The 288358-nt window shown below is 46.5% G+C and overlaps 3 protein-coding genes and 1 long non-coding RNA gene across 9 annotated transcripts in view; 2 read left to right on the plus strand and 2 right to left on the minus strand.

The window, feature by feature from the left end:
• The first annotated feature begins 14921 nt into the window (after positions 1–14921).
• Positions 14922–147796, plus strand: CKLF (chemokine like factor). Of its 3 annotated transcripts, XM_029608189.1 has the most exons (5): positions 14922–15121; positions 40739–40897; positions 41583–41678; positions 72354–72443; positions 146349–147796. In XM_029608189.1, exons 1-5 carry the CDS (start codon positions 15062–15064, stop codon positions 146460–146462), a joined length of 519 nt encoding a protein of 172 aa, XP_029464049.1. In that variant the 5' UTR covers positions 14922–15061; the 3' UTR covers positions 146463–147796. The 3 variants fall into 3 exon arrangements, 2 of the variants coding, with proteins under 2 accessions (XP_029464049.1, XP_029464050.1); XM_029608190.1 differs by lacking the exon at positions 72354–72443 and having other exon boundaries at positions 14924–15121; XR_003857670.1 differs by lacking the exons at positions 72354–72443; positions 146349–147796 and adding an exon at positions 97272–98052 and having other exon boundaries at positions 14925–15121.
• A 26928-nt stretch (positions 147797–174724) lies between these two features.
• Positions 174725–189802, minus strand: LOC115095031. Its single transcript, XR_003857673.1, has 2 exons — positions 189483–189802; positions 174725–175092 (listed from the first exon to the last, which is right to left on the minus strand). It is a non-coding gene; the product is annotated as an uncharacterized LOC115095031 (long non-coding RNA).
• The window catches only part of CMTM3 (CKLF like MARVEL transmembrane domain containing 3), a 113826-nt gene continuing 11194 nt past the window's right edge, over positions 185727–288358 (plus strand). The window contains exons 1-5 of one of the 3 annotated variants that reach the window (XM_029608192.1): positions 185728–186002; positions 218049–218204; positions 228731–228826; positions 230000–230120; positions 251281–251514. In XM_029608192.1, coding sequence (XP_029464052.1) covers positions 185886–186002; positions 218049–218204; positions 228731–228826; positions 230000–230120; positions 251281–251312 — 522 coding nt within the window. In that variant the 5' untranslated portion in view covers positions 185728–185885 and the 3' untranslated portion in view covers positions 251313–251514. Of the gene's footprint in view, positions 186003–218048; positions 218205–228730; positions 228827–229999; positions 230121–245687; positions 245861–251280; positions 251515–288358 lie in introns of those variants that run through there. The other 2 variants (XM_029608193.1, XR_003857672.1) reach the window with 2 other exon arrangements.
• The window catches only part of CMTM4 (CKLF like MARVEL transmembrane domain containing 4), a 137480-nt gene continuing 118167 nt past the window's right edge, over positions 269046–288358 (minus strand). The window contains exons 3-5 of one of the 2 annotated variants that reach the window (XR_003857671.1): positions 272259–272357; positions 270917–271300; positions 269046–269297 (exon numbers count right to left, since the gene is read on the minus strand). Coding sequence is in view for 1 of the 2 variants with exons in the window: in XM_029608191.1 (XP_029464051.1) it covers positions 271133–271300; positions 272259–272357 (267 nt within the window). In the remaining variant the exon portion in view is untranslated. Of the gene's footprint in view, positions 271301–272258; positions 272358–288358 lie in introns of both variants that reach the window. The other variant, XM_029608191.1, reaches the window with a different exon arrangement.

The following is a 288358-nucleotide window of genomic DNA, read 5'->3' on the forward strand; positions in this document are numbered from 1 at the left end:
ACGTCTTACTTTCGGGGGATGTCTTACATTAGCCGACCCCCCTAAAATTCCCACTACGTCTTACTATCAGGGGTGTCTTACTATCGGGGAAACACGGTACTTCACTTTCAATACATAGCCAGCATGGCTCTCTGCTTCAACGACAGGGGAGAATGAAGAAAGGTTGATCTATATTCAGGCAACAATCAACAAGGACTGAATTACACAGTCTGAATAAACAGATAAGCATGGGTGTAGCTTGCTTATTGCGGTGGTTAATACCCCTAACTAAATTAAGCTATTTCACTTAGATGCAGTTCCAACACTGCTCTCTACATTAATGGTGGGGGTGGAAGGAAAATAGAATAAAAAAAAAGGTTACTAAGAGCCAAGAGAAACAGATAAGTATGTGAGAGAAAAAAAAGTGCGAAAGCTTATTGGGCAGACTGGATTGGCCGTTTGGTCTTCTTCTGCCGTCATTTCTATGTTTCCTTCTGCTCCCGAGCTCGCCCGATTGTTCCTAACACAGTGTTCCGCCTTCACAGTTTGCCACAGGAGATTGTTTCCGATCGAGGCCCACAGTTCGCCGCTCGCTACTGGAGAGCGCTATGCAAGAAATTTGGGATCAACCTCAATCTGACTTCGGCCTACCACCCTCAGACCAATGGACAGGCCGAACGGACTAACCATTCCCTGAAAACATTCTTATGAGCAATGAGCATACTTCAATGATCAACAAAACAATTGGGCAGATTTACTCTTGTGGGCTGAATTCTCCCACAATAGCCATGTGGCAGCAGCTACCGGAACCTCTCCGTTTGCCGAGGTCTTCGGACGACAGCCCCGTCTGCCACTACCAGTTCCACTCCAGGTTCCTTCTCCTGCAGCTCAAGCCACGGCTCAGGAGATCTAACGCGTCTCGGATCAGGTGACCCAACGAATCTTACAGGCAGCCGAGCAGGCCAAGAAGACCACCGACGCCCACGTTCCTCCCAGGCCAAAAGGTATGACTTAGCACTCGCCAATTTCGTCTCCGACTCCCGTCACAGCGGTTTGCGCCCGGTACGTGGGTCCCTTTCCAATCCTGCGCCACGTTGGGGCCGTTACCTACCAGTTGCGATTACCTGCCAGTATGGGAATACATTACACGTTCTGCGTGTCACTACTGAAACCGCTCATCCTCTCCTGGCCATCCCGTCGGCCACCACTGCCTGCACAAGTGGCTACAGAACCCGATACGATATTACAAGTGAGGAAGTCTTGGACGTTCGTCGCCACTGGGGCAAATGGGAGTACCTCCTCGCATAGGAGGGATTTGGACCCAAGGAGAATTCGTGGGAGCTGTCACAGCACATCCTGAATAAGGACCTCCTCCAGGCATTCCACCGGTCTCACCCTGAAAAACCCCAACCGATGAGGGGGAGGCCTAGAGGGAGGGTACTGTTGCGCGTCCCGGCTGCACTAGACCCACGCCCGGGTTTGCTCACCTGCGGGACCCAGTCCTTCCTCTCTTGCTGCCGCAGCAAGTCGTCTGCATCCCCAGCATCCAGCTTCAGCTTCTCCAGCTCCCTCGTGCTCCTCTGCCTCCCTGGCCTCGCAGCGCAGCACATGCTGGGGCTCGGCATCCTCCGCCACATTGGCTTTGCCCCTAGGGGTGCGCGCGCGCACATTCCGTGCATCCCTTTAAAGGGACCTTAGCGAGAACCAGCTCTGTGGCGCGCCCTGATGACATCACATAGACTCACTATAAAATCGAGGGCCTTTTTCCCCAGACCCTCGCCTTGGCAAACGGGTCGTCACCTTGTGTGAGCTAGTTGCCGTCCTTGTTCCTGTGCTTGTTCTAGTGTTCCTGCATCTGTTCCTGTGTTTCTGTACTTGTTCCAGTGTTCCTGAGTTTGCCCCTGTGTTTCTGTGGTCCTTCCTGTGTTCCAGCGCCTGTTCCTGTGTTCCTGAGTTTCGTTCTACATTCCGCAACCCAGGTTGTACCCTTCTCGGACTGATACCCGGTACTGACCTTGGCTTGCCTCTGACTTTGCTTGGACTGATACCTGGAACTGACCTTTGCTTGCCTCTTACCACGCTTGGACCGATACCTGGAACTGACCTCTGCTTGCCTCTGACCACACTTGGACTGATACCTGGAACTGACCTCCGCTTGTCTCTGACCACGCTTGGACTGATACCTGGAACTGACCCTTGCTTTGGTTGACCATCCTCGGACGGATATCCTGGCTTTGACCCTTGTGCTCCATTCAGACACTCTCTTTGCTTCTCCTGTGACCACCAGGTCTACCTGCCTTGACGCTGTCAGTGGCCTTCCTCGAGCTAGACCACTAGGCGCTGCCTACCCTGCCAGAAGGACCTTCTGTTCCTGCTTCATACCCATGGTCTCCGGTACTCTCTGTTCTGGTCTAGCTCGTCTATTCACCGTCAGCCGCGCACCTCTACTCTTTGTGGGCACACCTCTCCACCATCTCTCCGGGAGACCCCCAGAGACCCACCTAAGCCCAGGCAGTCCGGGAATCCAAGGCCTCAACCTGCGGAGCTCCCAGGCCGTTATTGGTGAAGCTCCAGCTTGCCTCTGTCTCCTTGTGTGCTCCGCCTCCTGGCAGCAGGCACCCTCTGGGTCCCCTCAGAGGGCCGTACCAATCCTGCGCCAGGCCAAGGGTCCACCTCCAGCGCAACAAGTTCCTCAAGGATCAGCCCTGTCAGCAACTTTATTTAACATTTATCTCCTTCCCATTTGCACTCTATTATCACATTTAAACACAAAATTCTTTATATATGCCAATGATATTCAATTTTACATTCCTGTTGAAAAATCCTTTGAAAGAACAACAGCAACCCTAACTAAATACATGAAAGCTATTAAAAAAAGAGCTCTCTCTATTGAAACTGACTCTCCGCACTAACAAAACTGAAATAATTTGGCTAAGAAAAGAAAATACATCTCCAAAACCATCCATACTAAATATAGAAATAGCCAATATATCAACTGCGGATGACGTACCTGATCTCAGAATCCTACCTGATGAAAACCTCAACATGAAAAAACATATTTTGAAAATTATCAAATCTTGATACACCAAACTCAGAATGCTTCACTGTCTAAAACCTTTACTAACCTTCCAGGACTTCCGCACAGTGTTACAAACTCTAATTTTTTCAAATCTAGACTACTACAATTCATTATTTTTAGGTCTTAATGCAAACTTAATTAAACCTCTTCAACTTCTCCAAAATGCTTCAGCCAGAATCCTGACCAGAACTAGAAAATTTGATCATATCACTCCCACCCTGATAGATCTTCATTGGCTTCCAGTAACCTTCCAGATCCAATATAAAGTTTTATCAGTTATCTTCAATATCATCAATAATATTGACTCATCTCCTTCCGGAATTTCAGTACAACCCTACAATCCAACAAGAGACCTAAGATCCCAAGACAAAAGCATTCTTTCAATACCTTCCAACAATATTGCTCATCTTACCCAAATTAGAGATCGTTTGTTTTCTATTGCTGGTCCCAAACTTTGGAACTCCCTACCTAGTCCTCTAAGTCTAACAACTGAAAAAAAGAAATTCAAACAATGTCTAAAAACATGGCTATTCAAAAAAGCCTATGAACTCACCTGAATCTATTCATTTATACTTAGTATAAAGACTGATCTCACATTTAATTTTCTTTGCTTTGTCTACTTTTAAATCTTTTTATTTTATTTTATTTATTTAAAATTATTTATATACTAACAATAAAATATTGATCAAAACGGTGTACAATGTTCATAAGCAAACAAAAATGAAAAAATAGAAAAAATACAATCATGAATTATAATAAAGATTAAAAGTTATAAAACAAAATTTTAAAATAATAACTAACTTTATATTTTAATAATTCCTTGGAACTATCTTCTTTATTTTTATTAGGTTTTTCAAATGTATACAGGGTTAAGATATGGAAATGCAGAATACTAGAAATCAAGTTTCCAAAGAAATTATAATACATCCTTAAATTATCTTCACCATTCATAATGCAAAGTAAATAGAGACATATATTACATTATACTGGAGCAGTTCATTAGGAAATAATAAAACCAAGAACATGGCTGTCTACTCTTCATCTTATTTCCAAATATATCCCAACTTCTATAAGGGCCTTTAAGAGTGAGAATCCAGGAAACCCCTTAATTGTTCCGGTTGATTAAAAATGTATCGAGAATTTTGGTATATGATTAAACAGCAGCAAGGGTATCTTAATATAAACCTTGCTCCTCTCTCCAGAACTTCTGATCTCATAGCAATAAATTTTTTTCGACGTAATTGTGTCGAGCGGGCTCTATCTAGAAAAATTCTAATACTTTGTCCATAGAACATTTGATTTTGGTTTCTAAAATACAACCTCAAAATAGAATCTCTTTCCATCAGAAAAACAAATTGAACAATCAGAGTAGCTCTAGATGTAATATTTATTTCAAAAGATTTTTCAAGTATATCAGTTAAATTTAAATCAGGGTTTATTTCAGGTTCTTCCTTCGAGCTATGTACTGTTTCTCCACTTTGATTTTGAGGAAGATAATATATCCTAGATATAGCTGGGATGGAAGAATCTGAATATTTCAGAACATTCTTAACTTCGAAACAAATCATTTGGGGATATTAAATTTATCTTTGGAAAATTAAGCAGCCTAAGGTTCTGATTTCTAACCTGATTTTCAAAACTTTCTATTCTATCTGCACACATTTTTTCTGATCTTATCAGATTAGATTGGACCTCCTCATTATGTTCTAACTTCTCTTCTACTGTCTTAAGATTTATTTCCAATTTCTCCACCTTTTGTCCCACAACATGATTTAATTGCAAAACCTCCTGTATTTTATTGGACAAAGCATTAATTGACCTTTGCATCTGAATGATCATTTTCCCAATTTCTTCTAATGAAAATTTCTTTGAAGTTATTACCTGTATTACATCCTCTCCCACTCCCATAGTAGCCTCCACATCTCGTACAGAATTACCCTCTTTCTCTGGTTCCCTGGAACCCTTTGACATAGGGTTCACTGGAGATACAGATAAACTACTCTGGGAACCAGAATTGGGCAGTATTAAAGATTGTTCCATTACTAAATCAACATTTCTGCCAGGCGGTGGTTCAGGTCTCTCTGGGGGGCCCGGGGCTTAGTGATGTTTCAAGTGGCCTGGAGCTCAGTTCCTGCTCCAAACTGATACCCCCAGGGGCCATCCCCGAAGTAGTTGATGAAGATCTTCTAAAGCTTTCCTCTATCCGCGATTGATGTAGTCCTGAAATTGGTGTTGAGGCAAGGTCCTTAACTCGGGCCTTCCTTTTGGTATGTGGCATTATAGAAAACCACTATCACCAAGAGGAAAGATTCAGTAGCCGACAGACAAAAAGTCGTTACTTAAATGTATGTCTCTAAGGCTGCTGCAAATTGGAAAACAATAAAGGAGCACTTGAATCAAATTACCTCGAGTTTCTTCTCCGATCTTCTCCGGACTAAGCCAGACAAAGCCCCGCGCGCCGAAGCTAAGGCATCGCGCCACAAACGCAGCTCTTTTAGGTGAAGCAAAACTCCTCCCACTAACCAGTGGGGCCAATGAAGAAACAGGAAATGTAATTAGGCTCACGAGGCGTAGCAGGGAATTGTAGCAGTGGCCAGAACTATCTTCTATTGTTGCAGTAATTAATAATTTTCTTAATCTGTTTTCTTATTCATAATTTTATATTAATGCAGTTTGAAATGTATTATCTTTCAGCATTGTAATTCAATGCTATATTTGTAAACCGTTGTGATCTACTTTTGGAATGATGGTATATAAAAGGCATAAATAAATAAATTTACTTATGCATTACAGTATATGGCTGTTGGCAACTGCATTCTTGGGAGTTGTGGAAGAACAATCTGTCTATGCAATCTGAAAATACTGTTACGTGCCCCACCCGTGGTCGTCCTGTGCACAGGACCGCTCACCTTAGGGGTCACACAGCGGGTCACGGTCCTGTTTCCCTCGCGGCCCTTGCTAGTCCAGCTAGGCCCCGGTGTCCCGCGGCGGCGGTCGCCGGGCCTTTGGTCACACGCCAGGCCTCACTCCGGGCCTCATCGTCTCAGCAGCTAGCCATGCCCCTACGCGCACGGACCAGCCACACTGATGTAGGTTCCAGGGCGGGGCCTAGTTCCACGGCGCACCCTGATTGAACTCATGTTAAAAGGAAGTTCCTGGCCTCACTTCCTTGCCTTGGCAATTGGGTCAGTTTGTTCCTGAGATTGCCCTTGCTTGCGTTCCTGCCTGCTTGTTCCTAGTCTCGTTCCAGGATCCTTCTGTTCCAGTTCCGTTCCTGCTTATACCTGCTTCCTTGCCCTGCTTGATCCAGTGTCGTTGTTCGTCTCCCTGGTCTTACCCCAGACTGACTTACCGGTAAAGACCTCAGCTTGTTCCTGCCCTGCCTGCCTGCCTGCCACAGACCTCAGCTTGTTCTTGACCTGCCTGCCGCCTGCCAAAGACCTCAGCTTGTTCCTGACCTGCCTGCCTACCTGCCCAAGACCTCAGCCTGCTCTTCGACCTTGCCCGACCTCTGGATTTTGACCCTTGATTCGTTGACTACTCCTCGGACTGATTCCTGGACTTTGACCTTGCTCGCCTGACCTTGCTTGATTCTGGCTCTGACCCTAGCCTTGTCCTCACCATCTCTATATTGGTTCGCTCTCCTCCAACCTGTTTCCAGCCTCGAACCCGATAGCGCTCCTCTAGTGTCTGTGGGCACACCAGACTTATACTCTCCCAGGAGACCCTGCGAGGCCCACCTAAGTCCAAGCAGCCCGGGTCCCTACGGGCTCCTCCCAGGGGGACCGCGGGCTTCCAGTGGTGAAGCTCTACACTGCCTCTGTCTCCTTCCGTGCTCCGCCCCCTGTGGACAGTCCCTGTACTGTCACAGGACAGGGGTCCACCCCCGAGCGCAACAAATACTTTTACAATTCAGTTAACATTACATTTACATTTATTAAATTTGAGAATCACCTAACTCAAAACAGGCCTAGGCGATGAACATAATAAGACATACATAATAATTAAACGCAACAAAACAAAAATCAAATATAAAAGCAAACTAAAACCACAAAAATAAAAACAATATGAATACAAAAGTAAAACAAATCATGATAAAACTGAAATAAAATGCAGTAATAAAATAACATAGAAACATAGATATGACGGCAAAAGAAGACCAAACAGTCCATCCAGTCTGCCCAGCAAGCTTTCACTTTTTTTTTTCTCTCCATACTTATCTGTTACTCTTGTCCCTTGTAAGTGACTTTTTTGTTCTATTTCCCTTCCACCCCCGCCATCGATCTATTTCCCTTCCACCCCCGCTATCGATCTATTTCCCTTCCACCCCTGCCATTGATGTAGTTAGCAGTGCTGGAGCTGCATCTAAGTGAAGTATCTAGCTAATTGTTTAGGGGTAGTAACCACCGTCATAGCAAGCTACTCCCACGCATGTTTATCCAGCCTGTGCAACTCGGTCCTTGTTGGTTGTTGTCTGAATATAAATCATCTTTTCATCATCCCCCCTGCCATTGAAGCAGAGATCTTTTCATCATTCCCCCTGCCGTTGAAGCAGAGAACTATGCTGGATATCATTGAAAGTGAAGTATCAGACTTATTTGGTTTAGGGTAGTAACCGCCGTATCAAGAAAGCTACTCCCCTGCTTTTTTGTGGATGCAAATCCTTTTTTTTCACATTTCCTCTTGCTGTTGAAGCATAGAGCAATGTTGGAGTCGCATTAACCATGTGTATGTTTATTGAATAAGGATATTAATCTCCAGGTAGTAGCCGTCATTCCCGCAAGCCGCCCCCATGCCTCTTCATTCACATTCTCTAGGCTTTATGGATCCACAGTGTTTATCCCATGCCTCTTTGAAATCCTTCACAGTTTTGGTCTTCACCACTTCCTCCGGAAGAGCGTTCCAGGCATCCACCACCCTCTCCGTGAAGAAATACTTCCTGACATTGGTTCTGAGTCTTCCTCCCTGGAGTTTTAAATCGTGACCTTGCTAGCGGTGGTTCTGCTGATTTTTTTGCAACAGAAAAGGTTTGTCGTTGTCTTTGGATCATTAAAACCTTTCAAGTATCTGAAAGTCTGTATCATATCACCTCTGCTCCTCCTTTCCTCCAGGGTGTACATATTTAGATTCTTCAATCTCCCCTCATAAGTCATTTGATGAAGACCCATAGAAACATAGAAACATAGAAATGACGGCAGAAGAAGACCAAACGGCCCATCCAGTCTGCCCAGCAAGCTTCACACATTTTTTTTTCTCATACTTATCTGTTTCTCTTAGCTCTTTGGTTCTATTTCCCTTCCACCCCCACCATTAATGTAGAGAGCAGTGATGGAGCTGCAACCAAGTGAAATATCAAGCTTGATTAGTTACGGGTAGTAGGGGAAGTAACCGCCGCAATTAGCAAGCTACACCCATGCTTATTTGTTTTACCCAGACTGTGTTATTCAGCCCTTATTGGTTGTTTTTCTTCTCCCCTGCTGTTGAAGCAGGGAGCTATGCTGGATATGCGTGTAGTATCAGTTTTTCTTCTCCCCTGCTGTTGAAGCAGAGAGCTATGCTGGATATGCGTGAAGTATCAGTTTTTCTTCTCCCCTGCCGTTGAAGCAGGATATGCATTGAAAGTGAAGTATCAGGCTTATTTGGTTTGGGGTAGTAACCGCCGTAACAAGCCAGCTACTCCCCGCTTTGTGAGTGCGAATCCTTTTTTCTTCTCCCCTGCCGTTGAAGCAGAGAGCTATGCTGGATATGCGTGAAGTATCAGTTTTTCTTCTCCCCTGCCGTTGAAGCAGAGAGCTATGCTGGATATGCGTGAAGTATCAGTTTTTCTTCTCCCCTGCCGTTGAAGCAGAGAGCTATGCTGGATATGCATTGAAAGTGAAGTATCAGGCTTATTTGGTTTGGGGTAGTAACCGCCGTAACAAGCCAGCTACTCCCCACTTTGTGAGTGCGAATCCTTTTTTCCACATTTCCTCTTGCTGTTGTAGCTTAGAGCGATGTTGGAGTCACAGTAACCATGTGTATGTTTATTGAATAAGGGTATTATCTCCAGGCAGTAGCCGTCATTCTGGCGAGCCACCCACTCTTTATTGACAGCCTCTTGATTTTATGGATCCACAGTGTTTATCCCATGCCCCTTTGAAGTCCTTCACAGTTCTGGTCTTCACCACTTCCTTCGGAAGGGCATTCCAGGCATCCACCACCCTCTCCGTGAAGAAATACTTCCTGACATTGGTTCTGAATCTTCCTCCCTGGAGGTTCAAATCGTGACCCCTGGTTCTGCTGATTTTTTTCCTATGGAAAAGGTTTGTCGTTGTCTTTGGATCATTAAAACCTTTCAAGTATCTGAAAGTCTGTATCATATCACCTCTGCTCCTCCTTTCCTCCAGGGTGTACATATTTAGATTCTTCCATCTCTCCTCATAAGTCATTCGATGAAGACCTTCCACCTTTTTGGTCACCCTTCTCTGGACCGCCTCCATCTTGTCTCTGTCTCTTCGGAGATACGGTCTCCAGAACTGAACACAATACTCCAGGTGAGGTCTCACCAAGGACCTGTACAAGGGGATAATCACTTCCCTTTTCTTACTCGATATTCCTCTCTCTATGCAGCCCAGCATTCTTCTGGCTTTAGCTATCGCCTTGTCACATTGTTTCGCCGACTTCAGATCATTAGACACCATCACCCCAAGGTCTCTCTCCTGCTCCGTGCACATCAGCCTTTCTCCCCCCATCGAATACAGTTCATTCGGATTTCCACTCCCCATATGCATGACTTTGCACTTCTTGGCATTGAATGTCAGCTGCCATATCTTCGACCACTCTTCCATCTTCCTTAAATCCCGTCTCATTCTCTCCACTCCTTCCGGCGTGTCCACTCTGTTGCAGATCTTAGTGTCATCCGCAAAAAGACATACCTTACCTTCTATCCCTTCCGCAATGTCGCTCACAAAGATATTGAAAAGGACCGGTCCCAACACCGATCCCTGCGGTACACCGCTTAAAACCGCTCTCTCTTCAGAGAGAGTTCCATTTACCATCACACATTGTCTTCTGTCCGTCAACCAGTTTGCAATCCAGGCCACCACCTCGGCACTCACTCCTAAGCTTCTCATTTTATTCACCAGTCTCCTGTGCGGGACAGTGTCAAAAGCTTTGCTGAAATCCAAGTAGATGACATCAAGTGCTCTTTCTCGATCCAATTCCTTGGTTACCCAGTCAAAAAAGTCAATCAGATTTGTCTGACAGGATCTTCCAATGGTGAATCCATGCTGCCTCTGGTCCAGCAAGTCTCCCGACTGTAGATAGTTCACTATTCTCTCTTTCAACAGTGACTCCATTACTTTTCCCACCACCGAAATGAGGCTAACTGGTCTGTAGTTACCAGCCTCTTCTCTGTTCCCACTCTTGTGAAGCGGGACCACCACCGCTCTCCTCCAATCATTCGGCACCACTCCCGTTTCTAGGGATCTATTGAACAGGTCACACAGTGGACCCGCCAGCACATCTCTGAGCTCCCTCAGTATTCTGGGATGAACTTCATCAGGCCCCATGGCTTTGTCCACTTTCAGTTTCACCAGCTCTTCCCATACATTTTCTACTGTAAATGGAGTTACATCTACTCCATTCCCCTCCAGTTTCTTGTTAACTAGTGACGGTCCTTCTCCAGGGTCCTCTTTAGTGAACACAGAACTGAAGTATTCATTTAATATTTCTGCCATTTCTTCGTCTCTCTCCACACATTGATCCTTTCCACCTTTTAATTTCACTATACCACTTTGAACTTTTCTCTTTTCACTGATGTATCTGAAAAATGTTTTGTTACCACTCTTTACCTCTTTGGCAATCCTCTCTTCCGCTTGACTTTTTGCCATCTTGATTAATTTCTTCGTCTCCCTCAGTTCTACCAGATATTCTTCTTTGTGTTCCTCCTTTTGGGATCTTTTATATTTCTTGAACGCTGTTCTTTTAGCCTTTATTTTGTCAGCCACCTCCTTTGAGAACCAGATAGGTTTCATTTTTCTTTTGCTTTTCTTTACTTTTCTAACATATAGATTAGTTGCCTTGGTAATTGCTCCTTTTAGGTTGGTCCACTGTTGATCCACATCTCTCTCGTTTTCCCAGCCTTTTAGTTCTTCCTCCAGGTACTTCCCCATTTCATCAAAGTCTGTGTTTTTGAACATCAAAACTTGGGTTTTTGTGCTTCTTTTCCGTGTCCTTTTTGTGATATTAAACCATACCGTTTGATGATCACTGGTGCTGAGGTGGGCACCCACCTGGACGTCTGAGACATTATCTCCATTAGTGAGCACTAAGTCGAGTATAGCTCCTTCTCTCGTGGGTTCCATTACCATTTGTTTGAACAAAGCTACTTGCAGGGCATCTACTATTTCTCTACTATTATTAGATTCTGCAGATGGGATTCTCCAGTCTACATCTGGCATATTAAAGTCTCCAACGATCACCACTTCTCCTTTCTTTGCTATCCTGTGGATGTCTTCAACCAGATCTCTGTCCAGCTCTTCCTTTTGGTTTGGAGGCCTGTAAACCACTCCAATAAAAATGGATGCCCCATCTTTTTTTAAGTCGGCCCATAGTGCTTCTTCTTTGCCCCATGTTCCTTGCAGCTCAGATGCTTGGATATTGTTTCTGACATATAGAGCCACTCCTCCCCCTTTCCTATCCTCTCTGTCCTTCCTTAACAAGTTATAGCCTGGTATTGCCGTATCCCAGACCCTCCACTTTTTGGTCGCCCTTCTCTGTACCGCCTCCATCCTGTCTTTGTCCCTTCGGAGATACGGTCTCCAGAACTGAACACAGTACTCCAGATGAGGCCTCACCAAGGACCTGTACAAGGGGATAATCACATGCCTTTTCGTACTCGATATTCCTCTCTCTATGCAGCCCAGCATTCTTCTGGCTTTAGGTATCTCCTTGTCACATTGTTTCGTCAACTTCAGATCATTAGACACTATCACCCCCAGGTCTCTCTCCTGCTCCGTGCACATCAGCCCTTCTCCCCCCATCGAATACAGTTCTTTCGGATTTCCACACCCCATATGCATGACTGCACTTCTCGGCGTTGACTTTCAACTGCCATATTTTCGACCACTCTTCCAGTTTCCTTAAATCCCATCTCATTCTCTCCACTCCTTCCGCCATGTCCACTCTGTTGCAGATCTTAGTGTCATCCGCAAAAAGACAAGCCTTACCTTCTATCCCATCCGCAATGTCGCTCACAAAGATATTGAACAGGACCGGTCCCAACACCGATCCCTGCGGTTCTCCGCTCAACACAGCTCTCTCTTCAGAGTAAGTTCCATTCACCACTACACATTGTCTTCTGTCCGTCAACCAGTTTGTAATCCAGGCCACTACCTCGGAACTCACTCCTAAGTATCATTTTATTCACCAGTCTCCTGTGCAGGACCGTGTCAAAAGCTTTGCTGAAGTCCAAGTAGATGACATCAAGCGCTCTTCCTCAATCCAATTCCTTGGTTACCCAGTCAAAAAAGTCAATCAGATTTGTCTGACAGGATCTTCCCCTGGTGAATCCATGCTGCCTCTGGTCCAGCAATTCTCTCGACTGTAGGTAGTTCACTATTCTTTCTTTCAACAGCGACTCCATTATTTTTCCCACTACCGAGGTGAGGCTAACTGGTCTGTAGTTACCAGCCTCTTCTCTGTTCCCACTCTTGTGAAGCGGGACCACCACCGCTCTTCTCCAATCACTCGGCAAAATAAAGTTAAGAATTGTTTTGTTCATTAGTGATATGTTTCATTTTCAGTATTAACCTATTGTATTACCAGTGTTTCACTTACATTAGTGCATGGAAACTCTTTGTTTAAAGGAAGCAACAAGAGGAAGAAGCATATTCAAACTGCTGTTGTTTCAATGGATTTTTACTGGTGGGAGTCATAATTTCCAAAGTGCCCGCTTTCTTAGCGCACGTATGGTGCCCACAAGAGAGGCGCCATGCAATATGCAAATTATGGGGTCGCGCTAGCAAGGAGGCGCTAGGGTCACTTGTGTGACCCCGCGGCGGCTGCTGGTTATGAAGGCCAACACCGGTAAACTCGAGTTTATCGGCATCTGTTTTCATTACTGGCAGACGGCCGGTTATGAAAACTGATGTTGAGTTTACCGGCATCGGTCTTCATAACTCAGCGGTCTGCCAAGGTATTTTTTGTTTTTTTTTATTTATTGAAGTACCGAAAAGCAGTTTTTTTGCTTTTCTGTACTTCTTCTATGTGCGCTCAGCTATTAACACCTGCTCCAGGCAGGTGTTAATATCTGAGCGATAAATGTGTGTCTAAGACACACATTTATTTTTTTGAATGCAGAGTGAATTTGCATGCGATGAGCGCTAACTCATTCACTCCGCGTCAGACGTGTGTTAAATAGGCGCTAATCCCCCATTGCATTAGGGGGTGGATTAGCGCCTATTTAACCCGCGTCCGACAGCGGGTTAAATAGGTGCTGCTTTGCCCCAAAGGAAGCAAAGCAGATGCTCCAAGAGTTGGTCGAGTTCCCACACGAGTTATTCACATTTGCTAAGTGAGCAATTTTATTACTGCATGTCCCTATTTGAACTTAGAATTTGGAACACTTACCAAACAATCGGGCCGATACAGTAAAGTCTGCGGGAGAGCGGGCGGCGCGCGCACCGGCCATTCGCCGGTGCGCGCGATTCAGTATTTAAATTAGGTCCGGCGGTAGATCTGGGTAAAAGGAGGCACTAGGGACACTAGCGCGTTCCTAGCGCCTCCTTTTTGACAGGAGCGGCGGCTGTCGGCGGGTTTGACAGCCGACCCTCAATTTTGCCGGCATCGGTTCTCGAGCCCGCTGACAGCCACGGGCTTGGAAACCGGACGCCGGCTAAATTGAGCATCCGGTTTTCGGCCCGAATTCAAAATTTATTTATTTATTTATTTATTTAACTTTTTTTTACTCTTTGGGTCCTCCGACTTAATATCGCTATGATATTAAGTCGGAGGGTGCACAGAAAAGCAGTTTTTACTGCTTTTCTGTGCACTTTCCCGGTGCCGGAAGAAATTAGCATTGACCTTTGGGTCGGCGCTAATTTCTGAAAGTAAAATGTACGGCTTGGCTGCACATTTTACTTTCTGTATCCCGCGTGCATACCTAATAGGGCCATCAACATGCATTTGCATGTTGAGGGCGCTATTAGGTGCCGCAGGTTGGATGCGCGTTTTCCTCCCCTTACTGAATAAGGGGTAAGGGAAAACGCGCGTCCAATAGCAGGCTAACAGAGAGCTCCGTCGGAGCGCACTGTACTGTATTGGCCTGCATGTAATTGCAGAAATGGTCAACTGCTCAGGCATTTGTTGTACTCTACTTGGGAACACAACAGCTTTTGGTTTGCATTCTCCGTGCCATCACAATTTAATGCACACATACAGACAGGTTAGGTGAAAAAAACAAGGGCATCAGATCAATCTGGGCAGTTCTAGAACTATGAGAAACTATATACAGTTGTGCTCCGACAAGAAGCTTTCAGCAGCCACGTAAATTGTTCGGACTTAGGGGAGAGAGATTACTACGGTACGACTTGCCAAGCGGGCATCCCGTCCAAGCTTGCGCGAAAGCACATGCAAGTCTGAAACGAAGGATCCCATCCCCGGGCTCGCGTCAAAATCTTACAGCAGTCGTGACGTCCACGTGACGCGTGAATCTAGGAGGCAGGTTTAAAAGCGGTCTACCTATTGGCTGTGGAGCGGCCGTGAGGAAGCTGTTCCACCTTCTCGCTTTGATTGCTTCCAAGCTAGAGGCGGGGGGGGGCAAGCATTCCTCCAAATAGGTTGTAGGGGCGCGTAGGGGTAGGTCGGGGGGAGGGGTCTTTCTGTCTATTGGCAGCGGAGCGCGAGCGGTCCTTAGCTCGGCGCGTGTAGGGTGGCGGGAAACGCTGCTCCCTCTACGTTAGTAACGGTTGCGGCCGGCGGGCTGGCGCCGCCAGACTAGAGACGTTTAAATGCATTTGCAAAATGCCAATAAACCGACATTTTTTGAAGAGTGGACAGGGAATTGCCAAAATACTAAGACTGGTAGGTGGCCGCGGCAGGCATGATTGCTTTTGCCGTTTTTAGTACCTTGTAATATATCCCCTGAAAATTTATGGCGAAAAAAGAACCGAAGTGAAATTTATATTTCTGTTAACGCTGCTAGATGCAGGTTAGAGAAATGCTTAATAGCAGCAAGGCTTCTTCTGGCGGTATGAACTGAGCTGTCTGTCTTCCATACTTGGAGCTGCAGGCTAATCGTTGAACTGTACTAGAATCTAGTAATAAAGGAATAAAAATATTAGTTAAGGAAACTAGGGCATGTGCCTGTGGTATCTTTTTATTGGATAGAAGATTGGATTTATCCTAAGGTGGTGTCCGAAAGAATATCATTTTCCTAAACCTATATCCTAAATGTGTTAATAAGAACTATATATATATATATATATATATATATAATGATAAAATCATTTTTATCAGGACTGCAGAAACATTATAAAGAAGAAGAATAATTAGGCATGAGCAACAAAGACAACAATACAGAGAAAGGATCTAGTAACAATAACACTGGGCAACAAATTTTCACAAAAGTCATGTTATGGAAATGAAATTAGTCAATTCTTATACATTTCCATGTGCTAAACATGAATGTGATTGTGAAAATGCAAAATTGGCACTAGTTTTTTTGTAATATGCAATAATATAATTACATCTTGAATTGTATGCCAATATTAGGAGACCTACGGTTAATACCGTTTGAAAAATGAAGTCATAGACTACGTCTTAGATTTCTTTGCTTGTCTCTTGTACACCTGTTCGGGAGCATCTCTGCGGAGTGTCCAGCAGTAGTCAGCCAGCATGAATATTTCAAATGCTCACCCTTTCTGACTGGGCTTCATATAGTACACTGCTGACGTCAGCTTACTCAGCAGCAGCATGGCAGTAGAACTGCATTGCATCAGAAAATGATGTAATAAACTCTGGATGATGTGTGCATGATGGTATTATGCAATATGATGCAATATTACATCATTCTAGGCTTATTTACAGTCCTACTGGATAAATTTACATGACTAAACATAGAAAGTGAACTATATTAAATATCTTCAAAACAAGAGCCAATAAAAACTTTTCATGGTCATATTTGTGTTCAGCACATCAAGATACTACAGAGTTGGACCTTTTTAGGTCAGTAACACTTTCATTGTTGCCCAGTGAATCAGAGCTCTAGCCAGGCAATTGGGTGCATATGGCCAAATGAAAAACTGCCCTCGCCCATTATACAATACATTACACCACAAGTTGGGAGACTCTTATGCAATGGTATTAGGAAAACCTTAGCACCTTGCTGCCCCCTTCTCCCCCCCCCCCCCCCCCCCCCCACTTTTATTTATTTATTTATTTATGGTTTTTATATACCGATCTTCTTACATTATATGTAAATCAAATCGGTTTACAGAGAACAGTTGAATCCTTCCTACACACAATTTAAAATTGCATTTATAATGGTTTAATGGAACAAAGTCAGCATGGCTTTACCCAGGGCAAGTCTTGCCTCACAAATCTGCTTCACTTTTTTGAAGGAGTTAATAAACACGTGGATAAAGGTGAACTGGTAGATGTAGCTACTTGGATTTTCAGAAGGCGTTTGACAAAGTTCCTCATGAGAGGCTTCTAGGAAAAGTAAAAAGTCATGGGATAGGTGGCGATGTCCTTTCGTAGATTGAAAACTGGCTAAAAGACAGGAAACAGAGAGTAGGATTAAATTGACAATTTTCTCAGTGGAAAAGCAAGTTTGCTTACTGTAAACAGTGTTTTCCGTAGATAGGGAATTTAGCCATGCATAATGGGTGGCGGCGTCCACGACTTCACGGGGCGGAGCTTACTCTCTAAGCTCGAAGAGCTTTGAACTGCACCTGTGCACGAGTTCCCGCGCTCCTCGAGCTTGCCTCAGTTTGTGTCTAAGCTAATATTGACGTGAGTGTAGTAAAGATGACGGCTGTCCAGGGAGGTGGGAGGGAATGCATGGCTAAATTCCCTGCTATCTACGGAAAACACCGTTTACGGTAAGCAAACTTGCTTTTTTCCGTCGATAAGCAGGGCATTTAGCCATGCATAATGGGAGTCCCAAGCTGAAAGTTGCAAAAAGAGTAAAAGACATATGGTAACGAATAAACAATTTGTTTAATACGTACAATGCTTCAAAATTTTGCAACTTAAGGTGGACAGCCAGAATTTATTGAGAAACAGAGTGTAAAATGGCAGAACCCAATGGAGAATCAGCTGCCGACTGCTGGTCTAAACAATAGTGAGAGGTAAAAGTATGTATGGAAGACCAGGTTGCTGCTTTACAGATGTCCTGGATTGGAACTCCTTGAATATGTGCAAGGGAGGTTGCAGTTGCTCTGATTTGATGTGCCGTAATCGATCCCGTTAGAGGAATCGAGGATCTGGAATAACAGTATTGTATACAAGACGTCAACCAATTGGAAAGAGTTCGCTTTGAAACTGGTTGTCCTGGGTTGTTTGGGTTGAAAGAGACAAACAATTGTGAAGATTGTCGTATTGAGTGAGTAATGTCTTTGTAATAAGCCAGGGCTCTTTTACAATCGAGGGTATGAAGTACCCGTTGTTGATCTGTGTTGTGAGGTTCCGGATAAAAGACTGGTAAGGAGATGGTCTCATTCAGGTGGAAGGCTGAAACCACTTTTGGTAGGAAGGAAGGATGAGTCCGTAAGACTACCTTGTCTCGATGAAATTGAAGATATGGGAAATTAACAACGAGCGCCTGGAGTTCACTTACTCGTCTCGTAGAAGTTACTGCCACTAGGAAAAGAACTTTCCATGTGAGGAATTTGAGATGAGACGTCGACATTGGTTCAAATGGTGCCTTCATTAGTGCCTCTAGAACAATATTGATGTCCCAAGGTACTATTGGTTTTTTAATAGGCGGGTGAAGGTGAATTAACCCTTTCATAAATCTGGAAATCAAAGGATGAGAGGAGATAGAGCCATCTTGTTCCCAATGGTGATAAGCTGCGATGGCACTAAGGTGAACTCTTATGGATGTGACTGCTAGTCCTGAGAGGGTGAATGCATGCAAGTAATCAAGTAATGATGACGGTGAACAAGAGAAGGGGTCGACCTGCTGTAGGGCACACCATGCTGAGTATCTTCTCCATTTAAAGGCGTAACTGCGTCTTGTTGAAGGTTTTCGTGCTGCTATTAAAATGTCTGTAATTGCTGAAGAGAGATGTAAGGAGCTTAGTAAGCGCCATTCAATTTCCATGCCGTCAAATGAAGGGAGGCTTGCATTGGATGTATTAAGTTCCCTCCTTCCTGTGAAAGAAGGAGTGGGTCCCTTGGAAGTGGTATCGGTGGAACTACCGATAGACGAAGAAGATAGGTATACCATGGCTGTCTTGGCCATGCTGGTGCTATGAGGATTAAGTCCGCCTTGTCCGTTATACATTTCTGGATTGTGCGGGAGATTAGTGGAATTGGGGGGGAAAGCATACAGGAGGCCCTTGTTCCACTGGAGCAGAAAGGCATCCTGCGAAATCCTGTATGGGCTGGGAAGTAGAGAACAAAATTGTTGAACTTTCCGATTCTCTTCTGTTGCAAAGAGGTCTAGGTCTGGTGTTCCCCAAGTTGCAAAGATTTCGTCTGCATTTGTTTGATTGAGTGACCATTCGTGCGGGTGAAATACCCTGCTCAATTTGTCTGCTCTGGTATTGGCTAGTCCTGGCAAGTAGGACGCTTGTAGGAAGATGCTGTTGCGTTCTGCCCATTCCCGAATTTGTACTGCTTCCTTGCATAGAGTCAAGGATCCGGATCCCCCTTGTTTGTTTATATAAAACATCGCTACTTGGTTGTCTGTATGGATCATTAATGATTTCCCCCGTATCCAAGATTGGAATGCTAGGAGTGAATTCTTTATCGCTCGTAGTTCCAGCAAGTTTATTTGAAAGGTTTTCTCGGTCGTCGACCAGAAGCCCTGTGTCTCTAGATGGAGGAGATGTGCTCCCCATCTAGTGGTAGATGCATCCGTCGTTAGAACTAGTTGGTGAGGAGTGATTTGGAAAGGGTTTCCTTCGTTCAGGACTGAAGGTTGGAGCCACCATTTGACATCTGTTTTCATGGATTTCATGACTTGTACTTTGTGAGACAATGGTTGAGTGAGTTGGTTCCATTGGGACTTTAAACCCCATTGGAGACGCCTGATATGGAGTCTGGCATTGCGAACTACGTGTATTGCCGCTGCCATATGACCTAGTAACACCATAATTTGGCGAGCTGGAACGGATCGTTGATGCAGGAGAGACTGAGCTAGAGATCTCAGTGTTTCTATCCTGTCGAAAGGTAGAAAGGCTCTTGCCAGCGGAGTCTTTATGATGGCTCCTATGAATTGAATGTTCTGTGTTGGATGAAGCTGAGATTTCCCGTAATTGACTATCCAACCTAGGTGATGCAGACACCGGAGTGTACGTTCTGTGTGTTTGCAGCAAGTAGGCATCGTGGGATACAATTAACCAATCGTCTAAATAAGGAAATATATTTATGCCCTGTTTTCGTAAGTGTGCCAGAACAACAGCAAGACATTTCGTGAAGACTCTTGGAGCTGATGAGAGGCCGAAGGGGAGTACCCGGTACTGGTAATGCTGGTTTGCTACTTGAAAACAGAGGTATTGCCAACAGTGTTCGTGGATTGGAATGTGAGTGTACGCATCCTTTAGGTCTAGAGAACACATCCAATCGTTTGTTTGGAGAAAGGGTAGGACTGTTTTGAGGGAAACCATTTTGAACTTTTCCGTGTGTAGAAATTTGTTGAGAGCACGAAGATCTAAGATTGGACGAAGGCCCCCTGATTTCTTTGGAATGAGGAAGTATTGGGAATAAAATCCGTTGCCCTGTTGATTTAAAGGTAATAGCCTGATAGCTTTTTGTTGAAGGAGGAGTGAGATTTCCTTGAACAGTGACGGTAGTTGAATTGAAGGAACGGAGTGGTGAATAAGATGGGGTAACGTTGGCTTGTTGTTGAAATCGGTATCCGTGTTGTACAATACTCAGTACCCATTGGTCTGTGGTGATTTGTGACCATTGGTGGTGAAATAAGGATAACCTGCCTCCTATATATGCTGCTGTTGTGGCAGGGAACTTTAAAAAGACTGTTTGGTTGTTTGAGTAGTTTGAGATTTTTGTGGTCTTTGCGCCCTCTGGCGTGGCCTCTGACCTTGTGATTGGGGTTGAGATCGCTGCTGTTGGAAGGGCTGCGATCTATAGTGAGGTTGATACGGTTGGTAGTATCGATATGGTCTACGGTAGTAGTAACCTCTCTTATATTGCGGATAATAACGTCTGGAAGGAGGTTGTATGTCTGAAGGAGACGTCAGAGATTGAACAGCAATATTCTGGTCCTTTATTAAAGAAACAGTCTCCTGAAGTTTTTCTCCGAAGAGATTATCAGGTCTACATGGTAAGTTAGCTAGACGATCATGCACATCCTCGCGTATACTGCTTGCTCGAAGCCAAGCCAGACGTCTAGCCGAAATTGCTGTAGCAGAAGCCCGTGCTGAGGTATCAAATGCTTCATATGAAGTACGCAGTAAGTGGCGAAGGCCCTCTTGTATATCGTTGAAAGTTTGAGAGAAGGAAGAGTCCCCTTGTGAGTTGTGAATCAAGGGTTGGAGTTTTTGTGTGCATTGAAGCAGATATTGGACAATATAAAATTGGTGGTGATTGAAACGTGAATTAAGCATAGAATTTTGGTATAGTTTTTTTGCGAAGTCATCCAATAGTTTGTTATCTTTTCCAGGAGGTGTATTTGAAAAGAGCCTGTTTTTCTTAGCCTTCTTCACTGCTGATTCTACCACTATTGAGTTATGTGGGAGTTGCACATTTGAATAGTGTGAGGTCTTTTGTATTCGATATTTCAAGTCCAACTTCTTGGATACTGGAGTGAGAAGTAGTGGAGTCTCCCAAGACCTTGTCATTAAACCTTCTAAAACCTGATGTGGAGGCAAAGCTGTGGGTTCCGAAGGTACGTCTAGAATTTGTAATAGACCCATGACTTCTGATCGTGGGTCTGGGAGTTTTTTAATTTCAATATTCAATGCCAATCCTAATTTTTCTAGAAATTTTGCATAAGTTAAATCCTCAGGAGGAGATGTTGGCTGAGGCGGGTCTGAAGGAATTCCTGTTGAGCTGGCTGGAGATGATGGTGGAGACATTAGTGGCGAATCTCCATGTGTGGAAAAAGCAGGCGAAGCAGAGTGCGTTGGAGATTGTGTTGGAGGAGAAACATGTTGGGATGTAGGATCATCCGGATTTTCTGGTACGATCTGGGAGTCCTGTGGTAAGCCCTTGAAAAAGGTGTGAAGTAACGAAGTTATTTTTAACATTGTGTCTTCAGCCGTAAGGTGAGACTGGTGTTGAGATGGCCCCGCGGATTTTTTGAGACGCTTGACTGGTGGTCTAGCTGGTGGAGATGTTGGCCTCTTCTTAGGATGAGGAGGATTGGTGACCATCTCTGGAGATGTATCCCAACCCGAAGGAGGGTCATCAATTATTATGTCTGATAATACAGATGAAGGAGAATGGTGGACTCCATGTCTGGTGGTGGAGTGATGTGCGGAAGATGGCCGCTGTGGTAAGATATGTTTAGTTTTGGAGATCGATTTCTTTGGAAGTTGTTGAGGGTTTGACTTTTGAAGTTTGTTTTAAATGAGTCGAATTAGTCGTAGATTTTGAAGATGCGTCGTGTCGCGTCGTGGATAGCGTCGAAGCGTCGTAGGTCTCTTCTCTGCGTCATGCTTTGAAGCTTTACGGTGCGACGCAGATGGTGTCGACGCATGCGTCAATGCGGCGTCCGCAATCGAATCGACGCGCTTGGAAGTCGACGCTGGGTGCGACACACGGCCTTGTGCACTCGAATGTGAGCTTCGTGGAGTTCCAGATTGGGTTTTTTCCTTACCCTGATTGGAATTTGTTGATCTCCCTTCCATTGGGGAGGAGGCTTCTGATTGTCTAAGCCTCTCCATTTTCTCTTTTCTTTGTCTCCTAGCTCGCGGGGACATTTTTCCACAGTCCCTGCAAGCTGTCTGATCGTGGTCGGGACTGAGGCATAAGTAGCAATAGTTATGGTCATCGGTGATCGACATAATTTTTCCACAGGAGCAATATTTGAATCCTGGGCTTTTCGGCATTTCTTCTTTTCTCTCCGTTTGAAGTTGCGTGAATGGTTTTGTTTTTGGTTTTTTTTTTTTGGTTTTTTTATGAGGCGATTGAGAGTAAACTGCCACACATCCGTGTAGTAGTGCGGAAAAACAAAACTGAGGCAAGCTCGAGGAGCGCGGGAACTCGTGCACAGGCGCAGTTCAAAGCTCTTCGAGCTTAGAGAGTAAGCTCCGCCCCGTGACGTCGTGGACGACGCCACCCATTATGCATGGCTAAATACCCTGCTTATCGACGGAAAAGAGAATGGACAGTGGAGTGCCTCAGGGATCTGTATTGGGACCCTTACTTTTCAATATATTTATAAATGATCTGGAAAGAAATACGACGAGTGAGATTATCAAATTTGCAGATGACACAAAATTGTTCAGAGTAGTTAAATCACAAGCAGATTGTGATAAATTGCAGGAAGACGTTGTGAGACTGGAAAATTGGGCATCCAAATGGCAGATGAAATTTAATGTGGATAAGTGCAAGGTGATGCATATAGAGGTCTAGAACGGGTAGATGTGAATCGGTTATTTACTCTTTCGGATAGTAGAAAGACTAGGGGGCACTCCATGAAGTTAGCATGGGGCACATGTAAAACTAATCGGAGAAAGTTTTTTTTACTCAACGCACAATTAAACTCTGGAATTTGTTGCCAGAGGATGTGGTTAGTGCAGTTAGTATAGCTGTGTTTAAAAAAGGATTGGATAAGTTCTTGGAGGAGAAGTCCATTACCTGCTATTAAGTTCACTTAGAGAATAGCCACTGCCATTAGCAATGGTAACATGGAATAGACTTAGTTTTTGGGTACTTGCCAGGTTCTTATGGCCTGGATTGGCCACTTTTGGAAACAGAATGCTGGGCTTGATGGACCCTTGGTCTTACCCAGTATGGCATTTTCTTATGTTCTTAAGGATATTCAATGTACAGTCTTCTGAGGTAAAATATCACTTACAATGTATATATTAAATTTAGATGTACTGCTATGGTGCCAACCAGAATATCCTGAAAAAAAGCAAAACAGACATTTAAAACTCATATGGTATTAGGGCTTCTGTAAGGTGGCATGGGCTTGGCCCCCAGAAAGCCACAAGAAAACAGATTTACAACACAATACACTTTCTATTTCAAAACAGCACTAACTGTCAGTACTGAAACAGCAATAACTCTACCTATGAAAAAGCAGTACTGCAAATATTCAAATAGGCCCTAAAATGCCAATATACAGAACAAAAACAAGCTGATATAGATCCCTATACAGAAACTACACACTAGTGCAGCGGTTCTCAACCTGTGGGTCGCGACCCCGACAGGGGTCGAACGACCAAAACGCAGGGGTCGCCTAAAGTAGGTCCCCAACCACCGGTCCGCGGACCAGTACCCGGGCCATTGGGGTTTTTTGCCGGGCGCTGCTGCGGGGAGGCGGGGCGAAGCTGGTGACCTGCCTCCTTCAACCCCAAAAGGGAAGACAAATGTTGCCGGAGCTGCACGGGGAGGAAGGAGGAGGCGCGTCAGCCGCGTGGGTAGAAGAGGCGCTTCAGCCGCGTGCAGAAGAGGAGCAGCGGTGCCGGGAAGACTAGGGCCACTGCAGAGCCCATCCTGTGGCAACCCGTAAAGAAGAGGCCCAGAGGTGAGAGAGAGGTGTGTGCGAGTATGAGATGAGTTGAGAGACTGTGTGTGTTTGCAGAGACAGCATGTGAGAGCCTCTGTGTGTGTGAAAGAGACAGCATGTAAGAGTGAGAGCCTGTGCTTGAGCAAGGCAGCATGTGGGGGTGTGAGAGAGCCTGTGTGTGAGACTCAGACAGCCTGTGCCAGTGAGAACCTGTGTATGTGTGTGTGAGAGAGAAAAGCATGTGAGAATGAGAACCTGACTGTGTGTTTGAGGGAAGAAGACAGGTGGAGAGAAAAGAAATAGAAAAAAAGGCAATATAAAAGGAAATGGAAAAAATTAGAAAGGGAAGCAGATGTAAAAAAAAAATAAATTACTTTTTACTGATTGGCACATGTAATCTTTGGGAATGTGCAAGAGTAGCACTTTCTCTATGGCGGATCTCACAATGTACGAGATCAACATGGAGGAAGTGGAAACCCACGGGGCCTGCACAGAGGAGGCAGCAGAATGGGCTTCAGTGCCAATAGCAGCAATCAGTGCCTCCCCAATAGCCACGTGGCAGCAGTGGCAGTAATTAAATTAATTGTTTGACTCAGCTGGAGGTGACAAAGTATGAAGTGGGATGTGAAATCAGCTTGATCTGGTGGAGAATTAGGATTGCTATTACACATGAACTGTATTTGGCAAACATAAAGGGAGCCAGGATAATCAATTGATGCCTGCAGCTGAGGACTGATTCATTATGACTCATGTAGAAATTAGTGCATTTTCCAGATTAGTCTGCATAACACAATTCTCAACATTCAGCATTATTTCTACTGCATAGAGTTTTATCTGAGAGGCTCTGAGGTTGTGAGGGAGCCAGTAAGAGTGAGAGCATGAGTGTGTATGAGAAAATCCAGGGGAGTAAGAGTGTGTGTGTGTGAGTGGGGGGGGGGGGGGGGGGGGGGGAGAGAGTGTCTTACACCCTGAGAGTGTATCAGTGTCTGTGAGAGTGAGAGGTTATGGTGGGTATAAGAGCATGAATGTGTAAGTATGTGACAGTGTATGTGTGAGAGAGAATGGACATGTGAGTGTATGTGTGAGAGAGAGAGAGAGAGGATAACCTCCTAATCCTCGACAATATCAGGGTGACTGGAAATCAAGAGCTCCCATGTATGGACAGCAGGGGCTTTTTAAAATCCTTATTAGTTTTAATTATTGTGTGTTATTTGATATATGTGCTGTTTTGAAATATTATTGGTGTTTGGGAAATTATAAAAATGTATATGATTTTAATTAATAGAAATTCTATTTATCAGTAATTTTAAAATATTCTTTTATTAGTATGGTTTTACTATTATAACTGATGCTTTATGTTTCTTAATTTTATTGTTTTATGAGGAATGGTGGTTCTGTTTATAAATGTCATAATAAATAAGTATGCACTAAAATCCAACCCCATCCATAACCCCGCCCCCATATGACCAAAGCCCCACCCTCACCCCGCCCTCACGGGGAGAGGGCGGGGCAAGGGGTCACCGCAACATGAGGAACTGTATTTCGGGGTCACGGCATTAGAAAGGTTGAGAACCACTGCACTAGTGGAATATCTCATCTCAGTCACTCATGCAGAATACATAGAGATCCTCAAATTAAGAAAAAAAAAAGAGAACATAAAATAGAAACAAGTAGACAAACTGAACTGGAAAATGCACCAAACCAAATTCTGTATTTTTATAAGTGAAAAATACAGTGAAAAAATAGAACATTACTAGTCCTCACAAAACAATAAAATCAAGAAATATAAATATCAATAACAGTAAAATCAAAGAAAATTCAAAACAGCTAATGAATAGAATAACATCCATTAATTAAAATCTCATATAAACATTTTCCAAACACCAATAATATACTTCAAATAATACCCAATAATTAAAACTAATTTTTAAAAAATCCCTCACTTTCTATACTTGGGAATTTTTGATTTCTAGATATCCTGAAATTCTCATGTCTTAGCAGGCGCGGGGGCGTTTGAACACAAACATTCTCCTCTCTCACATACACACACGTGCTCACAAGCTCTCTCATACACTCACAAACGCTCAAACACATGCTTTCATACATACTTGCTGTCACACACACACATATATGCGCATGCTCTTATCACTCGCTCTCACACACACACACACACACACACACAAAATCATGCTTTCTCTCACTTTTCTCCCTATTGAAGCAGAAATAGTAGTCTCCTTCAGCTTCCACAACTAATGGGATGACGTTTTCTTTGTGCCACGGGGGCTGACCCAATTTTGGCCTAGTGGTCCCTCCTGCAGAGCATGCTGCATCACTCTTCCTCTTCCTAAGGCCCTGCTGGTGATTCTGGCAGGGCTGTGCCATTTACTAAGACCCTGCCCACCACGCTGCTGATTCTGACAGAGCCGCTGCATTCCTCCTGTTCAGACTCTGCCCGCTATGCTGCAGTTTGGCAACGCCACGCTGCTTCCTTACGGCAGAGGAAGGCAGTATCACCAGTGGTACTATGGCACCCTTGGGTTAGCGATATGTATGGACGAGGCAGTATTGGCCATAGGTATGCTATGGCTCTAACAATAATAAATGCTGTGGTCACCACAAGATTTGAGAGTGGAGGAGTAGCCTTGTGGTTAGAGTGGCAGGTTGGGAATCGGACGTCAAGGTTCAAAGCCCCATATTACTCTTTGTGACCTTGAGCAAATCACATTGCTCTATTTGCCTCAGGTACAAATTTAGGTTATAAGCCATCTGTGATTGTATTGTATTCAGTTTTTGCATGTATAAAATGCATTTATTAATTTAAGAACATAAGTGCTTTTCTGGGTCAGCCCAATGGTCCATTGATTCCAGCATCCTGCCTCCCAACAGTGACCAGTCTGGATCACTTGGAAGTGCTCAGTAGATCCTGAATGTGATCTGCTTTGAAGTGCCTGAAAAACAGAATATAAATCAAATAAATATAGTAATATAATAATGATGGCAGATAACGACCAGATGGTCCAGCCAATCTACTCAGCAAGTTACTTTTGGTAGTATTGCATGTTTCAAAGCGGATATATGTTTATAAATTTACTTTGACAATTATCCCACCAAATTTATTTGCACACAATTATACCTGCTATTATGTGTGTGGGAAATTTTAAGAACATAAGAAATTGCCATATTGGGTCAGACCAAGGGTCCATCAAGCCCAGCATCCTGTTTCCCACAGTGGCCAATCCAGGCTACAAGTACCTGGCAAGTACCCAAAAACTAAGTATTTATTTTATATCTATGCTTTTTGAAAATAGAAAAGAATATGTGAAATTGCAAACTCTGCCTCTGGGAATGCCTCCTCTCAGTCTGGGTAAACTTACGCATGAACAGGACATACACATTTAAGTTTACTCATGGGCCGTTTTCAAAAGGCTATTTTTGCAAGTAAAACGTTGTTTTACCTACAGAGATGCTTTTGCAAATTGCCTTGAGAATGGATTGATTTTGAATACATTCCCCCCATAAAGTGTATGTAAATGAAACTGCATACCAAGAATGTGTTTGACATCTGTATTTTTATAAGTGAAAAATACATTTTAATGTGACCTATTTCAATTTTGCTTTACAGTCTAGCAAAATCAAAAAGACTTGAAAGTGACAAATATGCGTTTTATTAATTTAAGAACATAAGAAGTGCATTGCTGGGTGAGACTAATGGTCCATTGAGTACACAGCATCCTACCTCTGACAGTAGCCAGTCTGGATCACTTGAAAGTACTCAGTACAACCTAATGGGGAGATCCATTCTATATTGATCATTCCCAGAAGTGGTGATCCTGACCACTCCCTGGCTAGTAGCCCTGTTCTCATGAAACTTATCCAAAACTTTTTTTTAAATCCAGCTATATTACTAGTCTTGACCTCATCTTCTAGCAACAAATGTTGCTTCTTAACCAGCATTATTTTCACATTAATTGGCAGTATCATGTAGCATCCAGTTAGATCTAGTACATACATGTGCACATGAGCATAACATGGATTGGGTGATAAAGGATACAGTGAACATTCAGTGTGTGCATAACTGAGCCATGCAATAGTGTTCTAAGTGGCCATATGCTTTTCAAGTAACCTGGTGCTGAATTTAGTGAGTAGGCATCAACAATATGCAGCATGGTTTGTGTTTTTGCCACACCAACTTGGTTTGTTGTGAAGATCACAATGATAGAAGTTGGCTGCACACAGACCCTGTCCTAAGAACATAAATACCATACTGGGTCAGTCTAAAGGTCCATCAAGCCCAGCATCCTGAGGGCCAATCCAAGTCACAAGTAGCTAGCAGGATTCAAAAAAAATAGGTCAGATCCTTCATACTCATAACTAGGGATAAGCAGTGGTTTTTCCAAGTCTATATGTGTAAACTCTTTTAAACCCAGCTACGCTAACTTTTCACCTCATCCTCTAGCAGCAAATTCCACAATTTGTGTGTTGAGTTCCTTTCTGGAGCCTAATCAGTAAAACTTTGATGGCGTGTCATTTTGAAATTGGGTGGGAAGACTGTGGGATCTGTGACCAGGAATTTGTTTGGTAATATTGTGCTCTATCTCAAGATGGTTTTCACCATACAGTCCTCATGGTATTTTAGATCACATTAAGTGTCATGATGGTAGACAGACAACAGCTAAATTTAAAAGATCATTATACAGTGGCTGTCTTGGATCAGCATTCACGTCACACCAGCAATCAGTACCTGGTCTAAATCAGGGAAACAAACAATCCTCCTGCTGCACCTATTTCTGTTTTCTGCAAACTTCAGGAATCCTGGTGCCATTGTCACCCATCAAGCAGATGACATGCAATTCTGTGGCTTTCATTGAACATCTGTGCATTACATTGACAAGTGTAACAAAAAGAATTGGTATTCTATGTGGTAAGAAATATATGCAAATTGAAGTAGAACCACACAATACCCGAGTGCCAAAAACACATTTTTTTTTAAAATATATTAAGTGAAAACCCTCATAGATGAGCAGGGCATGAAGCTAAAAAAAAAGCTTTTTATGAACTGTTCACTTATATAGATGCAATTTTTTATTTATTGCCAAGTGTAACAGAAATGCCCGCTCAATGTATATAATCACAGGGAAAAACACTTTCTAGTACAATTGAAGCCACTTGATTTCTGTTATGAAAGTTACTTCATTTTGATAACCCCATGCAACAAATTGACATGACACTTATCTTTGAGAAACCGCAAGAGCCTCAAAAAAATCAGCTCTGCTTCCGCCCGACACAGCACCGTGTTTCGTGGCCTTCGTCAGGGGCTATTCTTTTTAAAGCTGAAAGAACATAAACCGTGTTAGTAAGTCATATTAAACCTTACTTCTATTCAAAAAAAGGAAATACATATGTGTCTGTAAATATGAGGTTTCTTTCTCTAGCTGATAGAATCTGGCTACAGCGTCTCAGCGAGGGATTCGCCATATTGAAACTACCGGTTTTATAGTGCACTGCCGGCTTGTGTATTAGCCAATCAGGGAAGTGAAAAAAACCGGAAAGGGTATTTTAAATTAATGACTTCCACTCGATACTGTCATTCATGCCTTGTGGAGATTCCGTGGCTAGTTCAAAAATCCATTTCTGTTCTTTATAGTTCAGAAGACTAGGGGGATCTCCCCCACAAGTATTTAAAGGGGCCATGTCCAGTATAGTCCAGCACAATTATATAAAATCATGATTAGCTGACAGGCAATGTTTAATGATAGGTGCTTCCAAGTTTTTTGTGTGCAAGCGGCTCCGATGTTCTCTTAGACGTGCTCTTATTGATCTGAAGGTATGTCCCACATATAGAAGTGGGCAATTACATTGAGTGACATAAACTACATTCTCGGAGTTGCAATTCGAATCAAACTTCTTTTCATAAATCCTTCCAGTGATAGGATGTTGCCAACGTGTCCCTGGTAGAGTACTGGAGCACGTGTCACATTGTCCGCATGCTTTATGATTGAAATTTCCTGTGTGGCTGGTAATGGGGGTAGTTGCTGCCCTGACAATTTGATGTTTTATATTTGGTCCTCTTTGAAAAGAAATTAAAGGAGGTTCAGAAAAAATAGAATGAAGTTGCATTATGTGCCAATGTTGGCAAATGATGCGAATTATCTCCATTGATCGGTCTGTTTGTTGTAAGACATAAACATCTTGTGAAGTTGCCTTCTTGGTTTGATACTCTAATAGTGATTCTCTAGGAGAATAAAGTGCCCGTTTTATATGCATTACGTACAACCAATAGGGGATAACCTTGATCAAAGAATCTTTTCGCCAATATTTGTGCTTGTTGTTTGTGTTACGAGCGCGTCCTCCACGCTGCTGACGAACCGAGGGCTTGGAGGCCTTTCGGATTCTGTTGCGAGCGCGAGGAGCGCAGTCGCCTCTAGAGCAGGTGTAGTGAGCCCTTGGGCCACAGCGAGCCCCAAGCCACACCGTGGGAGGTGAGCCGGTGCAAGCATGGAGAGCTAGGCGAGGCATAGCTGAAGCAAGGACTAGAGAGCAAGATCTGATCCTCAACCGGACCTGCACGCCCAAGACAACCAACAACTCAATGTTGATTGATGAACGGTCCTCTGACTGTTCCAAGCCCTTTCGGACCTGCCGCTGGGTAACTGCATTGGACGGCAGGCCGGACCGAGGACGAGGGCAGACAGAGTCCTTGGAATACAGAAGACATCGCAGACGAGGTCTGAAGTGAAGACATCACAGACGAGGGCTGGGAAGGAGGACATTGGCACTGTGTCTCAGGGCGCCCTACTCAGCCCACCTACACGGGCAAACCCAATGAGCTGGTCACGGACCACCCTGTCCCACTGCGCGCCCTACACATCCCGAGGAGGCTGGTCACAGACCATGCTGAGAACGGGACAAGCGCAGGGAAGAAGTGGGTTACTGCATTCCTGGCAGTCTGAAGCGGGTTACTGCACTCCTGGCAGTCTGAAGCGGGTTATTGCACTTCTGGCAGTCTGAAGCAAGTAGAAACATCAGGAACAAGCATCTAGGAACATCTGGAACCAACATCAAAGAAACAGGCAGAGACTCAGGACAGGGAGCCATCAAGACACGAGAAGACCACGGAGGACCTGGATCGATAAAGAAGCACAGACGACTGTGAGACTCAATCCGAAGGCAAACAGGAACTGAAGTGAAGGTCCTTTTATACTGCTGTATGCAGGCAACTCCCTGGGAGGAGTTCACATGGACTGCCCCTCACTGGCCCTATAACTGAGGAGGAGTGCTGCGGGCCGGTCCCTAGGGAGAGGGCGTGGGCCGAACCAGGAAGGCCAAGCAAGCCTCAGGCAGGCCCTGGAGCAAATCCTGGATAGTACGCAGGCGAGGACCTGGCTTTGGAACAGCCTCCAGAGGAAAAGGTGAGATGCCTCCTGTGGCACAGCCACAGGAGGGATCGTAACAGTTTGAGTCTCCTAAAGATATGCGTCGAATGCAAAAATATTGACTAGCTGGAAGTCCATTCTTAAAGGCGAAAAGATTAATTTAAGAATGGCGAAAATATTCTTTGATTGAGGTTATCCCCTATCAGTTGTATGTAATGCATATAAACGGGCACTTTATTCTCCTAGAGAATCACTATTAGAGTATCAAACCAAGAAGGCAACTTCACAAGATGTTTATGTCTTACAACAGATAATCAAATCAAAAAAATGGGAAGCTATTATTTCATCAAACACATTTGCTCTGTAGTACGATTTAAAAATTTTTTTTATTGTGTTTTATTATTTATTATTTTTATGTTTATATTTTATTTTTTAATTTTTGATTTTGTTTCGTATTTAACTATGACTTAAAAGTTAAATAGAGACGTCTCAATATGCATTGCTTGACATAAAGACATCTAAAGATGGAGAAAGAACTGCATCAGCAAGCCAGACGGCGTCTCTCAGAAAATCACAAAGAGCGCCCGGACTTCTCAATCATCTGCAGTCACTTTTATATGTTAATAACCGGCCTTGCTAGCTTCAAAAGATGCAGCAACTTCATTTACAAGAGGCGGCGTAACAAACTTGAAACACGGCTCTACTGCGGCCGAAGTTTCGCTGACGGGCAGCTTCTTCAGGAGCCTAAGATCATATTTTCATACAATTCCGTCTTGTCAGAAGCACAATGCAGATGGTCCCGAAAATGAAAAGTGACTGAAGATGCATATGTAGAGGCTTGAATAGCACTAATATCTGCATTGTGCTTCTGACAAGACGGAATTGTATGAAAATATGATCTTAGGCTCCTGAAGAAGCTGCCCGTCAGCGAAACTTCGGCCGCAGTAGAGCCGTGTTTCAAGTTTGTTACTCTGCCTCTTGTAAATGAAGTTGCTGCATCTTTTGAAGCTAGCAAGGCCGGTTATTAACATATAAAAGTGACTGCAGATGATTGAGAAGTCCGGGCGCTCTTTGTGATTTTCTGAGAGACGCCGTCTGGCTTGCTGATGCAGTTCCTTCTCCATCTTTAGATGTCTTTATGTCAAGCAATGCATATTGAGACGTCTCTATTTAACTTTTAAGTCATAGTTAAATACGAAACAAAATCAAAAATTAAAAATTAAAAAATAAAATATAAACATAAAAATAATAAATAATAAAACACAAAAAATTTGTTTAAATCGGACTACAGAGCAAATGTGTTTGATGAAATAATAGCTTCCCATTTTTTTGATTTGATTATCAGTTGTTTTGGGTTTGCTCAGCTCTTTTGGTGTTGTATGTCTTACAACAAACAGACTGATCATTGGAGATAATTCGCATCATTTGCCATCATTGGCACATAATGCAGCTTCATTCTATTTTTTCTGAACCTCCTTTAATTTCTTTTCAAAGAGGACCAAATAATTTGTTTTTTTATGTCAGGGCAGCAACTACCCCCATTACCAGCCATACAGGAAATTTCAATCATAAAGCATGCGGACAATGTGACATGTGCTCCAGTACTCTACCAGGGACACGTTGGCAACATCCTATCACTGGAAGGATTTATGAAAAGTTTGATTCGAATTGCGACTCCGAGAATGTAGTTTGCCACTCAATGTAATTGCCCACTTCTGTATGTGGGACGTACCTTCAGACCAATAAGAACACGTCTAAGAGAACATCGGAGCCACTTGCACACAAAAAACTTAGAAGCACCTATCGTTACTCATTGCCTGTCAGCTAGTCATGATTTTATACAATTGTGCTGGACTATATTGGACATGGTCCCTTTAAATAAAATAGATAAATACTCGTGGGGGAGATCCCCGTAGTCTTCTGAACTATAAAGAACAGAAATGGATTTTTGAACTAGCCACGGAATCTCCACAAGGCATGAATGACAGTATCGAATGGATGTCATTGATTTAAAATACTCTTTTCCCGTCGATAGCAGGAATGAATTAGCCATGCTGTCCTGGGATCTGTCAATCAGGTCCGGGAGGCGGAGCTTGACAAAGCAGAGGTTAGCTTTTTTGTCCCTCTGCGGCTGCGCGTGGGTTCCCTTGCAGGAAGTGCAGATTCTCCTCAGTCTGTTCATTCCGCGCGCGGGATCACACGCGGAGCTATTCTTCTCCTCATGTCGAAATCGGGCTTCAAACGCTGCTGCTGTGGAAAGGTGATGTCTGTCACGGACAACCATGACCGATGTTACCGCTGCCTCGGCAGCAGCCATGACGTTCCCAATTGTGAATTTTGTGCAAAAATGTCTCCAAGGGCCAAAAGACAAAGGGCCTATTGGCTCCAAGAGCTCTTGAGCACCTCGGAACCCTCAGATGTCCATTCTTCACCGGGACCGGTGAAGAAACTGAAATATTCGACCCCACGATCAGCAGTGTCGGATCCGGCTCATCAGGTACAAGGGAAACAGGGCACTGTAATTCCCGAACTTCGATCCCCTTCTAGTCGAGACCCATTGCCAAATAAAGACAAAATGGCGCCGGAGGTCTTAGGACGTGACACGGCGCAGACGAAAATATCTAGATCACATAGACCAGGGAAACCACGGCGCCATGAGCCGCCGACATCTTCTAAGGCGCAAAAGTCTTCCCGCCGTATGGGGGAAAAAGACCATACGGCGCCGAGGGGATCGGAGCCGAAAAGCTCACCTACGGCGCACAGAGATACTCGACAACCATCGGCGCGGGATAGGATCCGAAAGCCATCGGCGCCGAGTACGGCGCGGGATCCACCGACGCAGAGTAAGGCGTGGGAGCCAACGGCGCCGAGTACAGCGCGGCAGCCATCGGCGCCGAGTAAAGTGCCGCAACCATCGGCGCCTCCTGCGGCACCGGGACCGGCTTTGGCGCGGGAGCCATCGTCAAAGAAACAGTCAAAACCTTCGGCGCCGAAGAGGACGCCAAAACACCAAAGTTCCAAAGAAAACCAAAAACCAACAGAAATACCGACCGAACTGGAAGCAATTGAACGGTCCACGGTGCGTTCAAACACAAGGTCATCTGAGACGTCTAACAGACATACCTCAAAATCAAAATTAACACGCCCGGAAGGGGCTTTCATCTGTGAACACACGGGAAGAAGACCAGAGTTATACACTTTGTCAAGCAAAGGACAACTCAGTGAACAATCTCGCAAACGAAAGCGAAGTTCCTCGTCAAGAGACTCCAGAGATAGACAATCATCTTGTTCTCATCAGGAGTTGCGGGAGTCACATCAGTCAAGAACAAAACACCAGGTACATGGGCAAAAATCTCATCATAGACACCATGACGGGACAAAACGTAGCCCAGACACCTCCGGATCGTCCTGGAGATCCCAATCACGGGATACACAATCTCCAATTTACGTGACATCTTCTCAGGCATCTTCCCCGTCAAAAACTTCGAACATAGGAAAACATTTGGCCAAACCAGCTAAGAGACGACAAAAGCCAGATATGCCACAAGCTTCTAAAGATGCCTTTTGGCAATTATCGCAAACTTTGGCTGGTTTTTATAGCACGCTGGAATCATCCTTTGCGTTAGGGAAAGCGCCCTCCGATACTGAAACAGAGCCAACGTCTCCTCCTCCGAAAACCGGAACAGGAGACGCACCAGCCTCGCCTGAGGGGATAACTCCACAACCCTCCCCGACACGCTCCACCTTGCCGGAACCATATGACTCCATTTCTGATTCACCCAACTCGTCAACAGGATTTCCCTCCGACGTACCAGAAGGACAACAAGAACCTTATTCGCCACCGGAGGACTTGTCTTACCCTCGCTTTTTAGAGAAAATGGGTAATATACTCCAATTACAATTCCAAAAGGAACCTGACCCCAGGGCGGAAACCCTTGGGTTATTAAAAATATTTGATGTTCCGGGGGGACCCACCATGCTTCCTCCCCATGATCTCCTACATCGGCTTTTACTTAAGTCATGGGAGACTCCACAGTCGATACAACCAGTGTCACAGAAATCTGACATCAAGTTCCGCATCAAAAAGGAAACCCCTTATGCGCTTCCACAATTGCAGCACGAGTCAGTAATAGTGGAATCCGCAATGCAAAGATTCAAAAAATCAAAACTTCATGCCACCTACCCCCCCCAATAAGGATCATAAATACCTAGATGAGATGGGTAGAAAAATTTATCAGAACGCCATGCTGACTACACGTATTATGCACCACCAATTTTATATGGTGCAATACATGTACGAGTGTATACAGGCTACAAAGGGCTTACTAGCCACAACGCGAGAACAAATGCCTCAGACACTACATGATATGGAGGAATGCTCTAGGCACCTCCTCCGCTCAGTATACGAGGGCATGGAAACTTCATCAAGAGCTTCAGCGACTGCAATAGCAGCGCGTAGGACGGCGTGGCTTCGCTCAAGCTCTATAAGAGAAGACGTCCATGAGAGCCAATCTTCCTTGCACCGGAGAGCACCTATTCGGTACTAAACTACAGGAAACGGTGGGAAAACTGAAGGAAGAGGCTTTGGCAGTGCAGTCGTTGCAGTTCCATCCGACGTACCAAGCCTCAAGGCGCTTCTACCAGTATCCTCGCAGATCCTCATATGGACGAAGATCATATAGGTCATACCAGGGATATCGCCCTCAGACCTATCCTAATTATCAAAGACAACAGACAAACATCAACAGCCTCAACTGCCACGTAGAGGCAAACCACGGGCACAACGCCAACAGAGCCAACAACAGCCTGCGGCCGCCAAGCCGGCACAATCTTTTTGAACCTAATGCCACTACCACAACCATCACCACCGCCAGGGAGGATCTAGTCTTGTCTCCACATGTGGGACCACATAACATCGGATCAATGGGTTCTGGACATTGTAAGCCAGGGGTATCATTTACACTTCCAAACAAAACCAACCCTACCCCAATTCGCATCTACAGGAAATACGAGGACTCACCCACAGCTCCAACAGGAGATAACCAATCTTTGCCAATCAAGCGCCATTGCGCTCCTCTCCAGAATCCACCACAATCAGGGATTCTATTCACCCTATTTCCTGATTCCCAAGAGGTCGGGGGGCCTGCGACCCATCTTGGATCTCAGAGAGCTCAACAAATTTCTCGTAAAGGAGAAATTCAAGATGGTATCGTTGAAGTCAATCCTTCCACTATTACAACCCAACGATTGGATGTGTTCCATCGACCTGAAAGATGCTTATACTCATATTCCAATTCACCCTTCTTCTTGGCGATACCTATGTTTTTGTTACAAACACAGACATTACCAATACAAGGTACCCCCCTTTGGGTTGTCAGCGGCACCCAGAGTGTTCACCAAATGCATGGTAGTGGTGGTGGCACATCTCCGGAAACAAGGGATGACAATATTCCCATATTTGGACGATTGGTTAGTAGTGGCTCCGAGCAAGGAACTACTACAATCCCATCTGCAACAGATCCTTCAATGCCTGCAGCAATTAGGACTGGTAGTCAACTTTCAGAAATCTCAACTCCAACCGACACAGCAACTCCAATTTATAGGAGCATACCTGGACACTATACAGGCCAGGGCATATCTGCCGCAAGACAGACAACTTAAGTTACGACAACTCTTACAGAGTTTACAGACAAAACAAGTAACAGCGGCACACCAGGTGCTAGTAGTCCTCGGCCACATGGCAGCCGCCAATTTCTTAGTCCCCAATACCAAATTACACATAAGAAGGTTACAGTGGGGACTCAAACGACAGTGGAAACAACACTCGCAACCTCTCTCGCAACCAATCAACCTTACCAAGGATATGAAAAGAGACATCTCTTGGTGGCTCCTGCCGTCAACACTAGTGAAAGGAGCTCTATTTCAACCACCCATTCACAACGCAGTCCTAACGACAGATGCTTCCCGAAAGGGATGGGGAGCACATCTGGAGGTCTACGAAATGCAGGGCCTGTGGACGTTACCAGAACAAACTCTACAGATCAACCTGCTAGAACTTCGAGCCGTTCGCCTAGCTTTGCAAGCATTCCAGACATTCTTGCGTGGTCGCAGAATCATGGTGTATACGGACAAGTGGCGATGTTCTACATCAACAAGCAGGGGGGCTCGGGATCCTGGACACTGTGCAAGGAAACATTACAAATTTTCCATCTAGCACATCAGCAGAGCATGCATCTACAAGCGACTTATCTATCCGGCATAGTAAATACAAGAGCGGACAGATTAAGTCGAATTTTTCATCCCCCACGAGTGGACCCTCAACGCAGAAGTGGCGGTACAAATATTCAACAAATGGGGAACTCCAACAATCGACCTTTTTGCTACGGAACACAACACACAACTTCCCAAGTTTTGTTCAATACATCCAAGCTCACTCAGAACAGCGCAAGATGCCTTTCTGATTCCGTGGTCACGAGGCCTTCTTTATGCCTTCCCAGCCATTCCCCTCATCACCAGAACTATTCAAAAATGCATAGCCGACAGGGCACAAATGATACTCATCGCCCCGGCCTGGCCGCGTCAACCATGGTACAGTTACCTCCTTCGCCTCTCCAGGGAAGAACCGATCCGGCTCCCGTCCCGTTCGGATCTTCTATTTCAGGATCAGGGGACCCTACTTCATCCGCTACACTCTTCCCTCCACTTGACAGCCTGGAGACTGACAGGTGGTTACTAACACAACAAAAAGTATCCCATAAAACACAACTTATACTTCTAGAATCCAGAAAACCCTCCACTAGATTGAACTACAGTTATAAGTGGAGAAGATATACCACCTGGTGTACGCTAAACCACATCTCTCCGGTGGATTGTACACCTCATCAATTGCTGGACTATCTACATACCCTTTATGAAGCTGGTTTAGCGACAGCATCTATTTGCGTCCATTTGAGCGCTATTGCGGCCTACCATAGACCTTATAATAATGTCACAATAGCAGCTCATCCTCTCCTCACTCGCTTCTTGAAGGGAATGTTACACATTAGACCACCTTCTAAGAAACCAGCGATTCCGTGGAACATCAATATAGTCTTGGAACAATTGATGCATTCCCCGTTCAAACCCATGGAATCAGCACATATTAAATACCTAACCTGGAAGGTGGTATTTCTGGTCGCAATCACTTCAACGAGACGTGTTAGTGAACTTCAGGCATTAGTACACTATGAACCGTACCTACAATTCTTCCATCAAAAGGTAGTCCTGAGAACACATCCCTCCTTTCTACCTAAGGTCATCTCCCAGTTTCATATTAATCAAACTATAGACCTATCAACTTTTTTCCCAAAGCCACATGCCAATGACCGCGAGGCATTACTACATACCCTGGATTGCAAAAGAGCGCTAGCGTATTACAGAAATAGAACGTCGGACTCTTCACGACCGTCCCAACTGTTTCTGTCCTTTGACCCCCAACAGACCAGGTCTACCGGTCACAAAATGGACTATAGCAAGCTGGATAGTACAATGCATCCAGTTCTGCTATACAAAACAGAACATACCACTACTTCAAAGGCCCAAAGCACATCAGACACGTGCCCTCTCCACCTCCTGGGCACACCTCAAACATGTTCAGCCCATAGACATATGCAAAGCGGCAACATGGACTTCCCTACATACGTTTACAGCACATTACTGCTTGGATCAGCAAGTCTCAACGGACACGCAGCTAGATCAAACAATCCTACAGTCCGCAACAGCTGACACCAAGTGATTGCCACTACTTAATACACGTTAACAGAACAAATAGATTAAACGTGATGGGAGCTTGTGACTCCCAGGACAGCATGGCTAATTCATTCCTGCTATCGACGGGAAAAAACAAGTTTGCTTACCGTAAACGTTGTTTCTGTAGATAGCAGATTGAATTAGCCATGCTGACCCGCCCTCCTCCCTGGCAATCATCAATATCACTCAACCATTAATGCTTAATCACAGACTGAGGAGAATCTGCACTTCCTGCGCGGGAACCCACGCGCAGCCGCAGAGGGACAAAAAAGCTAACCTCTGCTTTGTCAAGCTCCGCCTCCCGGACCTGATTGACAGATCCCAGGACAGCATGGCTAATTCATTCTGCTATCTACGGAAACAACGTTTACGGTAAGCAAACTTGTTTTTCCGGTTTTTTCACTTCCCTGATTGGCTAATACACAAGCCGGCAGTGCACTATAAAACCGGTAGTTTCAATATGGCGAATCCCTCGCTGAGACGCCGTAGCCACATTCTATCAGCTAGAGGAAAAAACCTCATATTTACAGACACGTTTGTATTTCCTTTTTTTGAATAGAAGTAAGGTTTAATATGACTTACTAAACACAGTTTATGTTCTTTTTCAGCTTTAAGAAGAATAGCCCCTGACGAAGGCCACGAAACACGGTGCTGTGTCGGGCAGAAGCAGAGCTGATTTTTTGAGGCTCTTGCGGTTTCTCAAAGATAAGTGTCATGTCAATTTGTTGCTTGGGGTTATCAAAATGAAGTAACTTTCATAACAGAAATCAAGTGGTTCAATTGTACTAGAAAGTGTTTTTCCCTGTGATTATATACATTGAGCGGGCATTTCTGTTACACTTGGCAACAACTAAAAAATTGCATCTATATAAGTGAACAGTTCATAAAAAGCTTTTTTTTAGCTTCATGCCCTAGTCATCTATGAGGATTTTCACTTAAAAAATTTTTTTTTTTTTTAAATTATTTTTGGCACTCGGGTGTTGTGTGGTTCTACTTCAGTTTACATTGACAAGTGGCATTGCTTGGAGTAAAACATGAGGTAGATTTTCAAAGGAGTATGCGCGTATCCCCCGAAAACCTACCCCAAACCCCCCTGCGCGCGCCGAGCCTATTTTGCATAGCCCCGGGACGCACAAAAAGGGGCGGTCGGGGGCGTGGCCAGGGGGCACGGCTAGGGGTTGGGGGCGTGTCCGGGGGCGTGTGGGCGGTCCGGGGGCATGGCCGAGTGCCCCGACACAGCGGCCAGTGTCGGGGCCTGCTGCGCCGGCGCGCGTAAGTTGTTACTACCCGGAGGCAGTAGTAACTTCTCCCATAAAGGTGGGGGGGGGGGTTTAGATAAGGCCGGGGGGGTAGTTTAGGTAAGGGGGGGGTAGAAAAAAAGTTCCCTCAGAGGCCGCTCCGATTTCGGAGCGGCCTCTGAGGGAACGGGCAGCTCACGCAAGTTGCACAAATATGCACCCCCTTGCGTGCGCCGACCCCGGATTTTATAAGATACGCGCGGCTACGCGTGTATCTTATAAAATCCAGCGTACTTTTGTTCACGTGTGCGTATGTTTTTAAAATCTACCTCAATTTGTTCAGCTTCTTTCAATTTTGTGTATATATGAATTGAGACTGTGATTATAACTCATGTGGTTCACTGTTTAATATTCAATTTTTTTATTCCAGGTGTGTTCTTTGCTAGCATTTTGCTGTTTTCTTTTTGCATCTCGCAGTGGAATGTATATAGGTGTTGCGGGCTTGGAATTTCTCTTCACGTTGTGCTTTATTCTGCTGTATGTAACCAACCTGGACAAAAAGATAACATTTTTCTTTTGGACTTTAATTGTAAGTAGTGATGTCTTATAACTTTGGTTTTCAGTTTTTTTTTTCCTCTGGACTCTGTGGAGGGAAAAACTCTCTTGATCACCTCTCCCCAGCTCATTGCTCATTCACCATCCCCCATTACTAGCCCCCACTTTCTCATTCACGCCTTTCTACCCTAGCCACCATTACTGCCTACTGCTGATTGGCTCTGTATGGCTCTATGTGACTTTGAGTCATGCAGTACCTGTACTCCTACGCTTCTCAGCAGTCATTGTGAGAACAGCATGGAACCAAGAGTACCACAAAGGTCATGGAGTCTAGTTTGAAAACCGTTGGCTTAGAGCACCCATAAATCCTGTTTTAAACTCTTTCTTGGGTTGGCTGCAGTTTTATGTGCCTTGGAAAATCCATAATGAGAAATTCTTGCATTTTTTGTTTCCATCTCATATTGTACTAGAAACTAAATAAAAAGATTAAACAAAAATTATTCTTCATGCATAATAGGCTTTTTTTCCATAACACTTTTTCACAAGAGGAAGAAATTGGAAAGCATTGTAGCCCTGAGCAATGTAGTATTTTTTGTAATTCTAATAGTAGTAGACATGCATAGCGAGGAGTTCTACAAGCAACAGCAACAAAAATTACCTGAGGTGATCCAAGACTGGCAATTTACTCTAAATTGAATTTTTTATCTGTTGCGTTTTAGGATCTTCTCAATGCGTTATTAGCAGCAATGTCTTTTTTTATTGTGTCTCTTCTTGCAATAATAAATATGATGAATCAGGCAACTATCATTGGAGGGGTAAGTAGAAATCATTGCTAGCCATCAGTTTATGTATTGACAACTAACTCATTTTACTGCTTAACTGGAACCCCAATGCATGCCAACCATGTGGGAGACACGTTAGAACACACCTGATAAAAATCTGCTGCCAGGTCTACTTTGTAAGGTGTGGGTTTTTTTGTTTTATTAAACATTTTTTAAAAAGGGAAAGGAAGTTTCTTAGTATATTTGCCAACCTAACACCATTTCTGCTAGAGATTGTAAACCAGGCCTGGTTTACTAATTTCCCATCCAGATGCATCCTGGTTCCTGTAGATCTCATTTTCCAGAGAAAATAGGACTCAAGGAACCAGAGTACTTTGGAACATGAGTCAAAAAAACAGGATTGAACTATAATTTCTCGTGAATGAGTTAGGGTGCAAGTGTGCATTAAAGATATGAAGGAGCCTTTTTCAAGAAATGACGAGTGATATTGTCTTGAGAAGAAAAGGCAAAATGGACCCAAAACACCCAAATATAAATTAGTATTTTTAATAATGGAGAGGGCACCAGAAAGCTTGAATGAGTAAATGAAATTAACTGATTCTCAGGTCTTATTGACCCTTAAACCAGCGAGAAGCAGACTGCACCCTAAGAAAATGATGCCCTCATATAAATATGCCCATTTTAACCAGTGAGGTCACTATTAAGTGTGTGAATTATTTCACACAAAACACAAATGCCCAGTGTACTAATGGGGGAGGAGGGGTTAGGCAGGGTCTTAATGTGATTGAGGATGCAGAAGTGATTGTGGTCCACATTGGGTCTTGTTAGGCATGTGGCTAATGCAGAAAAATTACACTTCTCTGAGGGGTAGTTAACTTTTTTAATTAACCTCATTTTTATATTAATGAGCTACTGTCATGTGAAGCAGCTTATTAAATGTTTTTATTGTATTAGTCCATATTGACACGACATGAACATAAATGTGGCTAATGCACTTGAGTACACTGAACCCTAAATTCTCATAAATGGTATATAAATTTCAAATCAAAATGTAAACTGGAAAGAGCTAATATAATTTTGTGACTTTAGTTTCACAAAACCTTGAAAATTATCCATTGTATATTGTGCAGTGTTTCAGAAGTGGAAATAGTAATATGCATATTAAGAACTGCAGATAAGTGCCGGAGTACCTAAAGAAGAGGTGAACAGCCCATTTATGGAAGGAACTAATAAAAATGAAAGAGAAAGCAGTGGGGCTGATCAAGATAAGTGCAAGGAATGTAAAGAGGTGCTGGTAACATTTTCCCGTTGATAGCCATGCTGTCATGGGATCTGTCAATCAGGTCCAGGAGGTGGAGCTTCATTAAGCAGAGGTTTGGCTTTTTAGTCTCTGCAGCTGTGCGTGTGTTCCCCTGCAGGAAAGTAACAGATTCTCCTCAGTTTGTTCTTTCCGCGCGCGGAGCTACTTTTCTCCTCAGATGTCCAAATCGGGATTCAAAAGGTGTTGCTGTGGCAAGGTAATGTCAGTCACGGATGGCCATGATCGATGTTACCGTTGCCTCGGTGCACACCACAACGCAGGGGAATGCGAATTTTGTGCTCACATGTGCCCTCGGGCCTACCGCATGAAAGAGCTTCTCAGCCTCTCTTTCCCTCCAGGCCTGGAGGGAAAGAGGTAACGAAACAAACGAGGCCCTTGGATCAGGGATCTGATCCAATCAATCGGGACCGATCGACCTTAACAAAACAGCCGGCGCCGCCTGACCGTACGATGCCGTCTCGGGAAAGAACCGGAAATTCCGGCGCGGAGCCCGAAAACACCGGCGCCGAAGACGGCGCAGGGCACGGCACTAAAGACAGTGGCGCACACGACAGCGCCGGGAAAGTCGGCGGCAAGACCATCAAAAACCCGAAATGGATCAAAGAGTCCATCACGGGACAGGCAAACAAGAACACACAAAAGCCGAAGCGACCTAAAGCGGAGACACCAATCTCATTTATCCCATTCCACCTCTTGTGAATCTACGCCACGACGTTCCGAGGCTTCATCAAGGGGCTCTAGACCCAAGCATAGGAGAAGGTCTCCAGCAAGGGATAAAACTCAGGTGCCACCAGTGATTATACATCGGCACAAACATCATTCGCACCATAAATCATTTGCACATAAGGCATCTGAATGGGAAGTCAGCCCTTCTACCTCCTTTTCTTCTAGGAGTGAGCATCATGGGGCTCATTCTCATAAGTCGCCCATATATCTCACATCGTCCCATGCATCCATCTCTTCAAATAGTTCTTCTAAAGGAGTGGGTGATAAGGTTCACAAACCAGAACATGTTCCACCTCCATTGGCTCTGCCAATACCGGCTGAACCGTCACCACAACATACTGGTAAAACCGTCATGCCTCCAAAAACAAAGGAGGCTTTTTGGCAATTATCACAATCTCTAGGAGGTTTCTATGAGACTCTAGAAGCCTCTTTCAAAATGTCAAATCAACCATTGAAGGACTCTGAAGAACCAAGAGTTCATCTTTCACTGGAACCATCGGTAGACCCTCCAGTACCACGGACTCCAGACCCCGGTCTCCATCTCCACTTACAAAACAGGACACACAGGGGGATTCTACATCTCCTTCATCCTCGACGGGGTTTCCTTCAGATCCACAAGAACCATATTCTCTGCCAGAAGATCTCTCATATCCACGGTTTTTGGAGAAGCTGGGTACCGTCCTACATTTAGATGTACAAAAGGAATCTGATCCAAGATCAGAGACCTTGGATCTTCTAAACATTTTTGATGTTCCAGGAGAACCCACTTCATTACCACCCCAAGACTTGTTACACAGTGTTCTACAAAAATCCTGGGAAACCCCTCAATCTCTGACGGCGGTCTCACGGAAAACTGACATCAAATTTCAGATGAGGAAAGACCCACCATATGCGCTACCACAACTACCTCATGCGTCCATAATAGTAGAATCGGCGATGCAACGATTCAAAAAATCACTCCACATATCCACCGACCAAAGACAATAGGTATTTGGACGAGTTTGGCAGGAAAGTGTACCAAAATGCGATGCTAAACACTAGAATTATGCATCACCAATTTTATATGGTACAATATTTATATGATTGTATCCAAGCCACGAAGGGTATGCTCTCCTCCACGGCAGATCAAACACCGCAAACGCTCCATGAAATGGAAGACTGCTCCCGGCACCTCCTCCGTTCAGTATATGAAGGACTGGAAACATCATCGAGAGCGTCAGCAACAGCCATAGCAGCCTGTAGAATGGCATTGTTGCGCTCCAGTTCCATAAGAGAAGATTTGCACGAACAACTAGCAAATCTGCCATGTACGGGAGATAACCTATTTGGTAACCAGTTTCAGGAGACGGTAGGGAAGCTAAAAGATGAAGCTATAGCAGTACAATCTTTGCAATCACAACCTGCTTACTCTACCTCACGACGCTATTTTCCTTATCGTCGATCCTCCTATAATCGCAGACCTTATAGGTCTTATCAGTCTTTCCGTCAACAGACATACCCACCTTATCAATGACCACAACAACAACATACCCCTCTTCAACGTAGGGGCAAATCCCAAAATCAAAGACAATCAAATCAACAACCGGCAACTACGGTTAAAACAACTCCGTCTTTTTAAACATACAGCCACCACCACAAAAGTTAACACCTCCGGGAAGAATCCATTCTTGCCTAGCAGTGTGGGAGCAGATTACTTCAGATCAATGGGTTCTGGAGATAGTAAGTCAAGGTTATCAACTTCAATTTACAACGAAACCAACATTACCCTACCTTCCCACACTAAAAATTCAGAAATCTCAGTCACAACTAGCGGAGGAGATTGCAAGCCTACACAGCAGGCCATCAAACGGCTATCCCTGAAACAACAAAACTTGGGATTTTACTCCCCATACCTCCTGATACCCAAGAAATCAGGTGGCCTCCGACCTATCCTGGATCTTCCAGAACTCAACAAATTCCTGACCAAAGAGAAATTCAAAATGGTATCCTTAAAGTCAATTCTTCCTCTAATTCAACCCAACAACTGGATGTGCTCCATCGACCTGAAGGATGCATATACTCACATTCCAATCCATCCATCCTCTTGGCGTTACCTATGTTTTCGGTACAAGCATCAGCACTACCAGTACAAAGTGCTGCACCCAGGGTGTTCACCAAATGCATGGTAGTGGTGGTGGCTCATCTCAGACAACAGGGTATGACAGTCTTTCCTTATCTGGACGACTGGCTCATAATAGCATTGACTCGGGATATATTGATCAATCATCTCCAAAGAGTAATACAATGTCTACAAGCATTAGGACTAGTGATCAATTTTCAGAAATCACATCTGCAACCAACACAGAAGCTACAGTTTATAGGAGCATGTCTGGATACCACTCGGAGTAGAGCATACCTCCCAGCGGAACGAATAACACAGCTACGTCAGCTTCTTTATCTCTTGAACAACACTCAAAGACCATCAGCGAGACAAGTTATAGTAATCTTAGGTCACATGGCAGCCAATTTTACAGTTCCCAATACCAGACTACACATGAGACGTCTACAGTGGGGACTAAAGCGACAATGGAAACAACACACAACCATTAACACAAAAAGTATCGCTAACAGCCGAGATGAAAAAAGACATAACATGGGGCTCTTAACTTCCACCCTTTCCAAGGGAGCACTTCCTCACAACGCAGTCCTAACTACAGACTCATCTCGCAAGGGCTGGGGAGCGCATCTCGAGATCTACGAAACGCAAGGCTTATGGACAATCGCAGAGCAGACCCTGCAGATAAATTTGCTGGAACTCAGTGCGATTCGGAAAGCTTTACAAGTTTTTCAAGACTACCTCAAAGGTCGCAGAGTCATGATCTACACGGATAATCAAGTAGCAATGTTTTACATCAACAAACAAGGAGGGTCCAGTTCATGGTCCCTCTGCAAAGAGACATTGCTCATCTTCCACCATGCGCATCAACATTGCATACATCTACAAGCGACCTACCTTTCGGGACTGGCGAACACAAGAGCGGACAGGTTAAGCCGAATTTTTCATCCCCACGAATGGGCACTCACTGCAGAAATAGCCCAAAACATCTTCATGCAATGGGGAACACCTTCGATAGATCTCTTTGCAACGGAGATCAATGCTCAAGTTCCAAACCTTTGCTCGATACGTCCCAGTCCACTCAGGATAGCTCAGGACGCCTTCCTCATCTCTTAGACGACAGGCCTCTTATATACCTTTCCTCCCATTCCACTTTATAACAAGGACGATTCAAAAGTGCACAGCAGACAAAGCTCAAATGATACTCATAGCTCCAGCCTGGCCCAGACAACTATGGTACAGTTTCCTTCTCAGATTTATCTCTTGAAAAACCAATATGGCTACCGAACCATCCAGATCTGCTACTACAGGATTAAGGGATGCTTCTACATCCGTTATACGCATCTCTCCATTTGACATCTTGGAGGTTGAACGGCTCCTTTTAACAGAACAAGGAGTTTCCGCTTCCACACAATTCATTTTGTTCGAATCCAGGAAACTCTCTCAACAAGAAGAAATTACAACTATAAATGGAAACTATACTCTACTTGATGCACATCCAATGGCGTATCACCAATAGACTGTCCACCGGAAAAACTAATGGATTATCTTCATACACTGTACACAAATGGACTAGCCACGTCTTCCATTAGGGTTCATCTCAGTGCCATAGGGGCATGTCATAGACTGATTTAATAATATCCCTATATCTAATCACCCGTTATCTCGTTTCATCAAGGGACTAACTCATCTTCGTCGTCCTCCGTCAAAACCTCCAGTTCCATGGAATATCAATATAGTTCTGGAACAACTCATGCTTTCCCCTTTCGAACCCATGGACTCAGCACATATGAAGTACCTTACTTGGAAAGTAGTACTTCTAGTAGCAGTAACATCAGCTAGACGAGTCAGTAAATTACAAGCCTTGGTCCATTATGCTCCATACTTGCAGTTTTATCACCAAAACGTAGTTCTCAGAACTCACCCATCTTTCTTACCAAAGGGGGTTTCACAGTTCCATCTCAATCAAAATATAGAACTACCAATCTTTTTCCCTAAACCTCACTCCAATGATAGGGAAAAGTTACTCCATATGCTAGACTGTAAAAGAGCACTAGCTTACTACAAAGAAAGAACAAAATCAGACTCACGGACTTCTCAACTCTTTGTTTCTTTCGATCCGAAAGCACCTGGACTTCCAGTATCCAAACGTACCATCTCTAGCTGGATAGTACAATGCATACAGTTTTGCTATGACAAGCAGAAATTACATCTATCTTCTATTCCCAAAGCTCACCAAGTCAGAGCAATGGCGACGTCATGGGCACACCTTCGAAATGTACAACCCATAGACATTTGCAAGGCAGCTACATGGTCATCACTCTACACCTTCACATCACACTACTGCCTTGATCAACAAGCAACCGAGGATGCAAAGATAGGACAAGCAATCCTGCACTCTCTATCCTCCTGTCCACGGTGATTACCACACTACTGTACATCACGTTTAACCATACATACCATAAATAACGTGATCGGGAGCTTGGGACTCTGTAAGGAATCAGGTAGGCGAGAATAAGGTAAAAGTAAAATAATATGTTTATTGGTATACAATCTTAAGTCCAAGTATTAAAAGTATCTAAGCATATACAGTTCTAAGCATATACAGTTCTAAGCTTAAGCATATACATCTGTATCCGTGCACAATATTTCGGCCAATACTCACTACACCCTTTTCATCATCAGCCTGGCAAGGAGAGAGCACATCACAGGCGAAAAAAAAAGGGGTCTTCACTTTGTACGTCTACAAAGGACAAAAACATCACTTTCCTCTTCTGCAAAGGAATTCTCTTTCTCTCTCAGTTTGTCGTCCAAAGTTACCTTTCTTTTATAGTCTACTGTATGCCAGGTGCAAGCTTATGTGCGTGCGAAGTAATCTTATCTTTATGCCAGGTGCAAGCTTATTTAGAGCCTACTGTATGCCAGGTGCCGAAGGGTTCATGTGAAGTGCAAACTTATTTATAGCCTACTGTATGCCAGGTGCCGAAGGGTTCATGCGAAGTGCAAACTTATTTATAGCCTACTGTATGGCAGGTGCAAACTTATTTATGCCAGGACAGGATTGCTCACTATCTGTTCTTGCAGTTCAAGGATAGGTCATCTCCATTCCAGGCCGAATGTCAGTGCTGCAGCTGATTCTGCAATATCCCTTACAGACTCCCATGACAGCATAGCTAATTCAGCCCTGCTATCAACGGGAAAAAGCAAGTTTGCTTACCGTAAACGGTGTTTCCATAGATAGCAGGATGAATTAGCCATGCTGACCCACCCTCCTCCCTGGCAGTCACTGTCTTTTCGACTACACTACAACTTAATCACAGACTGAGGAGAATCTGTTACTTTCCTGCGCAGGAACACATGCGCAGCCGCAGAGACTAAAAAGCCAAACCTCTGCTTAATGAAGCTCCACCTCCTGGACCTGATTGATAGATCCCATGACAGCATGGCTAATTCATCCTGCTATCTATGGAAACACCATTTATGGTAAGCAAACTTGCTTTAACAACCGTTTGATCACTTACTAGAACTAGAAATGGTTCCAAAGAATTTGAGATGGAACTGATGTATTCACTTCTCATAAAAGAGGAAGCACAGAAGGGGCTGGTAACTAAAAAAAAAAAAAAAAAAAAAGCCAATATACGGGCCGATACCCGATGTCAGCGGGTTTGACAGCTGACGCTTAATTTTTCCTGTTGATAGCAGGGCTGAATTAGCCATGCTGTCATGGGAACTGTCCATCAGGGCCCAGGAGGCGGAGCTTCTTAGTAGAATACAGAGCTTTGCTCTGTGCGGCTGCGCGTGCCTTCCCACGCAGAAAAACAGTTTCTCCTCAGTCTGTTTTTCTGCGCGTGGGAGCGCACGTGGGGCTTCGTATCTCCTCAGCTATTTTAAAAGCGGAAGAAAAAATGTCCAAAAAATCTGAACCAAGGCCCTCGGGGTTCAAACCCTGCACTTGCGGCAAGATCATGTCCAATCATCAGGAGGCCTCTTGTAAGTACTGCGTCAGGATGTCGCCGCGAGCCCGCCGTCAGAGGGCCCAGAAAATCCAAGCCCTCCGGGTGGAGCAATCGGGTTCGCATGCCCCACCATCTGAGGCTCACTCGTCGCCGGGTCCGGAGCAACAAAAGACCCAGACAGTGAGACGGGTGGCGTTTGTAGGCCCCTCCACCTCCAGGACTGGGGGATCCACTGGAGGGCACCGCGCCTGGAGTCGAAGCCAGGAAGGGAACGACTCAAAACGGCAGCATCGGCAAAAAGAGACCAAGGCGCACGGCGCGGGTGATTCGCACCAGCCGGTGTCGAGTGGCTCCGCAGGTGTGTTGTCTGCATCGATGCCAACGAGGCACAAGCCGAAGGCGCCGAGTCCTAACTCCTCGGTGACGCCGGGATCGGCGCAGTCCACGATGCATGCGTCTAAGACCTACACATCGACTGGGAAGGCGCCGACAACGGCACAAGGAGCGTCTATCTCGACGCATGTAGAGTTGATAGCGACGCAAGGAGCGTCGACGAGAACCCATGATGCCGCAAAACCAGCGCAGGCTGCGTCGGGAACGATGCAGGGACAGTCTAAGTCGACGCATACAATGCACATGTCGACGCATGGTCAACCAAAATCAACCGTTGCAGGAAAACTGACGCAGGGGAAATCAAAACCGACACATACTGCGTCGAAGCCAACGCTCGGATCAACAAATCCAACGCATATCGATACAACATCGACGCAGGTGTCGACTCATCCTAGCAGTGACACCCAATCAGAGCATAGAAGACGGAAAGAGAAGCGTAGAGCGAAGGCGGCAAAAAGCCATCCGCAGTCGTCCCCATCCCTGGTGGGGAGATCTGCCGACACCTCGCACCATACGGACATACAACTCCATAGCCCTCACGTCTCCGAATGATCCATATCCCCAAGGAGTATGGGGTATACTAGGTCGACAACACATTCTGAGGAGTATGTAAGGATTACATCGTCTTCCTCCTCCTCTCCACATCAGACATCTCCCCCTCATTCACCTGGCTCTAACCAGGGGACTGATGAAACAGATCCACGAGAACTAGCTCGGAAGAGAAGGAGATCAATATTAGATGTGGAACGCACTTCTCCACTTCCTAGTGAGACGCGGAAACAGAGGATGCCTCCGCGGACACAGAAGCCATTTTCACAACTCTCATCTGCTCTAGCAGGATTTTTTGACACGTTATAATCCACGTTTCAACTCCCTCCAACTCCTATGGGCAGCACACTGCCTTCGCCTCAGACATGCTCATTACCGGAACGGCCGAGAGACCCTTCCCCCGCAGGGCCCGAGAGACCTCTCCCCACCAGGTCCATCTCAGCCTGTGATCCTACCCCCGAGAAAGGACAAGACCCAGACAGTAGTAGATTTGGATTCACCTCCTTCATCTCCCTCATCTACTGGGTATCCTTCTGACCCGCTAGAGGACACACTGGAACCCTACTCGCCCCCAGAAGATCTCTTACCCAAAATTCTTGGATAAGATGGGGGCTATTCTTAACCTAGAAGTTCAAAAGCTACCGGATCCTCGGGCGGAAACGCTTCGTCTCCTTAAAATATTTGATGTACCAGCGGAACCCACCTCCCTTCCGTCCCACAAGGTGTTAGATTCTGTCCTAGAAAATATGTGGGAGTCTCCCTACACTACCTCACCGGTGTCCAGAAAAATGGATCTTAAATTTAGAATGCAAAAATCTCAGTTCTATTCCACGCCGCAACTCCCACACTCTTCACTAGTTGTGGAGTCGGCGATGCAGAGAGCCAAAAGATCTAAATTACACGGATCGGCACCTCCAGGGAAGGAGCAACGATTCCTAGATGACTTTGGGAAAAGAGTATATCAGTCGCCCATGCTATCTTCCCGGATTAGTCAGCACCAGTTCTACCTGGTCCAAAACTTAGATGAAAGTCTACAAACCCTAAAAACCGTGCTGCCCACTCCTGACTCGTCATCGCCGTCAATAACTCAACTGATTCAGGACCTGGAAGATGGCATCCGACACCTCCTTCGGACGATGTACGAAGCGTTTGAATTGTCGGCTCGCACGTCGGCCTCTGCCATTGCCGCACGCAGAATGGCCTGGCTCCGATCCAGTGGCATTCGGGAAGAGGTGCAAGTGCGACTGGCGAATATACCATGCAATGGGGACAATCTCTTCGGCGACAAATTCCAAGAGACGGTTGCCAACTTGAAGGACCAGGCGGTTGCGGTTCACTCGCTGACCCAAAACCCTTCCTTCGGCACGCAACGACGGTACTACACGCCCACCCGTAGGCAATCATATACCCGTCGGCCTTTCAGACACTATCAACAATTTTGCCCTGCTCCTTACAACCCACCGCAGAGGGCAACACCTCAACCTCTTCAACCTAGAAGAGGTAGATCACGGCCACAGTGACCAACAGCACAGCAACCTCAAGCTGCAGCTAAATCGACACCCTCTTTTTAGTGCAGCTGCCATCATCACTGCCACTGTACCCACCAGGCAGGATTTCCTTATGCCTACCATACTGGGAAGCCATCACCACAGAACTATGAGTTCTAGAAATAGTAAGACAGGGATATCAACTCCGTTTCAACACCAAAACCACTCTGCCACATCTACTGCCCCACCAAATTCTAGGGCAGCAGACTCAATTGCAACAGGAAATCTCATCCCTCTTCCAACAGCGAGCGGTCCGTCGGATTCCATCATGTGCTCGCAACAAGGGGTTTTACTTGCCGTATTTACTAATACCCAAGAAAACCGGAGGACAGAGACTTATCTTAGATCTACAGGAGTTGAACAAACACCTAGTCAAAGAGAAATTCAAAATGGTGTCCCTAAAAACTATCTTACCACTTCTTCAACCCAAGGACTGGATGTGCTCAATAGATTTGAAAGATGCCTACACCCACATTCCTATACACTACTCCTCATGGCAGTACCTATCCTTCCATTTTCAGAAATAGCATTATCAATACCAGGTACTACCCTTTGGCCTTTCGGCAGCCCCAGGGTCTTCACCAAATGCATGGCAGTGGTGGTGGCACATCCCTGTCAACGGAGCATCAAAATCTTTCCATATCTGGACGACTGGCTCATAGTAGCGTCCGAACCACAGATTCTCACCGACTGCATCCACCAGACCTTTCAATGTTTGAACAGTTTGGGGATCATAGTCAATTACCAGAAATCCATTCTCAATCCGATGCAATCCCTTCAATTCATTGGAGCGCGTCTCGATACCATCCGCGCCAGGGCTTTCCTACCAAAGGAAAGGAGACTGGAGATGCACCGTCTCTTTCGAGCCACCCGGGTACTCAAGAAGCCTTTGGCACGACAGGTCCTCACCGTCCTTGGACACATGGTGGCAGCCATTTATACCATTCCCAATACAAGACTACAGATGCGTCTACAATGGGGACTCAAACGACAATGGAAGCAGCACTCGCAGCCATTAACAACGAGAGTGAATTTGACTCCGGCAATGCTACAGGATATACAGTGGTGGCTCCAGGGCAAGAATCTAAGAAAAGGGGCGCTGTTCTACACACCCCAACACAATGCAGTGCTGACTACAGATGCCTCCTGCAAGGGCCGGAGGACCCATCTGGACCACCTACAAACCCAGGGGCTTTGGTCCACCCAGGAACAATTCCTGCAGAGCAACCTATTGGAACTCAGAGCGGTAAAGAAAGCCCTCCAAACGTTCCCTCCGCACTTAAAAGGAAGAAGGGTTAGGGGGCGCGCTGACGTCACCGGCGGGAATGGTCGCATAACCAGAGAGCTCCCGGCTACTATTTTTTGCATTCGGCCAAACCCTAACTTTCCGAGACTGCAAACTCATTTCACATACCGCCCTAGACAGCCCGTGGCTTCAGGATGGCGCAAGGAAAGTCGGGCTGCGATTTGACGCGCTATACATATACGAAATCGGGGCAGGAAATCAGGACGCTCGAGACGGACCCGACTGCAGGCCCCAGCACCGAGGAGGCAATAGAACACCCAGCCCTGGAAGCGATTTCAGAATTGCCGTCGCGTGCTGAAATGAGGTTCATTGGCTTACGGGCGGACATGAAGCAGCACAAAGCAGACCTTCTGCACTCGATGACAGAGCTCCGTGAAGATTTAGCTGCCCTCGGTTATCGGGTGGATGAAATGGAGACTCGAGTGGAGAGCTAAGACGACACACTCCACAAAATGGCCGCCGCGCTCCAAAACAGCTTGAAGGAACAGGTACAGCTAGCCAACAAGGTAGAAGACCTGGAAAACAGGTCCCGCCGAAATAATTTGAGAATTAGAGGCGTACCTGAAACGGACTGTTATGCGGACTGCGAGGCGGTAGTGCAAAAAGTTTTCCAGTCCTTAATGCGGGAGGCAGTGGCCGAGGGGGAACAGGCTGCAGGCGGAGGACCCGGTTTCCGTATCGAGCGGGCCCATCGGACACTGGGGCCCAAGACGTCGGAAAAACCACGAGATATATTAGTGTGCCTTCAGACGTATAAAGAAAAAGAGCTGCTGTATGCGCAGTCCCGAAAACAACGAGACTAGGACTGGGAGGGTCATAAAATCTATATTTTTAATGATTTAGCGGCCTCCACCATGCGCAAATGTTTTGAATTTCGCTCCGTCACGAGCACGGTGCGGGACAGGAACATTCGATATAAGTGGACATTCCCTTTTGGCCTCCAATTTGAGGTAAATGGGAGCTCTTTTCGAGTCCGCACTCTTGAAGAAGCAACAGAGGTGTTTACTAAGATACAGTTCCCTTTGCCAGCAACTGCATCGACCACTGATTCCCACTGCATAATGTTCCGAAAACGCCACGCTGGCAAAGGGTTGGTCATAAGCGATGCCTGGAACGACAGCGACGTACACCACCTGGAGTGCAAACAGCATCCACTTCTGGAGCCCCGGGATGACGAGACTTGTGAATATCCTTTTCCTTCACTTAGAAGGGGTTTCTGTCCGCTTGTTGTATAGTTTGCAATAAGAGTGTTGATTTCTTTTGTTATATTATCTGGGTTTTGGCCGTGCTAAGGCGGTGAATTTCTATTTCAAGAGCCGGGGGGGCGACCTATCTCGTTGGTTACTAAGACCCCCGGTCAAGGAGTTATCCCAATGGGAGATATACAGGGAGTTGGAGAGGGGGAGGAGGGGGGTTTTTATCCATGTGCTCAGGGGAAATTGAATGGTTTATTCAGTACATTGGGGGATCCAGGAATGGAGATCAGGATAAGGTACAGCAGTGTGGTTCCCTTAGACACAATTGGCTTACCATATGGCTTTGAAGATATGGTCCCTGAATGTAAAGGGACTTAATACGCCCATAAAACGACAACACCTACTTAGAGATTTGAGACGCCAACATGTAGATATTGCACTAATACAGGAGACACACACTAGGAAACATCATGAATACTTATTGCACTTCGGAGGCTACCCTCATGGTTATTTTGCCGCTAGTTCCCCTACCTCTAAATATGCAGGGGTGGGTATACTTGTGGCCCAATCTGTAATTTTTGAATACAAATCACATGTTGCAGATCCCGGGGGACGTTACTTATTATTAAAAATTCAGCTGGATGGTCGCCTGTATACTATTGTTAGTATCTACGCCCCAATGCGGACCAGCACCTCTTTTTTCAGAAATTGGAGGGCATGTTATCCTCCTTTGCTGAGGGAATGCTCATCTGGGGAGGGGATCATAATGTGGTGCGGAACCCCAGAGTGGACTCCTCCAACCCCAGAAAGGCAGGGAGCTGGAAGGCTACATCCTCTTTAACGACTTTGATGCACGAGTGGAGCCTTATCGATATTTGGCGACAGAGGAATCCGACGTCTAGAACATATACATTTTATTCTAACCCCCATGATACATACTCTCGACTTGACTTTTTACTAGTGGAAAAAGGGGTACAGAATCAGGTGCTGACTACCGGTATCGGTGACATAACGTGGTCGGACCACGCCCCAGTGTGGATTACTGTCGTTTTGACTGACCCCGACCCGGGATGCCAGTTTTGGCGCCTCCGGGAAGAGCTACTACGGGATCCCACCTACAGTGACCTTTTGACGGCCCACCTGCGGGACTATCTGACGCTGAATAAGGGGACGGTGCAGGACGCGGGGATCTATTGGGAGGGATCCAAAGCGGTCATGCGAGGGCATCTGATAGCGCTCACCTCCGCCTTGAGGAGACAGAGAGATGCGAAGCGGAACGCCCTCTTGAGTGATATCGCTTCGCTGACCCGGGAGCATTCGCGCCACCCTGCAAGGGCCACACTCGCGCGCCTCCGGCTTAAACGCACTGAATTGCATTTGCTGGATGCTGAACATATAGCCCATGCCATGCTTAGGGCCCAACAACGCTATTATGAAGGCAATAATAAAGCGGGGCGGTTCCTAGCGCGGATGCTTAAGCAGCGTATTTATTCGGCCACTATAGCTAAGATACGGGACAAACAGGGCACTATCTTGACGGCGACTAGGGATATACGTAATTGCTTTACACAGTATTATGCCCAGCTATATGCGGCAGACCTTTCTATTACTGCAGCCCAGGTGGATCGATATCTTGAGTCGATGCCCTTAGCATCTCTGACTAAGTCCCAGCAAAGCTATTTAGATACTCCCATTCAAGCTATTGAGGTGCAGGAGGCCATACGGGACCTTAAGGCCGGCAAATCGCCGGGCCTGGACGGATTTTCGGGGGACTATTACAAAAAATTCAGCAATCATTTAGTGGGACCCTTGACCGATTTTTTTCAATGGCCTGCGGGAGGGAGCCCCATTGCCCCTACATTCCAATGTGGCGGGCATCACTGTCCTGCCAAAGCCAGGAAGGGACCCTACGCAGTGTGGGTCGTATCGCCCTATTTCGCTGATTAACGTTGATTTAAAAATACTGGCCAAAGTGTTGGCAGCCCGGCTTAACGTCGTCCTCCCTTTATTAGTTCATAATGATCAGGTTGGATTCATACCTCACTGGATGGCTGCTGACAATGTTCGCAAGGTGACAGACGCGATCTGGTGGGCCACTACTGCTAAGATACCTATGGTACTGATGGCCATTGACGCCGAAAAGGCCTTTGACTTAGTTCACTGGGACTTTTTGTTCGCCACCCTGGAAAAAATGTCCTTTGGCCCTGGATTTTTGCGCTGGATTCAATGTTTATATCAGGACCCAGGGGCTAGAATCAAGGTTAATGGGCAGTATGGGGATCTTTTCCCGGTTAAATGAGGGACTCGACAAGGATGTCCCCTGTCCCCTTTATTGTTTGCGTTATTTTTGGAACCCTTAGCGACTAAGGTGCGTGGCTCAGCCTCTATCTCCAGAGTGCCCATGGAGCCCCACCCCATGAAAATCTCGCTCTTTGCCGATGACATCTTGCTCACGCTCACACGCCCCTTGACTTCTTATTGAAGGAGTTGCGGAGGAATTGCGGGAGTTTAGTGAGGTGTCCGGCTTTAAGGTCAACATGGACAAAACGGAGATTTTAAATATTACTGCCCCGCCCGAGGTTATGGGAGAATTGGTGCAACATTATCCCTTTAAAGTCTCACATAAAGTGTTAAAATATTTAGGAGTCCATATAGGAGCGAATATCACTGAGTTATTTCGACTCAATTATCTTCCACTGCTGAACAAAATTAGACAAGATCTTCATCTCTGGGACAGGGGGTCATACTCATGGCTGGGGAGGGTGGCTATTATAAAAATGAATGTTATTCTTCGTTTTCTGTACTTTTTTCATACCATCCCGGTTTTCATTTCCTCTGCAATCCTTCGCTCCTGGCAGAAGATTCTCTTTGACTTTATTTGGCGTAAGCGCCCACCCAGGGTGTCCCGATGCCTATTGTTTCAACCCCGCGACCGAGGAGGACTAGGGGTTCCCAATCTCGTCTGGCTTTATGCTGCGGCCCAATTGAAGGCCATTACGGACGCCCATGGACGTCGATCTCCAAAGCAATGGGCCATTTTTGAAGAACAGGTCCTTGGGGGCATACCACTGACTGTGCTCCGTGTCGGCACTCTATCAGGAAAACTGCTACAAAATGATAACTCGCTGGTACCTAACGCCTCATCTCTTGCAGCGTCGATACCCACATCTGGATGCACAATGCTGGCGGGGCTGCGGACAACTGGGGACTTTTTTCCATGTCTGGTGGCGGTGTCCGAAAGTACAGGACACTTGGATTGCGGTGGCAAACTGGGTGGAGGGTCTACTGGGCGTTTCTGGAGTATATGAGGCTAGTTTTATGCTCCTACATCACCCACCCTTAACTCTCAGACAAAACCAAATACTTTTTTGCCATCAAGTCTTTATTGCAACTAGACTGACAATTGCCAGTGCATGGAAACAAGTAGGAGTACCCTCGTTGAAGGTAGTCCAGCATAAAGTCCATCTCTCATGTAAGTTGGCGGCGGTCACGGCGGAACTTCACGCGGCCGTCTCTAAATTCCAAGTGATTTGGTCGCCTTATCTGCAGTGGGAGAAACAACAACTAATGTCAAAGACTGGATAGCTCTCTAAGATTTGCAAGCTCTGTCTATGTGGTACCACTTAACTATTGTTCTCTATAAAGTATTTACCCACCTTTGACTATAGCGATGTTCCTGGACCTGAGAATCTGTAGTACTGAGCACATGGATGCAGGGAGGGAGGGGGGGGGGGGGCGCACAACACAGACTTTGTGTTTTACGAGTTGTATTGCTGTGATCTGTTGTGCTGTTTATTTTGTTGCATTTATAAAAACTAATAAAACTATTAGTAAAAAAAAAAAAAAAAAAGGAAGAAGGGTCATAGTCTACACCGACAATCAAGTGGCAATGTTCTACATCAGGCAAGGAGTGTCAGGTTCCTTGTCCCTGTGCAGGGAAACCTGCAAATACTAGATCATGCGGCACATCGCTTCATACACCTGCAGGCGACGTACCTGCCGGGAGCCATCAACACTCAGGCTGCCCGCTCAGTAGGATATTTTACCCTCATGAATGGACACTCAACCAAAAAGTAGTGGATACTTTGTTCAAAGTGTGGGGACAGCCGACCATAGACCTCTTCGCGACAGAACTCAAAGCGAGACTCCCTCATTTTTGCTCAGTTTGGCCCAGCCAAGACCGAACAACACAGGATGCGTTCCTCCTACCATGAACGGAACCTCTCATGTATGCATTCCTTCCAATACCCCTCATAACAAGGACACTACAGAAATGCATAAGAATCGCAGCTCAATTAATCTTGATAGCACCAGCGTGGCCACGCCAACCATGGTACACTCATCTACTGCATCTGTCAGTAGCAGACCCAATATTGCTACCAGACCGCGAAGATCTCTTGACGCAAGATGAGGGAACCCTGTTACATCCCATGCACAGCTCCCTACACTTGAAAGCGTGGAGACTGAGCGGATTCTCTTGACTGAACAAGTAATATCATTGTCCGCTCAGGCTGTTCTCCTGGCCTCATGAAAACCCTCTACCCGTCGGAACTATAGCTTCAAATGGAAGAGATACATGGCCTGGTGCTCCTCTGAAGGACTACATCCCTTGGAATGCTCATCTGAAAAGTTACTGGATTATCTTTACTCCTTATATCTTACGGGCTTCACAACCATGTCGATTCGAGTACATCTCAGTGCAATAGCAGCTTACCACCGCCCGTATTGAGGACAACTCATCTCCGTCCATCCTTTCATTTCACGATTTCTGAAAGGTCTCACTCACTTACGACCTCCAATCTCAAAGCCTCCGGTGCCATGGAATCTCAATTTAGTACTGGAACAATTGATGGTGGCACCCTTTGAACCAATGGATGAGGCCCACATCAAATATCTCACATGGAAAGTAGTATTCCTCGTCGCACTTAACTCAGCGCGCAGAGGCAGTGAGCTCCAAGCTTTGGTGCACTACAGTCCATACCTGCAATTCTTCTATGATAAGGTAGTGCTGCGAACGCACCCTTCTTTCCTACCAAAAGTTGTCATCCAATTCCACTTGAGCCAGTCCATCAAGTTACCAATGTTTTTTCCCAAACCACATCAGAACGATAGGGACCACTTACTGCATTCATTGGACTGCAAGAGAGTGTTGGCGTATTATAAGTGACATACACATTCGGAGACACGAGTGTCCCAATTATTTGTTTCTTTCAACCCGAACACTCCTGGGCTTCCGGTGGCAAAAAGGACCATATCCAGCTGGATCGCCCAATGCATTCAATTTTGCTACACAAAGCGGAACCTATCATTAGCTTCTCGCCCTAATGCACACCTAGTGCACTGTTAACCCGCGTTTGGACGCATGTTTTCAACGCACTAGCGTTACCCTTTATTCAGTAAGGGGTAATAGCGCGTCGAAAATGTGCGTCCAACCCTCCCCCCTCCCAAAACTAATAGTGCCCGCAACATGTAAATGCATGTTGATGGGCCTATTAGTTATTCCCACGCGATTCATTAAGTAAAATTTGCAGCCAAGCCGCACATTTTACTTTCAGAAATTAGCGCCTACCCAAAGGTAGGCGTTAATTTTTGCTGGCACCGGGAAAGTGTACAGAAAAGCTGTAAAAACTGGTTTTCTGTACACCCTGAGACTTAATATCATGGCGATATTAAGTCGGAGGTCCCAAAGTTTAAAAAAAAAATAAATTAAAAAAACAATTTTAAAACCGGATGCTCAATTTTGCCGGCGTCCAGTTTCCAAACCCGTGGCTGTCAGCGGATTTGAGAACAGACGCCGGCAAAATTGAGCATCAGCTGTCAAAAAAGAGGCGCTAGGGATGTGCTAGTGTCCCTAGCGCCTCTTTTTACCGTGGTCCCTCGTTTAAATACTGAATCGCGCGCACAGGAGAGTGGCCTGTGCGCTCGCCCGCTCTCCCGCGATTTTTACTGAATGGGCCTGCAAGTAAGGACAGTGTCCACCTCACTAGCCCACCTCTCGCAAGTACCACCCATAGACATCTGTAAGGCAGCAACGTAGTCTTCATTACATACGTTTACGTCTCATTACTGTCTGGACCAACAGACATCCGAAGATGCTAAGGTGGGAAGAGTCGTATTACAAACGATATCCATCTGAGTTACACCTGACTATCCACACCTTTGATCACGCAAAAAAAAAATGGAAAAACCAAACAAGCTGAAAACTATTGAAGCGTGATCGGGAGCTTAGGACTCCCATGACAGCATGGCTAATTCAGCCCTGCTTTCAACGGGGGAAAAAGCAAGTTTGCTTACCATAAACGGTGTTTTCATAGATAGCAGGATGAATTAGCCATTCTGACCCACCCACCTCCCTGGATAGTCCACAAGTTATTCGAGGACTGCTACATCACAGACTGAGGAGAGACTGTTTTTCTGCACGGGAAGGCACGCGCAGCCGCACAGAGCAAAGCTCTGTATTCTACTAAGAAGCTCCGCCTCCTGGGCCCTGATGGACAGTTCCCATGACAGCATGGCTAATTCATCCTGCTATCTACGGAAACACCGTTTATGGTAAGCAAACTTTTTAAATTTATTTTATTTATTATTTTTATATACAGACATTCGATCTGAGATATCACATCTGTTTATATTCAGGTACTGTAGGTATTTCTCTGTCCCCAAAGGGCTTACAATCTAAGTTTTGTACCTTGCTTTTACCGGCGTCTGTCGAACCCGCTGACAGCCACGGGTTTGGAAAACGGACACCGGCAAAATTGAGCATCCGTTTTCCAACCTGCGGGCCATGGGCAGATTTTTTTTTTGGGGGGGGGGGGGGGGCCTCCAACTTAATATCGCTATGATATTAAGTTGGAGGATGTACAGAAAAGCAGTTTTTTTTCTGCTTTTCTGTACACTTTCCCGGTGCCGACCGAAATTAATTTCTGAGAGTAAAATGTGCAGCCAAGCTGCACATTTTACTTTCTGGATCGCGCGGGACTATCTAATAGGCTCATAAACATGCATTAGTTTCGGGGGGGGGGGGGGGGGTTGGCTGCACATTTTCCACGCGCTATTACCCCTTACTGTATAAGGGGTAAAAATAGCGCGTTGAAAACGCGCGGCCAAACGGGGCTAACTGCGCTCGGTCGAGCACATCATACTGCATCGGCCTGATAATAAGGTACATTCAGTAGAGCATAGAGATTTATTTATTTATTTTTAATTTTTATATACCGACATTCTTACATCCGATGTAAATCATACCGGTTTACATTAAACAGAATAGCAGGAAATACATTTCCATAGTCTAATACAATGAACATTTCTAATTAAAATTGTTAACAAGCGAAAAGAAAAGGTAAAGAATTGGAATAAAGGTTATTATGACAGGTGTGCATGCATTTTTTGTTCACAAATATTACTCTTTATGCAGCAAGGAGTTTTGCGCGCGAAATATGTGTATGTAAAACTGTGTTCTGTTTAGTGCCTTCATGTGGAAATCCCATGCGAATGAAGGCATTAGCTATTACCCCCTATTGCAGAGAGGTTTGTTTAGAAATTTTACTTCTGGTCAGAGATGGAGTAAAGTTTTCAGCTCTAGTGTCATTCTATAGCCAGAAGTTGGACTTATGTCACCAAGACCTGTAATCAAGATTTTTGCGCAGAAAACATGCTTTGTGCATGCACAACAGCATATGTTCTGCGCATAAATATACTATATGTGCATTAAAAAATGCTTTCCGTGCTGAAAGCATTTTTGGGTGCATAAATTGTTTTGTATGCATAAGTCTTTTATGTGCACAAAACATGGTTGAGAAATTCCTCTGCTCCCTCAGGTTTAAAATGTGCATTCAGCCTGTGCTGAGCACACATTTTAACCCAGGTTTGTGTGCATATGTTCCAGTTAGCATGCTTTTTTTTAACTCCTGATGCATTAGCATATCATTAGTTTACTGCAGCGGGAGTTTTAAAAATGTTTTAATTGTGCACTAAATTGTTAAACCACATGTTATTGCATTAGCCCCATAGATTGGTTAGCCTGTTCTTGGTGGAAAGTTAATGGAATATTTGGTAAAGAAAAGGTTGTCGAATATGCTGGGTCCAGAATATTACCAGATCTGAGATAAATCTCATGGATTGTTTTAGGGGGTGATCTGGTAATTGGGGGAAAGCACTAGTTGTGGTCGATTTTTAATTTCAGTAAGTCATTTGACATTGTTCCATATAAGGAGACTCATAAAAAAGTTGGTAAATTGGGTTAGAAACTAGCTGAGGAATAGGCAACAACCAGAGGTGATAGAGTTCAAGCTGAGCAGAAGAGGATGACTGTCCCAGATTATGCAGTGTTCTCATAAGCAGGAAAGGTGAGTGGTGTTGCATTGACTAGGGAAATGGGCTGACTAGAAGGATCTTGCGGTCTTTATCTGCCATTCTATGTTTATCATAATTTTACATGTATTTGCTTCAAGCTACTCCCTGGTAATTCTTTTGAACTCCTGAGAAAAGCCATGTTTGGGACAGCGTTGCAAATTATGGTACATATTGGTTATGAAATGATAAAATACATCACAAATCCATTGAAATATTCCTAATATAATTTTGTGACTAGGAGACTAGGTGAATTGAAACTATTTCCTTGCTAGCATGTATTTACAGAATAGTATTTTAAAAGTACAGTAATACTTTAAATGTATGGGGGGGGGAAGAGGGTCTTACTACTTTCTGTATGGAATTAGAATTTTGCACATGGATGTATTTTGGAGGATTTTAAAAGGGTTTTAGGCATCATATTTCTTATCTTGGTTTCCAGCTCAATCTGAATTGGCACCTAACCATTTTATTTTTTGTCCACTCTTAACCTATTTTAATATAGCCCAGCCAATCAGGACAGTCCTCAGTGACATGAACCCTAGTTCTTTCAGGAAGCCAGCACGAAAGCACAGCCACCAGGTGTGCATTTTGCACGATGGCTAGAACTGTCCCCGTCCCCCCCCTTCCCCCCAAGAAGACAGACCTGAGGAACAGGAGCGTGTGCTTCTGAGCCATCTGGCCAGACTTGCCTTTCTATAACATATTTAACCTACAGATAGTAATTACAAACCAATCACCAACATGTATGCTTATAACATGGCTTGTTGTGCATAAGGAACAAATGCATGCTAAGTGATTGTTTGTATTTCTTTTTGATCTTTAATAAAAAGTTTAAATAAATGTATGCTTGCTTATACCATAAAAGATATATTTCTTAGCGCCCAGTCAGATGAATCCAGAACAAGTGGGTTATGCACCTCTACCAGCAGATGGAGACGAAGCAAGTTGACATCACAGTACATATACCCCTGCAGTGACACCAGCCTGCCAATATTCTCTTTCTCCAGCAGATTGTGGAAGTACATTTCCCCTCTGGGGATTGCTTCATTTTAAAGGAGAATTCAGGAAATCTGCCCCACTCTCCTGTGGTGATACCACTTGGTCCCTCCCACAGTTGAGAATTCCCAAGGTGATTTCCATGGTCCCTCAGACAAGTTCCTTGGTCCATTGGCTGATTTCAGTCAGTGTGGACTGTGTGCAGCTGAAAGGCAGTGGGTGCAGGAAGTTGAGTGCGGCAGTGACAGCACTTGCCCTCTCCCCCACAGCCGAAGACCGTCTTTGTACTCAGCCAGGTAGGGCTGAGTTCTGGTAAGTTTAAAAAAAAACATTGTAAACTTAGAGACTTTGAAGAAGGCTTTTTGTTGTGTAGGGCTTCCTCCTCCTCTGGTCTCTGCTCGGCGTGCCGATCCAACGTTTGTCCTGCTCCGTGGGAGGTTGAAGGATGTGGGCAGCCTGATGGGTTGAGCAGCCTCCTTAGATTAGGCTCCGCTCCGAAGCTTTTCGTTGCATGCCACTTGGTAGGCAGGGACAGCTTTTTGCGTGCTTACTAAGGCTGCCCTTTACAGGCTTTTCGGTCCGGCATGTGCGTTTAGCTGTATGTCCAGGTTGTGCGCCCTGTTTTTAGGCGCACAGTCGCGCCTTGTAGTCTGTATGCCCATGTTAAGCGTTGTTTCCCTTGGCACACAATTGGTACTGTGTGTAACTTTTTTATGTGCTTAATTTTTTTGGCCGCCTAGGTAGGCACCTAGGTCTGCATACCTAAGTGTTTTGGGCACCTAGTTGAGCGTGTAAAGTCAAAAACAAAAAAAAAAACAGATGCACGCCTCCGGCCGCTGCTCAGCGTATTGTTGGCCATGTTGATGCCTGGGACTAAGAAGATTAAACGTCTTTCTCTTTGCAGATTTATGCTGGCGCTGTTTGGAGGCTCAAGGAGAATTATCTTCCTCTGATTTCACTAAGCCTGGTTCTTCCCAGCCGAATGTGGCTTTGGGTAAAGATGACTCAGGTGGGGCGCCTGATTTTGGACCTCCCCCTTACTGCTTCCTCAGCAGGGGACGGTGGCTCAGTAAGTACTCCTCAGGCTCCTCCTGGTCTAAATACATCTACTCCTTCATGGGTAGAATCTTCCAGTGGTTGCAATTTTTTTTACTTTAGGCGCAGTCCTTGGCCCTATACAGTGCTCCTTGGGTAGAGGCACAGGTACGAGCCTTGCCTGGACTCTTGTTGATCGGAGTACTCCTAGAGCGGCAGCAGAACCTCTGGATATAGATCCGGATGGCATGAATGATGACATCGATCCTGCTTCTCTTGTGGATGGTGAAGTTCCCCCTGGATGAGTGCCATCTAGAACTGCCAGCTCTGATTTCCCAGACCTTGAAAATACTTGAAGTTCCTGGGGCTGATTCAGTGCCTGAGCCAAAGAGACATTCCATTTTGGTTTCTTTCCATAAAGCCTCATTGTATTTTCCCCCATCATGGAGGCCATTCAAGAATTGATTGATCTTGAATGAGGCGCCCCAGAGTCTAATTTCAAAGGGGATCGAATTTTTGGAAGGCCTCTACCTTCTGGATCCAGAGGTAAAAGAGTGCTTACATTTTTGCAAGGTAGACACTCTTGTGTGTGCAGTCCACAAGTGAACCATTATTCCTGTGGAAGGCGGAGCAGCCTTGAAGCATGCATGTTAAAAGATTGAAACTATTCTTATGCAAGCATTTGAAGCTGTAGCAATGACCGTGCAGATCGCTTCTTGGTGTTGCTTGGTGGCTCGTTCCCAGGAGGTCGATGACTCTGGTAAATTCCAGGGCAGTTATGGAACCAGCTGCTGCCTTCTTGGCAGATGCAGGCTGTGATTTGGTCTGCACTTCAACCAGAGGGTTGGCTTCGTTAGTAGCAGCCAGGAGTCCATTATGGTTGAGAAATTGGTCGGCTGATGCGACGTCCAGAGCTAATCTCGCCAAATTGCCTTTTCCCTGTACGTACCAGGATCAGTCCAGGACACCTGGGTTGTGACTCCGCACCAGTAGATGGAGACAGACTAAAACTTGTGGGCGGAGCCATATATGCCCCTGTGCCAGTCACAGCCCCTCAGTCTTACTCTGTCTCCAGTAGATGGTGCAGGTCCAGTCACAGCCCTGCCTGACCTGATTCTGGTATTCCGTCGGGGTCGGTTCTTTGTCTTGGTTTTAGGCCAGTTTGGGCTATAGTTGTTTTTATTTGGGAATTGTTGAATTTTGACTTTTTGCATTTTAAATTGTCACTGACGTCCCGTCCGCCCTGCCTCCCAGGGGGGTTGTGAGGTCCTGAGGGGACTACCCCCCCTGGTTGAGGCCGCTGCTAGGGTCGAGGACCCGGCTTTACCAGTAGCAGCGTCAGGGGTGACACCGGGGAGCCCGGTTCACTCACCCCTGCTGGATTAGGGCTCCAGGACTGTGGTCAGTGACAGGGTTTTGTAAAAAAAAAAAAAAGAAAATGAAGGAAATCAGTTGTTGCTTGTTTTCCGGCTCTTCGTTCCTTCGCGTCGCCGCTCCGGGGGGGGCGCCGCTGGCAGGGGGGAGGTCGGTTCGTTATTTGTGAATCGCGTTGCTCGCTGTTTCCCCGCGGTTGCGTCGGCATGTCTCGTGGCTCGTCCTGTCGGGCCTGCGGCTCGGGTCGTTGGCTCCCCGGGGCTTCTCAGGTCCTGTAGGGACCATCCCCGCTGGTGGAGCACTGGCTGGGCTAGGGGTCGAGCCCGGCTCACTCACCCCGGCCGAAACGCTGGACCGCTGCGAGGGACAGTTCCCGGTAATTTAATTTAAAAAAAAAAAAAAAAAAAAGGGGAAGATAGCCGGAGCGGTTTTCGTTTCGGCGCAAGCGCCAGGGTTTCTTTTTCCTCTCGCGCGGTTGATTCGGCGTTTTTTGTTTCTCTCTCCCCCCCCTCCTCCCCTTCTCCCGCCGCATAGGTCGGCCTGATCGACTTGCGGCTCCAGCGCCGCGCGCCTCCCTCGCCCTCAGCTGTCCTCGGGCTGCGACACGGGAGGGGGGGGGGGCACGGGATCGGCGACCTGGCTTCGGGGGGGGGGTGCTGGTTCAGCGGCAGCCTCTCGCTGTTGTGAGGGGACCGTCCGCCGGTCTTTCCCAAGCCGTTGCCGTCTGCTGCGGGACAAGAAAGTAAAAAAAAAATAAATAAATAAATAATTTCTGCGCCGCCCGCTCGCGCGCCATTCGCGGGAAAGTCGGCCATTTTGGTGCCGGCGCCAAGCGCGACACCGAGCGCAGCAGGCTCCGGGGATTCCCCTCATTCTCCCCCCCCCCCCCCCCCAACGTCCGGCCCCGCCGTCGGTTCGCCGTCGGGGGGCAGGGGGGGGGCGGCTGGGGGAGAAACGACGAAACCTGAAGGATCTGTGCCCGGGGTTTTTTCTTTTGGCCAGGCATGGGGCCTGCAAGGCCCGCACAGCCCACAGGCGCCCGGATGGCTAGGCGGGGGGGCCTGCGAGGCCGATCCCGCTGCTCTAGACACGTCCTCGGCCGCGGACCGCAGTGGGGCGATTCCTAGCCAAACGTCCGTTCCGGGCCGTACCCGCCTAGAGTGGGCACGGACCCTGCCTCTGAGTCTTCGGATCCGGACATTTCCAAGGGGCCCCCCCCCCTCCTCCGAGGGGGGCTGAGGGAGAGGTCTACGTCTGAATCGTCAGGTCCGGAGATTTCCAAGGCGCCCTTCCCGCCTCCGAGGGGGGCTGTGGGACATGGCGTGCCACTGCAGGGGGCGGCGAGGCAGTAACAGGCTTCGGAAGGGGATGGCTCGAGATTGAAGGAGCTGGCCCCTGATTCCCGCCAGCCTGGAGGAGTTGGGAATCGCCCCGCCGCCTGAGGGCTCTCGGCTGGGCTCCATTCCTCTTCGCCTCTCTGTGACAGCTCTGCTCTATTAAGTGTGGGATTCTCCGGCTTTGAGCCTGAAGGTCGCGAAGACTATGGGTACGCTCTCTCACTTGCTGGAGGACGACTGATTTCCCTGGGGGACAACAGGGTTTTCAGGCTGCCCGAGGGCAGATCCAGGACGCGGTCTTCGTTTTTCGGCCAAGTCCCGCTGTTGTGGTTCCAGGAAGTCGCGCCCTCATAGGTCGTCCGGTCAGTCGTATTGGGTCTTCCTCCTGCGGGCAGCAGTCTTTTCGGGGGAAGCGAGGGAGCCCCGGCGTCGCCGGGACCAAAGCTTCGCCATGAAAGGTGGTCGGCCCCTCTCTCGCCGCAGCCCCAGCGCGCCGTCCCCACAGCCAGGGCGCGGTTGCTGTCAGTTTTCAGAGATGGGCCGGCGTACCGTCAGACCAGTGGGTCCTCCACTGGTCTGACCGGGACGGTCAACCTCGGCGGGGACCGTTTCTCCGTTTCCGTCATCGTCCCAAAGACAGCCGGCACGTCCAGATCTCTTCTGGATCTCAAAGGGGTAAACCGATGCCTTCGCGTTCCTCACTGGAGGCGGTTCGGTCGGTCATTGCCGTGGTCCGGCCCGGCGGTTTTCTGGCCTCCCTAGAGGTCTCGGATGAGTATCTTCACATAGGCATTCCGCCGTCGTTCCAGCGCTTCCTCAGGTTCGGCGTTCTAGGACGGCATTCCCAGTTTCGTGCGCTCCCGGTTGGTCTTGCGACGGGCCCCGTACATTCACGAAGGTGATGGTCGTGGGGGCGGCATCCTTACCTGGACGATTGGTTGATTTGGGCGACTTCCGAGGATCAGTGTCGGTTGACTGTGGCCAGGGTCCTACAACTGTTGGCAGTCCCTAGGAGGGGTGGTCACCTTCAACAAGAGTCATCGGACACCCACGCTGACCTTGGAATATCTGGGAGCCGTTTTCGCCACGAAGCAGGGCACGGTTCCTGTCACACGAACGGAGATGCTAACGGCGAGCTCAACTAAGGCGCTTATTGTCTCTCCGCTGGCTGCGGGTCTGCGACTACCTTAAGGTCCTGGGTTCTATGGCTTCAACACTAGCGCTGGTTCCCCGGGAGTTCGCGCATCTGCGACCCGTACAGTCGTCCTTCCTATCCCGCTGGATGCCGGTGTCGGAGGAGTTCCACTTCCTGCTTCCACTAGCAGGACACGCAAGCCCCAGCATGCGCTGGTAGCCGGATTCCAGTTGCCTGTTCTTCGGATGTGTCTCTTCTGGTGACCAACTTGGACGGTGGTAACCGCGGCTGCCAGTCTCTCCGGTTGGGGAGCGGTCTGTCTAGGAAGCTCAGTCCAAGGCCTCTGCTCGGGGTCGCCAGCCCAGTGGTCTATCCACAGACTAGAGACCGGAGCGGTCCGTCTGGCTCTGCAAGCCTTCCTACCGTTAGTGCGGGGTAAGGCGGTCCGAGTGTTGTCAGGCAACGTGACCACCGTGGCCTACATCAACTGCCGGGGCGGGACAAGGAACCCACAGGTGGCGGAGGAGGCTCAGCGCTTGCTGACCTGGTCAGAGCTACTTCTCTCCAACGTTACAGCCTCTCGATTTGCACGAGTCGACACCGCTCAGGCGGTTTTTTTTCTCAGCAGTCATCGCCTGGGTCCCGGAGAGTGGGAGCTGGTGGACGAAGTGTTTACATGGATCTGATGTCCACGGGGCACAACGCGAAGGCTCCGCGTTTTCAGTCGCCGTCCAGAACGGGAGGCAGAAGGCGTCGCTGCGTTGGTACTCCCCTGGCCGACGGCTGTTCTGCTGTCCGTCTTTTTTCCCGTGGCCGATGTTCGGCGAGATTCTGCGGCGCATGGAGTTGCACCCGGCCAACATGATCCGGCCGCATCGACCGTGGTGCGCAGACCTCGTCCAGATCGCGGTAATGATACCCTGTCGGCTCCAGGGAAGGGCGGGTCTGCTCCATCAGGGCCCCGTCTGTTTGGCGGATGCGGTTCACTTCCGCCTCGCGGCATGGTTTTTTGCAATGAGGCAGCTGCAGGGAAAAGGTTACTCAGATGCCATGGTAACCACGTTGCTACGATCCAGGCGGCAGTCGACGGTCCCTGGCTTCTGTCCGTGTCTGGGTGTTTTTTTGAGGAATGGTGCGTCCCGCGTGGGGTGTTCCCCACGGCGGCTTCCGTCTTCGACATTCTGGCGTTCCTACAGGCAGGTCTGGCCAAGGGTCTGGCGTGCAGTTCTATGGCTCCAAGTAGTGGCGCTTGGTTGTTTGTGAGGTGCGGTCCAAGTTGTGGCGCTTGGTTGTTTGTGAGGTGCGGTCCGTGGATCACCCCTGGCTCTTCACCCGGATATATCCTGTTTCCTTCGGGGAGCTAAGCACCTTCGTCCTCCAGTGCGTCTATCCTGTCCGGTTTGGAACCTCAATTGGGGCTCTCCGCTTTAGGCGCGGCGCTGTTTTGAGCCCTTGAAACGCGCAGCGACTAAGATCTCGCGTTCAGGACGGTGTTCTTGGTGGCGATTGCCTCGGCATGGCGGGTTTTCGGAGTTACGGGCCTTGTCCCGTAGGGCTCCCTTTTTTGCATATTTCCGATTCCGGAATTTTTCCTTGCGGACGGTTCCTTCTTTTCGGCCGAACGTGGTGTCGTTTTTCCATGTAATTCAGTTGGTAGAGCTGCCCGCTTTCGCGGTCAGGGAGTCCTCTGCTTCTACGGCGAGGGGTTTCCGGAAGCTTGCCGTGCGGAGTTCCCTCCTTCGTTTTCTGGAGGTCTCTAATCCGTTTCCGGTCACACATCATCTGTTTGTTTGGTTCTCTGGTCCCGAGAACGGGGCCGCAGTGTCCTGCACGACGATCGCCCGTTGGCTCAAGGAGGCCATTGGTCCGGCGTGCTTGGTGCGGGGGAAAACCACTTCTCGTAGGTCTTCGGGCTCACTCCACTCGATCTCAAGCTGAGTCTTGGGCGGAAGCTAGTCCGGTGTCGCCTGAAGGGATTGGCAGGGCGGCTCCCTAGAAGTCGTGGCATACCTTCTCGGGCTGCCTGGCGGTCGTTGCATGCCTTCTCAGGCCTTACCAGTTGGATGGCCGAGCTACCGATTCCGGGGGATTTGCGGATTGGGTACTCCGAGCGGGACTCTCTGCTTCCCACCCTCGGTGAGTTTGCTCTGGTACATCCCAGGTGTCCTGGACTGATCCTGGTACGTACAGGGAAAGGAAAATTAGTTTCTTACCTGATAATTTTCGTTCCTGTAGTACCAAGGATCAGTCCAGGATCCCGCCCGCAGTGCTACGCTAAAGTAACGGGGAGTCCGCTCATCGTTGTTTTCCGTAGGCTGACCTCTTGTTTCTTCGCTCTCCCGGTTGGGGAGTCTGGTCCCTGTGGGGGCGTTGGAATTCTTGCCGTTTGCATAACAAGTTTGTAGGGTTAGCTATGGTTGCCTTTTGGTATTTTCTACTTTGACATTACGTATGACTGAGGGGCTGTGACTGGCACAGGGGCATATATGGCTCCGCCCACAAGTTTTAGTCTGTCTCCATCTACTGGTGCGGAGTCACAACCCAGGTGTCCTGGACTGATCCTTGGTACTACAGGAACGAAAATTATCAGGTAAGAAACTCATTTTCCTTTCATGGCTTGCTTGTTTTGCAGTGAGTTGGAGAAACTGGCCAGTACGTGGGGCGAATCTCTGGTTCCTCATTTACCAGAAGATAAGCAGGCGCAGCTCTCCCTTATCAGGAGAGGTTGTGCTAAAGGATCTAAGGCCTTGTCTTGTCAGGAGCCATTCTCCAGGTTACTCCAGGGGCAGTACAGCTGTGTACTGTCCCTTCCTTTTTTGCCGAAGGTGGTTTCTGAGTTTCACTTGATTTGGTCCATTTCCCTGCTGTCTCTGGACAGAGAGAGAGATGTAGAGAAGTATCATCTGTTGCGACCCTTGCATGTCAAGAGACATCTTGTCAGGACTCTGGAAATTACGGAGTCTTGCGGAAGTCGGATTGCCTATTTTGTCCTTCACAGCTGTACTAGATAGGGAGAGCCAGCCTCACGAGCTATGATAGCTCACCGACTTAGTCACGCTGCATTCGTAGATGCTGGGAAACCATTACCTGGTCAGGTTAGGGTTAATTCCGCTAGGACTCTGGCAGTGTCATAGGCGGAAGTTAGATTGTTGTCTCCCATCGACATTTGCCGAGCTGTGACTACCTCCTTACACACATTTTCCAAGTATTATCATCTGGATGTTCAGGCCTGGGAGGATACAGCCTTTGCATGCAGTTTTGACTGGACCACGGGCAGCCTCCTGCCCTATTCAGGAGTAGCTTGGGTACATCCCACTTTTTCTGGATGCATCTGACTGGATGCTAAGAAACGAGAAATTACTACTTACCTGATGATTTCCTTTTCTTTAGGAGAGTCGGATGAATCCAGTTTCCCTCCCTTGGCTGCCAAATGATTGCATAATGATACTCCTATGTGCCTACGTGTTTCGGGGATTCCTGGTAAGTATTCTTCCAGTCCCTGGACTAGTGTTATTACCTTCTTGTCTGAGCTCAGTGTTGCCTGTTGGCTGAGTATGGAAATTCTTATCTATTTATTTATTTATTTAATAACTTTTATATACCGACGAACGTTGGGAACATCTCGTCGGTTTACATAGAACAGAACTTAGCAACAGGCTTTACAATTATTGCATAATTAAATAAGGAACATTCAGAACATACAAATAACAGATTAGCTTATATAAGTAAAATTATCAAAAATTATCTGTTTTTAATCAAGTTTTTTGCTAGTTTGTCCACCGTTTCTTTTGAAGAGAATACTGGCGGGCTGGTGTCGCTGCAGAGGGGTATATGTATTGTTATGTCAGCTTGCTTCAACTCCATCTGCTGGTAAAGGTGCATAACTCACTTGTTCTGGATGCATCTGATTATCCTAAAGAAAAGGAAATTAGCAGGTAAGTAGTAATTTCTCATTACATAGCATTTACTATATATATATATATATATATATATATATATAATATTTTTTTTTGCATAAATGTTTTTTATTAACAGTTTGTCAGAATATAATCTCACTGACTCAATGACCATAGTGAAACATAAAGCATGTACAAGTACCACTACTGTTTAAACATAATGGAACGTCCCATGTAACTGAAGAGAGTATTTCACATACTTAATATACATAACATAACATTGTGGAATACTTACATGTGCACTGTTAATTATTAGTTTTGGTGGAAAGGTAGCTTGCACTGAATCGCTGTGTAGGCCACAGAACCACCCCCTTCCTCATCCCTCCCGATTGTGAGGCACTTATCACTTTGACAATGTAATAGTGAGCTGGCCCAGCGCCAGGTAAAAAATTACCTAAAAGGGCATGTAACAAATATATAAGAACATGCCATACTGGGTCAGACCAAGGGTCCATCAAGCCCAGCATCCTGTTTCCAACAGTGGCCAATCCAGGCCATAAGAACCTGGCAAGTACCCAAAAACTAAGTCTATTCCATGCTACTGTTGCTAGTAATAGCAGTGGCTATTCTCTAAGTCAGCTTAATTAATAGCAGGTAATGGACTTCTCCAAGAACTTATCCAATCCTTTTTTAAACACAGCTATACTAACTGCACCAACCACATCTTCTGGCAACAAATTCCAGAGTTTAATTGTGCATTGAGTGAAAAAGAACTTTCTCTGATTAGTTTTAAATGTGCCCCCTAGTCTTTCTATTATCCAAAAGAGTAAATAACTGATTCACATTAACCCATTCTAGACCTCTCATGATTTTAAACACCTTTGTCATATCCCCCCTCAGCCGTCTCTTCTCCAAGCTGAAAAGTCCTAATCTCTTTAGTCTTTCCTCATAGGGGAGCTGTTCCATTCCCTTTATCATTTTGGTCACCCTTCTCCGTACCTTCTCCATCGCAACTATATCTTTTTTTTGAGATGCGGCGACCAGAATTGTACACAGTATTCAAGGTGCGGTCTCACCATGGAGCGATTGTTGTGGCCAGCCGCAACTGGGACCAGGTGTCATGGCCGCCGGCCGCGGTGGTCCGCAACTGGGGCCGAAAGCTTACCCAAGGCATCGGGCCGCCTCTGGGGATCCTTCAGAGGCAGGCAGGCCTCATTAGCAGCGTCTTTGCGGCTGCAGCCGCTGAGGGGCCCGGCTGCATGACTCCCTTCTCGGCCAGTTTGACTCCTCCGCCTCTGGCTCTGCTTAGAGCCGTGCGTGCGACTGAAGATCTGATTTAAAGGGGCCACGACAGGAAGTTGTCGTGGCTCCCCCCAAAGACTCCTCCCATAAGTTTTAGTATATAAAGTAAGATCTGCTCCTCAGAAGCAGATTTGTGAGGCAAGACTTGCCTTGGGTAAAGCCAATGCTGACTTTGTTCCATTAAACCATGTCTTTGTATATGTTCTGTGATTTTGATATTTAGAACATTTTCCACTATTTTTCCTGGCACTGAAGTCAGGCTAACTGGTCGGTAGTTTCCCGGATCGCCCCTGGAGCGCTTTTTAAATATTGGGGTTACGTTAGCCACCCTCCAGTCTTTAGGTACAATGGATGATTTTAATGATAGGTTACAAATTTTTACTAATAGGTCTGAAATTTCATTTTTTAGTTCCTTCAGAACCCTGGGGTATATACCATCCGGTCCAGGTGATTTACTACTCTTCAGTTTGTCAATCAGGCCTACCACATCTTCTAAGTTCACTGTGATTATCCCAGGACAAGCAGGATGCTAGTCCTCACATATGGGTGACATCGGTAATGGAGCCCTATGACGGAAAACTTTCTGTCAAAGTTTCTAAAAGCTTTGATTGACACTGGCACACTGAGTGCACTGAGCATGCTCAGCATGCTATGATCCCTGCGTCCACAGGGGTCTCCCTTCAGTCTTCTTTTTTCCGCTCTGCTGTAAGCATAGCAGTTGGAGCTCTGTGAGAAATTCTAACACTTTTTTCCTCATAAAAGATTTAAATTTTTACTTCACAAACACCTTTCCCTGCACGGGTCTCCCTCCGCGTTGGTTTAATTCGACGTTCGGTGAGTACTATGCCATATTTTTTTCGGTCGGTTCCTGTCACCTTTCTGGCTGCCAACAGACTGCGGCCTTCCCTCTCCCTATTTTTCAGTTAGTCACACATAGCCTGCAGTGTCCCTCTGTGACACTCTGCTTGGCTATTAGCGCTAGTGGGACAGGGACTTCCACGGTTACCAGGGCCCCTGTAGATTCAGGTCCTTTACTTTCCTCAGTACCTTCGCACAGTAATACCCCATCGCTACCGTCGGTACCCCCTTCAGGCCATCCTGCGGTTTTCAGATGCCACAGGTACCCCTCCCCCTGTGATACCCTGATGCCATCCTCCCTACATCATTCTATCAGTGCCATCTATGTTTATACATGGCACTGATTTATTTCGGTGCTAGCGTTGCCAGAATGGATGCCATCGACGAACACTTATCTCGTCGCTTCCATCCATAATCGGGTCAATGCCACCGCTACCCGGGGCACTTCCATCGCTGTTGGGGGTCAATTCTATCGATGCCATCCTTCTATTATGGATGTCAGATTTTCCATCGATGCCAGGCTGTTTTCCAGGCATGGCATCGGTGCCAGACTGTTTTCCATCGATGCCAGGCTGGGCATCGATGCCAATTCCCTGCATGGCAGCCATGTAAACATTGATTCCATTGGTGCTCATGTCCGTGGCATGGTTGCCATGGGAGTCATTGTTGCCCGAGTCAATCCAATCAATGCCGTCGATGCCCGTGGCCATACCACAGAGTTTGTCGGTGCCCGCCTCCATACATCAATGATCTCGACACCCACGTCGTTCCCATCGGTATCTTCTATGTTTTATGGATGTGGTCATTGACTCCGTCAATGCCCATATCATTTTTCCGAAACCAGCGATGTTTTCGATTACCGTCAATGTCGACATAACACCGCCACACAATGCCCTCCCCTGAACACAGTGCTCCATGCTTTGGGTCCTTATTAAGCCCCATATCAGGAGCAGAGCAGGCATGCTGACAGCCATCATCGATCGCCATCCAGGACAGCGAGGGCTTACATCTCGCCGCTGGGGAATGACCAGGTCGAGCACCGTGGCATTCATCGTCACCAACACGGTGACAGTCTGCCACGACGCCATTCAACGCATTGCGGCTATTCTTCTCGATGCTGGACGATGTTCGGGCCGAGCAACATCACCACTGCCAACGGCACATCGGATCGAGGTTTGCAGAATTCTGCACTGGCGTCAAGAGACATCGAGCCGCTGCGACAATGGTTGAGTTGATGAGTTCGTCAATTGGCTCCCTGTTCCCAGGCGTACCCCACCAACATCGGTGCAGGGTTCTGGCCCTCCGCTCATTACGGTCTAAGCGCCAGCTACGCCCAGCCTTGTCTCCTTTATACCTGCGCCACCATACCAGGTATCAAAGTTGAGACGGACGTTAACGTCCACAGGCTACTCCGAGAGGACTCCGGAAATCCACAGAGCCAGCAATCTTCACCGGCTCATCCTTCGGCGGTTCACATCGGATGGTAAGTACCCGCTTCTGCGGCATTCCCATTGAAATGTGTTCTCTAATTCTAGCCACATGCTTAGAAAAGTTCTAAGTCATGTACTTTCCAAGAACTGTATTAGTGTCACATATCGCTATGCCAGCTATGTCAGCCACAATACCAGGAGACCCTCTCTTTCTTTTCTTTGGGTTTGCTTCAGGGCTTCCTCCCTTTTTCAGCAATGTGGCTCTGCACTGATTAATGCTCTAGCTTTTGGTTCCTGTTTCAGTACCAAAGTTCCAGGTGCATTTACTGTTCTGCTAAACACGAGATCCAGCACATGCTGCCTCAACTACAAGTCCACCTCGAAGCCTGATATGGGTCTCGATGTCTCCTTGTACAGCACTTAGAAATGCGGGTAAGACTTTACCGCTCTCACTCCCGTGGGAGGATACCTGATATCCACATTACATCAACCCCTCCAGTTGGACAACTCCCGGATATCAGAGCAGTCTCCCGGTACACGCTTCAAAGCGCAGAGGGGGGAAGAGGGGGGTTGGGGAGTTTTAATTACATTATTCTTTCTTTCAACAGAAAGTAGTTACTCTCTGCCCATCCTGGACCTCAGAAATACCAACTTTCTTCAGAAGGCACAGGTAAAATGGTATCTCTCGTTACCATGTTTCCAAAACACAGTAAGTACATTATCTCTATTCTTCCTATGTGCCTCATGGTGAGTCAACGATCTTAGAATTCCAAGCTCTGCCGGTGGCACCAGCTTTCGCAACCGAGGTATTTCTTTGACTCAATATCGGTGAATGCTGTTTCTCTACGGAGTCCAACATCATTCACGCTTTCCTTGCATGGACAGCTGTATAACCTAGTCTATTTCCTGCTCATGCTCGCATTTACTTCAAGTTGAAAGTTTGACCACAAATCTTCTCAACCCAATATGCGTCTATTCCGCTCCAAGCAGTTACGCATAAACTTCCTGGATCTTGTACCATGAGTTATACCCTTATGCCTTCTAATACTGCCTCTGCAACAATTCTTTATGCATGCATACAGACAGACAGCATAGGGACAATGTGCTTTCCAACATACAAGCATACACAACATCCTAGCTGCTCTGCAATGAAGCTGCACAGCTTTATCCTTAGCCCTTGCTCACTTATGCATCCTCGGGCACTGTTCTCAGACGCTTACTGAACGCACTAGCAGACCTTCTCCAGATAGGTCCATCCTCTCAAATGTCTTGGACATGTGTAGCAAGAGAAATCTTCTAGAGCGGAGGTCAACCGAACTTGCCCTCTGCTTCCGAATCAAACCAGACGGTGCACAGATTCTACTACCTACACATGGTTTCACTGCATTCACATTTACGCCTTTCTTCCATCAAGGGCCTCCTAAATGTGCCTCTTCCGCTACCTCTCATAACCAACACTCTTATCATGCTGAGCCGGGACGGAGTTCACTGTTCCTCAGGCCCTCGTCCTTCCCGAGACCAGTATGCTTCCCATACTTCATAGCCAAACCTCTCGTGAACCTACAACAGGACAGAGGAACAATAGTCCTCTTAGCCCTATATGGGCTTCGACAAGTATGGTTTCCCATATTCCTCGACCTTTCGATCAGAGACCAATTTGCCTGGGCACAGCGCCCACTCTCGTAACTCGGAATCAGGACAAGTTGCATCATCCCAGCCTTACAACTCTTGCCCTGACAGCTTGAATGTTGAAATTCTGCAACCACTTAATCTTTCAACACAAGTCTCTAAAGTTCTCGTAGCTTCATGAAAGCCTTCCACACGTAAACCTTACTACTTTTAGTGGACTAGATTTACCAAGTGGTGCACACAAACAGGTTTTCACCTTTTTTCTTGCCCCACTCCTTCTGTACTAGATTACTTATATCACCTTTCGGATTCTGTTCTCCAGACATCCTCTGTAAGAGTACACCTAAATGCCTTAGCGGCATATCACAAGGAAATAGGGGATACGCCAATAACAGCGTGACCTCTAGTATGTCGGTTTATGAGAGGCTTACTTCACCTTAAGCCCCCCATTCGACCACTGCTCATTAAATGGGATCTAGTGTGATACATTCCTGCGACAAGAAATTTCTTTCCTAACAAGTATTTCTAGTAGCCATCCCATCGGCTACGAGGGTCAGTGAGTTGCAACCTCTCGTCACATACTCACCCTACATAAGATTCCTGCATGACACAGTAGTCCTTTGCACTCACCCCAAATTCCTACCAAAAGTAGTAACAGATTTTCACTTAATCAGTCAATAGTCTTGCCTGCTTTCTTTTCAAGGCCTCTCTCTCTAGCCAGGGAGAGAGAGTCTTATACACCTTAGACTGACAACGTGCACTAGCTTTTTCCCTGAACCGCACGGCAGTCCATAGGACATCCAACCAACTCTTTGTTTCTTTTCACATAAAATGAACCAAGAGTCGCGGTAGTAAGGCGGACTCTCCGACTGACTAACAGTCTGTATCGAATTCTGTTATGAAAAAGCAAACGTTCCTCTCCAAGGGCGAATAACAGCACACGTAGTAACGGCGATGTCTACATCAGTAGTACACTATCGTTCAGTGCCCATTATTACCATATATAAAGCTGCAACATGGAGTTCCCTTCACACCTTTGCAGTTCTTTATTGCTAGGGCAAAGAAAAACGATAAGATTCGGCCTTTAGACAATCTGTCTTACAGAACTTGTTTCCAATATATTCCCAACTCCTTCTACATCCAACTTGCTGTGATCTTCGGCTGCCTCATTTTCACCAACAATTCTTCACTGTTGCTTCACTACAAAATGACTCAGCCTCTAGCTTGCTAATCACCCATATGTGAGGACTAGCATCCTGCTTGTCCTGGGATAAAGCAAAATTGCTTACCTTGTATAATAGGTGTTATCCCAGGACAGCAGGATGTAGTCCTCACAGAACCCACCCGCCACCCCGCGGAGTTGGGTCCGATACGTTTTATTATTTTCTTTTATATTTTCGCTTACGCATAATGCTACAAATGAGACTGAAGAGAGACCCCTGTGGACGCAGGGATCATAGCATGCTGAGTATGCTCAGTGTGCCAGTGTCAGTCAAAGCTTTTAGAAACTTTGACAGAAAGTTTTCAGTCATAGGGCTCCATTACTGATGTCACCCATATGTGAGGACTACATCCTGCTGTCCTGGGATAACACCTATTACAAGGTAAGCAATTTTGCTTTTGGTTCAGTCCATCTGAATCATTACCCATGAAAACCTTCTTCTCTGATATGGGTATCTCCCCAACATCCTCTTCAGTAAACGTAACTTCTCAATCCACTTACATACTCCACATAGGTCATTGAGATCTGCTAACAAAGGTTTACTGCATGTCCCTTCAATTAATACGGCACATCTGGCCCTAGTTCGAGAGAGTTATTTCTATTGCAGGACCGAGTCTCTGGAACACTATGCCTGTAGTGCTAAGACTAGAAACAGAAATAAAATTTTTTTAAAAAGACCTGAAGACTTGGCTCTTTGAGCTAGCCTATTCGGACTACCTTAAGAAAGATCATTAACATCAAGAGTCCAGAAAATATATCCCCTTTTTTCTTGTGATGTCTATTCCCTCTTAAGCTATGCTATCATGTTTTTAGACTAATAATGTACAATTGTATACCTCATGATGTATTTCCCTATTTTATATCTTTGATGTAACTATTCTTTGTAAACCTTTGTGATGTAAATACGAAAGACTGTATATAAAATTTTCTAAATAAATAAGCACTGAAGCAAAAAAATCATTTAATCTTTCCGTGATGGCCTTATTTTCTCTAATTGCCCCTTTAACACCTTGATCATCTAACTGTCCAACTGACTCTCTCACAGGCTTTCTGCTTCAGATACATTTTTAAAAGTTTTTACTGTGAGTTTTTGCCTCTATGGCCAACTTCTTTTCAAATTCTCTCTTAGCCTGTCTTATCAATGTCTTACATTTAACTTTCCAACGTTTATGCATTATCCTATTTTCTTCTTTTTGATCTTTCTTCCAATTTTTGAATGAAGATCTTTTGGCTAAAATAGCTTCTTTCACCTCCCCTTTTAACCATGCCAGTGATCGTTTTGCCTTCTTTCCACCTTTCTTAATGTGTGGAATACATCTGGACTGTGCTTCTAGGATGATATTTTTTAATAATGGCCACACCTCTTGCACACCTTTTACCTTTGTTAGCTGCTCCTTTCAGTTTTTTTCTAACTATTTCTCATTTTATCAAAGTTTCCCTTTTGAAAATTTAGCACGAGAGCTGTGGATTTGCTTACTGTCCCCCTTCGTCATGTTGAGGAATAAAAACTTCCACATAATAAATGCAGATACATAAGCAGAGAGCAAGCATAATCAGAAAGCTGTGTGATTTTTGTAATATTTTCAAATGCCAGAGCTGGTGTTGACTGTACAGAGAATACATTCAACATGATTACAACCTCAGTGGATCCTTGGTGGCTTGAAACAGAACACTCGTAGCTCCACAGAGCCTCTCCTTGAGACTCAGTTGAGGGACGTGCTGTTGAGACAGAGCCACATTTAAGGGACCAGTTCTCTATATGATCCTCAAAGATTTAGATGTTATTATATCTCCTAATAGAGAGTGTACATAATCCTTCCAGATGAACTGCATCTGCTTGTATTGTTTGTCTGACCCTTTTTTCGCTGTAAGATATTCCATATGAAACAACTTGTGGAATTGTTGCTTCCAAGATAGCTTAAGAGATGGAGTTGGTACTGTCCACTGCGTTAAGATTGCAGATTTAGCTATGAGCGTAATTTTGTCCAACTGCCGTTGTCTCATCTATGTCCAATGTGTTGTCCTCAATTATCCCAAACAACCATATGTTTGGATGCAGGGACTTGTGCCAAAGCTTGTTTACCATGTTTTTCAGATATCCCCAGAATTGCTGTAGTGTGGGACATGACCAAAAACAATGAAAGACATCTGGTGTCTAGTGAGAGCATCGCATGCAGAGTCTGTCAGAGGCCACTCCCATGTAATAGGCTTTTTGTTGAGCAAAATATGCTTGATGAAGAAATTTGAACTGCTTATCTCTTACATTCACATTTTCCGCTATTCTGGGTATTCTTTGAAAGCAGTAAGTCCTATCCGAAGGTGATGTCTGGTTAGGGAGCTGTTTGTTCCACTTGGCTGTCAATGTTGATAAATATAAGTTTGGTAAGAGATCCATTATCGCCTTGTAGAACTGAGAACATTTTAAATGCTTTCCATCTAATCCCTTACGGAAAGTGTGAATCCCTTGAAATTGAAGAAGGAAAGGGTTAGTCTTCAGCTCTTCAAATATAAAATGTCTTAATTGTAGGTATCCATAGAAATCACTATTGGGGAGCGTGTAAACGACTGAAGCTCCTTAAAGCTTAAAACATAACTTTGGTCAGGTCCTTCGCTGATTAGCTGAGATATTGTCTTTAAGCCGTTCAAATTCCAGTGACGAAATATGGCCTGGTCCATCCCTGGATGAAATAAAGGGCAACCCCAGATTGGCAAACATGCCGTAGAGCCATATGACACTTGTAGGTACTTGCACAAAGTGTTCCATGCCATATGGAAAGGGTGTATAACCACACTATTAGTTATATATTGCGGTAGCAGTGTATCCTTTCCGTGAAGTACAGCTCCGGGAGCATAAGGGGTTAGCCATTGTTTATAATGTTCTAAGGGAGAACACAGCTCAGTATTGAAAATCCAGTCTCATATATATCTCAAACTTGATGATTCAGCCAATTTTCGAAGCAAAGGGTCCAAAGATAGGATATATAAAATTGGTGATAGTGGGCACCCTTGGCGTACCCCTCTTTGGATTTGAATCGCCTGTGAAAAGGTATCATTTGCCAATATATGGGACTCGGGGCTTTGGTAAAGGATAGAGAGAGCCTTTACTATGCGACCAGAAAAACCGAATCTGCCCAGAACAGAAAACATGTACTCCCATGACACTCGATCAAAGGCTTTCTCGGAATCGAAGCCCACTGCCATGGTCGGGGCATTTGTGAGAAGCGAGGCTTCGATTGCCGAGATTAGCCGTATGACATGTGACTCTGCATTCCTAGATTTGACAAAACTTGCTTGGTATGGAGATATTAAGGACGGGATAACAGAACCTAAGCGTAAAGCCAGAGTGCGAGCGTATAATTTTAGGTTGCAGTTTAACAGGGATTTTGGCCGATAAGAGGAGGCCTGGAGGGAATCTTTCCCTGGATTGGGTAAAACCATTATATAAGCTTTATTAAAGGTGGGGGGGGGGGGGGGGGGATCTCTCTGTATCACAAGCATTGTTGAAGAAGAGAGTCAAAGAACCCGTTAACAGGGGGCACAAGATCTTATAATATTTTATTTTATTTAATATTTATTTAATATTCCGCCGTGAGTCCATCGGGGACTGGCGCCTTATTATGTTTGCTAGTTATGATTACCCCCTCAGATATAGGTCGGTTTAAAAACTCAAGCTGGGCAGCCGTAAGTTGAGGTAGGACCAGATCTTGAAAAAATAGTGCCTCCCTGTTTCCTTCCCTGTCTTCCCTGTAAAGCGATTCATAAAAAAGGCAGAGGACCTCACATATCTCAGAGTTTCTTGTAACCAGGGTCCCCTTAGATGTTTTTAACCGCTAATGAAAACTGCCTTTCTTTTGATGGCCACTAGACGTGGCCATTAGAAGTTATGCTCTGAGGTCGTTAACGCTTTTTGGGCTCGTAGTTGTAAATGAGCGTTAACAGTGTTAAGGCAAGCCCAATAAGAGTCTTTATGGGCTGAAGATGGATTTTCCGCTAATAATTACTTAGCTTGTTGCAGTTGGGATTCTAAAGCTAAAAGAGATTTATTTAACTGCTTATTCTTTTGGATAGTGTACGCTATGATTTTCCCCCGGAGTACTACTTTACTTGTCTCCCAAAATAATGTGGGATTGTCACTGTTGCGCTGGAGGTGGACCCTTGGCCTGGTGCAGGATTGGTACGGCCCTCTGGTCGGACCCAGAAAGCGCCTGCCACCAGGAGGCGGAGCACACGAGGAGACAGAGGCTAGCTGGAGCTTCACCAATAACAGTCTGGGGTTTCCGCAGGTTGAGCCCTTGGGTACCCGGACCGCTTGGACTTAGGTGGGCCTCAGATGGTCTCCTGAAGAGGTAGTGGAGGGGTGTGCCCACCACGAACAAGGGTGTGCGGCTGACGCAGATAGGGTGGACTATACCTGAACTGGAAGCTCCAGAGACTTCAGAGAGGTCACAATTCAGGAAGGTTCTCCGGGCGAGACAGGCAGCGCCTGCGGGTCTAGTCGGGTGGAAGCCGCGAATGGATTCCCAGCAGGTTGGTCTGGTAGTCACAGTAGGCCAGAAGAGAGTGTCCGAGTGAAGTGCAAGGGTCAGAGCCAGAGTATCAGTCCAGAAGTGGTCAGCCAAAGCGGAGGTCAATACCAAGGTCAGTCCGAGTGTAGTCATGGCAAGCAAGGGTCAGTTCCAGGCGGGAGACAAGAGAGTGGTCAGACAGGCAGATGTCAGTTCCAGGCAGCAGGCAAGAGAGTGGTTAGGCAGGCAGAGGTCAGTCCGTAGGGGTACTATCTGGGAAGGATGCAGGAACACACGCAGACGCTGGAATGAGGAGTAGGCAAACTAAGAACACCATGGTGTCGACCCAATTGTCAAGGCAAGGTCCTGGGGCACAGGGCCTCGCTTTTATATGAAGTCTACATGACGTTATCGGGTTGCGCCACGGAGCTGGTTCCCGCCCTTTAAAGGGCCGAGCGGTCCGCGTGCACAGGGGCAGGGCCAGCGCCGGGGAGGACACCACGCTCCAGCGTGGAGCTAGGCCCGAAGTGGAGGGGCTGGGAGACGCTGCCGCGGACAGGAAGCACTGGCAGAGGGTCCCGACAGCACAGTAGCAAGGTGAACAGGCGCGGGCCTAGCATGGACGGGACACACAGCAGTCATGGTGTTGTCACTTGTTTTGAGCATAGTCTTCCCATTTCTGTCTAAGAAACTGGTGAAAAATTTGTGTCCTCATTTAAATGGCTAGGGAACCTCCATTTTTTGGGGGATACCTGTTCGGATGATAACCATATATCTACCCATACTGGGGCATGATCCGCTATGACAATAGTACCAATTTCCGCAGTTTCCACCCTGGCTAATAAGTTGTCAGCTAACGGGATGTAATCTATTCTCGACATCGTACTATGGGCCCTTGAAACATGTGAGTATTCTCTTACTTCTGGATGCAATACCCGCCATATATCCAGAAGCTGCAATTTTCTACATAGATAAGCCACACTGGTCTCGGACCGTGATTTATAACCCTTGGGGATCTGTGATTTATCTAGTTTGGCATCATGTACGCAGTTTAAATCGCCCACAAAGATCAATTCTCCCTGTAAATTTGTCAATAGTAAGTTAGTAATATGAGTAACAAATGCTTGATCATACACATTTGGAGCATAAAGATTGCACAGAGTTGTGCATTTTCCCACCAAAGTTCCCACAATTACAATATACCTCCCTTCACTGTCCTTTATTTCCCTTGTAACAGTCAATGGGGTATTTTTATTCACCAATATCGCTTCTCCACCTTTCTTCCCTTTAGCAGGGGAGAAATGGCAGGCCGCAGCCCATTCCCTGCATAGCTTGGTGCTCTCCATCTCATTTAAATGCGTCTCCTGAAGACAAGCAGTGTTAACCTGAAGGCGCTGTAGGTGTTGAAATATTTTTTTACGCTTTATTGAGGTACCAAGCCCATCGTATTCCAGGAAATGAATCTGTACTTAGCCCCCATAGTTGGTTATTTTTGAGAGATACTGTGTTATCGGCGGATAAGAGCTGGTATAGGGGTTGGGCTCCCAGCCTAGCTCCCCCCCCCCCCCCCCCCCGCCTTATATACTCTCTATCTCCATCCAAGTATTCCCTCTGTCGTCGCATCCAATTGCGTAGATGATAGTTCCCCATAAACAACTGACCCAAAGCTTGGAATAGTGTAAGTGCCACAGACCCCCTGAGTATCCCTTCCCCCCAAATAATTACCTCAAACCCTGTAAGACTCGTTGAGTCTTCCTTGGAGATCATTTTGAATGTGTCTGGGCAACACATCCCTTACCCACCATCATTACCCACCGAATACTCCTGCCTTTGGAATCCACACAATGTCACTTGTTAATCTCAGCTAGGAACTTGGTAGCTGCTTCCAAAGGGTGGTCCATTTCCCCCCATAATTTACACAATGTTTAGCTGGGAATTGTAAAGAAAACCGAATTTGCTTCTCAATCAGCATGCTGCATAGATGTGAGAAAGATCTTAGCGACGCCACCCTTGCTGAGTAGTCAGGAGCCAGCCGGACCGGAGATCCTTGAAGCTGCAGATTCTCATGTTTTCAGGCAGCCTGTAAAATGCCCAGTTTATGATGGTAGTTCAATATTTTGGCTATGACTATGCGCGATCTCGTTTGGCCTGCATCGTGTGCTCCCATGCGATGAGCTCATTTCTAGCGTTTCCTTAAACTCCGGGAGGTCCAGCGCGTCTGGCAGCCATTCCAGTATTACTTTCCGCAGTGCATTGTCCTCTATCGTTTCCAGTATTCCAAGAAACCAAATGTTGGACCTTCATGCTCAGTTTTCAAGGTCATCTATTTTATCTGTTTGATCTTTTAGGGTATTTTCCATTGTAGACACCTTGGTATTGAGTGCCAAGACTTCGTCCTCCAAAACGGACGTTCTTCCTTCCACTTGGTCGAGCCGCGGTGCATATTCAGTAATGGCGGCCTGTAAGGGCGATTTTTGCATAAAGTTTGCTATCGACATGTGCGAACTAGAGCAGGCTTCGGGATTCCAACGTGGCCGTTTCAATCAGATGGTGATGGAGAAAGGGATCCGGTGCCCAGAGTTAGCTCAGACCTGTCTGATCCAGCTCACCACATCACGTGATCTCTTATGTTTTTATTTAAAACTTTTTTTCCCTGTACGTACAGGATCAGTCCAGACGGTGGGTTATGTCCCCCGTCCAGCAGATGGAGTCAGAGTAAACTTTTGAGGGTGCTGGTATATAAGCTGGTGCACCCTCCTAGATCCTCAGTATCTCTCTGACTCCAGCAGATGTGAGGAGGGGATCTCGTTGTTTCCCCTAATTAGTGGTTTTACGCTATATATACTTATTTTTCTCTCTTTCTTTTGATGGATCAAGTTATTTAAAAAAAAAAAAAAAGGAAAGATTTGTTCCTGTCAGAGGGAAACCGGTTTCCTTGGCCCCTCTGCTCATCCTGCCATCAGGACTGCCTCTTACCTCCTTTATTTTCCTCTTACTTTGTGATCTTCAGGGGTAAGCTTGGGGGAGTTTGTTTTTGCTTGTGTTTCTTTTCTTTGCAGCACAGGTTCGGCGCAGCCTGAGGTGGATGCTGGTGGGGCCAGCCTCTCCCCTCCTTTCCTTCGCGGTGCCTCACCTCCCCCGCGGCCCTGTGATGTTTCATTCCCCGGGGCCGCAGGCGGCAAGGAGGTCCCATTCCCCTGCCGCCCCTGGGGTTGAGGGTGTTTGGGCGGTTGACTGAGGGCACGGCGAGCCCGCTCCTCCCGCGCCGCGATCCCCAGCTTCTACACGCTCGGTGTGCTGTGTCCGACTTGGGCCTCGCGCGATGCAACGCGCTCGCTGTCCGTCCTGTGGCGGCCCGGGTCACGGCGCCTCGAGGGACGGTCCATGTGGCCGGTGCCTCCCCGGGGGGGGAGGCAAGCGCCGCCCCACCGACAACTTCGCCGCCGCACTCGGAGCGCCGCGGGCCTCGAGGGGTAGCCCCGCCCCCGTCATTGGCGGGAGCGGCGGCCATCTTAGAACTAGAAGGCAGCGTGGGCTCAGACACGGAGGAGCCGACTGATGATTTCTTGCCATCCGCGCCCCTGATCTCGGATTCAGGGCCTCTGCCTTCCACGTCCGGATTCTCCAGGGACCCCCTGCCCCCCCCCCCTCGGCGGGGCCGCTCAGTTTTTCGGCGGACTTCGTGGTGCTTATGCACCAGGCTTATTTACAGAGCCTGAATCCTCAGGGGGGGTCAGTTGTCTCTCCTCCCCCCGCCAAGGCCCCCAGGACCTCGGGTGCTACGGCGTCGGTACCGGGGACCGTGGGGGGCGGCTCCAGGTTGCCCCTGAGTATACCTCTCTCCCTAGGTGGCCCGTCGCCCTCGCCGGACCTGGGGGATGACTATTTGAGCTTGACAGCGCACCTGGAATGCGATGACCCGCGGGTCCTTCGCATCTTTTGCAAAGAGGAATTGGCGGATCTCATTCCTCACGTTCTCAAGGAACTGGACCTCGACCCTCCCATTGAGCCCCCGGGACCCCCGGCTCCTTCCGTAGCCTCCGCTACCACCAAGGGTGATCCTGTCTTGGCAGGCCTGCGCCCCCTGGCAAGGACCTTTCCCATTCACGATTCATTTCTCCAGCTTCTTGTGAGGGAGTGGGATAACCCGGAGGCGTCCCTTCGGGGCGGCATGGCTATGGACAAGCTCTATCCACTACCGGGGGACTTCCTGGACCTTCTCAAGGTCCCCAAGGTTGATTCGGCGGTGTCCGCCGTCACGAAGAGAACTACCATCCCGGTCACAGGGGGCACTGCGCTTCGGGATATTCAGGATAGAAAGCTGGAGGTTGCCCTCAAGAAGATCTTTGAGGTCTCGGCGCTGGGGGTCCGGGCGGCTATCTGCGGTTCTCTGACCCAGAGAGCCGGGCTTCGATGGGTTCCTCACCTCTCAACAGTTACCACCAGAGGAGGCGGCCCAGGCAGACTGTCTGGAGGCAGTCATTGCTTACGGGGCAGATACGTTGCACGACCTGCTGCGGGTCCTGGCGAGGACCATGGCATCGGCTGTTTCCGCCAGACGCCTCCTGTGGCTCAGGAACTGGGCAGCGGACGCCTCCTCCAAGGCGAGTCTGGGAGCTCTGCCCTTCAAGGGCAGGTTTCTCTTTGGCGAGGACCTCGATCAGATCATCAAGACCCTGGGGGAAAATTCGGTCCACAGATTGCCTGAGGATCGACAGCGTGGTTTTCGTCCGCCTTCTGGAACTCCCAGGAATCGCTACCGCGCTCAGAGGCGTTACCGAGGCTCCAGGCCGCAGGGCCCTAGGACACCATCCACCAGGTCGCAAACGTGGACGCGGCCCTTTCGGGGTCGCAGACCCGCCAGGGACTCCTCGACACAGGGAGCCTCAGGCAAGCCCTCACAATGATGCCAGGCCGGTCCACTCCTCGCTGCCCCGGATTGGAGGTCGCATCGCTTTATTTCGCGAGGAATGGACCAACATCACCACGGACCAATGGGTCCTAGACATCCTAAGAGACGGTTACGCGTTGGAATTTGTTCGGTCTCCCAGGGACCGGTTCATCTTCTCTCCCTGCGGGTCAAGTCTCAAGCGCTTGGGGGTGCAACACACGCTGGACAGGCTGCTGAACCTGGGAGCCATCTCGCCCGTCCCCTCAGGAGAGGTGGGCTCGGGGCATTATTCGATTTACTTCGTGGTTCCCAAAAAGGACGGATCCTTTCGTCCCATTCTGGACCTCAAGGAAATCAACAAGATGCTCCGGGTCTCCAAGTTCCGCATGGAAACACTCCGCTCTGTCATTGCGGCGGTGCATCAAGGGGAGTTCCTAGCTTCCCTCGACCTCACGGAAGCTTATCTGCATGTTCCGATCCATCCGGCCCACCACAGATTCCTTCGCTTCAAAATCTTGGGTCAACATTTTCAGTTCCAGGCGCTGCCCTTCGGCCTGGCGACCACGCTCAGAACCTTCACCAAGATTATGGTGGTGGTAGCGGCCGCACTCCGGAAGGAAGGCATTTTGGTTCACCCTTACTTGGACGACTGGCTCATTCGTGCAAAGTCTCTGCCGCAGGGACGGGCGGCGGTCGACAGAGTGGTGGCCTTCCTGCAGTCTCTTGGCTGGGTGGTGAACTTCAGCAAGAGCAGCCTGCGGCCAGCCCAACAGTTGGATTTCCTGGGAGCGCGTTTCGACACGGCTCTGGGCAAGGTCTTCCTGCGTCCGGACAAGGCTCAATCTCTGCGGGATCAAATCATCCGGTTTGCTTCTCTTCCGACACACATGGCATGGGATTATCTCCAGGTCCTGGGCTCCATGGCGTTCGCGATCAGCTTGGTGCCCTGGGCCTTTGCACACCTGCGGCCTCTACAAATGTCCCTGCTTTCGAGGTGGAAACCAGTCTCTCGGGACTACCAGGCGATTCTACCGCTTCCTCCGTCCGCCAGGTCCAGCTTGAGGTGGTGGCTGGATCCCAGGAACCTAGCTCAAGGATGCTCCCTGGAGACGCCGGACTGGGTAGTGGTCACTACCGATGCCAGTCTGTCCGGTTGGGGAGCAGTGTGTCTCAGGAGCTCGGCCCAGGGCCGGTGGACAAAGGACCAGTCTACCTGGTCAATCAACCGCCTGGAGACCAGGGCGGTTCGCCTGGCCCTCGTGCAGTTCCTGCCTCTGATCAGGGGTCGAGCGGTCCGAGTCCTCTCGGACAATGCGACTACGGTGGCTTACATCAACCGGCAAGGAGGAACCAGGAGCTGTCTGGTAGCTTGGGAGGCCGCGCGCCTGATGGCGTGGGCGGAGCGTTTCCTAGATCAACTGGCGGCATCCCACATCGCCGGAGTGGACAACATTCAAGCAGACTTTCTGAGTCGTCAGGTGTTGGATCCGGGGGAATGGTCTCTCTCCGACGAGGCGATGTCGCTCATCTCTCGCCGGTGGGGGATGCCGGAGATGGACCTCATGGCGTCCGCCTCCAACGCAAAAGCTCCTCAGTTCTTCAGCCGCAGAAGGGAGCGCGGCGTGGAAGGAGTCGATGCTCTGGTTCTCCCCTGGCCCACTCAGATTCTACTTTATGTCTTTCCCCCCTGGCCCCTGGTGGGAAAGGTGCTAAGGAGGATGGAGCGGCACCACGGTCGGGTCATCCTGGTGGCTCCTGAATGGCCGCGGCGTCCATGGTTCGCGGATCTTCTCGGCGTGTCGGTGGACGGTCCACTTCGACTCGCGCACCTCCCACGTCTTCTTCATCAGGGCCCAGTATTTTTGGAGCAGGCGGAACCCTTCTGTCTTGCGGCGTGGCTTTTGAGAGGAGGGGTCTCCTGAACAAAGGCTACGCTATTCCCGTGGTGGACACACTCCTCAAGGCGCGTAAGGCTTCAACATCGGTCACCTATGTGCGGGTCTGGAAGGTCTTTGAAGTTTGGTGCTCGGCGCGGGGTGCCCTCGCGACCGCAGCTTCCCGCCATCACATCCTGGCGTTTTTGCAGGACGGGCTGGAAAAAGGTCTTTCCTACAGTTCGCTCAGAGTGCAGATGTCAGCACTCGCGTCTTTGGCTCGCGCCTCGGGCAGGCCGGACCCGTCATCCCATCCGGATATATCCCGGTTCCTCAGGGGAGTCAAGCACTTGCGGCTGCCGGTGCTGCGTGCCCTGGGAGGGCTTCCCTTCGAGCCTTTGCGTCAGGCTTCCCTCAAGGACGTCACCCTAAAGACGATTTTCCTGGTTGCCATAGCCTCGGCACGGCGTATCTCAGAGCTACAAGAGCTGTCGTGCAGGGAGCCTTTCCTGCGGTTCACGGACTCCGGGGTTTCCCTGCGAACGGTTCCCTCGTTCTTGCCTAAAGTGGTCTCCTTGTTTCACATGAACCAGGTGGTGGAACTTCCAGCCTTCCCGGGGGACGCCCCTGCGGCGCTTCGGTGCCTGGATGTTAAAAGGGCGCTTCTCCGCTATTTGGAGGTGACGAATGATTTTTGGGTTTCCGATCATCTCTTCATACTTTGGTCCGGTGCTAGAAAGGGCCAACAGGCGTCAAAGACTACCATCGCGCGCTGGCTCAAAGAGGCGGTGGCTTCTGCTTACATTGGTTCCGGGAAGGATCCTCCGGCGGGCATCAAGGCGCATTCTTTGCGAGCCCAGGCCACTTCCCACGCAGAGTCTCAGCTCGTCTCCACACAAGAAATCTGCCGGGCGGCGACTTGGAAGTCTCTCCACACTTTTTCCAGACACTACAGACTCCATGTACCGGTAGCGGAGTCTGGCTCTTTTGGGGACAGGGTACTTCGAGCAGGGTTCTCAGGGACCCACCCGGTTTAGGGAAGCTTTGGTACATCCCACCGTCTGGACTGATCCTGTATGTACAGGGAAAAGAAAATTACTTCTTACCTGCTAATTTTCGTTCCTGTAGTACTAAGGATCAGTCCAGACGCCCACCCGGTGTGAACCTGCTCGACTATCATCTACTGTCCTTCTGTTCTCTGCTCTTTCCCCTTCGGGGGTGGTTGTCTTTTGTGTGGTGTTCTGTTCGACAGTTCTCATTGCACGTTGCATAAATTTGTTCACAGTTTAAGTCTCTTTGGTTGCACATATGCTTGATCCATCATCCTTGGTCTGTCCAGTACTCTGGCTTGGCTTTGATATTCCCGATACTGAGGATCTAGGAGGGTGCACCAGCTTATATACCAGCACCCTCAAAAGTTTACTCTGACTCCATCTGCTGGACGGGGGACATAACCCACCGTCTGGACTGATCCTTAATACTACAGGAACGAAAATTAGCAGGTAAGAAGTAATTTTCTTATACCTCACTTATATACGTTCTAAGCGAGTCACAAAATTAAACATCATAATAAAACAAAACCAATATAAAAACATCAAACCCCCAAAATACAGAATAGATAGATAACGTAAAATGCAACAGATTTTAAAACATATTGAGACTTCTGGTGATGACGTCACCAGCAAGGACGGCCGGGAATTGAGATCCGCGGTCCCCCTCCCAACTTTCCCTGATAGCCCCATGCAGCAGTGGCGTTTTTGCCCCCTTTTTGCTTGAGAGGGCTTTTGATACCGCCGGGCTCCCAGTGGAATGGCTTCGGCTCCCGAGAGGGGTGGACGGTAGCGACTGCGGCGAGGCAGAGAGCACGGTGCAGTGAACACAAGATGGCGGCCGGCCCGCTGAACTGCCCCCCCCTTACCACGAGCCTAGGCGGGTGACTCTGCGGCATTCTATCCTCAGAGGTCCTCCAGATCAAGGCCAGCGCCGGGAACCACCCGACATGCAGCGGGAGGCACGGGGTAGGATCCACGTGGCCAAGATGGTTGCCGCCTCTGTAAGTTTCTGCTTTTAGGCTGCTGTGTGGGCCGGCATTTGTGGGACTTTGGCGGGAGCCTGGATATTTTGAACTTGGGAGGCACTGTTTAACACACTCTTTTTCATGGGAGGGTGCCCCAGGGAGGCCAAGGATTGGAGCCCAGGTCACCGGACTTGTAAAGACCAAAGTGGCTGAAACGTTTAGGACCTGAGCCCTGTGCCTCTGCTCGCCCGACTAGAGACTCCACCCTGGTAAACGCCTGTTACACGGGCCGGGCGTCTCGCATTCCAGTTTACCCTTGTCCCAAGGGCCCTGGTCATCCTACCGACGAGCAGGCGATGCGACACAAAAGCGCGCATAAGAGTGTTGGTTATCCCCGCCCCACCACCTCCAAGATGGCGGAGGCTCCCGCCAGCGCGAAGGTACTGGACTGTCTCTCAGCAGACACTCTGCATCAGATCTCTGAGTGTCACGGCGGTGTTGGATCTTCGCCTCACCAAAATACAAGCCTCTATGGAAGACATTAAATCGGCCCTGGAGGGGCAAACTAAAAGGCTGGACGAGGCGGAACATGTCCTGTCTGACCAAGGCGACCGGCTCGAGGAGTCAGAGCACCACGTGGCAGCGCTACAGGTCACTCAGCGGGAACTACTGGCCAAGATTGAGGACTTGGAGGACAGGAGCTGTCGGAATAACATCCGGATCATTGGCTTGCCCGAGCCAGTTAAGGAGGGTGAGCTGCTTGCTTTGGTGGAGACCTGGTTACCAGCGCAGCTAGGTCTGGACTTCTCTATGGCCCCTCTGATTTGTGAATGGATCCACCATGTTGGGATGCTGCGAGAGGGGGGCCTTTAAACAACAGGCCGCAGTGGAATACCAAGGTCACAGGATTCTTTTATTCAACGATTTCTTGGCTAACACGACAGCACAGCGGAAAATTTATGGCGCCGGCGTGTACTGAATTACACAAGCGAGGCATTAAATTTGGACTGCTTTACCCGGCTAAGTTACGCGTCTTCCACGACAATCAAGTTCTCTTCTCTTCTTCACCTCTAAAGAAGCCGCGGAGGGCTTCATAGCCACGCTGCCACGTGCCAAAGGAGAATGAAGGGAACCTACAGGCTGGCTTTGGCTGCTTTGCTATAGCTGCTGGGACATTCTCGGATGTCAGCTTGCATTGCTACAGTTTTGTTGACTTTCCTTGTTTGATGGGCTGTGGATTTTGATATATACCTGCGCATTTGTAGGATGCTATGTCCGGTCCTGCGACCCTTGTTCTGCGTATTGACACTGAGGCCATAGTTTTTGAGACTCTCAAACCCCTAGGTTTCATGTGTTTACGACATTTTTGAAAGGTTGCACTATACTGTGTTGCTATCAGTTGCGGGGGGATGGGAGGCGGGGCCGGAGGGGAGCTTCTCTCCACCCAGCACGCTACATGGTGGGGGAGAGAGTGGCTCTGGGCCTCTTGGGGCACGTGAGAATGGTATGGGTTGTGTGTGTGTGTGTGTTTTGGGTATGGCTTGGGGGTATGAATGAAGGTTCCTGCGTACAGGGGTTCTGGAACATAAGGGGGGTGGGGGGACAGGTTGGAAAAGCAGTTACTAAGACCATGGCATATGGGTTACCTTGAATATGGGACCAGGTGCTTGCGGCTTAGGCTGGGAAGCTGCAAGGCTAAACTCTGTGCGGGTTTCCTGCCCTATTCATGGGTTGGGCCAATAATACTGTGTGGTGATAGATGGAATGGCAAAGGTTAGAGTGACCATGCTGAATGTAGATGGAATCCACTCCCCTATTAAGAGGAAAATATTATTAGCTCAATTTAACCGTATGCATTCCCAGGTGGTTTTTCTCCAGGAAGCCAACTTGTGTGATACCGAACATCATAAACTTAAAAAAGAATGGGTAGGCCAATGTCTGTACTCTTCCTACACAGCTCGCAAACGGAGCGTGGCTTTACTCTTTCATAAACTATTTCCATTCCAAATCACTAGAACTTGTCATGACAAGGAAAGTCGCTATGTGATTGCAGCCGGGGTCCTTTACCAGCAGAAGGTGGAATGCTCCTAATATTTACTCCCAAGATTTCTTCCCTCATTTGGTGGGCTTGTTGGCAGAATTTACTGATCATATCATGGTGGTGGGCAGAGATTTCAACATGGTGGCCAATAAACAGGTGGATTGTAAACCACCCAAGCTTGACACCGCTAATGACTGACATCAGGGGGGGTAAACCTTTTATGTACCGAGTTGCAGCTCAAGGATGTGTGGCGTGTCCTGCATCCAGGGGATCTGGACTTTACTTTCTTCTCCAACCCCCACCAGACGTATTCGCGGCTAGACTATTTGTTGATCTCTGATAGGTGGTTCCCCAGGGTAGAGGATCATACCCCTGTCTCGGTCCTTTTGACCTGTGAACGAGGTCCGCGGCCCCCATTTTTATGGTGCATGTAACCGGATCTCTACTTAAAGATTTTCACTCCCATTTGCAGCACTGCTGGAAGGAATATATGTCACTTAATACCACCCCGGACATTTCGGCAGCTATGTTATGGAAGGCCGGGAAAGCGGTTAGGAGGTGGGAAATTATCGCTTATGTGGTTAAGACTAACAGGCAGCATAATGCTAAAATACTGCACCTTACAAAGGTGCTCAAGGAAGCACAACAGAGACACGTGGTTGATATGACCCCGGAAGCTATGGGCCAGGTCGACCAGGCGTGGGAAGTCCCAAACAGCCTCCTCCATCAGAGGGGGCATCCAAGTCCCTTAGGTATTACCAGTACCAGCTGTATAAGTACATGAACCGCGCCACTTAGTACGACCTTGGGACCATGGGAGGGCTGTGGTTTGTATCCGGGATTGGTATGGGAACCATCGGACTGGACTGCCCAAGGGGCTATTTCTGACCGGTTTCTTGAATTCTATCAGCGGCTATACGCGACGAAGCCGCAAGACCGGGTGGCCACTGAGGCCCTGTTTCGGCAACTTCCTTGGCCGAGTGTATCTCCGGAGCAGTTGATGGCTCTTAATGCCCCTATTAGTGAACTTGGAGGTACATGCGGCTATACAGAAACTTAAACTGGGGAAAGCCGCGGGTCAGGGTGGCTTGGGTTCAGAATTTTATAAAATCCTGAAATTTTCTCTACTGTCACACCTTCACATATTCTATAATGAATTGCTGGACCTTGGCTCGCTGTCTGCCGCCTTAAATCACTTGGTCATAGTGGTCCTCCCAAACCCGGGCAAAGACCCACTGGACATGGGTTCATATAGGCCAATTTCCCTCCTAAATGTTGGCATCAAGCTTTTGGCAGCTATTTTGGCTGTGCGGCTGGGTGGCCTCCTACCCTCTCTCATTCATGGGGATCAATTGGGGTTTGTTCAGGGGCATCAGGGGGTACGGAATGTGTGGTGCCTGATCGCGTCTCTTAGTTATCCCTCCGGGGAGGAGGCAGCAATACTCAGCCTCGACGCAGAAAATGCATTTGACTCGTTGTGGGAGTACTTATTTTGGGGGCTGCGTCAGTATGGAATCTCGGGGGCGTTTCTGCAGTGGCTTGAACTCCTGTATAGTAACCCTAGTGCTAGTGTCCTGGTGAATGGGACCCTGACCCCCTCTTTCGCTCTGCACTGTGGGTCCGACAGGGCTGTCCTCTCTCCCCACTACTCTTTATCATGGCTCTCGAACCCTTAGCTATTCGATTGCAGGGGGATCGTATGGTGTGGGGCATTAGTGTAGACAATCATCCCCTTAAGTTAGCCATGTTTGCTGACGACATCTTGCTTTTGTGAGGCGGCCCTGTACTAGCATACCCATAATTATCGATCTGTTTGACCAATTTCAGAAGGTGGGGCTAAAAATTAATTTTGCCAAGTCGGAAGCTTTAGCATTGGAGCCTCGGCTGCAACACACATGGGATGGACCCTTTCCACTCAAGTGGGCCACCAGCAAATTGAAGTACCTTGGGGTATGGGTCCCTAGGAATCTGGCGGGTTTATATGATCTCAATGTGCGCCCTGTTCTGGATAAGATACAGGTACAATTGGATGCCTGGGGTTCTCTACCACTGTCTCTGGGCGCTGTGCGTTGATTAAAATGGTGATCGCCCCTAAAGTAATCTATGTTCTGCCTATGATCCCTTGCTGGCTGAGGGCTGCGGATCTCAAAAGATTGTGTGCCATGATTCAAAAATTCTTATGGAGGGGGAGGAGGGTGCGCCTCAGCTATGCAACATTAATGTGTCCCAGGGAGCGGGGGGGGATATGGCTTACCAGATTTTCGGCTCTATAATGCTGCCTGCCAATTGCGCTTTGTGGGGGAGTGGCTCACTGACACCTACCGTTACAGTGAGCCGGGATTGTTAAACTGTATGACTGCCTCCTGGTCCCCATTGAGCCTTCTCCTGTCTTTGCGCATGGTGGTGGCTTCGCTTGTAAGGTGGCATGGTGGGAATAACCTTGATGTTGATGCCATTTTTGGGAAATGTGGGCTTTGTGCCGGGAAGGGATTGTAGCGCTATATTCCGAATGTGGGCTCGCAAGGGGGTGGTGTATGCTTTCCATTTTTATGATCACGAAACGCATGTATTGCTGGACTATGCTACTTTGGCTGCCAATTATCAGTTACCTAACAAACATTTCTTTGCCTATTTGCAAGCAAGGCATTATTTGACCTCTCTCCAGTGGACACCGGAGGTCCGGACGGCTGAATCAGCATTTGCTACAAAGGTATTTGACACGGCTCTCCTCAAACTTGATCCGGATGGGTCAAGTTTGGCCGGGCCTTGCGGACGGAGAGTCGATTGGATCATCTGGTGGCAAAATGGTCTACGGAGCTCGCCATGCCCCCCTCACCTCTCAGTACATGGAACAGTGTTTTGTAGCGGTGCACAGGCAGGTTCCGGACATTGGACTCCGGGAAGTCCAGTTTAAAATCCTTCATCGCATTTATTGTACTGATGTTCGTCACTTCCAAATGGGGTGCACAGACTCTCCTCTTTGAATAAAGTGCAGGACGGAGGAGGGCACGCTCCTGCACCATCTCTTCAGTTGCCAGACCTTGACCGCTTTTTGGGAGTCAGTAGCGGATGTCATCTCGCAGTGCACTGCTGCCCCGCTGCCTGCCACTGGACAGTTCCTGTTGTCTAGCCCCCAGGCCTGTTCTACTGAAGTCCGTCACTCAAAAGACAAATTTAGCAGAGTGGCCACTCTTCTGGCATGTCGTACGATACTCTCCGATTGGGCTGCCCCGGACTTGTCTCCGTCTGTCTTGGCCTGGTCTCAAAGAATGACCTCATTCTTCAACTTGAAAGCTTGGACTTTGTGCTGGGCAAGCAGAAACCCAACAAGCTGTATCGGGCTTGCTGGCAAGCCTGTGTTCCCATGTTGCCAATAGCTGTTCAGTAAGGGTTTCGTGCAGGTGGATATGAGCCTGATTGGACATAGTCCCTGGTCTTTGAAGGGGGGGGAGTCGGGGGGGGGGGCAGGGGAGTGTATGTGGGGTGGTGTGCATGGGGCTGAGTGGGCTGAAGGTGTTGGTGCATACGGGGGGGGGAAGGGATCTGTGGGGAAAATAGTAAAATGAGTTGGGATAGAGACGCGATTGATGTTTGTTGTTGCTATTGCGTATCGAGTATTTTTGGACTGTAGTGATTGCTATGTACACTGGTTTTTGCCTGCTGTCATACGGGCTTTACTGTTTGTTCAAGTTTCATCCCAATAAAAAATTATTTTGCAAAAAAAATATCTTCTCAACAGTAATATATTAATATCGAAGGTCTGTTGGAAATAGATTTTCAATTACTTCCTAAACATTGCTCAATCAACAATTTGTTGCAGTTCCTGAAGAACAGTGTTTCACAACATAGGCCTTGTGACTGAAAAAACCCATCTGTGTGTTTCCTGCCAATGTATGTTCTTATGAAAAGGCACTACTAACAACTGTGTTACAACTGAAAGAGTACGCTAGGTCAGTCTTTCTCAAGATTTTGTATGCCAGGAACCAGCTAGCTACCTTAGAACACAAGACTTGCTATCCTGGGTCAGAACAAAAGTCCAAGCCCAGTATCCTGTTTCTAAGAGTGGCCATTCTAGTCATACGTACCTGGCAGGATCCCAAGGGGTAAATAGAGTCCATGCTGCCTATCCCTGGGATGCTAATTATATGTACTTTTTCATCTAGTGCTATACACTCTAACTCTCCCATCTTATTTTTAGACTTCCTTTTTGAAAAGGCCCCCCCTCCCACAAAATGACCAGTTCCTAACAAACCTAAAACCCTCTTCTCTGCGTCATCTCATCCACGCATTGAGACTCTGGAGCTTTGCCTGCCTCTGGGATCTTGCATGTGCAATGGGGAGCATGTCTGAAATGCTATCCTGGAGGTTCTGGATTTCAACTTTCTACCTAAAAACTAACTCTGACTTGCAGAACCTCCCTCTTACACTTTCCTATGTCATTGGTACCCACATGTACTAAGATAGCCGGCTCCTTCCCCAGCACTATCTAAAATCCTATCTATATAACACTGATCTCCCAGACTCAGGCAATGCTGGGAGTGCTAGGGTTTGGTTCTCTGTCTGAGCCAAAGAAGAATCCCGTTTTAGTGCCTTGATTGGCCTTGAATGGGGTGCTCTGGAAATTAATTTAAGGGGGACAAGCCTTGGTAGGGCTAAACCCCCTGGATGTGACAGCGAGAGAGAGAGCAGTTGCATTTTCCAAAAGTGGATGTGCTGGTGTGTGCAGTCCCCAAGCGAACAACCTTTCCTGCAGAAGGTTTTCATGGGTAATGATTCGATGGACTGAACCAAATCACGTTGAACCTAGAAGATGTGGTAGCCCTGATTGACAAACTGAAGAGTAGTAAATAACCTGGACCGGATGGTATACACCCCAGGATTCTGAAGGAACTAAAAAATGAAATTTCAGACCTGTTAGTAAAAATTTGTAACCTAACATTAAAGTCATCCATTGTACCTGAAGACTGGAGGGTGGCTAATGTAACCCCAATATTTAAAAAGGGCTCCAGTGGAGATCCGGGAAACTACAAACCAGTTAACCTGACTTCAGTTCCAGGAAAAATAGTGGAACGTGTTCTAAATATCAAAATCACAGAACATATAGAAAGACATGGTTTAATGGAACAAAGTCAGCATAGTTTTACCCAAGGTAAGTCTTGCCTCACAAATCTGCTTCACATTTTTGAAGGAGTTAATAAACATGTGGATAAAGGTGAACTGGTAGATGTGGTATATTTGGATTTTCAGAAGGTGTTTGACAAAGTTCCTCGTGAGAGGCTTCTAGGAAAAGTAAAGAGTCATGGGATAGGTGGAGATGCCCTTTCGTGGATTACAAACTGGCTAAGAGACAGGAAACAGAGAGTAGGATTAAATGGACAATTTTCTCAGTGGAAGGGAGGGGGCAGTGGAGTGCCTCAGGGATCTGTATTGGGACCCACACTTTTCAATATATTTATAAATGATCTGGAAAGAAATATGACGAGTGAGGTAATCAAATTTACAGATGATACAAAATTGTTCAGAGTAGTTAAATCACAAGCAGATTGTGATAAATTGCAGGAAGACGTTGTGAGACTGGAAAATTGGGCATCCAAATGGCAGATGAAATTTAATGTGGATAAGTGCAAGGTGATGCATATAGGGAAAAATAACCCATGCTATAGCATGGGTATAGCTTGCTTATTGCGGCGGTTACTACCCCTAACTAATTAAGCTAGATATTTCACTTAGAGGCAGTTCCAACAATGCTGTCTACATTAATGGTGGGGGTGGAAGGGAAATAGAATCAAAAGGTTACTAAGAGCCAAGAGTAACAGATAAGAATGAGAAAAAAAAAAGTGCAAAACTTGCTGGGCAGACTGGATGGGCTGCTTGGTCTTCTTCTGCCGTCATTTCTATGTTTCTGTGTTTCTATAGTTACACAATGTTAGGTTCCATATGAGGAGCTACCACCCAAGAAAGAGATCTGGGCATCTTATACATTGAAATCATAGGTTCAGTTTGCTGCGGCAGTCAAGAAAGCAAACAGAACGTTGGTAATTATTAGAAAGGGAATAGTGAATAAAACGGAAAATGTCATAATGCCTCTGTATCGCTCCATGGTGAGTCCGCACCTTGAATATTGTGTACAATTCTGGTCACCGCATCTCAAAAAATATATAGTTTTGATGGAGAAGGTACAGAGAAGGGCGACCAAAATGATAAAGGGAATGGAACAGCTCCCCTATGAGGAAAGACTAAAGAGGTTAGGACTTTTCAGCTTGGAGAAGAGACGGCTGAGGGGAGATATGATAGAGGTGTTTAAAATCATGAGAGGTCTAGAACGGGTTAATGTGAAACAGTTATTTACTTTTTCGGATAATAGACTAGGGGGCACTCCATGAAGTTAGCATGTGGCACATTTAAAACTAATCGGAGAAAGTTATTTTTCACTCAACGCACAATTAAACTCTGGAATTTGTTGCCATAGGATGTGGTTAATGCAGTTGGTGTAGCTGTGTTTAAAAGAGGATTGGATAAGTTCTTGGAGGAGAAGTCCATTACCTGCTATTAATTAAGTTGACTTAGAAAATAGCCACTGCTATTAATTGCATCAGTACCATGGGATCTTCGTAGTGTTTGGGTAATTGCCAGGTTCTTGTGGCCTGGTTTGGCCTTTGTTGGAAACAGGATGATGGGCTTGATGGACCCTTGGCTATCCTTATGCAGGCCTTGAGACAGTGGCAGGAAATTGCAGTTAGCCTCTTGCTGTTCCCTGGTGGCTCACGCTTGTTTACTTCTATCTTAGAAAGTCGATGAGACTGGTTTGAATACCAGGGCAGTGATGGAACTGGCTGCCACCTTTTTGGCAAATGCGCACTGTGCCTTGGTCCACCCCTCTGCCAGAGGGGTAGCTTCAGTGTTAGTAGCCTCATGTCAGCTGTGGCTGAGATTTGGTCGGCTGCTACAATTTCAAAGTCTAGTCTTATAAAATTGCCCTTAAAGAACCACAAGTTTGGGAGTGAGTTGGAGTAAATGCCAATAAGCGGGGTGAGTCCCAAGTTCCTTGTTTACCAAAGGATTAAATGCAGGCACTGCACTCTTTCGGTGTGTGGGGTTTGTGCTAGGGGTTTCCGACGTTTTCGACCCTACAGAGAAGCGCCTTCTCAGAGGGTTGGACCTCTGAGTAGGTCTCAGTCCTTTCGGCTTGGGTGGCGATGTATCCCAACACACTCAATGAAGAGGTGCCGACCCACCTCCTAGAATTGGAGAAAGAGGTTTGCCTGTCTCCTTTTACCAGAGGTGGATCAATATCACGTCAGACCAGTGGGTTCTGGAGGTGATAAGGAACAGCCATGGTCTGGAGTTCTGCGTTCCTTGGGACAACTTTATGGCATCTCCCTGCGACTCTCCGGAAATGAGGCTGGCAGTGGAGCTTACATTGTCGAGGCCCCTGAGCTGTTGGGCTGTGTTTCCAGTGCTTAAGTCACAGGAAAGTACAGGCCTGTTATTCTGTTTGTTTCATTGTACCGAAGGAGGTTTCTTGGTCCTAATGGAAGTGTGGCTTATTTATGCATGGAAAACATGCTCAGTGACAAGAGCAGTACCGTCAGAGTTTCTTACAGCCCTGGATTTGTCGGAGGTGTATCTACATATTCCCATTCAGCTATTGCTTCTGTGGTTCGATGTTTTGGGGTCTACATTTTTCAAGCGCAACCTTTTGGTTTGGCCACCAAAGTCTTGATGACGGTAGTGACAGTGTCGAGACAGGATGGTATTCTGGTCTACCTGTACCTGTACCTGAAGTTTCTAGGTTGGGTGGTGAACTTGGCTAAGAGCAAGTTAAAGCCATCTCAAACGTTTTAGTGTCTTGGCACTTGTTTCGACACAAAGCAAGGCAAAGTGTTCCTGCCAGAGGCCTGTATTCAGAAATGAATAGGGCACGTGTGGCTGTTGTGGTGTTTGTGCCCTACTTTTCGCCCTCGCTCCACCCTCTCTACCTGTGTGGCGACTCCCTCCGTGCCTGATGGATGGCTTGATGCCACGGCATCTCCATGCCGCTTCTTCCCGGTGTCCCCGAGCCGGCTCGACGCTGTGGATCCGCCATGTTCCTGATGACGTAGGGTGCGTGCGCTCCGAAGTATGTACCAGCAAGGGCGCGAACCTCAGGGGCGTCCCCCCTGTATTGACGTCATCCGCTTCCAACATAAAAGGCCTTTTCTTTTGCTAACAACTTGAGTTAGCAAGGACTTGGATTCGGACTCGGACTCGGAGACGAATTCGTCCAAGCTACTCTGCCTCTCTGGACTTACCAGAGGTACCCGCTCCTCGGGGGCCTCATTCTCTTTCTCTATTTCAGATTGCAGCTGGGAAACGGTACTCACTCCTCGAGGGCCTATGTTCCTGAATACTCTGAAGATTCTCCGTATCCAGAGGCATATACAGACATTGTGAGATACTATTTCAGATGGTATATAGGAACCGGCACTCGCTCATCGAGGGTCTATGTTCCTGAACACTCTGAAGATTCTGTATTATTTAAAAGCTATTCCAGATAAAGATTAGTGTGAGTGACCACAGCTCTCTCAGAGCTTCCCTGGAACCAGATACTTGCTCCTCGGCCTAACCCTTTCCATCTACTGAGCCGTATCAGGACCTTATGTGAGATTCATCTCGTACTGGCTATGTATAACTGCATATCCTGTCTATTCACTATCTACAGTCTCTTTACTGCTCAGCAACCTGAGAATCGCAGTTCCAGTATCTGAAGGACTTCAGCCCTGCCGGGCATACCAGCTCACTACTGCCACTTTTGGTGGTTAAACTGCTTATCTAATAAAGGACTATCTGTGTCTGTCTCCATACTCCAGCCTAGCTGGTGGTCCCTCTCGGGACTTCCTTCTGAGGGCGCTGTCATCTGCCGTCGGCCCAAGGATTCACCTATTTACTTTCTGTTCAGCTGAGCACCATCTCCAGTACTCCGCTGGTACAGATTGCCAACTCTGCAGTCTACGTTAACATATTGCCATTCCTTAGCAGACCCATAGTAGGCAGTCCTGCTACAGATTGCTACTCCTTCCCTTTGGGGAGGGAATTCTATCAGACTCCTAATCATTGTGAAGCACATCAACACAGACTCTCCTACCATTATTATGGGAGATTTTAACATCCACTTCAATGCCGCTCCACACTCATCCAATTGTGAAGCCCTCCTCACCGCTCTTAGTGCTATGGGATTCACCCAGATCGTCAACAAACCAACTCACAAAGCAGGACACACCTTGGATCTTATTTTCATCAATTCTAATTTCTCCTGCTCTATGGAACCTAAATGTACCCCTATCCCCTGGTCAGACCACTTCCTGATAACAACTACCCTCTCCACAAAAAAACAATCGCTCACTACCCAGCACCTCTCCACCATTCACTTCAGGAAACCTTGTGCTTCAGACATGCTCAGTGAGCAACTCACCAAGGAATTTACAAACCTAGATATATCCAACCCCAACTCAGCTGTGCTCTCCTGGCATAAGATCACGGAAGTGGTAGCAAACAATCTCTGCCCATCAATCTCGAAATTAATTAACCCAACTAAAAAAGGAAATCAACCCTGGTTCACCAGTGAACTCAAATGGATAAAACAAGAACTACGTCACAAAGAAAATAGATGGCGCAAAGCTCCCACCCCATCTACTCTATCATCATACAAAGGAACTTTACATCTTTACAGGACATCTATTCTAAAAGCAAAAAGAGAATACTATGCCAATAAAATCCACGATCTCCAATATGATGCAAAGGCTCTCTTTTCATATGTATCACAAATCACTAAGTCACTACCTCCATCAATACCTGACAAACAGGCTCAATCCAAGGCAAACGAGCTAGCCTTATTCTTTCAGCAGAAGATTACAAACACTATCGCACTCCTTCCAACCAAGACCAACCCCCTCGCTTCATTCGCCAACAACCACACGCTTAAGGGAGCTAAATTCGACAACTTCGAATTAACCTCCACTAAAGAGATCGAATCCATCCTTAAGAGGCAGAAACCATCCAGCCACCCAACAGACAACATACCTTTCAAACTACTGCTACTTATCCCAAACACAATCTCGGGACCTCTGACCAACATCATAAACTGCTGCTTAACTCAAGGAATGTACCCAGACAGTCTAAAAAATGGTACCCTTAAACCCATCCTTAAAAAACTTAATTTAGACCCTAGCAATCTAGCTAATTTCCGCCCCACCTCTAATCTACCATTCCTAGCCAAACTTACAGAGAAATTGGTTAACACCCAACTTTCTGATTATTTAGAAGAACACAATATTCTTTACCCTTCCCAATATGGTTTCCGCAAATCACGCAACACAGAAACCCTTCTCATCTCACTAACAGACCATATTATCATGGGACTGGACAAAGGACATTCCTTTCTTCTAATCCTCCTAGACATCTCGGCGGCTTTCGACACAGTTAACCACTCCATCCTCCTGAATCGCCTATCAGACATAGGCATATCCGGATCAGTCCACAGCTGGTTCAAGTCCTTCCTTAGCAATAGAAGCTTCAAAGTCAAGATTAACAACAAAGAATCACCGTCGACAAATTCTTTTCTTGGCGTACCCCAAGGATCCTCCCTTTCTCCCACCCTTTTCAATATCTACCTCCTCCCCCTTTGCCAACTTTTAACAAGTCTCAATCTCATTCACTACATTTATGCTGACTATGTTCAGATTCTGATTCCCATAACAGAATCCATCACCAAATCTCTCTCACTCTGGAACAACTGCCTACAATCCATCACCAGTCTACTCAACAGTCTCTAAATTTGGTCCTCAACGCCGCTAAGACCGAACTACTATTCATCTCCTCCAACCAAGACAACCATCCTCCACAGACCCACCACAACTACCTGCTCACCCACACGCAGGTAAGAGATCTGGGGGTAATTCTCGATAACCGCCTTAATCTAAAGAACATGATCAACACTATAACCAAAGATTGCTTCCACAGACTACAGGTGTTGAAAAGACTCAAACCTCTCCTATATTTCCACGACTTCAGGACAATTCTTCAATCCTTGATATTTGCTAAAATAGACTACTGCAGCGCTCTACTCATAGGCCTACCCAGCTCAACTACCAAGCCACTACAGATGATACAGAACGCCGCGGCCAGAATTTTTGACCAACACCAACCGGAGAGAACATATTACTCCCATTCTCTGAAACCTACACTGGTTACCGGTCAACCACAGAGTCCTTCACAAATCACTTACCCTGATACACAAGTCCATCCATAACCACCTTCACCTCGACCTGGAAATCCCTTTCAAACTCCATACTTCCAACAGACCGATTAGAGAAATCTACAAAGGAGCGCTACAAGCCCCTCCAACCAAAGCCACCCGCTTCATCTCGACCAGGGACCGAGCTTTTTCAATAGCAGGCCCAGCCATCTGGAATAACCTCCCCGCAGATCTCAGGTTGGAACCTTGCCTCCTAACATTTAAGAAAAAACTTAAGACTTGGCTGTTCCGACAAGCCTTCCCGGATCCTTCGGATACACATTAGATGATCATCCTGTTCATGAACTATGGAACTGCGCTCCTCCTCTATTTACTGCATATACATTAGTATCTTCGCTATTAATCTAACTAGCACTAGCCCGGACTCCATCATGACTCTCTTGTTCTTAAGTTACTGCCTTCCTTGGGCATTTATCTTCCAGCTGTCCAAGCTTCCAAGTTTATAGTCCCTGTTTTAATGTAACTTCTGTTTCCTTTTGATTATAAAAAAAAGTTGTTCCGTTCTGTTACAGTTCTCTATCCCCGTTCGATGTAGACCGATCTGATATGGTATTTAACCATGAAGGTCGATATAGAAAAATGCTAAATAAATAAATAAAATAATCTCTCTGCTAGCTCCTCCTATCCGCTAGCAGAATTACAACAGATTACTAACTCCAGTGAATCCGGCTTAAAGGTATGGAAAGCCTATACCTCAGTGAATTGGCTTAAGACTAAAGAAGCAGTACTCCTGGGAATCCAGCTCAAGCTTTTGGAGGTTAGTAACCATGGACCCGGCACACCTCTCCGCCTTGCAGGCTATACCGGGCTTGGCTCAACGCATCTCAGAACAGCAAGAAACCCTGGAGAAACTTACTGCAGCATTTCATCAGCTTCATACACAAAAGATACAAGGCGCAGCTTCTACACAAGAAGTAACTTTTAAGACTGCTGTTCCACTGGCAGCGCCTATTTGATTCTCAGGAGAACTCCAAAAGACTTGAGGCTTTTTGAACCAGTGCAGCTTACATTTCACTTTACAACCTTCATTGTTTCCCATGGGCCTTTCTAAGACCAGCTATATCCTGTCATACTTGGATGGGAGAGCATTATCGTGGGCCTCTACTTTGTGGGAACGAAAAGACCCTATCTTGCAGGACATAGAAGGATTTATGGACTTATTTAAATCCATTTTTGATGACCCTGCTCGTACATCTGTTGCCGGGTTTGCTTTGGTGGATTTGAAGCAAGGCAACAGATCCCTGGCTGAATTTGCCATAGAATTTAAGACTCTTGCAGCGGAACTTCGCTGGGACCCCAGCTATCTCAAGACCCTCTTCTGCAGAGGCCTGGATCCCCGCGTGAAGGATGAGCTGGCTGCTCGTCAGACACCTGACTCGCTGGAAGAATTGATAGCCTTAGCTACTCGGATTGACTGTTGGCTCTGAGACAAGGTGAAGGAACTTTGGCCTAAGGTGTTACTTTGGTTGAAACAGGCCAACACTTCTGCACTATGGATGGGTCCAGCAATTCCTGCTGTAGATATAAAAGAACCGATGCAAATTGGTCATGGGCTTTTGACGTCAAAAGGGAGAGGACTCCAAGAAGGACGTGGCCAGTGCATGTATTGTGGGCAGTCTGGACGTGAAGTTCCTACATGTTCCATTCTGCACAAGGAACAGATGACTTTGAGTCCGGCGGAAGGATTGATCTTGGGACTTACCGCATCCTCTCCTCCACTTTCTCTTCCAGTCTCTTTGACCTATGGACCGGTCACAGTTCAGACTCCTGCCTTGGTGGATTCAGGGGCAGGATGTAACTTTATTACTAGACGTGTAGTGGAATGCCTGAGGATTCCCCTTATCAAATTAAAAGAGCCACTACTGTTGTCTTCCATTCTCGGAGAGCCCTTGCCAGGCAATGTGACTTGTGAGACCGTATCAGTTACGCTTCGCACCAGAGCACTCCATACGGAAATAATCTCCTTCTTTGTATTGGAAAAGGCCATGCACCCTATCGTCCTGGGGTTACCCTGGCTGCAAGTGCATCAACCCCAATTTGACTGGGCTTCCCTGGATCTCTCACGATGGGGCCCAGAATGTTCGGGAAAGTGCCTCAAGGAGGCACCATCTATCATTTGCATGCCTACGTCTCCAGCAATGCCAGGACTGCTGCCTGAATATGCATTCTTTGGGGATGTCTTCTCTAAAGAAGCAGCTGATGTTCTTCCCCCGCATAGGTCTTATGACTGTGGCATAAGGCTGAAGCCCAATGCTGAGCCACCGAAAGGACGGGTATACCCCCTCTCCGCAAAAGAGAATAAAGCAATGTCAGAATACATTGAAGAAAATCTCCAGAAGGGTTTTATTCGACCATCAAAGTCACCATCTGGCGCAGTTTTTTTCTTTGTGGGGAAGAAGGACGGTACCCTACGTCCATGTATCGATTACAGAGGTCAGAATGAAATCACGATCAAAGACCATTACCCCTTGCCATTAATCTCTGAGCTGTTTGACCGGCTGCAAGGGGCCAAGATATTTTCAAAGCTTGACCTGAAGGGGGCCTACAACCTCATTCGCATTCGAAGAGGCGATGAATGGAAAACAGCCTTCAATACATGAGACAGCCATTTCGAGTATCTTGTAATGCCTTTTGGACTGTGCAATGCACCCGCTACATTTCAAAATATGATGAATGACATCTTGAGGGACCTGCTATACAAGAACGTGGTGGTATACCTGGATGATATACTAATCTTCTCCCAGGATATGGAGACCGACATTGCAGATGTCAAGCAAGTACTTCGCCGCCTCCGTGAACATCAACTATACGCCAAACTCTCGAAGTGTGAATTCCACACTCTGTGCCTTTTCTAGGCTACATTGTGTCTAAGGAGGGTTTTCAGATGGACCCTCAAACTTGAAAGTATCCGGAACTGGTCTCAACCCACCAGCCTGAAGGCACTAAGGAGATTCCTGGGGTTTACCAATTATTATCGCAGTTTTATTAAAGACTATTCTTCCTTGACAATACCTTTGACTGCGATGACCCGTAAGGGGTGCCAACGCTTCAAAATGGTCTGAGGCCATTTCCGCGTTCGAGAGATTGAAGACTGCCTTCTCCACTGAACCATGCTTAGGGCATCCAGACCCCAATAGACCCTTTATTGTCGAAGTTGATTCTTCGGACATGGGGGTAGGGGCTGTGTTGAGCCAGACAGGAGATTCAAAAACCCTTCAATCCTGTTCATTCTTCTCACGAAGGTTTTCTCCAACCAAGAAGAATTACGGGATCGGTGACAAGGAGCCCTAGCTATAAAGCTTGTGTTGGAGGAGTGGCGGCCATGGCTCAAAGGCGCCCAACATCAAATAACCATCTTTACAGATCACAAAAATCTTGAGCACCTTCGTCACGCACAACGTCTGAATTACAGACAAGCCAGATGGTCTCTGTTCTTCATCCATTTTGACTTTGTGCTTAAGTACCGACCGGGAGATCGCAACACCAAAGCAGACATGCTATCTCGTTTGTTTCATTCAGAAGATGTGCCTGATGAACCTCAGCAAATAATAGATCCAAAGAAGATATCTCTAGCAAATAGCCAGTCCATTCCAGCTGGTGACACTACTTCAATTACATCCATTGGAGAGTCACCTTTAGAAGTGGATTTTGGACATTTTTCAACATCACCACTTTCATTGGATCCTTCAGTGACGCCCACAGCAACTCCATCCATCACTGCTGATATCATCAGTGACACCTTGAAAGATTCTTCCATATCTCAAGATCCATCTATCACCTTTACTGAGGACGAAGTTGAGATCAAGATCAAAGAGGTTTTGGATGTTAGTAACAGAGGCAAAATTTTGAATACCTTCTGGTTTGGGAAGGCTTTGGCCCCGATTTGATCACCTGGGAGCCTCAGACCAATATCTTGGATAGAGAGATGCTTCATCAGTTCCATCTCGCGCATCCTTTGAAACCTAAGCCTGGTACCTGAAGAGGAGATCTCCGTTTGAAGGGGGGTACTGTTGCGTTTGTGCCTACTTTTCGCCCTCTCTCCACCCTCTCTACCTGTGGCGACTCCCTCCGTGCCTGATGGATGGCTTGATGTTGCGGTGTCTCCATTCCGCTTCTTCCCGGCGTCCCCGGGCCAGCTCGACGCTGCGGATCCGCCATGTTCCTGATGCTAATCTTCCGATCATTGCCAAAATCCTGGAAAGAACAGTAAACATAACCAAAAAATCCCTTGAGGATTACTGCTAAAAAGCAGAAAACTATTTTATAAATATTTAACCAAAAACATTTTTTTTAAAGAATGTTTTTATTACGAGAAATGGTATCAGATTGTAGTGTGCTCCCAGTCTCATGGGCTCTTGCCCTTACAGGGCTACAACCCTTCTCATTTTTTTAGCACATTGGCTTACGTCATCTACCATTTCCACGCAAAATTTTTCTTTTCTCCGTTTCAATCGTGAAAAGTATGACCCAAATTACCCAATAAAATTGCTTGATTAAAAATCTTCCAGTTCTTTATGTGAAACCCACTACCTAATCACTTATCTTTTTTACGATGCATATACTGCTTAATTCTCCAGTTAGTGTTTAATCGCTTCCTTGCTGTCAGCTGTTCTCCCGCCCGACATTGGCAATGTTTCGGCGCCCTTGCGCGCCTGCTTCAGGGGCTTACAACTAAATGCCTATAAGAAAAGCAAATAACTTATACTTAATTATTCTATATTACAACGAAATTTTTAGATTAGCACAAAGAGGAACATTTTGAGGAAGTGAGCCATTATTCCAAATAAATTCATTAAATTCGAAAGAACAGTAAACAAACAGCTCTCTGAATTCCTTGGCAATAACAATATCCTCTCCCCAGCTCAATTTGGATTTCGCAAATCTCGTAGTACCGAAACTCTTCTTTTATCTCTGTCAGACAACATTCTCAACAATCTAGAAAACAAACATCCCTGTTTGCTCATCCTCCTTGATCTTTCGGCCGCCTTTGACACGGTCAACCATGATTATCTCATCGAAAGACTATCCGAGATCAGCATCAAAAACAAAGCTCTAATCTGGTTCAAATCTTTCCTCCAGAACAGAAACTACAAAGTTAAGATCAATAGCAAAGAGTCTCCACCGTTCAGTTCCACTTTAGGGGTCCCTCAAGGCTCTTCGTTATCCCCTACATTATTCAATATCTATCTTCTTCCGCTCTGTCATCTCCTTTCCAATCTAAAGTTAACCCATTACTTATATGCAGATGACGTCCAAATCCTTATTCCTATCACCGAATCTCTACAAAAGACCTTACTTTTATGGAACTCCTGCCTCCTCTCCATCAACAAACTCCTGTCAAGTCTCAACCTGATACTCAACACCGACAAGACAGAACTCCTCCTGATCAATCAAGACGGCACCATTCCATTGAACTCTCACCTTACGCCGCTTCCAGCATTATCCCCTCGGGTCAGAAACCTCGGGGTGATCATGGATAACCAATTGAACTACACTGGGTTCATCAACACTACAGTCAAAGAGTGCTACTACAAACTCCAAGTTCTAAAAAGACTTCGACCCCTCCTCCATTTCCATGATTTTAGATCAGTGTTACAATCCATCATTTTCTCGAAAATAGATTATTGTAACTCTCTGCTACACGGTCTCCCAGTCCACACCCTAAAGCCTCTTCAACTGTTACAGAACGCAACAGCAAGGTGTCTCACTAAATCCAGCAAAGGAGACCATATAACACCAATTCTAAAACAACTCCCACTGGCTCCCAGTCAAATTTCGAATTCTCTTTAAACTTTTATCAACCACCCACAAAGCCATTTTCAACAATACTCCTCTGGACCTCAGAAGCCCACTCAAACTTCACACGTCCTCCCGACCGCTAAGATTAGCACAAAGAGGAACTCTACAAGCACCTACCTTGAAAGCATCTTTAAGTAAAAGAGCTCTATCTACAGCGGGCCCCAAACAGTGGAATTTGCTTTCCCCGGAACTAAGGCTGATACACTGCCCCAACACGTTAAAAAAAAAAACAACTCAAGACATGGATGTTCGGTCAAGCATTCCCATAACTCACTAAATCTTCCACAGCTACCACAGACTGTTCTCAGCATATTGACAACCAGAACCTAGGCTCATGTTTTTTCTTCTACTCATCAGTAATAAACTTTCCCCTCCCCATTAGTTAATCTCCCTCCCCATAGGCTTGTTCGCTCTAATAGTTCCTCTGTCCTGGTTCATAGTTATGATATCCCAGTTGTTCACATCCCCTGTTCATTGTAAGACACATGTTGTCATTGTTTATTATCTGTTGCAATGTAAGTGATAGGTAACACTGTTACCTGAACTTCAGTATAGAAAAGTTATAAATAAATAAATAAATGATGTAGGGCGTGCGTGTGCACTCCGAAGTATGTAACAGCAAGGGTGCGAACCTCAGGGGTGTTCCCCTGTATTGACGTCATCTGCTTCCAACATAAAAGGTCTTTTCTTTTGCTAACAACTCGAGTTAGCAAGGACCGATTCAGACTCGGACAAGGAGACAAATTCGTCCAAGCTACTCTGCCTCCCTGGACTTACCAGAGGTACCCGCTCCTCAGGGGCCTCATTCTCTTTCTCTATTTCATATTGCAGCTGGGAACCGGGACTCACTCCTCGAGGGCCTCTGTTCCTGAATACTCTGAAGATTCTCCGTGACCAGAGGCTATTGCATATACAGACATTGTGAGTTACTATTTCAGATAGTATATAGGAACCAGCACTCGCTCATCGAGGACCTATGTTCCTGAACACTCTGAAGATTCTCTATTGTTAAGAAGCTATTCCAGATACAGATTGTGAGTGACCACCGCTCTCTCAGAGCTTCCCTGGAACCAGGTACTCGCTCCTCGAGGGCCTAACCCTTTCCAACTACTGAGCCATATCAAGACCTTATGTGAGATTCATCTCGTACTGGCTGTGTATAACTGCATATCCTGTCTATTCACTATCTACAGTCTCTTTACAGCTCAGCAACCTGGGAATTGCAGTTCCAGTATCTGAAGGACTTCAGCCCAGCCTGTCTGTCTCCATACTCCAGCCTAGCCGGTGGTCCTTCTCGGGACTTCCTCCTGAGGGCGCTGTCATCTGCCATCAGCCCAAGGAGTCACCTATTTACTTTCTGTTCAGCTGAGCACCATCTCCAGTACTCCGCTGGTTCAGATTGCCAACTCTGCAGTCTACATTAACATATTGCCATTCCTTAGCAGACCCATAGGAGGCAGTCCTGCTACAGATTGCTACGCCTCCCCTTTGGGAAGGGAATTCTATCAGACTGCTAATCTCTCTGCTAGCTTTTCCCATCCACTAGTAGAATTACAACAATCTGCAGGTGTTCGGTTGATGTAGCCACCCTAGAAGTGATTCTGTGGGCAACGGCGTATATGCATCCTCTTCAGCACACACTGCTTGCTCGGAGTCCACAGTTGGGACTTCTCGATACGATTTCATTTACCAGTGAAGATTAGTATCCAAATGGTGTAGTGGTTGAAAGTGGATTATCTAAGGATTGACATTTCCCTATGAACACTGGTGTTACGCCTGTCGGTCACAGACGGCTGCGACCTCTCATGCTCACCTCCTTTTTTTTTTTCCCCGCTCCATCAAGTCTGGAAAGAATGGCGGCCTCTGGCAATCCCCGCCGACCTCTCCGGCATTCCCGAGACAGCGTGGGCTCTGCCGACCACCATCTTGGACCCGGAATCACCTAGGCGCGTGTGCAAGGGCCTCTTTTGAAGACGTCATGGCGGGAACCTCAGGGACGTCCCCTCCCGATGACGTCAACCCGCTTGCGTATTTAATCCAACCAGCCCTTGCCTTCCTTGAGTTGGCAAGGAGTTCAGTCTTGCTGAATTCTCCTCTTTCAAGTACTTCCTGTTCCTGACTTGGTCTTGGCATCTGGACGCTCGGAGTACCTGCTCCTCGGGGGCTCCCCTGTGTTCCCGGCTATCCGCTTCTTGGAGGGCCTACCTGCCTGACTGCTACAGACCTGCTTCTCAGGTCTCTCTCTCTCTCCAGGAACCATCTTCTGTGAGTACCTCTACTGACATCTACTATACGAACTATACTGAGGATTCCACAGGGTGTACCCCATACCATGAGCCACTAACTCCTTTCTTCGGTAGAAATCATTCAGCTTTCCTGCCCTACAAAATATCTACACACCAACTACGGGAGCCACTTCCGGGTTCCGGCATTTCTACCAGTTCTTCAACATCTACTATACAGACAGCCTCGGGGTACCCTGCTCAGTGGGCCATTACCAGATCTGGGTTACTGAGGTGCCTACACTCCTCAGAGGGGATTCCCGGCGTAACCCACTCTGCGGGCCACTACCGGATCTTCTCATCTGTGGTCTCACTCTGGGCATTCCCCATTGCTCAGCACTGTACTACTACATCTGCTATTCTGTGGACATTGTTTTCTCCATTTATAATAGTCTCTACTTCTAGCTGTGTCCCACGCCACTGAGACTGTGCCTGCTGACAGTGAGGCTCACAGGGCTCCTCCCTGTGAGCAGAGACACCTCTCATCTCAGCCCAGGGTTCATATTCTTCCATAAACATAACAGATTGTTAACTCCATGGACTTGGCTCAGCTTTCAGCCCTTCAGGCCATCCCTGGCCTGGCCCAGCGTCTGGCTGAACAGCAAAGGACATTGGAGACACTGGCTAATGCCTTCAATCAGCCAAGTTCTCGACTGAACGCTGCATCTCTGCCTGAGAAGGCTACCGCCTCTTTGCCTGCTGGACCTGCAAGACTTTCTGTGCCCTTACCTGCACCCACTCATTTTACAGGTGATCCTCTATTATGTAGAGGCTTCCTGAACCAGTGCTGTATGCACTTCTCCTTTCAGCCTACCTATTTCCCAGACGTAGTGTCCAAAACTACGTACATCCTGTCTCTTTTAGATGGGAAAGCCCTGGCCTGGGCTTCACCTCTCTGGGAGCATAATGATCCTGCCCTCAGTGATTTGACGGGTTTTCTTACCCTATTTCATTCAGTGTTTGACGACCCCGCTCGTAAGATCGTCGCTGGATCTGCACTCCTACACCTTCAACAAGGTACCAAACCTCTGACTGATTGTTATTGAGTTTAAAACCTTGTCTTCTGAGTTACTTTGGTACCTGGGTTGTCTGCAGACTATTTTTCTGGAAGGTCTTAACTATCGCATCAAAGACGAATTAGCAGCCCATGAGCTCCCTGATACTTTGGACTCCCTCATTGATCTTGCAGGACGAATTGATCGTCTGCGTGAATGCTCGCAAGAGATGAAGGGACCTAAGAAGATGACACCTGGAGTTCCACGCTCTCGTCCTGCTCCAGTTACACAGACCACGTCCATCCCCAGTATCGAGGAAGAAGAACCCATGCAATTGGGCCGCAGCCACCTAACAGCCAAGGAGAGGTGTTATTGTAAAAGATTAGGCCTCTGCATGTATTGTGGGCAACCTGGCCATGCAGTATCCCTGCTATCCCCTCTGTCCGGGAAACCCGCAGACCTAGGATCCGCCGGAGGACTCCTCGTAGGTCTAACTTATCCATCTCCTCCACTGACTCTTCCAGTCTTCATCATTTTGAATACACTCGAGTTCCACGCTTTAGCCCAATAGACTCCGGAGCTGGGGGAAACTTCATACTCAAACAACTCACCGTCCGGACACCTACGCCACTGCTGCTATCATCCTTACATGGCGAGCCACTTCCTGGTGAGTCACTTAATTCTATTCAACCTATTCATCTCCGCACAGGGTCGCTCCACTTGGAGACCATCTCCTTCCTGGTTTTGGATAAAGCTATACATCCGGTAGTACTTGGAATACCTTGGTTACAGACACACTCACCCCAGTTTGATTGCAACACGGAACTATCCCAATGGGGAAGAGACTGCCATGGGAAATGCCTACAAGTGGTCACTCCCATGCCATGCCTGACCACTGCCACCTCCCTTCCAGGCCTACCTCAGCAATATACATCCTACCAGGTAATATTCTCTAAGAAGGCAGCTGATACTCTGCCCTCTCACCGATCCTTTGACTGCGCCATCAATTTGGTACCTAATTCTGAACCTCCCAGAGGAAAGGTGTACCCACTTTCTCTGTCAGAGACTCAGGCTATGTCAGCCTATATTCAAGAGAACTTGGCAACGGGCTTCATTAGGCTTTCTAAGTCTCCAGCCGGGGTCGGATTCTTTTTTGGGGGTAAGAAGGATGGATACCTTCACCCATGTATAGACTACCGCGGATTAAATGAGATCACCATGAAGGACCGCTACCCATTGCCACTGATCTCTGAACTCTTTGATCAACTCCAAGGGGCCAAAATATTCACAAAGCTGGACCTCAGGGGGGTGTACAATTTTGTCCGCATCCGCCAGGTTGATGAAGGGAAAACAGCATTTAATACCTGCAACGGCCATTTTGAATATTTAGTCATGCCCTTCGGCCTTTGTAACGCCCCAGCTGTATTTCAAAACATGATGAATGAAATCTTCAGGGACATGATATACAGTTGTGTAATAGTATTTCTCACAGGACAAGCAGGATGGTTGTCCTCACAAATGGGTGACATCGAGGATGGAGCCCAACCACGGAAAACTTCTGTCAAAGTTTCAGGAACTTTGACTGGCCCCTACTGGGCATGCCCAGCACGGCACAAACCCTGCAGCCAGCAGGGGTCTCCCTTCAGTCTTCTTTTTTCCGCGCAGCAGTAGCCACGCGGTCAAAGAGCTCTTAACCACGTTCCTGACAGGAATTCTTCAATTAAATTTCTGAAGAAAAATTTGCCCCTCAGGGGTCTCCCTTCTTCAAATTTTTCACTCTGCGGAACTTCGGTAAGTTTTTGCCGTCGTTTGGTCGACTACCGTCGAGTTTGGCCCTCAAGGCCCGTTGGCAGTCGACAGTCCCACGGCTAAATTTTTGGCCTATGGCCATGGCGTCGGGGTTCCGTCTGTGTCCGGATTGTATCCGAACTATGTCAATCACAGACCCACATAGAGTCTGTGTTTTGTGCTTAGGAAGCGAGCATGATGTCCTGACTTGCACCAAATGTGCCCTAATGACACCAAAAGGTCACAAAGCCAGAATGGAGAAGATGGGACTCCTTTTCCATGCTCGTACCCCAACGCCATCGATTGCATCTACGTCATCGGAACCGGCACCGTCGAAGTCTCATCATCATCATTGACAGCCCTCCGGTGACCGTCCGCCATCGACGACTTCACGGCCATCGACTCCTGTCCCTTCCCCTGATCATCGAGGGGATCGGAAGGAGAAACATCGCCATCGACGTCATAAGTCTCGGCCCGTCGAGGAACCGATGTCATCGACCTCCGTACTGTCCAAGCCTCTGCCAAAGAAGTCTCCACCAGAAGTGGCACCGTCCACTCCTGTCTCACAGACACCGAGGCAACCCTCACCCCTCTGGGGTTTGGGAGCTGCGATTCCACCGGTGACGGTGGTCCCTCCGGCTCAGCCTCAGCCTCCCTCTCCCGTCGAGCCGGGTCTCGTTACCCCAGGTCTCCGGGCAGAACTGGACCGGCTGGTCCAGGAGGCCATCGACAAGGCGATACTACGGTTCCAGACTCCTCCGGCACCGACTCCGGCACCGAGAGTGGAACCGGTCACCAATCCGATTCCAGCAGCACTGGCACCGCTGCTTGCCCGGATGGAAGCGCTTATGACGGCCCTTCCACCGGCAATACCTGGGTCACCGACAGCTTTTTCCTCAAGTGGAGAAACACCGTATCAAATTCCTCCATCAGGGGTAGTTTCATCGGTGCCATGTCATCCCTCGCCACCGATACATTCCTCGGGGGCAATATGCACGTCAGCTCCACCGAGGATTCCGATGCCGACACCGGTCCCTTCGATGCCGGCACCGATTCCATCGAGGACATTCTCGATGCCCCCGGTGATTCCTTCCAATTTCTCGGAGCCTCAACCGGGACCTTCCGGTATTCAGCCCCCTCATGGTCCCACAGGTCAGCATACTGATCCTTATGACACTTGGGGAGATGATACCTCTATGGACACCGACGATTTGCCTTCACCACCCTCTCCTGCGGGGAGTAGAAAGCGTTCTCCCCCTGAGGACCTCTCTTTTATAAATTTTGTGAAGGAAATGTCGGAGTTGGTCCCTTTTCAGCTTCAATCAGATGACAGGCACCAGATGATGGAATTGCTCCAATTCCTGGATGCCCCTAAGGTCATCACTTCTATTCCAATTCATCAGGTTTTTCTAGACCTTCTCAAAAAGAATTGGGAATCTCCTGGATCTGTTGCCCCGGTAAACAAAAAAGCTGACTCTACCTATCTTGTACAGTCAGCGCCTGGCTTTCAGAAACCACAATTAGACCATCATTCTGTTGTGGTAGAATCAGCTCAGAAAAAAGCTAAACGACTAAAGCCACATTCTTCCATACCTCCTACTAAGGAAAATAAATTCCTAGATAGTATAGGTAGGAAGGTATACCAAGGAGCCATGCTGATCTCTAGAATAGCTTCTTATCAGCTGTATATGACTCAATATAATAGGGTCATCCTGCTTGTACCCCAACGCCATCGATTGCATCTACGTCATCGGAACCGGCACCGTCGAAGTCTCTTCATCATCATCGACAGCCCTCCGATGCCTTACCAGAACAGTTCCAGCCACAGCTTCAATCCCTTCTAAATAAAGGATTTGAAGCTGGGAAGCATGAAATAAGAACGGCTTATGACATCTTTGATGCTTCCACTAGACTTTCTGCTACAGCCATCTCTGCCAGACTCTGGGCTTGGCTCAAGTCATCTGACCTTCGTCCGGAAGTTCAAGACAGACTCTCTGACTTGCCCTGCTTAGGGGATAATTTGTTTGGTGAGCAAATTCAGCAAATTGTTGCCGAACTAAAGGATCATCATGAGACACTTAAACAGCTCTCATCCATTCCTCCTGACTTGCCTTCTAAACAGCCGGTTAGGAAGGACTCCAAAAAGTCTTTCTTCCGACCATGGAAGTATTATCCCCAGTCAGCCAAGGCTAGGCCTGCGAGGTCTTTCCATAAAACTCAACCTCGCCAGTCTCGTAAACAAAAGCCCGCAGCAGCTCCACAACCTGGCCCTGCATCGGGTTTTTGACTTTCAATTAGAGAGCAGATGCCAAATCCCTCTTCCAACTATACCAGTAGGAGGTCGGTTAAGCCACTTTCTAGAAAAATGGCAGCATACCACCACAGATCAATGGGTGATAGCGATAATTGCTCAGGGTTACCACCTCAACTTCCTGACTCTCCCTTCGGACTCCCCACCCCTGCAGGCGTGGAGACTCACCGATCACTCTATTATTCTAGAGCAGGAGGTTTCCCTTCTCCTCCAGTCAAACGCTATAGAACCCGTTCCTCCCTCACAACAAGGACTAGGGTTCTACTCCAGGTACTTTCTGATCCCAAAAAAGTCAGGAGGACTTCGACCAATCCTGGACCTACGGGCCCTCAACAAATACCTTCACAAAGAGAAGTTCAAGATGATAACCCTGGGCTCGCTTCTCCCTCTGCTGCAAAGAGGGGACTGGCTATGCTCTCTAGACCTAAAAGATGCCTATACTCACATTGCGATAACTCAGTCTCATCGCAAATACCTCCGTTTCTTAGTAGGCCGAAATCACTACCAATACAGAGTGCTACCTTTCGGCCTGGCATCCGCACCACGAGTTTTCACCAAATGCCTCGTGGTGGTTGCAGCTTTTCTCAGGAAGGCAGCTGTCCACATCTACCCCTATCTAGACAATTGGTTAATCAGGGCCCCAACCCAGCAAATTGCTTGGTCCTCCCTGACCCTAACAATTCAAACTTTGCTTTCTCTAGGGTTTCTTGTCAACTACGAGAAATCCTACTTAGTCCCATCTCAGACCTTATCCTTCATTGGGGCAGACTTGGACACCTTACAGGCAAAAGCCTTCCTTCCTCAACAACGGGTTCAAACCCTTGTGTCCCTAGCTCGCCAGCTGCAGTCTCAACACACAGCAACAGCTCGCCAATTCCTCGTTCTTCTAGGACACATGGCCTCCTCAGTTCATGTGACTCCCATGGCCCGTTTGGCCATGAGAGTCACGCAATGGACTCTGAGATTGCAATGGACACAAGCTATTCAGCCTCTGAGCTCCATTGTTCGCATCACCGATGCACTCCGTCTGTCTCTCGCCTGGTGGACAAATCAATTCAACCTCCTACAGGGCTTGCCTTTTCTTCCACCAGATCCTCAGGTAATCCTCACCACCGACGCTTCCAACATCGGTTGGGGAGCCCATGTACACAATCTACAAACTCAAGGATTCTGGTCACTAGAGGAAGCCAAACACCAGATAAATTTCCTGGAGCTGCGAGCAATCCACCTATCGAACCTCGCAATCTTAATTCAAACGGACAACCAGGTGGCCATGTGGTACATAAACAAGCAGGGAGGCACAGGCTCCTTCCTTCTGTGTCAGGAAGCTGCGCAGATTTGGGCAGAAGCCCTCTCCCGCTCCATGTACCTCAGGGCCACCTACCTGCCGGGAGTAGACAATGTATTGGCGGACCAGCTGAGCCGTATCTTCCAACCACACGAGTGGTCACTCAATCCCTTGGTAGCGACCTCTCTGTTTCACAAATGGGGTTATCCCCACATAGACCTCTTTGCGTCCCCTCAGAACCACAAAGTGGACAATTACTGCTCTCTCATTCGGAGCCAGCACTCTCGGCCGAGGGATGCATTCTCCCTCACGTGGACAACCGATCTGCTCTATGCATTCCCTCCACTTCCTCTTCTGTCGAAGACTCTCGTGAAGCTGCGTCAGGACAGGGGAACTATGATCCTGATAGCACCGCACTGGCCACGCCAAGTGTGGTTTCCCATTCTCCAGGATCTCTCCATCCGCAGGCACATTCCTCTGGGAAAGGACCCGCATCTGATCACTCAAAACGACGGATGCCTCCTCCATCCCAACCTCCAAGCCCTTGTCCCTGACAGCATGGATGTTGAAAGGTTAGTCCTTCAGCCATTTAACCTTTCGGATTCAGTTTCTCGTGTCCTGATCTCTTCATGAAAGCCTTCCACAAGACAATCTTACTCATACAAATGGAAAAGGTATACATCATGGTGCACTTCTCAGTCCCTTGATCCCCTTTCCTGTCCAATCTCTAATTTCTTGGACTATCTCTGGCATCTATCAGAATCAGGTCTAAAGACCTCTCCATTAGAATGCATGTCAGTGCGGTAGCTGCCTTCCATAAAGGTATCGGGGGTGTCCCTATTTCAGTACAACCCCTTGTAACACGCTTTCTTAAAGGATTGCTCCATTTGAAGCCACCTTTACGTCCTCCGGCCCCATCTTGGGACCTTAATCTGGTTCTTGGTCGCCTTATGAAACCACCTTTCGAACCTCTTCACTCCTGTGACCTAAAATATCTCACATGGAAAGTGTTATTCCTTTTGGCTATCACTTCAGCTCGCAAGGTTAGTGAATTACAGGCCCTAGTTACCTATCCGCCTTACACTAAACTCCTGCAGGACGGGGCGGTACTCCGCACTCACCCTAAATTCTTACCTAAGGTAGTTTCGGAGTTTCATATTAATCAATCCATCATACTACCTATCTTCTTTCCCAGGCCTCACTCCAACTCCGGGGAACAGATTCTGCATACCCTGGACTGTAAACGGGCTCTAGCTTTTTATCTAGACCGTACAGCTGCCCACAGGAAGAGCACTCAATTATTCGTCTCTTTCCACCCTAACAAGTTAGGGCAGCCTGTGGGTAAGCAGGCTCTTTCCTCATGGTTGGCGGACTGCATCTCCTTTTGCTATCAGCAAGCAGGCATTCCTTTCCAAGACCGTGTCAAAGCACACTCTGTGAGGGCCATGGCGACTTCAGTAGCACACCTTCGATCGGTGCCGCTTCCTGACATCTGCAAGGCTGCAACCTGGAGTTGCCTCCATACATTTGCAACCCACTATTGTTTGGACAAAGCTGGAAGACAGGATTCTATCTTCGGCCAATCTGTCTTGCGTAACCTTTTTCCAACATGATGTACCAACACCCTTCCACCTTCCCGGTAGGGTGCGGATGCCCTCTCCCAAATTCCACCCCAGTTGTTGTGCCTGTTGCACGCCGTTGGGTACATTTGGTGCATGTTAGGATATCCTCAGCTCGGTACTCACCCATTTGTGAGGACAACCATCCTGCTTGTCCTGTGAGAAAGCAAATGTTGCTTACCTGATGTAACAGGTGTTCTCACAGGACAGCAGGATGTTAGTCCTCATGAAACCCGCCCGCCACCCCGCGGTGTTGGGTTCGTTTTTTATTTTTCGGCACTGCCTGTAGCTTTGAAACAAGACTGAAGGGAGACCCCTGCTGGCTGCAGGGTTAGTGCCGTGCTAGGCATGCCCAGTAGGGGCCAGTCAAAGTTCCTGAAACTTTGACAGAAGTTTTCTGTGGTTGGGCTCCATCCTCGATGTCACCCATTTGTGAGGACTAACATCCTGCTGTCCTGTGAGAACCCCTGTTACATCAGGTAAGCAACATTTGCTATCTCAACAACATACTGGTCTTCTCTCAAAGCCTACAGAGCCATCAAGTAGACGTCGCCAACGTCCTCCAAAGACTCAGGGATAACCACCTATATGCCAAATTAGAGAAATGTTCTTTCCATCAGGAATCCGTTCCGTTTCTTGGCTATGTGGTATCCAGCCAGGGATTCCAAATGGACCTGCAAAACACCAAAAGCATCCGGGACTGGCCCCCAACCTACTGGACTTAAGGCTTTGCGAAGATTTCTCGGATTCACGAACTACTACAGGTCCTTCATTCATCACTATTCCACCTTGACCGTGCCTCTTACAGCCATGATGCGAAAGGGAGCCAATCCCTCTCATTGGTCTACAGAAGCCGTTCACGCCTTTCAGAAACTTAAAGAAGCGTTTATTCAGGAACCATGCCTACACCATCCAAATCCCTGACAACCATTCATTGTCGAGGTAGATGCTTTGGATGTTGGAGTTGGTGCTGTCCTTAGTCAACATAGTGACACCCACACATTACATCCCTGCTCCTTCTCTCAGCGTTTCTCTCCTGCCAAACGGAATTATGGGATAGGAGACAAGGAGCTATTTGCCATCAAATTGGTGTTCAAAGAATGGCATCCATGGCTCGAAGGTGCACAACCCTAAATAACGGTTTACACCGACCATAAAAATCCTGAATACCTAAGTCATGCACAAAGCTTGAATTATAGACAAGCACGCTGGTCCCTATTTTTTAATCTATTTGATTTCTTATTATAGTACCATCCAGCAGACAAGAATACCCAGGCAGACGCACTCTCCCATTCCTTCGTTCCAGAAGACGTCTCAGACACACTACGGGCCTACCTAGAGTCATGTCCTACCTGCGCAAGACAGAAACCTCCAGCCGGCCGTCGCTGGGGACTCCTCCAACCACTGTCCGCTCCTAGTGAACCATGGACACACATTGCCACGGACTTTATCGTTGATTTGCCTTTGTCCAACGGTAATAATACCATTTGAGTCACCATTGACCACTTTTCCAAAATGGCATATTTTGTGGCATTGCTCGGCTTACCGTCTGCCCCGGAATTAGCAAGGTTGTTTATCTGTCACATCTTCCATCTATATGGCATGCCTAAGCATATCCTTTCGGACAGAGGGGTTCAGTTTACGGCTAAGTTTTGGAGATGCCTGGTAGACTTTAAGGAAATGCTGGGATATTTCAGGTCTGGTAGATAAAACCTTACCAGTATCATCATCTTTAATTTTCAAATGGAAGGTAATTTTTTTCAATTTGTTAGCCAGCATCTTTCCCGCCTTTGCACCCCCTGCGAGCTAGTTCTAGAGAGTGAGCAATCTGGGCAGCTTCTAGCCTATGCAGCTTCTCTCTAGCATTGGTGAGGCGAAGAAGGGTGGCAGGAGAACCATGCTGACTATGTTGTTTTGAGAGAAGTTTGATTTCATCCCTTAGGCGAGAGCTTTGTGCCTCCTTGTGTTTTTTGAGGAATGAGGAACGAGATATAAAATGACCTCTAATGAAAGCCTTGAAGCTATCCCAGATCACCACTTGGGAACCGACAGATCCATTATTTGTGCAAAAAAAATTCTGTTAAAATCGGAACAGTTTCTTGTGTATCGTTAAAATCACTCAAAATGGAATCATTTAGACTCCAGAACCACCTGCCAGCATCTTCCCCTCTCAGTGTTAAATCAAGGCTGATAGGGGTGTGGTCAGATCATGTAATAATGCCTACCTCAGGCTTGTGGACTTATTGAAAAAGTGATTTGGCCACTAGGATGTAGTCTATGCAGGAGTAAGAATCAGGTGGCCTAGAGTAATAACTGTAGGATCTTGACTTGGGGTAGCAAAGCCTCCAGGGATCTACAAGCTGTAGATCATTTATGAGATCTTTTATAACTTTGCCATGGATTCTTGTCACCGTAGTTCGCCCCTTTGAGGTGTCTAAATAGTGGGTAAGAGCTACATTGAAGTCACCTCCCAATGTTATCTGGCCCACACCATGTTGTAGCAATTGGTGGATGTCTTGGAAAAAGAGAGCCTGTTCTTTGTTGGGAGCATAGACATTCACAATAGTGTAGAGAGCCGTTAATTTTGATACTGAGTAGAAGGTACCTTCCTTGGGGATCCATGATGCAAGACAGACATTCAAAAACAATATTTTTCGAAAACAGTATGCCAACCCCTGTGTATTTGGCTAGTTTGTGTCTTGGCGTAAAATACTGGCTAGGATATTTGGGGGACCGTAAAAGGTCCTCGTATCTTCTAGACAGATGAGTCTCCTGGAAGAGGAGTCTCCTTTTCAGGTCCAGTTCCCTAAAGAGGAAGCTCTGCTTCTGTGGTGAATTGAGCCCCTTTACATTCAGGGATAATACATGAATTTTAGCCATTTACAGGCCATTTACATCTACGTCTTAGTAATTGAGCCCCCCTCTAAACAAAATCCAAAGCAAGACATGAGCTATAGACAGGTCTCCTAATGTGATAAAGAGAGGTTCCATGACAATCATTAATTAACCAAAAAATAGCACGTAACCCCTGGGAATGCGAATCATCCCCTGCCAATATTATCTTGCCTGCCGAACCCTCCAGGCAGGTCAGACCCTCTTCAAAGCAGAGGAACTTCATTGTCGAGGATGCAGACGAAATCCCACCGCTGCCTGAAAAACAAAAGTTGTTAGCAAAAAGATATAACTATCATTAAACTTGGTATAAAGGTGAGTAGCTTGCCCCCTAGTTAGGTAGTCAAGGGACCGCAGTCCCGACTCGGGGATCCAAATAACAGGTGCTTCTGCCTGCCCACAGGAAGAACAAATTAACATCATCTAAGAAGTCCATCACTCTCCTCAGTGAAGAAATCAAGTGGTTGCTTGGTTAGGATTGATTCCTCTTGAGTGTCTTCTGAGCCTGCTGTTTCTTTTACCGACCCTCTGCCATGCAGGAGTCGTGAATCCACCCTGTGCAACTTTGGGAGTGCCGGCCTTGTTTGCAGTGCTGATAAAGCCACGTGGCTTCAGTATAGTGAAGGCCTCCATCATCGTGCTGATTCGGTGAGTGACCCCATCTAATAGGATAATCCAAAGGGGTGCATCCAGCGATAATGAATATATTCCCTCTGGAGATATAATGTGATTTCCCAAAGTGCGAAGCGTTTTTGCAGCGTAGCTTGTGAAAGGTCAGCATAAATGGATATCTCCTGATTTTCCCAACTCCACACGTTTTGAGCTCTGGCGGCTTGCAGTACTTGCTCTTTTATGGAGAAATCATGGAAGCATGCCACTATATCCCGTCCTTTATTTGGTTGGGGAGCTCTAAGCGCCCTGTGAGCCCTGTCAAATATAATTTCTGGTGGAGCATAGTTTCCTGGATGAGAGGTTTGGAGGAGATGTGTGCAGAATTTTTTCAGAACTGCAGCGCAGTTTTCATTAGTGTATGTCTCCAGGAAGCCTCTGAAATGCAGGTTGCTACGACGTGCCCTGTTCTCCAAATCTGCAATCTTTACTTTTAATTGCTGTGTTTCCGATTTGAAGGTCTGTACATGCTGTGGTCTGCGTGAGCAACTCAGTCTGACTATCTATTCTAGTGTCCAGGTCATTACCCTGTGCCCCAACAATGAGATTTCCTCCTTCAATTCTTGCCTATATGATTTAATATCTGCCCTCAAGACTGCGAACCATTCCCTGAACTCCAATCGGGTGGGGTGTTCTGAGATAGCCCCGCTGAGACGATCGGGGGTTGCAGCGTCAGCGTTCTGCAATGTCGGGTCAGCGCCATCTTGGCTGCCACACGGGCCTACCTCGCTTTTCTCGACCTCAGACGCCCTCCCTTATACGAGAAACGCTGGAAATAGACGCCTATTCTTTTTTGCAGCCATGAAGGATCGAGTGGGGACAACCTATACATCCTGTTTGGAGAGTGCGGTAAGATTTCAGCTCAGATGGTGATCTATTTTAGCCGGCGGCGATGGAAGTTCCAGTTTTATGCTGCTGCCCCCATCCGTGACATCACTTCCCCCTCCTCAGCTCTTGATTGTTTTCAAGGGTCAGGTGTATGGTGGACCCTTGTCGGCCCATCCGGATGTGATGAAGAGGGTGAGGCTCTTCGTCTTCCCTCGCAGTTGCAGTGCACTCATGGAGCCTTAATCTGGTCCTAGAATTTTGACAGATTTCCATTTTCGGCTACTGTGTAGCCTCTCCTTGAGGTTACATTCTTGAAGACTGTTTTTCTCATGGTGATTTGCTCCACACTTCGGGTCCGAGCTGCAGGCTCCTTCTTGCCGGGAACCAATTCCTGCGGGTGAATGTGAAGGCGGACCAGCTTCCAACTAAAACTAACAGATCATGTTTCCCCACCGTACAAAATTGCATTGTTTGAATCTGCAAAATTATAAATCTGTTTACTTTACTGTCCCCCAGGACTACTAGATCATAACTGCTCGCTCATCATACAATTTGTTACCAATAAGGTTAAACTTGATAGACCTTCTATTATATTAGGAGATTTTAATATCCATATAGATACTGTTCCACTTACCCCCACCTGCTAGAACATGATGGAAGCATTTTCAGCCCTTGGTTTAGAACAGATAATTAGTGGTCCTACCCATAAAGCAACACATACGTTAGATCTAATTTTTATTAACTCTAAAATCTCGACATTATCCCAACGACCACAGGACCGGAGTCTGGGTCAGGATCACTTTTTGATCCAAGCCCACATTTCACTTGGAACAATCACCCATCACTAACCAAAAATCCCATCACTTTCTCTTATCGGCCTCCTTTTAACCTAGAAGATCTCGAAGAAAAGATCCAATCTGAGATTGAAAACTTAGATTTCTACTGCAGAACACTCAACCAAATCTTGGCATAATATGACCAGTATGGTTGCGGATAATATAAATCCCACTCGCTTAAAAACCATAAAGGAATCACACATCCAACCCTTGGTATAATTCTAAAATTAGATCAGCCAAACAAGAACTCAGAAAAAGGGAAAAAACCAGGAGAAAACAAAAAAATACCTTAACCATCTCTGCTTATCTGTTCTACTTGACTTACTATAAAAGACTTATTAATAACACAAAAAAGGATTTCTACTCAAAATCCAAAAATTCAACCACAAGTCTAGAACCTTATTTTCCATTGTGAAAAAGCTGACTAAAAACATAAATAATGACGAACCAATGCTACCAGATAGTAGATGTAACGAAATAGCAAACTTCAGTGATAAATCACTAACTTAATCACTAAAAAATTAAAGTCAGATGAACAACTTATTGACATGGGGGGAAAAAAGAACTAACAAAATGGACAGACTTTTTGGTTTAACCTGCCCTGAGGAAATACTCACTCATCAGTAAGATGAATCCAGCAAACCATCCTCTAGACAGTATACCAACTCAAACATTGAAACAAATTAAGGATTCAATTACTGCCCCGATTATGAAAATAATCAATTTATCTCTTTCTGAAGGACATGTTCCTGATATTTTAAAAACCGCTGTGATTAAGCCAATTCTAAAGAGAGACTATCTTGACCCTAGTATCCTTAACAACTATCGTCCAATTTCAAATCTCCCATTCCTGGCAAAACTATTAGAGAAAATTGTTCAAAAACAATTAACGGAACATATGGAAAAAAACATTCTTTATCCAATGCAGTTTGGTTTTAGGAAACATTATAGCAGTGAATCCCTTCTCCTTTCACTAACTGATACTACACTAAGAGGATTTGACAATGGACAAAAATACTTACTGGTACTATTAGATCTTTCTGCAGCATTCGACACAGTAAATCACTCCATCCTTCTACAACGATTATCAGAAATTGGACTCACAAACAAGACCCTCCAACGGTTTTCATCCTATTTATCTAATCGTAACTTTCAAGTAAAAATTAATAGCTCTCTTTCAGATAAAATTCATCTCAAAACAGGGGTTCCACAAGGAACCCCTGTTCTGCACTTTCTGCTAAGTTATTTAATAACTATATGCTTCCACTTTGCCATTTACTTTCTGGTCTTTGGCTTACACATTACATTTATGCCGACGACATACAAATAATTATCCCGATTAATGACACTATTGAATCTACTTACAAAAAAAACCTGCCATGTATCTATCCTATATCAAGCATCTATTAACGCACATGAGACATACTGAACATGTCCAAAACCAAAATTATACTGTTAGATAGAAAAGTAACCATCAATCCATTACCACCACTGATATCAGAATACCAACAATCAGTAATTCATCATACACCCCATGCTTGCGACCTCGGAGTTACTATAGACGGTGAACTGAATTTCAAGGCGCATATTGCAGCAAAGATTAGAGAAGGATATTATAAATTATTAACCTTAAGGAGACTAAAACCTTTTTTGAATCCAGCTGATTTCAGATCTGTGTTGCAACTTCTCATCTTTGCCGACATCGATTACTGCAACTCACTTTTACTCGACTACCTATGTCCATAATCCTTCCGTTACAAATTCTCCAAAATTCAGCAGCTAGAATCTTAACAGATTCAAAAAAACATGAGCACATCACTCTGATCCTGATATCACTTCATTGGCTTCCCATAAAATTTAGAATAGAATATAAGATCCTAACAATTCTTCATAAAATCATTTATGGAGAACAGACTGGCTTAATATTACTATCAAAATATACATTCCTCAATGTAACTTATGATCGGCCAATAAAGGTTTGTTATCTATCCCTTTAGTAAGATCTGCGCAACTCACCCAAGTGAGAGATCGGGCAATCTCTCTCACAAGTCCAAAAATCTGGAACTCTCTCCTTGTTGAAATTTGCATGCAGCCAAACCTAAAATCTTTCAAGAAGGAGGTCAAAACATGGCTATTTAGGAAGGCCTATAATGGTATCAAATGAAATTACCTACAAGTCTTATCCCAAACATTAATTTCCTCTATTTTATAATGTTTCTCTTTACAGGAATTTATCCTAGGCTAATTGTGTGTACCTATTTATCATTTGACGTTGTCTTTTACTTATTTATTTTGAATCATTTTAACTTGAATTGTATTTAAGATTTTATTAGATGTAATTTTATGTTTCTGTTGTAAACTGTTATGGCTTTCACCGAATTACGGTATATAAAATCAATTTCCCTGCCAATGCTGGACAGGGAGAGAGGTGTGGATGAATATCGCCTGTGGCAGACCTTGGAAGTCAAGAGGCATCTAATGTGGTATTGGGGTTTATTAAAACATCTCAGGAGACTGCCAGTTTGTTCTCCATGGTGGAGCTAAACAGGGTGAGTCGGCACAGCATGCTTCATTAGCCTGTTTTTGGGTTAAGGAGGTTATCCTGGCCACATATGTGGATGCTAGGTAGCTATTGCCTAAACAGGTTAGGTCTCATTTCACTAGAGTTCAGGTAGTGTCATGGGTGGAGCTTCGCTTGTTGTCTCTCGTCAACATTTGCTGAGCTGCAATATGCTTCTCCTTACACACTTTTCCCATGTATTACCGCCTGGATGTGCATGCCCGGGAGGATGCAGCCTAGGTGTGTGCGGTGTTGGTTGGGCCACGGGCAGCCTCCCGCCCTGTTCGAGAATAGCTTTGGTGCATCCCACTGGTCATGGATTAACTTTTCTGAATGCTGAGAAATGAGAAATTACTACTTACCTGATGTCTTCACTAGAGAAAAGGAAATTATCAGGTAAGTAGTAATTTCTCAATCTAAAGTACTTTTAGTCTATTGATTTATTTTATTTGTCTGTCAATAACCCTCAAAACACTACAGTTAATCTTATCTATTTACCTTTTTAACTTTTGTTTTGAATTAAGTTCCTTCTGAATAAAACCTGTAGTAAATTTAGAGTAAGGAGTTGTGGTGCTTGCTTCCAGTTCTCTTCTACTGCAAGGGGTGTAGGGCCTCTGGAAGCTAGGTCTGTGCGGCCTGGGCTTCGCTTGTGGTGACCTTTGGAATCATCTCCCAGGGGCTGGGTAGGATATGTAGATGAGTCTTCCGACCTCTTCTGCTGCAAGTGGTATGGGACCTCTGGAAGCTTTGGCTATGGTGCCTGAAGTCTGGATTCATTCATGGTGACCTCTGGAGTCCTTTCCTAGAACCAGGTAGAGGGGAGGATGGAGACCCTCAGAAAATTGAGTAGGGATATAATGCCTCCATTACCTGCTCTTTAATCTCACGGGTCAGCCTTGCAGCTGGTCTGTATCATTGTAAGAAGGTAACTAGCCAGTTTAATAAAAAGAGGGTTTTGGTTTTTTTTGTTTTATGTAAATTATATATTCCCCACTTCCTTTCCCCAGCCAAACAGTATTAATTTTTTCCCTCCTGGCCAGCCACCAGCTGATAATTGAAAATAATATTCCCTCTCTTTCCCTCCCCCCTCAGACAGCCAAATCCTTACAAAAAAAAAGGTGGGGGGGATAAGAAATTTCTCCCTCTCTGTCCCTCCTCTTGCCAGCCAGCAACACTACTATAATTAGTACACCTACCCTTTGGATTTTTTTTTCCAGTTGAGACTGGTCCCAATGCCTGATCACTGGGAAGGGAATATTTGCAATTGAATATTAATGAGTTAGTGTGAGACTGAATCAGGGTCTGCTTTGCTTTCAGGCCCTTTGGTAGACCTGTCCCAACCTGGCTTCTGTGTGGGAGGTAACTAACATGCTGGTTTATTAACATTCAGCTGCAGTTGCTTCCCTCCCAGAGATATGGGGCCTTGACTGAGGGGGGAAAAAAGTCCACTGGGGGTGTGGGGGATTAAGAAAAGTCCGACTAGTGCAGGGCATAATGCACATTTGCAGCTGCAGGGTGGGTCTCGTTCCCTCATCATCCTTCTGCAGTCACTGTCACTCCATTGACAGACAGAAATGATGCCAGGGACCAATGGTTGAGAAACACTGGACTAGGGAACATAAAGGAAGATGTAATAAAACCCAAGCTAAAATCAGAGTTAGATTTTAGTGCAAGTTTTATTTAATGCATGTATTAAAATGTTGGGTCCCTGAGGGATGCAGGAAGCTAATGACATGCATCCCTTGGTGGGGGAGGGGGGAATAATTTAAAAACACTTTTTTTCCTGGTCTGCTTGCATGCCAAACCATGTTCCCTGCCTCCTGATTGGCCCATGGCCACTAACCCCAGTGGATGGTATTGTGGCCAAGCTGGCAAGTCCTCTTTCTTCCAAGAATACAGAAACCCTCACTCTCACTTTAAACAAAGTGTTCTGGGGTCCTTCCCACCCCTCCCCTTTCTCTCTCCCTAACTTTGCAAAACTTAACTTCAGCTTCTGGAGCCCCAGCCCCAGAAGACCTTACCTTCTCCAGCTGAGCTGTTCCCTTTGTGGCAGCTGATTGGTCCCTCCATTGTCACATGTTAGTCAAAGGACCCAATCCCCTTTCAGAATTCTGAAAGGCCAACCTTCTGAAAGAGGGGATTGGTCCTTTCACTGACAGCTGACAGTGAAGCAATGAATAAAATAAGTGCCCTGGCCACCCTGTACAGATAAGGGTGCCTTCCTCTTTATCTCTGACCAGAAGTTACGTTTCCAGTGGTAAAAGGAGATGCACTAGACTGCCTTGCCCTTAGCATGCCTCCTTGCATTGCAGGTTAATAACTAATAAACTTATTACCTTACAATTAGCTTGAGATGCACTAACCTTGCCATGGGTTTTATAGAATGGTTTTTTCCAGAGCTAAAACCCTATTATCCCAGGACAAGCAGGATGCTAGTCCTCACATATGGGTGACGTTACTGACGGAGCCCTAGTGCGGGAAAACTTTCTGTCAAAGTTTCTAGAAACTTTGACTGGCCCTGTGAGGCCACTGAGCATGAGCGAATATTACTTAAAAAATCTCGCCCGGAAGGATCGGGTGATCATCCGTCCTCGCCATCGTCCACAGCATTGACGAAGTCGGCTGACCAACCTAAAATCAAGCATCGGCATCATCGTCCGTCGACGTCTGCATCCACGCCCCAGGAGGAATCGACAGCAAAGCGGCCATGGACACAAGAAATATCGGTCCCATCAGCGCCTGGGCCTTTTCTGCCATCGATGCCAGATCCTCCGCAGCCCTCTGCACAGGATATATCATCGCAGCCTCCGCCACCGCTTACAACTGCTCTGGTTTCACCAGCACGGCTCTCTGCTTCAACGGCATGGGAGAAAGACTGATACATCACGCATTTCCAGCATAGCTCTCTGCTTCAACGGCAGGGGAAAAGAAAAACAACCAATAAGGGCTGTATAACATAGTCTGGGTAAAACAAATAAGCATGGGTGTAGCTTGCTTATTGCGGCGGTTACTACCCCTACTACCCCTAACTAATCAAGCTAGACATTTCACTTGGATGCAGCTCCATCACTGCTCTCTACATTAATGGTGGGGGTGGAAGGGAAATAGAACCAAGAGCTAAGAGAAACAGATAAGTATGAGAGAAAAAATGTGTGAGGCTTGCTGGGCAGACTGGATGGGCCGTTTGGTCTTCTTCTGCCGTCATTTCTATATTTCTATGTTTATATATGTTTCTATGTTGTACAGCCGGAATTGTTTGATCTCATCAGACAAGCGGTTATTCAGGCTTTAAAAGATCAAACATCAAGCATCGGCGATCCCGCCAATGCAACCAGCATTGATGCCGGTAGCATTACCGATGCTGGTGGGCCCACCGATGCCGGTGTCCTTATTGGCACCAAGGACAACCATGGAGTCGATTACTACAGCACCGAGAATCATCACGGCATCGATGTCTATCTACGCCCAGATACCATCGGGCTCTTCGATGCCGATATCGATGCCAGTGCCGTCGAAGTCTTCGATACCTTCCCGAACACTTCTACCGACGCCTACATCGATTGACAATTACTGTACCGTCGATGCAAACATCATCTGAGGCTCCTGAACATCAGGATCTAGCATTCTATCGGTCTGTTTTACAAAGATAGCAAAATGTCATAGACATTATCCGAGGACAAGTAGGATGCTAGTCCTCACATATGGGTGACGTCACCGAACGGAGCCCAGGCGGGAAAACTTTCTGTCAAAGTTTCTAGAAACTTTTGACTGGCCCTGTGAGGCCACTGAGCATGCCCAGCATGCTATGATATTCTCTGCCACAGGTGTCTCTCTTCAGTCTTCGTTTTTCCGCGCTGCAGTTTGCATCGCGGTGTAGGAGCCTTTGAGAAGTTTCTCAATAACTTTGTGACTAAAAAGTCACATGTATTCATCGATATTCTCTGTCACAGCTCTCAGGGGGTTTTTTCTTCACCGGCTGGTGAGTACCCTATTCTCATATTATTCTCTTTAGGAGAAATTTTTTCTCACAGAAAATTCCGTTTTACCTCGACGGCCGTCGATCGCACTATGGCTACCGGTTTTAAAAAATGTCCGGTATGTGCCCGTAAGATGTCGTTAACGGATCCACATCTCGAGTGCGTAATTTGCCTCGATGAAAAACACGACGTACAAAATTGCCCGCAGTGTGCCGAAATGATGCCGAAAACAAGAAAATCCCGACTCGAAAAGATGGAACATTTGTTCCACTTACAGTTAATACCATCACCTTCGACGTCATCCAAATCGTCTCCGGCCGGAGCGACAAAGCGCTTACTGCTTAAAAAATCCACCCCGGGACCGTCGGGAGATCGTTCCTCCTCCTCGTCCACTTCGACGACATCCGCTGACCTGCAAAAGTCTAAACATAGACATAGACACAGATGGTCATCGACGACTGAGTCAGAGTCCCACGATCCGTCGACTACAAAGCGGCCACGTCTGGAGGAAACCTCGGGGTCTCGGGCTACTCCTCCGATCTCGACACCTGAACCCCTGCAGGGCCCTGCAGCGGTTCCAACACCTCAGCCTTCGCCACCGCTTACAGCTGCTCTGGTACCAACAGTTGTAACGCCGGAATTGTCTGAGATCATCAGACAAGCGATTTCAAAGGCTTTTAAGGAGCAACTAATTCCGACGGGATCGTCGATGCCGATGCTTCCAGCATCGATGCCGGCCATGTTGCCGATGCCGGTGGGACCACCGATGCCGGTGTCCTCCATGACGCCGAGGACACTAGAGGAATCGACGTCAACACCACGGATAATCACCACGTCGACGTCCATCTACGCGCAACTACCATCGACTGCTACGAGGTCTATGTTACCACCTCCATCGGAGAAAAGACCTCTCTCGACCGTCGACGTCGAGACCAACACAAATACCATCGACACCCATACCTATGGATGACGATAAGATCCATGACCTACCATCTCTACAGCGTCTACTTCAGAGATATCAAGATGTCATCGACACCTTACCCAAAAAACCTGATAAACAGGTTTATCCCGTCGGAATTAGTTGCTCCTTAAAAGCCTTTGAAACAGGTTTTTCCATCTACTCCAGCTGAAGATCCATTGCCAGGTCCATCAGGTCTGCACTTTCCAAAAAGATCCACTCATAGACAAGAGGAAGAGGAATCCTGGGACAGCCAAGATACAGAATCCTCTTCAGAGGATTTCATGTCGGATCCCTCCCCTCCTGACTCCAGAAAGAAGTCTCCACCTGAAGATCTGTCATTCTCAAATTTTATACAGGACATGGCAGACACCATCCCCTTTAAGTTGGAAGCGGAACAGGACTCTAGGCAACATACTTTAGAGGTCCTGCAATTTGTGGATCCCCCAAAACAAGTTTTAGCCATCCCAATCCACGAAGTACTGTTAGACTTACAGCACCGCATCTGGGAACACCCATCTACAGTGCCAGCTATAAACAAAAGAGTGGATTCATCCTATTTGGTACAATCAACTCCAGGGTACCAGAAAGCTCAACTACCACATCAATCTGTGGTAGTTGAATCTGCGCAGAAAAAATAAAAAAGAATCCGGCCTCATTCCTCCAACCCACCTGGCAAGGATCATCGCTTCCTTGATTCCTTGGGAAGGAAGATTTACCAATCTTCAATGTTAAACTCCAGAATCTCTGCATACCAGCTGTACATGACACAGTATCAGAGAAATTTATGGAAGCAGATGGAGGAACTCACCAACTCACTGCCTGAACAGCTTCAAGAACCTGCACAAGCCATTATACATAAAGGCCTGGAAGCAGGTAAACATGAAGTAAGGGCAGCCTACGATAGTTTTGATACTGCCTCCAGAACTGCAGCTGTGGGCATCTCTGCACGAAGATATGCATGGCTTAAGGCCTCTGACCTCAGGCCTGAGGTCCAAGAAAAGTTGATCTTCCATGCAAGGGAGATAACCTATTTGGAGAAAAAGTTCAAGAGGCAGTCCAGCAATTGAAGGAACACACAGAGACTTTACGTCAATTGTCTCAGATGCCTCAGGATCCTTCCTCACAGCCTCCTCGTCGGCCTCCTCGGAGAGAAACAAGGAGGCCTTACTATAGACCGCGCAGATACTACTCCCAGACATCAAGGGGTAGATCCACCAGGCCTCAGCAGCAACGTGCCCAAACTAGACAGCCTAGGGCACCCCGTCCTCAACCCCTACCTCAGACGGGCCCTGCTACTGGGTTTTGAGATACAGCCCAGAGAACAAACCACTCCTTTAAATCCTCACATACAACTTCCAGTGGGAGGAAGGGTATCCCACTTCTACACTCACTGGGAAACAATAACAACAGACCAATGGGTGCTCTCTATAATTGCTCAAGGATACAAACTAAATTTCCTGTCAATTCCACCAGAATTTCCACCGAGAGCTACCCCACAACAAGAGTCTCAACTAATTCTTCTTCAAACAGAATTATCCACCCTTCTGAAAATCAGGGCAATTCAGTTAGTGCCCCATTCTCAGAGGGGCAGAGGATTCTACTCCCGTTATTTCCTCATTCCAAAGAAAACAGGAGGCCTAAGACCCATCCTAGACCTCAGAAATCTCAACAAATTTCTAAAGAAAGAAAAATTCAGGATGGTTTCCCTAGGCACCATGCTTCCTCTTTTTCAAAAAGGAGATTGGCTTTGTTCTCTGGATCTTCAGGATGCTTATACTCACATCCCAATATACCCTCCTCATCGCAAGTACCTGCGCTTCATGGTGGGCCATCAACATTACCAATACAGAGTCCTTCCCTTCGGTCTCTCCTCTGCTCCCAGAGTATTCACAAAGTGTCTAGCAGTCATTGCAGCACATCTACGCAAAAGAGGTGCTCATGTATTTCCATACCTAGACGACTGGCTCATAAGAAGTCAGTCTCTACAAGGAGCTCTCGATTCTCTCAATCAAACAATTACAACTCTACATTCAGTGGGTTTCTTGGTCAATTACCAGAAATCTCATCTCACACCAGTACAGCTACTTCAATTCATAGAAGCAGAATTGATCACCAACCTGACAAGAGCTTTTCTACCAGAGGACCGGGCAGAAACAATCTCATCACTAGCAAGGTGGTTCACATCACAAACACACGTAACAGCTCACCTGTTTCTAACTTTACTAGGCCACATGGCCTCTACAGTTCATGTCACACCCATGGCACGTCTAGCCATGAGAATAACACAATGGACTTTACGATCACGATGGATCCAAGCCATTCAACCATTCCATACTCAGATCCGAGTAACCCACCAACTACGTTCTTCTCTACTATGGTGGGTGAACAAGGACAATTTACGCAAGGGCCTACCCTTTCAACAACCAATTCCACAGATCACTTTAACTACAGATGCATCCACCTTGGGTTGGGGAGCTCACATAGGGAATCTCCAAACACAAGGCACTTGGACAAAGTTCGAAGCAACATTTCAAATCAATTTCCTGGAACTTCGAGCTATACGTTATGCTCTACATGCCTTCAAGGACTGCCTTACACACAAGACTGTTCTGATCCAAACGGACAACACAGTAGCCATGTGGTACATCAACAAACAATGAGGGACAGGGTCTTACCTCCTTTGTCAAGAGGCAGTTCAGATATGGGGTTGGGCCTTGAACAACTCCATGTTTCTCAAAGCCACTTATCTGGCGGGCATTCACAATGTACTGGCGGACAGACTCAGTCGTCAATTCCAACCACACGAATGGTCCCTGGATCCCTCAGTAGTGACCAGAATATTTCACCTTTGGGGACATCCAACAGTAGACCTCTTTGCATCACATCTGAATCACAAAGTAGACAACTACTGCTCCCTATACAACATGAACAACAAGCCAGCCAAGGACGCATTTGCTCGCCCTTGGAACTCGGGCCTACTCTACGCGTATCCTCTGATACCACTCATAACCAAAACTCTAGTGAAGTTACAACAGGACAAGGGGACCAAAATACTCATAGCCCCATATTGGCCTCGACAAGTATGGTTCCCCACTCTCCTCGACCTCTCAGTCAGGGATCCCATTCGTCTAGGAGTAGCTCCCACTCTCATAACTCAGGATCAGGGTCGGTTGCGCCATCCCAACCTCCAATCCCTAGCCCTGACAGCATGGATGTTGAAAGCTTGATTTTACAACCACTCAATCTTTCATCCAATATATCTCAAGTACTTATAGCTTCACGTAAACCTTCCACACGGAAGAATTATGCTTCCAAATGGAAAAGATTCACTTTGTGGTGCACGCAAAACAACATAAATCCTTTCACTTGCACTACAAATTCTTTACTAGACTACTTATACCATCTTTCAGAATCTGGTCTCCAGACTTCATCTGTAAGAGCACATTTAAGTGCAATCTCTGCTTACCATAACCAGGTAGCGGATGCACCTATCTCCACACAACCTCTTGTCAGCAGGTTTATGAGAGGTCTGACTCACCTCAAACCACCAATTAGACACCCAGCCACACCATGGGATCTAAATTTGGTTTTATCAAAGCTTATGCGTTCTCCCTTTGAACCCATACATTCCACTGACCTAAAATTCCTTACATGGAAGACTATTTTCCTCATAGCCATTACATCAGCTAGAAGGGTGAGTGAGTTACAAGCACTTGTCACATATGAACCTTTTACTAAGTTCTTACATGACAGGGTGGTTCTCCGTACTCATCCTAAATTCCTCCCTAAGGTAGTTACGGAATTCCACTTAAACCAATCAATAGTCTTGCCCACATTCTTTCCACGGCCTCACTCTCATCAAGGAGAAAGGGCCTTACATACCTTGGACTGTAAACGTGCTTTATCTTTTTATCTCAACCGCACTGCAGTCCACAGGAAATCCAATCAGCTTTTTGTTTCCTATGATCCAAACAAACCTGGTAACCCAGTGGGGAAACATACTCTATCCAACTGGCTAGCAGATTGCATACAATTTTGTTATGAACAAGCAGGCCTTCCTCTCCAAGGGCGAGTAAAAGCACACTCAGTAAGAGCAATGTCAACCTCAGTAGCACACTATCGTTCAGTGCCAATCCTTGACATTTGCAAAGCAGCAACATGGAGTTCTCTTCACACCTTTGCAACTCATTACTGTTTGGACAAGGAGGGAAGACAAGATTCAACCTATGGACAATCTGTCTTAAAGAACTTGTTTCCAGTTTAATCCCAACTCCTTCTACATCCAACCTGCTGTGATCTTCGTCTGACTCATTCAACAACAATAATTCACTGTTGCCTTCATAAAAAATGACTCAGACTCTAGCTCGCTATTCACCCATATGTGAGGACTAGCATCCTGCTTGTCCTGGGATAAAGCAAAATTGCTTACCTTGTAATAGGTGTTATCCCAGGACAGCAGGATGTAGTCCTCACGAAACCCACCCGCCACCCCGCGGAGTTGGGCCTCAGACTTTTATTATTTTATTTTTTGCTAACGCTTTATGCTATATAACAGACTGAAGAGAGACACCTGTGGCAGAGAATATCATAGCATGCTGGGCATGCTCAGTGGCCTCACAGGGCCAGTCAAAAGTTTCTAGAAACTTTGACAGAAAGTTTTCCCGCCTGGGCTCCGTTCGGTGACGTCACCCATATGTGAGGACTACATCCTGCTGTCCTGGGATAACACCTATTACAAGGTAAGCAATTTTGCTATCTTCCAACAACAAAGGCTCAGGACACTTCTCATTTTCTTTCCTCGGATGATCCACAGCCAGGCCCTTCAGACCTTCATCAACCTCCCAGGTCTTCCCCACGGTCTCCTTATAGGGATGACCCAGATGACTCTTGGGATGACCAGTAAACTGATACATCTTCGGAGGACTTTATGTCTGAACCTTCAGCTTCAGACCAGAGGAAAAAGTCCCCTCCAGATGATTTATCTTTTTCACATTCATTCAGGACATGGCAGACTCCATTCCCTTTAAGCTAACTGTGGAACAAGATACAAGACAACAAACTTTAGAAGTTCTGCAGTTCGTAGACCCACCGAAACAAGTATTGGCTATTCCAATCCATGACGTACTCTTGGATCTTCAACACCGTATCTGGGAGCATCCATCTTCTGTCTCTGCAGTAAACAAGCGTGTAGACACTACATATTTAGTGCAGACAGCTCCAGGCTATCAAAACAACAACTACCACATCTATCTGTGGTGGAATCTGCACAAAAAAAGTCTAAACGTATCCGCCCACACTCATCAACCCCACCTGGCAAGGACCATAGGTTTCTCGATTCCTTAGGAAGAAAAGTATATCAAAGTGCCATCCTGAACCCACAAATCTCTGCTTATCAACTGTATATAACATAGTATCAGAGAAATCTATGGAAGCAAATGGAAGAAATTATTACTTCTTTGCCTACGCAATTTCAGGAACCAGCACAGGCCATAATCAACAAGGGCCTAGAAGCCAGGGAAGCATGAGGTAAGGGTGGTCTACGACAATTTTGAGACAGCTTCCAGAGCAGCAGCTGCTGGAATCACCGCTCGTAGATGGGCATGGCTTAAGGCCTCGGACCTCAGGCCTGAGGTCCAGGAAAAACTTGTGGACTTACCATGCCTAGGGGACAACTTGTTTGGAGAAAAGGTCCAAGAAGCCGTACAACAGTTTAAGGACCATACAGAGACTTTACGTCAATTGTCTCAGATGCCACAAGACCCCTCTACACAACCTCCTCGTCGACTCCCTTGGAGAGAAACCAGGCTTCCTTATTACAGGCCAAGGAGATACTATCCCCAATCCTCTAGTGGTAGGTCAACTAGGCCACAACCACGATCCCAAGCCAGTCTAGAACTACTCGCCCGCAACCTCCTGCACAGACAGGCCCAGCGGCGGGTTTTTGAAATACAGACCAGAGAACAAGTCCATCTCCTAAATCCTCGACCAGACCTACCAGTGGGAGGAAGAGTATCCTATTTTCACACCCATTGGCTAAGCATAACATCAGACCAATGGGTACTCTCCATAGTATCTCGAGGTTACAAACTCAGTTTCCTCTCACTTCCACCAAAATCTCCACCGAGTTTCTTCCCACAACAAAATTCTCAACTAATTCACTTACAAGCATAATTATCCATCCTTCTGAGAGCCAGGGCTGTACAGCCAGTGCCCCGGACTCAGCAGGGCAGAGGATTCTACTCCCATTGTTTCCTCATTCCAAAGAAAACCAGAGGCCTATGTCCCGTCCTAGACCTCAGAAATCTCAACAAATTTCTAAAGAAAGAAAAGTTCAGGATGGTTTCCCTAGGCACCATGCTTCCACTTCTTCAAACAGGAGATTGGCTTTGTTCTCTGGACCTTCAGGACGCTTACGCTCACATTCCAATATTTCCTCCTCATCGCAAGTATCTGTGTTTCATGGTGGGTCATCAACATTTCCAGTACAGTGTACTGCCATTCGGACTTGCCTCTGCTCCCAGAGTATTCACCAAATGTCTGGCAGTAATAGCAGGACAGTTACACAAGGAAAGTGTCCATGTTTTTCCTTATCTGGACGACTGGCTCATCAGAAGTCAATCTCAGCAAGGAGCTCTGACTTCTGTGAATCGAACAATTACTCTACTTCAATCCATGGGTTTTCTCATCAATTATCAAAAATCCCATCTTACTCCAACTCACCTGCTTCAATTCATAGGAGCAGAATTGAACCACCAACCTAGCAAAGGCCTTTCTACCTGTAGATCGGGCAAAGACACTTTCTTTACTGGCAAGATCCATTTACTCACAGAAACAAGCGACAGCTCATCAGTTTCTCATCTTGCTAGGCCACATGGCCCCCACAGTTCATGTCACTCCTATGGCAAGACTAGCCATGAGAGTAACCCAATGGACTTTAAGATCACAATGGATCCAAGCCATTCAACCACTGCATTCTCCAATTCAAGTAACCCACCAGCTACGATTATCTCTACTTTGGTGGGCAAAGATGGACAACTTGCGCAAAGGCTTACCTTTTCAGCAATCAGTCCCACAGATAACTTTAACTACAGATGCATCCACCTTGGGTTGGGGAGCTCACATAGACAATCTCCAAACCCAGGGGACTTGGACAAAACTCGAAGCAACTTATCAGATAAATTTCCTGGAACTTCGAGCTATACGTTATGCGCTGCATGCATTCAAGGACTGCCTTTCACACAAGACTGTTCTGATCCAAATGGACAACACAGTAGCCATATGGTACATCAACAAGCAGGGAGGTATGGGCTCGTATCTCCTTTGTCAAGAAGCTGCACAGATTTGGGGCTGGGCCCTGAACCACTCAATGTTTCTCCGGACCACTTATCTAGCAGGCATTCAAAATGTGCTGGCGGATCGACTCAGTCGTCAATTCCACCCACACGAGTGGTCCCTGGATCCCTCAATAGCGACCAGGATATTTAAACTATGGGGTCAACCAACAGTAGACCTCTTTGCGTCACACCTGAATCACAAAGTGGACAAGTTCTGTTCTCTACTCAAACAGAAGAACCAGCCAGCCAAGGACGCCTTTGCTTGTCCTTGGAACTCAGGCCTACTATACGCGTATCCTCCAATACCGCTCATAACCAAAACTCTAGTGAAGCTACAACAAGACAAAGGGTCCGTGATACTCATAGCCCCATATTGGCCTTGACAAGTATGGTTTCCCACACTTCTAGACCTCTCGATCAGGGATCCAATTCGTCTGGGAGTAGCTCCCACTCTCATCACTCAGGATCAGGGTCTGTTGCGCCATCCCAACCTTCAATCCCTATCCCTGACAGCATGGATGTTGAAAGCTTGATCTTACAACGCTCAATCTTTCAACCAGTGTATCTCAAGTGCTTATAGCTTCACGTAAACCTTCCACACGAAAGAATTATTCTTCCAAATGGAATAGATTCACTTTGTGGTGCAGGCAAAAGAATATTGATTCTTTCTCCTGTCCCACAACTTCTCTACTAGACTATTTATACCATCTTTCAGACTCTGGTCTCCAGACTTCATCTGTCAGAGTACATTTAAGTGCAATCTCAGCTTACCATAACCAAATAGGAAATGCACCTATTTCAACGCAACCTCTCGTCAGTAGATTTATGAGAGGTTTAACACACCTTAAACCACCAAGTCGACCACCTGTAACGGAATGGGACCTGAATTTGGTTTTAACAAGACTCATGCGTTCTCCTTTCGAACCCATAGATTCCTGTGATCTTAAATTTCTCACATTGAAAACTATCTTCCTCATAGCCATTACATCAGCTAGAAGGGTCAGTGAGTTACAAGCACTTGTCATGTACTCACCCTATACAAAATCCCTACATGACAGAGTGGTTCTCCGTACACATCCAAAATTCCTTCCCAAGGTAGTTACGGAATTCCACTTGAACCAATCCATAGTTTTACCCACATTCTTTCCAAGGCCTCATTCTCACCAAGGGGAACGTGCCTTACATACTTTGGACTGTAAACGTGCACTATCTTTCTACTTAAACCGCACTGCAGTCCACAGGAAATCCAACCAACTCTTTGTATCTTATGATCCAAACAAACTGGGTAAAGCAGTGGGCAAACATACTCTATACAACTGGCTAGCAGATTGCATACAGTTTTGCTATGAAAAAGCAGACCTTCCTCTCCAAGGGCGAGTAAAGGCACATTCAGTAAGAGCAATGTCAACCTCAGTAGCACACTATCGTTCAGTGCCAATTCTTGACATATGTAAAGCAGTAACATGGAGTTCTCTTCACACCTTTGCAGCTCATTACTGTTTAGATAAAGAAGGACGACAAGATTCAGCCTATGGACAATCTGTCTTAAAGAACTTGTTTCCAGTTTAATCCCAACTCCTTCTACATCCAACCTGCTGTGATCTTCGGCTGCCTCATTTTCACCAACAATACTTCACTGTTGCTTCACCATGAAATGACTTAGCCTCTAGCTTGCTAATCACCCATATGTGAGGACTAGCATCCTGCTTGTCCTGGGATAAAGCAAAATTGCTTACCTTGTAATAGGTGTTATCCCAGGACAGCAGGATGTAGTCCTCACGAAACCCACCCACCACCCCGCAGAGTTGGGTATGTTACCTTTTCTTATTTTATTTTTGCTAAAGCTTTTGCTACATACGAGACTGAAGAGAGACACCAGTGGCAGAGAATATCATGGCATGCTGGGCATGCTCAGTGGCCTCACAGGACCAGTCAAAAGTTTCTAGAAACTTTGATAGAAAGTTTTCCCGCACTAGGGCTCCGTTAGTGACGTCACCCATATGTGAGGACTACATCCTGCTGTCCTGGGATAACACCTATTACAAGGTAAGCAATTTTGCTTTACATACTGACATTAGGTTAACGCCGAAAAATATGCTAAAATGGGAGTTAAAACCTTTGGTAAGATCAGCGTAGCTTAGTACATTGGCGCCATAGACAAGTTAACATATCAGACTATCCTGCCTCAAAGCTTTAAAAACAATTACACTTATTTTATTTATTTATTTATTTAAGTTTTTTATATACCAACATTCAAGACGGTAGTCCCATCATGCTGGTTCACAAGAAACAGGGGTGCAATAAACTTTACAATTTGAACAATGGTGCAGAAAAGCAGTTACATGTAACAGGGAATCAATAACTTGGAGTAAGAAGGAAAATGAAGATCAGATAATTATATATATATATATATAATATCATTATAAGAGGTGGCTATTAATGCTATTACTAGCGAAGTATGTTGATTGAAGGGAGTTAAGTAATGTTGGAGTTAGGAAAGGCCTGCGTGAACAGCCACGTCTTGAGTCTTTTCTTGAATGTTGAGATGCTGGGTTCCATTCTAAGATCCGGGGGAATGGAGTTCCATAAAGTTGGACCAGCTGTGGAGAAGGCCCGATCTCTAAGCGTGATGTGTCTGGTAGTTTTGGCTGGAGGTACTTGAAGAGATCCTTTGTAAGCATCTCTTGTCGGTCTTGTTGAGCAGTGTAATCGGAGAGGGATATGGAGATCGATTGGGGCTAATTGATGGATGTTTTTGAAAATGGTGAGAATGGCCTTGTAGATTATTCTGAAGTGGATAGGCAGCCAGTGGAGGCCCATCAGGATAGGTGTTATGTGTTCTCTTCTCCTGGTGTTAGTGAGTATACGGGCGGAGGCATTTTGGACCATTTGCAATGGTTTGGTGTGTGATGAAGGGAGACCAAGCATGATGGTGTTACAATAGTCCAGCTTTGCGAAAATGATTGATTGTAGGATCGTTCTAAAGTCATGTGTGTGGAAGAGAGGCCGTATTCTTTTCAACACTTGGAGCTTATAAAAGCAGTCTCTGGTGGTTTTGTTGATGTTCGCTTTCAGGTTTAGGTGATTGTCAATTAGAACTCCTAGGTCTCTCACTTGTTTAGTGTTTGGTAAGGTTGGATGAGTGTGTGTGAGGGAGCTGTTTTCTGGTGTGATGATTAGAAGTTCCGTTTTTGATTAATTTAGTATCAGGTTGAGACTTGTGAGAAGCTGTTTGATATTTTGGAGGCAGGTTTCCCAGTGAGACAGTGTTTTTGCGAGTGACTCCTTGATGGGGATCAGGACCTGAATATCGTCAGCGTAGAGGAAGTGTTTGAGATTGAGGTCAGTGAGAAGTTTACATAAGGGTAACAGATAAATGTTAAACAAGGTAGGAGACAGGGATGAGCCCTGAGGGACTCCTACTGACGCGGGGTGAAGAGAGGATTCTTTATTATGAATCTTAACCTTATATCCTCTGTTGCTGAGGAAGGTTCTAAACCAAGATAGGGCAGTGCCCGAGATACCTATGGCTGTTAGTTGGTTGATGAGAAGAGAGTGATTGACCGTGTCAAATGCAGACGAAAGGTCGAGTAGGATCAGTTGTTTTAATATGTACCCTTTGTGCTATCAGGAGCCAATGTAAATCACACAATATAAGCATGACATCCCTAGGGGAGCAACCTGAAATCAACCAAGCAGCAGTGACTAGCAATTGCAAAATTTTCAAATAACACTTAGGTCTGCCCCCAAAGTGAATTACTATAGAGGGCAAAATTAAAGCTTGTTCAAACATATAGAAATCATTCAGTCTTCTAACCAATCTAAGTTTATAGAAAGTAGCTTTCAGAACATTCCAAGTGTAGTTCTCATTTTCAAAACATTTATAGATTTCTTATTTTATGCCTTTGGCAAATCTCTGGAAAATTGGGCTCTTATAGTTATTCTGATAATTTCTAATGAGTATCAGTATTCCAGGTATTCATCTTAACTGGCTACTATCTTTCACATTCTGATGTTAAAGCAGTTTATCATAAGTTTCTTAATCTTGTAGAACGGCTTATTTTCAGAAAAACAAAAGTGTTTTATATCTTATGTATGAAACGTACTAATTGATGAATCTTTACAAACAAAAATAAATGGGTATTTCCCTTTATTTAGAGTGTTATGGTTAGAAAAATGGGTGGAACAATTGGATCAACCTTCAGTTTTATAAAATGTAGATACTGAGTCTATGATGAATGCTGTATGTAAAAAAAAACAACAAAAAAACCCTATTTTTTTATTGCAGGGCTTTGGCATGGCTGTTGTAGCTCTTTGCTATGTGGAAATGTTTTTTCTTGGAAGGCTAATTAAATATAAGCGGCCTACCAGTGTACAGAGTCAACCGGCCCGTTCAAAATAGGACTAAAAAAAGCATTTAACCTGCCAGAGGGTCAGATCAGATGGCCATCCCTTCACCAGTTCAAGGATATGCTTAAATTAGCTGAAGCTACAATTATAGTTTCCTTCCATTAAAAGCACATGATTACATTTTTTCTAACAATTTATCACCTAATATTGTAGAGTTTTGTATTTTTATTTCTGTGAATAAAAGTGATTAAGATTGTATTATTTAAGTATAAGTTGCTTTAACAGTATGTAAAATAAAGCCAAAGTTAAGACATTAATGCAAGCATGGCCAACTCCAGGCCTCAAGAGCCACAAACAGGTGTTAGTTTCCCTGCCTTGTACAGAGATTCTGTGAAGATGCTTTATTATAACATTCCAGATAATATTACTGAAATTGATTATCTGCTTAAAAAACAAAGAAGTCTTCATCAATGTGTTAACTACTTTACAATATGTTCAGTACTAAATAATCTACAGCATCTGAGTATAATCTGCTTTGTAGTGGCTGAAAGGTGGAATATAAATTAGTTAAATAAATAAATAAATCAGTAGCTTTAATTGTTTTATTTATTTATTTATTTATTTATTTTGGAGCTTTTATATACCGAGGTTAGCAATTAGCCTTCACCCCGGTTTACAGTGGAACAAATTGTTTGTGCACAGTTTAACTGAAGATTATTTTAGCTGAAGACTTTTGCTGTCAGTTACTACCTACTGAACTGGCTCACTGATTGATCCACAGAAAATACTGTTTTCTTAATCCCAACGTAATGTAAATTCTCAATCTTCATTCCAGCAAGATTTTAATGAATTAGTAGAAGAAAGGTAACATTCACTGGAGTGTACCTATTTTCCATTTTTTTCCTAAAGATTGTCTAAAAGCCTGTTAGTTTCAAACCTGAGCAGAATTGTAGAGAAACAGGATAATTTCACAAAAAAGCACAAAGGGGTAGATTTTCAAAATGTACGTGTGTGCGTCCGTCCATGTGTGCGTGTTACCCGGCGCGCGTATATGGATGCACAATTTTATAACATGCGCGCGCTGGCATGTGGGTCAGCACGCGCAAGGGGGGGGGGTCTAATTTATTTATTTTATTTTAAAACTTTTCTATACCGTTGTTCAGTAATAAACCATCACAACTGTTTACAAATAGGCACATGAAAAAATTCGAAATAGATTGTAATTTAAATAGTAGGTGCTGAAATTGTTCAGTTACATGAATCAAATACTATATGCTATATGTAATGTGTATTGTAATTACCTTTATGGACTATCCATACATGCAATATACTGTAATTCTTTAACTTAATACTTAAGTATGATAAAAATAAAAAAACGCATATGTTCTCCGGTGACTTTTTGTTTGCCTGTGTGTATGAGTCCTTTTCTTGTTTCTTAGTACTATCTATTCCCCATTCTCACTTTGAAAAGCTTTTTTGAAAAGCCATGTTTTTAAGCTTTTTTTGAAGAGTTTTAAATTTCTCATTAATCACACAGCAGTGCAGCAAGGTCTTCCCCATTTCCCTCCCAGTCCGCTCCTTAATTGGAACCCCCTACCCTATCCTTAATTCCCAACCCCCTACCCTAACCTCCCTTCCCCTATCGTGCCCTTCCCATATCCTAACTACCCCAGTTTTTTTTGGTCTTACCTTTTGCTCCTGCGTGATCCCCTGGGACAGTGGCAAATGGCCGCTGTGCCAGGCACCTCTAGCCCCGCCTTGCTCTGCCCCTGGACCGCCCCACCCCATTTTAAAGCCCCAACACTTACAACGCTGCCCAGGGTTTACGCGCGTGGCAGGGCCTATTTGAAAATTGGCCCAGTGCGCGTAAGGCCTAGCCCCACGCATAAGGCCCGGGATTTACGTGTGCCGGTGTTTGAAAATCTACCCCAAAATGTGTGTTTATGTATTATGAGAATAATGTCCAAAGGCATATATGTGAGTAAATAGCAACTGATGCATGCAAGTTTAATTACTCCCCCCATGAGGCTAAAACTATGTGTGGTGTTCCACAAACTGCAGATTTTTAGCCACATTTAGAAGAGGTGTTCTTGGGGCGGTGTGCTGACGTTGGGGGAGGAAAATAATGTCTGTAGATTACATTTTCAAATTTCACTTGTTGCTTTCTATGAAAAAGAGACCTGCACCAAAAGCAGGCACAAATTGTTGCGCTGGGAGTAGACCCTTGGCCTGGTACAGGATTGGTACGGCCCTCCGCTCGGACCCGGCAAGCCGCCTGCCACCAGGAGGTGGAGCACAGGAGGAAACAGAGGCTAGCTGGAGCTTCACCAATAGCAACCCGGGGTTCCCTCAGGTTGAGCCCTTGGTTACCCGGTCCGCCTGGTCTTAGGTGGGCCTCGCAGGGTCTCCTAGAGAGAAAGTTCAAGGGAGTGCCCACCACGAACAAGGGTGTGCGGTCTGTGTTCAGACAAGGAAGTCCGGAGGTCTCAGGAGGCCAGAATAGAGTGTCTGAGTGTATAGCGAGAATCAAGGCCAGAGTCTTTGAGCAGAATGGTCAGCCAGCAGGGTCAGTAGCAAAGGTCAGTCCAGACGTAGTCAGGTCAAGCAGGAGGTCGGGTTCCAGGTGGCAGATGAGAGTAGTCTGTGTTCCAGGCAGAGATCAGGTCAGGCAGTGATCAAGAACAAGCAGAGGTCAGTACCGTGAGATCAGTCCGAAGAGTACTACCAGCGATGGAGAGATGGAGCAGGAGACTCTGGGACTGGAGACACAGGAGACACTGGAACAGAATAAAAATACAAAAAACAAACTTTGAAATGTTTGTATGCTAATGCCAGAAGTCTAAGTAAGATGGGAGAATTAGAATGTATAGCAGTGAATGATGACATAGACTTAATTGGCATCTCAGAGACATGGTGGAAGGAGGACAACCAATGGGACAGTGCTATACCGGGGTACAAATTATATCGCAATGATAGAGAGGAGCACCCGGGAGGCGGTGTGGCGCTTTATGTCCGGGATGGCATAGAGTCCAACAGGATAAACATCCTGCATGAGACTAAATACAAAATTGAATCTTTATGGGTCGAAATCCCTTGTGTGTCGGGGAAGACTATAGTGCTAGGGGTATACTACCGTCCAAATGATCAAGATGGTGAGACTGACAGTGAAATGCTAAGAGAAATTAGGGAAGCTAACCAAACTAGTAGTGCGATAATAATGGGAGACTTCAATTACCCCAATATTGACTGGGTAAATGTATCATCGGGACACGCTACAGAGATAAAGTTCCTGGATGGAATAAATGATAGCTTTATGGAGCAATTGGTTCAGGAACCGACGAGAGAGGGAGCTATTTTAGACCTAATTCTCAGTGGAGCACAGGATTTGGTGAGAGAGGTAACGGTGGTGGGACTGCTTGGCAATAGTGATCATAATATGATCAAATTTGATTTAATGACTGGAAGGGGGACAGTAAGCAAATCCACGGCTCTCATGCTAAACTTTCAAAAGGGAAACTTTGATAAAATGAGAAAAAACCTGAAAGGAGCAGCTACAAAAGTAAAAGGTGTGCAAGAGGTGTGGTCATTGTTAAAAAATACCATCCTACAAGCACAATCCAGATGTATTCCACACATTAAGAAAGGTGGAAAGCAGGCAAAACGATTACCTGCATGGTTAAAAGGGGAGGTGAAAGAAGCTATTTTAGTCAAAAGATCTTCATTCAAAAATTGGAAGAAGGATCCAACAGAAGAAAATAGGATAATGCATAAATGTTGGCAAGTTAAATGTAAGACATTGATAAGACAGGCTAAGAGAGAATTTGAAAAGAAGTTGGCCGTAGAGGCAAAATCTCACAGTAAAAACTTTTTAAAATATATCTGAAGCAGAAAGCCTGTGAGGGAGTCAGTTGGACCATTAGATGATCAAGTGGTTAAAGGGGCACTTAGAAGATAAGGCCATCACGGAAAGATTAAATGATTTCTTTTCTTCATTGTTTACTGAAGAGGATGCTGGGGAGGTACCCGTACTGGAGAAGGTTTTCATGGGTAATGATTCAGATGGACTGAACCACACCGCCTCCTGGGTACTCCTCTCTATCATTGCGATATAATTTGTATCTCGGTATAGACCTGATTGATAAACTGAAGAGTAGTAAATCACCTGGACCAGATGGTATACACCCCAGAGTTCTGAAGGAACTAAAAAATGAAATTTCAGACCTATTAGTAAAAATTTGTAACGTATCATTAAAATCATCCATTGTACCTGAAGACTGGAGGATAACTAATATAACCCCCATATTTTAAAAGGGCTCTAGGGGAGATCCGGGAAACTACAGACTGGTTAGCCTGACTTCAGTGCCAGGAAAAATAGTGGAACGTGTTCTAAACATCAAAATCACAGAACATATAGAAAGACATGGTTTAATGGAACAAAGTCAGCATGGCTTTACCCAGGGCAAAACTGGCCTCACAAATCTGCTTCACTTTTTTGAAGGAGTTAATAAACATGTGGATAAAGGTGAACCGGTAGATGTAGTGTACTTGGATTTTCAGAAGGCATTTGGCAAAGTTACTCCTGAGAGGCTTCTAGGAAAAGTAAAAAGTCATGGGATAGGTGGCGTTGTCCTTTCGTAGATTGCAAGCTGGCTAAAAGACAGGAAACAGAGCAGAGGATTAAATGGACAATATTTTCAGTGGAAGGGAGTGGACAGTGGAGTGCCTCAGGGATCTGTATCGGGACCCTTACTTTTCAATATATTTATAAATGATCTGGAAAGAAATACGACGAGTGAGGTAATCAAATTTGCAGATGATACAAAATTGTTCGGAGTAGTTAAATTACAAGCAGATTGTGATAAATTGCAGGAAGACCTTGTGAGGCTGGAAAATTGGGCATCTAAATGGCAGATGAAATTTAATGTGGACAAGTGCAAGGTGATGCATATAGGGAAAAATAACCCATGCTATAGTTACACAATGTTAGGTTCCATATTAGGTGCTACTACCCAAGAAAGAGATCTAGGCGTCATAGTGGAAAACACATTGAAATCGTCGGTTCAGTGTGCTGCGGCAGTCAAAAAAGCAAACAGAATGTTGGGAATTATTAGAAAGGAAATGGTGAATAAAAACGGAAAATGTCATAATGCCTCTGTTTTGCTCCATGGTGAAACCGCACCTTGAATATTGTGTACAATTCTGGTCGCCACATCTCAAAAAAGATATAATTGCGATGGAGAAGGTACAGAGAAGGGCTACCAAAATGATAAAGGGAATGGAACAGCTCCCCTATGAGGAAAGACTAAAGAGGTTAGGACTTTTCAGCTTGGAGAAGAGACGGCTGAGGGGGGATATGTTTAAAATCATGAGAGGTCTAGAAAGGGTAGATGTGAATCGGTTTTTTACTCTTTCGGATAACAGAAAGACTAGGGGGCACTCCATGAAGTTGGCATGTGGCACATTTAAAACTAATCGGAGAAAGTTCTTTTTCACTCAATGCACAATTAAACTCTGGAATTTGTTGCCAGAGGATGTGGTTAGTGCAGTTAGTATAGTTGTGTTTAAAAAAGGATTGGATAAGTTCTTGGAGGAGAAGTCCATTACCTGCTATTAATTAAGTTGACTTAGAAAATAGCCACTGCTATTACTAGCAACAGTAACATGGAATAGACTTAGTTTTTGGGTACTTACCAGGTTCTTATGGCCTGGATTGACCACTGTTGAAAACAGGATGCTGGGCTTGATGGACCCTTGGTCTGACCCAATATGGCATATTCTTGTTCTTAGAGAGACTAGAACAGTAGACGGGAGGCACTTCCTTTTAAACGGTGTTCAATCTGGGTGTGCCATGAATCTTGGACCCACCCTTGGCCCTTTAAGGGGCCAGTCAGTCCGCGTGCTCCTAGGGGCGGGGCTTTTCCGTAGTTCCTCTGACAGTATCATGGTGATATTAAATCGGAAGAAACCCAAAAACTGAAAAAAAAATGTTTTAAGAAAAAAGTGTCGCCGGCGGTGAGGTTAAGAAAAGGGATGCTCAGTTAAAGAGTGTCTTTTCCTAACCCGCTGACAACCACCTCTCCTGGATGCCCGATGCCGAGGAGATGCTAGGGATGCAAAGTTTTCCCTAGCGCCTCCTTTCCACCGTGGCAGCCCATTTAAATATTAAATCGGGCCCCCGGGAGAGGTGGATAGGCGAGTGTTAAACGAGCAGGCGCTCAATCATGAGCACACATTTAATGCGCGCCAATAGTGAATCGGCCTGTAAGTGTGTATATTACGAGGCACCCTACAGTGTCTCTGCTGCTTCTCCATAAGTAAGGATAAGGATAGGAATCTGACTGTCCACTACATTAAGAGATGGGATTGCTCATTGTAGTAGTAACCTAGTTTGCCTTAGACTACTAATAATTGTATGTAGTTATTGGTTAAAATACAGCTAATTACAAAATGTAATTTAAAAGGAGTCAATCTATATTTTCCTAGCATGTAAACAGATGGACTCAGGACCAGTGGGTTATGCTCCCTTACTAGCAGATGGAGATGTAACAAGCTGACATCACAGTATATATATACTCCTGTAGTGACACCAGCTTGCCAGTATTCTCCGACTCTAGCAGATGGTGGATATACATCTCCCTATGGGGATTGCTTCAGATTTTGGAAGAAGAATTTAACATAGAAAAAGAAAAGCCCTGCTCTCCTGTGGTGATACCAATTGAAAATTCCTGAGGTGATTGCTGTGGTCCCTCAGATGTGTGCCTTGGTCCTGTCTGTTGTGCTGATGGTGGATCCTTGGCCCGAGGTAGGGTTGACGCTACTCGCAGGGTAAGCCTTACGGGTCCCCACCATCAGGAAGCGGAGCAGGCTAGAGCTTCGCCAATATCAACCCATGTTCCCCCTCAGGTTGAGCCCTTGGGTGCCGGGGCCAGCTGGACTTAGTTGGGCCTCTGTGTGATGACTCCCAGTTGGTGTAGACACGGGTATACCAGGAACCAGCAGAGGTGATGGGGGGGACCGAGGACAGTCCAGACGAGGTTGGGTTCCAGAGACCCGGACGCCAACAGGTACAATGGAAGACTGGGCGTCCAGGCAAAGATAGGCCGAAGCCTGAGAGGCCAGGTCTATAGGATACAAGAGGAAGACCAAGGCAAGTTGGAGTCAGGGCAGGCGGCGAGGTACCAGGAGCAGGGCTGAGATCAGAGCCAGGAGATCAGTCCAAGCGAAGCAGGGTTCAATACAGGAGAGTCAGTCCAAGTGAAGTCCAGACGAAGCAGGGGTCAATACCAGAGAAACAGTCCAAGGGTACAAGGTACAGACGAAGGAACAAGCGGAACAGGAAACAGGAACAATGACAGGAATGATGACAGGAACGAGCAACGAGTAATCGTGAAGACCTGTTGCCAAGGCGAGCTCTGATCATCAGAGCTCGCCTTAAATAGTCTCAAGGTGATGACCTCACTGAGAGGGGCCAGCAGCCTTAGCCTGCCACGGCCCCTTTAAAAGACCAGAGGAGGAGCGCGTACGTGCCTGCCTAAGGGGGCGGAAGAGTGGAGCCAATGGTGTCATCTCTGGAGGCTCTAGGCCCACTGGTGGCAGGCAAGCTGCGAAGAGGACGGCAGTGCCGGAACCCCCCGCCACATCGGCTAGCTGGGGCCCACCCCCGGCGAGGCGTCGGGTGAGGAAGGCCAGTCGCAGGAAACGCGGTCGGCCGAAGCAACACCGGCGTAGACTTAACTGATTAAGGCAGCGGGTGCAGGAGGCTGAGCGCGGTGTTGACTGCACATGCCCTCTCCCCCCATAGCCGGAAACCATCTCTGTAGTCAGCCGGTAAGAGCTGAGCTCGGTAAGTTGTTTTTTTAAAAAGTTTGTAAGGAGACCACGTGACCTGACCGCGCTCCCGACTCCCCCACAAAATTACACACCATACTGGCATTACCTTCGGGAATCGTGGCGGCTCCGACTGAATCGGGTCCACTCCAGACAACGATCGACACGTTTTTTGTCAGCAACGAGCCCGGGATGGCAGCTAAGCTGCAAAGAAAGGAGAAAATTTGTAACTTATCATTAAAATTATCCATTGTACCTGAAGACTGGAGGATAGCAAATGTAACCCCAATATTTAAAAAGGGCTCCAGGGGCAATCCGGGAAACTACAGACCGGTTAGCCTGACTTCAGTGCCAGGAAAAATAGTGGAAAGTGTTCTAAACATCAAAATCACAGAACATATAGAAAGACATGGTTTAATGGAACAAAGTCAGCATGGCTTTACCCAGGGCAAGTCTTGCCTCACAAATCTGCTTCACTTTTTTGAAGGAGTTAATAAACATGTGGATAAAGGTGAACTTTATCCACATGTGGATATAGTATACTTTATCCACATGTGGATATAGTATACTTTATCCACATGTGGATATAGTATACTTGGATTTTCAGAAGGCGTTTGACAAAGTTCCTCATGAGAGGCTTCTAGGAAAAGTAAAAAGTCATGCGATAGGTGGCGATGTCCTTTCGTGGATTGCAAACTGGCTAAAAGACAGGAAACAGAGAGTAGGACTAAATGGACAATTTTCTCAGTGGAAGGGAGTGGACAGTGGAGTTCCTCAGGGATCTGTATTGGGACCCTTACTTTTCAATATATTTATAAATGATCTGGAAAGAAATACAATAAGTGAGATAATCAAATTTGCAGATGACACAAAATTGTTCAGAGTAGTTAAATCACAAGCAGATTGTGATAAAATGCAGGAAGACCTTGTGAGACTGGAAAATTGGGCATCCAAATGGCAGATGAAATTTAATGTGGATAAGTGCAAGGTGATGCATATAGGGAAAAATAACCCATGCTATAATTACACAATGTTGGGTTCCATATTAGGTGCTAAAACCCAAGAAAGAGCTCTAGGTGTCATAGTGGATAACACATTGAAATCGTCGGTTCAGTGTGCTGCGGCAGTCAAAAAAGTAAACAGAATGTTGGGAATTATTAGAAAGGGAATGGTGAATAAAACGGAAAATGTCATAATGCCTCTGTATCGCTCCATGGTGAGACCGCACCTTGAATACTGTGTACAATTCTGGTCGCCGCATCTGAAAAAAGATATAATTGCGATGGGCTTGATGGACCCTTGGTCTGACCCAGTATGGCATTTTCTTATGTTCTTATGTTCTAAAACATCAGGATGGCAAACCGAGGGCAAAATGGCCGCCGGGCCCCCGAGCCCCAGTGTCTCTACGGACAGGTCACATCTTGTGGGGGATGTCACTCAGGCCGTCGTACAGGCCTTAGAACCGCGTTTCACAGACCTAGCTCAGAAAATCAACACCGGTAATGAAATGCTACAAGAAATAAAAAAATCAAGTTGCAGACACGCAACAGCAAATTGCCGATGTGGAGACAGAGATCCAGAATTTAATGCAAGTGCAGGATGAGATGGTAAAGCAAATCAACATACTGGAAACAAAAGTAGAGAATCTTGAAAATAGATCTAGGAGAAATAATCTGAGGTTTGTGGGGATCCCAGAATTAGTCCCAGAGAGAAAGCTGGCTAAAGCCTTAGAAGCCTGGTTGGTACAGGAGCTGGACCTAGCAGAACTTGCTGGCAATGTGATTGTTGAAAGAGTGCACAGACTGGGAATTAAAAAATCTGATGCTACAAAACCGAGAGTGGTGATAGCGAGGTTCTTGAATTTTTGCCATAAAACAGCAATACTGCAAGCCTCAAAGCACCATGTTAATCTAGCCTACAAAGGGAGTAAAATGATTTTTCAGGATTATTCTGCAGCGTTATCCGCCAAACACTGTGAATTCTCCCCTATTTGCACAGATCTTTTCAACTGAAAAGTAAAGTTTATGCTGCAATACCCAGCCCAGCTCCAGCTGGAACATAATGGAGCTTGGCGCAGTTTTGAATCTGTGGACACGGTCCAACAATGTATTACTGGAACTCTGGACTCAAGGTGAAGCTAAAAAAAAAAATAGAGATGCCTTAATTCCCTGTACGTACCCGGATCAGTCCAGACTGTGGGTTGAGCCTCCTTTTCAGCAGGTGGAGACAGACTGAAACTGAAAGGATATCCTATACGAGGACAGAGCCTATCCTGTAACCCTTCAGTATTTGTCTGTCTCCAGCAGGTGTAGCACGTCTCCCTTCGGTCTCCTGATCTAGGCTAGTCAGCCTTCTTTCTCTTCCTTCCTTCTGGGATCAAGCAAGTACTTATTCCTTAGGGATTTTGTAGTTGTTTTCTTCCTGTTAAAATAAAGTTTAAAAAGGTTAGTCAGGAAGTTGTGGATTTTTTCTTCAGGAGACGGTTCAGTATCCTGGCTCTTGCCAGACTCAGGGGGGCTTTGCCCCTTGTGCAGTGCATAGCCTGTGTCCGTTACCGCTTCCAGGTGTGGGGACCGAGTCTGTCCAGGGCTCGTCTCTCCCCCCCCCCCTCCCCCGGCTGCCGAAGGGTCTTAATGTTACGCTGCTGTGCTCAGTCTATTTACAAAAAAAAAAAAAATGACACGGAAACAGGCTTAAGTTTAAAAGTGCTCCCAGTGCTTTTAATACTTACCTATGGCAGCAGACCAATATTCTGTGTCTTTGTCCCCCACCTGGACTTGAACCGGCAGCCAGACAGGCAGGAGTCAGCAGGTTTCCCCACTGCTTCACTCCGGGCCTCCAGGCTGTCAATCAAACTTTTCTCTGCAGCCTTTTTTTCTTCAGAGCGGCTCTCTCTTTGCAGCGGCAGGCAGCCTGCCTCTTCTCTGCCAGCCCCTTCATGTTTTTTTGTGAGCGGGGCCTCTTCTCTGCCTCCCTGCCGGGTGGGATAGGTCACTCCTCGGCAGGGCTGGCAAATTTAGCCCGGGGATCGACTCCTCAGAGCTTGGCCAGGCCGTTCCCGGGTTGGGAAAGCCCGGGAACGGTGGCCATTTTGGATTTTTTGTCGGCTCCGTTTTCGGAGCTCCCTGGGGCTGGGGGCCGATTGTTTTTGCAGCTACACCCCGATTTCAGCCCCCTGGCCCCCCAGGAAGGGTTTCTGTCACCCTCCCCTCCCCCATCCGGGACATCCAGGGCTCATTTTGTATCTGATTTTGCCCTCCTCCTGCATAGATTTTATTTAGCTAGCCTGCAGGAGGAGGAAGGTTCCCCCCCTTGCCTCCCCCCCCCCCCCAGCAAAAAAAAAAAAATGTACCCGCTCCACGCCGTTGACGGTTAGACCGGCTGCGGAACCCCCGGGGTTCCTTGGGGTGCGGGTGGTCCCGGGGGTGCCTGTCCCCCGACCTCCCGGTGGATCCGGTATCCCCGGATCCTGCCACCAATCCGGATGCGGAGGATACCCTTCCACCCCTGGAGGGGGACAACCACAGGGTCTTCGGACTCCCTTACGGCCTCTTTGCCCAAGGATATGGACCCGGTCCTAGCGGGAATCAGAGATCCAGCAATCGTCTTCCCCCTCTCATCCCATGCACAAGTTGTAGCGCCTGCGGGAATGGAACGCTCCCGAGACGGGACTCTGGGCGGGCTGTGCACTAGACAAGCTACCCCTCCCGGAGGTATGCTTAGATTTAAAAAAAAAAAAAAAAACCCAAAAGACAATAATCCCTCCGTGGACTACTTATGCGATCATGATACAGGAGGGTTTCCCGGCTTTTAAAGCCGCCCAGGTCCGCATGCTCAAGGCTCATGTGATGCGCATTTTTTATGTCCTGGCACTGGGGGTGCGTGCGCCTATTTGCAGCAGTCTCATGCTGCGGGCAGGTCTCAGGTGGGTTCAAAGTTGCTCTGCACCTGGGACCCCCGTGGGCAGAGGCTGCGCATACGACCTTCTCCACGTCCAGGCAAAAGCGATGGCTTCGGCGAGGTCCACCAAACGGCTCCTATGGCTGCGCCATTGGTCGGCTGATCCATCCTCCACAGTCCGGTTGGGCACTTTGCTGTTCAAAGGTAAGCTGTTCCTTGGCAAGGACCTTGAGAAACTCTGGATTTCTTCGGGGAAAGTAAGGTCCATAGGCTTCCGGAGGACCGTCCGAAACCATCCCGTTCCTTTACACCCTCTCGTCTACGTTATCTGGGCCAGAGACGGTATACCCTACGTGGGCAGGGTGACTCCTCAAGGGGTTTTTCCGTCTTGCTCGCAGTCTTGGTCGCAGCCGTCCCTTTTGCGAGGGCCAGCCCATGCGCTCCATCCTTACGCCTGCCACACAATGAAGTTCACTTGACTCATTCCTCGATCCCCTTCCTCCCTGTTTTTCGTGGTATAGGTCAAATTCATGTCGGACCAGTGGGTCCTCGACATCCTCAGAGACGGGTACGCCTTTGCTTTGCTCGAGATTCTCACCATCTTCCTCGGCTCCTTCGTCAAGGGCCTGTATTTTTCGACCAGGCCGATCGCTCCTGTCTAGCGGCCTGGTTTTTGAAAGACGACGCCTAAGGTGCAAGGGCTATTAGGAGGAGGTCATCTCCACCTTGCTGCAGGCCCGGAAACAGTCGACTTCCCTGGCGTACGCGCGTATCTGGAACGTGCTTGAAGCTGTTTGTGTGGAGTCGGGTATCTCAGCGCTCTCCGCCCCAATCTCGTTAGTCCTCTCTTCCCCAAGAAGATCTCCCCTATCGGCTCTCTCCTGGGTCGGGTAGAATGTCATCACTGAGCGGGCCACCCGGATGTGATTGGTGCTTGAAGGGCGTCAAGCATCTACGTCCACCTTCTTGGCCGCTTGCCCATCGGGGAGTTTTAATCTGATCCTTCGGGCCCTCTGTGCGGCTCTGTTTGAATATCTCCGTCGCGCTACCTTGAAAGCTCTTACGCTTAAGATTGTCTTTCTGGTCTCTATCTCTTCTGCTCGTCGGAACTCGGTGATCCACGCGCTGTCCTGTCGGGAACCTTTTGTTATGCGATTTTCCGATTCCGTGGTATCCCTCATGACGGGCCCTTCCTTCTTAGTGAAGGTTCTTCTAACCTCCATGTCAACCTGTTGGCAGGTTTTCCCTTGCGACTGGGGACTGCGTTTTCCCCTGCGACTGGGGACGATTTCCGTAAACTTGGTACCATACGAGTTCTACTTCGCTATCTCCAGGTTACCCATGACTTTCGGGTCTCAGTTCATCTTTTGTCCTCTGGAGTGGGCCCATTCGGGGTAGGTCGGCTTCTAAGACCACTATCGCGCGGTGGTTGAAGGACGTGATCTCCTCGGCCTATCTTTGTCGAGGTCGGGTGGTTCCCGAGGGCCTTACAGCTTATTCACTGCGTTCTCAAACTACTTCCTGGGCGGACAGTCAATCGGTCTCTCCACAGGAGATTTGCAGTGCCGCCACTTGGACGTCCTTGCATACTTTTGCTCGACACTACCGCCTGGAGGTGCAAGCTCCGCTTCTTGGTTCTTTTGGGCTACAAGTGCTTCGAGCGGGACTGTCTCGGTCCCACCCGGTTTAGGGAAGCTTTGGTACATCCCACAGTCTGGACTGATCCGGGCACGTACAGGGAAAGGAAAATTAGTTCTTACCTGTTAATTTTCGTTCCTGTAGTACCACGGATCAGTCCAGACGCCCTTCCCTGTTTGTCTTTTTTTTCTGTCCTCTCAAAGCTTGTTTCTCTTGCAGATTTGTAGATTTCCACACATCTTTTTTGTGCATGAATACTGAGCAAATACACCGGAAGCCTTGGTTGCCAGCACCAAGTATATGCAAGTCATACCATATCTATTACATTGTTCTACATCTGCTCCATTGAGCTTTCTGGTTACTTGCTTGATCCTATTCTGGTTTGTTGTTTTCTGCTTTGACAATGGTTATACTGAAGGATTACAGGATAGGCTCTGTCCTCATATAGGATATCCTTTCAGTTTTAGTCTGTCTCCACCTGCTGGAAAGGAGGCTCAACCCACAGTCTGGACTGATCCGTGGTACTACAGGAACGAAAATTAACAGGTAAGAACTAATTTTCCTTTGATTTCCTCTATGGAGGGCTACCAGTGCTCCTGTTAATCAGTTTTGTCTATGTTGTTACATATACTGGTTCTGAAAAAAGGTTTACATAGTGTTATGGTGGTTAGTTCCTATTAATATTCCATCACTCCTGGCGGGGCAGCCGGTAGGTTTATGCGGGTGGTCTCACACCTCCATTACATGGAGGATACTAGTAGAACTATAAGATGGCGGTGGGGGATAAAGGGAGGGAGTGCGGAGGGGAAATTGGGTAGCACTGTGGTTTTCACAAGTGGATGTCTTATAGCCTCTGAAAGACATGTTTGTGTAATCTTAGTAATGTGGCTTATGCTAACAAGCACTATAATAGCCCAAAAAGGAGATACTCCTAGGCTGGGAACATAAGAACATAAGAAAATGCCATACTGGGTCAGACCAAGGGTCCATCAAGCCCAGCATCCTGTTTCCAACAGTGGCCAATCCAGGCCATAAGAACCTGGCAAGTACCCCAAAACTAAGTCTATTCCATGTAACCTGTTACGGCTGTGGCTGCTGTGCTACCGCCTCACCACCAGGGGTCCCTCTAGGGCTGGCTTTCCTGACAGGCCCAGTCCATCTCCTATGTCCACTCTATGCTCTGGGTGTGCCCTCTTAACCCTGCCTGACAGTTGCCTCGGTGCTTCGGCATCGAGCTCACCTGGGCTCCCTGCTCTAGCCTTGCCTTGCGCGGCCTTCGGGCCTATCCTTGCCTTGCCTTGCGCGGCCTTCGGGCCTATCCTTGCCTTGCCTTGCCTTGCGCGGCCTTCGGGCCTATCCTTGCCTTGCCTTGCCTTGCGCGGCCTTCGGGCCTATCCTTGCCTTGCCTTGCCTTGCCTTGCGCGGCCTTCGGGCCTATCCTTGCCTTGCCTTGCCTTGCGTGGCCTTCGGGCCTTTCCTTTCCTTGCCTTGCCTTGTGCGGCCTTTTGGCCTTCTTCCTTGATTTCCATACCTGGCCTACGGGCCTTCCGTGTGTGTGTGTGTGGCCTACGGGCCTTCTGACCTGCCTTGCCCCGCTATTGGTGTGTGGCCTACGGGCCTTCCGTGTGTGTGTGTGTGTGGCCTACGGGCCTTCTGACCTGCCTTGCCCCGCTATTGGTGTGTGGCCTACGGGCCTTCCGTGTGTGTGTGTGTGTGTGGCCTACGGGCCTTCTGACCTGCCCTGCCCTGCTTACTGTGCCCTGACCCAGCCTGGACCCAGACACTGCTGACTGCCGCCTGCCCTGACCCAGCCTGTACTAGACACTGCCACTTGCCGCCTGCCCTGACCCAGCCTGAACCCAGACTCTGATTATTGCTGCCTGCCCTGACCCAGCCTGAACCCAGACTCTGATTATTGCTGCCTGCCCTGACCCAGCCTGGTACCTGACTCTGTTTCGAGCCTCCTGTCTCTCTCCACCTGGAGCCACCCTGCTGGGTGGTGTGCACGACTCCTGTCCGGAGCCCAAGCGTAACAGTATGCCGAAGCCATCACATTTTCCAGGGGAAGAGATAGGTCTGTGTCCTGCCGGTGAGTCAACTTTTCACTAATTCAAGATGCCTCCTTCTTTAAAGTTTTATACCTGCCATTCCTGTCAGACTTTGAATTATCCAAGCTATCAGAACTGTCTAGCCTGTGAACTTGTTGGTCAGGAACACTGGTCATGCAATAACTGCAACAAGAAAAATGTCTCTGTCTATCAGGAGTGTTTGAACTGTCTGGCTCCTAAACCAGGGTGGTGGAAATGCTCCTGTCTCCCGTGTTTGTTACCTCCAGGCAAACCCTGCCCCTGTTGTTCTGCTCTAGGACCAGCTGTGCAATTAGAAAAAGCTATCAGCTCTCCTAACCAGTATTCTGTTTCTGGCTCAACTAAAACAGACATTTTTGCTGGCAGTTTGTGGGTAGAAAAACCCAGGACTTACCTGGCCAAGAAGGCTTCTGTGAGACCAGTGCTAGAGCCTCGGGAACAGGTTTCTTTACAACGGAGAGAGCTGATTAACTCTAGCAGGGCTCAGCTTCCCACAGCTGCCAAGTGGACACTAACGAGCACCTTCCCTAGACGTCCTAGAACTGCCTGTGCCTTCTCTAAACTGCTCCTCCAGAAACAAAATCAGGAGCATCAGACTTTGGCTCGAGGTATCAAGCCCACGGCAGTACAATCTGTGTCTTCCATGCACACTACCTTTAACCATGCTACTCTGCCATCTGAACCTGCTGCACTACCCCGAGAAGAGCCTGAGTCTGCTGAACCGGCCCTGCTGCCGTCCTCGGAGGGGTCCGCACCAGCCCTGCTGACAGACTTTCTAACTCTGCCATCTGAGCCTGCCGAACCGGCCCTGCTGCCGTCTTCAGAGGGGTCCGAACCAGTCCTACTGACAGACTTCCTGAGTCAACCATCGGAGTCTGCTGAACTGGTCCTGCTGCCACCCCGGGAGGGGTCCATACCGGTCCTGCTGCCACCCCTGGAGGGGTCCATACCGGTCCTGCTGACGCCCCGAGAGGGGTCCGAGCCTGCTTCATCGCCCCGAGAGGGGTTCGAGCCTGCTTCATCGCCCCGAGAGGGGTCCGAGCCTGTTACAACGCCCCGAGAGGGGTCCGAGCCTGCTTCATCGCCCCGAGAGGGGTCCGAGCCTGCTTCATCGCCCCGAGAGGGGTCCGAGCCTGCTTCATCGCCCCGAGAGGGGTCCGAGCCTGCTACAATGCCCCGAGAGGGGTCCGAGCCTGCTTCATCGCCCCGAGAGGGGTCCGAGCCTGCTACAACGCCCCGAGAGGGGTTCGAGCCTGCTTCATCGCTCCGAGAGGGGTCCGAGCCTGCTACAATGCCCCGAGAGGGGTCCGAGCCTGCTTCATCGCCCCGAGAGGGGTCCGAGCCTGCTACAATGCCCCGAGAGGGTCCGAGCCTGCTTCATCGCCCCGAGAGGGGTCCGAGCCTGCTTCATCGCCCCGAGAGGGGTCCGAGCCTGCTACAACGCCCCGAGAGGGGTCCGAGCCTGCTTCATCGCCCCGAGAGGGGTCCGAGCCTGCTTCATCGCCCCGAGAGGGGTCCGAGCCTGCTTCATCGCCCCGAGAGGGGCCCGAGCCTGCTACAACGCCCCGAGAGGGGTCCGAGCCTGCTACAATTGCCCGAGTAGGATCCAAGCCTGCTGTACTGGCCCAGCTGCCGCCCCTGGAGGGGCCTGTACCGGTCTTAATGCCGACCTTGGAAGGGTCCGGACCGGTCCTACTATCGCCTCAAGAAGGCTTATGGACTATTTTTCTGCCCCAGGTTGGGGTTGTGTCTGCCTTATCACCCCAGGTGGGGTTATGGACTGCCTTATTTCCTCGGGAAGGAGTTGACCCTGCCGCATCGCCCCCGGAGTGGTCTCCCGTTATTCTTGATTACCTCCTGCACAGATGGGATCCAGGAGGAGGGGGAGGCCTTGAGGGGGGGGGTACTGTTACGGCTGTGGCTGCTGTGCTACCGCCTCACCACCAGGGGTCCCTCTAGGGCTGGCTTTCCTGACAGGCCCAGTCCATCTCCTATGTCCACTCTATGCTCTGGGTGTGCCCTCTTAACCCTGCCTGACAGTTGCCTCGGTGCTTCGGCATCGAGCTCACCTGGGCTCCCTGCTCTAGCCTTGCCTTGCGCGGCCTTCGGGCCTATCCTTGCCTTGCCTTGCCTTGCGCGGCCTTCGGGCCTATCCTTGCCTTGCCTTGCCTTGCCTTGCGCGGCCTTCGGGCCTATCCTTGCCTTGCCTTGCGCGGCCTTCGGGCCTATCCTTGCCTTGCCTTGCCTTGCGCGGCCTTCGGGCCTATCCTTGCCTTGCCTTGCCTTGCGTGGCCTTCGGGCCTTTCCTTTCCTTGCCTTGCCTTGTGCGGCCTTTTGGCCTTCTTCCTTGATTTCCATACCTGGCCTACGGGCCTTCCGTGTGTGTGTGTGTGGCCTACGGGCCTTCTGACCTGCCTTGCCCCGCTATTGGTGTGTGGCCTACGGGCCTTCCGTGTGTGTGTGTGTGGCCTACGGGCCTTCTGACCTGCCTTGCCCCGCTATTGGTGTGTGGCCTACGGGCCTTCCGTGTGTGTGTGTGTGTGGCCTACGGGCCTTCTGACCTGCCCTGCCCTGCTTACTGTGCCCTGACCCAGCCTGGACCCAGACACTGCTGACTGCCGCCTGCCCTGACCCAGCCTGTACTAGACACTGCCACTTGCCGCCTGCCCTGACCCAGCCTGAACCCAGACTCTGATTATTGCTGCCTGCCCTGACCCAGCCTGAACCCAGACTCTGATTATTGCTGCCTGCCCTGACCCAGCCTGGTACCTGACTCTGTTTCGAGCCTCCTGTCTCTCTCCACCTGGAGCCACCCTGCTGGGTGGTGTGCACGACTCCTGTCCGGAGCCCAAGCGTAACATAACCATTGTCAATGGCAGTGGCTATTCTCTAAGTGAACTTAATAGCAGGTAATGGACTTCTCCTTCAAGAACTTATCCAATCCTTTTTTAAACACAGCTATACTAACTGCACTAACCACATCCTCTGGCAACAAATTCCAGAGTTTAATTGTGCGTTGAGTAAAAAAGAACTTTCTCCGATTAGTTTTAAATGTGCCCCATGCTAACTTCATGGAGTGCCCCCTAGTCTTTCTACTATCCGAAAGAGTAAATAACCGATTCACATCTACCCGTTCTAGACCTCTCATGATTTTAAACACCTCTATCATATCCCCCCTCAGTCGTCTCTTCTCCAAGCTGAAAAGTCCTAACCTCTTTAGTCTTTCCTCATAGGGGAGTTGTTCCATTCCCCTTATCATTTTGGTAACCCTTCTCTGTACCTTCTCCATCACAATTATATCTTTTTTGAGATGCGGCAACCAGAATTGTACACAGTATTCAAGGTGCGGTCTCACCATGGAGCGATACAGAGGCATTATGACATTTTCCGTTTTATTCACCATTCCCTTTCTAATAATTCCCAACATTCTGTTTGCTTTTTTGACTGCCGCAGCACACTGAACCGACGATTTCAAATGTGTTATCCACTATGACACCTAGATCTCTTTCTTGGGTTGTAGCACCTAATATGGAACCCAACATTGTGTAATTATAGCATGGGTTATTTTTCCCTATATGCATCACCTTGCACTTATCCACATTAAATTTCATCTGCCATTTGGATGCCCAATTTTCCAGTCTCACAAGGTCTTCCTGCAATTTATCACAATCTGCTTGTGATTTAACTACTTTGAACAATTTTGTGTCATCTACAAATTTGATTATCTCACTCGTCGTATTTCTTTCCAGATCATTTATAAATATATTGAAAAGTAAGGGTCCCAATACAGATCCCTGAGGCACTCCACTGTCCACTCCCTTCCACTGAGAAAATTGCCCATTTAATCCTACTCTCTGTTTCCTGTCTTTTAGCCAGTTTGCAATCCACGAAAGGACATCGCCACCTATCCCATGACTTTTTACTTTTCCTAGAAGCCTCTCATGAGGAACTTTGTCAAATGCCTTCTGAAAATCCAAGTATACTATATCTACTGGTTCACCTTTATCCACATGTTTATTAACTCCTTCGAAAAAGTGAAGCAGATTTGTGAGGCAAGACTTGCCTCACATGGGAGGGGTGTACCCCCATGGTCTTTCAAAATTTTTTGTTTTTTACAAAAAAAAACAAAATTTTTTGTTTTCTACCTACGGTTTTTGTTATAGTTCCCCCCTTTTGATGTAAACCGATCTAATATGGTCCTCAACCATGAAGGTCGGTATAGAAAAAATGTTAAATAAATAAATAAATAAATAAATAAATAAATAAAACGGATCTAATTCCAAGTCAGTACCCAACACACACAAAGCATATGGCTAACAGGTTAAGGTGCATAACATGGAACGTAGCTGGTCTCGGATCCCCGGTAAAAAGGGCAAAAATATTGCAATCTCTAAGACGGCACAAGGCAAAAATAGTGTTTTTACATGAGACGCACTTAACGGCAGTGGAAAGTAAAAAACTCACTTGAGACTGGGTGGGTACAGTGTTTTATTCGCCAGCCCAGAATAGGAAAGCAGGAGTAGCAATATTGTTAGAGAAAAATATAGTCTTTGAAGAGGCTCATGTTATATCTGATGCCGAGGGACGCTATGTTTTGGTGACAGGGAAACTTTTTGGCACGGAGGTAACTCTCTGTAGTGTCTATGCTCCAAACTCATTCCAGCAGTTTTTTTACAACTCTGGTACAACTCCTTTCGCTACATAAACGGGGTTTAGTTCTCATAGCAGGAGATTTTAGCCAAGTGATGGACCCTGAGTTAGATTGCTCAAACCCAGGGCCTTGAGCGAGGAAGACAGTCCATAAAGGGCTCCCGTACTTATGTCAAAATTTACAGTTAGTAGATCCCTGGCGTCTTCTCCATCCTGAGCAGAGGGACTACTCACATATAGCCCATGCCCACATTTCTATGTCTAGAATAGACTACATCCTGATATCTCCTATTTTAACAAAATAGGGATGGCGGAGATTGGACCTGAGGAATGCTCGGACCATGCTATGATATGGTTAGGTGCAAGGTTAGGGGGCCCAAAACAGACTCAGCCATGGTGGTGATTCCCAGAACATCTTTCCGAAGACAAAGGCTTTCCTGTACGTACCCGGATCAGTCCAGACAGTGGGTTGAGCCTCTTTTCCAGCAGGTGGAGACAGACTAAAACTTGAAGGATGCCCTATATCAGGACAGAGCCTATCCTCTACCCCTTCAGTATTCGTCTGTCTCCAGCAGGTGCAGCATCTCCCCTTCGGTTCTCTGCTGTAGGCTAGTCGGCCTCTTCTTTCTTTTTCGGCTCAAGCAAGTAGTTCTTTGATTCCCGCTTGTTTTAGAAACAAAGGAAAAAAAAATCTCTGAAGGAAATTTTGCCTTCTTTTAGTGCTTTTACTGTTTTTGTGTGGGAGACGTCCGTCTCCCAGCTCTTGCTCGGCTCAGGGGGGCTTTGCCCCTTTTGCAGGAGGGGGTTCCCTGCATAGTCCTGAGTCCGTGGATGCTTCCAGGTGTGGGGACCGACGCTCTCTGGGCCTCGTTCCCCCTCTGGCTGCTGAGAGGGTTTTTAACCCGCTGCTGCACTCAGTAAAAAAAAAAAGTTTCAAACTTTCAATAAGTTGCAGGTACTCACCTACCTCTAACTTATTTGCAGCAGTTGACCAGCTTTTTTATTTTTTTCTGGTCAGAGTAGGGCTAGAACTGGCAGCCAGAGAAGCAGAAGGCAGCAGGTTTCCCGCCTGCTCTCTCCTGCTGTGCAGGCTGTCAATCAAGCTTTTTTTCCAGCTTTTTTTTCTTCAGCCGCGGCTTAGCTATGTCCCGCCTGGCAGCCTGCCTTTCTTGTGGGCTGCCCTCTTCGCGTTTTTCGCGGCAGGGCCTCTGCACTGCTTGCCTGCCGGGTGGGGAAGGTCCCTCCTCGGCAGGACAAGCAAATTTAGCCCGGGGCTCCTCCTCTCCTCCTGGCATGGCTAGGCCTTTCCCGGGTCGGCAGAGCCCGGGAACGGCCGTCATCTTGGATTTTTCTTCGGGGCTGATTTCAGTGCTCCCTGGGGCTGGGGGGCCAGATTTTTTTGATTTAACCCCCGATTTGGCCCCCGCAGGTGCCCAGGAGGGGGGTCCTGACCTTCCCTCGCCCCCCCGCCAAATCCAGGGTCCCTTTTTCAGCGGATTTCATCCTCCTCTTGCACAAATCTTATCTAGCTAGCCTGCATGAGCTGGACGGAAGCCCCCCTTGCCCCCCTCTGCCAAAAATCCCTCGCTCAGTGCCATTGACCACTGGACCGGCCACGGAGCCCCAGGGACCGGTGCGGGTGGTCCCGGGGGTTTCCCCCCCCCCCCCCCGGTGTCTCCCTTGTCCTCGGACCCCGCTGCTTCCTCGGATTCGGCAGATGCCCCCCCCTAGAGGGGGATGACCCTAGAGCCCTCCGTCTTTTTCGTAAGGAGGAATTAGAGCCCTTCCTCCCTTTTGTTTTGCAGGAGCTGGGTCTGGAGAGTCCCTCCGTGGATAATCTCATGGCCTCGCTCCCTAAGGATATGAACCCGGTTCTGGGAGGGCTCCGGGCTCCGGCCTCGGCCTTTCCCTTCCACCCCATGCTTAAGCTCCTTATCCTGCGGGAATGGGAGGCTCCTGAGGGTGCGCTTCAGGTGGGGCGTGCGATGGATAAGCTCTATCCCCTCCCGGAGGAGGGCTTGGAGCTGTTGCGATATCCATCAGTGGATTCTTATGTTTCTGCAGTGGCCAAGCACACCACGATTCCGGTGGAAGGTTCCACGGCCTTGAAGGATTCACAAGATCGTAAGCTGGAGGCTCACCTGAAGCGCAACTTTGACGTTCTGGCCCTTGGGGTCTGGGCGTCTTGCTGTAGCAGTCTCATGATGCGAGCGGGCCTCCAGTGGGTCCAACAGTTACTCTGCGCCCGGGAGCTTCCGCCAGGTGAGGCAGAACAAACCGAACGTCTGGAGGCAGTCACTGCTTACGTATCGGACGCCCTCTATGATCTGGTCCGTGTCCAGGCGAAGGCGATGGTTTCGGCAGTGGCGGCCCGGAGGCTCCTTTGGCTACGCCACTGGTCGGCTGATCAGTCCTCGAAGACTCAGCTGGGCACGCTGCCCTTCAAAGGTAAGATGCTCTTTGGCGAGGATCTTGAGAAGCTTATGGACTCCTTGGCTGACAACAAGGTCCATAAGCTCCCAGAGGACCGCCCTAAGTCTTCCCGATCCTTCACGGCCTCTCGCTCTCGCTTCAGGGGCCAGCGTCGCTTCGTTTCTTGGGGGCGGGGTGGTTCTGCGAGGGTGTCTTCTCATGCGCAGTCCTGGTCGCAGTCCTTTTGTGGCAGATGGCCCTTTCGCGAGGGCCAGCCTGTGCGTGCCGCCGCTAAACCTGCCACGCAATGAAGTTCAGCCGACCCATTCCTCGGTTCCTTACCTCGGCGGACGCCTCTCCCTGTTCTTCGAGGAATGGGTCAAGATCACGTCGGATCAGTGGGTCCTCGACATTATCAGAGACAGGTACGCTTTCGACCTCGTCAGGGAACTTCCAGATCTCTTTCTTTTCTCGCCTTGCGGCCGGGCCAAGAGGGACACGGTGGTCCAGACTCTCTCTAAGCTTCTGGATCTGGGAGCGGTGGTCCCAGTCCCGGAAAGGGAAATTGGCGCCGGCCAGTATTCTATTTACTTCACCGTGCCCAAAAAGGATGGGTCCTTCCGCCCAATATTGGACCTCAAGAGGGTCAATTGGACTCTCAAGATCCCCCACTTCCGTATGGAAACCCTGCGGGTGGTCATTGCGGCGGTCCGCCCCGGAGAGTTCCTTGCTTCCCTCGATCTCGCAGAAGCTTATTTCATATTCCCATTCACCGCGACTATCAGAAGTATCTCCGATTCCACATTCTCAACCAGGACTTCCAGTTTCGAGCTCTCCCCTTCGGCCTCGCGACCGCTCCTCGCACCTTCATGAAGGTCATGGTAGTAGTAGCAGCAGCCTTGCGCCGGGAGGGGATTCTCGTCCATCCCTATCTGGATGATTGGCTCATAAGGGCCAAGTCGGAGACCTCTTGCCGGCGGGCGGTGGATCGCGTCTTGGAGCTCCTTGCCTCTCTCGGGTGGATAGTGAACTTTTCCAAGAGCAAGCTTCAGCCCTCCCAGGAGTTGGCATTTCTGGGAGCCCACTTCGACACCCGAGTAGGCAAGGTTTTCTTACCTCGGGCGCGAGCCCTCAAGCTGATCGATCAGGTCCAGACTTTGATTGCCCTACCCTCCCCGATAGCCTGGGATTATCTCCAAGTCCTGGGATCCATGGCTTCTACCATTGACCTTGTCCCCTGGGCTTTTGCTCATATGCGTCCGTTACAGAACGCTTTGCTGTCCCGTTGGCAGCCAGTGTCGGAGCAGTTCCACATAGTCCTTCCGTTCTTGGATTCTGCTGCCGACGAATTACAGTGGTAGCTGTCTCTTCCTCATCTTCTGCAAGGGATGCCTCTTCAAGCTCCACAGTGGACGATAGTGACCACGGACGCCAGCCTGTTGGGCTGGGGTGCGGTCTGCCTTTCTCAGTCCACCCAGGGAACATGGTCGCAGACTCAGTCGCGCTGGCACATCAATTGACTGTAAACTTTGGCGGTCTGCCTGGTGCTTCAGGAGTTCCTTCTCCTGATCCGCGGCAAGGCGGTATGAGTCCTGTCCAACAACTCCACCACAGTGGCCTACATCAATCGCCAAGGGGGCACTCGCAGTTCCCCGGTAGCCTTAGAAGCCAGTCGTCTCCTCGCTTGGGCGAAGCGTCACCTACAGTGCCTTGCGGCTTCTCACATCGCCGGAAAAGACAATGTTCAAGCCGACTTCCTCAGCCGGCAGTCGCTCGATCCGGGAGAGTGAGAGCTCTCGGACGCAGCCATGGCTCTGATAGTGGACAGGTGGGGTCCTCCTCACCTCGACCTCATGGCGACTCTGCACAATGCCAAGGCCAATCGGTTCTTCAGCCGCTGGAGGGAGCATGGCGCAGAGGGCGTGGATGCTCTGGCTCTACCTTGGCCAGCAGACGTCCTTCTGTACGTGTTTCCCCCATGGCCACTGGTGGGGAAAGTTCTCAGGAGAATCGAGCTCCACCGGGGTCCGGTGATTCTCGTCGCTCTCGAGTGGCCACAAAGGCCATGGTTCGCGGATCTCATCAATCTAGCGGTGGACGGGCCCCTGCGCCTCGGTCATCTCCCTCGTCTCCTCCGGCAGGGGCCTGTATTTTTCGACCAGGCCGATCGCTTCTGTCTTGCGCCCTGGCTTTTGAACAGCGTCGCCTGAGGCGCAAAGGTTATAGGGAGGAGGTCATCTCCACCCTGCTGCGAGCCCGGAAGCAGTCGACTTCTCTGGCCTATGTGCGCATCTGGAAAGTTTTTGAGTCTGCGTGTACGGAGGTGGGTGTCCCTGCGCGCTCCGCCTCAATTCCTTTGATTCTTTCTTTTCTTCAGAAGGGTCTCTCTAAGGGCCTCTCCTTCAGTTCTCTACGCGTTCAAGTCTCTGCGCTCGGCTCTCTCCTGGGTCGGGTGGACGATCATGCCTTAGCAGCTCACCCTGACGTGATTCGTTTCCTGAGGGGCGCTAGACACCTCCGCCCCCCCTCTCGGGCCACGTGTCCATCGTGGAGTCTCAACCTAGTCCTTCGTGCTCTCTGTGTGGCTCCCTTTGAGCCTCTTCGCCAAGCTACGCTCAAGGATCTTACTCTAAAGACTGTCTTTCTGGTCTCTATTTCCTCTGCTCGCCGTATTTCCGAGCTTCAGGCGCTGTCCTGTCGGGAGTCCTTCTTGCGTTTCTCGGATTCCGGGGTTTCTCTCAGAACGGTTCCTTCCTTCTTGCCTAAGGTTGTCTCCGCTTTTCATGTCAACCAGTCGGTTGAACTCCCAGCGTTCTCTCCGGAGGAGATTGCGGGTACAGCGGGTGGCGACCTTCGTCGGCTAGATGTAAAACGAGTCTTGCTTCGCTATCTCCAGGTCACCAATGACTTCCGGGTATCGGACCATCTCTTCATCCTTTGGAGTGGTCCCAACCGTGGTAAACAGGCTTCTAAGACCACGATTGCGCGGTGGTTGAAGGAAGCCATTTCCTCGGCATATCTTTGTCAAGGTCGTCCGCTTCCTGAGGGTCTGAAGGCCCATTCTCTGCATTCTCAGGCTACTTTGTGGGCGGAGAGTCAATCTGTCTCCCCGCAGGAAATTTGCAGGGCCGCCACTTGGACGTCTCTGCACACTTTTGCTTGGCACTACCGTCTGGATGTACATGCTCCGGTGTTCGGTTCCTTTGGGCGGCAAGTGCTTCGAGCGGGACTGTCTCGGTCCCACCCAGTTTAGGGAAGCTTTGGTACATCCCACTGTCTGGACTGATCCGGGTACGTACAGGAAAGGAAAATTAGTTCTTACCTGTTAATTTTCGTTCCTGTAGTACCACGGATCAGTCCAGACGCCCTTCCCTGTCTGTCTTCTGTCCTCTCGAAGCTTGTTTTCTTGCAGGTCTGCAGATTTCCATATATTTCTTTGTGCAAGATTACTGAGCAATTACACCGGAAGCCTTGGTCATTTTCTTATACCAAGTTGATGCAAGAGCGTATAGGTATTCCATGTTTTCTACATTATTCTATATTTGCTCCGTTGAGCTTTACAGTTACTTGCTTGATCCTATTCTTGGGTTTGTTGTTTTATGCTTTGACATACGTTATACTGAAGGGGTAGAAGATAGGCTCTGTCCTGATATAGGGCATCTTTCAAGTTTTAGTCTGTCTCCACCTGCTGGAAAGGAGGCTCAACCCACTGTCTGGACTGATCCATGGTACTACAGGAACGAAAATTAACAGGTGAGAACTAATTTTCCTTTAGAGCCTACCTTCAGGAAAAATGGAAAAGCTATACCCACCACAACTCGCAACATCAAGAAAATCCGACCCTATTCTGGGAAGCCACAATGAGAGGCAAAATTATAGCGTATGTCATTAGACAGAGGAAACTAGCCAGTAAGCAGCTCATAGATCTAGGGAAGGCAGTTCACCTGGCGAAACAGAAGCTAATAAGGCAGCCCACCCAACAATCCAAACAGACCTATTGAGATCTGCTGAATACGCTTAATTGCTATATACACTGTAGGATGCAACAAGATATACTTTTCTATTCCTACAAATTGCACAGATTTGATAACAAAATGGGTAAATTGCTGGCGCATCAGGTTAAAGCACATCGGGGAATGGCTTTTATTGCAGCCCTTAAGGACAATCACAGTGTACGCCACACATCCGGTTCCCAGATTTGTGAATTATTCCGGAAATTCTATGAAAATTTATACATTGCTGACTCTCCATCACAAGCAGTAGAAGCAGAACAAAGTTTTTTTAGGTCGCTATCCTTGCCCACCCTCACTGCCGACCAGCTATGTTTTCTGAATGCTCCAATTACAGAACGATGTACAAGATTTCCTGCCTTCAAAGCCTCATATGTTTCAAAGCCTCATATGTCTCAAAACCTCATATCCACGCTGGACCACAGGATATATGCCACAGGAGCTCTAAATATCACAGACATGTTGTCTTACGGCTTTATGGACTCGGGGCAACCAAGGACTTATGCCTCCACGGACCATTGCTTTAGGTTACCACAGACAGCGCTAAGGGGGGAGAGGGGGAATTGGGGAGAAAAAGACAGGAAAGTTCTCTGTGCACTCTAGATATCTGGGTATGACATAAGTGATATGTATGATCTTATTGTTTTCTACCACACAACCCAGGGTTAATTGTTCTGATACCGGAACTTTGTACTGACAAGTTACTTTTGCTGTTACATCTCCTTGAAAATCAATAAATAAAGATATTTTAAAAAGTTTCTAAGACAGAGACAGTATAAAGGGGTTTACAGGACTTCCTCTGGTTTCCGTGCTTGGTGCACCATTCTGACATTTGTTCCTGCTCCCATGGGGGTTAGGGGAACTCGGCAGCCTGGCAGGTTGAGCGGCCCCAGTAGGGCTTGCATGCTGCATGGCAGGCTGCGGCAGCGTTGCATGCAGCCTACCATGCAGCAGCATTTTCGTGTGCTTCTGTGCGTGCCTTACTGCCCTCTACAGGATGTGTGTTGGCTCTGCGCACGCATTGTGCGCTCAGTTTTAGATGTGCCATATGTGCGCACAAATTTCTAAGCGCTGGTAGTACACCCAGGCCTTGTTACACAGTTTGGGGTAGATATTAAAAACATACGCGCGTGCGAACAAAAGTACGCTGGATTTTATAAGATACGCGCGTAGCCACGCGTATCAAGCTGGGGGGGGGGAGGGGCGGATCCTCCTGAGCTTCCCAATAAAGGTTTGTTGATCTGCCTTCGGGAACAAGAGAGAGGGGGACACCTCTCTGTCTTTTATCAGAAGTGGGTCGAGGTAACATCGGATCAGTGGCTCCTGGAGGTCATACGAGAATGATATGCGCCTCCTGTGTCCCATGGATGGCAAGAGACTAGTGATGCGGTATATTGAGGTTTCTGAACCTCAATATACCTCTTTTATCAGAAGTAGGTCGAGGTAACATCGTATCAGTGGCTCCTGGAGGTCATACGAGAATGATATGCGCCTCCTGTGTCCCATGGATGGCAAGAGACTAGTGATGCGGTATATTGAGGTTTCTTAACCTCTTCGTGGGCTATGTTGTCTCCCATCAACATTTGCCGAGCTGCAGCATGGTCCTCCTTACTTACGTTTTCCAGGTTTTATCGTCTGGATGTGCAGGCCTGGGAGGATGCAGCCTTTGCACATGCGGTGTTGACTGGGCCGTGGGCAGCCTCCCACCCTACTCAGGAGTAGCTTTGGTACATCCCACTGGTCCTGAGTCCATCTGACTACCCACTAGGAAATAGAGAAATTACTATTTACCTGATAATTTCATTTTCTTTAGTGCAGAAAGATAGACTCCTCTTTTTGCCCTCAGCTGCTGATTGATTGTGTCAATAGTCCTCCTGTGGGGCTATGTCTTCCAGCAGATTACTGGTAAGTGTTCATCCACTCCCTAGATTGGGGTACATATGTTCTTTGCTTGAGTTCAGTCTTTCTTGTTGGTTGAGAACAGTAATGGTTGACTGTTTTTAATCAAGTTTTTTTTGCTAGTCTGTCTATAGTTGCTTTTGAAGAAAATACTGGCAGGCTGGTGTTACTGCAGGAGTATATTTACTGTGACGTCAGCTTGCTTTGTCTCCATCAGTTGGTAGGGGACCATAACCTACTGGTTCTGAGTCTGTTTACACTAAAGAAAACAAAATTATCACATAAATAGTAATTCATCCATTGTTCATAGTAAGCATGATATTTTGCCAACTTGTGCAAAACTACATAAGATATATAGATAGATATTAGAGATGTGATTCGGCCGAACCTTTTGGTTCAGCCTTCGTTATGGGCCCGCCACGGGAAATTTCGTTTTCCCGCGGTTTGGGCCAATTTTTATTTATCTGCCCCACACCCCCCCCCCCCCCCCGAAACGATGCCCGAAACCCGATCCAACCCTTCAGATTAAAAAAAACCAACAAAAACCCCCAAACCCATCCCAACCCTACAAATTTAATTAATTGCAACCCCCCCCCTCCCGACCCCTCAAGACTTGCCCGACCCCCCCCCCCCCCAAGACTTACCGAAAGTCCCTGGTGGTCCAGCGGGGTCCCAGGAGCGATCTCCCCCTCTCGGGCCGTCGGCTGCCACTAATCAAAATGGCGCCGATGGCCCTTTGCCCTTATCGTGTGACAGGGCTATTGGTGCCATTGGCCGGCCTCTGTCGCATGGTAGGAGCAATTAGCTGCCATACATCAAAATGGCACCCTCCGCTGGGAAGGATGTGCTGGAGTTAATTTACTTCAGTGTCTCCCCTGCGTATGGTGTTCTTTCATGACTTCTGAGGCCTGGCCCTGGCCCTGGAGTCAGGACCCAGTCTCTGGATCGAGCCCTGGCATTAGGACTTGGTCTAGGCTGAGGCCCAGACATCAGCACCCAGTCTCCAGATTGGGCCTGGAGGCCCAAGTGTGTGGACCTGTCTCCAGACTGGGACCCAGGCCCTGGCTGAGGCCCAGGCGTCGGGAGCCAGTCTCCAGACCAGGCCCTGGCATCTGGCTTGGGCCTAGGCTTTGAAGTCTGGCCCTTATGTAAGCCCTAGGCCAAAGTCGTGGCATCTTACTGCAGCCTAGGCCTTGGCGTCTGATCCCCATCGGACCACGCAAGACTCCTGGCTCTGGCATTTTTTCAGGTGCAAGGGATGAGTGATGGGGATGGGAGGCCCTGTTTCTTTTGTTTTTCTGTTTTTGTTTTTTTAAATATTAAAATTTGTTGAAACCCCCCCCCCCCCACACACACACACACACACAAACAAAAACAAAATAAAATTTTTACTTCTTCTCTATAATTTACCAGTATTGAAAAAAAAGTCATCTATCAGTAGGGATAAGAATAACTTAGAGGTGTGTGGGTGTAGATAATATACGATTACTAGTGCGCTAGGTAATCACTGCATTGCATCTGCACATGCGCTACACAATGACATCGCCGGGGGGCTGCAAGCAGCAAGGGAGGAGTGTGGATCCAGTGAATGTAGCCATGGTGCTGTGCAGGCAGCAGAACAGCTGGTGGCAGTTTCCTGGCTTCACCAGCAAAATGAAACAACAACAAAAAATCACCAGCAGAAGCACAGAAAGAAATGCTGCAGACAGCATAAGGGCTGCTGGGTATTCTCACAGGACAAGCAGGATGGTAGTCCTCACAAATGGGTGACATCGAGGATGGAGCCCTGTACGGAAAACTTTTCTGTCAAAGTTTCAACAAGCTTTGACTGACACTGGCACACTGGGTGCACTGAGCATGCCCAGCCTGCAATTATCCCTGTGAGCCACAGGTGTCTCCCTCAGTCTTCTTTTTTCCGCTCTGCAGTCAGCATAGCGGTTGGAGCTCTGTGAGGATTTTTTAACTAATTACCTCATGGAAACACTTAACTTTTCACTTCAAAAAACACTTTTCCCTGCACAGGTCTCCCTCCGCATACGTTTTTACGACGCTCGGTGAGTACTAATTCTTATTTTTCGGTCGGTTTCTGTCACTATCTTAAGGCTGTTAACTGACTGAAGCCTTCCCTTCCCCCATTTTTCAGTTAGCTTTAAACAGCTTGCAAGTATCTCTGTGACACTCTGCTTGCTTATGCTAGTGGGGTAGGGATTTTTTCCTTAACTTTAGGACCTCTGTAGCTTCAAGTCCTTCGTTCCCTGGTACCCTCACGCAGTCGATACCCTATCGCTACACCGGGACCCTCCTAAACCGCCTTGGGCTTTTATATGTCATCAGCGCCCCTCCCCCCACGGTGCCCTGATGCCTTTATCCATGTTTTTTGCTTTTCAGTGCTACCAGGCTTTTTCCTCCTACGCACTGTTTTTTTTTCCTTGGGCTTCCTCGGTGCCGTCCCTACCCGGATGCATGCCATTGACGCACACGCTGTTAGTCACTGCCATGCATACTCGGGTCGCCACCACCGCTGCCCGAGACACTTTTTAACGATCCCAGGGTCACTTCATCGATGCCACCCCCCCTTTTGGGGATGCCATCGATGCCCCATCCTCCCCACCGATGTCCAGCCCTTTTCCATCGGTGGGCATCGGTGCCACATCGATTCGTCGGTGGGCATCGATGCCGGATGGTCCCCATCGGTGGACATCGGTGCCGGATGGTCCCCATCGATGGACATCGGTGCCGGATGGCTTGTCCGTCGATGGCATTGGTGCCGGATGGCCGTCCGTCGATGGCATCGGTGCCAGGTCCTTTTGCATCGATGGACACCGATGCCCAGGTGTTTCATCCATGGGCATCTATGTTAGAATGCATCCATCGAGGGCAGTCGATGCCAGGCTGCTCCCATCGGTGAAATTCGATGCCCAGGTGGGTCCCATCGGTGGGTATCCATGCCGGCTCGATTCCGTGGATGGGCGTTGATGCCAATGCCAGCCTTATGGCTGGCATCGATGCCCATGCCGATTCCAGGACTGGCGTTGATGCCGGGATGGAATTCATCGACTGGGAGATCCATGCCATCGATTCCATACGTGTCCATATCGATGCCACCGACACACGTGTCTGGGGCACCGATGCCATGTACACTTGGAAATCTGAGTCTGTCCAAATCGATACCGTCAACGTCTGTGGCCCTATAGTTGATGCCCGTGGCCATGCCACAAACGGCATAAATGCCCGCCTCCATGCATCGATGCCCTCGACACCTCCGTTTTCCTTCGGTGTCCTTGACGCCCTATTGATTCGACTTCGACTCAGTCGATGCCGGTATCTTTTTCAATAACGGCAATGTTTTTCGATTATTCGATTCCACATCGTTTCAAAGATACCTATGCCACTGCTGTCAGTGCCCGTCACTGTCATCATTCTCCTGGCCAGTCATCGACGATTTTTCATACCCATTTTGATGATATCCTCGAAGCCCCTTAGGTTGCCTTCAATATCGTCAATACCGACATAGCACCGCCACATAATACCCTCGCCTCCTCACATTGCTCCACGCTTTGGGTTCTTTTTTAAGCCCCGTATTAGCTTAAGACACTCCATTGTGTCAGGAGCAGAGCAGGCGTGCTGACAGTTCGTCATCGATCGCCTTCCAGGACGACGAGGGCTTCCATCTCGGCGCTGGGGAAAGACCGGGCCGAGCACCGTGGCACCCATCATCGCCGACATCGTGATCGTCCGCCGCTGACGCCATCCAGCACATCGGTGCCATCCTTCTCCAGGCTGGACAACGCTCGGGCAGAGCGACATCACCACTGCCATCAGCACTGTTCCTACAGTTTTGGCAGTCCTTGGTGATCCAGAACTTCCGGATCCAGGTCCGACAGCTTCTGCATTGGCGTCACGACACATCGAGCCGCTGGGACGAGGGAAGGGAACATGAGTTCCGTTAGGGCTCCTCTGTTCCTGGCGTGCCCCACCGTCAAGTGGTGTGGGACTATGGCCATCTGTTACACTTAGCAGTCTAAACGCCACTCACGCCTGGCCTGTCTCCTCTGTACCTGTGCCACCATACCGGGTTTCAGAGCGAGATGGACGTTTACGTCCCCGGCCTTACCCTCGAGGACTCCGGAGACCGTCGGAGTCAACAATCTTCACCGGCTCGTCTTGCGGCGATCCACGTCGGATGGTAAGTACCCGCTTCGGCGGCATTCCCATAAAGTTGTGTTCTCCCATTCGGACCGTGGTTCGAAAAGTTCTGGGTCATGTGCCTTTTAGAACTGTATTAGTGTCACATATCGCTATGTTAGCTATGTTAGCCACAATATCAGGAGAACCCCTCTATCTTCTTGGGATTGCAGCAGGGCTTCTTCTCTTGTCAGTAACAAGTCCCTGTGCCGACCAATGCTCTGACTCTTGGTTCCCTCCCAACCAAGGTCCAGCTGCATTGGCTGATCTGCTAAACATGAGATTCAGCAACCATTGCCCCATGTACAAGTCCACCTTGAGGCCTGGCCACAGGTCTCAGTGTCTCCTTGTACAGCATACAGAAATGCGGGTACCACTTACCGCTCACACACCTGCAGGAGCCTACATGATATCCTCCATTGGGACACCTCCTGGTCTCCCATCTGGTCAGATATCAGAGCGGCCACCCCACCTTGTACCAAAGTCCCGGTACACTCCCCCAGGCGCTACGAAGTGCAGAGGGGAGAAGGGAGGGGGGTTGGGGAGTTTTAATTGCACTATTCTTTCTTTTAACAGAAAATAGTTACTCTCCGCACATCCTGGACCTAAGAAAATCCAACTTTCTTTAGACGTCACAGGTACAATGGTATCTTTGGGTACCATCACTCCATACTGCAGTAAGTACATTATTTTAATGTTTCTATGTGCTTTATGGTGAGTCAACATTACAACCCCAAGCTCTGCCGCTGGCACCAGCTTCGGTAAGTGAACTGTCTCTTGCATCACTGTTGGTGAATGCTGTTTTCTCTGCGGAGTGTAACATCATTCACTTTCCTTGCATAGACTACTGCTAACCACTTTCAGTACATGCAAGGAGCTCTCACTTTTTTCAGGACTCACTATACATTTACTAACTGGGATTACTGTCACTGCCATAAATCCCTTCTGTAACACTTCTGGACACCACAGTCTTAAGACCCTCTTGTCCAGCATGCGCACAGACATTCTGATACATTGTTATATGTCCCTGCGCATATTTTCCATAACCTCAGCCTTTCAACTTTTCATGGTTGGGCTATGGGGTTTCTTCCCACTATGCATTTTTCTCATAATTCAAAACTGCTATGGGTTATATTCAGTGACATTCTATACTCAATGGACCTAAGTGGTTTCATTGCTTTCGTCCCTGATTCTTATCCCAGTTCGAACGAGGACCTAGTCTCCTTCGACTCATGCTCGCAATTCCTTAGGGTTATAAAGTTTCTCCTGAAAGCTGTCAACCCATTATGCATCTATTGCACTCCAGCATAGTTTCTCATAAACTTCCTGGACGTTGCACCCATGAGTTATGCCCTTATGCCTTCCAATACTGCTTTTGCAACAATTCTTTGTGCATACAGACAGACAGCATAGGGACAATGTGCTTTCCAACTCATAAGCACGCATTACCTCTTAGCTGCTCTGCTAGACAGCTGCGCAGCTCTACCCTTGGCCCTTGTTCACTTCATGCGTCCTTGGGCCACATATCTAAGAGATTTAATGAACGCTCTATCAGACCTTCTCCACGTAGGTTCTATCCTCTCGAATGGTCTCAATTACATGTGTACAGGGCAAATCTTTTAACGCTGAGTTTAACTAAACTTTCCTCGGCGTCTGCATCATTCCATACGATGCACAGGTTCTGCTCCCTGCACATGTTTCCTATGCGTTCCCTTAGATGCCTTTTCTTCCATCAAAGGCCTCTTCAATATATCTCTTCTGCTGCCTCTCGTAGCCAGCATTCTTCTAATGTTGAACTGGGATGGGGTTCAGTATTCTTTTCCCCACTCCCTGACTGAGATCAGTATGCTTTCCCATACTTCTCAATCCATCATATCAGTAACCTTTTATTCTCTCACCAGTCAGTCCCAAATCATAGACTTACTGATGTTCTTAGGTTCTGGTAGCGTCACAAAACCTTCTAAACATAAATCTTGCCGTTTAATATGGCAGGCTTTACCTCCTGACGCTAAAAAAAAAAAAAGAAAAAAAGAGGTATTACCCCTTTTACTTTTCCACCATTTTTTCTTACTCCCTCGGATTCTGTTCTCCAGACATCCTCCACATAGATACACCTTTCTCTTAGGAGGTGTATCGTTTTGGGAGTTGGGTTCCCGTTTTCGGTAATCCTCTCTGAGTCGGCTTACCATGGATTATCCACTGATCAAGCCGCCTCTATTTCTCTAATCACGGAATGAACATATATATTCTCCTTATAAGTCTCATACATTCTACGTTTGAGCCTTTCCATTCCTCTCTTCCACAGTTTGGCAAGGGAACTTCTTTCCCTCTTAATGTCATTCCTGCCAGCAGGGTCCGTGAGTTATGCACTCTTTCCATACTCACCTGACTCCGTTCCTCTGCCACTGAGTAGTTCTACGCATTCAACTTTCTATCCTTTTCAGGTAGATGTTGTATCTCCTTTCCTCAGGAAATACTCTATTAATTTTTCCTAACCTCTCTCTCTCGCCCTAGGGAGAGACTGGGTTTTCCACATTCCTGGACAGTAATGCTGCGCTTACATTCTATCTACATTGCACTGCATTCCATGTGAATTCCACTTGACTCTTTCCTTCATGCAAGGGTCAAGCTGCTACTTCCAGTGGCCACACAGACCTAATCCTTCTGATTAAGTGGTCTATATTTCCTTTCCTACCAACAAGCAGACATTTCACTACAACACTGTGGGTATCCACATACTGTTGTGTCCGTCTTAGCCTTAACAGCTTCCCTTTGGTTACTGCTGCTTGTACTTTTTTATCAGGTTGCAGCCTGGAGTCCTCTCCATACCTTCGCAGCCTATTATTGCTTACATTTGACTAGCCGGCATGCTCCATGTTTGGCCAGTCCGCCTACTCTTACTTTTTTCAATTCACTACCCAACATCCTTCCACGAACCCATTATGGTGTTGCGGATGCCCTCCGTTCCCATTTCCACCTCAGTCGGTACGCCTTTGCGCATCTGCGGTGTATCTGGTGCATTCCCGGGCATCCTCAGCTCGGTACTCACCCATTTGTGAGGACTACCATCCTGCTTGTCCTGTGAGAAAGCAAATGTTGCTTACCTGATGTAACAGGTGTTCTCACAGGACAGCAGGATGTTAGTCCTCACGAAACCCGCCCGCCACCCCGCGGAGTTGGGTCTGTATACTTTTATTTTAGTTTCGCTTGCGCTTTTTAGCTATAAGACGAGACTGAGGGAGACACCTGTGGCTCACAGGGATAATTGCAGGCTGGGCATGCTCAGTGCACCAGTGTCAGTCAAAGCTTGTTGAAACTTTGACAGAAAAGTTTTCCGTACAGGGCTCCATCCTCGATGTCACCCATTTGTGAGGACTAACATCCTGCTGTCCTGTGAGAACACCTGTTACATCAGGTAAGCAACATTTGCTTTCCCAGGCCCCTAATGATGATGACTGAGCCCAGGTGTGAAGGGGCAGGCCAGAGTAAGGAGGGGGGAAGAGAATGGGAGTAGTGGGAGGGGAAGGGAAGGAATGGGAACAGTGGAGGGGGAAAGTGAGAGGGGAAGTGTTGGGGCCTGGAGAAATGGGAGAGTGAGGGGAAGGGTTGGGGGTTGGAGAGTGAAAGGGGGCTGGAGGAATGGGAGAGTGCGAGGGGAATGGGGCTGGAGGAGGGAAGAAGGAAGGAGAGGGGCAGTGGGGGGTTGAGGGGAGGTGCCAGAAGTTGTGGTGAAAGCTATTACTGTAGCTGTGTTTAAAAAAAAGTGTGGACAAGTTCCTGGAGGAAAAATCAATTAACCATTATTAAGATAGAGTTGCAGAAATCCACTGCTTATTCTTGGGATAAGCAGCTTGGAATCTATCTACCCCTTGGGATCCTGCTAGGTACTTATGACCTGGCTTGGCCACTGTTGGAAACAGGATACTGGGCTTGATGGACATTTTGGTCTGACCCAGCATGGCAAGTCTTATGTTCTAAGGAGAATGTACATCCCTTTCATGACACCTCCACTGTCCCCCATGCATACATACACTCCCTCCACCCCACACACGCACACCCACCTCACACACAAGCTCCAGCACCACATACACACATATGAACTTCCCCATGCATATGCACCCCCCACACAGACAAACGCATCCACCCCGCCATCCCATTATACGTACGCACCCCAACTTCCACCACCGCCCAACTCCCCCCACACAGATTGGCCCAATCCCCAACCCACATACTCCCCACATGCCTAGCCTCTCCTTGACACACTCCTCACATGCCCAGGCACTCCTTGACAAACACATGTTCAATTATTCCCCAACATACACCAGTCACTCCCACAACCCACCCCCTACAAACCTGAATGGAGGGGCAAAGTTGTGAAGGGGAGAGTGTGCACACACTCCCCCATCTTACTCCCCCCATAGACACACATAAGTTTTCCCTAATACCATTCACATCAGCTTCATAACAAACACACCCACATCCTCTCCCGCCCACACACAGGTGCAAAGGGAAGGTTGTGCAGATGCGCATACACCCACACACTTGCACAGGGGAGGAGAGGGAAGGTTTGGAAAATGGGAGAGTTAATAAACATGTGGATAAAGGTGAACCGGTAGATATAGTGTACTTGGATTTTCAGAAGACATTTGACAAAGTTCCTCATGAGAGGCTTCTAGGAAAAGTAAAAAGTCATGGGATAGGTGGCGATGTCCTTTCGTGGATTGCAAACTGGCTAAAAGACAGGAAACAGAGAGTAGGATTGAATGGGCAATTTTCTCAGTGGAAGGGAGTGGACAGTGGAGTGCCTCAGGGATCTGTATTGGGACCCTTACTGTTCAATATATTTATAAATGATCTGGAAAGAAATACGACGAGTGAGATAATCAAATTTGCAGATGACACAAAATTGTTCAGAGTAGTTAAATCACAAGCAGATTGTGATAAATTGCAGGAAGACTTTGTGAGACTGGAAAATTGGGCATCCAAATGGCAGATGAAATTTAATGTGGATAAGTGCAAGGTGATGCATATAGGGAAAAATAACCCATGCTATAATTACACAATGTTGGGTTCCATAATAGGTGCTACAACCCAAGAAAGAGATCTAGGTGTCATAGTGGATAACACATTGAAATCGTCGGTGCAGTGTGCTGCGGCAGTCAAAAAAGCAAACAGAATGTTGGGAATTATTAGAAAAGGAATGATGAATAAAACGGAAAATGTCATAATGCCTCTGTATCGCTCCATGGTGAGACCGCACCTTGAATACTGTGTACAATTCTGGTCGCTGCATCTCAAAAAAGATATAATTGCGATGGAGAAGGTACAGAGAAGGGCTACCAAAATGATAAGGGGAATGGAACAACTCCCCTATGAGGAAAGACTAAAGAGGTTAGGACTTTTCAGCTTGGAGAAGAGACGACTGAGGGGGGATCATGAGAGGTCTAGAACGGGTAGATGTGAATCGGTTATTTACTCTTTCGGATAGTAGAAAGACTAGGGGGCACTCCATGAAGTTAGCATGGGGCACATTTAAAACTAATCGGAGAAAGTTCTTTTTTACTCAACGCACAATTAAACTCTGGAATTTGTTGCCAGAGAATGTGGTTCGTGCAGTTAGTATTGGCTGTGTTTAAAAAAGGATTGGATAAGTTCTTGGAGGAGAAGTCCATTACCTGCTATTAAGTTCACTTAGAGAATAGCCACTGCCATTAGCAATGGTTACATGGAATAGACTTAGTTTTTGGGTACTTGCCAGGTTCTTATGGCCTGGATTGGCCACTGTTGGAAACAGGATGCTGGGCTTGATGGACCCTTGGTCTGACCCAGTATGGCATTTTCTTATGTTCTTATGGGAGTGGGCCCCCTCCCACTTACTTCTCCCATTCTAAACGACAACACTTACATGCCATTCCCAGACAGGTGGAGAGGAGAGGAATGGAGCAGAATGTGGTGAGTGCAAGAGGCAAAAGTGCCCCCCACTCACACCAGCCCAACACCTACACCACCACATATATGTATCCCATCCATTACCGTATACTCCACCTTCACACAATCTCTGCCAGTCTTCTGATCTACATTTCCCCACATCTATCCCCAATCCTCCACCCTCAATAGTGCAAGTACAAGGCACCGATAGTGTACATATCCAGCTGACGGACTCATAAAACTCACTGTAGTGAAGAATGCTATAGCTCTCTCCCTGCCCTTCCTTTCATTAAGGTGCCCTACCCAGCTTGGATCCAAGTTGTGGGGTGCAAGAGGAGACGGCAAAAGCCTGTAGGCTGCAGTGGAGCAAGGATTTGTGAGAGCAGGATAGGATCAAGATTCCTCCAGTTCCCAATTCTTTATCTTGCTCTGGGGAGGAAGAGAAGGGGCCTTTGTGGGACAGGATATTGAAAGAAGAGAGGGTTATGGCAGCAGCGCGAAGAAGAAAATGGCTATGAGTGCGCAGAGCTGAGAGAGAACGGGATATATGGGTGCAGAATTGTGGACCTCGGAAGTTGGAGGTAGGGGTGTTCAGTAAAGGCGACGTAGAGCGAGAGGGGTCCCGGAAGACAAAGTAGGGGCAGGAATTGAAGGGTGCATTCAGCAAAAGGAATAAAAACAGGGTCCGCGGGGGCGGGACTGGACGTTGACCCACCCGCGTGCTTCTAACTGACTGCAGTCCGCGAAGGGGCGGATCGTTTGGCTGCATCGCTAGAAACGAAACCCTGCTGGCTCCAGCTTTTTTTTCTTAAACCAGCTCCAGATGCCGATCTCTTTCCACATTTCCGCAGTGTCAGCGTTTCCGCTTCCCGCCCCCCGAAAAATAATGCAACTCCAAGCCGCGATTCCGAATCGCGTTTAAACTTTCTGGCGAGGACGATGGAGGACCCCGAAGTGGCGGACCCTGCCCCGGAGCCTCAGCCGGGGCTGCGAGCTCTCCTCCCGACCAAAGCTTTCCTCTCCTCCCGCAAAGGGCAGCTGCTCCTAGCGGAATCGGTAAGGACTTTCCCTGCTGCAGGCTTCCTTTGTTGATCGCAATTGTCTTTCTGTAGCTCTGCTTCTCCGCTTCCAGGATGTCCGGGAGCGGTATAAGAGAGTCACCGAGAAAACAAAGGCAGATGGGGTTCGGCTGCTTAAGAGAATAAAACCGATGAAACAACGGAACAGGGCGAGGCGATGTCTTAAATAATTCAAAATCTTTATTTCTGTAGTAATCCATGGCCGATACTGTAAACTTTTTCGCCCACAGTAAAATCTGAAATAATTTAATGGACGTGCATGAAACTGAAAGAAGATTCACGTTTTAAAATGAGCAAACCAGATGTCCTAAAGGATTTTATCTTCATTTTTTTTTGTCTACAGGAATATGCTCCATGCATCTGACCCCGCAAGGTTGATAATTAAGTTTCCACCATAATTAGACATGGGGGGGGGGGGGGGGGTACATTTCCAGCAGGAAGTTGCACGTATAATTTTAAGCGTGTGCAAAACCTGATTTTCACATACAGGCCGATGAAATACAGTGCACGCAGCCAAGCGCACTGGTTAACCCGTGGTTGGACCCACGTCCACAACCCGTTATTCTATAAGGGGATTAGTGTGTCCAACTCTCTGCAAAGCTAATAGTGCTCATCACATGAAAATTCATGTTGCTGAGGCTATTAGCTATTCTTCTCCAATGCAGAAAAAATAATGTGCACCCCACACGTACCTTTTTACTCTCCAAAATTAATGCCTGACCCAGAGCACACATTAATTTTTGAACAGTTCAAAAAGTGTATAGAAAAGCAGAAATACATTAAAAAAAAAAAAAAAAGTGTGCTGGCGGTCAGGTTAGGCAAAGGGATGCTCAATTAACAAGCGTCCATTTTCCTAACCCGCTGACGGCCACCTCTCCTGGGTGCCTGCTGCCGAGGAGGCGCTAGGGGTGCACAGTTTCCCCTAGCGCAGGGGTCAGGAACCTTTTTGGCTGAGAGAGCCATAAACGCCACATATTTTAAAATGTAATTCCATGAGAGCCATACAATATGTTTAAAACTAAATACAAGTAAATGTGTGCATTTTATGTAAGATCACACTTTTAAAGTACAATAAGTCTCTGAAAATATTACACCAGTCCTTAAGACACCAATACATCTCCTATTAGGAAAACGGACCAAGTCAGGCTGCTATAGAGTCCTACACAGAAACTACACGCCAGCAGAAAACCTCACCTGAATCACGTGCTGTCCCTCACCTAACATAGAATAAAGAGACCAAAACACATAACAAGAAGCATGCAGAAAAAACTGAATTGGAAACTGCAACAAGCCAGAGTCTCTGTATGCAATGTAACAAAGGAAAAAAGAAACATCACCCATCCTTATATTTATTTATTTATTTATTTTTAATTTTTATATACCGGAATTCCTGTATGCAATACAAATCATTCCGGTTTACAAGTAACGAAAAGGTTGCCCTGGTCTGGGAGGTTAGACCGGGGTTTTGTACATAGAACATTAAACATTGAACAATAACAATCAACCATTAAACATTATTACAAGGAACATTGAAGGTATAAAACAAATCAAGAAATATAAAATCATCAGCAGTAAAACTGTACTAACAAAAAGAACATATTTCGAAACAGCTGATGAGTGGAATATCCAATAATTAAAAACTCATATAAAACATTTCCAGATACCAATAAAATATTTCAAAATAGCAGACACAAAGACCCAGTAATGAAAAATAAGGATACAAAAATTTTTTTGCTCTGCATACCTGGGAACGTTTGATATCAGGTGTCCTGAGATTGTTCTGAATTAGCAGGAGGTGGGGTGGTTTGCTTGGAACTTTCTCCTCTCTCAGTCACATACCAGCGCTCTCTCTCACACTGGCTCTCAATGACACACCTATACACACATGCTCTCAGTACTCACATATACCCATGTTTTTTCTCTTTCACTTATATAGGCTCTTAATTACGCATTTACACACATGCTATCTTTTCACGCTTACACACACACACAGGCTTTCAATCACATAAATACATGCTGTCTTTTTCTCTCACACACAGACTCTCATTCACATGCTTACAAACATGTCCTCTCTTTCTCAATCACATACTCAATCACATACTCACATACTCCCTCACCTAAATCAGCTCTCAATCACACACAGACACACACAGACACACATGGTCTCTCTCTCTCATTTAAACACAGGCTCTCAATCACATACTCACATGCTCCCTCACCTAAACCAGCTCTCAATCACACACAGACACACATGATCTCTCTCTTACTTATACACACAGGCTCTTAATCATACATACACATGATTTCTCTCACACACAAAGGATCTCAATCATACACACATACTCTTTCACACAAACAGGTTTTCAATCACAAACTTACACATACAGGTTCCCAATGGTAAACTTACATTCATGCTCTCTCTCTCTCTCTCACAGGCAGGCTCTCAATCACAGACATACTCTCTCACATGTACAGGCTCTCAATCATTCACATACATGCATCTCACACACACACACACACACACAGGGCCCCCCCCCCCTCCGCGGCCCGGAAGAGGAAGTGGAGAGTATCGGGTGCGTGCGCGGCAAGAAGAGGCCACGCTAGTGCGCTCAGCATCGGCCCGAAGAAAAGAAGACTGCAGCGCGGCTCGGAGGAAAATGAAGAGGTTCAACCGCGGCCGATGGGACTCCGCCTCCGCGAGGGCTGAAAATGAAGGAGGTTAGCGTTGGGAGGAGGCTGCTGCTGCCGCGAGTTCCCGGGGTGGGGGGGAGAGAGAGTGAATGAGCGAGCAAGCATGTGTGTTTGCTCGCTCATTCACCTCCCAACGCTAACCTTCATTTTCAGCCCTCGCAGAGGCGGAGTCCCATCGGCCGCGGCTGAACCTCTTCATTTTCCTCCGAGCCGCGCTGCAGTCTTCTTTTCTTCGGGCCGATGCCGAGCGCACTAGCGTGGCCTCTTCTTGCCGCGCAGGCACCCGATACTCTCCACTTCCTCTTCCGGGCCGCGGGGGGGGGGGGCGGGAAGAAGAGAGCACGCTGGTGCCGCTGACTCCAGCTGTCCTGCCGCGTTCCGCCCGGGCTGACAGCATTTTAAGCCCAGGTGGAGGAGGACCGGGGAGCAGCTGGGTCAGCGGGAAAGTGTGGCGACTGTCTGCGAGCCAGATGCAGCCCTCAAAAGAGCCATATCTGGCTCGCGAGCCATGGGTTCCCGACCCCTGCCCTAGCGCCTCCTTTTTACCGCAGCAGCCCATTTAAATATTAAGTCAGGCGCCCGGGAGAGGTGCATCGGCAGGTGTTAGGAGAGCGGGCACTCAATTATGAGCACCCGTTTTCCACGTGCCAATACTGATCGGCCTGATTGTTTGGGTTATTATGCGGCTAAATTCAGGTATGGAGCCCTAGCCCTTGCAAGAAGATGGCGTAAAGTTAGGTGCAGGTACGTCCTGCTGGTTACATACCTGACAGTTCAGAGTGAAAGCTGCATACATGGACATATCTGGGAAGTTTCAAGCTCTGCTCATCCTGAGACGGGGAGAGGGGAGAGGCTGTCTGCTCTTTCTTCCTCTCCTCCTCCCCATTTTCTTCTTCATTCATTCATATTTTCTATCAGATAATAGAATGAGAAAAAAAGGCGCTGGGCCAGAACATCTAGCTAGAGACATCAAAGGCTAGAAACTATTTAGTATTCCTTTATTTTTTCTCTCCCTGGGGTTCTTCTTCTTTCTCCTCTTCCTAGTTGTCCTACCAGCTGAGATTTCCTCTTTCTCCTGCACCCTCTCCTATATTCCTCATCTTTCCTATAGTATCACTCTGGGTTCCTATCCCCTTCCCCCCCCCCCCCCCCCCAACCCTCTAGCGCCTGCCATCCATGGTCCTCATTCTCATCTTCCCTAATTCAGCTCCCTTCCCGTCCCCATCTTGCTCTCCCCTCCTTAGCTCCCCCCCACACTCACCATCCTGCACATACTGTTTTCTCCTTTTGCTCTTTCCTCTCACTATCCCTTCACATGCTTGCTTTGCCCCTCTCTTCTCTGCCACCCCACTCTTGATCTCTCCCTCACTCACTCACAGAGAAATGCATATTTTTTTCTTCTGCCCTCCCATCACTCAAACTTGTGCTGTCTTTCTTCTTCCTCTCCTTTACTCTGGTCTATGCAGGAGAGGAGAAAATGCTTCCCCGCCTCTCACTTACAGTTGATTGTGGTTCTCAGAACGAGGCAATCAGAAGCGGGAAGCGGAGAATTAGCAGCAACAAGCTGAGAGCTGCCTTGACCTCTGTCAGGGTGCCTACTGCATGCTCAGCCTGCAAGGAGGAAGGAAGCAGTATCCCAGATATGTGCACAGATTCAGAACATACTCCCCTGCACACCACTTTGTTTTATGCAGCCACATTTGTGCATCTTATTAGCACTCGCTCTAGGCTAACTGGTGCCCAGTATGAAAACTGAAACTGGTGCCCACTCCTCCCTCCCAGTGAAAATTATCAGCTTTACTCATGCCACCCTTCATGCCCCATCCTCCCTTCTCATCCTTACCTTCTGTCTTTGCTCCTCTTCTTCCATCCGCCTCGCTCATATCTCCCTTCTCTTATTCCTCCCAACACAAGAGCAGAGCCGCTGGCCCTAGTGCTTCTAAACACAGCTTCCTTGTGCCACTCCCGCGTGGCTCAAACAGCGTATTGAGTGGGAGAGAGAGGTGTCAGTGGCAGGAAGTGGCATTTTGATGGCAGCAGCACTTTAGCCTAGTGGGCTACAGGAAAAGGGACAACACTTGGCAGCAACTCTCTTTTGCCCTACAGACCAGGGAGGGGGGGGGGGGGCAGGTTGCAGTAACCCTTCTTCAGCCCCACAGACCCTGTTGGAAGAGGGCGTGCATCTCGTCTTTGAACCAGCTGCCGCAATGGGAGCAGGCACTGACACTCTCTAGTGTGCAGTGTCCTGTGCGACCATACAGGTCACCCACCCCAAAAGATGGCTGTGCGTGTTACGAACGCACTGGGCAGGCACTAGCCAAAACGGCAACTCCCTTCCCTTTCAGACTTGTACATTGACTCAACCTAGAGCAGGGGTGGGCCCTTTTTGCCCACCCCTGCGAGCTAGTGTGCCAAAAATGGCCCAAAATCGGCTAACCTACATGTACAACTCCTTTTGTTACACACGACTACACTTTTGAAAATTTACCCTAAGAGTTACAGGTACAGTGAAAGAAGTTAGGGACAAAGATCCAGTGGCAAGAATTCATGTACCTTCCTGACGAGCTTGTGCAGAGTTATGGTGTGGATGGACTGATTCTGGAGCAAGCTGGAATTTTAGTAGATTGTAATATCTTTTATTGAATCAACAAAAAAGATGTAATATCTGAGTTTTCAAGACTGCAGCAGTTCTTTCTTTAGGTGTGAGGTTATCTAATGATCTAGGTAGGAATGGGGGAGGGGGGTACATCCATCTTGCCTACCTTGCAGAGGAGCAGAGCCAGGACTGGGGGAATGAGATGAGAGGGACTGTAAAGTGCAGTGCAGGGTTTAGTAAAGTTGGACCTCTCCCTACCCTCTCTCTCCATGTCCTCCACCTCTTCACCACAGCCTCTTTCTCTGCTTTGTTATCCCCTGTGATCTTGCTCTCCCCCTTGAATCTGCCTGCTGCTCCCTAGGCCGGTGCCTCTCTTTTCCGTGCACAACGGCTGGCCGGCCTGGGTCCATGCTTGTTGATGACAGAACTGCTTCCTCCCATGTTGAAAAATACCACTAGGGCATCCAGCACCTGCAGCCAAGGGTATCCAGCTAATTGTTGATAGCATAGGGCTGATAACATAGGGGCATTTCGGGGAGGAGTTAGAGTTAGCTGAGATAACTTAGCTGGTTAACCTGTTATTCCGTAGAGCAATTCTAAAGTTAGCTGGATAAACTTAGCTGGCTATCTTTAAGAAAGCTGTCTATAGTCCATTCATTCCCAGCAAAGGGTTCATTTCATCGTGGTACATCATCATCTTGTCTTCCCTCTCCCCCCACTTCTGGTTTCATCACTTTCCCTCTTCCACCATCCTCTGGTATTATCACTCTCCATTTACTTCCCCCCTCCCCCTGGCATCATCACCCTCCCTCTCCCTCCACCCTTCTAGCATCATCACCACCTTTCTTTCCTTCTCCCTGTCCCTCCACCCTTCTGGCATCACCACTTAATTTCCTTCTCCCTCCACCCATATGGCATCACTACCACCTTCTTTTCTCTCTCTCCTTCTAACATCATCATCATCACCTTCTCTTTCCTCTCTCCTAATATCACCACTTTCTTTCCTTCCCGCTGCCCAAACTCTATCCCTTCTCCCACTGGTATTATCACCACCTTTTCCTTCCAGCCCGAGACATCATCACCAACTTTCCTTCCCTCTCCACCCTTCTGGCATCGTCACCTTCTCTCCCCTGGCATCAGGGCATACAGGTTTGTTTTGGGATCTCTTTCTTTTTAAAAGAAAAAAAAGAAAATAACTTCTATTCAGTTCACATTTTTAAGAGTTTTTCAGCCAGACAAACCTTTTCCTTTGCTCTTTAAAAATATTAGAGTTTGAACAGCAGCTTTGCTTTCAGGGTAATGGACAGTGAGAAAGGTGCAGTGATTTTTCCCATGGGATAAGGACCTTATCTCTATACACAAATTTATTTATTTATTTTTGGCTTTTATATACAGGTCTTCTTGCATTGGATACAAATCAAACCGGTTTACAGTGAAACAAACAGAATACTTGCCCTAGAGCAATTTCATAGAACAAAAAAACATTCAAAAACAGAAAACTGTGAGTAACATGGTATAAGAGTTAAATAATATCATAAACAAAAAACCTTAACAGAGCAAAAAGAAAAACATAGGCTTAAGATTGCCCAAAACAATTTGGGCAGGTTGCAAAAAGGGGTGAGCGGAAAGATTGAGAAAGTGCACGGAGCATGAAAGAAAGGAGACATGAAAAAGGCAGAACCTGAGGGGATCAATGGCCCTTATCGAGGGATAAAGGGTGAATAGAGACTATGAGAGTGCATATGAGAACGAGTTGAAAACATTATATACTTGAGAAGGAGAAATTAGAAAGGGAATGAGGCTAAGGTGAGGATGTATTGGTTAATATGTGGGTTCTGGAAATGCTAGGCTGAATAGCCATGTTTTGAGTTTTTTCTTGAAAGAAATTGGACAGGGATCTTGCTGGAGATCTGGTGGGAGAGAGTTCCATTGAGTAGGACCTGCTGTGGAAAGGGCCCTATTTCTTAGAGAAGTTCTAGATGGTGGGACGAAAAGGGTGCCTTGGTATGCTCTTCTTATCGGTCTGGTGGAGTTGTTAAAGCGGAACTGGAAGGTGAGATCCAATGGTGCCAGGTTGTTTAAGTTTTTGTGCATGATGGTTAGGACTTTGTAGAGAACTCTATATTTAATGGGGAGCCAGTGGAGGTGGTAGAGGATGGGTGTGATGTGGTCCCTTTTTTTTTGAGTTCGTCAAGATGGTTTGAGTTCGCCAAGATGGTTTGTTGCCTTTCCAACTTAAAGAAATGTTAATAGTGTCAGGCATTCATTCACTCAGCTTTCTGCAGTGAAAGGTGTCAGAGCAGAGGCATCAGCACAGGCAGCCTGCAGTGGAATGGAAGAGCCTAATGCCTAGAGCAGCAGGTTGCAAAGCAGGGAAGCCAAATGTCCACAGTACCTGAAAGTAATCCAGAATAGAAATCAAATAAATAGAACTAGGCAGAGTTCAGGGCATACAGGTTTGTTTTGGGATCTCTTTATTTTTTCTTGGCTTGGCACTTTCCTCCTGCTCAGTCATCATTTGCCTTCAGCCACTAATGGAGTTGTGCTTAAAGAAGCCTTCATTTGCATTTACGCAGGGATTTTCCCCATTTTTAACCCTCTCCTCCCCCTCTAGCCCGGTCTTCAGGGACTGCCATTGACTGGGGCGCCACAGCCCTGCAGCTCCCTGAAGCACCTGGCACATAGACTCGGGGAGCATAACCTCTAGGTGCCATTAATGGATTGCACAGCAGAGGCAGCTGTGACCGGACTCAGGAATCCAGCTCGGGTCTGCCACTGCCACTGCCACTGAGTCACTGGGCTGAGCCCAGAGCAACATTTAGAGAGCTTCTCAGCCAGTACTTATTCAAGCTGCCTGTCTGTCAGGGGGCACAGTAAACTCTGACAAAAAAAAAGACTGGGTTTAAATGTGTGTTGGGGGGAGGGAGGGTGGCAGATGGAGTTCAGGTTTGGCACCATGCTACTGAAATTACTTCAGTCTGAGAAGGGTAAGGTCATTTTAATAAGGTGAGAGTTGAAAAACACTAAAAAAAACCCCCATCCATGCATAAACTTGATCTTTACTTTCTTGTTTAATTTTTAAGTTCTAATTGTTAAGCACCATGTGCACATAACAACTACCGTACCTTTTTAGTTATCAGGAAATAAAAGGGGGCTGATTATTTGGCAACAAGAACTGCTCCAGCGTTTAGCCTTAATACTCATTCTCTGAGATAGGAAATACATCTGTCAGAGCAGTCAAATACCATTTCCTGTAAGCTCGGTCCTACTGCTGCTATGTACAGTCTAGCAACCAGAAAATTATAGCCTCGCAGATTGACCCAAGGCTTCTTTTAGTCCTTTTTCTGTTCACTTGCCATGAAAAAATCATAGGTGCACCCTACCTGCTCCATTTCTAACATCCACAAAATGTTGTAAGATTGTCAGATTTTGGAATGAAGGATAAGTTCCTGATTGTGTCGCTGTACACTTTATATATTGATAAAGTCAAGGCAAGGGCACCATGAATGCTTACTGCATGTCCATTGATCAGGTAAGCTGATCAATGGACATGCAGAATCCAGAATCCACACAGAATCCAGAATCCACACTTTGTCAGGGGTGGCCACCTTCGGTCCTAGAGAGCCACAAACAGGCCTGGTTTTTCAGATATCCACACTGAATATGCATAAGATAGATTTGCATGCACTTCCTCCATTGTATGCAAATCTAATTCATGTAGATTCATTTTGATATCCTGAAAACTTGGCCTTTTTGGGCCCTCGAGGACCAGAGGTGACCACCCTTGCTTTATGTCTTACGATGATACCACATGCCCGGAACAGTCTTCCTGAGTTGGTGCATCTTGCTTTCTCTCTTCGAGATTGTGTTTAAATCCAAAACCCAACTGTTCCTGATCATGGTCCTCTTTCATTAAACACATTTTACTATAAAACGTTTAGAGATTATTAGAAATGTATTTCTCTTGGCTGTGGGTCTCTGAGTTTAAGCTCCATGGGGCAAGGGCTGTGCTTCGTGTATCTGCACTGCACTGATTATGCCTCGTGGCACTATTTAAATGTTAAGTAACACTAGTTCATTTCTTTTTCTTTTGTGTGAAAGAGGAACCCATTGAAGCCAGAATGTGCATCCAGCAGCACTGAGGAGCCTGTAGCTCAGATAAGCAAAGCAGGATCGCCACGCAGATGTAGTTCTGGTCCACAGACAAAAGTGCTTGAATCTGGCTAGGTGCAGAGCCTGACCTTAGGTGGATGAGAGAACACCAACAAATTATTAAAGTGCAACTGTAGCCTAGCTCCTCATGTGTGGTCACTGCCAATAAGGGCCAGCAGGAAGAAGAGCTGGTTCCACTGCCAGCTGTCATTTTAAACACAAGCTGCAAGGCGAGTAAGAAGAGGCAAAGGGGAGAGAGAGAGAGGGGCAGGCAAGGAAAGGGAAAAAAGGAGGGAGGGAGGGAGAATATTAGGAAAATTGTGAATGCAGGCGCTTGCAATCTGAGGCCAATCACAAACTTGATGCAAGAACCTGTGAACTAAGGTTAGGAGTAATATGAAGCACCTCCGTGAATTTTAGTATCAAGGAGTCCATGATAGGAGAGAACTTACAAGCCAGCCTTTTGAAAAATGACTCTTTCAAGAGCACAGTTTGTTTACTCATCCCATCTCCTGAGAAGCTCACAACTGAATTTGAAATTCAACTTATTCTTGTCCATTTACATTAGCAGCTACCCGTAACAGAGCATAGATATGACACCCATTTTTCACCACATCTATGGCAATCCAGTTTGGAAACGCAGGAGAAGGAATTACTGGGCCAAAATACCTCCCCCCTATCCCCACCATTTTGTTTTTTAAACCTTTATTTTATAACATTATTGTTATACAGGAAAACCAACCTGATATTACAGTTATCAACATTGCACAGGTATAGCAAATACTCGAGTCTGGTTTCTCTTTCTCTTCCCCCCCTCCCTTAATACCCTTCTTACTCAACTTTGCCCATTTCCTAAACTGCTTTATCCTTCCGGGAATTTTTTACTGGTGTCTTCCTCTTGGTCTAAGCTCTGCGAGGGGAATCTGGCTGTTGTTTCAGGGTCGCCTTAGGATAGTCGGATTGGTGTAGGCCTACCTCTCGGCGGACTATTCATCCTGCCGCCAGTAGGGTGCTGCGTGCTTTGGCATTTAAAGACAGAATGTAAGGATTCCAGATAGTGAGAAACAGGTTATATCTCTGGGCTGACGAGGACTGTTTGGCGGACATGTGTTCGAACACTGCTAGTTTGTGGAGATTAAGCCGCCAGAGAGTAAAAGAAGGTTTTCTGGGTGTTGTCCATTGGGCCAGAATTGCTTGTTTGGCAAGTAGGAATGCTTTCATCAGGAACACGAGTTGGGGGCCAAGCTGCCCAGGATATTTTGTCCCTGGGGAAGTCAAATAGACACAGTGATGATGTTAATGGGACAGGGTTACCCATTAGCTTCTGCAAGCTGTTTAAGATAATTGTCCAAAACCACTGTATGATTGCACAAGACCAGAAGCAGTGGATATATGTGGCCCTACTCGTCATACACTTCTGACATATGTCCGTTGATACCAGTTTATATCAGAAGGCCATGACCTGAGGGATATAGAGATGATGCAGTAATTTAAATTCAAGTTCTTGTAGTTGAACGGTCTCTGAAACTTTGGCCCGGGTCTTGAAGCAGGCTAGCAGGGGAGATGCAGTCAATTGAAAATCCAGATCCTTATTCTAGCTGTCCACTAAACCAGCCACGTAGTCAGTATCATCTAATAGCATCAGCTTCCTCCTCATGCTAGCACAGGTCACTCGCTGTTTGTAGCCCGTAAAAAATTGGAAAACTCTGGAAGTCTCAGTGAGTGGTGGGTTCTTCGGTAGATCCTGAGTAATGAAGTGTCGTACTTGGAGGTAGGCATAGAACTGTTTGCAGTTCTGTATAGGATCTTATAAGGCCACTGTCAGGGGAAAGGAACTGCCGGGAGGTAGTCAGTCTTTTTTGATTCCATGATAGGAAAATTGGGTTGTCCCGTCCTGGCTGAAAATTAGGATGGCCAATGATGGACATAAGGGCGAAAGATTCCATGGCATTTGCAGTTTTCCGCACACATGCCTCCAAGCCTTACGACATGCGTCAAGAAAGTGGAAAGTCCGCAAGTGGTTGGGTAGGCCCGTCGTTCAAGCGTGCAGCAGATTCACTAATGTATAGGGCTTGCACCAGTCTTGCAGGATGTCCACTGGTTGAGTACATTGCAGCCCCCTTTAACCCATCATATACATGTCGGAGGAGACAAGCAATATTATATTCCAGTACATTCGGGTAGGCCAGGCCTCCTTTAAGCAGTGGCAACATCAATTTGTGGAAACTTAAGCACGCTCTTTTGTGTCCCCAAAGAAATTTCCCCAAGGCCCTATTCAACTCAGTAACATGCTTCTTTTGAATCCATATTGGTACCATTTACAATATATACATCCATCGAGGCAATTCCATCATCTTAAACAACTGTACTCTGCCTGAGAGAGTGAGCGGTAAAACATTCCACTCCTGAAATAACAGGGGGGCGGAGTTAAGATGGCCGCTTGCAGGTAGCACATCTCGGAGCTCCCGGTTTCTTTTCTTGTTTCTTGCGAACAAATACTTAATTTCTTGACTTGATGCCGCCGAAAAGGAAAGGGAGAATGAGGGTTTTTCCCTCAACACCCTCTCTCCCTCCGGGACAAAAGACTCTTGCCGAGTGTGCTCAGTTTAATCTGAATCGGGAGGAGCTATTCCCCGCTGGCGAAAATGACAGGGAAGCAGCCGTTTCGCCTGGGGATACAACGCTGAGCCCACCGACGCTAAGATCACCACAGGCAATTTCCTCGACACTCCCGCCAGAGATTGCGTTGGACCCCGTGAGACTACAGACCTCAACGGGACCCTTGGAGGGAGCAGTGGCGGGTGAAGATTCGAGAAGTGAAACATCAGTACCGGAAGGTATTGCAACTCCAAGGTTGGAAATTTCTTCTAATAAAAACGCTTCAGAGTTTATATCAATTGCTGGGAAACACCAGGAGTTTGCAACCCCGGTTAAACCGCCTGTAGTTACTTTGGACGTACTCTGGGAGCTCATGGCTCAGCAAAATTTAGTAACTCATGGGACAATGGTTCAAGTTACTCAAATTGCTACACGTCTTGAGATGGTGACCCAAGACCATAATTTAAGACTGTCTGAACAAGGGGAGAAGATACAGCAAATAGAAACCCAGTTGAAGGCTATCCAGAAAGTACAAACAGCTACAATTCAAGATTGTACTGCCTTGAGTAAAAGAACAGAACTCTTGGAAAATCGCATAAGGCGGTTAAATTTGAGACTATTGAACTTCCCCAAAGTAATGGGTGAGTTACCAAGGGTGACATTACATAAATATCTGACTGAAATTCTTCATATATCATCAGAAGATATTCCACCATTTAACAAGGTGTACTTCCTGCCTTTTAAAAGATCAAGGAGTAATGGAAATCAAAACCCTGTGGATCTGGAGAACTTGACAGACTACTTAGAATCATCAGGAGTGGAAATTGTGGAAAGGGCCACCCTACTTATTTCTTTAATATATGAAAAAGATATGGGCCTCATTATGAGGAATTATTTCTTAAACATGGGAACTAATTTTCTGGGCCAATGTGTACAGATCTTTCCAGATCTTGCTAAAGCCACGCAGGAGAGAAGGAAGGGATTCCTAGCACTAAGGCAAGAGGTGAGGGTGCTAGGAGCCACATACCAGCTTAGGTATCCATGTAGATGCGTGGTTAAATTTAACAACAATACCTATATATTCCTGACTCCTGAACATCTAAAGGCGTGGATAGACTCCCAGAATCGGCTATTGAGAGTATCATCTCCATTAGTTAGCCCAATATCTTAGCATAAATAGAGAGATTGAAATAGTGCAAGCTATTGGCATTTTCTTTGATTGATTTCTTAAGTAAAGCTTCCTTTTATTTCTTTGTTGTCCGCCCCCCTCATTAAAATAGACTTGTGGACTAAATAATGGAGACATATTTCTTTATATTAGAAATGATTTATAATTATGTATAACTTTATTTCTGTTTTTCTGTGCAAGGATGGAAATGCTTGTAATTATTTGAAAAATTAATAAAGAATAAAAAAAACAAAACAAAAAACAAACATTCCACTCCTGTAGCTTTTTTTTCATTTTGGCCAGCTGGGCATGGATATTGGAATTATAAATATTATGTATGTCAACCGGGATCTTAATACCAAAGTATTTAATTTCTGTTTGTACCCACCATAGTGGGAAGGCACCTGGCCAAATCGTTCTAAGAGTCCCTGTGACAACTAGCACTTCTGATTTATCTCTATTTATTTTGAGCCCTGAGAAAGTGCCAAATTGCGCTTGCAAGTTTAATACATGGGGTAATGATCGAAAAGGGTCTAACACATCATCAGCAAAGGCTGTCGACAGGAACTGTGTATGGTCAAACCGAATTCCAGTAATAGCTGGGTGACTTTCCCGTAGCAGGGGCTCAAGAGATAAGATGTATAAAAGCGGGGCGAGCGGGCATCCCTGCCGCACCCCCTCTGGAGCTCTAACCTCTTTGACAGTCCATTGGCCAAAATGATGGAACTTGGCTGCTGATATAGCATTACAATATTCTCCAGAATCGCTCCCTCAAACCCAAATCTGGTCAATAAAGAGATACTCCCATGACACGCAATCAAACGCCTTCTCCACATCGAACCCCACCGCTATTGCAGGTATCTTGAGAGTCCTGCAGTGGAACATTGCTAGCCACAGGCGAACTATATGTTTGCTGGCAGTTCTGCCTTTTTCGAAGCATACTTTTTGAAAAAACGCATCCTCCATAGCCACAGCCGAGGCCGAGCCTTCTTTGACATATAATTTGGCAGAAAAATATCATAATATTTTACATATTTCTATAGTTGCCGTTTTGTCTTTTCCCTGTGTGATCCTTTAGCGCTTCTATAAACGTGTTTCCCCGGCTTACTCTAGCTAAATTGGCCAATAGTTTGCCCATTTTGTAACTGAATTGGTATAGTTTGTATGCTGATGACAACAAACTTTGTTGCGTTTTCCGAAGAATATGGCTATTTAAGGAGTAGAGAATATCCCTATAATTGTTTTGTGTTGTCACAAAAGGGTGTGTTATTAGTTGGGTCTGTGCTCTTTGCAAAGCTTTCTCAAGTTCCAGGATCTGTTGGTTAGTCAGTTTTTGTTGGCGAATCAAATAGGAAGTAATCTCGCTCTGCTTAGTAGCCTTCCCTGCCTTCCAAAACAACCTAGGATTGATTGTCTTTATGCTGGCCATTATGCTTTGCATATTCTTTCCATTTACTTTTTAAAAACTTTTAAAAATCATATCTTGGGACAAGTGAGAAGGGAACCACCAGGGTCTGGGTTCCATTTTGGGGGGCCCCCCAATTTTATCTCTATCCATGCCATAGAGTGGTCTGAAAACTCTGAGGGCCCTATTTCTGCTGCTTCTATCTTGGGGAAGCAATCACTCGAGGTAAGAATATAATCAATGCGTGACATTGATAAATGAGCCCTGGCTATGTGGGTATAGTCACGTAATTCCGGGTGTAGGATCTGCCACGGGTCCACGAGCTGAAGCTGTTTGCACAAGTAAGGAATTCCTTTGCATTTTCTCAATCCAGGAATTGCTCCTTGGGATGTTTTATCCACCCTTGGATCTGCCACACAATTCAAATCTCCTGCCAGTATTATCGGTCCCTGAGCATATAGAAGTATAGCCTGCACTAAATTCTCAAAAGAATTGTGACTGTATGTGTTAGGAGCATAAACATTACATAGAGTTACTGGAACACCAAACAGTTTCCCCTGCACAATGATATATCTACCCTCTACATCCACCAAGGTCTGCTCCATTGCAAATGCTACTTGCTTCCCTAACAGAATTGCCACCCCCGCTTTCTGATTTACCGCTTATGAGTAAAAAATTTGTCCTACCCAGTCCTTAGCCAATTTCTCTGTCTCTGAGGCAGATAGGTGTGTCTCTTGCAGAAAGGCTATTTTGGCCTTCTGCCGGCATAGTGATTTGCAACATCTTAGCTCGATTGACCAGAGAACCAAGGCCGGCGATGTTCCATGATACAACACGTATTGTTTTCAGCCATATTTTTGCCAAAAGTAACAAACCTTTAACACTGCATATATATTGGACACCACACATTCACCCCCTCCCCCAGCCTAGAGGAGCCACGATACCTACCCCGTTATCCACCTTCAGTACCCCTCGAATGACCAGCATAAGTAACTGATAAACATACCCAACATAGAAATGGTTGGAACGATTACATATTTCTTTGGCAGCTCTCGGCCATGAGTCAGTTGCTCCATGCTTGCCTCTGAGTAGCAGTGCTCTCTGTTACCCCCGAAACGGATTGGGTTTCACCTTCCCTCTTATTGCCATCTTCTTTGGATAAATCAGCCTCATATTCCCCTCATCCTTCCCACCTCTACAATAACTAACTCCTGCAACACAAGAAACTCCCTCCTCCTTTCTCCTGTCATAATTCAAGTTACCAAAGATTCTTGCCTGGGATTTGCGTCTGAAGTATTGGGACCCGTACTTTTCAATATATTTATAAATGATCTGGAAAGAAATACGACGAGTGAGGTAATCAAATTTGCAGATGATACAAAATTATTCAGAATAGTTAAATCACAAGTGGACTGTGATAAATTGCAGGAATGGTGTGTGTGCCGGCCACGGCAGGCCCGCAGCCTGGCCCTCTCACCTTCCATTGCCAAATCCAGCATCTAGTTCCATGTCTCTGGTGGCGGTGGGCCGCCGGCTCCGTCCTTGGGCCACCCCTGGTGCTCCAGCTACTGCTACAAGCCTCTGTGTTCCGTGACGGGCCTCTCCACGTGGCCCGCGAAGAGTTGCCGCTATCCAGCACTGTGCCCCTCCCTAGGCACGTGCGCATCACTGCTACATTTAAAGGACACATGGCGGGAACTTGGCCATGGCCCCGGATGATGACGTCGCTGAAGCTCCGGTACATAAGGCCGGGCTCAGCTCCTGTTAGTCACCTTTGCAACAGGTCTCCACGCTGGTCGTGTACTAGTTGCCTCCTGGTGATTCTCCTGCGTTCCTGGTTCCTGCGAGTACCTTTTCCTGTTGTCCTTCATTCCTGATTCCTTGTCCTTCCTCGGATTGACTTCCTGGACACGACCTCTGCTTCGTCTGACCACGCCATTGATCTTCTCCTGGACCCAACCTCTGCTTCATCTGACCACGTCATTGATCTTCTCCTAGTCCAGACCTCCGTTTTGCCTGACTATGCTACTGATCTCCTAACCCAGACCTCCGCTTTGCCTGACTACGCTACTGATCTTCTCCTAACCCAGACCTCTGCTTTGCCTGACTACGCTATTGATCTTCTCCTAGCTCAGACCTCAGCCTTGCCTTGCCTTGCCACCGCTCCTTGATTGCCACAGGCCCTGACTCCAACTTGCTCTACGATGCCTCTACTGTCTACGTCCTGGACTTGGCCTATTCAGGCTTTGGCCTGTTCTTGCTCGGGCGCCCCCTGTCTGATTTTGATTCTATTGGCGCCCGGGTCTCTGGGACTCCCCCTCGTCCAGTACAGACTTCCCAGCTTTGCTGTTGCTGCTGCTGCCTCTGGGCTGACCTCTCTATCCTTCCATCGACGATGACACACAGAGGCCCAGCCGGCCCCGGTACCCAAAGGCTCAACCTGCGGGGAACGAGGGCTGGTATTGGTGAAGCTCCAGCCGGCCTCTGCCCTTCAGCCCACTCTGCCTGCCGATGGTGGGGACCCGTAGGATCCTTCCTATGGGTAGCATCAACCCCACCTCTGTCCAAAGGTCCACCTCCAATGCAACAAGGAAGACCTTTTGAGACTGAAAAATTGGGCATCCAAATGGCAGATGAAATTTAATGTGGATAAGTGCAAGGTGATGCATAAAGGGGTAGATTTTCAAAGGGATACGCGCGTACCCCTTGAAAACCTACCCCAAACCCCCCCTGCGCGCGCGGAGCCTATTTTGCATAGGCTTGGCGGCGCGCGCAAGCCCCGGATCACGTGTAAGTCCTGGGGCTTGCAAAAAGGGGCAGTCGGGGGCGTGGCCAGGGGGCGCAGTTAGGGATCGGGGCGTGTCCCTGGGCGTGTGGGCGGTCCGGGGGCGTGGCAGAGTGCCCAGACACAGCGGCGCGCGTAAGTGACTACTGCCCTGAGGCAGTAGTAATTTCTCCGATAAAGGTGGGGGGGGTCTAGATGGGGCCGGGGGGTGGGTTAGGTAGGGGAAGGGAAGGTGCGGGGGGGGGGGGGGGGGGGGGGGGGAGAAAGAAAGTGCCCTCCGAGGGAACGGGCAGCGCGCTCAGGGCTCGGCGTGTGCAAGTTGCACAAATGTGCACCCCTTTGTGCGCGCCGACCCCGGATTTTATAAGATAAACGCGGCTACGCGCGTATCTTATAAAATCCAGCATACTTTTGTTCGCGCCTGGTGCGCGAACAAAAGTGCGCGTATGTTTTTAAAATCTTCCTCAAAGGGAACAATAACCCATGCTATAGTTATACAATGTTAGGTTCCATATTAGGAGCTACCACCCAAGAAAGAGATCTAGGCATCACAGTGGATAACACATTGAAATCGTCGGTTCAGTGTGCTGCGGCAGTCAAAAAAGCATACGTAATGTTGGGAATTATTAGAAAGGGAATGGTGAATAAAACGGAAAATGTCATAATGCCTCTGTATCGCTCCATGGTGAGACCACACCTTTAATACTGTGTACAATTCTGGTCGCCCCATCTCAAAAAAGATATATTTGCGATGGAGAAGGTACAAAGAAGGTCGACCAAAACAATAAAGGAGATGGAACAGCTCCCCTATGAGGAAAGACTAAAGAGGTTAGGACTTTCAGCTTGGAGAAGAGATGGCTGAAAAGGGATGTAATAGAGTTGTTTAAAATCATGAGAGGTCTAGAACGGGTAAATGTGAATCAGTTATTTACTCTTTCGGAGAGTAGAAGGACTAGGGGGCACTCCAAGAAGCTGGCATATGGCACATTTAAAACTAATCGGAGAAAGTCCTTTTTCACTCAGCGTACAATTAAACTCTGGAATTTGTTGCCAGAGGATGTGGTTAGTGCAGCTGGGTTTAAAAAAGGATTGGATAAGTTCTTGGAGAAGTCCATTAATTAAGTTGACTTAGAAAATAGCCACTGTAATTACTAGCAACAGTAACATGGGATAGACTTAGCTTTTGGGAACTTGCCAAGTTCTTCTGGCCTGGATTTGCCACTGTTGGAGACAGGATGCTGGGCTTCATGGTCTGACCCAGTATGGCATGTTCTTAAGAGTTATATTTTTGACCTGGGGACTGAATCACAAAAGGGCTGCTAACAGACCATTATTGCTACATAGCAGCATGTATGTGCATGCAAAATATGCAAACAGGATAATGATAATCATCTCATTAGCTGTTATTATCCTATTCACTAATCCCTGGTAAATTTATCATTTAGCCAGGGAGAGAGAGAGCCAGCAGGTAACTTTCTCTCTGTTGGGAATGGGAGAGGTTACCTGGAAGGCTGGAACTTGGTGTTTGTCAAGAGATGGGAGGAAGGGGGTGCCCAGAAGGCCAGGACTTGCTGCTGGTCAGGAAGAGGATTGGGAAGGGGTTCCCAGAATGACTTGTTATATTAGGTATGAGAGAGAGGGATGCCCAGAAGGGTTGGTTTTGGTCAGAGCTTATTGCTTGGTGTGGGACTGGTGTTTGCTAGGTGAAGCAGGTACCGTATCCAGAGGAATTGGTGGTATATGTTGAGGGGAGTCAAGGCACGGGCTCGTTGTGTGTAGTGGGTTGTGGGAGGCCTGGAGGGGCTCTGCTGTCCGCAGTGGCATTTACACTTTTAGCTGGTTAGCAGAAGGGATTTAAATATACAGCGTGCACCTACAGAAGGTGGCCGGCACTTCCTTTAGCGCTACACGTTCTGTATTCTATTGGTTTAGGGACTAGGATTGCAATTTTTAGCACTGAAACATAGAAATGACAGCCAAAAAGGACCAAATGGTCCATCCAGTTTGCCCAGCAAGCTTATGGGAGTAACTGCTGGCCATACAAGCTACCTTTATAATTATCAGTTTCCAAGACTGTCAAAGTCAGGGCCCTTGTTGGTTGCTGTTTGAGTCCAATTCCCTGTTTCCTCTTGCCATTGAAGCAGAGAGCAATGTGGGAGTTGCATCAACAGCATAAATGCTTATTGGTTAAGGGTAGTGACTGCCGCACTAGCAAGTTACCCCATGCCCTCGTTTCTTCATTCACATTCTCTAGCCTTAAGGGATCCACAGTATTTATCTCACGCCCCTTTGAAATCTTTGTTTTCCTCTTCATCACCTCCTCTAGAAGGACATCCCAGGCATACCCCACCCTTTCGGTGAAGAAATATTTCCTGACATTGGTTCTGATTCGTCCTCACTGTAGTTTCATTTCTTGACCCCTAGTTCTACTGATCTCTTTCCAACGGAAAAGGTTTGTCTATGATTGTGCATCATTCAAACCTTTCAGTTATCTGAAGGTTTATATCATAATTCCCCTGCACCTCCTCTCCTACAGGGTATACATATTTAGGACCTTCAACCTCGCCTCATAAGTCATTTAATAGAGACCCACCACCATTTTGGTTGCCCTTCTCTGGTCACCTCCATCCTGTCTCTGTCCCTTTTGAGATACAGTCTCCAGAACTGAACAGTTTTTTTCTTACTGGTTATTCCTCTTTCAATGCAGCCCAGCATTTTTCTGGCTTTTGCTATCGGCTTAGCACATTGCTTTGCCATCTTCAGATCGCTAGACACTATCACCCCAAGATCTCTCTCTTGTTCCATGCACAACAGTCCTTCACCCCCATCTCATACGCTCTTTTGGAATACCACACCCCAGATGCATGTCTCTGCACTTCTTGGCATTGAATTCCAGCTGCTATATCTTCACCCCCATTCAAGCTTCCTTTAAATCACGTCTCATTCTCTCTACTCCTTCCGGCATGTCAACTCTGTTGCAGATCTTACTTTCATCCACAAATAGACAAGCTTTACCATCTATCCCTTCCACAATGTCGCTCAAAAGATAGGGGTAGATTTTCAAAGGGGTACGTGCATAAGATACGCGCGTACCCCCCGAAAACCTACCCTAACCCCCCCTGCGCGCACCGAGCCTATTTTGCATAGGCTCGGCGGCGCGCGCAAGCCCTGGGACGGGTGTAAGTCCCAGGGCTTTGCAAAAAAGGGCGTGTCTGGCGGGCAGCACGAATTTCGGGGCGGGAGGCGTGTCGGGGGCATGACGCTGGCCCGGGGGCGTGGTCGAGGCCTCCGGACCAGCCCCCGGGTCGGGTGATGACGCGCCAGCAGCCCGCTAGCGCGCGCAGATTTACACCTGCTTTCGGCAGGCGTAAATCTGACAACAAAGGTGGGGGGGGGGGTTTAGATAGGGTCGGTTAGGTAGGGGAAGGGAGGGGAAGGTGAGGGGAGGTGGAAGGAAAGTTCCCTCTGAGGCCGCTCCGATTTCAGAGCGGCCTCGGAGGGAACAGGCAGCGCGCGCCGGGCTCGGCGCACACAGGTTGCACAAATGTGCACCCCCTTGCGTGCGCGCCGACCCCGGATTTTATAAGATACGCGCGGCTACATGCGTATCTTATAGTAAGACTCATTTTATTCATGGGTCTTTTATGTGGGACCATATTAAAAGCTTTACTAAAATCCAAGTAAATCACATCGAAAGCTCTTCCCTGATCCAATTCTCTAGTCACCCAATCAAAAAAATCAATTTGATTCGTCTGACAGGACCTTCCCCTGGTGAATCCATGCTGTCTCAGATCGAGCAACCTACTGGATTTTAGGTAATTCGCTATCCTTTCCTTCAGCAGAGTCTCCATTAATTTTCCCACCACCAAGGTAAGGCTAACTGGCCTGTAGTTTCCAGTCTCCTCTCTGCTCCCACTCTTGAAGCGGGACAACCATCACTCTTCTCCAATCACTTGGCACCACTCCCGTTTCCAGGGATCTATTGAACAGGTCACACAGCGGACCCACCAGCACATCTCTGAGCTCTCTCAGTATCCTGGGATGAACCTCATCAGACCCCATGGCTTTGTCTATTTTCAGCTTTCCTAGCTCTTCCCATACATTCTCTTCTGTAAACAGAGTTCCGTCTACTCCACTCCCTTCCACTGTCTTGTTAACCTGCTATTAAGTTCACTTAGAGAATAGCCACTACCATTAGCAAAGGTAACATGGAATAGACTTAGCTTTTGGGTACTTGCCAGGTTCTTATGGCCTGGATTGGCCACTGTTGGAAACAGGATGCTGGGCTTGATGGACCCTTGGTCTGACCCAGTATGGCATTTTCTTATGTTCTTCTTATGATCCTTCTCCAGGGCCTTCTTTAGTGCACACTGAACTGAAGTATTTGTTTAATCTTTTTGCCATTTCTTTGTCTTTCTCCACACATTGATCCTGATTACCTTTCAATTTCACTAAACCTCTTTGAACTTTCTCCTTTCTCTGATGTATCTGAAGAATGTTTTGTCACCTCATTTTATCTCATTGGCAATCCTTTTTTCTGCCAGACATTTTGATTTCTTGATTAACTTTTTTCGTCGCCCTACATTTTACAAGATATTCTTCCCTGTGTTCTTCTTTTTGGGATCCTTTATAATTCTTGAATGCTGCTTTTTTTGCTTTTATTATGTCAGCCACCTCCTTTGAAAACCAGATTGGTCTCTTATTTCTCTTTCTTTTGTTTACTTTTCTAACATATAGAGTTGTTGCCGTTGTAATTGCTTCTTTTAGTTTGGCCCGGTTGTTCCATCTCTCCCATTTTCTTCCTGTCTTCTAGTTCTTCCTCCAGGTACGTCCCAATTTCAACAAAGTTTGTATTTTTGAAATGCAAAATTTGGGTCTTTGTGTGACTTCTCCGTATCTTATTTGCGATGTCAAACCATACCATTTGATGATCACTAGTGTTAAGGTGGGCACCCACCCTGACATTAGAGACAATCTCCCCATTAGTGAGCACTAGGTCGAGTATAACACCCTCCCTCATGAGTTCCATTACCATTTGTTAGAAGAGAGCCCCTTGCAGTGTATCCACTATCTCTCTCTACTTCTGGTAGATTCCGCAGAAGGGATTCTCCAGTCTACGTCTGGCACAGTAAAGTCTCCAACAATTAACACTTCTTTCTTTCCCACCTTTTGGATGTCATCGACCAGAACTCTGTCTAGTTCTTTCGTTTGAGTCAGAGGCCTGTAAACCACACCAGTAAAAATGGATGAACATCATCTTTTTTTAGGATGGCCCATAATGCTTCTTCTCTACCCCACTTTCCTTGCATTTCAGTTGCTTGGATATTGTTCTTGACATAAAGAGCTACTCCTCCCCCTTTTTCTGTCTTCTCTGTCCTTCCTTAACAAGTTATAGCCCGGTATGGCCGTATCCTAATCATGAGAATCTATGAACCATGTCTCCGTGACAGCAACAATGTCCAAGTCCACCTCCACCATTAGGGCCTTCAGGTCTGGGATTTTATTGCCCAAACTACGAGCATTTTTAGTCATGGTTTTCCAAATTTTCCCCTGGATTTGTTGTATTTTGTATGCACATTTTCTGCTTTTTTGTGCTGATTGATTTTATTTTCTCCTCCCATGTCCTGTTTTGCTTGGGTGTGACATGTCCATTTCATTGGCCATCTCCTGCCACACCCACTCTTTAGTTTAAATGTCTGATAATATATGATCTTAATTTCTCACTTAGCACCCTCCTTCCTGCTACAGACAAATGTGGGCCATCCTTACCATATAGCCTTTTACTGTTCCATACACGACCCCAGCCTCCAATGTATCCAAAACCACTTTCTATGCACCAGGTTTTGAGCCAGGAATATGGCATAGCTTCTCATTTCCCTTTCCATGAACAGGTAATACTTCCAAAAAGGCAACAGTCTTATCTTGCCTAGATTTTTGAAATCTTTTTGTACTTCATTGATACCATTTCTGTTTAGGTCATTGATTTCCAGATGGATGATAACACTGATATCAAAGCTCCTACTTTCTTCTTCAATGTCTTGTACTATCTGGTTTGCATGTCTACTAGCTGAGGATCCTGGAAGGCATTTAACTTTGTGTCACCATCAAAATGTGCTCCCGAATTGGTTCTTCTGATGATTGAGTGTCCCAGCAGAAGCAACATTCTTTTATGAAATTCAATTCTGTTGCAGGGCTTCTGGGTGCAATGGGTGACTTCTCTTTTAGAAATCACTTCCATATCTATTGCTGAAGTTTCTTCATTCTCCAGTGCAGAAAAAGCATTATGTAGGGGTAACAGTGGGAAGAGTGGGTGTCTTTTCATCACAGGTACTGTGTATTGTCTTGGCCCCTCGTCCTCTAAAATCAGGAGATAGCTAAATCAGCCATATGCCATAGTATAGACTTTGTGTAGCCTGAAATTATGCACATAACCTTTTACTCATAGAAGAGGAGCATTCCAGGGGATGGGTGTGACTTATAGAGATGAGCTTCGTTTTTTACTACCGGGTCGTTTTTTGAGTCTGACGCTTTGGGGTAAAGTTTGTTTTTCCTCTGTTAGTTTTTTGGAAAAACGACCAAAAACTAAACAGGGAAAAACGAAACCGGCCCAAAAAATGACGCAGGAAAATGAAGCTAAAAAAACCCCACCCCAAGCATTAAAATTCACTTTAATACATTAAATACAACCCCCCCACACCATCCCGATCCCTCCCCAAGACTTACTAACATCCCTGGTGGTCCAGTGGGGTCCCGCGAGGGATTTCTCTCTCTGTGCCATCTGACTTTTGGGCCTGCCTCGATCAAAATGGCGCCGATAGCCTTTGCCCATACTATGTCACAGGGGCTACCGGTGCCATTGATCAGCCCCTGTCACATGGCCATCGGCACCATCTTGTGCTCCTACCATGTGACAGGGGCTGACCAATGGCACCGGTAGCCCCTGGGACATAGTATGGGCAAAGGCTTTCGGCGCCATTTTGATTACTGGCAGCCAATTGCGAGATCGCTCCCGGACCCCCGCTGGACCCCCAGGGACTTTTGGCAAGTCTTGGGAGGGTCAGGAGGCCCCCCCCAAGCTGGCCAAAAGTCCCTGGGGGCCCAGGGGGCATCCCGGAGCGATCTCCTGCCCTCGGGCTGTCTGCCGCCAGTAATCAAAATGGCGCCGATAGCCTTTGCCCATACTATGTCACAGGGGCTACTGGTGCCATTGGTCAGCCCCTGTCACATGGTAGGAGCACAAGATGGCGCCGATGGCCATGTGACAGGGGCTGACCAATGGCACCGGTAGCCCCTGTGACATAGTAGGTCAGAGGCTATCGGTGCCATTTTGAGCAAGGCAGGCCAGACGGGACGGAGGGACAAATCGCTCGTGGGACCCCACTGGACCCCCAGGGATGTTAATAAGTCTTGGGGAGGGATCGGGATGGTGGGGGAGTTGTATTATACTAATTTTTAATGCTTGGGGTGGTTTTTTATTTAAAAAAAATAAAATGTGCCCCTCCCCCCGTACAAACCCGAAAAACACATTTTTCTCGTAGTTCGGGGAAAATCTGTTTCGGGGGTGGGGCCCCCAAACCACAATGAATTAGGCATTTTCGTTGAAATTGCCTAATTCGTCATAAACGAAGGCACATCTCTAGTGACTTATGCACCTAACAAAATGTATGCCCAGAATCATACCAAATCTTGAAATTAGTTACACATTTAATACTGTTAGCAGATGTCAACTTATGCATTTATCTTGCTTGAAAATCAAGAGGGGGAGGGAGAGTGTAGCTTGCAAGCCCTCAACCATTATGCATACTTCTGCAAACACAAAGTTTCTCCATTACCAGGCTTACAGCCTTCCTCATGCTCTCTGAGCCCAGAATGGATGGTGCATCCTCTGTGCTTTTACAGAGCCACCACTTCTGCAAATTCTGAGTGTTACTCTGTAACTTGACTTTTGTAATAAGCATGAGCCATGCAGCAAATAGAATGAATTAAAGAAACGAATGTGCTGAGGTCAGCTGGACTATTTCTCTGTTTTGACTTAGTGTTAAGTAAACTAGTCCAGGCATTAGAATGTAGTGCAGGGATGTAGAATTAGGAAGCTTTTCACATAACCTCAGAGCATAATATGGGGCAGTCCTCTACTCCAGTCCTGGAGAACTACCCACAGGTCTGGGTTTCAGGAAATCCATAATGGGTGTTCATATGATGATTGCATTGATTTTGTTTGCAAACAAGATTATGTTGAAAACCAGATCTGGTGGGTAACCACCAATTACAGAAGGTGTAGGGAGTTTTAGACCATATTTTTTCTTGTTACTGCTCTTGTATGCTTTTGTTTTGCTATATAAAAATCATTTTAAAGCCTTAAATGCTTTGTGCTGAAGGTACTTTCCAGCCCTCACTGAAAACCCTTGCATCGAATCATTTTAATATTTAGGTCACATGTAGAATTTTTGTGCGTGCCTTAAATTTTGTAACATGAATAAATTGAATTTCCTTAAAATAAACAGAAACGTGGGGGTAACCTGCACGGGGCGGCAGTTACTACCGTGGGAAGCTTGCTGGGCAGACTGATGGACCATTTTGGTCTTTTTCTGCCGTCATTACTATGTTACTATGTATGTGATCCTCTAATCTGGCCCACAGGCCTTGGTTTAGATTTTTGATCTTCCCCTCTTACACACAGCCATTATCTAAATATCAGCCTTATAATACCATAATAAATGATAGCAGAAAAAACACAAAAGGCCCATTCAGTCTGCCCAGCGAGATTTTTCAAGGTTGGAGCTGTTGCTCTGTGCACATTACCCCCACACCTTCTTTAAGGTTTTGGCATTTACTCTCTACGTGTTCCACCCGTGCTTCATAGCCATACTACAGATCCTGTTCATCCCATGCATCCCACATCTACAGGTATGGTATGGGAACTCAGATGTACCAATTTGTGTGTGTATTTTTTTCCATATGTGGGATGCAGTTCTAGCAAACCAACCTAAAATTGATTGATGCTGTGTAAAGCATAAACCTCTCTATCTTTTCAATTGTTTATAAGAACCAAAGTGTTATAATAGTAGTTTATGGGTACACTATCAATCAAACTGATTGACAGGTGAGATAATGACAGCAGCCAATCAGTGTTCACTTCCGGTCTAAACCCCGCAAATGCCCTACCCACTCCCCATAAAAGTGAATGGGGGCATAGCCATGCCCCTCCTGCCCATGCTCCTCCAATAGAAGTGAATGGAGAGGCCCCTCCCATATCCCGCCCCCAAACTGACCCCCCTAAGATGTCATGGGTATGACAGCTCTGGAAGTCCACCCCCTCACCACCACCCCAAAAACACACCCCTATAACGTCATCAGAATGGGCCCTGTTGCTTTTTTTAGGACGACAGAATTAATGGACTCTGGCTGTTTTTGATGATCTCACCGGAAGTACAATACAAAATCCAAAAATCCCCAAAAAATGCGACCCTAGAACATCAGCAGAAATGTTCCTGACGCTGTTTAATGATGACAGAGCCGGAAACATGCTTTTTAGCTGGTAGCATGCTTTCTTTCTAGCCCCCTCTGTTTTTAAAAAGTTACAAGTGGTGAGGTGGCAGGAAACTGTGGCTCAAAGATGCTTATTCGCTACAGCAAACTGCTAGGGTACATTTTAAAAGAAACAAAAGATGGTGAACTGCATGCAATGTATTTTGCACAGGCACGACCATGTGAGAACATGTGAGAGGGAGAGCATATATGTGTTGGTTAGCATGAGAGAGTGAGAACCTGTATATGAGAACCTGAGTTGTGTGTGAGAGAGCCTATGTGTGAGAGAACCTATGTGCGTGTGTGCATGTGTGAGAATGAGAGCCTGAGTGTGTGTTTGAGGGAGGAAGGGAAGAAGGTGGATAGAGAAAACAAAAAAGACCTTGTAAAAGGAACTGGGGAAAAGATCAAGAAAAGGAACAAGGAAAAAAGAAAGCTTGGGACAAACAAATTAGAAAAATGACATCAGTCAAAGGTAAAATAAATAAATAAATAAATAAACATATATATATATATATATATATATATATATATATATAATTTTTAGTGATTGGCATTAGTTTTATCTTTGGAACTGTGCATTACATATTTGTATTTTGTGCTTTCTTCAATATTCCACTGTTAAAAGCCTGGTTTCTCTGGCTTTCCATTTTATTTTTGTCTCTTATGTTTGTTTCTAAGTTGTAGTCCCTTATTCTGTATTAGGTAAGGGTCTGTTTGTGTTCTGCATGTGTAACTGAGGTGCAATATTTCTGCTGGCATGTAATTTTTCTATAAGACTTTGTTCTATTAATCCCAGTAGGTGGTGTATTAGTGTTCTAGGGCATGGTATAATATTTGCATTGCTGCCGTGTAATAGACAAGGCTGCTGCTGCTTTTTGAGTCCTGAGGGTTTGTTTTACTTCTGAATTGGGCCGATGCAAAACAGTGTGCTCAGCCAAGGGCACTGTTTAACCCATGGTTGGATGTGCGACCACAGCCCCTTTTGCTATAAGGGCGATTAGCGTGCCCAAAACACACAACCAACTCCTCCGCAAAATTAATAGTGCTCATCACATGTAAATGCCATTCTTCCCTGATCTTTAAAAAAAAAAAGTGCATCCAACCCACACATTTTTACGCTAAGAAATTAATGCCTCCCCAGAGCAGGCATTAATTTCTGAACAGGGCAAAAAAGTGTACAGAAAAGCAGAAAATACTGCTTTTCTGTACATCCTCTGACTTAATATCATGGCGATTATTAAGTCAGATGAACCAAAAGGTTAAATAATTTTTTTTTTAAAACAGCATCCATTTTCCTAACCCATGGCTGTGCACAGGTTAGGAAAACAGACACTTGTAAAATTGAGCATCCGTTTTCCTAACCCGCTGACAGCCTCCTCTTCTGGGTGCCTGCTGCCGAGGAAGTGCTAGGGGTGCAAATTTGTCTCTAGCGCCTCCTTGGCAGCACGACCCCTCATTTAAATATTGAATCGCACACCCAGAAGAGGTGGCTGAGCAAGCCTTAGGAAAGCAGGCGCTCAACACTGAACGCCTGTTTTCCAAATTCATTTATTGCATCAGCCCCAAAGTGTTTGGCAGTAAAGGGTTTAGGTTACTGAAATGTGTGTGTGTGGAAGAGAATTGAGTGTGCATGAGTGTGAGAGTCTGGGGAGTGAATGAGAGGAATGAAAGTGTGTGTGTGTGTGTGTGAAAGTTTGTGTGCATACTGCTACCAATGGGGCCATGCAATACAGTGTGCTCAGCCGAGCGCACTGTATAACCCACAGTCGAATGCGGGTTAAATAGATGCTAATCCACTCCCTAATGCAATAGGAGGATTAGCACCTATTTAATGCACGTCTGACGCGGAGTGAATGAGATAGCGCTCATCACATGCAAATGCATATGAATGAGGCTATTACTCATTAACTCCAAATGCAAAAAAATAAATGTGCATTAAAAAAAGTACAGAGAAGCAGAAAAAACTGCTTTTCTGTACTTCTTTAAAAGTAAAAAAAAAAAAGAAAAAAAATAACCTCAGGTGGCTGCATTGAAGACCAATGCCGATATGCTCGGCGTCGGTGTTCATAACCAGCAGACTGCCGGTAACCGCAGGATCGCATTAGCAAGGAGGTGCTAAGGTCGCGCAAGCGACCCTAGCGCCTCTTTGCTAGCGTGACCCCCTAATTTGTTTATTGCATGGCGCCCCCCTTGTGGGCGTCATGCGTGTGTTAAGAAAGTGAGCGCTGAAAAGTCAGCACCCGCTTTCCGCGTATAATATTGCATCGGCCCCAATGTTCTCTCTAAGGTTTGTGTTGCTGTGAGCATAAAATTGATATAGGCTTTTTGTGTCAAAGAAAGTAGTGTTCACAGGGTAATGAAACCAAAACCTTTTGCACACAGCAAACCCAATCCTTAGAGGGAACATTAGCTGGATTCCAGCCCTGGTTTGGATTGAACTGGAAATCCAGAAGTCTCTAGCAAGAATAACTCAGTGTCCTGGAAAAAAGATTAGACGAATTGCTGTAAGGTCAGTGTTGCGCTCTGATGGAAGGGAGAGCTAGGGGGACCGCTCCCCATTGCGGGATGAGATGTGTGTGCCCTTGCAGTGAGACGAGCCCCATCGGGGCTGAAGGAGAACTCTGGAGGCCCTGACCCTCCACCGGACCTGCAGACCTTGTGGAGGCCACCAACCTCCACAAGGTGGTCTCTGAGTGGTCCTCCGACCACTCCAAGCTCTTTCGGACCTGCCGCTCAGTAATGGCATGAAGCAGCAGGTCGGACAGAGGTCAAGGGCAGGCAGAAACATCTGGCACTGGAGAGACAAAGACTCTGACAAGACGAGGACTTGGAACTGAAGTCAGACGAGACGAGGACTTGGAACTGAAGTTATACAAGACGAGGACTTGGAACTGGAACACAGGAGACAAAGACTCTGGGCCTGCACCAAAGCGTGCCCTCCACAGCCAGCTAAGGCCAGGCGAGGACCATTCGTGAGGACAGAAGCAAGGGTTGAAGCAGCCAGCTAAGGCCAGGCGAGGACCATTCGTGAGGACAGAAGCAAGGGTTGAAGCAGGTGCAAGGACTCCGAAGACCCAGACAGGATCAGATTCCAGAGCAGAACCCCAGGCTCCAAGGCTCGCATTTAGAACTCAGAGCAGATTCGGAGACAGACCAGAACCGAGGCTGGAACCTGAAGCTAGAAGAAGGTCCCGGAAGCGAGCGCTGCCAATCAGAAGAAGACACTTGGAGGAGGTCAGGAACATCAGGAACACGGTCATGATCAGAAGGAACTTGGAGAAGCTCGTAGGCCCCGACGGATGGAGCTGTCCCACTGAACGCCTTACACATCCCACCCGGGATGGTCGCGGACTACTGGGCCACTGCGCGCCCTACACAACCCAGTTGGGCTGGTCGCGGACCACGCAGGGACAGGACACTTGGAGCTGGAGACATCTGAAGACACTTGGAGGCCACAGAGGCATTCACGGAGCGGGATGCCAGTGGCCAGTAGTCGGTGTTCCACCTTCAGGCAGCAAAACACTGCACGGAGCGGCAGTAGCCACAGAGGCATTCACGGAGCGGGATGCCAGTGGCCAGTAGTTGGGGTTCCACCTTCAGGCAGCAAAACACTGCACGGAGCGGCAGTAGCCACAGAGGCATTCACGGAGCGGGATGCCAGTGGTTGGTGTTCCGCCTTCACGGAGGGCTGCCATCTCCAAAAAAAACCAAAAACAAGAAACAAACAAAGCAGGGGTGGGTAAGTGTATGGGGCAGGGGTGTGGCCTGCTTGTTGCGGCGGTTGCTACCCCTGATTGAGCTGGATGTTCACTGGGAAGCGGATACGGCGCTGCTCTCTGCATGGTGGAGGGGTGGAAGGGAGTTGGGGCCGGAGGGTGCTGGAAGCCAATAGTGATGGGTGGGAGGGAGAAAAAGGGTGGGAAAAATAAATAAATAAATAAATGGATGAACTGCGTGGCTTGCTGGGCAGACTGGATGGGCCGTTTGGTCTTCTTCTGCCGTCATTTCTATGTTTCTATGACGTAGAACAGAGAAGACATCTAGAGACACTGGACGATGAAGACATCAGGACTGGAACAGAACATCAGGGCTGGAATGGAGACCAGAAACAAGAACGACGAGGGATCCCACGACGACAAGGAATGCCAGGCAGGAGCAGGAGACGTGGAATCCTAGGAGGACTAACCCCTTGCCAAGGCAACGACTGAATGGGCACAGAGCCCTTTTATAGGGCTGAAGAAGGAAGACACCCAGGGCGGAGTCCAGGTGGAGCCAGGGGAACCACTCCCTACTGGTCCTTTAAAGCACCGAAGGAGGCATGGCCCCACACCTAGGGAGGAAGCAGTAAGATGAAGTGCAGGACCATGGACAGTGGCCCTGCTGAAGACGCTGACGCTGAATGCAAGAGGAGTCTGAGCAGGCCGTGACCAGGTCCGACGTTGGAGGCAGTGTCCGAGCCGTGTTACTGAGGTGGGGCGACAGCGGCATTCTGCCGCGGAGGAGCAGGCCTCTAGGCCTGCTGAGAGACGGTGTGGGCAGCGGCTCCAAGCCGCGGGAATGTCCTGGCTGCTGCGGCCTTTGGGCCGCGATGGTAAGAGCCAAATCGCAACAGTCAGGCTTGCTTAGAAGGCATTAATCAAATATGCTGACCTACTGTGCATCCACTCTCCAGGTGAGAATGATCCTTCTACAACCAAAAACACGGAAACAAGAAAGAGCTTAGAATAAAGGCTGCATGTTTATATAACAACCTATTTAGTTATTTTGCATATTGTAATGTGAACATGGGAAGGTTGTAGGTAGACAGTTCTGAGCTAAATCAGAGAAACAAGTCTTCTTTTTTGCAGTTTGCCTGGGTTTTCTGACCTTGATTTTAGAAAGAGCTAACCTATTACCAGGAGATGTACCAGTAGACAAGCGAGTGGACACAGCATGCTCAAGATGAACCTTAACACAGGTAACTTGCATTAGCACCAGCTTCTCTTCTAGGCATAGAAACCTGGATTTGCCTATGAACTGCCAAACGCCCCAGCATTTTAAAGCCTTTTATTTGTTGCTTCTTCATTTTGAATAACTCTTTGCTGCTTCTCTTTGTAGGTTCTTTCGTTCCTCACGTTTATATGCTACGTTGCCTCCTGGGCTGCTGCTTTCATGACTGTACCCCTCATAGAATTCCTCCTGGCACTCTTCCTTTTCTATGCCTACGCCATGAAAGTAAATGAGAAGTTTCAAGGAATCCACTGGCCTCTGTTGGTACGTAGAGTATGGAACCCAATGCAAATCACTTCTGAACTGAAAAAAGACAGGAAAGCCTCTACACGCACCAGTGCGCAAGACAGGTGTTGGTGATTGGCTTCAATACTGGTCATGTTCTTACCATTTGAGTGCCAGTACTGGCAGTTGGGGAGGACATGCTGTCCTGGCATATCCTAATTACATTAGCTTTTAATTAAGCAGGAGAAAGTAATTGGGTTACTGACCTCAGTTTAGGGGATTGATAATCAAATAGGCACTAAATGGGTAAGTAACCGGGTAACGAGCTGGTTATCTTTATACAGATATTCAGCTGCACAATTAGCTTGGTAAGTGCTGCTGCTGCTGCCACAGCTTGCAATTTGAGCAGGTAGATTTAGGGACCACCCTTTGTGCATTTCTTGACTAATTTTAACCTGTTAACTTGGAATATTGCACTAACCAGCTAAATCTGAAAGCCTGCCCTAGTCCCAGCCCCCACAGGCAGAGGGCTTGTACTCCCACTATGGTGTGCATATTAAAATGGCTCTGAGAAAATGCAGCTCCTCCAGGTTCAGGTTTTTTTTGGAGGGGTCTCTTAACATGATAGTGACAGGCCTGGCATAGCTATCACACGTTTACAATTTCCCATCCTGGAGTCATTGTTTGTGAAAACAGGCATCAGCTTCAGGATGTAATTTCCTGACTTTTTGAGATGTCTATATTTTGAGATGTGCACTTCTGAGTTTCACGCCTACCTTCCTTTGGTCCATCTCCTGGTAAGTCTCGTGAATTACAAACTGGCTAAAAGACAGGAAACAAAGAGTAGGAATAAATGGACAATTTTCTCAGTAGAAGGGCATGGGCAGTGGAGTGCCTCAGGGATCTGTATTGGGACCCGTACTTTTCAATATATTTATAAATGATCTGGAAAGAAATACGACGAATGAGGTAATCAAATTTGCAGATGATACAAAATTGTTTCAGAGTAGTTAAATCACAAGCAGATTGTGATAAATTCAGGAAGACCTGAGACTGGAAAATTGGGCATCCAAATGGCAGATGAAATTTAATGTGGATAAGTGCAAGGTGATGCATATAGGGAAAAATAACCCATGCTATAGTTACATAATGTTGGGTTCCATATTAGGAGCTACCACCCAAGAAAGAGATCTGGGCGTCATAGTGGATAACACATTGAAATCATCGGTTCAGTGTGCTGCGGCAGTCAAGAAAGCAAACAGAATGTTGGGAAATGTCATCATAAGAACATAACATACTGGGTCAGACCAAGGGTCCATCAAGTCCAGCATCCTGTTTCCAACAGTGGCCAATCCAGGCCATAAGAACCTGGCAAGTACCCAAAAGCTAAGTCTATTCCATGTAACCATTGCTAATGGCAGTGGCTATTCTCTAAGTGAACTTAATAGCAGGTAATGGACTTCTCCTCCAAGAACTTATCCAATCCTTTTTTAAACACAGCTATACTAACTGCACTAACCACATCCTCTGGCAACAAATTCCAGAGTTTAATTGTGCGTTGAGTCTCACCAGTATTCAAGGTGAGACCGTACCTTGAATACTGTGTACAATTCTGGTAGCCGCATCTCAAAAAAGATATAGTTACTATGGAGAAGGTACAGAGAAGGGTGATCAAAATGATAAAGGGAATAGAACAGCTCCCCTATGAGGGAAGACTAAAGATGTTAGGACTTTTCAGCTTGGAGAAGAGACGACTGAGGGGGGGGGGGGATATGATAGAGGTGTTTAAAATCATGAGAGGTCTAGAATGGGTTAATGTGAAACAGTTATTTACTCTTTCGGATAATAGAAAGACTAGGGGGCACTCCATGAAGTTAGCATGTGGCACATTTAAAACTAATCGGAGAAAGTTCTTTTTCACTCAACACACAATTAAACTCTGGAATTTGTTGCCAGAGGATGTGGTTAGTGCAGTTAGTGTAGCTGTGTTTAAAAAAAGATTGGATAAGTTCTTGGAGGAAAAGTCCATTACCTGCTATTATTTAAGTTGACTTAGAGAATAGCTACTGCTATTATTAGCAACAGTAGCATGGGATAGACTTAGTTTTTGGGTACTTGCCAAGTTCTTATGGCCTGGATTGGCCACTGTTGGAAACAGGATGCTGGGCTTCATGGACCATTGGTCTGATCCAGTATGGCATGTTCTTATGTTTTTATGTCTCCCCCAGCAGGGAGGGTAGATCATTCACTCAGTCGCCTTTGACCTCTTCTGTCTGAAAACAAGATGCCTAGCCAGAGTCAAAGCCCTTAAACATTACCTTGGTTTGTAGATTGCACACCACATGCACAGCCCCCTATTCTTCATGTATAAATATTTACTTTGCATAAATAAAAATACCTACATGTTTAAAAGTTCTTCTAAACCGCCTTCCCAAACTCAAAAGATCACCCAATGTGGCTTACAAATATGAAAAAATATATAAGCAGCAAATTTACAAAGCAAAAATCACAAACACAGGAACACACAAATCTGACCCCAATACAGTCATCAACCAGCCAAAACAAATTATGTGTACATAGAGCCCAAGACCCCCGCCCTTCTCAATGCTGCTACTTCTCAACAGAAAAGGGCCACATGTTGACCTTCTTGCGGAGCAAGATAATTCAACTCATTCCTAATCCTGAGCAGAAGTGGATTCCACATTATAAAGGCTCCTGCAGAAAAGGCCCTCAGTCTAATCTGTACACCCCGCACCTCCTTAAAGGCAGCACTTTGAAACAGAGAGCCTTGACTTGACTACAACAGCATGACACTACATACTAGGGATGTGAATCGTGTCCTCGATCGTCTTAACGATCGATTTCGGCTGGGAGGGGGAGGGAATCGTATTGTTGCCGTTTGGGGGGGTAAAATATCGTGAAAAATCGTGAAAAATCAAAAAAACGTAAAATCGCAAAACCGGCACATTAAAACCCCCTAAAACCCACCCCCGACCCTTTAAATTAAATCCCCCACCCTCCCGAACCCCCCCCCCAAATGACTTAAATAACCTGCGGGTCCAGCGGCGGTCCGGAACGGCAGCGGTCCGGAACGGGCTCCTGCTACTGAATCTTGTTGTCTTCAGCCGGCGCCATTTTCCAAAATGGCGCCGAAAAATGGCAGCGGCCATAGACGAACACGATTGGACGGCAGGAGGTCCTTCCGGACCCCCGCTGGACTTTTGGCAAGTCTTGTGGGGGTCAGGAGGCCCCCCCCAAGCTGGCCAAAAGTTCCTGGAGGTCCAGCGGGGGTCAGGGAGCGATTTCCCGCCGCGAATCGTTTTCGTACGGAAAATGGCGCCGGCAGGAGATCGACTGCAGGAGGTCGTTCAGCGAGGCGCCGGAACCCTCGCTGAACGACCTCCTGCAGTCGATCTCCTGCCGGCGCCATTTTCCGTACGAAAACGATTCGCGGCGGGAAATCGCTCCCTGACCCCCGCTGGACCTCCAGGAACTTTTGGCCAGCTTGGGGGGGGCCTCCTGACCCCCACAAGACTTGCCAAAAGTCCAGCGGGGGTCCGGAAGGACCTCCTGCCGTCCAATCGTGTTCGTCTATGGCCGCCGCCATTTTTCAGCGCCATTTTGGAAAATGGCGCCGGCTGAAGACAACAAGATTCAGTAGCAGGAGCCCGTTCCGGACCGCTGCCGTTCCGGACCGCCGCTGGACCCGCAGGTTATTTAAGTCATTGGGGGGGGGGGTTCGGGAGGGTGGGGGATTTAATTTAAAGGGTCGGGGGTGGGTTTTAGGGGGTTTTAGTGTGCCGGCTCACGATTCTAACGATTTATAACGATAAATCGTTAGAATCTCTATTGTGTTGTGTTCCATAACGGTTTAAGACGATATTAAAATTATCGGACGATAATTTTAATCGTCCTAAAACGATTCACATCCCTACTACATACCAATTCAGTTTATTGAAACGTGACAGCCAAAATCTTGAACTGAGCTCTTGCAGCCATAGACGAGAATTAAGCATTCCGGCCAAGCAGATTCATCCTTGCCACTACATTCTAGACTACCTGAAGCCTCTGAGTGAGCAGCTGAGGGAGGCCTACCCATAAGCTATTATAATAATCCAGATGAGAAACCATCAAATGGATCACTGACTTAATAGTCACTGCTATTACTAGCATCAAGTAGCGTGGGATATACTTAGTGTTTGGGTACTTGCCAGGTACTTGGCCACTGTTGGAAACAGGATGCTGGGCTTGATGGACCCTTGGTCTGATCCAGTATGGCAGTTTCTTATGTTCTTATGTCAACAACTGGAGAAATTACTTAACTGATAATTTTGTTTTCCTTAGAGGGACTCAGGATTAATAGGTTATATGCTCTCCTCCTAGCAGATGGAGATGGAGTCAGGTTGCACAGCTGACATCACCTTAGGTATACTCCTGCAGTGACCTCAGCCATTTAGTATTCTCTTCAAAAGCCATTGGTGACATAATATTGAAAAACTTGAATACACCTTAATAACTTGATTAAACAACTGTTGACCATAACTGTACTCCACCAAATACAAGCGCTAAACCCCAGCAATATTATAGATACCCTGTAACCTCTTGGAATAGAGATTCATGGTACCATTCATGGGCACCCGTGGGCAGGATGCCGAGTCCATCTGTCTACACTAAGGAAAACGAAATTATCAGGTAAATAATTTCTACATTTCCTAGCGTATAGCCAGATAGACTCCGGACCAATGGATGTACAAAAGCTACTCCCGAATGGGGCGGGAGGCTGCCCGTGATCCAGTTAGCACCACCCTCACAAAGGCTGTGTCCTCTCAGGCCTGGATGTCCAGGCGATAGAACCTGGAGAAGTTGTGTAAGGAGGACCATGTCGCCGCTCGACAGATGTCAACGGGAGACAGTAGCTTAGCTTCCACCCAGGATACTGCCAGGGCCCTAGTGGAATGAGCTTTAACCTGAAGAGGTAAAGGCTTCCTTACCTCTACATAAGCTCCCGTGATCACTTCCTTGATCCAGTGAGCTATGGTAGCTCGTGAAGCCACTTCGCCTTGTTTCCTTCCACCATGAAAAACAAACAAACAGTCCAACTTGCGCACCGGTTCTGAAGGTTCCAGATACTGTACTAAAATCCTACTGACGTTTAAGTAGCATAGGAGGCGGTAGTCTCCCATGTCCTTGCATCTGTCTAAGGAAATGGACTGGTTCAGGTGAAACTCTGAGACTACCTTTGGTAAAAAAGGAAGGAACGGTGTGAAGCTGTAACATTCCTGGAGTAAACCGGAGGAACGGCTCCCGACACGACAACACCTGTAATTCAGAGATGCGATAAGCCGAGAATATCACCACGAAGAATACCGTCTTCAGCATTAACAGGTGTAGAGACAGACTGCACAGCGGCCAAAAGGAAGGCCCTGCTATAAAGTCCAATAATAGATTGAGGATACATAGGGGGACCGGTCACTTTAAGGGTGGTCGGAGGTGTTTAACCCCTTTTAGGAAACGGGTCAAGTCCGGGTGCGTCAACAGGTGGACTCCATTCACCTTGCCCCTGAAACAGGAGAGAGCTGCCACCTGGACCTTCAAGGAGTTGAGGGACAACCCTTTGTTCAGGCTGTCCTGTAAAAATTCCAAAATTATGGGGACCTTGGTCGTCCGAGGGGGAACCCTGCGCTCCTCGTATCAGGCCTCAAATATTTTCCAGATGCACCCGTACGCCAAGGACGTCAAGACCTTCCGTGCATAGAGTAAGGTGGCGATTACTGCCGCTGAATATCCATGCTTCATCAGGCGAGCCCTCTCAAGGGCCAGATGGTAAGAGAAAACCAAGTTGGGTCCTCGTGAAGGATCGGACCTTGTTGAAGATCCCTGTACGGGGGGAGGCATAGGGGGCTCTGCACCAGAAGCCTCCACATGTCTGCATACCACGGGTGTCTGGGCTATTCTGGGGCCACCAGAAGGACTAATCCTCTGTGGCATTCGATCTTGTGAATGACCTTGCTCAGCATGGGCAGCAGAGGGAAGGCGTACCTCTGGCCAGGTCTGGACGAGGTTGACGATCCCTTGGGCGTGCTGCTCTCTTCTGTGACTGAAGAATCGGGGACCTTCACATTGTGAGATGTGGCCAGTAGGTTGATGGATGGGAGGTCCCAGCGATCTACTAGGAGCTGGAAGGCTCTGGTCGACAATGCCCATTCCCCTGTATCCAGACTCTCTCTGCTGAGAAAGTCTGCTCTGACGTTGTCTTTTCCTGTGATGGGGGAGGCCGAGATTCCTTGTAGATTTAACTCCGCCCATTCCATAAGAGGGTCCGACATCACAGGGACTGCCTGTCCCTGGAGCCTGTGGCTGAATTGCAGACACGCTAATCTGATAGCGCGGGCTTCCAGGCGGTTTATGTTCCAGTGCGCCTCTTCCTTGGTCCATCACCCCTGGGTTGTCAGTTCCTGACACAGTGAGCTCCCCACCCTCGGAGGCTCGCGTCCATTGTGAGGACTAGCCAATTCAGTGGGGACAAGCTTACACCTTTGCTTAGACGAACTTCCTGTAGTCACCACTGGAGCTGAGAACATACTTCCATTGGTAAGTGGAGGCGAATCAAGTAGTCTTGAGCCAGAGGGTTCCAATGTGACAGCAGGGAGCGATGGAGTGGTTGCATGTGTGCCCTTGCCCACGGTACTACCTCCAGGGTTGACGCCATCAGGCCGAGTACTTGGAAATAGCTCCATACCCTGGGGCGCATTGTGTTTGTCAACTGATGCACTTGGCACATCAGTTTCCTTATCCTCGAGGGAGGGAGGAAGACCTTGTCCTGCTTGGTGTCGAATGACTGGGAAGGCTTGAGGCTGCTCTTGTCCATGTTCACCACCCAACCAAGTTCCTGAAACAGGGACCTGACCCTGCTGGTCACATGTAGGCTTTCTTCCAACAACTTCGCCTGGATCAGCCAGTCGTCTAAGTAAGGGTGCACCAGGATCCCTTCCTTCCTCAGTGCCGCCACCACGACAACCATAATTTTGGAGAATATTCTGGGGGCGGTCGCCAGACCGAAGGGCAATGCCGGGAATTGATAATGGTGGCCCAGTACCGCAAAGCATAGGAAATGCTGGTGGTCTTGATGGATTGGGATATGAAGGTAGACCTCCGAGAGGTACAGGGAGGTTAAGAACACTCCCAGTTGTATGGCCATTATGACGGAGCGAAGAGTTTCCATGCGGAAGTGAATTATCCGGAGACAGCGACTGACGCTCTTAAGGTCCAGGATGGGGCGAAAAGAACCTTTCTTCTTGGGTTCGATGAAATAGATGGTATAACGCCCCGTATTTTCCTGGGGTGTAGGTACCGGGGTTTTAGCCCCCAAATGAAGGAGCCTTATCAACGTGGATTCCACTGCCAGTTTCTTGGGCTGGGAGTGGCAAGGTGACCTCATGAACATGTCCCGAGGGATACTGCAAAATTCCAGAGTGTATCCTTCTCGTATGATGTCCAGTACCCATTTGTCTGACGTGATCTCAACCCACCATTGATAGAAGAGGGATAGTCAGCCCCCTATCTCCTCGTCCCGTGGATGGGTCGGCCAAACTTCATTGGGAAGTTTGGGTCGAACCTGAGCCCGAACCAGTTCCTCTTTTTTTGCTGTCGGCTCCGAAAAGATTGAGACCTTCCCGAGGGCTGAGACACCTGAAATAACAAGTTTCTGTAGGGCCGGAAGCGCTGGAAGCCCCTAACCCAACCCCTCATGGACAAGGGGCACTGCAACCTCTTTTTTTTTTCTAATCTTCTGGCAGACGAGACACCCGACTTACTGGCTACCTTTTCCAATTCGCTTCTGAATGAGGGATCCTTTAAAGGGCATCTTTGTGAGGTTTGCCTTAGAGGTCACTTCCGTTGACCAATTTCACAGCCATAGCTGGCTTCTGGCCATCACCACTGAGCCTATTCCTCTGGCCAATGTACACACTAAGTCAGAGCTTGCATCTACCAGGAAGGCCGCAGTGGGTTCCATCACCTCTCCGGAATGCACCCCTGAGCTATCTGCCTCTCTCTCTCGAGAAGCAGACTCAAGCGAGCCACCAGCGTACAACAGGAAGCGATCTGCAGTGTCATTGCTGTCGCATCAAAGGCTTGCTTAAGGATGGACTCCAACCGCCTATTGTGCGCATCCTTCAAGGCTGCTCCTCCCTCTACTGGGATAGTTCGCTTCGAAACAGTGCAGACCAGTGCATCCACTTTCAGGAAACACAGGTGTGGCCACCGGGTCCAGAGAGTACAAGGCTTCCAAGGCCTGACCTCCTTTAAAGTTGGCTTCTGGAGCGTCCCACTCCAGGTCAATCTCCTGGATGACTTCCAGCTTCAGGAAATAGCAAAAGGCTTTCCTTAGAGACACCAGGATGGGATTCTTCTTTGGTTCCGACATAGGGTCTGTGCCGGGAACTCCCAGATTCTTCAGGGTCTGGGAGACCAGGGCTACAGCAATTCATCTCTGTGGAAAAACTGTAGCATGGTCCAGTATAGCTCCAGGCCTGGAGGGATTTCCCCAACCTCCAATGATGCTGTATCCCCTTCGTCATCCGTGGTGTCTGGGTCCCTGTCAGGGATACCCTTTGTGAGACTAAGCATGTCCCGAGGCAGCGCTGATAGGGCTGGGAGGACAAGGCCTTCCCAGCTGGGGCTTGAACAGGGCAGGGGCAGCAGTTGACTGCGCCTGAACAAAGGCTTGAAGGTCCTGAAAGAATTCCACCCAAGAAAAGGTCGCCAGGTCCATACCTAGCCCAGGAGGAACTGGGGTAGGCGCCATTGAATTGCCCTCTCTTGAGGAGGACGCAGTCCCGGGATTGCTCAGATTCAGGGTGCAACCAGATAAGGTCGTGGCTGACCCGTCCTCCGACTGAGAGGAGCCGGGCTTGGAGAAGTTCTGAGAGTTCAGCCCTCCCTGGACTTCCTCACAGTGCTGACACAGGAAGGATTCTAGGTCAGACGGTGCAGCCATAATATGGCAGGCAGCACAAAGAGTGTCACTTGTGCTTCTTTGTTACCAGAGACACAATTCAGTGTAGCTTGTGTGCTCAGCCAGCTAGCGCTTGGACTCGAGCGTGCACAAATCCGCTCTGATGCGCATAATTATAGGCACCCGGTTGTGCTCGAATGTAAGCATGTACTTATGTGTGCGTTGGCGCACAATAGGGCCAGCCCACATTGCATGTACCGACGGTCAATGGGAGACAATGGCGCCACACCAAACTGCGTGCCAAATGGTGCCACTGAGGCCTGTCACTTAAGAGCCCACCAAGCCTAAAGCAGGGCCTAGCTCATCGGGGGGCCGCTCAACCCACTCGGAAACCCCCTTCCCTTGCCCTAACGGGATCGGGAACATCGTTAGTACAGCGCACCGAGCAAGAAGACCGGAGGAAAGACTTATCAAAGCCCTTTCACGTCTCTGAATCAAAGGAGTTCTTTACTTACCTGGGCTCAGCGCTTACCCACTGAGTATAGAAACAGTCTCCGGCTCCAGTGGGAGAGGACTTAGGCTGTCACCACCATACACGGCTTCCTGCACTCACTGCCTTTCAGCTGCTTCAGTAGCAAAGTCCACGCTGGGAGCCGGCTACTGGACCAAGGCACATCTCTGAGGGATCTCAGAAATCACCTCAGGAATTCTCAAATGGGGGAGGGACTATTAGGTATCACCTCAGGAGAGCGGGGCTTGATCTTTCTCCAATTTAAAGGTTAAATTTAAAGGTTAAATTTCCTCTTCTAAAGAGTACTGAGTTCCTGATAGGGAAGGCACAATCCACAAGGATGGACTTCAACTGAATGGCTGAGGTCACTGCAAGGGTATATCTAGGATCATGTCAGCTTTGAAACCTGACTCCATCTCCATCTGCTAGCAGGGGAGCATATAATCCATTCGTCCTCAGTTCATCTGGCTACATGCTAGGAAAACAATGCAATTTGCTAACTAGTGCAACAGAGATTTTGCATTATTCAATTCCTAAACCATTTACTTATTTTACACATTTGGTTAAAGAGAATTCGGGTCCACTTGGTTTCCCTTCAGCAGGCATTGCATAGATTTGCAGTACTTATTGGCAATTAGTTAACTGATCTTTAAGAATAATCTTAAATTCTCCAAAGACCAGCCTGCGTGGATGGTGCCCTTGGATCTGCCTGTTTGGTTTCTCTCAAGCTCATGGGGCTAAGTGCAGGTTGGAGTGGATACAACCATTGGATTTCCTTTTTTTTTTTTTTGATAGTGCACAAAGCAAGTGAAAATGTAAACAACCAAACTGATAACCCAAAACAAAGGAAGGCAGGTGGGTTGTGTTGAGTATTAGAATACCAGATTTGGAGTACAGCAATTAACTTTCCTCCATAATTGAGCATTCCTACCTAATGGGATCTCATTAAGCTACCTTTGTTTTTTTTATGAATAAGACTCTTCCTGTGATAGGTTTGATAGCTAATCCCAAAGATAACATCCTAGCCAGCCTTTGTTTTGTGAGTTCATATTGGCAATAATGTCAGCATTTTAACACACAGTTTTGGTTTTCCCATAGGACTTTATCCGCTGTGTTACTGCAGCAATTGTGTATTTTGCCATTTCAATAGCTGTAGTTTCTAAATATCCTGATGGAGCGTCCAAAGCTGCAGCCGTAAGTACTGCATGTATAAATGTCACGCTTTCAGAAACTTTCAACCTTGCATAGGGTCTGAATTAGTTTTTCATAAACATTAATAACACCCATATTTAATCTGTACGATCTACAATTTTTATATGTGCAAAAGCTAAAAAAGTCACTATAGCCAATCTCAAAGGGACAGGCTCCTAAATATAGGGCAGAAACTGCATTAGACACAGGCATAGCTTCAATTAAACACAATTTTTCCAGGGCATCAGAGCCTGGCAGAGTGCAGTTATATTCAAGGATGCCCCCAGCAGATTCCCAAGGCAGGTTGCATTCAGCTTCGTTGCTCTTCAACTCACATTCTGCAGCAGAAAACAGTCATCTGCCAACACCAGCACCCTCATCTCAGAGGGCTTTATTCAATCTGCAATATCCATGTGCTTGAACAGCCTTAAGGATACAACTTGGAACTTACTACAATTAAGTCCACTTTATGCAAGTAGTAGTGAATTTTTAAAAAGTTTTAGCCTATGTTTATAAATAGTGTTCAAGACAGCATACAGTACTTTTTAGAGTTCACATACAGTAAGTCCCTCAAATAATGGGAGATAAAGTGACTTGTCCAAGGTTACAGCAGCTGACAGTGGGAGAAGTGGGATTTGAGCCCTGGTTTCCCTAGTGTTCAGTCCATTACGCTAAGCGCTAGGCTGCTCCTCCGCTGTGGGTGACTCAGCAGGGCCTAGATTAAAGCTGTCAGGATGTCAGGCCTTTCTTTAAAATATTACATAGCACCCCCGAGACTTCAAAGTAAATGGTATAAAATCCAAATACCACACCAAGAAAGAAATAGTCTTATTTTAAAATGTGGGGGTTTTTTCCTGTTGCCTCTGCTTGAAGAACCAACAGCAAAGCAGCTCTCAAGCTCTCCTCTCGCACAGGTCACAAATCAGTAATGATGGCTGTAAATAAATAGTGGAGAAGAGAGGATTAAAAGACAATGGGTTTTTATTTTTTTAAATAAAAAAGGTTTCCTGTCCAAAATTGCATGTTTAATGTTAAGTCATGTAAAAATACTGCAGAGAATAAGGTATGTGTTTGGTTAATCAAAAAGCATTGCTTTCCATGTAACGCATGCATCATTTACAAAGAGCTCACCTTTGAATTGGTTGATTTAAGTAACATTGAGTCTTTGTCATTCAGGTGCTTGGCTTTGTTGCAACCATTGCATATGCACTTGATTTCTATCTGATCTTTAACGATCTCTCACATTTCCTCAGAAGAGGGGATCCTTCAGATGCTCCAGAGACTCAAAAAGCAGATGGTAAGTTGACACCATTGTCCTGGTTTGCAGATTTACAGAACTAAACCTCTTTTCAGAGGCATCCAAGAGGAGGAGCCAGACCTTCAGAAAGGCTTGCCTTTGTTTTCTGCAAGGGAATTTCCTAATTGATTACATCTTTCCCCAAGTTAAGTGAGACGATCATCATCTTCTCGTACCCATCCACTGAAGTCCTATTTCTTTCCACAGAGGAATACATTTTAGCACTCGTAAATCAGCCTCGGCAAATTCCTGTACTGTGCAGAGGCCATCATTAAGCAATGGGCAGACCGAAAAATGTCCTGGGGTCTGCCTTTCACTGCAGTTGCAGGTCTCAAGTAGAATATCCCTACTTTGCCATGTTGGCTCTTGACCTGCAGATTTCAGATACACAGGGACTCCCAGGTAGCCCTTTCCTCCTCTGCTCCTGCAGGAAGTTACCCAGTGGCTCGTATACCCATGTTAACCCTACCAAGTAAACTGAGAAGATTATCCATAGATGTAAATACACTAGAAGTACAAAAAGTAACTAGTTATATTAGAAATATTTGCTGCTTGAGATCAATGTGATTTCTTTGTATTATTTATTAACTGTTAAAATTTATTTTGCCTTTACTAATCTTAGTTGAATTAATTTTTTGATTAGAGAGAAGACCTCAGTATTGGCAAGAGATCCAAATTTTCGGAAACCTTTTATCAGCCAATTGTTACAATCACCGGTCTTTTACTCTCTTATTTTAAGTTTTAATAAAATTACTTGAGATCACTTGCTTATTCAACTGTGATTTTTATTGATCTATGTAATCAAAGTGTTGTTTCCATATAACTTCAATTTTGCTCTTTTATTCTAATGAAATTACTTGGTCACTTATAATTCATGTTCAGTCATGATGCTGTTATATGTCTCAAAGTTCTTGTGATGATGTCACTTGCTCTTTTCTTTCCCACAACTGTAATGTTTGTCTATTTCCTTCATCAAGATATTATTTCCATGTAACTTCAATTTTTATAAGCTTTGATTATGGATTTTCTCCACAATAAAGCATCAACGGCTGTTAAATAAAATGCTGTTCTTAATTATAGAAACATAGAAATGACGGCAGAAGAAGACCACACGGTCCATCCAGTCTGCCCAGCAGGTTTCGCACTTTTTTTTTTTCCTCATACTTATCTGTTACTCTTGGCTCTTAGTAACCTTTTGGTTCTATTTCCCTTCCACCCCCACCATTAATGAGAGAGCAGTGCTGGAACTGCATCTAAGTGAAATTAGTTAGGGGTGGTAACCGCCGCAATAAGCAAGCTACACCCATGCTTATTTGTTTACCCAGACTAAATAATCCAGTCCTTGTTGGTTGTTGTCTGTATATAGATCCACTTTTCTTCATTCCCCCTGCTGTTGAAGAAGAGACTTTACATGTTCTGTAACAAGTATTCCATTCCAACAAAATCCCGACACTTTATGTAATGGCAGGGTACTTATGTTTTGCATGTGATGTAGTAATTTTTCTTTGACAGCATAGCCGTGCCTCTAGCCCAAGTTTGTTTATTAACCACCACCAACGTGGCCGAAGTTTCGCTACAACGCTGCTTCAGGACGGAGTCTAAAATTCAATAGCAAAAAAATAAATTTATTTATTTGCATTCAACGAATTTTTAAATCAGTGGTTTTGTCTGAAATACAGTTTTTATCGATAACCTTCTTCTTCAGTTGTTGGGCTTGATCTGAAACATTTTTTTTAACATGGCCGCGCTTATTTTAAACAACTGATTGGCTTAAAAATGCACCAGTCATGATGTCCGTTTTGAATATGTATGACGCATAAGTGTCCAGATTAAAAGTCTACACGACCAACTTATCCATGGTAGTACGTATGATGTGCTGATGTCAAATTTAAAGGTCTCTAGAATCGTTTGGCAATTACACGCATGCTAATTGATCTTTTTATTCTCAGTTCCAACAAATGTATATAACCTGGTTTCCTTGCCGTTGCTTCTTGATTATCTAACCATAGTGCGTGATGTTATATTCTTATCCCCACTCAATAATTAAACTAGTTTAATACATTAAAACAAATACAAGAGAATCCGTTGGTGAATTTAGATTGGCACATATAAAGGTTGATCGATAATATGAGCAAACACAATTGAAGGGAAATTGCGGTTATTGAGTGGGGATAAGAATATAACAGCACGCACTATGGTTAGATAATCAAGAAGCAACGGCAAGGAAATCAGGTGTTGTTTTAATATAAAACAAGATATAACATCAAGAATGGTGACTCTATATAAATAAATTTAAGTACCGTATTAGAACGCATTTTGCGTGATTATATATACTTGTTGGAACTGAGAATAAAAAGATCAATTAGCATGCGTGTAATTGCCAAACGATTCTAGAGACCTTTAAATTTGACGTCAGCAGGTCATACGTACTATCAGGGATACGTTGGTCGTGTAGACTTTTAATCTGGACACTTATGCGTCATACGTATTCAAAACGGACATCATGATTGGTGCATTTTTAAACCAATCAGTTGTTTAAAATAAGCGTGGCCATGTTAAAAAATGTTTCAGATCAAGCCCGACAACTGAAGAAGGTTATCGATAAAAACTGTGAGTATTTCAGACAAAACCACCGATTTAAAAATTTGTTGAAAGCAAAAAAATAAATGTATTTATTTGCAATTGAATTTTAGAGTCTGCCCTGAAGCAACGTTGTAGCGAAACGTTGGCCGCGTTGGTGGCGGTTAATAAACAAATTTGGGCTAGAAGCACGGCTATGCGGTCAAAGAAAAATTACTACATCACAAGCAAAAGATAAGTGCCCTGCCATTACAAAGTGTCGGGATTTTGTTGGAATGGAATACTCGTTACAGAACATATAAAGTCGTGTTCTGTTTGATGAAAGCAATGTGGAACAGAGGAACGGTGTGAATGTTTCCTGTTCGAAGTTCTAAAAAGAAGGGCTGAAACATTTTAATATTTGCTATTGATGATTTGTTGTGGAGAAAACTTATAATCAAAGTTTAAAAATTGAAGGCACATGGTAAACAACTGATCAAAGAGTGATAAAAAATCATAGTCGTAGAAAAGATTAAGTGATGGCGTCATAAGAACTTTATCGAGATATACAATAGCATAATGATTTACTTGTAATAGCAAGAGACTTTAAGCAATTAAAATAAGAGAGTACAATTGAGGTTATATTGGAAGACTTTGGTTAAAGAGTGACACCAATCACAGCTGGGAGAAAGAAAAGATCAAGAGATGGTGTTATAAGAACTTTATTGAGATATACAACAGCATTTTATTTAACATCTGTTGTTGATGCCTTATTGTGGAGAAAAGCTGTGGAGAAAATCCATAATCAAAGCTTATAAAAATTGAAGTTACATGGAAATAATATCTTGATGGAGAGACAGACAAAAATTACAGTTGTGGGAAAGAAAAGAGCAAGTGACATCATCACAAGAACTTTATTGAGACATATAACAGCATCATGATTGAACATGAATTATAAGTGACCAAGTAATTTCATTAGAATAAAAGAGCAAAATTGAAGTGTTATAGAAACAAAACTTTGATTACATAGATCGATAAAAATCACAGTTGAATAAGCAAGTGATCTCAAGTAATTTTATTAAAACTTAAAATAAGAGAGTAAAAGACCAGTGATTGTAACAATTGGCTGATAAAAGGTTTCCGAAAATTCGGATCTCTTGCCAATACTGAGGTCTTCTCTCTAATCAAAAAATTAATTCAACTAAGATTAATAAAGGCAAAATAAATTTTAACAGTTAATAAATAATACAAATAAATCACATTGATCTCCAGCAGCAAATATTTCTAATATAACTAGTTACTTTTTGCATCTTGATTATATACTAGTTACTCCTGAATTTTTCTGTCTAATACACTAGAAGTGGCCATCTTATTTCTCTCAGTATCACAGGAAGAAAGAGTTGGGTCTGTCTTCATTGCAATTTCTTATAGAAAGCTATTTTTACAATTATAATTTGTAGGGACTTTTTAATGAAACTACAATAATCCCTGGGTTAAATACTAAATATATTTCATTTACAATGGAATGGGAATAGACCAGCTCAAAAGCAGGAATGTTTTTATAAGAGACAATCTAGAGTACTGAGTTAAAGCAGCAGCCCATGTGTTTGGCGAGATAGTTTCTAGAGACTCTTTCTGCTGCTAACATTCACAGCTTTAGAGAGGGGGCTGCAGCCTGCCAACAACAGGACAATGGTAAATCTAAGCCCCACGAAAGGACAGGAGTTAAGGAAGGTGGCCAAAAAAGAGGACATATAGGCAGCTGTATATTAAGGTTCTAAGTGCAGCACCAGAGTGTAAAAACCCTAGGCTATGTTACAGGCAGACTAAATGAAATGGGGACCGGGACAGGGGTATGAAAAGCAGCTACCTTGCAGAGGCCAACATCTAGAAAATAATTAGGGGGCATGCATTCCTATCAGGGTTGCAAACTCATGAAAATAAATTATTTACTTACATTCTAAATTTCTTTTTTACAGACATGTGTTTTGTATAATGTGAATATGAGCGTAATACTGAATCATCAAAAGTTGGCATGGTCCATTCTCCTTCTCACTTCTATAGTGCTATTCGATGTACAGAGCACTATACAAAAACTTAAGAGGCAGTCCCTTCTTGGCAGAGTTTACAATCTCATCAAGACGCACATACAGGGCAAAAGAGACTGTAGGAATTTCTTTTATTAAGAAAATGGTTAAAAATTAATAAGGCTGTAAGGGAGATCAATCAGGGGTGAAGATTTAAAAGCAGCCTTAAAAAGGGGAGCTTTTTGAACTAGATTTAAATAAGGCAAGAGGGAGCATAACACACCAACTCAGCAAATCTAGTCCAAGCCGATTGTGCAGATGGAAAACATGGAGTCAGGAATTGGCAGTAGAGGAGATAGGAGTGACTTGCCTGATGAGCAGAGTGCATGAGGAGGGGTATAGAGAGAAAAGATAGTGAGGAGCTGAAGAATGAAACCTTTAAGTGAGCAACAAGTACTTAAACTACAGAATACACAGAAATAGTAATGACTTGAGAAGAAGGGATTATATGGATGTAGTGACTTTGGAGAAAGGTAAGTTGCATAGCTGAATTTTCAGTAGATTGTAGTGGAAGGAGATGGCTTGCCGGGAGACCTGTGAGGAGCAGGTTGCAATAATCTAAGCGGGAGGTGATGAGAGAGTGGACGGACGGATTTTGGTGATGTTACAGAGAGAAACAGCAGATGTTAGCAGTGTTTTGGATGTGTAGAGAAGGGGAGAGAGGCAAAGATGACACCCAAGGTCGCTAGTTGAGGAGACTGGGAGAATTAAGTGTTGTCCACAGAAATAGAGAGACAAGGTAGAAGGGGGGGGGGGAGGGGGAAGATAAGCAACTCTGTCTTGGTCATGTTCAGTTTAATGTGGTGGTGGGATATCCAGGCAGCAATGTAAGACAAGGAGGCTGAGTTCTGGAACTGGATTCCTTCTGAAATTTCTGGTGTAGAGAGGTAAATCTGGCAATCATCAGCATAAAGATAGTATTGAAAGCCATGAGAGGAGATCAGAACACCAAGGAAATTAATATGCAGAGAGAAGAGACGAGGATCCAGGACAGAACCCTGAGGGATGCAAATTGATAGTGGGATGGCCGTAGAGGAGAATCCACTAGAGGAAACACTAAAAGTGAGATGGGCGACGTAAGAAGAGAACCAAGACAGGACAGAGTCCCAAAATCGAAGTGAGGAGAGAATATCAAGGGGTTGATGGTGATCAACAGGGTCAAATGCAGCAGCTCGTTAAAGAAGGATAAGGATTGAGTAAAGGCCTTTGCTTTTAGCCATATTGGAGACTTTGGGCAAGTGCTGTGTCGGTGGAATGCAGAGGGTGAAAACCAGACTGGAGTGGAGAATGGCTTGAGATGAAAAAGTCAAAACAGTAAGAACATAAGAAAATGCCATACTGGGTCAGACCAAGGGTCCATCAAGCTGTTTCCAATAGTGGCCAATCCAGGCCATAAGAACCTGGCAAGTACCCAAAAACAAAGTCTATTCCATGTTATAGTAATAGCAGTGGCGATTTGCTAAGTCAACTTAATTAATAGCAGGTAATGGACCTCCTCCAAGAACTTATCCAATCAGTTTTTAAACACAGCTATACTTACTGCACTAACAACATCCTCTGGCAACAAATTCCAGAGTTTAATATTGCGTTGAGTAAAAAAGAACTTTCTCCGATTAGTTTTAAATGTGCCACATGCTAACTTCATGGAGTGCCCCCTAGTCTTTCTATTATCCGAAAGAGTAAATAACTGATTCACGTCTACCCGTTCTAGACCTCTCATGATTTTAAACATCTCTATCATATCCCCCCTTAGCCATCTCTTCTCCAAGCTGAAAAGTCCTAACCTCTTTAGTCTTTCCTCATAGGGGAGCTGTTCCATTCCCCTTATCATTTTGGTAGCCCTTCTCTGTACCTTCTCCATCGCAATTATATCTTTTTTGAGATACAGCGACCAGAATTATACACAGTATTCAAGGTGCGGTCTCACCATAGAGCAATACAGAGGCATTATGATATTTTCCGTTTTATTCACCATTCCCTTTCTAATAATTCCCAATAATTGACTGCCGCAGCACACTGAACCAATGATTTCAATGTGTTATCCACTATGACGCCTAGCTCTCTTTCTTGGGTTGTAGCACCTAATATGGAACCCAACATTGTCTAATTATAGCATGGGTTATTTTTCCCTATATGCATCACCTTGCACTTATCCACATTAAATTTCATCTGCCATTTGGATGCCCAATTTTCCAGTCTCACAAGGTCTTCCTGCAATTTATCACAATCTGCTTGTGATTTAACTACGCTGAACAATTTTGTGTCATCTGCAAATCTGATTATCTCACGCGTCGTATTTCTTTCCAGCACGTTCTAGAAGCAAAAAGGAGGGGACAGATGGGACGATAAAGCAGACAGGGTCCAGTGAGGATTTAATGAAGCGTTATCCCAGCCTATTTGAAGGCAGTGTGAACAGTAGTAGTAGAAAGTAATAGATTGAGGATATGACAGATGGAAGGGAAGACTGCAGGGAAAATAGAGCTGAAGAGTTAGGCAGGAATAGGGTGAAAGGAACAAGTAATGAGTTTGGAGGAAGAGAAAAGTGGGCAGTTTCCTCCACTGTGATTTTAAGAAAAGGAGTAGAGGAAAGAAGTGGGGAGAGGAGGATAAAGGTGACCTGTTGAGAACTCTAGAGTAATTTTGAAAAACTTGTCCTGGAAATAGTCAGCCACAGTCCGGGCAGAGTGAAGGCGGGGGAGGGGGAGAGGCAAAGGAAATTTGAAGAGGAAACTGAGTGTGGCAAAAAGATGGCAAGGGTTGGAAACAAACACTTGTTTGGCAAGTGCAATATGAGACAAAGGAGGTCAGCATGAATTTGGAATGTCTTAAGTCAATGTAGGCATGGGATTTTAGACAGATGTTCTGAACAAGGGGCACAGGAATGTAGGAAGCAAATTCTAGGGGTGAGCCAAGGCTGAGGTTCGATGTGCCTCACAGGACAGATAAGAGCATCTAAAGCAGAAGAGAGTATAATGTTGTAAGAAGAACTGCCTCATCAAAATGACTGACAATGTAGTAGAGATAAGACAAGACAGTAGTGGAGGATACAAGGATAGACTGCTGTGAGATTCCTGAAGGTGTTGATGGTGGGAGAGGGTGGTTTAGTGTGAAAGTTATTAAATTGATGGTTTGAGAGGGGAAGAACTGAGGTGGAGAAGTCAGAGACAGAAGTTGGAGGAAAGGACTAGTTCAAGGCAGAGGCCGTGCTTGTGAGTTGGGATGGTAGAGCAGAGTTGGAGATCAAATGAGATTAAAGACATGGAGTTTTGAGGCAAAAGAGTCAGATAAGTCATCAAGTTGATGTCTCCAACAATAAGAGAAGGGGAAGATGGTTCAAAGAACGAAAGACAGGAAATCAAGACTGAAAAAAGAGGAGTCAAATGACAAAAATGATGGGGTGAATAATGGGATGGAGTGGTTTTAAAAGAGTGGGATTGAGGTAGAATAAGGGATTGGAATCCACAGATGGGGGAGAGCAGCAGTCCAACATCACCACCACATGATGTGTATGGGAGAAAAGATACCCTTCATGACAGAGAGCAGCGAACAGCACCTGAAGCAGAGTCCTAAGGGAAAGCACAGCTGCTTACATATAACAGGTCTTCTCCTAGGACAGCAGGATGTTAGTCCTCACGTGTGGGTGGCATTATCCGATGGAGCCCGGCAGAGAAAACTTTTGTCAAAGTTTCTAGAAGTTTTGACCAGCACACTGAATGTGCCCAGCATGTCGCTATCCACGTGTGGTCCCCCTTCAGTCTTGTAACATAGAAAAATACAAGTGAAAAAATAAAACAACAAACTGGAAGGAGAACCAAACTTCGTGGGGAGGCAGGTGGGATTCCTGAGGACTAACATCCTGCTGTCCTAGGAGAACACCTGTTACAGGTAAGCAACTGCACTTTCTCCTAGGATAAGCAGGATGGTAGTCCTCAGATGTGGGTGAATACCATGCTCCAGGCTGTCCCCATTAACAGGTGAGACCAACAGTTAATGAACAAAGTACCAATGGGCATGACGACAACTGCAGTGCTATTGGTCGGTAGAGGACCACCTGGCCACCAGGTGTACTAGGCAGGGCAGGAAGAGTTGCATTCAGGTCTGGAACAGATTATGCAGGATGGATTGACCAAAGGCACTGTCCTGATGCCCATCCTTGTCCAGGCAGTAGTGGGCTGCAAACATGTGAAGAGAATTCCATGTTGTGACTCGGAAAATTTCGACGATGGGAACTGCTCGCAGATGAGCCACCGACGTTGCCATGGCCTGCACAGAGTGAGCTTTAACTCAGCCGGCCAGTGGAAGGCCTGCATGCGCATAGCAGAAGGCGATGCAATTGGCCAGCCAGTTGGATAAAGTCTTTTTACCCACCGCCACGCCCAGCCTGTTTGCATTGAAGGACACAAAGAGCTGACTGGACTACAAGGTGACTGGCTGTACGATCTAAATAGAAAGCCAAGGCCCTCTTGCAGTCCAGAGTATGAAAAGCCCGTTCCCCTGGGTGGGAATGAGGCCTAGGAAAGAAGGTGGGTAAAGCAATGGACTGATTGAGGTGGAAATCAGTCACAACCTTAGGCAGAAACTTAGGGTGTATACGCAAGATCACACGACTGTGAAAAAACCTCGTGTATGGTGGGTTCATAACCAAGGCCACCAGGAATATAACTTTCCCGGTGAGAAACTTCGTATCGCAGGAACACAGCAGCTCAAAGGGAGGACGCATGAGCCGCGCCAGGACAACGTTGAGGGCCCAGGATGCAGCAGGAGGCCAAAGAGGGGGCTTCAGCTGGAGCAGGCCCCTCAAAACAACCTACCAAAGGCTGCACAGATATGGGTGTACCAGCGACACCTCGATGCTACATACTCACAGCACTAAGATAGAACCTGAGGGGTAGATTTTCAGAGGGTTGCGCGCGCCGAGCCTATCTTGCATAGGCTTCCGGCACGCGCAAAGCCCCGGGACACGTGTAAGTCCTGGGGCTTTCCTGGGGGAGGGGGGGGCGTGTCGCGACCGGCGTGTCGTCAGGGGCGTGTCGTGACGCAGCCGGCACGTCATCCGAGGGCGTGGCCACGGCCTCCAGACCAGCCCCCGGACCGGAACATGGCGCGTGGCAGCCGGCCCGGCGCGTGCAAAGTTACGCCTGCCTCGAGCAGGCGGAACTTGTTCAACAAAGGTAGGGGGGGTGTAGATAGGGCCGGGGGGGGGGGGGGTTATGTAGGGGGAGGTGGGGGGAGGCCGAAAGAAAGTTCCCTCCGAGGCCGCTCCGATTTCGGAGCGGCCTCAGAGGGAACGGAGGCAGGCTGCGCGGCTCGGCGCGCGCAGGCTGCCGATTTTGGGCAGCCTTGCGCGCGCCAACCCCGGATTTTAAGGGATACGTGTGGCTACGTGCGTATCTATTGAAATCCCGCGCACTCTTGTTCATGCCTGGTGAGCAAACAAAAGTACGCGTGCGCGCAAATTTATAAAATCTACCCCTGACTGAGCTGGTTTGGAACCCAGACTCAGAAATGTCCCAAAGTAGTCCAGCAGCTGGGGAAGGGGTCATGTGAATGGATCCATGCCATGCCCCGCACACCAGACAGAGATTCTTCTCCACTTCAAGCTGCAGGACTTCCTGGTGGAAGGTTTCCTAGAGAAGCCATCAGCACCTGGAAGACACTGTCCAAGAGGGCCATGGGCTGAAGGACTAGGTGCTCAACATCCAAGCCATTAGGGCCAATGCCCAGAAGTTTGGATGGCGCAGGGTGCCCTGGGGTTCTGTGTGATCAGATCGGGTGCGGTCCCCAGCCGGACGGGGGGGCCTGATTAACAAGTCCCACAGGAGAGGGAACAAGGCCTGTCAGGGACAAAAAGGCTAAAGTCACCACGGAGATGCAGGAAAATTAAGTCAGTCCCAGAAATTCCAATTTTTAAATGTGCAAATATTTTTATTCATCAAATCGGCAACTCCATTGCTCAAAAATTACAAAGTTTGTTTAAGACCGGGTCGCCCGACACGGACCCGTGTTTCGCCAAACACGACTGCGTCGGGGGGGGAACAGTAAATTCTTTGTGGCATTCAAACTAAAATTAAAAAGAAAAATAATAAATTAATACTTATAATAAGGGGCTGATTACAAAAGTAGATCCTATATTATCAAAACAATAAGTATAATGTACCATGTAGGTATGGCGTTTTTTATATTTCTAAACCACAGAGAGAAACAGTGCTTATGAAAAACGTCAAACAGAAACAAAAAATTAGAACAAAAATCGGAACGGAATTCACCAAGTTATCAAGCACCAATTGGACACTTAAGAAATTTTTAGACATCAATATTATAAACTCCTAACATAAAAATAACGACAAAAATTGAAGCATATAACAAATTAAATCATAAATATATAGTAGGTTGTGCGGAGCGCAAGAGGTCTTCCCTCAATCAATTAAATCAACATAGATCAACTTTCAGTATAAACCTTATAACATCTCTAAAATTTAAATACTTATCGATAATTCTAATCGTATATCGAAATAAATTGAAAGCCGGGTACCTTTAAATTTCAGCATCTTTGGCGGCAGTTCTGGCAAGGAGAGCCAAGAACGCCGGCATTACCCAATATTTAAAGTGTCAAAATTGGCGCCAAAATTGACCAATCCGAAAAGGTTACCATGGTAACTTACAGCCATGGTAACTTGGTGAATTCCGTTCCGATTTTTGTTCTAATTTTTTGTTTCTGTTTGACATTTTTCATAAGCACTGTTTCTCTCTGTGGTTTAGAAATATAAAAAACGCCATACCTACATGGTACATTGTACTTATTGTTTTGATAATATAGGATCTACTTTTGTAATCAGCCCCTTATAAGTATTAATTTATTATTTTTCTTTTTAATTTTAGTTTGAATGCTACAAAGAATTTACTGTTCCCCCCCGACACAGCCGCGTTTGGCGAAACACGGGTCCGTGTCGGGGGACCCGGTCTTAAACAAACTTTGTAATTTTTGAGCAATGGAGTTGCCGATTTGATGAATAAAAATATTTGCACATTTAAAAATTGGAATTTCTGGGACTGACTTAATTTTCCTGCATCTCCGTGGTGACTTTAACATTGATTGTGGAGAGCAGCATTCGCTCCTTTTGATGTTTATGGACTTCTCCGGTGTTTCTGGAGCTTATCAATGGATCCTGCTTTTGAAGATATAACTTTTAGCTACCCTGAAGAGGCCTTTCAAGCAGTGCTTACGGACCAGCCATTCTTTTCAGAATCATCCGTAACACCTCCCAGTATATCTTGGATTGACATAATTAACATACAGAAACGCTTCACTCGAGCAGAACTGCATATGTGTACTCTCATTGAATATTGTCGAGTTAAAAGAATTCCGCATGGTCTATGGGTCTTTAAAGAACCCCACTTACATACAGATAACAAAGATTTCTTAAATCGGTGGAACTTGATTCTTAATAAATGTTCTTTCAATCTGATGCTTTTAATCATTGAAACTACTAAACCACTTTTAGTTTCTTTAAAAGAAGAATTATCAGCTCAGATTGAAAGCAATAAGAATCAATCTACAGTAGAAAATTTTGAACAACAATTGACTGACTTTAACCTGAATTTAAATAAATTCCGAAGTGACCTAAAAGCCACGAAATATAAGAAATTCATTCGTGACGAGGGAGACTATTCACAGGGATTCGTGTACCCATGGATGGCTTCAAATCGCCTCCCTGGCCGCAAGGTCACTTTTGCAAACACATCCTCCGAGGACTCCTCCGGAGACGAAACAACTTCTGTCAATATCCAGAATCAACCATCAACCGCTCATGTGCCAGAATCATCTTTATCATCTTTATTTTTTCAGCCTTCAGCAGCTGCGTTACCACAACCACAAACTTTTTTAGAACAACCTCCATCAAATCAAGTTCAAACTGGTCCAATCAATCGGAATACGCGTTTCTGGGGCCGAGCACGGACTTTACCAACTTCACGAGTTACCCGCAACACCCGACAACAACAGCAACAATATCAACAACAACAACAACAACAACACCAACCTTACAACCCTTGGCAGTAGTACCTGCCTCCTCAGGACTGGTGTTTAACTTATCTGCACATAATCTCTCTAGATCAGAAGTGTCGGTGTTGGAGAAAGGACTATCATTTGTTCCCACTATCCTATACGATGCATTTGATGTTCAAATTTACCTTTACAGATTTTTTCGTTCTCTTCGCATTAAACATTTTTTTGCCGATTCCCCAGACACTACTGACATGTCACTAGTTAAGAAGAAATCAAAATGGTCCCCCCCCTGGACCAATAGATTCTGTACTATTAGCTTTTGAAAAATTGATTCAAACTGCAGTACAAGGTTTATCCTCAAAACCCCCAGTAAAACATTTTAACATTTCAAGAGCAGAAAGGCAGGCGATTACCTCCTTAGTTAATGATCCGTCTATTATTATAAAGCCTAGATAAGGGGGGTGGCATTGTGGTTCTAGATTGTGATATGTATATTGAGGAGGTTAAACGCCAATTATCTGACACAGAGTTTTATTTACCACTCACGAGCGACCCTACTGTAGAATTACAAGAGACCATCAAGAATGTAGTAGAGGAAGCCTTCCTTTCTCATCAAATTACACAACGTGAAGCTTCATTTTTACAGACAGAATTTCCCATTATTCCCACATTTTATGTGTTACCTAAAATTCATAAGTCATTACATAATCCACCAGGCCGCCCGATTGTTTCGGGTATAGGTTGTGTTTTGGAACCTTTATCACAGTTTATTGATATTTTTCTTAAACCACTGGTTTGTAAGGCACGTTCATTTGTTAGAGATACTAACCATTTTATTCAGATTTTGGAAAATTTGAGAGTTCCCTTGGACTCGGGTTGTTTTCTGGTTTCCCTAGATATTATCTCATTATACTCAAATATTCCCCAACAAGAGGCTTTGAATTTGATTGAGGAGATTTTGAATCAGCGCCCTGATCCAATACGCATTTCTACATCTTTTCTTCTTACACTCACACATCTGGCCCTAACTAGAAATTATTTTCAATTTCAAACCACTATGTATCAACAAATCAAGGGGACAGCAATGGGAGCCACTATGGCTCCCAGTTTGGCTTGCCTCTACGTTAGTAGGTTTGAGGATGATTTCATTTATACATCTTCGTGGGCACCCTTCATATCTACATGGTTAAGGTACATCGATGATGTCTTTTTAGTATGGACGGGTTCTGACATTCAATTTTATATGTTTTATGATTGGCTTAACTCATGTAACAAACATTTGCAGTTTAATTTTATGATTGATCCCAGGTCTATTGCTTTTCTAGATGTCACTATCTCAGTGGATAATGGAAGCTTTAAGACATCTATTTTTCGAAAAATTACAGATAGGAATACATTGTTAAGAGTCGATAGCCATCATCCCACTCTTTAAGATCAAATATTCCAACAGGCCAGTTATTTAGGTTAAGACGGATCTGCTCTACCCGTGATGAGTTCATCATTGAAGCTAAGCAGATGATTGCGAGGTTTCAGGAGTGTGGGTACCCTCGTCGAATTTTGCATAGAGCCTTTAAACGATCGTGAATATTTATTTTTACCTCAAACTCGATCATCTGATGATTGCTTTAATTGTATTCTTCCTTTTTCTACTCCTATATATCGTGTCACTACTATTATTAAACAGTACTGGCCAATGTTGTCAATACACAAGATTTTCGATGTCCCAATTCGTTTCTCATTTCGCCGAGGTCGCAATCTCAAAGATGTTTTAGTACACTCACAATTTATAGACTCTACCACATCTGAAACAATACAAGTTTTAGGTCACGGTCCATGAGGACACTGCTCAGAATGCCCCTTGACGTCCAATGTAACTACTTTTGAACACCCCAGGTCACATGTTCAATACAAATTGAACTTTACCTCAACATGTCAAACCAAAGGTGTGATCTATACAATCATATGTCCGTGTGCAAAATTATATGTGGGCAAGACGTCTCGCCCAATTCGCACTCGTACCATTGAACACCGTTCGAATATTAAAAATAGCAGGGAAACAGCTCCCCTAGTTACCCATTGGACCTCTATGGGACACACTGAATTCGATATAAAATTCTATGTTATTGATGTAGTCATGCCACTATCATGGGGAGGTTGTTTTTCTGATATACTGGCACGTAGGGAACAAAAATGGATTTTTAAATTACATAGTCTCACGCCTGAGGGACTCAATAATGAAATCGAGTGGCAATATTTTCTTTAAGAGATCATTGCCGAACTTTCTATGTTCCCCCGAGCTTGCTTGATTTTGATTGGCTGTAAGTTACCATGGTAACCTTTTCGGATTGGTCAATTTTGGCGCCAATTTTGACACTTTAAATATTGGGTAATGCCGGCGTTCTTGGCTCTCCTTGCCAGAACTGCCGCCAAAGACGCTGAAATTTAAAGGTACCCAGCTTTCAATTTATTTCGATATACGATTAGAATTATCGATAAGTATTTAAATTTTAGAGATGTTATAAGGTTTATACTGAAAGTTGATCTATGTTGATTTAATTGATTGAGGGAAGACCTCTTGCGCTCCGCACAACCTACTATATATTTATGATTTAATTTGTTATATGCTTCAATTTTTGTCGTTATTTTTAGGTTAGGAGTTTATAATATTGATGTCTAAAAATTTCTTAAGTGTCCAATTGGTGCTTGATAACTTGGTGAATTCCGTTCCGATTTTTGTTCTAATTTTTTGTTTCTGTTTGACGTTTTTCATAAGCACTGTTTCTCTCTGTGGTTTAGAAATATAAAAAACGCCATACCTACATGGTACATTATACTTATTGTTTTGATAATATAGGATCTACTTTTGTAATCAGCCCCTTATAAGTATTAATTTATTATTTTTCTTTTTAATTTTAGTTTGAATGCCACAAAGAATTTACTGTTCCCCCCCGACGCAGCCGCGTTTGGCGAAACACGGGTCCGTGTTGGGGGACCCGGTGTTAAAACAAACTTTGTAATTTTTGAGCAATGGAGTTGCCGATTTGATGAATAAAAATATTTGCACATTTAAAAATTGGAATTTCTGGGACTGACTTAATTTTCCTGCATCTCCGTGGTGACTAACATTGATTGTGGAGAGCAGCATTCGCTCCTTTTGATGTTTAGGGACAAAAAGGCACCATGAGGATCATGGTCCCTCTGTCCTGTTGAAGCTTGAGCAGGAGAGGAGGGTATGTATATAGCAGACTTCTCCCTCAGTGGAGGGAGAAAGCATCTCAGGCCAGATGCCCCCCCCCCCCCCTCCCCGACAGGGAACAGAACCTGTTCACCTTGTGACTGAGCGGGGAGGCGAAGAGGTCCACATCTGGAGTAGCCCACCAATGAAACAGTTTGGTTGCTACAAAATCATATAAGGATTTGAACAAGTTAATGTACATCGATTATTTACTCTCTCAGATAATAGAAGGACCAGGGTGCATGCCATGAAGTTAGCAAGTAGCTCATTTAAAACAAATCAAAAACTCTTTTTCACTCAGCGCATACTTAAACTCTGGAATTCATTGCCAGAGGATGTGGTTTCAGCAGTTAGTGTTACTAGGTTTAAAAAAGGTTTGGATAAGTTCCTAGAGGTTAAATCCATAAACTAGTACAGTAATTAATAAGCAATAGTAGCTTAACATTTGGGTACTTGCCAGGTACTTGTGACTTGGATTGGCAACTGTTGGAAACAGCATACTGGGCTTGTTGGACCCTTGGTCTGACTCACTATGGCATTTCTTATGTTCTTATGTCTGGATTGCGGGACCATTCGTGTGGCTGGAAGGAGCGATTCAGCCCGTTCAGAGGCCCAGGCAGGTATATCGCATGCAACGACAGCCCCTGCGACAGGGCCCAGGTCCACACCTGCACCACCTTGTGACAGAGGAATGAGCCCATGCCTCCCTGTTTGTTGATATACTACATTGCTACCTGGTTGTCCATTCAAATCAGGACTTCTTTGTGCGACCACCAGTCTCTGAACGCCCATAGGGCATAATGGATTGCCTGAAGCTCCATAAAGTTTGACAATGGGCTTCGTGAACAGTCCAGAAACTCTGTGTGTGAATGCCATTCACATGGTCTCCCCAGCCCTGAGGAGAGGCGTTGGTAGTGAGAATCACTTGAGGCAGAGCAATTTGGAAGGGAATCCCCTGCTCCAACCTGGAAAGGTTCTCCCACCAGGACAAAGATGCCCACAGAGGTTCTGTGACTGCATCACAAGTCTCGAGGTCCTGAGAAGCCTGTCACCACTGTGACCACAAGGTCCATTGAGCCCTCCGCATGCACAAATGGGCGAGAGGGGTAACATGGATGGAAGCCACCATATGGCCCAACAGACGGAGCAGAAGGTGGGCAGTCACATGCTGGCTGCTGCGGATGAAGGCCACCAGCGAGGTGAGGGCAAGAGCCCGATCGTAGGGCAAAACCACTTTTACCGGCATTGTTTCTAGTCTGGCACCTATAAAGTCCAGCTGAGGAGATGGGCAGAGTTGAGACTTTGGGTAGTTGATTCCGAACCCCAAAGCTTATAGAGCCCACACTGTCAGGGCTAAAGCACCCAGCACGGGAATCGCTCTTGACTAACAAGTCATCTAGGTACGGGAAGACATGCACTGCACGACACCTGGATACGCAGCCACCACTGCCAGGCATTTGGTGAATACGAGAGGGGGCTGAGGCCAACCAGAAAGGCAGCACCTTGTACTGATAGCGAGTCTTCCCCACCATGAAGTGGAGGTACTTTCTGTGGCCGGGGCAAATGGCTGTGTGAGCATAAGCCTCCTGGAGATCGAGGGAGCAGAGCCAGACTCTGCTTTTGAGGAGGGGAATCAGCATGTCCAGAGAGACTATCTTGAACTTTTCTCGAGAGAAACTTTTCAACGCCCTGAGGTTGAGGATGGGGTGTAAGCTGCCGTTTCTTTTTGGAATTAGGAAATACCTTGAATAGAACCCTTAGCCCTACTGGGGGCGAGGGACCAGCTCTACCGCGCCTGCTGTGAGAAGGACGGAGAGTTCCAGTTGAAGTATGACCTGCTGGGTGGACAAACCCCACGATGGACATGGGGGAGAGGTTCTCTGGGAGCTGTCTAAAGTTGAGATAGTACCCCTGATGGCTTATGGTAAGGACCCATCCGTCCGAAGTGACATCCTCCCAGCGATGGGCGAAGCCAATGAACTTGCCTCCCACTGGGGGATCTAGTGTCAGGGGTGTGCTCGACTGACCGATGCTCCCTCACTGCTAGTCAAAAGCTCATAGCCAGGGCTTGCTGGGGCGCTGACTAGGGCCTGGGCTCTCGTGGCCCCTGGAGCTAGTGTGTGGCATGCGAGCTCGAGAGGCCAGAGGATAATACTTCCTCTGCCTATAGAAGGGCTTCCAGGATCCTGGTCTGGAAGATTTCCTGGCCGAGGAAGGGGTGTCGGAAACACTAGCAGAAAGCTGCTGAAGGGTGTCATTATGGTCCTTCAATTGCGCTACCACATTGCGAACCTTATGCCTGAAGAGGTTGTCACCTGTGCAGGGGAGGTTAGCTAGCTTTCTCCTGTACCTCTGGGCAGAGGTCTGGAGCTCTGAGCCAGGCCATCCTATGGATGCTGCGAGCCGCCGTTTCAAAGACTTTGTATGTGGATCACACCTCATGCGTGCCAGCCTCTAAACCCAGCAGGATGATAGCCAAGAGCGCCTCCTGTTGCTGCTGAGGCAGACCCTCTGCAAGGTCCTGGACTCGCTTCCAAAGGTTCCGGTGGTACTGGGTCATGTACGGTAATACGAGTGACCAGCATAGTGCCCTGGAAGACCTTCCTGCCTAAGGCATCAAGCTCCCCGTGTTCTTGCCCCGTACCCATGTGGGGTACGGGACAAGAACCCCACATGGGGGGGGGGGGGGGGGGTGGGAATGGAAGCATGGGTACGGGAGTACCTAGCTTTCTTCAGGGCTGATTCCATAACCACCGACTGGTTGGGGAGGTGCTGCTTCTCAAACCCCATGGTGTGCTGCACCAAATAGGTAGCATCCACTTTCCTGTTAGCGGAGGATATGGAGATCAGGTGTTCCCACATCCGGAGGAGAAGATCCTTAAAGATGTCATGGATGGGAACCACCACGATTTCCTTAGGAGCATTAACAAACTGAAGCACTTCCAGCATTTTATGTCGCGCATCCTCCTCTGGAAAGGAATAGGCTCGGCTATGGCCCTGACAAACCCTGCGAAGGAAAAGTCCTCGGGGGGAGACAGACACTCTTCCTCTGGTGGGGAAGGCTCGGAGAGGGGGTCATCCAAATATTTTGACGAAGATTCCGAGGAATCATCCTCCCAAGGGTCTTAAGGGCCTTCCTCCTCACTAAGGCCACCACAGCGCGGATGTGGCCTGTGAGGGATCCCAGCCCCGGGCTCCGATAGCTTTGGATGCATCGAGGGCACCACGGGAATTTATAGTTTCCCTGGCCGCAGGAGGCTGGAGGGCCCGGGCCATGGCTTGGGGAATCGAGGCCTTGGGAAAGCAGCACTGGCCACATCTTCCTCCTCGGAGGATCTGATGATAGGGATCGCTGCCGAGGGTGTATCAATGGCTGCTGGGGAACCAAAAGTCCCTTGGGCACCGGTTGTGTTGGCAAGGTGCCTAACAAGACATCCAAATGCTCAAGCAGAAGTACCAAAATAGACTGCGGAGGATCCGGCGCGGGGGCCCAGTGGCATGGGTGGCTCAACACTCTGAACAGCTCTGAGCACTGCGGTCTGCACCCTGCAGTCCAACTCCTTCTGAAAGTCTGGTGTGGCTAGGACTGAGAGAGGGGCACAAAGCATCACCAGCTCGTCCTGCTTCTTTGAGGCGGCACGGTGCCCACCACCGATACTGGTGGGGAATGCCTGGGTCTCCGGGGAATGTTGGAGGATGGGGCCTCCAAAGAATGGGGTCTCTTCGGTGGCGGCACAGTGGCCCCCAGTACTGTGCCGGAACCAGAGGCGTGTGCTGATGGTGACTGGTGTCAATGCTTGCGGGACCTCCCATGGTGCTCGGCCTGGTCTTTCCCCGGTGCCAAGGAGGCGGAGTATCCCAATGCCCTGGATGGCTCTGAAGTAGGTGTGGATGGAGGGGAATTTTTAGAACTGAAAAGCTTCTCCATTTTATCAAGGCATGCATGACTACCCTTGGGGGTCCATTCAAAACCCCCAGGCAGAGGATGCAAACCTTATATGGATCTGATATGGACCTGGACTGCGGGCACTGGAGGCATCAATGAAAGCCAGAAAATGCCATGGAAAAATACTCAACGCGCAATCGATGACCGGCGGTCACTGGGAGGCGAGTAGCCGGGAATCGACTGCAAGAAGCAGGAAAAAATCACAAGTATCAACCTACCGTGCGAAGGAGGATCAGACGTTGGAAAAACGGGAAAGGAATTTTTCTTGCTAGAAAACAAGAGCAGAGCTCCATGAACTGCGAGGCAACTGCATCATGGAAAAAGAAAGAGACTGAAGAGGGACCTTGCATGGACGCGCGGATAGTGGCATGCTGGGCATACTCAATGTGCTGGTCAAAGCTTCTAGAAACTTTGACAAAAGTTTTCCGTGCCGGGCTCCATCGGCAACTGTTTGATGGGGTGAAAGTTGCCTTGGAGGGCCAGGATTGGAATTGATATCCCCAGCTGAGAGGAGGAGGAGGAGCAGGATAATATGGAGAAGAGAGGTAAGGGTATGATGACAGTGACAAGGATGAGATGCAGTCAGGGGGAGTGGAGATGGCTGGATGAGGAGAAGAAAATGTTGAAGCTCAGGACCAGTGGACAGGGCAGAAGACAGAATGGCAGGTGAGTTAAGAATGCAGAAAACAGGGACAGTGGACAGTGTTTGCAACAGGTAATAAAGTTTGGGGATGGGGGGAGATTAGCATTAGGCAGAGTAGATGTAGAGCCATGGCAAAAATCTATTGCTATGGCATGCACCTCCTGTCCATCTGGTGGAAACCCAAGAGGACTGGAGTGTACTGAGACAGTTGGGAGAAGTATATAGATGGGCTGCAAGCTCCCCAGTACCTGGCCGGCTGCTTGAGGAGTGCATGCTGCTCAGGCCAGTGGTGACTTGGGGAGTCTATCACCGAAGAAGCTGGGAGAAGTATGCAGAGGGGCTGCATCCTCCCCAGTATCTACCTGGCTGCTTGAGGAGCCCAAAGTGGGATCCAGTGCTTTCACTGGAGAACTGTTTTCTGTTACAAATTATTTATCAGCGCAACCTGCAAACTGGTCTTCTACAAACACAGTGGGGAAACACCCTTTATAATGTGCAAAGCATGTAACAGTACGGGACTGAAGGAACCCTGGGTTATTAGGGATATGAATTTATTTACACTGACTTTATGAACAGTAGTTTTACTGATTCCAGGACACAAGGGAGCTCCATATTTCTTCTAAAATCCCTGATCAGCGGCAAGAAAGATACCTTCTCACAATTTACCTTTTTTTTTTTTTTTCAGGGGAGAACGATTCAGATTTTGATTCCGACTGAGACCAAATACTGGTGATGGACTGCAGTCTGAAATGGGGTTCTCACTTTCTCTAGGCGCTGCCTATGCAAACTTTTTTGATCAGTCCCCAGGGTACCTACATTATCACCTATTCTCTCATTTGTGATTTACTTCAAAGAGACGATTAAAGCCAAAGTATACTGTGAGCCCTTGGCATTCCCTCAGTTCAAGGCTCCAGCTGGATTAATGTTTCAATCTTGTGTACATTGGACATCTTCATTTTTTAAAAATTAATATTACTGACTTATCAGATCATTTCTATTGTGCCAATTAGCAATAGAGCAGACCATGTGTAGCATAGAAATTTCATACTTGAAAGCACATTGCTTTTGAGGGGAGGGTTTCAATATTGCTCCTCCAATAAGGGGGATATGCCATTTGTGATGAGTGTTGCGCCATTGATGATGGGGAAAAAGGTACTGGGACTGCTGCAAATCGGGACCCAGACTCACATAGTTTGCACATATAATACGTTATAAAACTGCACCGGAACCTTAAAGGGGCGCTAAGATGAAAGGAGTCAGACCTAAATATGCTCTGGATGATTTTTTTCCTTGGCTCTGTAGCCAAAGTTTGTATTAGAACTTGTTTTTTGGGAAAATGATGACATATGTTAATGAGCCCTATCTTGTTCCGAGTCATTTTGACACACTAAGAACTTAAAAGCAGTAGCTGATGCTATAAGGCAAGAAATAGTAAATGGACAGTTGCCTATTACAAAAAAATTAAAAAGGAAACTTACAAAAGCAGTGAAAATAAGTGTTCATGCTAGAGAATGTAGAGATTACTTACCTGATAATCTCGTTTTCCTTAGTGTATGCAGATGGACTCAAAACAAGTGGGTATTCTGTGCTCGTGCTAGCAGTTGGAGACTGATCTGATGTCAGCAAGGGTAGATATACCCCTGCAGGAAGTGCAGCAATTCAGTAATCTTCCTTGCAAAAGCTTTATGGATATATGTGTAACTGACCGATCGATTAAATGAACAGGATTAACCTGACCGATTGATAGTAGCTGGAGACCGCCAGTGTTCTCAACCGGAAGGCGTCGACACCCGGCAGGGTGGAAGCCCTATATAAGGAAACATGGCTTACCGTGAGTCGGTGAATCCCCATGTATACCGGCAGCCGGGCGGGATGCTGAGTCCATCTGCATACACAAAGGAAAACGAGATTATAAGGTAAGTAATCTCTACATTTCCTAGCGTGTAGCAGATGGACTCAAAACAAGTGGGATGTACAAAAGCTACTTCCGGACTGGGTTGGAGGCTGCCCGAGGTCCGTTTAGGATTGCCCTCACAAACACTGTGTCCTCCCTGGCCTGGACATCCAGACGGTAGAATCTGGAGAAGGTATGGAGGGAGGACCACGTCGCTGCTTTACATATCTCTGCAGGCGACAGCATCCTAGTTTCTGCCCAGGAGGCCGCTTGCGCTCTGGTAGAGTGAGCCTTGACCCGTAGAGGTGGTGGTTTTCCTGCCTCTACGTAGGCTGCCTTGATAACTTCTTTGATCCAGCGGGCGATGGTTGCCCGTGAGGCCGCTTCCCCTTGCTTCTTGCCGTGGTGAAGGACGAACAGGTGGTCCGTCTTTCGTACTGCTTCTGACATTTCCAGGTATCTGGACAGCAGCCTGCCGATGTCGAGATGGCATAGTATTCGACCTTCTTCCGACTTCTTCAAACCTTCCGTGGTAGGCAAGGATATGGTTTGGTTGAGGTGGAAGTGTGAGACTACTTTGGGTAAGAAGGAAGGACCCGTGCGAAGATGGATAGCCTCTGGAGTGATTCTGAGAAACGGGTCACGGCAGGACAGCGCTTGTAGCTCTGAGATGCGGCATGCTGAGCATACGGCCAGCAGGAACACCATCTTCAAGGTTAACAAATGGAGGGACAGGCCTCGAAGGGGTCTGAAGGCGGGTCTCGCTAGAAATTCCAAAACTAGGTTGAGGTTCCACAGGGGCACTGGCCACTTCAGTGGCGGGCGAATGTGTTTGACTCCTTTCAGGAAACGTGAAACGTCTGGGTGTGTGGAAATGCTGTTGCCGTCACTCCGGGGACCGTAGCAGGATAGCGCTGCCACCTGAACCTTGATGGAATTAAGGGACAGACCCTTCTGAAGTCCATCTTGCAGGAAATCCAAAACGATAGGGATTTTAGCAGCATGTGGATTGGTGCTGTGAGTGTCGCACCAGGCTTCAAATACTCTCCAGATCCTTATATATGTTAGTGATGTGGAGAACTTGCGTGCTCGGAGGAGTGTATCTATCACCGGCCCCGAGTATCCCCTTTTCTTCAGTCTAGCCCTCTCAATGGCCAGACCGTAAGAGAGAATTGAGCTGGATCCTCGTGGAGGATGGGACCTTGCCGCAGCAGGTCCCTGTGTGGAGGCAGGGGTAATGGATTCCCTGCCAGTAGTCTTCTCATGTCTGCGTACCAGGGTCTTCTTGGCCAGTCCGGGGCCACTAGAAGAACTAGGCCTCTGTGCCGCTGAATCTTGTGTATAATGGGCCCAGCAGGGGCCATGGAGGAAAGGCATATAGCAGGATCCCCTGAGGCCATGGCTGTACCAGGGCATCAATCCCCTATGATAGTGGATCCCGCCTGCGGCTGAAATATCTGGGTACTTGAGCGTTGGACCTGTCCGCTAGTAGGTCCATGCCCGGCATCCCCCACTGATCCACAATTATCTGGAAGGCTGTGGGCAACAGCTGCCATTCCCCCGGGTTTAGGCTTTCTCTGCTGAGGAAGTCTGCCGTGGTGTTGTCCTTCCCGGCGATGTCGACGGCGGAGATGTCCTGGAGATTTGCTTCCGCCCAAGTCATCAGGGGGGCTATTTCTAGGGATACCTGTCTGCTTCTGGTTCCGCCTTGTCGGTTGATGTATGCCACTGTGGTGGCGTTGTCCGACATCACTCTGACTGCTCTGTTTCGAAGTCTTTGGGCAAATCGCAGGCATGCTAGCCTGACTACCCGTACCTTTAGTCGGTTGATGTTCCACCCCGACTCTTCTCTGTTCCACCGCCCTTGGGCGGTGAGTTCTTCGCAGTGTGCTCCCCATCCGTTCAGGCTGGCATCTGTAGTGAGCAGGGTCCAGGATGGGGAGGACATTCGTGACCCCCGGCTCATGTGGCCGGGCTGTAACCACCACCGTATCTGATTCCGCACTCTGGCTGGTAGAGGCAGGTGTACGGTGTAGTTCTGTGATCGTGGGCTCCACCGAGATAGGAGGGCGCGTTGTAATGGTCTCATATGAGCCCGCGCCCATGGGATCACCTCCAGAGTGGACGCCATAAGGCCGAGGACCTGTAGGTAATCCCGAGCTGTGGGCCGGGTGGCGCTCAGCAGGGCCAGCAGACGATTCCGGAGCTTTGATCTCCTCCTGGAGGTCAGTCTGACCTTGTCTTCCTGGGTGTCGAATCGGACCCCTAGGTATTCCAGCGACTGAGAAGGCTGTAGGGAACTCTTGTTCAAGTTTACTACCCATCCTAGGCTTTCCAGAAGAGCTATAACTCTGTTGGTTGCCTGGTGGCTCTCCTCCGGTGACTTTGCCCTGATCAGCCAATCGTCCAGGTAGGGATGGGCGAGAATTCCTTCCTTCCTGAGTGACGCCGCCACTACTACTATGACCTTGGTAAAGGTCCGTGGTGCGGTGGCTAACCCGAAGGGTAAAGCTCGGAACTGGAAGTGTTGATTCAGGACTTTGAAGCGTAAATAGCGCTGGTGATCCCGATGGATTGGGATATGCAAGTAGGCTTCCGACAGATCTAAGGATGTGAGAAACTCCCTTGGCTGTACTGCATTCTTGACAGACCGCAGAGTTTCCATGCGAAAGCTGGGGACCCATAGGTGTCTGTTGACTGACTTGAGGTCCAGGACGGGCCTGAAAGTGCCCTCCTTCTTGGGTACTATGAAATAAATGGAATAATGCCCAGAATTTTTCTCCCCTGCAGGCACTGGGATAATGGCTGTTAGGGACAGGAGCCTCCGCAAGGTAACTTCTAGTGCCGTCCTCTTGAGAGGTGAACAAGGAGATTCCACGAACTTGTCCGGCGGGAGCCGAAGAAAGTCCAGGTAATACCCTTCTCGGATGATGGCTAGGACCCACTGGTCCGAGGTAATCTCGACCCACCTGCGGTAGAAGAGGGTTAGCCTGCCCCCTATGGCTGCTACCCCCAGATGGGTCGGCTGATTGTCATTGTGGGGTGCGGCCGGGACCAGAACCCGAGCCGGTTCTCCTCTTGTTGTGCTTAGGCCGAAAGGACTGGTTCCTGGCCTGAGAACAAGGTGCTTGGTAGCGAGCCTTGTAAGGGTTGAAGCACTGAGAGCTTCTACCTCTGGATGGCCTAGGAAAAGGGCACTGGCTCCTCCTTGACCTGTCTTCTGGTAGACGAGGTAATGGAGAGGCGCCCCATTTATTAGCCAGTTTCTCGAGGTCGCTGCCGAACAGGAGAGATCCCTGAAAGGGCATTCTTGTGAGACGTGTCTTGGAGGAGTCGTCGGCCGACCAATTACGTAGCCAGAGCTGTCTCCTGGCTGCCACTGAGGATGACACTCCCTTGGCTGCCGTACGGACTAGGTCGGAGGCTATGTCAGTGAGGAACGAGAGAGCTGATTCCATCTCTTCTCCCGGGGTGTTGTTCCTAGCCTGTGATAAACAGGAACGCGTCACCACGGTGCAGCAGGTCGCAATTCGTAGGGACATGGCTGCCACCTCAAAGGCTTGTTTCAGAATGGCGTCCATGCGCCAGTCGTGTGCATCCTTGAGGGCCGCTCCCCCCTCCACCGGAATGGTGGTGCGCTTCACGATTGCGCTAACCATGGCGTCTACCTTGGGGCACGCCAGCAGCTCCTTGGTTGCCGGGTCTAAGGGGTACATGCCAGACAAGGTCCGACCCCCTTTGAATGAGGCCTCCGGCGCATTCCATTCCAGATCGATTAGCTGCTGTGCCGCTTGTAGGAGGGAAAATGGTGAGCCGTTTGGCGCAGAACCTCTAACAGGGGGTTCATTCTAGGTTCCCCTGGGGCGTCATGGCCCGGGATAGCCAGTTCTGACAGGCATTGAGAGACCAGGCCTGGGAGACCCTCTTTCAGAAAGAAGCGTCTCATGGTCCGATATGGTTCTATCCCCGAGGGAAGTTCTCCCTCCTCGGGGGGCTCGTCGTCTTCCTCAGAGCAATCTGAATCCCCATAAGTGGGGCTTCCGGGTGGCGAGTGGCCGTGCCTAGGTCTTGAGGGTCAAGGGGCCGGGTCATCCGGTACGTATGGACCCGTTCGGGGATCAGACTGCATTCTGACAAAGGCATGAATCCCCTTGAATAATTCCACCCAGGAGAGCGAAGCAGGATCTGGCCTTAGGGGCACCAGGTCTCTCGGGTTCCCTGGCTGCTAGCCGCGGCTTGCTAGATCCGGGGTGTTCCCTGAGGAACTGGCAAGTGCGCTGGGCTGGGACCGGTCTTGGCCTGGAATTCCCAGGGCCTCCTCACATTGGGCACATAGGGAGTCTGCTTCCTCGCTCTGTGTGGCTCTGAGGTTGCATGCTGAGCAGAGGCTTAGAGCTCTTATGCCTGATTCTGGAGGTGCCGGCTCTGCAGACGCTCCATCTCGTCTGTTATCTTCTCCCAGCTGGAGTCTGCGCTTTGTAATATGCGCGAAAGATGTGCGCCTACCAATATGCGCTTATCTGCGTGTGCTTATCAACGGGCGCTTATGAACGTGCGCCTATCAGCGTGTGCCTATCAATGGGTGCTTAACAACGAAGGCTTAGCGACGGGCGCCTATGAACATGCGCCTAAGTGTGCGCCTATCAACGTGCGCCTACCAACGTGCGCGTAGCAACGGGCGCCTATGAACGTGCGCCCAACCGTGTGCGCCTAATGTGCACGTAGCAACGTGCAGCAACATGCGCCTACCAACGTGCGCCTATCAACGTACGCCTCGTAGCAACGTGCGCCTATCTTAGCAACGTGCGCTTTTCAACATGAATCCAGGTGACTTCAATGTACGCCTCTATCGAATATGCGCCCAAGATTTCCGGGCGCCTAACATATATGCCCTTTGCCTGTGCGCTCAGTCTGGCCTGAGCGCGGCGATGAACCAGGGCAGAAGGCGACGGCGAGCAGGCAGGCAAGATGGCGACCTCCTTGGCGGGTTGCCACGTAAGCAGACTCCGCTGATCCTCGCTTCCTCGGAGACCAACAAGTAAAGATGTACGCCTTACCTTGTCTTCGGTGCTTCCCGGCTGCGACCCGGGCGGTCTCCGGCTGCGGGGGAAGAGGGTGATTACCGTCACCGCCGCGCTTGAGGAAGTTCACCCACTGCCTCTAGGCCGCGCCCGAACTCGTCTCGCTCAGGGGCCAAGTCCTCGCCGGGACCGAGGCTGCCTCTAAGCCGCGCCCGAGCCCTTCTCACTCGGGGGCTAGGTCCCTGCCGCGAGTCGGCCACCGGACCGAGGCTCTCACCTCCGAGGGACCATGGAAATAGCCTCGGGAAACTCAACTGGGGGAGGGACCGAATGGTATCACCGCAGGAGTGCGGGGCTCGTCTTCAGGTAGGTTTCTTCTATGAATTTAGTCGTTAGAATTTGGAAAGAACGCTCAGCGAGTGTGAGGTAGCTCCAAACTGCTTTGGAGACGGAAATTACTGAATTGCTGCACTTCCTGCGGGGGTATATGTACCCGTGCTGACGTCAGATCAGTCTCCAACTGCTAGCACGAGCACACTATACCCACTTGTTTTCAGTCCATCTGCTACACGCTAGGAAATAGTAATTTTATTAATGTGGCAGTTCTTGCCGATACTTTTGGATGCCAGTAGAATTATTTGTGACCAGCTTCGACTGAGCTACATTGCCATAAGCCTTCATTCCCAGCTATGAAGGGGGTTTAACCATTTATCTCTCTTCTATGAGTGACGGGCTCCAGCTCTCTCCCAATTTCCATGCACATCACTCTTCTGCAATGACTGCTAATCATTTCCATAGCACTACTAGGCATGCAGCGCTGCACAGATACTGAGTTCTTTTTTGCATGCACAGCTCCCCAGAGCTTTGCCCAAGACAAGGAACAGAAAGCCAGCCTCACAACAGCTCACAGAACTAAGTGCGGGCCTTCTTTCACGTCTGGTACCCCACACATTTATCTAAAAAGGTGGGCAAATCAGAAAGACAGCTAGTGAGGCCTGACCTTGTTTCTTTCCACCTGTGCTCAGATTTAAAGCAGTCCCTCCAACCCCAAGCTACACCAGTACTTCATAGTCTATGAATAAATCACAAGGCTGCAACTGGTAAATGCACACACCCACGTTGGTATTTTAAATGACTGCAAATACTACACTGCTGTATGGCATGCAGATGAGCCTCTGGCATAAATTGTGTGCGTGCATATTGAGACAGGTTGGCATACACCTTTTTCTTAGGGAATGTATATTAAAATAAGAGTGTAAATGTGGGATTCACAAAATAATTACATGCAAAACATGCTGGAGTATGCTAATGCATATGTTAGTGCAAAAATGTAACTACACCTTTAGTTACATTTGTGCATTAACATGTCTACATTAACGTTTACCCTATTGAAGATGTTGTGTTTCTCCAGATGGGAGAAGTAATTTGCATAGTTTTGTATCTCATTGCTTTGGGCCGATGCAAAAAAACTCGCGTTGAAAGCGGGTGGTCTATTCAGCGCCCGCTTTCATAACACGCCCCCAGGCACCTCTCCTGGGGGAGCGATGCAATATTTAAATTAGGGTTCGCATTGTCAAGGAGGCACTAGGGGGCAATTGCGCGCCCCTAGTGCCTCTGACAGCGCAAGCCAGAAAGAGGTCCGCTGTGGTGGCTGTCTGCCGGTTAAGAAAACGGACGCTGAATTTATCAGCGTCTCGTTTTCCTAACCAGCGCACATGCAGGGGTTAGGAAAATGGACACTGATTCAGCGTCCATTCTCCCAACCTGATTACCGGCACCAGAAGGAGTGTATAAAATCAATATTAAAGTGTCCGGCGCCTAATATTAATTTATTCACACCTTCACTTATTGCGCATTGGTCCCTTTACTATCACGTCAGTGAAAAGGACCAATGGGCAATAGGTGAAGGAGTGAATAAATTAAGTGCCCGACACTTTAATCTTGATTTTATACACTCCTTCTGGTGCCAGTAGTCAGGTTCAGAGAATGGATGCTGAATTAACCAGCATCCATTTTCCAAACCCCCGCCAGTGCTTTTTTTAAACTTTTTTTTTTATTATTTTTTTTAAAGAGTTGTTCCTTCCATTCCGGGTAGGCATTAATTTCTGATTGCTAAAATGTGCGTCCTAGTTGCACATTTATTTTTTGCATAGGGAGTGAATAGCTAATAGCCTCATTCACATGCATTTGCATGTGATGAGTGCTATTAGTTTCACTCCACGTTGGGCGTACGTTGTAGAGGCGCTAATCCCCTTATTGCATAAGAGGATTAGTTAGCGCCTCTACAACCCGCGTCCAACTGCAGGTTATACAGTGCGCTTGGCTCTGCGCACTGTATTGCGTTGGCCCCTTTAAAGAGAAAACCAAAAGGAGGCTTCCGGGGAGACTCCCGTCATGAGTCTAATATGGATCCATCGGTCCCGTAGAGCCGGTTGGGTTTTCTTTCATGATACTTCAGGGGCCTGTAGGAGCCGATCTACCCGCTTTTGGAGTTTCACTGGCTGGAGGTAAGTATACAGGACAGTAGACTGGATGCTCCCCTCATAGCACTGGACATTCCCCACAAAGGCAGTGCAGCATGCCAAGGAAGAGCTAGGAGTTACTGCTAGGTCAACATACTCTGGAAGGAGCTGGATGGAAAGCAGCTCCTCCTTGGAGGATGGTTTGAAGCCTGCACAGATTGCTTCAGACACTTTGGGGTGCACCATTCTCAGTCTTAAAAGGGCTCTAGTCCCAGGAGCTCAAATCCCTAGACAGGGAATACTGTTTATTACTAAAGCATATTAGCTCCCCTCCTCCAAACCATCTCAGTCAACTAAGCCATTATCTTTAAACGCTAGAGCTGGAGTCTTTAGTTAAAGCTCCTCTGTGGATAATGTTTGTGCTGGAACCAGACAGATTGGGTAGTTTGGTTTTCAGGAACCCCAACTGAAACGTGTAAAGTTGTTTTCTTTGCTCCTTGTTCTCTGTACCTTTAGGGACTTGAACTGGGATTTTTGTTTAAAATGTGAAAGAAAAAGTCTTGGCTATTATTGTGGATTTCTTCATTTGTATGAGATTTATTGAATTAATAAACCTTTTTAAAGCAAAGGTAAATACATTACCACAAAGGACTGGGAAGTTATCATTTTTTTCAGTCTGGCTGAAGCAGTGTAAAAGCCAAGATAAATCTGCAGCATAGTCTAAGGAAAAGATCTGTGCTGGCAGCAGCACTTGTGTGAATCAGCAGCCCACTAACCCTGCTCTAAACAGCAATCCCAGCTCTGCTCTCAGCCCTCTTTAAATCCAAAGTTCAGGATGTCCATTCAACTCAAACTGGGAGACATTTTACTAGGAAAAATTTATAAACAGTTGCAAGATTAGTAAGGTGGAAGCAAATGTCCAAACATGTCAAAGATAAACCTCATAAATCACGAATGCAGAAAACTCTTCTTACAATGAACCAGTAACAGGTTCCTTTCAAATAACGCTTCAACGAGAAATATAATGCAAATACACTGTAAGAAGCGTTCACCTTGGAGATGTATGCTGCATCAATTCTGCTGTCTCCAGACACAAAGAGAGCAGTAATTGAAATGTAAAAAAAAAAAGCAAGTTACCAGCATTAAAGCAAGTGGTGCATGTCAGCCTTAAAGGGCGCCACCAATATCAGTGTCCCACGCTTTCCTGCCCTTCTGAAGGGAGACTCTGTAAAAAGATTTATAAAGAGAAGAATGTTGAGGTAGTTAAAGTGGACCTGGAGAGAGGGAAACTGTGTGGTCCCGCTACCTTTTATTTGAGCAACAAAAATGCTCTGTTCTGTTGGTCCAGTGAAAGACATCACATCCTGTTTTCATCAGGATCAATATAAAAGAAGTCCCCTGTACGTCAGAATCAACCTAAGGTTTAAATTGTATTTATTTATGGACATTTGACATTCATATCTTGTACATAAAGTTGAGTTACAAAGAAAAACAAGATCTGATCATCATAACTTGCCCATTTATTAAGGAATGTTTTTCACCAAGATTTTAATACAATATTTATCCAAGATTAGTGTTCAGAAAGCTACACAGCATTTTCTTGTCTACATACAAAAATACAGATTTTACCACTAAGAAAGCAATCATAAAACAAAGACAAGTGCCATAAAATTAGCAGAATTCAGTATCTCAGTATGCAAAAACAAAGTCAAAATTGAGAGAAAAGGAGATCAACAAGTAACAGAACTATATTTTGGATTGGAAAAATTACAAAAAATAATTACTGTGCACATATACAAAACGAAGTCAAGAACAACTATTTAAACAAATAAAGCACAATTTGTACGATAAAGGCCAGAGAAAAACATAGAAAGGCAAGCTAAAAGCCTCTATCCCAATAACCATTCCTACCCTTCAGCTGGGAGTCAGCAGTTTTCCATTCAGAAGAACAGAAATTAATTTCTAGTTATATACTTACCAATAAAACTCTTAAGACTTGTGCCATTTTACCCTTTAGCTCGACTGTTTTGTTATTGTTTTTGGTGACCAGTCCACAGAGAGAACAGACACCGGAGAGCTCAGAGCTTGCCTCAAATTTGATCTCAGATGCAAACTTAGACAGGGAATACCAACCGATTTATTTCACTGCCAACATATCAATACCATGAACAAAATGGGAGGCTTTTGCCCTATAATATTTCTGAACTTTGAACACTACCCTGGGCTTTTGCTTTTCATTCAGAACAACAGATACTGGAGGGTGAAGTCTTCTCCAAACCCTGGTTGTGAAGTAAGCAAATACTGCTCCCATTTGTTTGTAGTGAGCATAGCAGATATGTACAAGGTACTTCCATTGTGCTTCAGAGGAAACAAAGCATCACACTGTGGTGCTTATCAGAACAGTATCAGCAGAAAAATTACAAGTTAATAATTAGTAGTAGAAATCAGAATTAAACTTGTGTTATAAAATCTGCAGGTTCTGAATGAATAAATCCACTACTTCTCGCTATCTGATAAGTGTTGCTAGGTCTTCAAGGCACCTTAGGTGAAATAGTTGCTTACTGTTTACTAAAAAGTACATTAAAAAACACTTAACTTTCCAAATCAAAATGGATTAATGTATGTAATAAATATAAAAATTCACTTGAACCCTTATAAATCACAACATATACATCTAGAGAAGGATGAATGTGTAAAACACTTTAAAAATAACTTCTACAAGAGGTCTACAAGCCTTGGCACTCAAGTTATTAAAATGGTTCAAAAAACAAACAAAAAACATTGGTCACAGTGCAATAGAGGAATGTGACTTCATAAGGCCGGTAGTGCGCTAGTGATGAAAAGTGGCACTGAGCAGTGTGCTGCCATGCACTGTCCCTTCACAATGCCAGTAGTGCAAGGAGATTGGACACACCAGCCTACAACAGACGTAAAAAAGGAAAGAAAATAAACTGCCTTAACATTTTGTCTTACCCAGAATAGTTTATATAGAGTAAAAATGTCAATTTCAATTGCACGTCCAAAGCAGTTCTAAGGTTGGTAATTCTCGCCGCTTTCTAGGGGATGCATACTGCATTTTGGTTTCCATACACAGGGGAGAGCCCCCTAAAACATCTGGTCCCCTCAGATTTCACGGATGAAACACCAATTTTCACTTGGATGTTTTCTTCAGGCACAAAAAGAAGGGATCTGGACATCTTACTTTTAAACTGGTAGCTCTCAGCCTTCTGACTAACTAACCAATCCTCTCCGGTCAGTTAAAATCTCAGATAAAGAAATCTGAACAGCCCCACTCTAGATTAAGGAACTAGTCCTGTCTAGCAATCTGCTCAGATCTCTGCAGGTTTGCAACTATGGACAAGTTTGTATTGTGGTACTAGAGCCAGTGGGCCTCCTTCCCCAGTGCACCACTGACCTCTGGGCTTTTCAAGAAAAGAATACAAATGTGTAGCGCATATACACTGGAAGTGTTTTTAATTCACCTGACCTAAGGGTGACGACACACCAAAACTTAAGGGCCAATGTCATAAGCTGTGCATTTAAACTATGTGCTAAAATTCAACACATATTTAACATATAGCTAAAAATAATTTAACTCCCAATGTAGTAAGCTAATGTCCTGGGAGTTTTAAAGAAGTGCAGCAACCCAAAATTAGGCAGATGACATGCTTAGCACACAATGTAAAGAAAACATTCTGTGTGCAGACAAAACATGTTTATGCGTACAAATTTTGGGCCGGATTTTAAAAGGGTTACGCGCGTAACCAGTCCTGCGCACGCTGGGCCCATTTTCAAAAGGCCCGGCAACTCGTGTAAGTCCCGGGGCTTGCAAAAAGGGGTGGGGCATGGGCCAGAGGCCTCTGACACAGCAGCCATTTGCCGCTGTGTCAAAGGATTGTGTGCTGGCAGGCTGCCGGCAGGCGCAAAAGGTGAAATAAAGATGCGGGGGGGGGGGGGGGGGGGAGGTTAGGGGGAAGGGAACGGAGGAAGGCAGCGTGGCACCTTGTGCACGCCGATCCTGGATTTTATAACTTGCGCGTGCAAGTTATAAAATGGGGTGTACACGTGCGTGCTTCGGGTAGTGCGCGCAATTTATAAAATCTACCCCTTTATGTATATAAATCTTTAATGCACACAAAACCTGATTTAAGAATATAAAGCATGATTTCTGTGCAGAAATGTTGTGCATACAAAACCGTACACACAAAGTACGTTTTACGTGCATAAATGCTGAGTACAGGAAGCCAACACTTGAACTAATACTAGCCCCAGAAACTTTACTCCATCTCTGACCAGGAGTTTAATTCCCAGCATTAAGAAAATATGGAGTAAATAGGGGAGTATTAGCTAATACCTTGATATGACTTTTGCTTGCAGGAGTTCTAAGCTGTGTGCACATTTTTACTTATGATGGAGCACACATTTTTAGTGTGAAAAACTTGCTACATTGGAAGTACTGTTTCTATGTAGAAAAATGTGCGCACAACCATGTGCTGATGTGCACACAGCCTAGCGCTGTTTATGACATTGGGGCCTTACAAAACTCAAAACTTCCATCTGCATCCAAAGGCAACCAATCAAAGCTGCTAGCACCACACTATCTCCAACTGGCTACTTGTTTTTTTTTTAGCAAAGAACTGAATAAATACAAATATTTATTTGCCTTCATTTCCTAGGTTTAGCATTCAAGTTTGTTTTCAAAATTAATGGTTAATAGCACTGGCCACATTTTCTGTAGCAATATTTTAAAAAAATGTTTATACATAACTGGTATTTTGTTATATGCTTAACTCTTAAGCATCCTGCCATGCTGGAAAATTAACCATATTTCTGTATAAAAGTCTTTGGAATAATCAGTCCACATAATACCCCACAAGATCCACCTTCATATACGATGTACAACTTTCAACCTTTGTAGCCTTTGGCCAAATTCACACAAGCATTTAAATTAGAAAATGATTACATAAATTAATGAGCTTCCTACTATTAAAAGACACATGTTATAGATAGAAATAGAAACAAATTCATAGACTATCAAAAGCATAAGAAGAATGGTAGAAAAGGTTAATTTCTTGATTGTCGCAGGCAAAATGGCATCTGCAGCTCGCACTCTTACTGTTGTCACAAGCCTTTTTAAGATCTTTCTGCTTATTTTGCTCTTACGGGAAAGCATAAGGGGAAAAAGCTTATTTACCCTATGCCTCCCTATTCCATTGCTGGCCCTATAAATTGTTTTGTGACCCAAGGAAACGGTGGCACAAATCTAGTTGGGATTTCAATACCACTGGATAGTACCCAGCATGTGACTAATAACTCCACAAGTTTAGGCCTGCCACCAGTCAAGTGTTTTGTGGCCTGCCTACCTCTTTAGTGAAGGTGCTGTCATCTGAAGCTTCATTGCAGTGTTCTTCTGGAGCAGACAGAGTGGTTGAGATGGAGGAGTCTGTGATGAAAACTGTGACAGTTATTAAGGTGCCTGCCCCAGAAAGGACTCATAGCTCTCTGCAGGAGCTGCCAGGATTGCTGTGGCTCAGATTGATTGACTGAAGCTGCAAAGCCAATCCCTTTGGAACAGTTCTATAGTCCAATATCTCCTTAGCATCTTATCTTGACATTTAGCCTTTGGGATCTGCTTCCTTGGGTGGGTGGGGGAAAGCAGAAGGAGATAACCATAGAGACTTTATGGATGGCAATGATTGTAAATGACACCATTTTAGCTGGTATGAAAGCTTCAGGACACAACATCTCAAATTAGGAATTAATTTTTGTTGCAGGATAAAGTGTTAAAAGATAAAATCTCTACAGCAGATGTGCAGATCTTTGAGAAACGATACATGGCTTTGTGGCATCAATCAGAAAATATAGAAAACTAGTTTAAGAATAAGAATCCAAGGTTGATTTTTTTCCAAAATTGGACTGTACCATCCCTGCTGATTTATTTTACCAAAATTCATTGAAGCTCTTAAATTTCCAGCAGCCATACACTATTACTAGGTTTTTTGTAGCTTCGAACAGCAGAGTAAAAGGCTGCAGATGGATAAGGTGAAGAGTGGTCACTTTAGTAGTGAGGATAACTAATTTTGATATTTCTAATTACTATCATGATCATCGTTATCTCACAATTTTCCAGCAGATGTGTTCACAACCCATGTTACAACAGTTTGGGTTTACAATAGATGTAAAGTACATTAATAATTGAACTTCAAATAAATATGGTTGCAATAGAGGTGATCGATATGAGTAGGTGTAGAGTACATTTGAATCTAGGTTGTGGTGGCCCAGGTCAGTTTATAGTTCTGGCCGTAGTCCAAAAGCTGGTCCAAGTAGTCAAGTTTTCAGTTTCCTCCTGAAAGTGATGAGGTGTGGTGCAAGACTGATGTCTAGATGTAGATAGGATCAGACCTATACCTTTGTAACTAAGAAGGATCTCCTCCGAGTGTAAAGTTTCATAACCATAGGAGCTGGTACCACTACTTGAGCACAGTGTGTAGGAGGGTATATGTAGTGTTGCTGAGGTAGGGTGGTGCCAAGCTCTTGAGTGTCTTGAAGGCCAGGACCAGGGTTTTGAATAAAGTGCAGTAGAGTGTTGGGAGCTAGATTAGGAGATTTTAGTAGTGGGGTAATCCATTCAAATTTGCTGATGTTTAGCATGGCTCATATTGCTGAGTTTTGAATGAGATGCAGGCAATGGTTTACTTTTTTTGGCAGGCTAATGTAGAGGAAGTTGCAGTTGTCCATACAGATTACAAAGTCTGTATTACTGTAGCAGAGGCATCAGAGAAGGGGGGAGGTGGTGTAATTAGAAGAAGGCTGACTGTTACAGATAGTTTTTGAGCTTCAGTAGCGAGTTGGGGGTCTAAAAGCCCATGCTGAAAAGTAAGGTTGATCCTTCAAAGGTCACTTGAGTGGATATGGCTGCAACCGTTTCTTTCAATCCATACCACCTCTTTTTTGAGGTTTAGTTTTAGTTTGTTGCAGTGTAGCCAATCCAAGCTCTTTTTAAATTATTTAGGATGACGATTGCACAGTCCGCATTTGAGCCTACAGGACATAAAAGCTGGATGCCCATCTGCACAGTAGAGAAACCTGGTAATCCGAATAGCTTGTCAAGTGGGGCCACGTAGATATTGAGTCTCGAAGACAGAATGGATCCTTGCAGCACACATGGTAGGAGATGAGAAAGGATGCCTCTCCAAGTGATTATGGTGGGAGAGTGGTTTTGAACCATGCTCGTGCTGGACCTGTAAATCCTAAGTCCATTTGGCAGGAGATGAGTTCATAGTTTCAAATGCTGCTAAAATGTCTAGGATTAGCAGAGGGAAAAGTGGCTGTAGGTTGTCTAGGTGGAGTTGTAGTTCAACAAAAGAAACTAGAACAGTTTGTTTTGTGGTAGGGTCTGAATAAAGACTGGAAAGGGTTTCAATTGGTTTGTGGAAAGTTGGCTAATTATAGTAGGACTGCTCTTCTGATTCTGCTGAGGAAAGGAAGGGTTGTAATTGAGCTGTAGTTACACAGAACATTTAGGGCCAGGTTTGGTTTCTTCAGTGTCAGTCTTACCACAGATTTTTAAAACAATTTTTTATAGCACTTTGGAAGGTGGCCTTCTGATAGTGAAGTGTTGATAACTTGGAGGCAGCCGAGTAGTCCAGATCTTGTTTGCTTGATGAGGGGACAGGTTGTGGGTTTGAGGTCTAAGAGGAGGAAGTCCACTTCTGGATCAGACTGGGTGCAGAAAGTACGGGATGGGGGGGGGGTATGCTTGGTGGTACCTGGGGAGGATGCAGCATACAGACCATGTCTAGTTCTCATCTGATGTATTTCATTTTGTCAGTGAATAATTTGGCTAATAGTTTGCACTAGGTTCCTGTAAATAGGGCGGAGGTGAGCTGACTCTCAGGAGCTTGTTTATTGTTTGGAAGTTTTTATTTTTCGTTTGGGCAATTGTTTTTAAGTAGTAGATCTTTTTGGTTTCCAAAGACCTTGCTGTAGATCACCTGGTATCTCCTATTATTCCTGTCAGTTTGAGATTTTCATTTCCATCAACAGCGTGCTAATCTGCCTCCTGGTTTACTTCTTTCAGTTCAGGTGTAAATCAGATTCTCTGGCATTGTCTTCTGCTAAGGCCACCTAGTAATGGAAATATTTTTTTCTGGATAATAACCTCATCCTTAAAATGTATTCTCAACAGAAAGCTAAGAATTTTTTTCGTCTCCCCACATTAAAATGTTTTCTGATTTTGCCTATATTATGCAGTCTCATAGGAAACCATTTCTGACCATGAATGAGGCCCTACAGTCTCTCTTCTCTACCCACCAAATATTATTCATGGCGCATTGTTTGTTTTTAAAAAAAATTCTGAGCATCTGAAGATTTCCATATTCTTTCACAGAAATGAAGGGACTCTTGTAAAGTGATTTGTTTCTTCAGTCTCTTTGACCCATGCATTTTGTGACTAATTCCACATGTATCATTAATGGACTTCTAACTGTATATATTGTGTTAGGCTTCTATTTTTTTTCCTTGGATACTTCATTATGATGCTGTCCTGCTTTCCAATAATATTTATGAATCTTTAACGAAGTATAGTAATATTTGGGTTACTTGACATTTGTTCTTATTTTCTTTTGAAAAGAAATGTTTCTTATTTCTTAAGATGTTCTTAAGATATTCTTAAGATTCTTAAGATATTTTGTAAAAACTTAATATATATTAGTGAAAAAAAGGTGCATTTGTTCAGGAGAGTTTTTAGGATGTGTGCACATAACATCAGTCACCCAATGTGTCCTAATAGAGGACATATTGGGTGACTGGGCACTATGCAGCAACCATGTCACGGGGTAAGGCAATGCATGCACATTGAAGGGGACAGATGCGCCACATGATTTCACCAGTCTTACTGTACCAGAATTTTCCCATTCATTTTTCTAAAATCCTATTTTAGCAAAATGCAATTGGAAGGTGAACATCATTGGTGGTCTGTCAATCATTTAGGGTATACGACATCTCTGCATGCATTGTCTCACAAGAAATAAGTCCTTATGTATAAAATGGCATTCTGCTGCAAAAAACCTTCTTTCTAAAACAAAGGTCCTTTTTTTTTTTTTTTTTTTTAATACTTCTAACTATATAACTGCTCTGCAATCAGACAAATTATAGCATTATAATGTGTTATAGCATGTGCATACCTGTCACCAGCCGACTAGGAATATGAATTCTGCCTTAATACGGTTCACCTTATTCCTCCACACCTCTCCTGGGTACACTGCCATAGAAAGATGGAGCACGCTAACCTTTTAATCACTAGTGAAAGAATTTCTCAAGCATTCTGAAATGCAAATTAAAAAGGTTCATGCAACACTAATAACTACGTATTTCACATATACACATATGAAAGGGTAACACCGTACATATACACGTGAAGGAACAAACCAAATTTTCAAGAAACTGGCTCAGTCCCACACTTATCTCAGCCACTTGTGCATTTCACTTCTGATAAGAACACAAATTTCTAAATTCAGACAGGCAAGGTCACTAATACAACTCTGCATTTAACAAAAAATATATATTGGCTGAGATCAGAGAACACCCTGGGCATTACTGCCTGTGACAACAGAACCCCACATGTATCTCTATATCCCATTACCTACAGCTGATACACAATCTCTTATAAAAAAATTACTAATCAGAACAGGGCATTTTCAGAGATTTTATCTGTTTTGTGGTCTAATTAAAGGCCTGATTTACTAAGACTTTTCCCCTGTACTGTCTCTATGGGAAAAACACATTGAGAGAACATTATTTACAAGTGCCTTAGCACAATATAACAAAGCCTACAAATATGTGTATTCTTTACATTAATTTGGTATGTTCCCCTCATGCTTCTGACATATTTGTGAGGAAATTCCGCTATTTGGTGACCTAATAAAACTAACTTTCCTCAGGAATAACAGGAGCACTCTCTGTAAGAGTGATCCAATCCGTGGGGTAAGGTTCTGCCACACAGCAGAAGAGGCCAAGGTTAATAGGAAAAGACCCAAGATATCTAACCAATGAAGTTACTAAGATTACACACACGCTGCAGAACTGAGGCAGAGACAATGATCTTACATTTGGTCAATAGTAGAGGAAAGGTGAAAACAGCATGGTACAGTGGTTTGTAATAAATGTTAAATATATCAAGAGCAGGAAAAGTGATTATTAAGTCAAACTTTCTAAAACCTAAATTTATTGCATTAAAAATAAAGCAGCATTTGTAATTTGCCACGACTCTTCTAAACATTATTTCTGTGATTTGCAGCCAGCCATAAGATTAAGTATGAGATTGGATTCTCCCCAGACATAATTCAGTAGTGTTGCCCGTGTTCTACTGGGCTTCCACAGTGGCAATGCTTAAGAAATTAAGACATGGACACTGACTGTAGCTTCGTGAGTAAATTGAAAAGGAAAGCTGATTAAATTGCACAGAGAAATCACACAATTTCTATCACTTGGGCAGTCACAGGCTTGCACGCACCTTATCAGGAAATGCATCTGAGCTGGGATTAGAACTTAAACTTCTAATTCAAAATGCTGCAAAGTGCAGACCCAAAACCAGAGCTTCTACTTTCTAAGAAAACAAGGAGGCAGCCTCTCCTCTCTGCTGCAATTCTTTCCTCTTAACACTAGAGGGAACTTGTTACAAATAAAACCTCACTTCCTGTACTGGTCATAAAAATTCATAATCTGCAGTTAGTAGAATGAAAATGATGTTTAAAAAGCCTGTTAACATGTAAGGGATTTAGATTTACTGAATGAACTTGTATAAGTCCAAGGATGGGAGGGTGGTGGCAAAATGCCCCCCTTATATAAACTATATAAAATGTAGATATATATATATATATATACATATACATATACACACATATACTTGGAGCAGCCAATATTTAGTACAGCTGGCCAGAATACCTTTAAAATGGGTAGTGCACACGCCAGGACATTATATGCAATGTTTACACCAGTCTGTTTGCAAATACTTTGATCCTGTGTTCTCTGCTGTGGAATCTTGCTCTCAAAGGCTGGAGCAGGCGTCACCCCAACAGATGTAGTTTACAATATTTCATGTGATGAGAGAGGAACAAAATAGCATTTGTTGTTTTCGATCTCCATGGTCAGGTGCATCTCTCATGCATCCAAATGCTGAATCTCAGGGCGGCTGTCTGCCTCTCGTGACTCAGTACGTGCACGCCTGTAGTCACTGCTCTGTCGCGTGCTCTGCGGTCTGCTCTTCCATTTCTTAACAGCTAAGTAAGTGTTCACTGCATAAACTGCAGTAGCTAAGAAGCCGAATATCTAGTAGAGGAGAAAAAAGAAAAACCATGTCAAGATGGCAAGCTGACCATTGGTGTCTTCGGATAGTCTCTTGTGGCACATACTATAAATCAATTCATTTGAAAAGAAATAAGTTTGAGCAAAGGAGCTCCCTGTATTTGCATTGCTTTTCAGAGAAGCAGCAGAGTTCCTAGGTGAGCAAATGGCAGCTCACACACCTATCAAGATTAAAATGGTTATTAAAATACATCCAGCTGACACTGAAGCATGACCCACATCAGTGAAGGCGCAGAGTCCCACATCCTAAACTGCTTATGGATTTCTACAGCAAATGAAAACAAACCCAATGAAGTATGCTTTCAAACTGTTCAGGTTTCTAAATACTAAACCTCTAGCTGAATATCAACTATCTCAGTGTTTAAATCCAGCCTTACATCAAGTCAGAACGACACTTCTAGATGCCACTTCAAGCCGGATTTCTTTCCACTCTCATCCGCCCCTACTCAGTCCACTTACACATTTATAAACAGCATCTTTTTAAATACATAATTCATAAAATTGTAAACAGATACCAAATTTAAAATATAAAAAATACTGTTAAAATGTTCACTAGAACATACAAACTGGAAGGTATTTGTCCCCTCCTATGTGTATGGTGAACACCTGTTCTACAGGACAACCACGAGAGAGCACCACACGGCCAGCACAACTGAACGAGTTTTCAAAGGCTACATAGAGAACTAGAAAAATGTCCTTAAGACTGGAAGAAAGAAAAATCTATATCTGTACACCAAAATGAAATTCTTCATCTCTCTCAGCACAGCACAGTGAAAAATGCCTCCACAAGACACCGACAACAACACATTTCCACCCTTGTTATCCAAGGTATCTAGGTACTATCTAGCCACATTGCTGGCAAAGGTCCAAAAGTCTCCTAACTCTTCCCCGTGGTAGTAAATTAGAAACTCATTTTTCTTACCACAGCAGCAATTTCTGCCCCAGTTTTACGATTCAGGGACACGAGCACAATGGAAGCAATCAAGAAGAAAAAAGCGCTGAGCCCTGTGTTGACCAAATCCTGTGAGATAAAGAGGCAGTGATTAGCAGTGACAAATAATACATGGCACCAGCCCTGTAACAATGCAAAGACCCCAAGTCAGCTGATGCCCATCGCATCCCGCAGCAGCACAAGCTCAGGGCTAGGTTTTAAACACACACAGTAAGAAGCAAATTAGAAATGTGGAACATGTTAGACTCTTACCGTGAAGCTTATGACTGAACAGCAGTAGTAATCTAAATTTACACAGCAAGTTAAACATTAACTCCTATAAAGCTGACAACCTACAGGGTTCACCGACTGTGCAGGAACAAAATCATCTGGCCATTATAATGCCGGCACAAGCTCAATTTTGCTTCTTGCTTACAAAGTGCAATTTTTCTGTTTAAATTCAAAGCTTCATTTCAACACATGTGCAACCATTTTAAAGGTTATAAGATGACAAGAAGCAGTGATCTGCTGGAGGGAGCTCCTTGTCCAGTTTATTTGATAAGAAGGCATTCCAATGTGTGCAGTAGACCTTGGTAAAACTTTGTTAGCGCATCACCAGATAGAAACTAGTACCATTCTAGTACTTGTACTGTCCTGCAGAAAATTGGATCCTTTGGAATTTATGATATTTTATTGGAACAACAATTATCCAACAATGTTGTATTTGATATTTTGAGTTCACATGGGCCTCACAAGCTCAGAAACAGCTGTATCTCTTGACAATCCTAGTTAGTTCAAGCACAACCTGCAAAAAAGTCTTTGTCTACTGAAATATTTACTCCCAAGTGAGCAGTGCAAGTTTATATTATTTTATAGTACTTTTCAGACTCAACGAGAAAAACATTTATGAGAAAAAGTTTCTTTCCTACACAGCTGTAGAGTGGTGTATGGCAGAGTGTCTGTGCACGCCCACTGGAAGGGATGCTGGTGGTTTTATGGCAGCATTTTTCAAACTTGGGCTCACAGGAAGCCAGTGGCTGGGTCGTTGCCCCAGTTCCATATCTGTTCCAGCTGTTTTGGTGATAAAGGAAGCAAGAACAGAAGTAGTAACCTTTTGCCGCCGACTATGGGCTCTGGGTGGCTCACAGGAAGTTTGGGCTACATGATACCCGTACTCTCACACTGTTCTTGCAGTCACCGATAAGAAATACAGAAGTAAAAACACCACGTGACTCAAAGTGGCTACAAGTCACACAGAGTTAGCGTGAGCATTAGAGGAGTAGTGTGTTACTGGCAAGAAAGTGGAAGCATGGGCAGTCAGGGCTGGAGAAAAGGGTGGAAGTGAGAATGAGCAAGGAAGCAAACATGAAAAGGGGATGAGTGAGCAGGGGGGGGCTGGTACAAGGGGGCATGAGAATTGAGAACTGGGGGGGGAAGGAGAGATGAAAGTGTTTTCCTTCCAAACCCAAGAAAAATTCTCTGTCTTCCACTGGGTCCCAAGGGGAAAAAAAGAAGTTTTGAAAACCACTGGTTCTCACCCCAGTCCTTGGGACACACCTAGCCGATCACGTTTTCAGATATCCACAATGAATATGTTTTGAGACACATATGCATCCACTGCCTTCATTGCATTCAAATCTCTCACGTGCATATTCATAAGAAAATTATTCCTTACCTGCTAATTTTCGTTCCTGTAATACCATGGATCATTCCAGACGGTGGGTTATGTTCCATGTCCAGCAGATGGAGTCAGAACACAAAATTCCCAGGGGAGGACCCATATAACCACGCCTCCCCTGTAACAGCTCCCAGTAACTAGACTAACAAAGCCCAAAAGAGAGAGACTAAAAACAGAGGGATCAAGTAATCAAAGAAGGAATTGAAATAACCGCTGTCCAAATAAACAGCAACTAAATTCTGAACAGTGAACTTGCGAAACAGCAGTGCGTGAACAAAAAAGACGCGCAGTATTCGAAATACAGAGTAAAAGATTGTTAAGACAGGTAGGCAGGGATGTCCCACAAGCAAACCCCCAAACCAAGGGAGGGTGTCTGGAATGATCCATGGTATTACAGGAACGAAAATTAGCAGGCAAGGAATAATTTTCTTTTCCCTGTACATACCAGGATCATTCCAGACGGTGGGATGTACCAAAGCTTTCCCATCATGGGTGGGTCGCAGACAGCCCTGCTCGTATTACCTTGTCTCCAAGCTGACCGCCCGACGGAGCACAGACGTCCAGGCGATAATGTCTCGCAAAAGTATGGATCGACTTCCAGGTGGCCGCCCTACAACATCAATATTTACCAGAAAATAAGAGGGGTTTTTGGTATCATTGGCAAGGACTTAACACGAGAAATAATCAGCAATGACCCTTCGGTGAACCTTAGAGTCCTGCACTATGCACTGTGGTGTCTACCTCTGCTGCTGATTGTGGCAGTGGATCTAGGGGCAAGTCATTGGCTACCTCCTCTTCCAGCCTAAAGCACAATGAAATGTTATGTAGCATGCAGCAGGCCTAACAATGCATGTGACCTTTTCAGCATTGTACTGGAGGGCACCACCAGACCGGTCCAAGCATCTGAGTCGGCTTTTCAGCATGCAGAGTGTGTGCTCAATGACGGACCTTGTGCTAGTATGTGCCTCCTCGAACCTCAATGAGTGGGGCCAGGAGCAGAGTAAGCAACCATGGTTTACAGCCAATATTACTTCAATTCAATGTCACGACACTGGCAAACGCCTACACTATGCCAGTTGCCTAATCCATATACATAGCCGGCTCATTTAAAACCCCACCACCATACCAATAAGGTAGGACTGAAAAACTTTCAGAAATCAACAGTATGCAATAACATACATCATATTGGTGAGACAATGATCTTGTACTGGGCCCTGCATCCCTTCATACCACCAGGCTGTCTATAACCCTTCCCCATATCCACATTTACAGACCATAGCAACTGTTACTTACTAAGCAGCCAGCCATCCCCTTATTTCCCTGTGGGGAAATCAGTTCCAAGCAACAAATGGGCAAGGATGAAGGAATTGTGGCAGCTCCCAGGAAATTGTGACACCACATACAGGATTCAAAGATGTGCATCGCACACAAGCTTCACATTCATGGAATTGCTTGTGGTTGTGGAATGCACACTCTTGTTCTGTCTTCAGGGTCAGTGTGATATGGGTACGGTCTATAGCACCCAACACATTCAGCATCCCAGCTATTTCATAAAACACTTGCTGAATCTCCTGGATTTGCACTGGGTCCTGTGGATATGAGATATCCAAGTGCCACAAGAATGAGGACTGATCGATCCCTCCGAGTCCAACCATATGCTGGAAAATTCCCGTTGCGAAAAAATGCAAAGCACACAAGTTTCACCAACCCAGGGATGGCATGGTTGTGAGAGGCAAGGGGGTCAATGTCCTCATGCAGGCCCTCATAAAGGGTGAAAATTGCTGAGAGCTGAGACGATATTTTTGCATCACTTCAGTCTCAGGCAATCCGAGGAGAGCTATCCATAGCTGAATGATACGTTGCCTGCATGCCTACGGATGGCTCTGGGTTGTACCTAGGAATATAAGAACAGAATAACAATCACACAGCCATCTTAAAACTGTGGCCTATCCAAGTCACAAGTACCTTGCAAGTACACTAGCATTGAATAGATCACAAAGCTGCTAATCCATTTTGGACTTGTTGTCTAGGAACTTATGGTAACCTTTGCATTGAGTGAAAAAATATATTTCTCCGATTTGTTTTGTAAAGGCCATGCCAACCATGGTTGGCATGGCCTTTTGTCTTCCATCATTATTGTTTGCATGAGCAATCGTCCTCAGTTGTCTGGCAGTCCTTAATCTGACTTGCACACGCAAAAGAAAAGTCAGCAGTACAAAGAAGTGCAGGGTTTAAATGGCAGTGAAACCATCACAAACCATTAGCTATCACTAATCCTTGTACAGGAACGCCAGGGACAGGGCTGGCATAAAATTTAAAATGGGGAAAAACTTGTTTTGGGCATGTTACTGCATGGGGGGTAGTAGCTAATGAAGTCATTTAAATGGAATTTAAATATGATCTGAGCTATTTGGGACACACTGGTTTGCACGTGCATTTATGGATACGCTAATACCTTTATTGCATAGGGCGCTCATTTCGTGCATTCAAAACGCACATCCAAGCACAGGTTAACCTGTGCGTTCAGTGTTAGCGGCAGTTCATCCGGGAGAATTCTTGGCTTCGTTGGATCTCACGAAGGCGTATCTCCACATACCAATTTGTCAAGCTCATCAGCATTACCTATGCTTCAAAATTTTGGGTCAACACTTCCAATTTCGCGCTCTTCCCTTTAGCCTGGCCACAGCTCCACAGGTTTTCACGAAGATCATGGTGGTAGTGGCGGCAACCTTGTGCAAGGAAGGCATCCTTGTGCATCCTTACCTAGACGATTGGCTCATCCGTGCAAAGTCACGAGCGCAGTGTATCCTCGCAGTTGACAGAGTGGTACAACTTCTCCAATCTCTGGGATGGATTGTCAACTTCACCAAGAGCAGCCTGGTCCCGTCCCAGTCGTTGGATTTTCTGGGAGCTCACTTCGACACCAAGAATGCCAAGGTTTTTCTGCATCCGGGCAGAGCTCATTCTCTGCATCAGCAGATTCAAGGATTTATGGCACTCGAGACGCCCACTGCCTGGGACTACCTGCAGGTACCGGGGACCATGGCCTCGACCATCGATCTGGTTCCTTGGGCATTTGCGCATCTGAGGCCTCTGCAGAGATCCCTACACTCCCGGTGGCAGCCAGTGTCGAGAGATTTCCAGGCAATCCTTCCGATTCTGAGAGGAACCTTCATCAGTCTCCACTGGCGGCTGGAACCGAGGCACCTAGCTCAGGGGGTATCGCTGGAGGACCCGGATTGGGTGATTATCACCACGGATGCCAGCCTCGCAGGCTGGGGAGCGGTCTGTCGGGACAGCTCAATCCAGGGTCGATGGACAGAGGAACAGTCGAAGTGGCCCATCAACTGCTTGGAGACCAGGGCGGTCCGTCTGGCGTTACAGGGTTTCTTCCCCATAGTACGTCATCAAGCAGTCAGGGAGCTATCGGACAATGCAACTACAGTGGCGTAACATCAATCACCAGGGAGGCATGAGAAGTCGGTTGGTCTCTCTGGTAACCAACAAATTGATGGAGTGGGCAGAGCTTCACCTCCAATGACTAGCGGCCTCGCATATAGCGGGAGTGGACAACGTACAGGCGGACTTTCTCAGCCGACAAAACTTGGATCCCGGAGAGTGGGAGCTCTCGCAGCAGGCGATACGAATAATAGTACGGCGATGGGGGACACCGCACGTGTTCAGGTGGCGGCCTTGGGGGGCTTTTCTTCGCAGTGGAAATAAGGAGTTTCTGTCCTTGCATCCGGACATCTCCCGTTTCCTTAAAGGAGTGAAACACTTGAAGCCTCCGATTCGCCCACCTTGTCCGTCTTGGAATCTGAATCTGGTGCTCAGAGTCCTCTGTGGTTCGCCGTTTGAACCTCTAAGCTCGGCTACCATCAAGGATGTCACTCTCAAGACCATTTTTCTCGTGGCAATCAGTTCAGCAAGACGTATTTCCGAGCTGCAGGCCCTATCCTGTCGTGAACCATACCTTCGTTTCACGCCTGTAGGGGTTTCGCTGAGGACGGTTCCTTCTTTTCTCCCTAAAGTGGTTTCGGCATTCCACCTCAACTAATCGGTGGAATTACCATCTTTTGCCTCTTCTGAGTCTGGAGACCTGCGTAGACTGGATGTACGGCGGTCTCTGATACGCTATCTGGAGGTGACTAATGATTTTCGGCTCTCCGATCATCTGTTTATCCTCTGGTCCGGACCCCGGAAGGGTTGCATGGCCTCCAAACAATCTATAGCGCAGTGGTTGAAGGGAGCGATCACAGCGGCGTACCTTGGTGTAGGTAAGTCTCCTCTGCTGGTTGTCAAGGCTCATTCTCTTTGAGCCCAGGCGACATCTTGGGTGGAGAGCTCCTCTGTCTCCACTCAGGAGAATGAAAAACTGAGCAATCCAGGTTAAAAATAGAAGACAGGAGGGGCTGATCAAGCAGAACAAGCTGGCTTTATTGCTAGCAGATTCCTGTGAAAGCACCGGGAACAGTGCCCTCCATGATTTGGGAAAGTGTGAGGGACGGTCTTCTTCCCCCCACTCCAAGAGCACTGCAGTTGGAGGTACTCCCTTCGAAAACACCACTGCCCGCACCCCTGAAACAGTGGAGCCCTATGTGACCGCATATGTTTCACACCCTTAAAGTCAGTCCTGTGTAGAAAAGCTGATGAGAGAAGCCACAAGGATCTGATCAAACAGATTCTGTGCAGGGCCGGCAGGACTATTAGGTGGACTAGGTAGCCACCTAGGGCACCCTATCCCAATGTGAGGGCGGCAGGTTTCAAATTGAACATGGCTGGAGAGGCGGGCATGGGGATGAGATCACATATGCGTATGGAGGTCAGGTAGGCTGTTAGGGATGTCAGGTCATTCTGTGGTGATTACTTCGCTGCCTAGGGCAGCTGGACACCCTTCCACCAGCCCCGATTCTGTGGAGTGGGCTGGTCTAAAGCCAGCATGGAAAGGGTCACTAGAGTCAGCAGAAATAGAAGGCCTGCGAGCTCCAGATCTTAAGAGATAAAAGAAGAATAAAACAGGTCTGTAGTTATCAAGCTGAGTGGGACCTAAAACGTATTTAAGGAAATATACAACTGCAGATTTAAGACTGGGAACAGTACTTGAGAAGAGAGGAGGACTGAGAAAAAAAATAGATATCAGGAAGACAGAATCCAAGTTCCTAAGAATCAAGGTCAGAATTAGGCTCAGAGATAAAGATATGATTAGACATCTTGGAAAAAGTAGAGTGAAAGGGAGCAATGAAGGTTGAGCATGGAATGAAGGTGAACAAGAATAGGGAAGAGCAAACATTTTATCAAAGAAGAATACTAAAAGGTATCAAAGTTGTTATTCATAATGTAATCATGCAAAATTAAAAAACAAACATTTTAAATTTTGTATAATGTTTAAATAACTGTTTTATGTTATGTCTTAATTTTTATGTATTGTATTTTTCTTTATATTTTGTAATCCGCTTAGTAAGGTATTTCCTCTCTATGTGGACTATAAATGTATTTTAAATAAATGAATGAAAGTTAATATAGGGGTAAAAGGAGGACACAGATGGAGATTAAAGCTGGAGAGGAGATGTCAAGGTTTATTGGTAGAAGAGTAGACCAGAGAATGGTAGTAGGTACATTGAGGGGGCAGGGCAAGTGCAAGGAGATTAGGCATCCTAGGCGAGCCTTCTCCCCTTGCGCGCTCCCCCCCCCCCGGGTCATGGCCCCAACTCCTACATCGTTCTCGATCACACCCAGCAGCTGTATGGTTTTCTGGGTTGCGAGCAGGTTGGACACTGTTCGCAGCCCGCCAGATCTCCACTCCTCTTTGCCGCCGCTTGCAGCCCCATATGGTTCACACCCAGTGGCGTTCCAAGGGTCTTTGGCTCCCGGGGGCTAATGCATTTGTGTGCCTCTCCAGCATTCCCCCCTTAATCCTTCTTGTACTAATGCTTAAGGTCACAGAAAATCAGTGGCATCTCTAGACAGATGAATTTTTTTTTGGGGGGGGGGGGAGCCAAAATGACATTTCTTCATCACACCCACCTCTATAGCACGGATCCTGCTTTAAAAGTGGTTAAAAAAAAAAGTGTTAATAAAAAAGTCCAAAGGGTCTTCTGCATAATTTTAAAAAGCTGGCCAGTTTCACACTTCTAGTAAAACTACTATAAAATTATTTGATAGCCTCATTCAATTAATTCTATATGGCTATGAGAGTGAAGTCTGGAATATACGGAAGGGACAGAATGTCAATATAAATCCTGCACCTCCAGTTCTCTAACTCTGTGCATCCACTGAAATTCCCCCAAACAATGGAGCTTGGATGTTTCCCTTACAGCTCATCATAGTAAAAGATATTTTCAAATTCTGGTGTTACCTCACAGTCAGGTCAATACAGTAAAGTGCGGCCGCGGTTACCCTGCTCACGGCATGTGACGTCACGTCTTGAGCGGCCCAATTGCACGCACAGGGGCCGCTTTCGCCCGTGCGATGCGTCCATCTTCGCGGGCAGCTGGAGGCAGGGGAGCCGCGGTCGTCTTCGCAGATGTCCGTCTCCGGAGGGGGGGCTGCAAAAAAAGTAAGTCGCTTCGTTGCTTTACTGCCAGTTCTCTCTCCCCTCCTCCCGAAGCAAGGCTGCTTTTCGCGCCTTGCTTCGGGAGGAGGGGAGAGAGGACTGGCAATCCCGAGCGTAGGATTGCCCGTCCTCTCTCCCCTCTCTCTCTTGCAACTTTTTTTTTCGCTTTTTTGCTTTTTTCTGCTTTCGTTGCTTGCTTCGGGAGGAGGGGAGAGAGGACTGGCAATCCCGAGCGTCGGAGAACCGTCCACTTCCTGGTACCTGTCATTTCAAATGTCATTTGAAATGTCATTTGAAATGACAGATACCAGTGTGTCCATGAAGCGTTAGGCCAGCGCACCCAGGATACTGTATAGCGCTCTATACAGTAAAATGGGTTGCGCGGGCCTAACGCTTCACGGACGCTTCTTAGACGCAGCTTGCATTTGCAAGCTATTTACATACAATATCGAGCAGTAGGTGAGCTGGATTGTGAGCTGGACTGTGTGTGCGGCAACTGCGGGTGTGCCCGGCACTAACGCAGCTGGACTGTGAGCTGGACTGGTAAGCTGGACTGTGTGTGCGGCAACTGCGGGTGCGCCCGGCACTAACGCAGCTCTTCCTACCGCTCCTTACTGTATCGGCCTGAGTAACAGCAACACAAACACCTTCCACTGCCAGACACATTGTGAACTAACACAAAACCCTGCAAAAAAGACACTCAAAATCTATACTGCAATCCCATCATAACAGTAATAACACCAAGGACTCAAACAACAATAACCCTACCTCCACTCATCCAATAGATTCATTCACTCATCAGATAGATTCCATTCCATCTAAATTGTTCCTTACCATCCCAAACATCATTGCGAAGTCCTTAGCAGAGATCATCAATCGCTCGCTAACCCAATGGTTAGTACCAGACACGCTGAAACTAGCCACCCTCAAACCTCTCCTCAAGAAACCCAATCTGAACCCGGCAGACCCGGCCAATTTTCGCCCCATCGCTAACCTACCGTTTGTCGCCAAACTTATGGAGAGAATAGTTAAACAGTTGTCGGAATACCTAGAAGACCACAAGATTCTCACAACAGCCCAATTCGGATTCCGCAAATCCCTCAGTACAGAGTCCCTCTTAATCTCACTGATAGATAGCGTCCTCACTGGTCTGGAGAAAAAGACCCCCTATCTCCTGGCACTTCGACATATCTGCAGCATTTGACACCATAAAACACTCTATCCTAATCAACCGGCTCTCAGACATAGGCATCTCAGGTTCAGCCCTGGAATGGTTCAGATCTTTCCTTAAGAATAGGACATACAAGGTCAGAATAAGCAACAAGGATTCTCACCCGGTCAAGTCCACTCTCAGAGTCCCTCAAGGATCCTCCCTCTCCCCTACCCTTTTTAACATCTATCTTCTCCCCCTGTGTCATCTGCTCACAAGTCTAAAGGTCACACACTTCATATACGCCGATGATGTCCAGATCTTGCTGCCAATCACTGACTCCATCTCCAACACCATTAACTTCCGGAACAATTGTCTACAGTCCATAAACTCCCTCCTCTCTAGCCTTAACTTAGTTCTAAATACGTCAAAAACGGAACTTATGGATGACACTCTGGATGACTACGTTCAAGCTTCCAACAACCTAAGCACACCTCTAATGATCACCCCCACACACGTAAGAGACCTTGGCATTACTATCGACAATAGGCTGAACCTCAAAAAATTTGTCAAGAACACAACGAAAGAATGCTTTCACAAACTACACATTTTGAAAAAGTTGAAACCTCTCCTCCATTTTCAGGACTTTAGATCAGTCCTCCAAACAATTCTATTTTCAAAAATTGATTACTGCAACTCTCTGCTAATTGGCCTTCCAGCTATTATCACCAAACCACTACAAATGTTGCAGAACTCGGCTGCCAGGATTCTAACCAACACTAGTAGAGGAGAACACATCACACCCTATACTAAAAAATCTACACTGGCTCCCTATCAAATCCAGAATCATATTCAAAGTACTAACCATAACCCACAAGACCATTCATTCCCAAGCTTCGCTAGATCTAAGCTGCCCACTTCATCCTCACGCATCAAGACCAATCAGAACCAGCTACTTAGGCACCTTATGTGCACCTTCAGCCAAGTCATCCCTCAAGAAACGTGCATTCTCGACTGCCAGTCCCTTTCACTGGAATGCCCTCCCCACTGACCTTCGTCTTGAAACTTGTAGTCGAACATTCAAAAAGAAGCTCAAAACTTGGCTTTTCACAAAAGCCTTCACTTAAAGATCTCTCCCCGAGCCTTGACTCAGGGCTAGACTCATGCACGCATTTCATAATCCCATACCCTAGATGTCTGATGCCGCAACTATTTAATCTTATAACCTTGTCTCATAAGTTCACCTGTTAGATGTACTTTATGCTGCACTCATGCTTATTAAGTCTGATATCAACCTAAGTTTTTGCTGACTTATTTGTAATTATTTGTAATTATTGGTATTTACAATGATTTGTAATAATTTTAAGTCTTGTTCTCTGCTTTATCTATAAGTTCTAAGTTCTTACGAAGTTAGCCCTGTTATTTGTACCCACTTGTTCGATGTAATTTCCAACTTTGGTTCTATGTAAACCGACACGGTATGTAATAGTACATGAACATCGGTATATAAAAGCCTTTAAATAAATAAATACCTGTGAAAAAGCAAGGGTAAATATTACACTGGGTCCTAGAATACCAATACACCACCTACTAAGGAAACAAAACAAACCCGATTGCTATAGATCCCTATATAGACACTACATGCTAGCAGAATCTCTCATCACGGTCACACAAACAGAGCAGAGACAGACTCTCACCAAATACAGAATTCAAAATAAAGGAGCACAAATTAGACAAAAACTGAAATGGAAACTCCAAGAAACCAGACTCAGTGTATTAACAATAGAAAAATAGAACCACCATTCCTCATAAAACAAATAAAATCAAGAAACATAAAATCAGTTATAATAGTAAAACCATAATAAAAGATTATAAAACTACTGATAAATAGAATTTCTATTAAAATCATATACATTTTTTACAATTTCCCAAATACCAATAAAATATTTCAAAACAGCACATATATCAAATAACATCCAATAATTATAACTAATAAGGATTTAAAAAAGCCCCTGCTGTCCCCTTCTGTGGGAGCTCTTGATTTCCAGTCACCCTGATATTGTCGAGGATTAGAAGGTTATCCTCTCTCTCACACATACTCACATGTCCATTCTCTCTCACACATACACTGTCACATACATTCACATTCATGCTCTTATATCCACCATAACCTCTCGCTCTCAGACACTGACACACTCTCAGGCTCTAAGACACTCTCTCCCCCTCCAACACAAACTCTTACTCCCTTGGATTTTCTCATACACATGCTCTCACACTCACTGGCTCCCTCACATATACACACACCCAGGCAAGCTCCCAGTTATTCTCACACACACATACACACACACCCCCACTCAAACACATGCACACACTAAAAGCAGACCATCCCCCCTCTCTTTCTTTTGCCAGTAACCTCGGGAACCTCTCTCATTCCTCTGCTGCCACTGTCACTGCTGCCGCATGGCTATTGGGGAGGCACAGATTGTTGCTACTAGCACTGAAGCCCATTCTGCTGCCTCCTCCGTGCAGGCTCCATGGGCTTCCACTTCCTCCATGCTGATCTCGTACATTGTGAGATCCGCATAGAGAAAGTGCTATTCTTGCACATTCCCAAAGATTACATGTGCCAATCACTAAAAAGTAATTTATTTATTTTTTACCTTTGCTGTCTGATCTTAGTTTTCTAATCGGTTGGTCACAGGCTTTTTTTTCCACCTTCCCTTTCTTATTTTTTTGCCAATTCTTTTTATATTGTCTTTTTTTCTATTTCTTTTCTCTCCATCTTCTTCCCTCAAACACACAGTCAGGTTCTCATTCTTATAGAAACACAGAAATGGCGGCAGAAGACCAAATGGTCCATCCAGTCTGCCCAGCAAGCTTTCACACTTTTTTTTTTCCATACATTTCTGTTACTCTTGTCCCTTTAAATAACTTTTTTGGTTCTATTTCCCTTCCACCCCCACCATCGTAGATAGCAGTGCTGGAGCTGCATCTGAGTGAAGTATCCAGCTAATTGGTAATTCTTACATGCATTTCTCTCTCTCACACACACACAGGCTCTCATTGTCACATGCTCTCTCTCATACAATCATTCATACACACAGTCTCTCACTGGCACATGCTGTCTGACTCACACACACAGGCTCTCTCTCACTCCCACATGCTGTCTCTCTCACACACACAGAGGCTCTCACATGCTGTCTCTGCAAACATTCAGGTCCTCACTCCCACACACAGGCTCTCAACTCACTGTTACACACAATCTCTCAACTCATCTCATACACGCACACACACATACTCTACAGACCCTCGGCCTCTCTCTCACCTCTGGGCCTCCTCTTCGCGGGTCGCCGCAGGATGGGCTCTGCAGCGGCTCTGATCTTCTCGGGCCGCAGCAGCCCTGCCACCGGGCCTTTTCCTCTTCTCAGGCCGCTGCGACTTGGGATTTGCCCGTAAGCACTGCTCCTCTTCTGCATGCGCTGATGCTCCTCCTCCTTCCTGCGCGGCTCTGGCAACGTTTACTTCCAGGGCCGCGCAGGCAGGAAGGAGGAGGAGGAGCATCAGTGCGTTTTAAACGCGACTTTTTTCTTTGGGCCGTGGTGAAGTGAGCTCCACCACGGCCCTGTCGATCTGCCTGCTATATGCGTGTCGCTGCTCAGCCGCCAGTGGGATGAGGTCCACTGGCGGCAGCATGAGCCTCCCTGCGCCCGGGGGCATTTGCTCCCCTTGGGATACCACTGCTCGCGGCGCTCCAGGCCCAGGCCTAGTTCGCCTAGGGTGTCCACTGGCCCTGGGGGGGGGGAATGGAAGGCAGATTTCTTTCAGATTGATTCAGTCAAGTGAAGCTGGCATTGATGAAGACACAGTAACATAGAACATGATGGTAGATAAAGACCCGAACAGAGCATCCAGTGTGCAGGATTGGCCTAGTAAAAGATATAGATCAAAAGCAATAGCAGACAGTGTCAAGTTAAAGAGAATAGCAGTAGCAGAATTGGACCTGAGAGAGACTGGGATCTGCAAGAAGGGTGAAAGGAAAGAACACAACTAAGCTAGAAAACAGTAAGATATCCATGGAAGCAGATGAGGCAATGCAGTCCAGAATGAGCGAGCATGGCAGCTAGGGTTAGAAATATCAAAACAGCTAATGAATAAAAGTGGTGTGTTTCTGTCCAAGTTCTATTTTTGATTAATTTCATGAGCCAGCTGTTTTTTATTTGCCTAAAGTTGTTTGCTTTTCCTGACCCACCCATAATAAAAAAAAAAAGCGCTGTTGCAGTCTAAAAAACTTATAGCACACAGTGATCAATATGCAAACATGTACCATCATTCCAAACGCTGGTAATTATAGGTCACTCCCTTAACTATTTGAAAATGGGAATAAATTTGTTTATGAGTAACATGAGCAGTCTAACTAGGCTAGATGTTTGGCAGTGATGGTGAACGTGTGACTAAACTGGGCTAGAACACTTCAGCTGGAATCATCCAGTTACAGCAGAAAGCAAGAAGGGAGGCTGCAATGTGGCAGCACATGATGAGGAACTAATGCAATCAGAGACAAATTAACAGATACTGCTTGAAAAAAACTAGCAAGAAAGAATGGAGAACGGAGGCAAGTAAAAAAAAACAAAACCCCAAATAGTTCAAATGTTTTGCAGAATGCCTTTAGGAACTGACAAAATTCTTTGGTACCTTCAAAGAAACAGTTTTGAATAAAAGTTGTCTGTTTTCAGAGAGAACCAAAAATGGAGCAAATTATTCTAGTATGTACTTAGTATCCCTTTTACTGCACTGAAGAGCTCTTTAACCTCTCTCCTGCCCTACCACTGTCATTCCCTAGTCCACCCTCAGAGAGGACCATAACCTGGGCCAAGAACCGAGGTCTACCTACCACAAAATGCACCTGAACTGGGGCCTGCAAGCCACAAGCTGCCCCTGACTAGGCCTAGCCTGGGGGTCTGCTAGCCATGAGCCACACCCAAAATAGCCCCATGAAGGGTGGAGAAAAGGAACGGGGATAACAGGGGGAAACAAACAATGGTAGATAAAGAGAGTGGTAGAGGGAGAAGAAAGAGGGCTGTATTGAAATGACTGGGGAATAAGGAGCGGGGCTTAACTGGGGGAAAGAAACAATGGTTGATAAAGAGAGTGGTTACTAATAACAATGAAAGGAATTAAGAGGAGGTGAATAGGGGAGAGGAAAGGGGGTAAGCAGGGAGAAGGTACAGGGCTGAGCAGGAATTGTATGAAATAATGGAGGTAAATTGAATACGGGGGGAAACAGGGCAAGGGAGGGGGGAGACAGACTCTATTCTGGGAATGCCTGCTTGAAAAGCCATGTCAAGTTTTTTTTTAATTTTTGAGTGCATGGCTCTAAGCGGAGGTCAAGGGGCGCGGAGTTCCAGAGAGTGGGGCCTGCAATAGAGAGGGCTTGTTGTTTCGTGGAAATGAGGTGTGTGGTCTTAGGGGAGGGAGTAAAAAGGTAACCTTTGTAGGCAGATCTAGTAGGACGGTCGGAAGAGAGGAAGCAAAGGGAGTTTTCAAGCCAAAGGATGTTGTGAGTGTGTAGGGTTTTGTGGATAATAGTGAGGTTTTTGTAGGTTATGTGGGAGGAGATGGGGAGCCAATGGAGTTCCTTGAGGACAGGGGTAATATGGTCGGATTTGCGGGTGTTGGTAAGAATTCTAGCTGCTGCATTTTGTAGCATCTGTAAGGGTTTGATTGTTGTGAAAGGGAGGTCAAGAAGAAGGGAGTTACAGTAGTCCAGTTTGGTGAGAATAGTTGCTTGGAGCACAGTACAGAAGTCGTGGAAATGAAGCAGGGGTTCAAGTTTTTTAAGAACCTGTAGTTTAGTGAGGAATCACAAGTTAAGAAATAAAGCCACATCTTTGATCACGTCCAAGAAGTAACATCAATGCTTGGAAAGTGAGTTATGGTTGAAACAGATTTAGAAAAATAATAAAATGAACCAAAAACATACAGTGGCTATCAAAAGGTTACACATCCATGAATGTTTTTCACATTTTGATGTGTCAGTGCATCAGACTTGCATGTATAAATGGTGTAATTTTTTCCATTAAACAACACTCATAATGAATTTCAAGGCCAAAAATATTTTATTGTGGAACAAAGCATATATTATCCAAAAAAAACAAACCCAAAACAAACTACAAATAAGGGGTGGGTAAGTCTCCACCCCCTGAATCAATACTTGATGGAAACACCTTTCACAGCAGTTACAGCCGTAAGTCTGTTGAGACAGGTTTCCACCAACTGTACATACCTAGATTTGCCGGTATCAGACTATTCTTTACAAAGCTGTCAAGTTCCTTGGGGAACACTGACAGACAGCAATTTTCAAGTCATGCCCCAAATTTTCAATTGGATTGAGGTTGGGGCTCTGACTGAACCATTCCAGGACCTTTACTTTTTTGTTCCTTAGCAACTCCAGCGTAGCTTCGACTGCATGCTTCAGGTCATTGTCATGTCGAAAAGGGAACTTCCATCCCAGGTTGGTTTTTTTTTTGTTTTTTTTTTGCAGAGTGTTTTCCTCAAGGACTTGTCTGTACTTTTCTCCATTCATTGTGCCTTCTAACCCTAGTTCCTGCTGATGAGAAACACCAGCTGCCACTATTATGATTTACAGTAAGGATGGCGTTCACTGGGTGATGTGTTAGGTTCACAGCAAACATAACATTACATTCAGGCTA

This window comes from Rhinatrema bivittatum, chromosome 7 (genome assembly GCF_901001135.1).
Source record: "Rhinatrema bivittatum chromosome 7, aRhiBiv1.1, whole genome shotgun sequence".
In the NCBI taxonomy this organism is placed as follows: Eukaryota; Metazoa; Chordata; class Amphibia; order Gymnophiona; family Rhinatrematidae; genus Rhinatrema; species Rhinatrema bivittatum.

Coding starts and splice junctions, on each gene's coding strand:
- CKLF (XM_029608189.1), top strand. CDS start 15,062: ATGCCAATAAACCGACATTTTTTGAAGAGTGGACAGGGAATTGCCAAA. Junction 15,122..40,738: donor TTGCCAAAATACTAAGACTG/GTAGGTGGCCGC, acceptor TTTTTATTCCAG/GTGTGTTCTTTGCTAGCATT. Junction 41,679..72,353: donor AGGCAACTATCATTGGAGGG/GTAAGTAGAAAT, acceptor CCTTTTCTTTAG/GAGAGTCGGATGAATCCAGT.